Source organism: Pyrgilauda ruficollis, unplaced genomic scaffold (assembly GCF_017590135.1).
Source record: "Pyrgilauda ruficollis isolate IOZ18807 unplaced genomic scaffold, ASM1759013v1 scaffold91, whole genome shotgun sequence".
Classification (NCBI taxonomy): Eukaryota; Metazoa; Chordata; class Aves; order Passeriformes; family Passeridae; genus Pyrgilauda; species Pyrgilauda ruficollis.
Genome location: NW_024531155.1, coordinates 2,131,333 through 2,399,328, shown reverse-complemented (window position 1 = coordinate 2,399,328; position 267,996 = coordinate 2,131,333). Strand labels below are relative to the sequence as shown.

At 41.2% G+C, this 267,996-nt stretch overlaps 1 protein-coding gene and 1 pseudogene across 7 annotated transcripts; one reads left to right on the top strand and one right to left on the bottom strand.

Annotated features, from left to right (window-relative positions):
• Positions 1-3,826: 3,826 nt before the first annotated feature.
• LOC121365234 lies at positions 3,827-16,286 on the bottom strand (annotated as a pseudogene).
• Positions 16,287-35,957: 19,671 nt separating this feature from the next.
• Positions 35,958-218,774, top strand: ARHGAP24 (Rho GTPase activating protein 24). 7 transcript variants are annotated; one of them, XM_041489217.1, is made up of 10 exons: positions 35,958-36,232; positions 65,760-65,959; positions 101,254-101,341; positions 188,830-188,952; positions 200,505-200,712; positions 210,756-210,888; positions 211,635-211,708; positions 212,115-212,236; positions 214,746-215,817; positions 218,043-218,774. In XM_041489217.1, exons 2-10 carry the CDS (start codon positions 65,780-65,782, stop codon positions 218,284-218,286), a joined length of 2,244 nt encoding a protein of 747 aa, XP_041345151.1. In that variant the 5' UTR covers positions 35,958-36,232; positions 65,760-65,779; the 3' UTR covers positions 218,287-218,774. The 7 variants fall into 7 exon arrangements, with proteins under 7 accessions (XP_041345151.1, XP_041345152.1, XP_041345156.1 ...); XM_041489218.1 differs by lacking the exon at positions 35,958-36,232 and adding an exon at positions 36,307-36,320; XM_041489220.1 differs by lacking the exons at positions 35,958-36,232; positions 65,760-65,959; positions 101,254-101,341 and adding exons at positions 146,898-147,292; positions 147,976-148,479.
• The last annotated feature ends 49,222 nt before the right edge of the window (positions 218,775-267,996 follow it).

The window sequence follows — 267,996 nt, the reverse complement described above, 5'->3', positions numbered from 1 at the left end:
AATTACTAATTACATTCCTGACACTTGCAACATGTGTAGGTATTAGAGATAGTTTAAATTGTTTATCACTGCTGGCTGGAGATGGTGTGTTGTAACAATGATTTTTGTCCTGAAGAGGCTGAGCTGAGGAGCCTGAGTTTAGTTTACAGAAGCATCAAATATACACAGGTTTGCTGTGGTGTTGAATTTAAAATACATTGGAATTCCATTAACCTCAAAATAGAAGCCACTCTGTCATCTGCAATGTGCCACTATCACTGGACGAGGACAACAGCGATGTTCCCATATCCTATAGATAGTTTTCCTTCTGTTCTGCTGGGGTTTGAGAACAGTACAGGGAGAGAAACGAATGCTTTTAAGAGTTTGCAATTGTGTGACTACTGAATGTGATGCTGAGTGCAAGTCAGAGGTCTTTGTGTTGTTTTTAAATAACTGAGAAGGACAAGGTGATACTTGTACATCTCTAATGCTTCTCCAAGTGAGGTGGGGTGGAGGTTAAGGTCTGTATTTTTAACAGACTTGGTAAAATAATGCAATAAAGAAGTGTAAATAATTAATTGAATATGCTTTCTGTTAATGGACCAAGCTATTTGTAAGAATGTTTGTGTTGAGGGTTGAATTTGATTCTTAGCTTGGCAAAACAAAGCACTTAGCTTTACAGAACGCAGCACAGGGCTGTCCATTTTGACATCAATGCCTCTTGCTATGAGCTCTGCTTTGGCAGAGAACTTTTAATTAATATAACGTTAATTGTAATTAGCAGAAACAATGTCTGACCATGGCAGGGTTCAGTTAAAGCTGCCATGGCAGCACTGGCACACCATTATCTGTTTCTCTTAGTTAATTTTGTGACTTCATAGAATCATTAAGGCTGGAAAAGACCTCCAGGATCAAGCACAACCTTTGACCGAAGACCACAGCACTGAGTGCCATATTCAGTTGTTGCTGAAAACACTCCACCACTCCCTGGGCAACCCATTCCAATGCCCAATCACCCTAGCAGTGAAAGAATTCTTCCTGATTTCCAACCTGAACCTCCCCTGGCCCAGCTTCAGACCATTTCCTCTTATCCTGTTGCTGGTTGTCTTGGAGAAGATACCAACCCCCACCGTTCTACTACCTCCTTTCAGGCAGTTGTAGAGAGTGATAAGATGAACCCTGAGCCTTCTCTTCTCCAGCCTAAACAACACCAGCCCCCTGAGCTTCTCCTCCCAGGACTTGTCCTCTAGACCCTTCCCCAGGTTAATTGCCCTTCTCTGGATTCGCTCTGTCGTGGTTCCTTCAAAAATCTCTCTGTCTTCAAAACATTATTTTTAAGCTTGATGCCTTTGGTATTAAATTGCTGTTAAAGCTCAGTATTTGGGAACATTTTTTAGTAGCCAGCTGCCAGATAATCCATGATGTCAAAAGTGCTTTTCAGCTACATAGCTTTTAGAAGTCAGTAGACAGCTTTTTTTTGGGATATAGATGAGCTTTACTTTTCTTAGGAAGGCAGCAAAAAGCTGCCGCAAACCTTGCTATAAACAGTGGGAGAGGTATGTGTACACAGCCAAGTTATCATGATTTCAAAAAAAAAACCTTGCAGAATGATTTATAAACATTTTTAAGAGGAACTCAGGACATGTAGAATTTTATTTTGAAATAAACAGGAGTTAATATCTTCAGAAAAATGTAATTCCTAATTATGAGTAATTTCTGCATTGACTCCAAATTATAAACAGGAAGTGTGCATGCAAGGAAGCTGACTTTATGGCATGAGAGAGGTGGAACAAAATACAAGTTAGGCAGAGGTAAGAGAAGAAAACTGGAACCAGCTGAGCATATTTACTGCTGTTTTGTTTGTTATAGCTACCTCATTCTGTTACTAAGGTATCTGTCTTCAAGGTATCTGGTCTGATGTTTCCAGTGCCACAGATATTGGGAGGAAACATGCAGCTGATGGAGGCCTGGACTTGTGCAGAAGTTCCTCAAAAAAGCAAACTAAAGAAAGCATCATGCTGTGCTTCAAAGGGTGTGATCTGTATTAATTTTCTGAAGGTTGACATTAAGTGTTTTTAGATCCATAAGATAAGACAGAAAGTGAAACTGGATCCCAGCTGTTGCAGCTGGTCTCTGTATTCCCAGGGCCTGCATAACAAAACCCACAAGGACTGGCAGTTGAAGGCACTGGAAGAATGGCTCAGATAAAATTTAGAATTACAAAATTCTCCAGTAAGCAGAACCATTACACTTTTTTTCACTAAATGCAACAATGACAGTTGTACTTAATAGGGTATACAGGTATGTGTCTATGTAGGATAACTTCTATTTTACTGGTCTTTTGTTTCAGTGGTGTTTTAATTTTGTGATGGATACAGAAGTTTCTGGCATTGGCCAAAGTGAATTATCCTTTTAGCTTTCTCAATTACCTATTGCTTTTGATACAGAAGATAAGGTGTCTTTTGAGCTGATTATTAAAAAAAAAAAAAAAAAGGCCACTTTATTTTTCTTAATCCATGACTGCAGAGTTGGTATTTACCATTATTTTGCATCATTAGGTGGAACGTGGAATAACATTAAGGTGGAAAGAAAACTTTGCAGGCATTTTTAGATCTGATATTACCCACAGCCTTTTAGGTCAGTAATGATTGAGATGCCTTTTCATGTTATCAAGGCTTGTTTAGCAGCTTGTGCCAGGCAGGCACAGGAGAAGATGTCAGAGGAGGCGTCTTTCAACTTTTTGTGGGCAAAATAAGAGCTTGCCTGAAGTGATACAACAAAGCAGACAGGAATTTGCTCCTTCTGTCAAGTAACTCTTCCCAAGCTGCTGTTGTGGAACATGTTTGTATTTCCATTCCTTCCTTTAGAAGATAAGGTCAGTAACTTGCACATCAGCCCTCTTCTGGGATTAAAGTGGGAGAGTTAAGGACACAGTGAGCCAGGGCTCACTGGTGCATAGTGTGTGAGCAGCTGCCTGCTTTGAGTGACAGAAAATAAATAGGGCTTGTGTTAACAAACCAAACACATGCAGGTGCTCAAGAATTCATGGTGCCATGGGTGATGGATTTCAAGAGGATGGAGAGGACTCTTAGGATTACAAGGAGAATATATATATATTTTTGGAGATATAAAAAAACCAACTTGAAAAATGAGACCTGTGTACTGCTTAATGTGATGTGCTCTCCCAGGAACATATTTCTCATTTTAGGAAGCTGTACTAATATATGAGTTTGGCATCTGTAGTATTAGATTGATTTTGAGGCTGTAAAATTCACAAACACAACTTAATCCAGGCCCAGCTCTTAATCAGTTTCTGTTGGTTTAAGTTTCTTGCATAAGATCCAGTCAATTAAATGCCCAGGAAAATCATCAGTTCTACCTACAGTTATTTGCTCATTAAATGTACTACTTAGTGGCCAGGGTTTAGTTGTCTCCTTTTTGGGCTGATATTTTAGCCCTGATGTACTGTAAGGAATAAAATGTCAAGCTCCAATAGTTCTAGCAGAGGACTTGCAGCAAGGCCTGCTTCATTCTGGGCTGCAGTGCAGGTTGTTACCATGGTAACTTCTTAAATATCAAAGTGGGTGTGATGCCTATTGATTTTTGCCTTTTTTTGTTTTATATATTCTCTGCATTTTTTACACATATATTTGTAACTGTGTAGTCTATATATTTTTAAAAATTTTTTCCCTAGGACTTCCAAATGCTATTCAGGACCTCCCAGAATCCATCCAGGACCCCCTGACACCACCCCCCCCATCAATCCCCCCAAACTGCCCCAAGACACTCCAAGCACAAATTCCAATATTTATAAAAAGTTTGGGGAAGTGACATTGGGGTGGAATCCTCAGGAGTTTGGGGGTCGCAGGGTGGGATTTGGGGATCCCAGTGGGGTTGGGGGAATGGGGATACCATTTTTGTTCCCCTTGACCTTGACAAAGTTGGCCATGCAGGAGAAATATTTCTGGTTGGTCTCAGCCACTTCCTTTGCAGCCGCCTGCAGGTTCACAATCTCCAACCCCTACAGGGGGTGAAGGCTACACTCGAGGCTGTGTCTGAGCCGCATCTCAGTCCCACATTGTGGATTTGCCCCTGTGGATGACACTCTGCTTCTGCAGAGTCCTCTGCAAGGCTTTCCTGATCTGGGCCTTGGTGGCCTCATTGACCTGGCCCTGGCACACGTGGCCACTGCTGGCCTTGCCCAGGTGGCCCAGGCTGAACCTGAGGTCCTCCTGGTAGGCATCCTCCTCGATCTCCCCAAAGCTCATCCTGTTGGCCGGTTTGTGGATCTCTGTCAGCCCCAAGCGTTCCTTCATCTTCCACTAACGCTGGCCCTTCCTCTTCTCCCTCAGCCCGTCCAGCGGCGCTGGCAACGGCTTCACCGGGGCTGGCTCCTGCCACTTGTTGAACTCGCGCTCTATCTCCTCCCTCAGCTCATAGCCCGCCTTCCCATCCTGCTCTCATGGAAGCTGTTCCCCCTGGCTGCCAGTGTGCACTTGGCCACCAAAAGCCACGCCACTTTCCTCCTCAAATCTGGCAGCAGGGCCCAGACGATGTCGCTGTGCTGGATGAAGCTGGTGAGGGGCAGGACGGAGGTGGAGGAGAAAGCCCCAGCAGCAGGGTGTTGCAGGCCGGCAGCTTGGACAGCGGGGTCAAGCCCCCTGCCACCTCCATGATCTTGGCAGCAATGGAGGCCCTGAGGATGAGGGAGAGGTTGAAGGTGATGAAGGACGCGCAGGACTCCGTGTACTCATAGATGCACAGCTTGCTCTGCTCAGTGCCAGCGCCATGTCACAAGCACCCTCAATCCTGCCCAGCTCCTCCTCTGACAGCTGCTGCCCCCCCCTTGCCACCACACTGACCACCATGATGGTGGTGTTGGTCAAGATCTGCTGCACATTCTTGTTCTTGCGTTTATGCAGGGAATTCTCCAATTCCTTGATGGTTTGGATGTAATCCAGGGCGTTGGGCACCAGCGACTCCAGCTCCAGGGACTGTTTTGAATATTTGTCTGGGCTATGCGTGGATTAAAATTATTTTTGTTGCACATTCTGGCCAGAAAAAGTAATGCCTTAATTCTTTAACATTAAAAATATTGTTGGAGGGCTTTTGATTTTCCTGCAGTTTCAGTGACACTAGGAAGGTACGGCCTTCCTGAATGGCCTACCACATGTTTCCTCCTTGAACCTGTTACTTTACCCCAAAGTCAAGGCTTGTGTAGACCCTTGTCTGTTTCAGGAGCCAAGGTTTCTGGCTCTGCAATAAACCTGCTGCTCAAAGTTAGTAGAGAAGTTAAGACCCTTTTCAAAAATGTTAAGACCTATACATTCACCCATCAAATTGTTTGTAAAGACATCAGCTTTCCTCTCACTTCTGACTGCATCACACCTTGTGCTCCTAATTGGTGGTTTTTGACAATTATGCTAATTCACCAAACTTGTAAAACTGTGTGCACTTCTGTGAGGGGTGGACTTCTGTGGACATTTGTCCATAACTGCCTCCAGAGGCCTCCAATGAAGACCAGATTCTATATTATTTCCTACACTAACATTACCTTGAAAGTGTGTGTTGTTTTATTTCTAGGTTGAAAAAGGTATCAGAAACTATGCAGAAACTTTCACAGCAGAGACCTGGGTGACACTTGGTTCTGTCCATTTGAGATACAGGCTCTGAGATGTATGACAGCTGGGCATCTTACTGAAAGCCGATGGAATTAGGAGCTAAATGAGCTTTTGGAAAGTTAATTCATTAATAACACATTTTCTGAGTAGTTAATGCAAGTGGATTGAATAATGTGTAAGGGTGGCATGACTGGCCCTTAACTAAAATAGCCGTGGGGAAAGGCAGTATTTATAGCCATGATCTGAGGGTTTCATTGTCCAGTTGCCTCTGTATTCCAAATTATTCCTTGAAGACCTTCTGAAAGCAGCTGTTGAGGGAAGGATGAATGTTTCCAAATCTGTGCTATGCAAGAGATTCTTAGGCTGCCTCAGCTGACTTCCACTTGGTTGTCACTGTGGTCTCAAGCAGACTTGGCACAGGATATGGGTGGCTGATGGGAAAAGGCAGCACATCTGTCTTCTGCTGACTTTAACCCTTGAAGCTATTTGTTTTTGGTGGAATATGAGACCCCTGGCACATCAAATCTGTGTTTGCTTTCCCAGAACACAGGAAAGCTGGCTCCCTGGCAATTGTTATGGTTTCATTAGCATCTGAGATTTTTTTATGGGGCAGAACATTTTGTGCTGTTTCTGTTGCCACTTGATATCCTGGTAATGGGCCTGAAAAAGCCCTGATCTGCTTGTGTGTACATGTGTCCAGCTCTAAACAGGGATTGCAAGGATTATTCCCTTCAATATGGTAACTGGCTACTAAGAAACACCTATCAAAAGGAGCACTGGTGTAAATGTTCTCACACACCCTCTAAAAATGCTCTACCCATGCAGATCTCTGGGGTTTCTCTCTAAAGCAGGCAGAGCTAGTGTTGGAATAACACCCAGGCTTCTCCCTAGTCCTTCAAGAGGATTTACTGTAGTCTCCCTCTTGAACAGGGGTCAGACCAAGTGAAATCCACAAAAGGATTATTAATGACACCTGCCAGGACAGAGTAGAAGAACAGAGGAGACAAAAGGCCACAAAATCCCCTCACATGAACTTGTCAGACTCATGAATGAAACAGCTCAGCCTCCTGACACTTCTGTGCCCAAATGCAATGTTTTTAATTGTTCCAGCTTCCTGGAATGGCTGCACGACACAGTGACCATAGTGATGACCTCTGTCTGGATTCCCAGAGGGCCCATAAAAAAATGCAGACCTGGTGGGAGATGGTTTATAGGACTTTTGGTTGGTGAGCTCATCAGGTGAAGAGCTGGAGGACTGGAGGTGGCTGTCACCCACTGCTCATCTTCTGCCTGAAGACTTCCACATCAGCTGTCATGGGAGTGCTCTAAAGCTTTTTTTTGACTGTGCTAATGCAGAGTTGCCTGACCACCGTATGCTGTGTATTGAAAACTGTTGTATATCAGTTCAGGAACTTGTTTTTTGGCTGGAGTTTCAGATCTGTTTGCTTGCAAGTGATACAAATTCCGAAACAAAATATGAACTGATGCATAGGGCCTTTCAGGCACAGATATCTTTTTACTGTAGGTAAGAGCAGGTTATAGAAGGGAAGGAGATTTAAGGCTAGGGTATTTCAGGTTACCCAACCAGCTCTAGGTTAAATGTCTTATTCATGTTTTGGCAAAAAACTCAAGCATTGCTGCTCCTTTATTAATTAGTATCTGAGTTTTCTATACCAGTTATGTACATTATTTCAAGGGTAAGTTCACAGATAGGGTTTGTTTACATTCGTTCTTGTGCTTGCTCTGCATCATAATTTTCATACAGTTATAGGAATGAACTTGTTTGAACATTCCTAGTTGAGTGTAAAAAAATATCTTCCCATGAGTATCATCTTTTTGGCAAACACTTATGTGGAAAGGAACTGATGTGGAGACTGTTCTGTGTGCTTGGGAAGATTTTACTTTGAAATACCTTCATAACACAGAAAAAAATTGTCAGGATCAGTCATGACACAGAAGGTCTGTGGAAATAGAAACTTCACTCAACTATCTGGGGTACTGGTAAATAGCACTATATTTTCCAAGATTCTTGGGAGTGAATCTGAAGTTAAGGGCCATCTTTTTCAACAATATCTGAGGAAATCTCGTGACCTATCTGAACAAGCAGGATAGGCTTCTTGGTTTTGTATGGGCCAATCACATCTTGTTTTATGATCATTAAGTAACAGGGAAAATTTTATACTGGTTTCTTGGGATGGAAAGAGTTCTGCCAGGTTCAATTGTTATATGCTAATTTTACTAATGTAAGCACTGTCTTAATGACAGTCATTGTGTGGTAATTACTGTGAGTGTAGCTGAACTCTGGTGTGCTTTTGGTTTTGGTTTGTCAGGTAACATCCTACTGAGGGAGAGCTGCATTTTGTCTGGGATCCTGACTGCAGTTTCCCCTGCTTTGTTTTTGATCTGAGGTCTGTAGGAGGTCAGTGGGGATGATAGCTGGGAACAAATGGAAGTGTGCCAGCACAGAAAGCTGCAGTGCTGTAATCGAGCATCTGTTGCTGTGATGTGTGAATGCCTGGCATTCTGGGAGCTGGGACACAGATTGTTGCTAGCTCCTTCCCAAGGTTATTTCGGAAGTGAACAGAGCAGCTGGTGAGGTCTGGAGCAGGTTTAACTCTCTCATGGCTTCCAAGTGCATGCTGCATTAAAAGTTAAGTACACATCAAGAAGCAGTTTTTCTCTTCTGTAACTTGTTTGACCTCAACACTAAATCCCTTGGTCGCCGTCTGAATGAATTACATAGCGTGAGACATACAAAACCATAGAAACATAGAAAACTGCAATAAGTTTTGATGGGCTTGGGTATTGTTTTTGAAAGGGGATTGTTGAGCAGAACTGAGCAAAATAATAAGATGTTTATTGGGAGCTAACATTATAGCCAGACATTAACTGCCCTGGAAACAACCTGTAGGATGCAAGGAGAAAAGCTTTCATTGGCCATCACTGTGCTATCCAACTAAATAACTGAGGATACAGCTTGCCATTCTTCCTACAAAATGCTTACTGCACACTGTCTGCTAATAAAATGTAGACTGTAACATCTTTTTCCCTAACCTTTGATCTGAACTTTTTAGCTGTTTGGTAAACAGACTTGATATAATGAAATATTAACAGGCAGGAGAAAGTATCATTCATAGGGGAAACAAAGTGCCATTGTTACTTAGTATGCTGTTAGACCTAGCTGGTTCCTCTACAATTCAAATGTGGATTAATTGTTGAGAAGCTACAATGTGAAGTCGTGGAGACAGATGAGTTAGTCAAGTGAAATACAAAAATGAATAGTGACAGCATTTTTCATGGCCTCTTAAGACTTAGCACCTTTGAAACTTGAAATTTCCTGTTTTAGTGGCATATTTTTATTCAGGTAGAGGAAAATGGATGAGTGTGGCGAGTCAGTATGGACACTTGCTGTGCTTAACAAAGAAGCTGCTCATGGATGTCCGCCCTTTGTTGCACTTTCAAATGGCTTGAGATAATCATTATGTCATAAAAAATCTACAGAGATGAGCAAATCAGGGTGTCTAGGTGTATACAGAAGCAAAGTATTACTGCATAAAAGAGGTGAGGCAATCTTTCAGCACTCATGTGCTGGGTGCTTTTTATTAGTTGCTTATTACACAGCATTTTGTGCTGCCCAGTTTGCTTTGAGGCAGTATGCTATTTAATCCACAAAAGGCTGTTCATGCTGTTCATTCTTTAATGTTGGATATTATCCTATTTCCAATATGATTTTTTTTTTTTTTTTTTTTTTTTTTTTTTTTTAATCCTTACCTAAGTTTCCTGTCTTTTGATAGTATCTGTCTGAGCTGTTGCTTGAGGGAAGGGAAGGCATCTTGGCTGGTAATTACTCTACAGTAACCAAAACTGATTTTCTCTGTAGGTGTTACATACACACAACACTGGCCACAGCAGAGCTCAGCTTCCTCATGACCTGGTCCTGTAGGCATTCCTGTATCTGATGGAAGTTCTTGCATCCCACTGTTCTCCATTTCCCTGATGTCTCCATTGAGATCTGTGCTGACTGATAAGAAGCATGAGAATAGTGTGGTGCTGCAAATATTCCTGCAGTAGAACTGTTTGGTTTTCACTTTTTCTGTGTCTAGGAGAGAAAATTCCTTTCAGTACCGTATATAGAAACATCATATGTTCATTTTATGCCAATGGTTTGTTCTCTCCTAGGTATTTGTGTTTGATTTGAGACATGAGAACTAGATCCCCACATGAGGAATAAGTTGAAAGTATAAACCAAATTTTTCAGTCAGTGCAGGCTACAGTTTGTAAACCCAACTGAAACATGGTGGTGGTTGATGGAGCTTTGTTCACTGCATTTAAATTTTTTCTTTTTTTTTTGTTTTTTACTGCTTTAGGCTCTATTTCTCCCTGCTCTCAGTGTTCTGAAACCTTACAGATTGCCCACAAGTGTTTTTCTATTAATAAATTTTAGGTTTTGGAAAAAGAAAAAAGATGAAGCACAGTTTATTTTTCATCCTGCCTCTGCTGTAAAGGAAACATAAGCAAAATACACATTTTCAGATCACACAGTAATTATCAGCATGTGTTGTCCAGCACCTCCTACAATGAGCAACTCTTTGTCCTTTCATTTTTTCTCAGGGAGTCTCAGGTCTACCTTGCCAGACTGAAACACATTAGGTACATGTGTGATGTGTGAACATTTTGTATTGTTATTCTTCCATAAACTTGGACCTAAAAGAATTGCTGAGGTATTGACAAGTCTCAGAAGAAATTCCTGTGTTGACTTAATGCCATGGTCAGTAACACAAGAAATGTTCCCAGTGTACTTTCCATGAAATTATGTACTGGATTTCTTTCTGTATGAACATGACAGAAAAGAAGACGTTTTGTTTGCTAAAGGTCAGAATATATAAAAAACATGCATTGTTTTTGGGGGGATTCTTCTTGCACATGTGCACTTTTGCTGGGTCAGATGTGGGTGGCCTGTGTCGATAAAATCAAATATCTGAGTAGGCTGCTTGTGGACTGCTCAGTAAACAGCTCAAGTACTGTGTCTTGAAGAGCCTTAAAACACAGTCATGTAGTATTTTTGGCTCAGTATATTGCAAAATCTTTGGTAGTTTCTTTACTGTTTGCCCTAAGCATACTGTTAGATCTCTGTAGCATTATTGGAAAAAAGTCTCTCTGGTGACACTGAAAGTAATTTATTCTCTCTTGATCAACTTGTGTATCAAAACCCCTTAAAGGGCTATCATGGGCCAGATTATCAGCATATCAATGCAGTGCTCTCCTTCATAACAGCCTTCATTTTATTGGCTGTACTTACATTTTTTTTCCTCTCCCCATTCCCTGTGTATACACAGGATGTTGCAAACAACAAGCACTTCAATGTTCAGACACTGAAAAGTTTCACAGTTTACACCTTTTTTTTTTTAATGGTTAATTTGATGATAAGTTGATGGTTTCAGGATAGGTCAAAATACAGGTGACTTGGTAAGCACCTTTCTTTGTGATGGAGGAAAGTACCAAGATGGTGTTTCAGGAAAATGTAAGAGCACCTGGAATTACTTTTACATGTATTGGGCATGTCTCTTCTAGTTTATGTTTTGGCTTTGTGGGTTGTTCTTTGTTTGGAGAGTTTTTGTGGTTTTGTTGTTGTTGGTTGTCTGATTTCAGGCACATGGATTTTATAAAGCAGGCTGGAATTTGACTTTGAGCCTTGTATTTGATGAGCTGCTCCTACACAGTGATATTAACACATTGGTGATGAAAGGAGGCATAAATTTTCCTTCCTTGTATATCAGCCCAGTACAAGTGCCACCAATTTAAATATTTTAAAAATTAGCTCAACAGCTCACCTAGTCTTACTCCTACCTACAGCTGAGATGTTTGATTATCAAGTGTTATCACAAAGCTGAACGAAAATATTCATATATCATCAGTGAAGAACAACCTTGGGTCTTTCACTGCATGCTTCCTTGCCACGACATTTTTGGGGGGATACTCTGTCTGGCACAGTAGTAGAAGCAGAAAGTTGAGACTGCAAACTAAGTTTGGTATTCCAGTAGTGTGAACCATGTGACAGAAGAGAACAGGCACACTTCGTGTCTACTGAGTGGCACCAGCTGGAATTTGTTTGAAACTGATGCAGTTTAAACCAATCCTAAGTGGATTTAGGCACACTGATCTTAAGTGAAGACCAAAACTCCCTGTGTCACACAATGGTAAAGCTGGAACAGTTTATCTAGGTTCTTGTTTGTTTTGTCAGCATGGTGTTTGCAGCTGTTCTTGGTTTTCTTTATAGTAGAGCTCATATTCAGCTGTAACAAACTTGATTCAGTGTGGTTGCTGTCTTTCAATTTTTCTTCCACTCACACCCATTCTTAGGCTGCCTCAGAAGCCTGGGTTAACTGGGGCTGTCTGCAAGGAAGGTGCTGTGAGCTTGAACAGGCAGGGAGAACCTCCAAGAGGCAGGTGAAAAACATCAACTGAATTTAAAAAGCTCAGAGAAGGCAAAAGTTTGGGCTGAGCCAGTATAAAGCTCGGTCTGGACCGGGATCACTTCACAAGAGTTCTGGACACATTTTAGCTTGTAATTTAATGAAAACTCAAAGAGGAAAAGGAAGTTTTAAAAAAATCTTTGTATTAATAAAATTGTTTTGGAAGAGTGCACCCTGGAGGTAGCAGCCACTAAGAATTAAAGAATTAAATTAAAAACAAAACAAACAAGCAACAACTCAAATCAATTTACCAGTACTTTTAGAATTAAAGCAATGAAACTAACCCAAATGCCATTATTTTTGATACAAAGTTGTCTGAGCCATAGATATGACATGGCTTAGTGACATCCAGGGAAATAAACAGGAAGTATACCTGTTTTCATTATTTGGGAAACGGATGTTATCAGCTCTGATTTTTCAGATTTCTTGTTCATCAAACACTGAGGCAGGAGGCAGGATGAAAATCGGATTCACTGATTAAAGCAGCAATAACCCTCCCCATAGCTGTAATAATAAAACTCTTTTCTGATTTAAAAGAACAGCATGTTGAGGCACTAAATTTTCCAGATGAAGAAAAGACATTAAAATAAATGAAATTAACTTAGAAGCTTCTGATTTATAGTACCAATGGATACAAAGCTTTAAAAGAATGTCTTGTTCAGAAGCTTAGAATTAGAGTATCAGTTTTATTGTGGGAAACTGTTTCTCTGCAAAACTGAAAAGACAAATTGCTTGCTAGTTTTATAATCTATTTATTTTTCCTGTATTGATTCAGACAAATCAAAGGTTAAAAATCTAGCATTTTATATTTGACAATCTGTGACTCAGCTCAATTTTAAAAAAATCATACATTCAATGAAAAACAGCACTCTAGACTGCCTTTGTTACACAGAATTCTTAAGAATTGCTGGGTTTTTTATGCACACACATGAAAATGTATCAGCTGGTATTTACTTCCAGGGCTTATTGCCCTTCTTGAGGGTGCCAAGCAAGATTAACTTTCCCCACAAAAAAGAAAAAAGAAGTTGTGGGGGCAGTAAGGTCAGCTGAACTGCTTGAAAGGAGGAGTGTCATCAGTCTTTTACTAAGAAAATGCGTCTTTAAACTTTACTGCCTTCACAAAGAGCTCCATAGGAAATGTACAGCATCAATTAATGGTATTTAGCAACTATTGCTCGCTGAAGAAATTTCCTGATTTATTTTCCTGTGCAATCAGTTTCTCCATTGTACTTTTTAGTAGCATGTCTGATTGCTTCAAATGAAACAATAATAATGTTTTCTTCCATTTACTATGCAGAGTTGAGAGTATTTTATGAACATGTAACTTATTGTTTCCCTGTCCCTTTAGTTATGTGTATATGCTATGATAAGAAAACCAAAAAAAAAAAATTACATCTATTAAATTAAAATATATTTTGTGTGCTGGATTCCCTGGCATGCCAACTTCTGTGTAATGGAAATAGGGTTAAATATTTTTTTAGTAAAGGACATCTGTGTAGTTGCATGTGTTTTATAAGCAAACCTATTCAGTTCCACTGATGTAGAGATTATACTGCTATAGCAGAATTTTACAGTGTTAAACATTGCTGGCATTTAGCCTGTAGAGGTTCTAATTTCAGATCCTACTTAAATGTATTTTTTTTAGAATGTCAAAATAATGTGCAATTTTAAAATCTAAAAATGGTAGTTAGGACACAAAATACCCATTTTCACTTCTAAAAGGATTTACAACTCTGACGTGTTTTGGTCATTTCTTATATTCCATTTTTACAGGTAACATGACTGCATTAAAAGTCTAATGATATATTTTGATATATTTCTGTTGTGTAAAGTGACTCCAGTAATAGAAAAACAGGAAAGAAATATTCTGCCTAGTTTGTGATGAGCCCAAGTGTACATTTTAACTGTTTAAAACTCAGCATTACTTGATGACAATGACATATATTTGCAAAGTCTGCCTCCCTATTAGAAATAATGTAGTAGTGCTCTCCATATCCTTTCTCAGTTGTTTCAGAAACTGAGAATACTCTGGGATCACAGTATAACTCAGGTACAGATTAGTGTCTAGTCTAGCTATAGTTCAAATGTTTCCCTGGATTTAGAAGAGCATGAGTATGGTTCCATACTGGCATACCCAGAGAACATTCCTGAGTTGTGTGCTCTAGTACCTGAGGGCTGCTTGGTTAGGAGATGCAGGAGAAGTTTTTCAAGAGTAGAAATGCAATTTTTCATCCTGTTGCCAGCTTTATTTGTGACCCTTTGTCTTCTGCTTGTTCTGTTCTTGTACCTGGAGAGTATTTGGATGTCTGATTTCGTGCAGGTGCTTCATGCCTGAAAATCAATTTTGTATAAGAGTTTAACTGAGAAAAAGATTAAGGAGAGTCTGCTTGAGTTTATGCCTGATTTACGTGAGCTGTCCCACAATTGGGAGCACAAGCACCAGCCAAGGGGATTCTGTTGTGTGCAGTTAGTCTTTTTTTTTTTTGCTACCTTCCCACTCTGATAAACTGAAGTAACTCTGGCTGCTTGCTCATATGCCTCTGCAGTTTGGCTCAGTCAAGACTGCCCTTTCTAAAACAGTTCATGATTTAAGCTCCAGATACTGCAGTAAAAAGAAAAACAACTGAACAAGCGAGTGATGGATCCTGAGATGAGATCATTGGGCAAGATAATGAACAACTCCTTTCAGAGATGAAATACTACTGTAATTCCAGCAATGTTCTGGCTATCAGAGTTGAGTTACTAGTGCCTTGGAGGTTTTGCAATCAGCCTGCTGGAGTGCAGCCTCCTGCCTCCTAAAACGCTCCAGTTAAGCGACTGTCTTGGTGCACTTATGCTCCTTTGTCAGGCGCTTGCATTCAATGTAGGCAGAGACATGAGGGCAATGTTCTGTGAGGGGATAATCACAACTGGATGGGCAAGCCAGCACTCACAGAGAAGACCAGCAAATGTGGAAGGGTGAAAAAGACTCTTGTGAGTCTGGCTGAGTGGCTGCTTTGTTGCCTATCTCTGGGCCTGCCCCAGAACCTCAATTTTCCTTCCAGAACTGAGAGGCCCAGAAGTGGACGCAGCACTCTGGGTGTGGCCTCAGCAGTGCCCAGTGTTGTATCGTGCTTTTTGTTTTATCAGTAGGTCTATGGTTTGATTTGTGATTTAGTGTTTTTCCTTGGTGCTGTTTTCCTTTTGTCTCCATCCTTTTCCCAGAGATGTTGTCAGCTAGTTTCTAGTTTCTATTTCTCCAAACTTTACCCATTTCCTAAAATTGTTTTTCTTCCTTGGAAGTTTATTGGTTCACTACTGTTATTCCCTGCCTAGGTTTTTACTCCCAACTCTCCTGATTTATTGGAATTTGGGTCTGCCCCTGACTTTCCCCTGAGATATAAGACTTTGTTGGCCCCTTAATCGGGGCCCAGGAAGAGAAAGTAGAAATTTGTCATCAAATAAAGTTTCCCTGGGACCCGTGTGCGCTGCCTGTGTTTTATAGTGCGCCGAAACGACTGACAACTGGGATTCCACGGAGCCCGAGGGGGAAAAACTGCCGCCCCCCCACTCTTAACATCAGCTAGTCGGGGAAAGAGAAGCGGCAGCCCAGTACAGGGGGACAATCACTGCCCTGCTCCTGCTGGCCACACTGATTCTGAAACAGGCCAGGGTGTCACTGCCACTCTTGGCCCCCTGGGCACAGTGGGCTCATGTTCACCTGCTGTCAGCCAGCACTCCCAAGTCCTGTTCCACTCATCTCTCAGATTGTGGTGCTGCCTGGAGTTGCTGTGACCCAGCTGCAATGTGGCACTTGGTCTTGTGCAACGTCATGGTGTTGGCCTCAGCCCATGGATCCAGCCTGTCCAGATCCCTCTGCAAAACCTTTCTACTCTCCAACAGATAGACATTCCCACCCAGCCTGGTGCCATCTGCAAATTTGCTAATAGTTGACTCAATCCCCTCACCCAAATCATCATTAAAGATATTAAACAGGACAAGAAACACTGGACACAAGAACAGTGAAAACTGTTCAAGACAAGGCACAAGAAACTCTCTGGTCTTGTGCAATCTGTTGAACCTGCAGGTTTATCAGTGAGAAATCTGTGCTTGAAATGCTCATTTTTCCTCACCTGAAGAACCATTGCTTTACATACCTTATGTTTTGTGCTTGTACTTTGGCGCTGTGGGATTCTGTAACTGGAGCCCTCATCAACTCTAAAGTAGCAACCATTTTCTGTGTATGTGGTGAAGTAAGATTAAAAAAATCAGACTACTAATCTGGACAAGGTTGAGGAAAATAGGTTATTCTCAAATCATTCTAACTAGTGAAGCTGCTGCTTTTTGTCTGCATGCTTTGGATGAAGGACAAACAGTAGTTGGTGGGGCCAGGCCAAGCCTGTAATAGAGTCATGGAATATCTCAAGTTGGAAGGGTCCCATAAGGCTCATCAAGTCCAATTCCCTGCTCCTCACAGGACTATTTAAAACTAAACCATATGACTAAGAGCATCATCCAGACACTCCTTGGGCTCTGTCAGGCATAGTGCCATGACCACTTCTCTGGTGAGCCTGTTCCACTGACCACTCACTTTCTCACTGAACCACTCTATCAGAATCTTTTCCTGATGTCCAGTCTGAACTCCCAGGATGCAGGCTCAGCAAATGTTTGAGCAAAGCAACTGTTAAGACATACATTTGACCTAATTTAAAACACTCCTGTGGGTAGCAGACATACCTGCTGGGTCTCAGAAATTTGTCTAGCTATACTTGTTCATGTCTGTCTTGTCTTCACCAAGTATTGCCAGTATTTTCTTTTAGAACAAGTTTATTGGTAAATATTTCCTCTCTGATGAAATAGTTCAGTGATGACTGGATGTTGCTTAGTTTTTCTTCTCAGTATGCCTTACCAAATGCTTCAGCTCTATGTTGTTTCCACTGTATTCTACTGTTAATATAGTTCTTGTGCAAGATGATATTTTTTTCACCAGTAATTTGCTGACCGTTTTTCCAGTATCTCCTAATTTTTCTCATGGACTGTACTTCAGAGACTGCAGGAAATTCCTAATTATGGTTAGGCATAGCATTGAGTAGTTCCTTAGAAGCTTCCAGGGTCAGCTCAGATGATTTTCAGCCATACTCTGAAACAGTTTTTACATTTTCAGTCTTCAATTTTTTGAAGTTACTTGTGCTTATTATGTAGACTAAAGAGCAGCATGGATGCAAGAGCACTGATGATTTCTGTAATAGGGATGGGACAAGTGATTTTGAAATCAAAATGAAGTGAGCAGTTCAGGTATCCATGATGCAAGTCTACCTAAAGCCATTTGCTTGTGTGAATGCCAGTCTTAGCGTGGCACTTTGTAAAGGATAAATCAGAAGAAAACAATTCAACATACTTCAGTAAATTCTAGATCTGTGTTTTACTTCATCTTTTCAGAACTGTGGATGATGTGGCCTCCAGCTTGCTGAGGCTCAAAGGTACTACTAATTACTGAGGAAAACCAATGTCAGCATGTTGTTGGGAGCTAGCAAGGTTTTCTAGAAGTAATGTTTGAACTGTAGGTTCTTTTAAAAAGATTTGGTTTACCCATCTCTTTCTTGAAAGCTGAGGGAAACCTTTACTTCTTTGGAGACAGTGATACAAAGGAGATTCCGGCTGTGGCTCTGATGTTGGTGTTTTGTCAGTTTTCTTACAGTGAAGATTGCAGTAGATTTAATACTCAGTACAGATAAAAAAAAAAAAATCCAAAATTTTACACAGATGATCATTGAACCCTGCTTTTGCAGAGCACAGCTTAAGATGTGTTCTGTAGTTCTGCTCTCTTTGTGTGAGTTTTCTGGTCTGTCTGACCCTTCTGCAGTCCCTCAGCTCAAAATGGCCAGCGGACGGATTCTGTTGGCGAAGTCAAGTAGATGAATGGCACTATTGCATTCGTACGTGTGCCAGCAGCTCAGCTGAACTACCAGGCATCAGTATCAGCCCTTAAAAGCAGAGCTCTGGAGGTGCTGATGGAGGGAGGCTTTCATGATGTAGAAGAAGTGGATCATAAAAATTACATGTGACAGCCAGCAGGGAAACTCTGCCATTGCAGAGGCCCCGTGCAAGGCTGAGTAATGCTGAATAACACTGGTGAAATATTGCTCTGATACAAACGAGAGGCCGGGAGGCTGATCTTGCAGATACTTGTCTGTATATTCTCTTTAATACAAAGAGGTAATTTATCAGCAGGAGTAGCTTCAAATGTAGCTAGGAAAGCTCTGCAACAAAAGGCCCAGAATCAGAATGTGTTGATGTGAATGTGTGCATGGAGTTTAGTCTAATTAGCAAACACAAACTGTAGCACGTTAGTGCAATTATTGCCTATAAAAGAAACCATGGCCATTGAATGTTTTTGTTTTGTGGTTTTCTTTGGTTTTTTTTTTTACCATCTGAAAGGTGGGGACATGACTTGAGTTATTGTTTTGCTAATACCTGTGAAAACTAAGACAGAGCACATAATAAATGAAAAAGATTTTGAGGGAATTTTGCCAATGTTGTCTGTTTCTTGGAAAATGGTAAAGAAGGAGTATGTTTACTTTTTTTGGTAAGGGACTTTAGGCTGGGAGAAAAATTAGCTGTAATTTTCCATTAAACATTGCTTGAAATTGGAAAAGGAAAGAAAATGGAGACTCCTAACATCAAGGAATGCCCAGATCGCATCATGCAGACCACAAAGTTCTTAGGCTATTTTAGGTCAGAAAGGGCTATTAAAGCTACATAAAATTATGTTCTAAGTAAACCCCCTAAAATCAGTTACTGGAACAGGCTTACTGCTGTGTTCCCACTGATAAGGCAATTTCCATTGTAGGAACCTGTACTAATTAAAGGTGAAAGGCACTGTGCTTTTAGGGGAGCTTAAATGAGATCCCTTACAGAAGACCTTGGAATAAGATGGTAATAATGGATCCAGAAACATAGAGATGAAGAACAGGTGGAAACAATTCTGATGGGTGTCTGAAATATTAGATCATTGTTGTAAGGAAAAAAAAAATGTGGGGAGGAGTATCTGTGGAAGAAAGATTTTGTGCATTTAACAAATAACAATTTCTATGGCACTTTGATTAAGGGATTTTCATCCTAGCTAAGCCAAACTTTTAAATTGCCGTCAATGCTATCAGAAATATAAATTTTTGGCTCCTCAGTGAAAAGCTGTGCCAAATGTTCTTCCTGACCACAACACCTTTGGTGTTTGGCAGAGCAGATCTTGTGTACTGTTCCAGTTGCACAGCAGCCCTGGACTCCAAGATCCTATTTTAATTTTCCTCAAGCTCTGAACTGGATATTCAGAGTGTAACAGGACAGTGAACCCATTGCCATCAAGTAAATGGACAACCAAATTATGTCCAGTACATAATTACATTGCTATAACATATGCTTTTATTTTACAAATGGCCTTTTACATTTATTGCTCTTGTCATGACACAGACAGAAGAGAACCTTATCTGAAAGTCTGCATGATGCACTAAATTGTTTAATCCATTTTAGAGTGAAGGTACAACTGCTGTGCAGAGCAGTGTTTTAGCATGTGGCACAGAATGTATGTATTGTTTTTACAGTGTCTGTTGTAAGCATTTTGTTTGTTTGTACATCGTCCCAGGGTGGCACATGGCAAAGAGAGCAATATACCTGTCTGGGAAATAACTGTTTCCTATTTCCCAAAGATTCAGAGCAGAAAAATGAAGTCTTTACTGAAGAATCATGGCTGCATTTGTATTAGCTTTTAAAGCTGACTTTCCTGTGTGTATTAGTGAAAGAATACACTGCTTGTGTTGACAGGGTGGCTATAGCATTCAGGAGGAATGCTGAGCTGTTAGGTTGTATAAACGAGTAATGTCTTGCAACAGTTGGCCTTTGACAGCCTTACACTTTCTTAAGCGGATTTACAATCATCTAATATTTGCACACCTCCTTTCAACACTTAAAGCATCAGCTTCTCTTTAGTCACTGTAAATCTAGGGCTATTCTTTCAGGGGGAAGCTCCCCACCAAGTGATTTCAATGACCTGAAATGCTCAGTGAGACGGCTGCACCTTTAATGAGAGGGATATTTCTTCGTTCACCACCAGCTCTGTCATAAGAGAACATTTGCATTCTTATTTGGCTAACAAGAGTCTCATAATGGCAATTTCCAGATAGAAAAGAGCTGAATGCTGAAGCTCAGCTTTAATTAAGTGTGCTACATCTAGCTTAGCTTCTCTAACAGGCTTAGATGAAGAAATACCAAATAATTAAAGGGATAAAGTAGAGTAATGACTAGGAGTTATAACAAAGAACCAAGTCTGGTTTCTTTTAATCATGGCATGTTTTTCTTTTTTTTTATGTGTGGACTTGAACATTTCAGCCCTTGTGGCTCAGTTCACTCAGCTGAAAAAAAATTCTCATAATGTTTGTGAAGAAGAGAAAAATAGTTGACAGACACCTTACAAGACCTTTTTTTTTTTTTTTTTTTTTTTTTTTTTTGGGATGTTGCCACAGAGGAAAAGATGATATAATGATGGGTATGGGTGAATTTTTGGAAGGTTAACACTTAGATGGTTGCTGTAAGGACAATTACAGTTGCTGTGTGTTTGATCACAAAGAAATCTGGAAATTTGTTTATGGTTCTGTGACAATGCAAATTGTGGTAATCTGTTACCAGAACTCTCTCATGCTGTAGTTTTCACATTCACTCCTTCATAGCGCAGTTGAAAATTACAAAAAAAAAGTAAAACAAAAACCTCCAAATGAATATCAGTTGTAGCTAAAAGCATCATTGAAATGCTACAATTCTCAAGAAATTAGAGACCATGGAGCAACACCATGATTTGATTCAGACAATTGCAGACTCTGGACAGTGGATTGATTCCAATCTTTCCTCTTTGTTATCCAAATTTTAATTTCATGCTTTGTAAATTTGCTGTGAGATTCTAGTTGTTACCTTGTGGTCAGCTTTGGACCAGCTCCGATAGTGCTGTGGTCCCAATGGTTTGCAGGAGCATAAAACATACTCCACTGTTTTTTCCAGCAAACTGAGTTCTCGCAAGGAACACGTCTGCATGGTAGTGCTCCCACTGTATTACTGTATTCTAAGCAAAAAATTCCCAAAGGAAAGCCACACTTCAAAGAAGTTGAGCAAGGGGAGATGAAACACAGATGCTATTTTAGGGCAAGATTCCATTTAAAAAGAACACCACCATTGAGAGAAGTTCAGCAGCATGGATTCAGCCCTTCTCTTATTTTTCCATCCTTCTGGTAGTGAAATAATTGCAATAGCTATTTAAATATGTACACTGCCCTTCTGTCATGTCCTGAGGAGATTCTAGAAGGGTAAGAAACAGGGAAGAGGGATAGTCCAGAGGAAAATGAACAATGGAACAGCACAGGGGGAAGTCACTGTCTACTTAATGTTGTTTTGCTGCAAACTATTGAGGGCTTTATAGTTTGACAACAATGACAGAGCTGTCATCAGTCCCCACTGTCAAACCTTAGACTTGTGCTTTAACTAGTTCACCACTGGCAACATAAAACAGGAGATTGTGATCAAGTAATGTGTTATGTCTTGTGACAAAGCTGAGGTACACAGAACACTCTGCAATTGTACAAACAATCATGAAAATATAAAGAAAAGGATCCCAGATGAAAATGAGGGCATGTTTTTTATTTGCTTAGGAGTTAATTTTAGATTTTTTACTTTGACTTGTGTGTGTCTGAATTTAAATGCCCTTACACACCAGTAATTTGCTCAGTTTACGGATCTGAAAAACTTAGTTATGTGTGGAGCTTGGAGTGGCCTCTTTCTAGTGCTAGAAAGGGAAACACTGATGTGAGGTTTTTCAGCACCTCGGGCTGTAATTGTCACCGGTGTGTGTTCTCATTTAATGAGGCATGCTGTACTCTATCACAGAAATGGGAGATTGTGCACGGTTTGTACCACTGAAATAACTGTCAAACGTGTTCATGCTTGGCAGCTGAATGTTAACTAGTGGTGACCTGTGCTATGAAGCAAACAGCTGGCTTTGCTTGACATGCTGGAAAAGAATATATTTTTGTTGCAGGTTCAGAGATACCAATTAAGTGTTGGAAATGTGCTTGAGGCTATAAAATGGCCAACTTGATCCAGGATTCCTTCTTGTTTGGACTTGTTCAAGTGGTGAAGTTTGGTATGGCTCCTTGTGGGGATAGCCTGAATAGAAATAACTGTGTTTTAGACAACAAGTATTGTTTTCATCACTACACCTGATCATTGAAGCATAGGTTTTCACTTAGGTCCATTTCACTGCTCTTGTCCTTTTTGCTTGATCACTGGATTTGTTTCACAAGACAGAGAGGTAAAATACTTAGAGAAGTGATGTTACACATTGGAACCGTGAATTGTGTGGAAAAAGGAAGGAACCAACTGCTCTGAACGTCTCAGATTGGCTTGGGAATCTTGGGTTTGATGAAAGGAGGGTGAGAAGAGTTGGGAAATCTTGGGTCTTAGAAAAAATGGTGTGTGATTCAGATTTTGAGAGGCTGTAGGTACGTAAGTTGTATCAGTGACTTACGTGGTTTCCTGGGATTGCTGCTTTAATGCAGCAACTCTGTAATTTTAGGAAAGAAAAATGGGATCTACAGAGAAAAGACTTGAAGAGAGGTGTGAAGGAAAAAACCAAATATTGAAAGGGTCCAGGTGACATTGTAAGCCACCAGACCATGTCTGAATGCTTTATCATGTCACTAAAAACTCCCCATTTCTAGTTTAGTTTATATGCTTCATGGAAATTGAAAATCTGGCCTTGAAATATATTTAGAAATCTCTCAGGATTTATTGGCTGATATTACAGTAATGTTTTTTCCCTGGTCTTGACAAACACCTCCAAAAAAACCCAACCCCTCAACCACCTCAAACCACTGGAGTCTTTCCATCCTGTTCTTGTGAAATAAAAACCTTTTTATTTGACAGGAAAGCTGCTAAGCAAAGGTACCCAAAGCAAATCCATCCTTCCTAAAAATCTGGAAACAAAATAGAATTGGATATTGAACTGTGGCCATCCTGCCCATATTAGGAAATCAATTACAGCTTTTCAGAAGCCAATCTATTTAAAATTCAATTAAATTGTTTACTTTTCTATCCAGGTCATCTCTTTCCTGTCCATTGCATTCTGTCACAGTTATCACTGGATGCATCTCACTCCATGTTCATAACAAGATGTGTCATACATCATCTCATACACAAAATGTTTGGATTTTCCACTAAAAGTGAACAGCCAATATAAAATGCATGCTTGCTTTCAGCCTGCAAAGAATATAAACAGTTCTTATTTGACAATAATATTCACAAAGGCAACTCACAGAATTACTGACGTCTCAGCCTGTACCATCAAGGAGCTGCCACAAAATACTTGTAAAATGAGACTGTGGGCTAAAATTATCTAACAGTAAATTGCAAGGTAAAGATCTGGTGAGTTTGCCTTATGATCTGGTGAAGTTTTCCTGTGGACTGTTCCTGGTAATGTGAATGCTAATGGCTGTCTTTTCAGCTTCGAATGACAAAGGTAAAGCAAGGACAAAAAGTTCTTCCCTCATTCTGCTAAAAAGATTTTCATCCTCTGTGATGTCACTGTAGTTTGGTTTGCTTTTTCTTCCCCAGGAAATGTCCAACTGATTAATGTAATTACATTTTACTAAAATCAACTGTGATTCACTCGTATTAGATTTTTGCTTCGCTACTTCATCATAGGAAGCCAAAGCTTATAATTCAGCCATTCAGTTATTCTCTTTACCAGTCCTCTATTTCTTATCCTGATGATGACACATGTTCAGTATAATTAATAGAAACATTTCCTGGTACAGAGAAAGGTCTGCAGGTGGTGTGCGAGAGCACTTAACCTTTGAGCTCATTGGAGACAGGGTGAGGGATAAAGTGATTTATAACATTTTTATAGTAGTATTAAAGCAGCAACAGTGTAGTGCATTTTGGCAGGAGATAGCAGGCCTATGTAGGAGTGCATATCTGACTGTACAATGATTCTGCTTTCTCCTTTAAACCCTGATCTGTGCTGTGGATATCCATTTCGTCTTGGGAGCCCCTTCCTATGTCCTTTTTGCCAGTATCATTTTAATAATCAGGGTGTTGCTGCAGGTAGATGCCCACAGATAGGTCAGTGAAGCACTGGTGTATTTTAGTAGGGTTTTTATTGCCCTCCTGCAGCATTTAGATGGTTCATAGGCTTTGAAGGAGTTTAGTTACTGAGTCCGCTTCTCATTTGCTCTTTTGAGACTGTTTACCCCACAAAGTGGGACCAATACTGCGTTACTTTTTACTTCCCTTTTCCAGGCCATCTACATACCACCAAATATGGGAAAAAATGAGTTGTCTCTGATTTTTATGGTCTGGGTAAAAGTTGGCAAGGCTTTATTTACTTATGCTCTATACAGTTACTTGAAGATGCGTTGCCTGATCTGTCGAGATGCGATTCACAGTCCAAATTCCTCTTTACTTTGCTTCCAGTGTAATGAGTGGGTGACTTCATCCTGTTTCCCTGCAGCAAAAAATACATAAAATAAAATCTTATGCCAGAATCTTTGAGAACTAAGCCTGGGTATCCTATAGTTATGTTATGCATATAAGGTTTTTGTTGCTTCCTAATGGAAGCACGACATGATAGGCATTGTAGCAACAGAGAGTCATTGTCCTGGAGAGCTTAAGTTGAAACAGATGTGTTAGAAGTGGGGGAGGAAGAAGAAAGACATAGAATAGCAGCATGGGTTTCCCAGATCTGTTTGGCTGGCAGAAACTTGGACTAGAACTCAAATCTCAAGGCCCCTAGCTCATTGCTTTTTTTGGGCTGGATCCTGCTCTCTGTTTATACCCCTCATGACATCTGTCTCATTTTTGAGACTTGCCAGGTAGGTTGAAGAAAAAAATTAAGGAGACATTACCACTGCAGTATCCCTAAGTTCCCAAAACCACAATTACAATTTTTTTTGAAGAGTGAGAAGTAACAGTGATTTTTTTGTTTGGGGTTTTTTTTTTAGCATCCAGTTTTGCTGAAATATTCCAGTTACAGGATTGACTATGTATGACTTGTAGGCAAGCATCAGGTAGGAATGGTTTTACAGTCTGGGATGCATTTTCATACCCTGAATTTTTCAGCTCTGTTACCACGTTAACAGTGTAGCAATTTGCTGGGAGTGGCAGGGAAGCCAGTCACAAGAGTATTGCATTTTCTGTTGCTTCTGGTCCCCAAGGTCTGGCAAGCAGGAAGGCTCGGGTTGCTACAAAGCCCTGGTCTGTGTTTGACAGCTTGGTTCTGGCTGAGAGCTGGCAAGGGTTTTGGCAGCCTCTCTGAAAGGGATTTGAATCCCACTGTGGGCTTAATGGCAGATGCAGTGTGATCCGGTTCCTCAGAAAGTTTCTTTCCTTGTGTAACCAATTACATTTTCTTCCTACTCCACAGTCTATATTGTTTGATCACAATTAGATGGGCGATGAGGGCTTGGGTGGGCAAGGGGAACTTGGGTGAAATAGGCTTCAGTAAGTATTAGCACCCCACAGCTCCTCCTCTGTCACTTATATGGACTAGTCTGTCATTTATTTGTGGCTGGTGGCAAAAGTTTTACCTCAGAGATTCACAAAATACAGCCTCACGGACCTGTATTGTAACATCCTAGCCTGGGGCAGGGGGAAAGAGTTACCAGGAAAAAGAGTTAAAAAGAGGAGAAGCTTTTAACTTGTCAGTGCTTGGAATTTCCTGTGAAAAGCTTGGTGTAGATGAGGCATATGATGCTATTTCCTCTATCAGCCATCATCTGCATGGAAAATGCTTCTTGCAAGTCTCCTTGTACATGGACAATTTCTGTTTGCTGCTGCCTAAAAGTCTTCCAAAACTGCTTCTCCCTAAATGGAGACAAACAGACCTCTAGTAGCAAAGACAGAGGATCAGAAAAGACATATGAGGTTGCAGAGGTGGTCAGACAGATAAGGAAGGGAAACCTGAAGGTACTTTCTGAAGTGTAATTTCTGCTTAGTATTATTTATCTGGTTGTTTAGTCTCACTTGCTAGCTGTTGGGATTTAGTATGCATTCTTATCCATTAGTTTTTGTTCCCCCATACCTGATACAGACAGTGATGCACAGTGTGAGGCAGGTGTGAATCACTGGGAGCCTCTGCCAGATCACTCCCTTGTTTTTCAGCATTTGCTGTAGAGTCTAAATGCTGGAATTGTGTATGGGCTTAGAAATGCTGCTGTCTTCAAAGAGTGAAAGGTGTCAGCTTCCCTCACAATGAGAAAAACTGCATGACCAAGGCCTTCTGGGAGCAGCTGTGAGTTTCTTAATTTTGGAGGTGTGATCTCAGTTTTGGATCTGGATCTGGATGTCTGCCACAGGAGCCTTCTTCCACAGCACTGAAGAAGCTGGGGAGCAGCAAGTGTTGACTGCTGTAGCCTGCTTGCGAGGGGCAAACAGTAACCTCAGTGCTTGCAGTATGTACTGCAAACATGAGATTAAATTAAAAAGAAAAAACCCAACACAACTTGTATGCCAGGTCCTTTATATATGTATTTAATACAAAATTCACCAGGTTAAATTGCATGATGAAATAGTGGGGCCAAAAAATTAGGGGTCTGTTTGTCATCTGTCCTGGATTATACTGTATGAAGTAGTAATCCCCACTTTTTGTGACTTTAAAGCATTATTCTGAGTAATTAAGGAAGGGAAGCATTTTTTCTTCTAGAAGAAATAGCCTTAATTAACTCATTGTTACAAGAAGGGACCCATTTCATTTCTGTGGCTGCTTGCCTAGAGGAGGAGGTCGTTTGCCATGACACTTTGATAAAATCTCTGGAATGACAAACTTTGAGTGCACAGGTCATCAGGCATACATTAGGTTCAGGAATATACTCATAAAACTAAATGAGGCATGTGGAGATGAGTGCAGCAGCCTTTATTGCCACAATTAGGCATCCAGTCATGTTGCTTCGTTTGACTCTCTGATTTCATGTAGCCTCTGCTCATGGCATCACCTCCACTCACTGCACCTATTTTGTGTCATGTTGAGAAAAGTGCAACAGGGGCTTAAGATAGACCTCTGTGGCAAGCAGAATATAAATGCTTTAAAACATTCAAATGTAAAAATCCTGTTCTTGTTGGCAAGGTCATTCTTGGGTAAAAGGCCTTGATGAAGAGGGGAAGAGGATCTCTTTCTAAAGGGAAAAAGAACAGATGACAATGGTATTGCAAGAGAAACCCAAGAGCTAGCCGAGGGGTTTTTTTCTCCTAAAAGGTTTTTATTAAGCACCTGGAAGGCATGAAATACATCTCAGAAGTACCTGGAGTCAATTGACTGACCTTGAAAACGGCTTGTGTGTGGGAGAAGAATGGACAGTCACTAGAATGACTTTTATGTATAGGATAGCTGAAAGAGGTTCCTATTTATGCTTGATCCAAAGAGAGTGTGCTGAGTGGCAAATAGGGCTTTTTGACTCTAAAGGTAAAAGCCTTACTTTTGCTATTAAAATCAAATGGCTTAAGAACTCTCTCTAGTATTTTGAAGTAAACGCCACTGTTTGAGATGGAAGTCTATCTGCTAGTCAACCCTCAGGATGCATCCAAAAGAAGTGGAGAGAAATGACTTTGGACTGCTGTGCTGTCTGTTAAGGCTTAATCTGTTGCTAGTACTGTCACTTGAGTCACCTGTTGGAATTGGAAGGCTTTAATTGCGATATCCTCAGGCTTTCCCTACCTGTAGTTCCTGTGAAATGCAAGATGAGGAATGGCAAACACTGCTGCAGCTCTGAGTGCTCAGCTTCCCAGGACTTCAGGGGCAACCAAGCTTACCATGAAAATGTGATAAAACTAATTGGGCTCAGCAATCCACAAATATGAATGGGATTGTGTCCTATCTTTTCCAAAGAGACAGAGCTCACCTTTTGGCTTCACTCTGTAAGTCTCTGGTCAGATTTACAGTACTCCAAAGCAATGCAGCACGCATTAAAGATGAAGTGCAGCAAGAACTGCTAGTGAGACTTAGCGAACAGCCCACTAGCAAAAGGCATCTGAGCTGTAAACATTGGAACTTTTATTTCAGTTTTTTCTAGTCAGGACCATAGTGGAACCAAAGCACTAAACAGCCAAGTTCAAGTGATCCATGTTTTGGTGAGGCATTGAACAATTCTTAACTGTTTCTTCCCCTGGATGCCTAACTACACTAACTGCACAAATATGCCTTAATACATGGTTGAAAGAAGTCCAGCCAGTTACTGATATCACCAATAAAATAAAACTTTAAAAAGCAAAATGAAAGAAAGCAACAGCAGCCTTAATAAAAGCATTTTCAGTGCTAGGATAATAATAATGCATCACAACACTAACAGAAATGGTGAGTCTCCTGGAAGGATTAAGATGAAATAAATATTGTGCACTGCAGATGCCAATCAGTAATGTTAACACATCATGATATATTAGTCAATGGCACACTGACAGGGTAAGCTATTCAGAGAGGTAGGAAATGATAACTTACCTGGAAACATTTGGTGCAGTAGTAAGATTCTGGGTGTTATTCAGCCACTGACACAGCCTACTTATATCTGTCCTTGAAGGAAGTGCTGATAGATATTCCAGGACCAGACTTCAATTATTGCAGAACACAGATATTGCAGGCAATGTCCTGCAAGAAAATAATCTGTGGATTTACCAAAGGACTGAGGTTCCCCTGATATACAATGTGTTGGTGATAGGAGGTCCAGATTTTGTGCAAGTATCATATATTCAAGACACCGAGGCTGTGACAATTGGTATCATGATGATGCAGAAAGGATCATCACCTGGACTAGAAAGGATACTTGCACCTGGAAGAATGTCTGAGAAAAGGTGAGATTTCCATGGTTTGGGAAATGGTATGCTCCATTTTTAAGGCCTTGTGCAAGTCCTGATAGTACCAGTCTTGACAAACAACTTTATTGGATGAATTCAAGATATTTTAGTGCTCCCTTTTGAATCACTCTTCAAAATAATCCTTTGGTAATATGGAACAGAGTAATTTGTTTTCATCACTCCTGCTTTTGCTCACTAATGAAAGCTGACTCAAAAAACTATTTGTCAGGTTTTTTACTGCCTTATCCAAGTCTTCTAGAGCAAAATTTCTAATTTCTCCCTGGTGACTAAGTCTGTTGTCTTGTGCAGGAGAGTGTTTTGTTGACAAATTGGGTAAGAATTATCTTCAGTTTTTGCTCTCTTGTTTTTTTTTTTTCTGGTTATGTTCATCTTACCTCTGTTGCCCTTTGCACCTTAAATGATGCAGTTCATGCAGTGGAGCTTGTCACTTCAGAGCTTAAGTCCAAGAGGCTGGGACTGACCTCTGGGAATCTGTGCTGGCATTAAACATGGGTTTTGTTAGATCTCCCTTCTCACATGCCACCAGGGTAAAATATAATGCAACGGTTGTATTGGTTTTCTCAACTAAAAAAATACAGACATTTCCTAGTGCAGATTGTTTGAGACACTGACTTCCTACCCCTCTGTGCTCATTCTTTACCAATCTAATGTAGCAGTGACTGACTCAGAGGGTGATGTCTGCCTGCAGCTGTCAGCAGAAGTAATTGCTGTGATAGATATGGGCTTGAGCGTTTTTAAATGGACACAAATTCTGCCTTCTGCAATAACTGTACCTGTACATTTTACACAGGCTTTTTGTTACAAGAAAGCATAGGAATGAGAACATGGTCGCCTGAGGAGGATATGCTCTGTGGTGTTTTCATATTTCTCCTCAGAGATCAGCCTTGACAGGTGAATGAGTGTCCCCTGCACTGGGCGTGCAGACAGCTTGTTAGAAATCATGGGAATTGCAAAGCACAGACACAGTGGCACATAATTTCATTGTTTAGGGTTTTCTGAATTCTTTACCTGCTGCCTTAACTGTTAAATTCATCACATTTGATGCAGTCATCCCTGTGTGTTATTCCAGGTTCACCGTGGGCTGCTGTTTTTCCCTTGTAAATGTACTGCTGCTTTATGGAGTGGCTGTTTCTGTTTTTCCATCCAGCCTATTGAGAGGCCACATAAACTGGAGCTCCTGTTTACTGATGAAGAGGAACATGCACTTCTCAGTGACTTGAGAAGATTGCTTGGCTAATGGTAAATTCCTCTGAGCTCTGAGGGCTTGTTTCTTTTTTCCCCTACTGCTTACTTTCTACTGTTTTTTTCCTACTAGTTTTCTGCTGCGGCTGCTGCTATGTTGCTTATGAGAGCAAAGTTGCTCAGAGTCTGCATTTTTGAGTAGAAGGTGAGACTATGCATTTAAACATCAGATAGCGGAACATAACTCTAATTTAAGTTCTACTTGCATTCTTGTGTATATATATTTTAAGTGCATCACCAAAAATTAACCCTGACTCAGTATTTTTGGGTTTGCTTATTTCATCCTGGCTGCTCCAGCTGCTAAATAGACAACTGAGGAGTTTTCTGTATCATAGAATGTAAGTGTAGTTATTCATTTTTAAGGGAAAGAAATTTTGTTTTGCAATGTCAGTGTTCCCAAGAGGTACAGGCAAAACCCCTTTTATTTCCATATGAATTCCAGCTTCGAGGAAGATCCCATTATTTGGGTTTTTTAAACTTACTTTAAAAAAACCTCAACATTATTTTTGCACGGCACCAATTACTCTGCAAAATGCCTATTGTCAAATTTGGAAGAAAACACACATTATATTTGTATATTTGTGGGTTTTACTCTCTGAATAGAAAGGACCAGAAGTAAAACTTTCAGTTCTAAACTGTCCTGTGCAAACATGATCCAGAATTTGCTGCTTTGAGCTGTGTCCTGTAATAGTAAATCAAGATTTACTAATGGAATGACTACATTAGAAAGGTTTTTATTTATTTTTATTTCTTCCTACAAGGGATGGCAGCAGGTAAGGATATATTTGCTTGTGTTCTGTGCTTCTGACCAAAGACACAAGGTCAGTTACCATCTGCCTGTCCTGTGAGTCAAAATGAAATTTGTTTTATAGCTGGGAAAGAATAGTGTGTTTATACTTGTAAGGGCTAATTCCAAAGTAATCTTGGAGAAAAACTGGAAGATGTTTAGGAAATCAAAGCCAAGTGGTGTAATCTAATCTGAGATCCTGGCAACAGCCTTGTGAAAGAGTCAAGTCTTGTAGTGAGTGAGTGCTTTAACAAAAACATTAGTTTAAACCTTGTGTTGATGTTCCTGATCTTGGTTGTCTTGTTGCTACATTTCTGTATCCTTTTGCCATGGTTTATCATCATTTTATCTACTAAAGCTCTATTCTGTGCCTTCTAATGCTTTCTCAGTTCTAAGGAAATAGTATAATTTGAAAAACATATTACATGGGTGACTGTCTTTTCCTCAGTCAGGAATCAGCTTCCTTCTGTGTGTCCAGAATAACCTTGCTTTGTTTTTCATAATAATTTTAGTACAACTCTAGACTCAACAATCTGAACTTGAAGGAAGCAGACCAGATAAAATTGTTTGGACTCTTATAAGAGGAGGAGAAATTCTCTGCTGAATACTGACTTCCAACCTAAACATGAGGTTACTCTGAGCACTTGCACAGAAAGAGAGAGAGATAAGTGATGAAAGGCCTTTTTTTTTAAAAAAAAAAAAAAAAAAAAGAGTATTATCACAATTTCTTGGGATTTGATGTATGACACACACATCTTAAGAGTTCTACATTAGTCCCAGTTATTCAGACTGGAAAAGAAAACATGTAGCTAGGAATTATGATATTGAGTGCAACTATTGTTGTATGTGAGGTTCAGTTGCCAAGCACAGGGATGGAGCAAGTTATATGGCAGGGCAAGCAGAAAATCTACAGTCTGGTAAGGAATAGTTTGCTGCAGCTGGGAAAGTGGAATGTAAATGGCAGGATGCCCATGGGTTATTTGAGATAAAATGATTCTCAGCTGGACAGGTAGGTTTTTGATAGATTTGAAGACCCAGAAATTATTGAAACATTCCTGATGACTTTGATGAGTAGAAGTTTTCTGTATGTGGAAGGAAGAACTTAACACTTTTCAAACCATTTTCAACATGTAAGGTTTTGGTCTCTGAGGACTTGCATGTCTGTGCTTTATGACTGTCAGTGTAAGCAGCTTTACTCATTTGTGAAACATCTTGCAGAATCTGTCCCTAGGGAAACAGTAAAGATTTAAGCCACTATTCTGGGTGCTGTCTCTTAATTCTCAGTGTGGCTTGTCCTTTTCTTGCTGAGGACTAAAGATAGAAGAGTATATTTATAGAGTGAGCTATAGTTGTGTTTTCTACCTTGTGGCCTTAAATTTTGATGACACTTGCTGTTTGAAATTCCAGTTCTTTCTGTATTGTCAGCTGTACCATTGGATAAACAAAGGAAATAGTGGTAAGCCAGTACTCAAAAATATCCAACAAAAGTTAAAACACTAGTGTTAAAAAAATATTGCCTCTTCCAAAATAATCCAGGCACTGGGGAAATATGACAGAGTTTGTGTCTGAGTTAATAAGGTGAATTGATTTCCATGAAAATGAGAATAGGAAACAATTGTCCAGCTTGTTCTATTGAAGAACATAACCAATGAGAATAGGATGAGAAGATATTTCCTGAAAAGTAAAGTGAATTTAGTACAGTCTTCTCTGTTGGTATTAGACAACAGAATCTGCAGGGGCAGCAGATGCCTTCTGGGTTTAGTTACATTGAAAAAAAAAAGTGGTGGTTTTCTTAGACTTTTGCCTGCTTTGCTCACCAGACTGCAGATGTCTGCAGAGAAATTGTGTTCCAAAGAGTGTGTATATGTATGTTTATATGGATACTTGTCTTAGGAACATGCTTGCCCAGAGCAAAGGAATTACCTTTGGAACTGCTTGCACTTGGCCAAGGGTATTCCATGCCTGAGCAGGGCCAAACTGTCTGTGACAAATGCAGATTTTCTCCTTCCTGTTTGATTGGTAAAGTGTTTCTAGTTTTTGTCATTAAATGTTCTGGAAAAAAACCCAATGTGTTGTTCTTCCAGAGGCAAAGATTCAAAATCTTAGCTCCCTGCCATGCAAAGGTCAAGCCTCTGAAGTGTCTCAGTTTTAGGTTTGGTACCTAAGGAGTTATATCAAAGCAGTTCTGACATGAGCTGGTACCTACTGGCACCCAAACAGGCTTTTCTTTGCCTTAAATTGTGCACTGTATAGAGTTGGATAAGCTGTTTCCAGTTATAGGCCTGCTCCTACTGGTTTTTTTTCCTAACATAGCTAATGAACAACTGGATATTGATGATGCACACGTAAGAAAGACAGCTCAGGCTGAATTATTTCAATGCCCATAAAACTGCAAATATGAACTGATTTATGCTCTAAACCTCAACTTTAGAAGGGTACCAGCTAGCAAACCATAAACAGAGAGAAAGAACAGGAACAAGTGAGGACCCATAAGGCAAGTAAGGAAGGAGAGTTGATTACAAAGAGTCTCCTCATTGTTATTGTTTGTTATTTTGTATTGATAGCCAGACTTCACATGTGCAGTTGTTCAAGGACGCGAGTGGCTCTGCAGCTCAGCTTTTGAAAGCACCTGCATTGAGGGCACAAGGCTGTGAGCTGCCTGCAGGAGCAGGTCTGGCCCAGGACCAGGGGGTTTACTCACTGTTTACCCAGTGCTGCAGCCAGCAGTTCCAGTTTGCCCTGCAGCTTGCTTCCTGTGTGTCCCTGTGCTTAGGAAGTGCATTGTACCACTCTCCTTTCTCTACAGTAGCTGGAAATTTCCCTGGGGTTACTTCTCTCTTAAGAGAACAGCACAGTAACAGAACAGTAATTTCCTATAATTTAAACAAGAGGTCTTGTGTCTTAATATGGCTGTTGTTCAGATAAAGGCAGAGCTGCAAAGATAAAACTTACAGAAGTGCCTGGGTTAAATGTTTGTATAATGTTGATAAAAGTGATGCATAAAGTAAGGCTGCCATACATACAGGCCCCTCATCAGAGCAGCCATGGTCCTTTATGGTGGAAGCCTTTCCAGCCCACTAAAAAATGTTTTTTCTAGTGTGTCATTCTGGCTGTTCTCCCTCTGAGCCTGAATTTGGCAGCCAAGCAAACTGAAGGCCAGCATAGGTGTCCTGCTGTGCATGTGTTAAATTCTGTCCTCCTCACCATCTAAAGTTTGTGCACATTTATTTTCCCTTCCTGAGCAGCCATGTATGATACACCCTGTTTATTCTTGAAAAATTACACTGGCAGAGAGTCAGCAAGACTCAGTAGTTTCTTCAAACTGCTATGGCTCCTGGGAGCAGCTGAATTTTGGTGGGGTGCAGCATGCTGTTCCAGATGCTGAGAACCTCTGCTAGCCAAATCTCTCCATTTGGCAGGGAGATCACAGCAATGAGCTTACTCTGCCTCCTCCTTGCTTTGTCTCTGTGGATTTCTTTTCCAGAGCCAGGAGCAGGACCAGCCCTCATGCTTAATGGCTTGCTTAGTCCTCTTTTCTGGCTGGTTATCTCGCAAGAAGCTGGGAAGCTGAGGAAAGCGTCTTGGGTATTCCCCTTCGTAAATGTAGTGATACTGACTGCTGCAGGCCCCAGCTCTTCCTGTAGCATTAGTGACAAGCAGAGTTCAGAGGTTTGATTTAGGATGGATAACCAGGTACCTGAATTATTTTGTTTCTGTTAAAAGTAGAAGCTTCTCCAGTCCAGTGGTATCCCATTTATCACTGCTGCAAGCTATGACATGTCACCTGCTACACTACGTAAATATTCTTCAGACCTCATCTATTGAAAAACCTGATGAATGTGAAGAATAAATCAGAAAACTGCTTTCAAAAGGTTGTACCTATTCTTGTGATACTGAGGATTTTTTAGTGCTTTCACATTGGGTGGAGCTGGAACCAGCAAACAGAATTGTGAGAAATGGGTCATTGGAGGGAAGTTGGTGGGAGTGCATCTACATTTGTCCAAGCTGCACTCATCAGATACTGAGATTCTCATGCTAAACTTTTTTCTAGCTTCTACAGATCTTCCAGCTCCAGCCATTAGAGGAACACCATGTACCTGGTATGTGTAGCTGAAAATTGCAAGATTTTGCTCTTAGTGTGTACCGTCAGCTGAACCCTTGAGCTTCAAAATGCGATGCTGTGCCATCTTCAACTATCATTATTAGCAACTTTTTTCTTATGATCTCATGGTGGTATTGTATTAGAAACTGCTTTTTGTCTCGTGATGGGGATCTGAAAGAAGAGACCAGGAAACACAGCATCTAGGGTGTTCCGAGAGTGGCTGTTTCCACCGAAACGAATACTGTGGTGTGGTGGAAGGGAGGACGGAGGTTCCATGTCATTCACTGCCCTCAGTATGGAGAAAAGCAGAGTGCAGCCCCATGATTCCTGAGTCACCGGGAGAAGGCATCACTCCTGCTATCCAGGGAGCGGACAGCAACTCCCGAAACCCCATCAGGGCTGCGGTTTCCATCCTAATCCCCCGATTTCTGCTGTGCGCTTGAGTCAGAGCTGGGCATTTGGACCCTCGTTGTGCAGGCCCACGGATGGGTAAAATCCCGAGTCCTTCTTAAGAGAGCTAAGCCGTGCTTAGTTGCAGAGGTGCTGTTGGAAGTGGATGACTCGGGGCTGCTCGGACTGTGTTCACTCGACTGCTGCACCACAGGCACAAAGGAGAAAGGAGAGGGGGCGGCAAAACTCTGCGCAAGACCTCGGGTTGTCCGTGCGTCCCCTTGGAGCGTGGCAGGGTTAGGGGGACAGCAGGGAGCCCGGATGGCTCCCGGCGGGTGTCCCGGCGCTGGCATTCCCAGAGCGTCTGGGAAGGCGGGCGCGTTCCTCCAGCAGCGCAGCCGGCGGCGCGCCCCGGGGCTGCCAGCTGCCCGTGAAACCCGAAACGCGGGGGCTGGCCCTGCGGGGCCGCCCCGGCCCCTCGGCCGGCGCACACAGCACATCGCACATTATCCATCACCCTCACACGCCGCCGCGGGCTGCCCCCGGCGCGGCTCCCGGGGCATCGCGGCAGCCCCCGTGGGATGGTGCTGGTGCTGGTGCTGGCAGCCCCGCCTGCGCACAGGTCGCCTGAGCGGCTGAGGGAGGGGGCAGGAGAAGAAACTTGTGAGCGCAGCCGGGCTGAAATCAGCCGGTGCCGAGCGTGCCCCGAGCCGCCGCCGCGTGTATGGGGGAGCGGGGCGGCCCTGCGTGAGGGCGGCGCCGGGTGAGTACCGCCGGGAGCGCGGGACAGAGCCGGGCTCTGCGCCGGAGCGGGCACTGCTGCCGGCCGGGCCGCCGTGCAGCGGCTGAGGGTGTGTGAGCCTGCTGCTCTTGTCTGCTCTCCGTGCGTGTAGGCATCTCTCCGTGCTCTTCTTACCAGTGCTGAGTGCTTCCTAGCAGGGTCCGGTTTTGTTGGTTTCAGGGGTACAGGCTGTGTGTGGGTTATCTGACTACTTGTTGACTTGAATATAAATCAAACCCTTTTGTGCTTTCTGCAGTTTTGCGTTTGTAATGGTTGTGTTAAAACCTTTCTCCTTCTACGTAAGTATTTGTTGAAGGATTTGATGGATAAGGTCCTCATTGGGACAGACTCTGAAATGAAGACTTTGCCTAACTCCTTCGTGATTACTGTATTCTATGGATTTTTAGAGCCACTGAGCAGGTTTGTTTTTAACATAAGGGAGTAGCTGTCTTGTCTTTTTCCTTCTATGAGAAGGAAATTGAAGGTGGTATTTGTCTCTATCTTCCTTTACAGCAATATGCATGGATGTTGTCAGTTTGGGAGTTTTCTCCTTCCAACAGGGTGGAGAGCATTAAATAATTATTGTTTGATGTTAGAAAAACTTTTGCAACAGATGACTGGAAGTAAACAGTGGGTTTTTTTTTTAGATGGGTACCTTTGTCCTGTATAGGCAGAAATAAGAAAACAAATTTCCTGTGTAGCACAGTGACTTCATAACACTGAAGTCACTAATCTAATTTATCTAATGTTAAGCTGAATTCTGTTTGTCCAGTAGCATGGTTGCTGAGAGAGGATGATAATAACTCTTAGATCAGCAGGTATTTGATGCTGTTAAGTTCTTCTGTTGCACAGTAGTTCTGTACCTAGGAGGTGACAGTAACTTTTGTACATTCAGGATTCCTTCTGAGGTAAGAATTAAGGGAGTGGAACTGAGCAGTACGAGGAGCAAAATGTCTTGTCCTAGCTAAAAATCATTTAAGTGGAATCTCATAGTCACAGAAGACATGGAGAGTTACAGGCAGAGGTAAAGAGAAGGAAGGATTGAGAGTCAAGTGCCTGTTTCCAGTCCCTGGAAACATGAAATTTTCATGTCATGGCAGGTTTTGTTATTGCAAAAGACATCTTCTAGTGCGTGATAGAGTGACTTAATGTTAAAAATAAATGTGCTTAAAGCTGGTTTCCTTGTGCATGGTGTCTAAAGTTATTAGACTGTCTCTTCTTTCATTGTTGTCCTGTCTCTCAGCTGCATTTTTCTTCTCCTGTCCTTGACTTTCAGTCTTTGATGAAACTAACTAGGTTTAGTTTGGAATAAATGGGGTGCCCATCCCAAAAATACCAAATCAAACAAAAAAAAAACCAACAACAACAACAAAAAAAAAAAACAAAAAAACAAAAAAACAAAAAAACAAAAAAACAAAAAAACAAAAAAACAAAAAAACAAAAAACCAAAAAACCCAGCAAACAACATGGTAATTCAGTAAAAAATATAAGGCCGTGTAGAAAATTCAACTGAAAACATGATTTTGTGTGGAAGGCATGACTTCTTTTGCATTGTAGGGCGATGTGCTGCTGGGGTCAGGTGAGAGGGAGGCTGTGGGTTGTTCCTTTGACGTATGCCTCTCCTGGGTTTGCAGACTGGTTCATAAAGATCACTTCTATTAGTGGTTCTGTAGCTAGGTTCATTTTTCTGAAGATGGAGTTTAGAAAGGCAAAAATCAGGATCCCTTTAAGAAATGGACCAGATAATAGTGTGAAGTGCTGATAAGGTCATATTTTCTGAAGCAGCCAGAATCAAAACCCTCTGTGACCTCCATGTGCAGCTGTAGCACACAATCATATCTAGCTGCTTGATTCAAAATTTTGGTGTTTTTTTTGAAGCGTACCAGGCAGAAGAAGAAAAAAGGAGTTGAAATTCATGGTGGGTAGTTTGAAGTGATTTGCATCTGCCAACTTTCAGCTGTCTTCTGTGTAGACTTTTTTTTGTGTTTATTGTGATCTGATGGCCTTTGGAAGTATGTTTCATTCCTGGAGCTAATAAGTGGCTTTCTCTGTATTGGACAGAGGGAATGCTTGATACAATTTTTATTTTAAAATAATCTCCTGGAACAGAGTGTTATATTTCATCATATTGGGATGGCATTTGTGTTGTACACTATTCTGAGGATGAGTGCATGTTAGCTTTCAGCCAGGAAGAAAAACAAAAGGTTGTCTTCTTTTGGTGTTGTAAACCAAGAGAAACATGGCAGGAGTGTATCTGGTACAGTTCCAAGTCTGGAACTTGGCGTTCTGTTATGTCCAAGACTCCAGGTAAGGTGAGTGCCTGATAATGTTGGATGGTAAGGAAACATGGAGCTTTTAATGATATTTGCTACTCTGCTGCCAGTTTTGGGAGAAACTTAAAAAGGCAGTAGAGGCCAAATTTCCAGCTTAGATTGTCTTCCTTCATGTAAGACTGTAGAAAAGTGTGAGTGATAGGATTTAGTATGTTAGTTTCTATTATTGTGCTAAAGAAAGGATTTCAAGTTAGCATTGATTTTTATAGTTGTTGCCTGCATTTATTTAGAAAAATCTTGATTAAGTTGTAGTTTTTTTTTAATTGAAAGCACTCAAAAATACATGAAAATACCAGGCATGTCAAAGATGGATGTGCTTCAGCAGCATAGCAACTTCTTGTACGTTTCCTGACTCTTCTGCTTCACCATTTTGCTAGTTACATTTGGGTGATGAAAGTGGGTATGGTAAGCACTGGAGTGAAGCTGTAAGTTGATTTTGTATTTAATTGATTATGGATCCAGAATAAACCGTAATAGGCCTTGATTAGCTTCCATTATAAGCTAGATCATTTAGTTGTGAAGAATACCTTGTTTTGCCAACACAGTCTTTTGGTAGACTCTCCAGTATATATATTCATTTGGTGTAATTATCATCAGTCAGCTTCACTTTGTGTTTTTGACCACCAGCTTCGTTAGCTCTGGTTCTTATTAGCTCTTTGTATGTTTAATAGCCTTCTCTGTCCAAATTTCTACTTTCTCTAGAGAGAGAGAATACTATTTTTAATACTATTTTATTCTTTACCTTCTCTTTTTAAAAGTGAAATATACAGTTTCTTAATTTCTTAATTTTCTTCTCCCTTTCTCTATTCCAACATTTTTTAAAATGGTTTCCAGAGAAGATGCTCTTGGGTACTGTCAGTTCTTCCCAACTTGAGCACCTGCTGAACAAGGAGACACAGACTGGTGCACAGACAGACAGACTGTCAGTGGCCTTTCCTCTTTGTAATTAACAGCTTCTTTGGTATTTGTCACCTGCACAACTTTGCACTCATGATCTTTTTCTTTTTTTTCCTTCGTTTTTCTTCCGAGTCATTGGTTACACTGCAAAACAAGATAATTGCTTGGAGACTCGAAGCCACCTGCGGTGTGGTGCTTTTTTTTGTTTACGGTCATGGTCTTTGACTTGTCTGTTAAATGTTTGAATTAATTTTGTCTGCTTGGCTCAGCTCTAGTTTCATTGGGCTTTTCTAATGAAAATGTCATGCACCATCAAGCCAGGGGTCTTGCAGGAACACACCAGCTCATTGCTATTAACTTTAACAAACTTCTCTTGTTTACTGTTGTACTTGTTGGTTTGGAGGGGCTCTCATGCTCCATTGCTCAGTGAGACAAACCTCAGCACATGTTGAATTCCTTGGCCAAGTGTATAGTTTCTTGTCATGAAATACCTTTCATTTCCTATACTGAGTTTTGTGTGATTTTGTGTAGTCACAATTATGATTAGTAGCTTCTTAGCGAAGACATTTTTCATGTGTGTTATTTCCAAGTAGTTGTTGGTGTGTTCCCATGGATCTTTTCCCACATTTACCTTTGCTTTTAGAACAGCAATTTGTTAATTAACAAAGAAAAGAAAACAGAACTTAAATTTCAAGTGGACTGGTGTTCTTGGCCTGTCAAATTGAACAATCATGATGTGTTAGTAAAACCCAGCAATTTGCCTCCTTGCAAAACAGAGAAATGGCTCAAAATAAGGAAATAGCCAACACATTTTGGCCCAGACTGCACTAATCAAAAATAAAGGCATGGTTTGTTCTCCCAATTAGTGATATCTAGAGGGATCTTACTGCTTTCCAGGTGCAGGCAGAATGCTCCAGGCAGAGAAAGTACCCTTCCAGTTAATCCTTGCTTGGTTGACTCGACCTCAGCTCTGGCAACAGCACCCTGGATTTTCCATAAGCTGTCTTTCTATAGCTGTATCTTCGACCTCCCCCAGCTACCACATGCTGTGCTGTGAGAAGAAAAATGGGAAGGAGGATAGAGGTGAGATCAGGGGAGGAAGGTTCTAGTAATTGGCAGCTGAAGCTGGAAAAGGTCTTAAAAAGAATGAAAAGAATGGTCAAGGACAGCACAGCTTCTGTGAAAAAACAGTGCAGCAGGAAGAAACTTTTCCGCCTGGAGATGAGATGACTGAGAAAACGTCACTAACGAGTGGCCAGAAAAGGGTAAACAGACTTCTTCTTCCTCACTTATTTTTAGTAGAGAAGTCCCAGGGTGTGTCCAGGCGTGATGGTGGCAGGCTCAAAACAAATGAAAGGCAGTAATACTGTGCACAAGATGTAAGTAAGGTGTAATTAATAAGTATTTGCAGTGTAGGGGTTAGTAAAAGGAAAACCCAGTTTTAAGGGGTAGCTAGCCCAAAGTATTGCTTCTTGGTTGTCTTAGCTATCCTGTTTGCTTGAGGTTTTACTTCAGTCACAGTTGGAGATGGGATGCTGGGCTGGATGGGCTTTTTCTGTCCCACTGTAACCATCTGTTAGTTCAGTTTTGACCCTCTGTTTTAGTATTACTTATATGCGGGGAAAAAAGATCTGATACTCTGTTTGTGGCTTGACAAAAAGGAGCTGAATGACCACAGGAGATCATGAAGGGCTGCTTTCTGCAGCTAGAAATGTGCGGATACAAGGAAGGATAAGAGGTGCTGGTGGAAAACAAGTTGATCTTTAAAAATTAAAAGCAAAAAGATTCATCACCATTTTGTTTCCAGGCAGTGCTGTGGGAATGTGTAGTCATGGTCTACAGGATGAGACTTTAGAGAATGAATAACAATGGATCATATAAATTCAAGTGGAGCAGAGACCCCCTGAAGCCTGCTGGAGCTCAGTGAAATAAGGCTTTCCCTGTGTACCCAGCTTGACAGCTGACTGTGTAGCGGTGGAAGATGAAGAAGCTCAAGTGCTGCCCTGCTGCAGCAATCCCAGTGTGCTAAAGGACTGTTTAGCAAATGGGAGAGTGCTACAGTCAAGGGTGACTTAAAGTATGTTTAAGGCCCCTCTTGAGTTTCTTGAGAAAGAAAAATGATGCAGAGGCTACAGGCAATTAACTTTGCTTCTCATTCTTCAAATCCTGCTCTGTGGATTAGCTGGGTGAGGTGACTTCCCTCCGTGGCCATTTTGGTTGATAATTCTTTCAGTATTTTGGAGGGGGGAAAAAGTTTCAGTAATTCCTAAACAAACTGTTCATTGTACAGTAGCTTCAAGATCTTGTTGCTGTGTGTATTTAGTGATTTCAATTTAACTGCTTATTACTGTAATGGAGTTTTAATCATATTTGCCTTACCTACTTAGTCATGGACTGAGAAATAAGAATTGTGCAGTTATCAATATATAGCACAGAACATGATAAAACTCATTTTTAATCCTTCCTGTTGGAGCATAACAGATTGCTGCAGTTCAAAGACAAGTATATGAACACAGACATGTATCTAGGAGATGAAGACAGACTTCTGGAAATCTTGTTTATTTAGTGACATCATTGCCTTTATTTCAGACTGTTGCCTTGGAAAGTGTTCTGAGTAATTTGGGGTCTTAGTGTTAAAGGTGAGAAAAAGATGAAGGGAAAAGCTGTGTTGTACCTTTGCTTATAATTATAAATTAGCTACTGTGGAATTTTGATTGTCCAGAAGTTGGAGCAAGCAGCCTACTTGCTGTGTAAGTTTTTTTTGTTGTGGAGCCTCTGGACAATTCTTTGAAGAGTTTGGGTTTCTGGTTGTTTTTCTGTGTGTGTTTGTATGTCTGTGGTGGGCTGGTGTTGAGCTCTTGCCTCTTATCCGTGATTGAGATCAAAATTGTGTGTCACATGCATGGATAGTCACTGTGATTATCCACTACTAAGTGTTGCAACACACAAACTCAGAAATCCTGGATGCTAGAAAGAAATAATTCCTCTGGCAGTTGCAATATTTGTGCAGCTGTTCCCACAGATGTTTCTTCTTTTTCTTCTTTCTTGCTGTTTTTTTTTTTTTTTTTTTTTTTTTTAAATTTCTCCTAAGTAAGCAAACCGAGGCAGAATGTTAAGGGGTCTGCCTGGAGAAGGAGAGAGAAAATGCAATACCTCTTAGTTTGGACATAATTATTTACGTTCTTTCAAAATGACTGTGAATTCTTACTTTGTTTGCCAATTCTAAAGCCTACTTAGGCTCTGCAGAGCTGAATGAAGTATCCTAAAATGGGAGCTTTGCAAATAGACTTTGAGAGTAAGAATCTGCTTCGGGTAATTTGGGATCTTAAAACATTGCTGGAACCCAAATGGACCCAACTTCAATGTCTATTTTGTTCATTTTAGCAAATAGGAAATGTACTGGTCATAAAATATGTTCTGACAGAGCTCTGCCCTGTGGCTAGAAGTGAAATTTTGGAATGAAAACATCCCCACCCCCCCAGTCAATAACTGATTGAAAGATTGAGGAGTAACTGTTCATATGGAAGATGCGTTTGCTCACTGCTCTGAAAAAAGCAAGTACAGTTCTGATATATGACAGTGGGAAGTCTTGAAGGTGATATTTTAAGTACAGCTCAAGTAAAAATTCTTTAGAAGTCAATAAATTAATTGAAATGTAAAACATTATTAACATTTGATGCATGTTGGTGTTTTGCCGTCATGAACGGGTTTCACCTTCTCCTCCTAGGAGAATACAGGGCTCAAACTGGAATCAGTTAACCACATCCCCCAGAAATGTTTAATGAATTATATTTAGGAAAATACATATTTGTATAAATAGAAATCTATGTCTTGATGCCAGCAGCTTTCTTAGGTGGGGTTTTTTTCTTGGGGTTCACGACTGAGTAAACAGGAAGAAGCTCTAAGAAGGCACACGTTGTAAGTAGTGTTTTTGAGTAATGAAAACCTATGAAAAACAATAAATATCTGTCTGTAAGCATATGAGACTTGGTGCTTTTGGGCTATTTAGTTTTCCACGTAACCTGGTATGTGCGTGATGGCTGCTGCCTAGACTTCACCAGCCATGCTCGAGTCCTCTTTCTTCAGAGAAGTTCAGACCTGGCTTTGTGTATTCTGTGAAAATGAGAAAGCAGCCTTAGACTCTACATATAAATATGTCAGGTGTGTAAACATCAGGGAGAGAACAGAACTATTTTGGGGGGAGAAGGACTAACTGAGTGTAGCCTGTCCATGGGTGTGCTGCAATGAAAGAAAAAAATTCTAACAGCGTGAGGAGTTCCTGGGAAGCCTTGTGACTGCTACCTTGGGGGTGAGGGGAAATATTGAAATAGCTGTTTTGATGATGCTTTTTCTGTCAGAGAGTAACTATGTTGCTGGCTTCACTGGGGTTTTAGAAGTTGGGCTTAGTAAGTGGGGAGATCCTTTCCTGTCCCGCCTGTTTGTCATATGTGGAAAGCTGGGGAAAGTAAGTCTAGTTCTGAACCATGGGAATATTTACAAGTATTTTACAATGTGCCAGGATAAAAATAAAATTGACATCAACGTAGGACTTCATTATTTTCACTGTGATGATTGTCCTGCAATGAGTCAACTATTAATTAGTCTAATAGAATCATAGAGCTATTTAGGTTGGAACAGACCTCCAATATAACTGAGTCCAATTTTTGAACACCATCCACTGTGCTGACTAAACCACAGCACTAAGTGCCACATCCAGTCACTACTTGAATGCTTTCAGGGATAGTGACTTCTTTCTTTCTTAACAGCTTCACTGCTTTTGAAGAATTTTCCAGGTTTTAGCACTGCTGTTAGAATTATGGCCTCTTGGCATGGTGATTCAGCTCCCGAATTGGTCAGCTAGTATTACTGGTAGGATTTACCACACCAGGAAGGGGTTGTTGGCTCTGCCCTTTGCAGTGGTCAGTGGCTCTTTGTATGGGAGTAGTTGGTCCCTTGAAATGCTGCCTTGTGCCAGGCGTGAGGGGACAGGAACACTTGTGGGCAGTGAGCAGGGACAGCTGTGATGATGATGGTGATGCTGTGAGCTGGGGAGCTTGGGGCTTTCTCATGCACACTCTTCACGTCTCTTGTGTTCAGCTGGTCTCCTGTTTAGTGTATGCTGAATTGCCATATGCTGAATTCTTGCCTCTTGCTGTCAGGCTGGGCTCCCAGAGCACTCAGCTGACACCAGGAAAGCACTAAAGCAGCCAGTAGAGCATGCAGCACGTGGCGCATTCAGTGACAAGACTGTTTATCACGTAACGAGATTAAGCCTCTGTGCAGCACTGCTGTACAATGCATGTGCCTCTGACACCTTTCCTTGGCAACTGGGAAAGTGCAGAAGGCAAGTTGGGCATAGGCGTGATCATCTGCCAGCACTGGAAATAAAATCCTAAATTCTCTCTGGCTCCCTTCAGATGTTTGTGTCATGTTTGATGGTGTTATTCCTGGGACACTGCTTTGGAGATGTTCATCTCCCAGCACCCACAGGAAGGCTCTGAAACGTGAGTTTTACCATTTCTTACTTTCATAGGGACTGCTGGAAAAAATGGCAGATTAGCCAAAACAACATAATAGGTATTGTTAGTCCACATATGACTACACAGTGTTTTGTACATTATTTAGGCGTCCAGTAAGTAGTGAAAAAATATTGGCCATTACCTGGTGGAAATATCCAGGAAAGGCAATAATTTCTAGTCTGGCTAGGGCAGGTCTGTGGTGCTGGGTAGTGCACCAAGCCTGCAGCCTTTTAGGAGGGGGAAGGAAGGGTTAATAGCTCAGAAGAGATATTTTGTAGGAAGTTATGCTGCTCAAAATGCACACCTGGGTCAAGCCTCTGGTGTCCCACGAGCTTAGACTTCTGTGGAAAACTAGCTCTGGTAACTGAGCTCGCCGTTGTGGCACGATGATGTACCGTGAAGGAGCTGAATACCCTCCTGTGCCTTGAAGCTGGGTGTCTTATTGTACAGAAATAAGCCAAAACTTGGTGTCTGAGACCTGTGATACCACTCAGTTATGAACATAAGTTAATTCTTAACATAAGTTAATACTTATTTACTAATACCATAAAATATCCAACAGCTTTCCATACAACATGACTCTTTGGAGGGTAAAATATGAGCTGCAAGATCACTGCTCTTCTTTTTCTACTTTCTCCTTGGAGAAAAAGTTTAGAATTTTTCTTCTGAGTCATGGAGGTGCCGCATGTTGGACTGTGTGTGTCACGAGTTTCCTCTGTGTCAGGTACCTGAAAAAGAGAGTAATGTGTGTGCAGTGTCGTGTTCTGTGCTGACTCATATGGTTCATTCTTCTCTAGCTGAGGATCTGAGGTCCGTGGTGAGAGATGGTTTGCAAGTATTTTATGCAAAGCAGTCTTGTACTCAGAAAATTCACGTGATGCTACTTGTTAGATCTATGTCTTTCTCTCATGGAACACTTTTTACTGTGTTACTGAGCTTTGTTAGGTATTAGGGAATTTCCTAGAAGCATGAAAATCAAATAGCAGATTTGCATGGAGAGATTGCTGACAGTTTCAGACAGTATATTTTGAGTGTTGTCCATGGCATGACAGTGCAGCAGTCTTGGATGCCTACTTGTAAAATACTTAGTGTGGAGCTGGTGGTGGGAAGGTCCTCTGTAAGTTAATGTGAAGTTAGTATCTGTGTTTAAAAAATAGGATGAGAACTTGAGCTCAGAAGCAAGCTGTATGTGCTGTTGGAGGTCCAGAAGAAGTAGCTTTTAGCTTTTTTGGCATCTGATATATAGATTGCAAGCAATGAAGGATTGAAGTCTTATCACAAAACCAGAAAGATGATTTATTGGAAATGTCAAGAAATCAATCACAGAGCCTAATAGGCCAGTTAAACAAGCTTTTCAGTTTGGGTATGTTTAAAAGCAAAGAGGCTTGAATGGTTCTTGTTGATTAACTTGGATGCCTAGACACATTGCTTGGAAACTGATAAGAGCAAATAGTTTGTTCTGAAACTCATTGAAAGTGGAACAAAAAGAAACTTGTTTTTTGGCTAGTCTGTCATTTGCAGATTTTTTTTAATTTATTTTTTTTTAAGGCTAATAAGGTAGGAAAAAGTAAAGTAGTGTGGAAACTGGGACATGATCCTGTAATTTTTCCCCCTTTAACAAGCCATTAAAATTTAACAGAGCTCTTTGGAGAATGTTTTTAAGCTGTAACCTGTCATATTTTTGGTGATGGTAGTGCTGAAACACCTCTACAGATGGTGTTCCATCTCTACAGAACAAATGGGTGTTTAGCTGAAAGCTTTTGTGAAAATATGTTAGTATTTACCAAGTTGTCATGAAAAGGTTACAGAATTCTAAGATGATACTCATTTGCCATCCTGACAAAAGAGCACAGGATAAAATTGCTGATGGCTTGGAGTGGTCTGAGTGTTATTTTTTTTGCTGGCACTGTTTAATTTACTGTATGACATAGTGTATATGTTTTAATAAAACTGTCAGTTTAATTGGTTTAAATTACCTTTGGAATAATAAAAAAAAAAGCTTTACTATTAAGTAGCATCTCTCATTAAGACCTTTCGGATTCCTTTGTAACATTAGAATGGTTGTTCATTTTTCATAATAAACGTGAATTTTGTGAATCAGTAAATAAAGGATGGAAAAATTTCTCATAGTAGGTGTTCTAGAGATGGGGGAGTAATACCAAAGTACTTTCCCTTGAGGTGGAGAATGGGGAAGGAGGCCTTGGTTTTAAACATTTACACAAGACAGGACTGAATAACCTTGACAAAGTGTTCTTGTTCAGGTAAAAAGTCCATGGACAAGGTGGCAGGGATTTTTGTTGAATGTTTTGTGTATTTGTAGATGCATCAGAGGTGCTTCATCTCAGAGATGCTCAAAACAGTCCTAGATCTGTTGTTGCCAGTTTCTGTGCTAGTTGCATCTAGGCTTAAATTTGGCTTTATGAGTGAATTAAATCTTTTTTGTTTGACTTGGCACCATTTCATCAGCTAACAAATGACTTGCAGATGTTTGTGATTGATTCTTGTTGGCATATCATTATATTTTTTAGCGTTATGTATTTTCTTATGCACAGTCTAAAAGTGCTTAATTTTCTACCAAGTTATCTTTTGTCGCCCATTGGTCTGCCATAGGCAATGCTAGTTTACTCTGGGAAAATCTTGTAAAATTACCTTGATTTGCAGAGAGATAAGTGAACGTGGCTGTCTGCAAAATGATGTGTAAGAATAGGGTTCTACAAAACTCTCTTCTGAAAATGAATTGTGGAGGAAAAAACATAGGAAAAATAAGTCACTTTAAGTTGCCTCCTCAAGAAGTGTAGTTGTTGAACTGTTTTAAAAATTGTTATTCTGGTTGTCCATGCAGATGAAAAATTTAAATAGAATTATGAATTATGTCATTTGCAGAAGTGAAGGTGGGCAGGAATCTCCTTGGTAGTAGAAAATCAGTAATTCCATGTCTTTCCCAGCTTTTGTGCCATTTGACTTCACCTTACTCAAGCTGGCTTACTGCTTTTGCTTCTTCTGAATTGTCATGGTCAATGTCATTTAGTAGCATGAATGTGTGCTGTTAAACTTCCTAAGGCATTTGTGAAAAGGAAATAGTAAATGTGGACTGTTTGCAAGTGTTCCCTTGAAAGAAAATAAATTCTCTACAGTCAGCAGACACTGTAATGTAGTATTATTGATCACAAACACCAAGCACAACCGAGCAAAATACTGTATTTTGTCTTGCTGTAGAGCTTGGGAAAACATGGCATGGTTCAGGGTGGCATTTTACAGAAATGCTTCATTAATTTGAGCATGTGGGATGGAGGAATGGAAAGTTAAATAAAGTGATTACAAATGATCTTAAGTGTTTTAGTGCCTTGAGCATTTTCTTAAATGTTATGGTGAGCTTGAAACTGCTGCTTTTTTTGGAGCCATGATGAAAATGGGTCCCTCATTGTTTCAATTAACCATCCATAGTTTCCTGTTCTCAGGATATGGTGAAAAGTTTTAAAAGCCATATAAATAGACTTAAGCATTAAAACAGTTCATAACCATGTTATGAAGGGTTCAGTCGCTTCTCAATTATTATAAGATCTTCAGGATAATTTAAGTTTTTTTGCAGAGTTGTTTTGCAACTAGTGCTAGTTTTGTGGTGGTTTTTTTTGCAGCTAAAATGGATGAACTGTGTATCAGGAAAGTTTTAGTTTGTCAAAGTACAAAAGACTCTTGTAAGCTGGTGTGATGGTTAAATACAATATACTGTAATAAGGGCAGATTTTTATCATTCTTGCCTGTTTGTGGGTGTGAAGGGCTGGCAAATGAAAAAAGTCTTCTGCAGATGACAGAGGACAAGCTTCCAAGAGCCTTTGTGTTTGTAACTACCTGAGAGCTGGTTGTAATTGCAGACTCCATGTATGATGGACCAGAAGAAATAATATCTCATTAGTGTGTGTGTTCAGTCAGGTGATGTACTGGGCACAGGTTTAACACAGGAGAGGGCTCTGAGAATTTCATTAGCAGGTTTGGAATCTCTTTTCATGTATGGTGAAATTGTGGGCCTTTTCCACTGAGCACCTCCTATCCTCTCTCTGTAGCAGGATGTTTTGCAGTTTGGCACATTTGTTTTCAGACGGGTTCTTAAAAATTGCCAGAGACCTTATAAAACCCAGTGACTGCTGTGCAGAAAACTGGGAACAGTTAGGTGTGGATATATGTGTCTCCAGCACTTTTTTGGACTTGTTCAGCATGTTGACCTGCCGTAGGGTTTGGTGGCAGCAGCTCCACGATCCATGCTATTTTGCCAATTTGTCTTGACACATCTTTCTTTCAAAAAAAGCTATCACCATTGGACTTGGTATTGATGTTGTTTATCTGCAGTGTTGCTGACACTGTCTGGCATTCTGTTTGCATGAGGGATCTGGTTCATGACCAGAAGATCCATTTGCACTGGGCTTTTGATAGCTCAGATTATTTTTCCCTAAAGAAAGCTTCCATTTATATTGTGCTCAATATCTGAAACCAAATAAAGAGGCAGAAAAAGTATTGCTGAGAAAAAAAGGCAACACATACGAATAAAAGAAGAACCATGGGAGCAGAGTAAAATAGTCGGAGTATTGAGTCAGTAGTGAGTTGAAAATTGTGCAACACAGTTTTATGGTAATTCCACTTGTTTGTGACAATCTGCAGACTGAAAGAGGAAAACTTCCTGCAAATGAAGTCATGCAGTTCATGGAATACAAATTATTTTAATTGCTCACAGGTAAAAATGCTTATTACTGCTGTTTTGTCTATCACATATCCACAGGTTTGTTCATGTGCTTGAATATTTTGGTTTGACCTGTGCAGGGTAGGTGATATAATGATACAAAACAGTATAAAAATGGGATGATTTCTTTCCATAGAGTGGAGTTAATTAGTGAGATGGTTTGTAGAATTTTTACTGTCAGCTTTGGGTTTATGGAATTGTCATCTGGATAACAAAAATGTTTGAGTACTATTCAGGTACCTTTTTATAGTACAAATTTGGATGCAGGTGTACAGCATGGATGAGCTGAATTTGTGTTGAATGGTGTACATGAATTTCTGGCTCTGAACAAATTATTTGATTTCAGAGGAGTAGTCCTCACTGAACTCTTGGAGGCTTTTGCTGCGCAGCAGAAAGGTGGTGCTTGTTTTTGTTCTCTGAACAAGGGGATATTTGCTCACTCAGGCTTGTTGTGGGAGGGAAACTTTGGTTTCTCTTGCTGATAGTGGTACTACTGATGTATTTCTTGAGCCACTGATTTGCACGTCACCCCTCCTCTTAAAGCTGTTTTTGCTCCTTGCTGTTTGCACCCTTGCAACGTTTGTGGAATGTTCTGTGCTCTGGGCTGTCAGGGTGTCAGTCCAACCAAATGCTCATCTCCATTCCCCTGAATGCCTGCCAAGCTGGCTTTGTTGTTTCCAGTGGAGAAGAATGGAACTTGGTAAACAAGATGTTGATGTGTTGATATGGCATATTATTTTCCATATTGAATTGGAAAGCAAGTTTGTAAATAGCTTGTTATATATTACCACTCTTAGGGAACTTAGTGCAGAAAAAAGATCTGTATTTATTCCAGGCTGTTTTTAGCAGAGAAGGTAAATAGTATTTTTCAAATGTGAATCTTGCAAGAAATAGGTCAGAGTTGCGGTGTCTTCTCTGTTTATTCTGTCCTTCATATGTGATTTTTACAGTTCTCATGAGGATCAGATTGTATTATAAATCTTAAAGGCAAGCTGTCCAAGAGCAATCACCTCACTGCCTTAGAATAGGAAGGGAAAATTCATATTTGTTGTGATAAAATCTTAGCTTTGCAAATTGTTTCATCACTTCCAAATTACCACTATCTGAGCCTTCTTTTTTTTTATTCAAGGGTGCTAGTACAGCTTGTTATGATTTGCTTTGCAGATTTGAACTTGAATGGGCTGCTTGAATGGTAGGTTCTTCTGGAAATCTGGACCATGAGGTGAATTATGCCTGGATGCCCCCAGGTCCCAGACTTGAGATGTCTTTTGGGAAACCCCAGTTTCCTTGGCAGTCTCTCAGGAAATGTCATGGTGCTGTGAGAGCTACTTATGTCCTTCCTTCCTTACAGGAAAAATAAAGTAAAATTCTCCAGTGAACCATAATAAAGATGATAAAACCAGCTTTGTTCTGGAAGGCTGTGTTGAAATCTTACAACTGTTTCTGAATTTAATTCCATTGTGCACTGTGCTGCTTATCAAGGGATTTTTTTCCAGCAGGAAATTTCTCCCCTCCCCTCTTTTTTTCCCTGGTGGTTGTGTTTTTTTGGTGTGTATTTCTAAACTAGTCCAAATAACTTGGGATTAGGTATTAGGACATCTAATGCGTATTTGCCAGAGAGAAGAACTGGAAGTCATGTTAAAAATATTTAGCTTTCATGATATCCAGATGTGTCTAGACCTTCCTTTGTCAATCAGCTGTGGTGACAACATCTGTTTTCTTCTTTTCCTTTCACTTTGTGTTCTTCACAACTGAGTAATTCAAAGGATAAACTGTGGCACAGGGACACGGTCAGGTTCCCCTCAGCATCTGCTCTGAGTTGAAGTTGAGTTCTGCCTGCACAGGGCAGCTCTTGTGAAGTGCGTCACTTTTTCATGCTGTTGGCTTCCTACTGGTGCAACCACTGCTTGATTTTGAGAGCGTGTTGTAAACTAATGTAGTAAATAATATAGTGTGTGTTCACTTTGAGGATAATGGAATGTATCTGAAATGATGAGGTTAAATGAAAAGTAGGACTCGGATTCAAGTTTGGGATGAGAAAAACCTGAGAAAGGTGGGGGGGTTTCTTCACAATTTGCTAGGGCTCAGTAGGAATGCAATAATAATTGCACTTTTAACAGTGTTAAAAGGATGCTTCTCATCTTCTCAGGAGCTCTTACGTGTACTTGAGCTTGTACCTGGATTTGGCAGTAATTCACATACAGAAATTTACTACTAAGTGATTGCCAAGACAAATATATCTGCTTCTTTTTTATATATTGTACTTCAGTTTCTTTTGTGCCATTTTCTGCCATAAATTGTGTACGTATGACCGTGGGAGATATTGTTACTCTTATTTTAGGACTAGCCACTGAAAATGACAGCAGGGACAGCAGGCAGGTTTTTTTTTTTGATTACCAAAAAGGGGCATTGTTAGCTCATTGCCCTTTGTGGAGAAATGAAGCACTTAGAGTGCCCAGGATGATTTTCTTACACTGTCCTTTCTGGTGTACAGGTCTGTTAGGAGGTGGGGACAGAAGGCAGACTGATTTTAGCTTCCCTGGCACAGCTTGAGAGGGGCAGGTGGAGTTTTAGCCCTACCTCCCTTACATTTCTGTGCTGTGTAGCCAGGTGTGGAGCTGTGAAGGGCTGAGCACAGCTGTGCCAGTGTTGTGCTTGGATCCCCTGTGTGGGTGTTTGTGCAGGATAAGCTCTGTGACTGAGCTGCATGAAAGAGGAGTAACCAAGTAATTGCCTAGTAAGTTCCTGGGAATGTATTTCCCTTGTACAAAAATATTTATAAAGGGAATGTTCATTTGCCAGTTTCGAGCAGGAGAAAATACATTGAGGTGAAATTACAAAAGGACAGTTTGAAGAGGGGGCAGGGCAAAAGGAGATGCTTTGACATCAGTCACACACACTCCTATTCCACCTGCAGTTTCTTGGATCCAGAAAATGAACCTAGGCCTCATTTTCATTCATGCTGGTTTTTCAAAATGATTTTAGAATAACTCAAAAAAACCCTTCCAAAATGAACCTACAAAAACACTCTATAAAACTAGTAAAAATAGCTAGAAAAAGGAAGATATTTAAACTTTATAGGTTGTTGAACAAGCTTTAAATAATAGTGTGAATTATTGCAAGTGTAATTTTTCAATGATTTGCTTAGTGAGTAAAAGGCGTCTTTTTTAAAAAAAATTAAAACTGTTTCCTGGGTCTTTTCCTACTCTGCCAGAAGAAAACATTGATTAATTTCAAGCCTAGGGGTAACTTTGGTACAGTCTCTGCAGAGATCTGATAATAGTGATGGAAATTAAGTAGAAGTACTTAATGGTGATTTAGCTCTCTATGTCTTGCACTTAGCTTTAAAACTGACGGTATTTTTCAGTGAGTTTTGGTGAAGGTTCCAGACAAATTTAGTAAATTCTGCCTTGTCATTGGAGTTGAGAAGGAGGAAGAGTTAGCAATGCACAGATAACTTTTCAAGGATTTTGGAAATAAACTTACGCAACTTCTTCATTAGCTGTCTGAAATCTGTCTCAGTGTGAACAGGATTAATAATGGCTAAACCAGTAATAGTAGCCATATTAATGTGTTTTGGTCATGTGGATTGTCCCAGTGAAGTGTATATGTGTCTGAAAAGAAATATTTGACACTCTTCAAGCATCAGAGTGAATATGTTCTTGAAAGTGCAATGGTAATGGTTGAACTTTCAAGCTATTCACAGTATTTTTGTGCCACTGAGGGCAGAAATAATTGCTCCTTTGGAGAAGTTTCAAACATATTCTTTGTAAGGACTAAGGCATCAACTCAGAGCAGATAGACAAAATTCTAAGTAATGAGAAAATACTACAGCAAGGTATCTCATGAAAAATCTACTTCTTCCAAGTGTCAAAACCACTTCCTGCAGAGCTTACAGATAAAACTAGTTCCTCTCAAGCTGTGTACCAAAGGATGGAGCACCAGAAGAAGAATTTGTTCACCATTAAATAACTTCTAATGTGTAGAAATACTTTCAGAAGGGGAGGGGGGGGATGACAAAAACATGGGAAGCTGGGACTTAAATCTTCTTTTAATGTTTTGATTTCAGTCATGGTGGTCACTGTTGTTAATATTTGAGGACAGACTAAATATTGAAAAAATTAAACACACATCCTGCCTGCAACAGCAATTAAAACAAGAAAGACACCTACACTTGGTGGAGGGAATGGCTTCTTTTCACAGCATTAAGCAGAAGTTACATTAGCAGTGGATGTACAGAAATGTTTTTTGCTATGCTGTAACTACTCAAAAAATAGAATGAGCAAAGTTTATATACTGGTGGCTGAGAGCAAGGACTGCAAATGCTTGTGCTTTTGATTTTTCTTTTGGTTAAACATCTTGTAGGCTTGTCTGTCTTGGGGGTGTTGGGAAAGTGATGGATTTAGTCCTTTGGTCTTGGGTTTCCTGGGGCTTCCAATTCTGAGAGGTGTACATTCTTTTTCCTTTTGTCTAATTTCCTCCCTTTGAAGTGGAGATCAGGCTTCCATTGAAAGCAGAGGTTGTTCAGATACATACATGGCATATGAACATCTGACTTTATTTGAGAGTACATGAAAGGCTTTTAATAGTTTGTTTTAACATTTGTGTCTCGTAATATCATCTTAAATCACATTCTGAAATGAAATCATAATAGTTGCCGCCTAGATTCCTTGTGTGTTGTAGAAAGCTTAATGCCTTATGTACAGGATCTCTCAAGGCCTAGCTGAGATTTCAGCTGCACTGTCTTCCATATGTTTGGAAAAAACCCTTCGTCATCTGCATCCAATTTAGCAGAGAGCTGGAATGCTGGAAACATGTTTTAGTTCCTGGTGAAATATAACTGCAAGCGCTCTGCGAGTGAAAGCATCACAGTGAAGTTGTTCCTCTGTCTGTGCAAAGCGGGGGTGTCCAAGTTTAGCTGCTTTTATTTATTTGTAGGTTTGGGTCCGTATCCCTTTGGTGTGGGTTGAGCTGGAGGGCAGCAGTGAACCCACAGCGAAGCCGTCGGCTCAGCTGTGGTTCCACTTGGCTCTTGGCGTAGGGCAGAGGAGCCCTGCTGCTGCTTCCCTGCTCCTGCTGCTGGTATTTGTGTGGGGATCTCACCTGTTCTGAATGAGCTGCTGCTGCTGGAGCTTTCTCCCAGATCCTGGCCTAGGACACTTGGTGATGGTTGATATCTCAGTAGCTGATACTTAGGCTCTTCAGCACGCCGTGGTGCACAAGGTAGGTGGGTGATGGCTGCTCTCTCTTACAGTGCCTAGTCACAAACAGCAACTGGATTAGCAATTTTCTTGTTTGTTTTGCTGAAACACGTGGCAGATTTCATCATCCTAAGAGGCAAAGTGTGTAGGTGCTTGTGGGCATTGGTGTGTTTTGTCCTGATTCCTTTTGCACAGCCTATTGCTGTGAAGCTGAATGCCTTCCACAAACAATGTCTGACATCTGTTATTTGTGCTGGATTGTTTTTCCTTGTGTCAACTTGAAAATTGTATGTATAAAGTGATTTTTTTATTTATTGGAAACTTCCAGGGCATTTGACTGTTTTGTTAGGAAATGCAAGGTCAAATAAATGTTTTTGATGAGTCTTGCTGTTTACACTTAACAGCTCTGAGGCACCAGCAGTATTATGTCTTCAAAAAGACAAAGGAATAATTGAAAACAAAAAAGTGAAGAATTGGAAAAGCTTTGCCAGAGCTAATATAAGAAGAGAAGTCAGGTCACAAGACGGTAATCAGGGCATCTGTTCTGCAAACTCCCAAAGCATGAAGTTCTTTTTGTTTTCTAGATAACCCAACTGTTGCTACAATGTTGTCTATTTGTACTGGCTAATCTAGTTTGTTAAAAGGTTAATTATCTTTTTCTGTTTGTAAAGGTTGAAATATTGTCTTGAGAACCGATGTGTCTGTTGGAAGAGAATCTGAAGCATCCTATTCCATCTACATCTGTTCTAATTAAACGTGCTTCCTAAATTTGGGTGAATGATGGATCAAGCTGATAAACCACACAACTTTATATAAAAATGGCTTTCTGTGTGGTTGATACCTAGAGATTTTACCTTCCAACTTAGAAGAGCAGAGTTATTTTTCAAATAATTATCTGATCAAGGTAAGATGAAAAAGTAAGGGTGTAGTTAGGGTTGAAGATAAAGAGGAAGTATGAAGTTACTAGGAGGCTGGATTAATTTAATTGCCTTACATTGGCTTTTCTGCAGTGTCTGTTCTAGAGATTGGTTGTGAGTATGATTCCTTGGGAAAAATTGTCCATAGCTGGTAGTTGTAAAATAATAAAAGTCACAGTTGTAGCTTTCACCCAGCTTTACTGAACTGGCTTTGCAAATGGAATAAACCGTGGTGCTGATTGTTTTAGCAGTCAGCTCATGTAATTCATACTTTCCAGAATGCACCTTATTCTGCAAAAAGAAATCCTCAAACAATTTGTGTTTTGACAAAGAAGGAGCTGCTTGAGCTTGTGAGAGACCCTGATTTAAACTTCATTTGGTTTCCTGCACTGATGAAACATGTTGCTTTTGAAATGCAGGATGGTGTTGGTGCAAGTCACAGAAGACATGAAGGTTACAAGCAAGGCAAAAAAGGTGTCCTTTTCTTCTTTGTGAAAATAAAGAACAAAAAAAATCAAGAAAGCAACAGTGCAGAGCCATGATGGTCATATGGAGAGATGGGGCATTTTTGGGATATGGGTGGCAAGGCTTCTCTGCTGTTTTGACTACAGTAATATGAAATAGTAAGGCCTGTCTGACCGCAGGTGATAACCTCCTTTCCCTTGGGCATGCTGATGTTCTCCTCTTTAGATAGTGACTTAGAGAAAACACAGACTCTCTTTACTGTGAAGGGAGTTAATAAGAAAAGGTAGATTTTGCTGGTTTGTTCTTGATGCTATTTTATGCTGTTAATGACCTCTGTCATTCATAGCAGAAGAAATTTATATTCTCAGGGTACCTTGCCTCTCTTAAATTAGATAAATTGAATAAATTGAACTCTGTAAACATGAACGTGCTCAGCACAGTCTCAAAGGGGCTACAGATCCAGGACCTGCTGTCTTTGGATTATTTTTCTTTTGCTTTTATATCTGTTTTCTGAAGTGTTAGTCCTAGTTAATGTCACTTTCTAATTTTGTAGCCTGCCTAAAACCTGGAGAGTGCCCAATGTTATTTGCTACTAGTTGGTGCTTTTTTTAAAAAAAATACTCTAAACATAATGTTTGCCTTAAGTTTTATGTAGGTAAGTAACGTATACATGTTTGCTGGTTTTGAATCTTTTTAGGTGAATAACTTGGGTTTCCCTTTTTCATTTTGGGTGCAGCAATGTCAGTAAAAGATGCTTACAAGTTTTTAGCTGGCTTTCAGGTCACTGAAGGTAAGCAGTTACTTGCTGAAGTGTTCTTGACCCTAGTTCTGCTTCTCCTTCAGCTCACATGGCACAGTAGTGACCAGAAAGAGACACATGAACATAAAATGCTTTTAGGGAGGGTGTGCTTACCTTTTAACTAGGAGTTATGATGGTGGAGTGTGAAGACTGTGGATGCAACACAGCAGAGTTGGCTTTGCTATTAAGGGTTCCTTTAGTACAAGCTGGAAAAGTAGGTGTTAGCATCCATGCGCAGACTGACCTCTTAAAGGGTAAGGACCCCATGAATTTATTCCGTTCCCCCATATGAATTCATTTTAGAGTCAAAGGATAGTGTTGGTGCTGATTTAGGAATTCAGGGATACTATTCACTTTGCTTAGAGCTTTACTGGAAAGGGCAGTACCACAGTGGTGTTATTTTTCATTTACTAATACATGATAATTTTTCGTTTACTATAACAATTTAGGTGGCATGGCATACACACTGCTGCTTTCTGAAATACGTAGGAAGGATTGTGGACTCTGTTTTTCTGATATAAACTTGGTCTTACAGAATGAAATGTTAGTTCTTTAAGTATGAATTAATGCTTTTCCTAGGCAGAAGATGGAAATGTCAACTGCAAAGTAATGGTGCTTATTTAGAGTTGGCTTTTTCAGTGGAAAGACACACATCTGCTTTCTAAAAAATCTGACTATATTGTCTCCAGTATTATAGCATGGAAATTTATGTCAGTATGGTTAATCTTTTTAAGTGACAGAGGCAATTACCATTTACATAAAACATTTCTGAACAGCATTAAAACTATACTGATTCCTGTTTAAAAGTAGGTCTATTTAAAGTTTAGGTCCTGCTGGGGTTGGCACGCAGAGAGGACACAAATCTTGGCTCTGGTACTAAGTTTAGTAGGAATGGAAGCAGATGCACCTCTGAGGTTGCCAAGTTTGAGCCTTTGGTTCTGAGTTGCCTGTGTTTATTTGAGTTGAGACAGTGTCAAGGTACTCTGAGGCTGGGTGGGTGCTCACTACCTGTGTACAGTATGTGCATACCTGCTTAATATCCATGTACTCCTCTGGATGCACACAGGACAGCTGGGAAACGGGCATGGTAATTCTGCATGTAGTGTAGGCACGGGCTGTAACTCTGTCAGTTCCTCTGATACACTGGGGGCAGGATGTTCCCACATGCACATCTGTGATGCCATGATCCTGCTGGGGAACACGTGGAAGTGAGAGAGATCGGCTTCAGAGGAATCTCACAGCAGATCACCAAGTGCTGCTATTACTTGAACTTCTTTCTGCTGACACATTGCATTGTGCATAACAAAGCAGAGGAAGTAATTTTGCATGAAATGTTCATAGCAAATACGTTCAAAATAAGTCCATGGATTTCTGTTTATCAAATGTGAACTAATGTAAGACTTTAAAGGTCATTGTGGGCTGAGTTGAGGTGGGTTGAACCTTCCTTTGTTTCCCCTGAGGCTTCTGTAGAGGCACCCAGAGATGAGGTTCCTCCTGCTCTGAACATCTGAGTATCCAGAGAGATGTTGCCAGCCAGTACTCTTTTTGCCAAAGTTGGGACTTTGCTGGAACTACGTTTGCTCCAACCAAGAGAGGGATTTGAAGTGTGTTGCAGGCAGCAAATACTTGTCTTTCTTCCTCCCACTCTCCAGCAACTGCAAACTCTTTCTGCAGAACCTGTGAGCTCCTTCGATTTGCAAGTACTGCAGCAGATTTGGGAGCAGGCTTTTGCTGCAGTAGACAAACTGGAATGTATTTTTGCTGCTTGGCAGCATATTTAGTGAATGTCACTTGTACGTCTTAATTCTCTTGATCAGTTTTATGAGGAATGTGCAAGGTCTGAACTGCTGTGAATTGGACAGCATGGAAAGTCCCATTGTGTTGGATTTCCTAAAAAAGCATTCAGCCTTGTTTCATTCTCAGTGATTCACTGTCAGAGGGCTGATGCTGTCAGATGCTGACATCTGTACTCAGATGTTTTTTGCCACCAGTCTTTGAGAAGAAAGAGTGGTACTAGAGATTATTTTTATATTTTGAGATATCATCTGTTGAGATCATGCTTGGGCACAACTCTTAATCAGTTCTTCTGTAAGTGAAGCCAGTATCTGCTGAAGTATTCACCACTCACATGTGGGAATTAAGTTACTTTTAAGCTGTCCTTATGACTACTTTCTCCATGTAAAGAATGAAGCTGTAAACAGGGTTTGTGTATTTCCAGTGTCAGATATTCAGAGGCAGTGTTACCCTTTGGTTGGAAGAGACATCTGGGACTTGAAATGCCTTTCAGCTGTTCCAGATGCTGCTTTTGACTTGCTCCCTGACCTTTTCACTGCTCAATATTTCAGCTCCTGAGACTTGTCAGCTGTACTGCATTTTTTGTCCATTTTGCATCACTTGACCCTTTCAGCTATCAGAGGCTCTTTATTGCCTTGTCTGTAGTTTAAGCTTCTGCAGATACTTACAGCTGATCTTCTGCTGTATGCAGTTTACCTCTAGCATTGCCAGTTGTGCAGAATAAGACACTTGAAATGGGAGTCTGGGTAGAAACCTGGCAGGTTAAGGACCACTCCATTCTAATGATACAATAGTTTTGTGTTGGGAGGGACCTTTTAAAGGTCACCTACTCCAACCCCTCTGCAATGAACAGGGACACCTTCAGTTTTCCAGTTGCTTTGGTAGTAGCAGTCTTGTTTTGCAAATGTGTGCTACTATGTGAGGAAAAAGCTGAGGGGATATATACGTAATGGGTAGCATGCAAAAAAGCATAACAGAGATAGTGTTATCCTTGGAAGTTGTTGCTGAAGTTCTTCAAAACCCGTTCCTGTGCTGTGACATTTTGCAGCCACTGCTAGATCAGGTATGGTATATCTGTACCAGAGAAACAATACCCAGACAGATTGTGTGCAAATGTCTGTCAGTTACACAAGTCTTCTACAGGTGGAGTCCATCTCCACCCAAAAACGTTAGTGGGATTAGGAAGTGATGGTGAGAACCAAGTGTTCTTTCTAGGTCTCAGGAGAGAATCTGTGATCAACAGAGTGCTCTTCGCTTTGCAGTTTTGTTATGGCTCCTGCTGCCACAGAAAGGAGAAAGCTGGTGTGTGGATTTTCACAGAATAGGACTGAATGGCAAGGGCAGCAAAAGTTTAAAGCTGTGGAAATCAGTCCAAATGCAGATCTGACAGTGTGATGTGATGCTGCAGTAACAGGCTGCAGTTGCTTTGCTTTTACAAAACTATGTGCATGTTTACTAACACTAGTCATTATCAAAGAAAATAAATATGCAGAAGTGGATGTTTTCAAAAGTGCCTGACCAAATTTGTTAACTAATTCCTGTTGTAATTCACAGGAAGTTGAGTGTCTTCTTATATTCTTTATAAATCCTCAAGTCCCATTTTATTTGGGCTGTTTATAGCTGTGTTTGAATTTCTGTAAGAAAACAGTGGGCTTGTAAAGGTTTGGCTGGTCTAAGAATGTGTTAGAAGATTCTGACATGAAAATGCGAATGAGGTACTAAAAAGTTGTATTTGACCAAGACCTCAATTTTCTGGCAAAATTATTGGGTTTTGGTTTTCAAACCTATCCCAAAATGTATTGAAAAAGTAATGGATGTCTCCCTCTCAGCTGCACCAGGCAGTGAAGAATATCCCCTTCCTGCAGTTTGACTGCTGATAACACCTCTCACAGTTTATTGCCTAAGGAGTAATTATGCTTTGGAATTAAAATTCTTTCAAGAAAAATATATTCAGGCTGTCCCTGTTAGGACAAAAGTAAGAGTGAGTAATGCAGGACAGCCAGGTGATCTGTGCCTAGGAACATTGCTGCCAGTGCTCCAAGGGCAGTGGCAGTAACGTTCTGGCAGGTAGATGTCTAAGAAAACCTTTTGGATAAATTTATAATGTCTGTTCTAAAAGTTTGTGGCAGAAAGCTACAGGCAAGTGCACTGCTGCAGGTTTTGGAAGCAAGAGAGGAATGCTGTGAAATCTCTCCTTGCAGTGACAGAAACATGCTCCATGCAATGTAGAAATGCTAAGCACAAACAGAAAGGTAGCTCTCTTATTAAGTATGTTTTTACCTCTGACATATTTTTCCTTCCATGTGCAATATCCCATTGACACAACAGATGAGTAGCAACTGATTTGAAGTATCCTGATGGTGGGAAATAGGCCAGTCTTCTGCTTCCTGCAGCAGTTGCTTACAAGCTTATGCCTTTGTTGCAGAAGATATTCAGGTATCTTGGGGTGTCTTGCAAGCAAGATGAATGCTGACAGTGTTTTCACATACTAAATGATTTTAAGAAGTTGCTACTCAGCAAGACTAAATCAAAAATAAATTGAAAGGAAACTCACTGGTCAAAGGCAGCTACTCTGAACCTGAAAGGTACTTATAAACTCAGGCACTGATGCTCTGTATAACTTGTTAGGAGAAGGGAGCCCAAAACTGGCCATCACTTGGAAAGAGGTGTAAGTGTTGAAGTATTAATCTAGTTTTACATAGCACCATTACGTCACAGAGAGTTTTATGAATTTTGCATGTGTTTGTGTGTTTGGCAGATACGTTCATCAATAACCAAGCCTGTTGTTGCTGCAAAATTGCAGCCTCTTACTGCCTATCTGTCCATGTGTTTGGTGTAGAGAAGTCATGTCTGTGCGGTGTTGTGTGTGCCTGCTCCTTTGTGAGAGGAAGAGAATTAGATGAGACAGGCTGAAAGAGTATGGGTCTGGGGCAGGCACTCTGGCAGCTTCCAACTTTTATCCATTTTGTGGTGGGCTGACATTGGGCTGCAAAGAACAGCATTTGAGCAGTGGCAAAGATGAAGAGTTACTGGAAGTGAGCTCTGCTGATGTTTTGCATGCTTGAAATGTGCTATCTTGGCCATGAGAACTTTCAGTGAGAAGAAAAACATTGACTGCAAACCACCAGGGTTTCTTGCCAAACAGATCATCTTCATGCAGTCCTGTGGCTATTCTTGTAACTGGATTTGTTGTGCTTTAATGGGTTTCTCTGACTATTTCCTGGCAAAATGCTGGGATCCGGGGGAGATGCCCAATTTCATCATTCAAGTATTGAGTGAGTGGTAGCTGAGGAGAAACACTTCCCTGCTTTCTGTGCCTTGCCTGCTGCCAACACAGACCTTCCACATTGGCAAGGAGAACACAAGTGCGGTTAGTTGCCTTCTAGACAGACCAGTGAGAGAGGCAAGTGGCTTTATGGGACCAGAAAAAGATTGGATTGAGGCCAGCAGTGGTAGATGGTGATGGTCTCCATGGACCAGGAGCTGTTGTTGCAGAGCCAATGTGTCAGGGAACATTTCTCATTTTGTTTGCTTTGCACTCGCGATGTCCAGACAAGCCCAGGAGAGTGAGCCCACAGGCAGCCCCAAATTAATATATTGTATGGAATTGATTCAGTTCTGGTCATTACCTAAACTGGAGGCTGGCCAAGTCAGTAGAGTTGACTCTGGCAGCAAGTACAAATTGTGTTTCCTGTTGAGAAGATGAGTTTGAGGAATATTCTCATTTAGTGCTGAAAATGCATGGCTTTCTGCCTCTTCTTATGAGACCAAGAGGACTTGGAGTATGTTGATGTAATTCCACACTTTGTCATGTGTTGTTTACATACTGTTTGCACCTCACTGTTCTCTGCATCAGTGCCAGCACCCTGATATTTCTGCAACTTATTTTTATGATCTTAGTGTTGAAACAGCTGTAAAAACAAGTAGTGAAAGTGAGCCAGCTGCTGGAATTTCTGATTCCAAGTCTGGTTTGTAGTAGGGAGACATTGAAAGCAAAGGATATATGAAAAACCACAAATAAACTTAATCTCAGGACTAAATGCAGATAACTTAGGTGGCTGATTTTTTTACTGGTGCAGAGAGTTAAATCACTAATGAATGAAATAATACAGCTTTTTTATTATCTTTATTTTTTTTGTACAGAGCATGTCTAAGTATCTACTACTGCTTTAAAGGAGATCTTACACTGTCCCATGAGGACTTGGGAGCAGTAGACCTGTTGTCTCTCCTACACCTCATTGGTTTTAATACTGCAGAAATAGATAGAAATTTTCCCAGACAACGAGATGGTGATGTGTTAACATCTTCCTTGGCGAGATAAAAATCCATATACTTACTTTGTACACTGATACCAGTACCATTGGCATGCGACTTCATGAAAGAAAATAAAAAGTTGTCTTTCATCCAAACAGCTAATTGGTTTTGACTTTGGTATTTAGATTCTTGTTTATGGTCCAAGTGTAATAGGGACCTAATGTCTTTAGCACAGCAGTGGTAGACATAGATGCTGTATTTAAACTCCTTGAGGCTTGCCCAGGCAGCAGAGACGAGCTGATCAGCTTAGCAGTTGTGCACCAAGGAGCACAGGGTAGCCTGTAGGTAATGATTTTGTTCCTTTTTTCGGTTGCAGTAAGTCACCTGCTGTTTACAATGCTTTCCATAAGATATTTGCTAATATTCACTTTCTGAAGGTGTGAGTTGGAGGGCTGCTTCTTGGCATTTACGTTGGTCCAAGCAAAACCCAGCAGCATGCAAGAAATTCCTGCTCATATTCAGAAAATGCCAGTTGTGAGTTAGGTGCATTTCCTTTTGGAGAGAGGGCAGTGTGGTCTGCGGACTTGTCAGCTGGTTCATTTTTGTTCTCGCAACTGTAGCCACAGACACACACACAAAAAAATCTTTATCTGCTCTGCAGAGAAGGAGACGCGTTTGTATGTTTTGTGGTGCCACTTGGCTCACGTAAATCTCACAGTACAAGTGTTCTGGTGACTCTAGGTGAACCCTAAAGAGACAGGAGAAAGATTTCCTTTCTCTGAGAAGAATGCCAAGTGATTTAAGTTTTGATCCTGCAATTTGTGCTTCGCTGAAACCTCTGTGCTGGTGTTGAGGCCTGTTAACCTCAGTGGCACAGAGCAGTGAGGAGCTGTAATCATGGCAAGCAGACTCCAGGATCCAGCCCAGAGCGGGGATGTGAAAGCAGAGTGTGTGTGGGTATTAAAAGAAAAAGCTGTAAACACACAACAGAGGTGGCAGCTGGAGAAGTTGTTCCAAAGGGGATGTGTGAGCAGTAGGAACAAGAAGCCAAAGGAACAAAGGGCTGAGAATTACTTCTGATTGGAATCTATTGATTCCTTCTGTTATTGTGATTTATTTTATGGTGATGTAACACTGTGTATTAATTGTCAGAGGGATGGCCTCATCTGTCAAATGAGTGTGTTATCTGTGTTTCTAGTCTGCCTTAGAAACTGAGTACATCCCTTTGCAGTGGCAATGCTGATGCCCATTCACGATGTTCAGTGAGGGTCTTGATGCTGTGTAGGGGACCCCGAGCAGGAATGCCAGGCTTGGACTCACTAACCCACTTTGCTAAAGTGAGAACATAAAGCTTCAGTCTACATGTTCTTAGTCAGAGATGTCTGCTGCCTGCAATGTCAAGAATATGTCATTCTTTTCCCAACCTGATGTTTGGAAACAAAAAGCTACCTAAGAAGCCAGCTTTTCTGGGCCCTAACATCTGTGCAGGCTCCTGAGGAGGCAAGAGATTGCCAGTGGCAGTCTGGAAAGAAGAGAAACATGTTGTTCTTCAAACGCGTAGTGAAATTTCATCATTGATTTTGCACACTGCTGTGTTTGTGGTCATAGTCACATTTTATTCCGTTTAGGTATAAACTCTTCGGAACATGTAGGTTTCGGTTTGATTTGTATTTTAACTGGAAATACCAGATCTTGCAACTCAAAATAATGTGTTTGTGCTCTAGACTTAATAAGGGGTCAGGAATACCTTTTTGACTGTGAAGGTTAAGCACATTACTACTTGATTACATGTACAAAATCCATCAGGAAGAGTCATGACTGTCCAGAAATGGTTAAAGGGTATAGTTTTAATAAGGCCAGAATGCCATATGAAACTTTGTCAAGTTTAGTTCCACAATTCAGCTTTAGTTTTGGTACAGTTCGTGTGCTTTAAGATGGGCCAAAATTCTTCGTGATTTGCCAAATGTCTATAACAAATGTCTGGGCACAAATTTAGTTCAGTCATGGGTTGCTTGTATGAGGTGATGTGCAACTATTCTTGCATTTACTGTCCCCATTCCTTTAAATGGACTTCTGTAAAAGGAGTAAAACCAACAATAACAAACCCCCCCCCCCCCCCCCCCCCCGCTTGTCTGGTGGGGTAAAATTAAGCTTTGGTGAAATAGAGGCTTTTTTAACATTACCTGAAAGCCCCAAGCCTGCCAAGGAATTTTAAATGGGGACCTCCAGTAGTCAGCTGCTTTCCTTAGTCAGAGGAAGTACTGTAAGTTCATTCCTTGCTACTGCCTGTAATGCAGCAGAACTCACCCTAAAAAACAGCTGATGTCTTCTTCAGTGCTGGTCAAAATGTCTTGCACAGCAGTTGAACATACTTTTGCCTCTTGCCCACTTTTTAGCAGCTCATTATTATTTTATAGGTGAGTAGTAGTTCTCTCAGCTGATGGGGTGCTGCTATGAGAGCAAGCAGGCAGATGGCAAATGCTTTTCTAACACACTTCTGTAACCGAGGCGTGTTTCTTTTCCAGCTGTGTTGAAAGGAGCGAGTTACTGCCTGGATAATAATCTAATAATTGTATCTTTTCCTCATTTGTCCAACAGGAGAGTTGCCCATTCCCAGAATGGAAGAACACAATGGCTCTTCAGAGACTCCTGCCCTGAGCCCGGGGCAGCACGTTGCCATCAAGTGTGGGTGGCTGCGGAAGCAGGGGGGCTTTGTCAAGACCTGGCACACGCGCTGGTTTGTCCTCAAGGGGGACCAGCTCTACTATTTCAAAGATGAAGATGAAACCAAGCCCTTGGTAAGTGAAAGGAGGAGATAGGATGGGAATCAGGGAGAAAAGTAAGTTAATGTAAGTAGAATTAAGCACCAAACTTCTCTGTCTCTGTCACTGACTCAGTGTTGGATTTGGGATTTTGATTACAATGAGTCACGCCCTGTCAGTTAATGTGGTTTCCCCATCAGAGTCATTTCTGAAACTTCCTTTCCCAGGTCAGGTTTTCTCATTTCTGCATTTTAAAAGGAGAGAAGTATACAGGAAGTTTAAGTAGCAAAAATCATCAGTCAAATGGATTTGACTGAGGCAGATGAATAAGCTGTATTCGAAAAGATACTGCTTTTGGGGGTTTTTATAAAGTTTTTTTTTCTGCTTACTATGCAGAGTATCCCTGCTTTGTGCCTTCCCAAATAAGACCCTGGCCTGATTACATTGCCATCTGTAATACAGAACAGACTGGTGTGTACCTGGCTGTTTCTGTTGTGGTGATTTACTGCACCTTAACCCTCATCTCTTTTCCTATTTATTTAGCTTTTTCATCAGCATGCTTCAGGGCTGCCTAGCCCCAGACTGCCATAGGAGTAGAGTTAAATAGTGCTGCCTCTTGGGTCAGCCTCTTTGACAGTAAGGATCTCCTGCTAGCACCTACAGGAGTATGACAGTCTCATGTATTAATGATTTTCCAGATGTTTGTGACTTTCAACAAAAGCTTTGACATCTGTGAGTTATTTTTGTGCAGGTACTAAAATATGATCATCACACCTGTATTTTTTATGGCTACTAGATTTTGGTATGGAATTTCACAGGGAGTTCTCAGAGATGTAAAACCCATCTAATCTAACGTCCTGTATGGAACAGGCATGATACTTGGCCGAGCTTTATAGCTTGCATTATGGTGCACATGTTAAGAAAAGTATTTAGTCTTGAGGAAATTGTTTCCAAAGTGTGAGTGAATTTCTAACTACCTATTTCATAGCTTAGGTAGCTGTTTTCCCATAAATTTATCTCAGATAGTATAAGTTAATAAAATAACACACTGTATATTTATGCAAATTATATGCTATGATGACTACTTTAAATATGAAATAGTTAATAATTTCTGGGAAATACAGCATATTTTCCACTATATATATTTTTAATCAAGAGTGTAAAAAGCAGCCATCAAAGTAAAATGTTTGTGGGCCAGATCCTGGGTTTCCAGAATAGAACTCTTCCTTGTACTTGATATATGCCAGGGTATTTGCATGCAGAGACTTCATGGCTTTTTAAGAGGTGGCATAATGCTGTGTTTCATGGAACTTTATACAAGTTATCTTCTTGTCCATCTGCTGCTGACCTGTGGGATGGCTTCAGAAATATCCTGTTGACTCTGCTGCTTCCCTTTGTCAAGTGGAGGTGGTGATTCTGATCTGATACTTCTGATAGGTTAGATAGCAGCTTGTGAAACAACGAAAAGCATATTTGAATTTTCCACTTCAGTCTCGAGGAAGTTCGTAAAGAAATATAAAGTAGGGTGGGAAAAGTACTGAGAGAAGTGTAACTTAAAGTACGCTGATGGGTTTGGGAAATTAATGGGCCTGTCCAAGTTAGGATCAGTCAATAGCTCACCTTGGTGTAGCTTTTGAAATGTTTTCGAAACAAACTGCCCAAGTGTCAGTGCCTGAAATATGTCCTAGGTTCAGTGCCATATACAGAACTATTTTTTCCCCATTACACTGAAGGGTTTGTTGCATTAACTGTGACAAGAAAATCACTATGACCTTCTGGGAACCCTGTTGTTCTTGCTGTGGAGAGCTAAAGCAAAGAACTCCACTGATAAACATGAATTTTCAGTATGTAGGAATATTCGGGAATGGCAAGCATATTTTGTTATATTGGATCTGTATTTAGGATAAATACCTCTTTGTTTACTACTGGATTGTGCAGTCTGTACAATTTATGGATGTACAGTAATTCTTTTAGACAATAATATAATGGAAGAAAGTTAATCAGGTTTTGTTTCAGATCATATTGTAGTTTTTATTTTGTTTGCTGTTTGGTTGTGTTTGGAGGGAGGCAGAGAGCAGTGATTACTTGTACTGAGGAATATTCTAATTGTGTGTATATATATAATAAATATAATTGTGTGTGTATCTGTATATATTTATAGAAGGTGGAAGAACTAGAGTAGGAGAGAACAAGACAAGCCAGTGAGCTTATGTTCATGGCTTATATTCATGGTAATGTGAATTAGAGAAAAGCAGAATCCAGTTTCTTGTGCAAATTCAGCAGGTGTCCTGAGCACCAGTCTGCTTAACATTTGGGCATGGCTTCTGTTCAGTCCGTAACAGATATTATGCCATGATGTTTGTGTTTTTGAAAGTGAGGGAGATGTGAATGGAACCAAATTTTAGAAAAATATTATGGTCTGTCAGACTTTATTCTCTAGGTGACTGTGTATAATGGAAGTAAAGAGAAGGAGGAACAGTTTGTGTCTAAACCATCAGTAAATGCTGTGGAATTCCTGAAGCAGGCTCATTTCCTGCTAGTAACAGAGATGGGTACCACATATGCTTTAGTCAGTGTGTGTACATCTCCTTGGCATCGAGGCTATTAAATTTAAAAGTCATTAACTGTCAGTGTGAGAGTGGGGAATTGCTGTTGCCAGCCTGTGCCTGCAGGCACGCAGAGCTAGTGAAGAACAACAGAAGAAAAAGCAGTGCACAGCTGTTACAGTCAAGGTCAGTGAATTGTCATTGATTCTTTATTATCATCAAACACATGGATCTTTCCCTTGTAATGTTTTATCAATAAATTAGCATCTGTCATTTGCTCTGAAATCCCTGAAATATCTCTGAGGATCTGGCAAAGATGACATTTCTGTTTACTGAAGATGTGTGTTTGGACAGCAATAATCTAGTTAATTCCACAGGAGAAAAAAATTTAACAAATAAGTGAGCAAGCCATGTGAAGGAAGAAAATCTGATTTCTGATAAATCTGTGTTATCTCTACTGCTTGGAAGTGATACTTTTTGCTTTCTTAATTCTTTTTACTATTTTGTACTTTAGAAAGCTAGTATTAGGCTAGATCTGAAGGTCAGCTCTTCAAACTCGAAATGTGGGCAGAAAGAAATGTGAAAGAAATCAGAATTTAGTGTTCCCTGTTCCACAATACAGCTGTTGTTTAAATGCAGCCCATGAAAATTAATTTCTTCCTTTCTTCTCTCCTATGGTTAACTTCTCCAGCTGTGTCAGGGTTGACATGGTCTTGACTGCAGCTGGGAGGAGGAAGTCAGTACTGGCTCATGAGGCATTCCACTTTTTTCTGTGGTTCTGTGAGCAGGAGAAGGGAGATTTGGAGTATTGTCTCCTTTTTGCAGTTTTGCTGTCTCACTCTCCCAGTGTTACTGAGGAAGTGGGAGCAAGGCTTGGTACCTTGTACTGATGGAAGATCGTTTTTAAGTTGTAAATGAACAAGAATGGACAAGCTCATCCAGTCTAAAAAGCATTTGAGTTTCAGGCACCTCTTTAATGTTCTTGAGACTCACCTTGGTTTATGGACTTGAATTTGAGGTGTGTACAGCAGAGAGATCTTGAAAAGCTATGAATTAGCCTTCAGGAAATACTTTTGGTGTATGTCTGAAAGCTGACAAGGATCTGCTGTTTCAGTTTATATCCCCTCCTGAACAGTTTGCCATGCAGTTTTTATCCCCGAGATCTTTATAAGCTCTTAACTGTTCAGCTTAAGTAATGCTGGAAGGTATTCAGTGGCTCACAGTATTCTAGTCAGGCCCTGGGATGGGACAGGGAAGTGGAAAAGTGTCAGTCTTAAATGTGACGTTTGAATTGGTTGTTGACTGAAAGTGAGTTAGTGGCAACTGCAGTCTTAAGTACACATCACTGTTCTGTCTGTGAAGGGAAAGATGTTCTCTGATGTACAAAAAGAATATATTTTGAAGTATTAATTTCTGGAAAAATTGTAGAACGAATCATAGAACGACCTGGATTGGAAGGGACCATAAAGATCATCCAGTTTCAACCTCTTGTCGCTGATGTCCACTGGGACTGAGCCCTTTATCACCACCCTCTGGATCTAGCCAATTCCTTACCCTCCTGACAGTCCCACCATCAAATCCATTTATCTCCAATTTGGAGAGAAGGATGTTGTGGGGAACCATGTCGAAGACTTTACAGAAGCCCAGATAAATGACATCTGAAACATTTCCCTTGCCCACTGATGGAGTCACTCCATCCCAGAAGGCCACAGGGTTGGTCAGGCAGGGCTTGTCCTTGGTGAAGCTGTGCTGGGTGTCTCAAATCACCTTGCCATCCTCCATGTGCCTTAGCACAGCTTCCAGGAGGAACTGTTCCATGATCTTCAGGCACAGAGGTGAGGCTGACAGGCTGGTAGTTCCCAGGGTCCTGCTTTCTGCATTGTTTGAAGGTGGCTACAAAGCTTCCCTTTTTCCAGTCATCTGGGACTTCAGCTGTCTGCCATGGCTTTTCAAATCTCATGGAGAGTGTCTTGGCAACTGCATCAGCCAATTCCCTCAGCACTCTGGGATGCCTCCCATCTGGCCCCATAGACACATGTACATTCAGGTTCCTCAGTGGCCATGAACCTGATCTTTATTTACAGTGGGAGGGACTTTGCTCCCTCAGTCCCTGTCCTGCTGTCCCTCCACTGGAGAGGTGTGGGAAGAGAGGTTGCCACTGAAGACTGAGGGAAAGAGCTGAGTACCTCAGTGTTCTCATCTGTTGTTAACAGTGTACCAGTATTGTTTATTGGGGTGGCTACACCTTCTTTGATCTTCCCTTTTTGGTTAACATACTTGTAGAAGCTCCTCTTTGTTATTCTTTGTCTCTGCCAGATTCAGTGCCTCTCATTTAATGCAATTTGTGTAAAAATTTCATCGACCGATAAATCCATTTAATAGCATTAATAGAAAACTTGATAAACTGCAGTTGCATTTTTAAATTAAAATTAAGCTTCTAATGAGTTTAAATAGAAACTACTGTGATAAATACATACTTTGTATTTTAGCCTGTCAGGGAAGATCCTTCGGTATTAGTACTGAATATGATTAAAAATTGAGCATCATGGTTTAAGGGAGTTAAAAGGGAGTGGAAAAAATGTCTGTGTGGAGGGCAAAAACCTACATGTACTTGAGAACTGCATCACAGGAACTGTGATCTCTCCTTGCTGCCTAGAGCATTTTCAGTCAAGGGAGATCAGAGTGTGCACTCTGGTCTTGTCTCTGGGAAGCAACCAGAACCCGCTTTTGTGTAAATACTGACGAGCATCGCAGCAAGTGAAACAGCTTCTCAGTAGATTTTGCTTTAATTTTTAAGAGCATCCCCCTCAGTCTTGCTGAGGGAAGGATGTGAAGCACCAAGTGTATGCTTGGCTTCATGGGCCTTGCTTGAAAATCCACAAAGTCAATTCAGGAACTTGATGTGGAAACAGCAAGGAATGTCTAAGCCACTGATAATGATACTTCAGTTTTTCCATTTTTAGGCAAAACACTTGTTATTAATCTAGGAAAGTAGAAACAGTTTTGGGATGGACATGTGCTGCAGGGTGAACTCTTGCCTGTGCAAACCTATTGAAAACTTTAAAAGGAGAATTTAATCAAATGAAATTACGCAGGTGTCATGAAATGAGCAGGGTGGGGTTTGATAGAGAGATGTTTCTCAGGAATTTCACTAGAGACTTAATATACTGGATGAAGTTAAATAGGATTTTCTTGACATCAGTACTGATGTTTGCCAGATAGAAAACTATTTACCAGGAAGACTTTCTGTTATTGGGTAGTGGTGAATATGGAACTTAAAAAAAAACCCTGGAAAAGCCTCCATAAAAAATCCATCAAAAAGCACACCTTAAATGGCTCATGTGAGTGCAGTGGAGTGGAATGGTGAAGGGAAAGGCTCAAAACTACTTTGGGCTCTTTTATTGAGTGTTCCATGAATGGCTCCTCAATTATATGAATATAAACAGGCTTCTGCAACTAAAACAGTGAAATCTCTAAAATACCTGGAGGGTTATCAAAGGCTAAATATTAGCTTTTATGTACAGAAGAAAGTTCTGCTATTTCTAACACCTTTATAAGTTTTTAAGTAATTTACTGCTGCAGGTTTCAGCAACTTACTCCTAGAGACACATTTTTTTTCTTCAATGGTTTATATAAGTGCTTTTAAAGGTGTAATACATTTTGGTCAGTAGATACCCTTGGGAATTTTGTACATGAGAGATTAGTGTGGTAAGACTCAGTTTATTTGATACCAGGGTACTTCTAGTGCCATTATTGTGTTGCTGGGGAAGGGTTTCTCAAATTCACAGGACTGAATTTCTGTTCTCAGCCCAAGACATACAAGGTCCATCACTGAGGTACTCAACTCGGAGGTGATCAAATTCCAGCTTTAATCCCCTTTTCTACTTCTTTCAGATCAAAAATGCTAACTTGAATTTTCAGTAGTTGTTCTTTGTTTTGTTCCTTTAAAAAGTCTTTGGGCTTGGCCCAGTAGGAGTATTAAAGATTTTCACAGGAATTAAAAAGGTTTTTCCTGAAGCATTAACCACGACATTAATTACAGGAGTGTTACTAAACACTGTGCAGGGAGTTTGTGCCAAAACCAGGCAGTTCTTGCTCCATGCTTTCCCCCAGCTTATGCAGTTGAAAATGCAGTTCCCCTGTGAAGATGGTTTTTAGGTTTGAGTGCAATGCAAGGGGAATTCAGTGTCTCTTTTAGTCAGATATGCATGTAGCAGTTGTGTCATTGCTGTGACCATACTAGCAACATCTGCAAGCTGCTGTATCCTGCTATTATACCAATTTGTTTAAATATGTGCATGCTTCATTCCCAAGGGCTTGGAACCTTTCATGCTCTCTGAACTTGGCTGAGTTTTCAAAACAGCTTTCAGGTGCAGTCTTTGTCCTTCTTGCATTGCTGCTGTTCCCTTTCTTCAGATCTGTCTCGGGGTTCCACTTCCCCTGGTCTTCCTTTGCCTCTGAATACACTGGTGGTGAAATGACTGTGCCCCTCTCCTCTCCCAGTGCCTGTAACATTCATAAAGGTCTGGCTTATATGATCGTTTCTCCTTTACATGGTTCAGCATCTCCATCCCATTTGAAAACTTGGAAAATAACAGATTAAAGGGCTGCCTTCCTGTTCCCCATGCCCCTAGCGTGCTGGCTGCCTGAGTAGATCTTCAGTTTAAACTAAAACTAAAAGTTTGTTTTTCCCTAATCAGCCTTTTTAATGTGTTTTGACACCCACCTCCCCACAACCCTGGACCTGGGTGCCATGCCAAGCTATGCCAAGCTGAGAATGTGTCTATCTCATTTTGGACCTCAGAAAACAGGTCCAGTGACTGAATTTCAAAAGTCACTGAAATTAGACAGCTTTGTAGGTGGGAAATGTGAACCTTCTATGGTGTTTCAACTTGTATGTTCCACGGGAAATTTTTGTTGTTATAACTAAACTCAAAATGCAGGATGGTAAAGAAAAGATGATCCCACATGAGTCTGCCTGTTTGTGAGGCAGTCAGTACTGCCCCAAGTCCTCTTTCAGAGCTGTTTGAGAAAAATAAATACATGCTCCCAGACTTCTGTGTCTTTAATTAATCCAAAGTGGGAAATCAGCTCCAGTAAATATTTTTATAATAGAACAAAGCAAGAATGCCTCGTGGCACTTACTGAAAGTGCCAGCACCATTGACCCATGTGTGTGCATTGAGAGCTGAAGCTCCCGAGTACGCTGCCATGTGTTGTGTGAACTGTGTGTGTCATTAGACTCAGCCAACACCTGCTGTTAGATTGGAAAAGAGAGGCGCTCTAATAAGATGTAAACTGACCAACAGCTTAATTTCAGCTCTTGGCTGCTGATGCATCTGCCTATTCCAAGTGTTCGGAAGGCTGCCCCCACCTTTCTCTTCCTGGGACCAGGGAAGTGGCTTGTTTTACAAGCTTGCTAATGCTGAAGTTCAGCCCTTGGTGTGCTTCCTTGTGTTTCATGGATAGACAGGACTTCCAAATGTAAGAATCTGCTATGTGGTACAGAGCTGTTTTTCCATCGTGGTGGGGCTGCCCAGTCTGTAGCTGCCTTGAGCTCTCTATTTCCCTTTATGCTCACGCCATCTCTCCCTCTCTCCTTTCCTCTCTGTTTCTGACTCATGCCAGGGTTTAGGACAGGGAAGCAAGGGGAGATAGTGACTTTTTCTGTTCTCTGTTGGCTGCCAAATGAAAAGTGCATTTCTGGTGAATGCTAATGAATGTATATTTAATGGATTAATGAAGCTGTGTGGAGAGGAGTAAGGATGGTGTCAGGCTGGTTAAAAGTATACCTGGTATTATGTTGGATGGTTGTTATTGATTGTCTTCTTACTACCGCCTTCTTGTCTGAAAGACACTGATCTAAATTCCTAATTCTGTCACTGGTTTATGAACTCCAGTGCAGTAATGCCTTGTGTCATATTCAGTGAGGCAGCAGTGGTTTGCTCTTGATGTTTCTCTTCAGATTTCCTTGTGTAGTTGGGGGGGGGTCCCAGTTGTCAGTTTCTCTGGTCTGGATTGAGGATTGAAGGCACTTGAGATGGCAGTTCATGTTTGGACTCAGGTGTTAATTATTTCTTACCAGTAAAACAGTCTCACTACTGTGAGTTGGGCAGCTTTTCATTAGAAGGCACAAAATGGCTAACAATCTCTTGTTACAAGGTCTTTTAAGACTAAACTATCCAATTAAGAACTGACACCTAGATTATTTTCCCTTTTAACCCAATAACTGATCCCTGACAGCCCACAATGTGGACTTTTCTGCCCAATTACAAAATGCCACCCAATCCCAGGAAGAAGCAGCATGAAGAAGAAACCCAAGAGAACACCCTGTGCCCTCCATCTTGCTTCCATCCACAACGTACTAAAAATCCCAAAATCTAAATTTCTCGCCAAGTGATACACCTACACTACTCTCTATACTCTGTTTCACGCTTTTGTGGATTCTAGTCTATCTTGAAGTCTAGGAAGCTTTCTCCATGAATGAGGGTCACAGTCAGTGCACCCTGGGGGTCAGGACACCCCAGAGCAGACAGAAATATTCTTGGTGCCCTGGGCTTCTGCACTTAATAGAAGCAGTAAAGCAACTAATGTGAATACTGCTACATAGCACGTGTGAGGCCCCAGGATGAAGTTCTGTGAAAATCGGCCTCCAGATTAATCTTTAAGTAAACTTAATGCTTTTTCTTTCAAGCATATGTGGAACCTTAACCATTGTAAAATTTGATCTTTTTTCACACTCCATTAATTTGGGCAGCAGAGGCTATGTGGTAAGTCTCTTATTGAAGGGCAAATGTGTGGGATAATGACTAGATGAGGATGTTTTGTTTTGGAGCCTGACAGTTGAAATTCAGTAACATTTGATCAACTCGTAACCTAAAGTTGCTGTTGATAGCTTTTACTTTAGCATATACTGTTCAGGAAAGTTTGAGGTGTGGAAAAGTTCAGCTGGTTCTGTTACCTTGTGTAGGCCACAGTTAATGTCCCAAAATAAAGAAATCCTAGGTGTGTTTGCTTATTTGCTTGCATATTGCTAAGGGATTTACTTAATGTTGTTGCTGCAGTAATTGAGAACTTATACTAGCGTAATTTTTAGCAGCATTTGTACAAGTCCACTGATTCCATCTTGATTCAGCTGGACTGCATAAATGCTCTTACATGGAAAATTACATGAATCCTATACAAATTTGAACACAGCAATGTGGTGAAGATGTGCTATCTAACATGGACACGGTGGGCAAGAAAACCTTCCTGCGTGTGTTGGCTGTTAGAGCTTTTGGGCTCCCACGTGTTCCCTGACGAGCTGAGCCAGACGTTTCAAATCCCTTTTCATGGAACAAGTTTATGAGAATGGCCTTCACAGGTGGTATTTGTGTTGGCAGCCTCAGAAGGGAGTCCAGGGATTGAATAGTAACAGAAGCAGCTAAATTAACTTCTAATGCTGGAGGGACATCCTTTCCAGCAGGCTTGCAGCACAGAAGTTGAGCTAACAAGAACTTTTCTCTTTTACTGCTTGGACTGCAGCATGAAATCTATTAAAAGTCTACGCAGCTACCCACAAAGTGCTCCTGCTTTGAGTGAGTAATTGCAGTGTTTCCACTCTTTTACTCTTGGATAATAACCACAAGTAGTTGAGGAGTATTAAGGAGTTTCATGGACACAGACATGTTTTGGAAGCTGGTTGACATGAGCTGAGCATTACTGTAATGATCTGGTCATGCAGGTGATAGAAAACAGACACAAGGCTGTGTTTTTAAGTATATGAGCTGATGCTTTAGTAAGCCACTATATGTGTATTTGCCAGTGGGGATCTCAGAAGAAACTTCTTGAAAGAAATAGAGAATTATTTACATGTTTTGGAGCCCAGTCAGAATGAGAGACATTTGCAGTTTTTTCCCACTTCCTTCCTTTCCTTTTCCTCACTTAAAGAGCAATAAATAATGTTGCACATCTGAAGAAGAGGTTTAGTATTCGTATGGAAAAAGGATATTATTGAAAACTTCAGCTTGTCATTCTTATTAAAATTACTATTTGCCATAAACTGCCTAGTGTTTAGATGACAGATTTCCCAGTCCTCCCTGGACTTGGAAGTGATACCTATCCTACTGTGTACCAGCCATTACTGAAACTCTTGAGCTTTTGCAAGCTAAACATGTATTTAGCAAATAATATATATATTGTGTTTCTCCTGATACCTTTTCTGCAAGTGAAGTTGTTGCTCAGTACACTTATTATAAAACCTTTAATTTCTAATGCAGAATCACTAACAGTATCTTGGAGTAAGCTTCACTGCTTTTCTTGATACCTTTTGTTGACTGCAGTATTACCTCTTCATCTGCATATTCTCAAATCCCCTGTAATGATCCAGTTTTATGTGGGTGAGACAGCTGATGTGCTACATAAACCAACTTTTGCATGTTACAGAAATAATCCCTTTCAGCAGGGAAAACATTGCCTGGAGGGACTTTTTGAGGAAACACCCCATGAGAAATGCTATTATGATTGGTGTTTGGTACAGGTCTTGTTAGCACATCTCTAAAAAAGATAAAGAAAAAAGGCAGACTGAGATCAATCTGTTTTCACAATTCCTTAAGAGCTGAGAGCTTGGCCATGGGTAGAGTTTGGATGAGGCACACAGTGGTGCTGGGAAAGGAAAGGAGATGTAGCAATGTGAAATTTGCTGTGCTGTAACCTTCTTCATGCCTCTCAAGAATGCCAGATCAGTCTCAGAAGCACCAAACTGGCTTGATTTCCTTTAGTGAAGTTGTATTAAATTCTGTCCAGTATCCACACTCTCCTGCCACCAAACATCTTTCCTGATGAAAAAGAGTGAAAATCTCTCCATGGGGGTGAGGCTTAGCAAGATCTGTGTGATGGTGGGCTCCTGAAGGGATGATGTTGGCATGAAAGTTCATGGGTTAGTCTAGGAGAAGCCTGGTGTTAGATTTCATTCACAGTCTAGGCTGTAAAACACATGCTGCATTTAACTACCTTCAGATCAACAGAAGATCTTTTTCCTTTTGCTTCGTGGATTCCAGGTGTGTTTCTTAATTTTCTTTCAGTATCTATATAATGTCATTTATATAACCAACACTATCTGGGAAGAAGAAGTGTGAGTCATAACTGAAAAATAAAACTCACAGCTCCTATGTGTCAGGTTTTTTGAGGTACTGAAGTTTTTTGATTTTTAGTTTTCTGGCCAGTTGCCTTAGTTTTTTAGTAGGTTAGCCTGAGCTGAGGGTGGAGGGTACAGAGGAAAGTAAATCTTTGGCATTTATAATGTGACAATAAGAAGAAATGCATAGGGTGATTTTCTACCCTCTGGTTCATACCAAGGTGAAGGTAAAGCATTTTATGAGTAATCAAACTGTTCTGAGCCAGTTGGAGACGAGGATTCATGGACTTTATGCTGAAGACATGCTAGAGAGGAAATGGGGAGGTTTTTTCCTTTAAAATTGTCTTCAATTTCTATTAAAGCACTTGTTCCAGTAAAAAACCTAAGTCTAGCAGATGTCAGTGCTATCACTGGTGGCTGTGGAGCAATTTTCATTGAGAAGGCCCAGTCCTTCTCACTTCTCTGCAAGCTGGAGGTTTATATTTCCCAAGGCACTTGTGAGTTTGGACTGTGAAAAAATGGATTTTACTCAAGTGTGAAATCATGATTTTAGGACCAGTGCATTATGACCCTTGTTTTTTTTCTCACAAGGCCTGTTTGTGATTGCAAGAAACAGACTACAACCAATTCTAAAAACAAACAAATGTGCCTGATGGCATTTGTTTTAACGTCTTCAGTGTAACAGTTGGTTTAGTAAGCACAGTGATTATTTCGGTGTCCTTGTCCTGCATTGGAAAGAAGTATCCAATTAACTGAGTGAAAAAAAAACTCATCCACTGCTCTGAATGTTACAAAAGGCTGATTTAATTCTCATTCTGAGAGTATTTAACATTGTGAGTGGAGCTAATTAAGCTGTTACGCTGACATGAGGAAAACACAAAACCAGGAGTCCCATTCTTGGCTTGCATTCACAACACAGCTGTATTCTTGGACTTTTTAAAGATGAATCATAAATAAATACATAGTTTTTCTAATAAAGTGTTTAATTAAACTGAAGGTCTGCTAGGTTAAGTTGTTGGAGCTTTTCTAGGTTTCCCAAAAGATGACAGTGTTGAGACTTCTTATGGTTATGTCCTGCTGAAAATATCCAGAATAGCTGGATATGTGAGTAGTTGTTTGACTTGAAGCAGTGTTGTGTATGGAGTCTTTACTACAGATGTGTCTGTCCTCTCCCTTGCTGGGATTCCTGCTCAGTTTGCTGCCTCTGGATATAACTGAGTTATAAAACCAGAAGTATCATTACTGCTGTTGGAAATCGCCTATGTTTCAGAAGTTAAAAGGGTTTCATTAATTAAGTGATTAATGTTTGCTGTATTTAAAAAAAAATAATAATTTCTCTCATATTCTAATATTTCTCAAATATCTTCATGAATATGCTTAAGTCCGAGACATTTAGTGCTGCTCTGAAAAGTGGTGCATGGTTGCAGCTGTGTGATGTTCTCTGTAGTGGCAGCAGTGACTTGGATTCAGTGCAGGGATCAGCAGTTGTTTGTCTCCAGTCTGCTACAGGACTCTGAAATGCAAGATGCTTTCCAGACCCTCTTCTCTTTGAAAATCTTGAGTTCACCACAGGTGAACTCGTATTATTCCTTTTAAAGCTCTCAGATAGCCAAAAGAATGTACTACTGCTGAAGTGTACTTGACTGACACGTAGTCTGCTAGACAGTGTCCATTCTGTAGTTTTGTTTTAATTTATATTACTTTTCTTTCAGTTCAAACATCCACAGTGTTCTGCTGCTCCTCTCCTCCTCTGTCCCACTGCGCAGTGCTTTGGGAGAGGAGCAGGGCTGGGGAAATAGGAGCCAGGTAAGAGTGAAGGGCCCTTACATACTGGTCACCCTTTGCTTCCTCTGGCAGCATCCATGAATCAGGACTGAGGCCTTTTACGGGGCGTGGATGATGGATTTCCATCACCCTGTTGTGCCATCTCTTTGCTGCTGGGAATGGAGTCCTGGTCCAAAGACAGAGGAGATGCTGCCCGGTACTGTGATTGCAGCAATCAAAGTGCTTTGGGGGTACAGTAGCTCAATGTGAGCTAGTCAAGTTGGTGTTTGTACCTTACAAACCTGAGCTGGCAGGGTGGAGGGGATGCAAGCAGGAATAATTTCAGAGAGAAGTTAATTACATGCATGTAAAGCTGTGCAGTCTCTTTCAGATCAGGGGCTTGAATGTGGTGCTGTGGGAGCTTGGACACGAATATAGCATTTGACCTTGGGAGAGAGGGTGAAGTGCTCAGAGGGGACTGTGGGAGAAAATTCAGCTGTGCTGTGTAGGCTCAAGGAATGTAACCAGAGCTCAAGGGAAGAGCGTATTACATGAGAGGCTGGAGAACTGCACCAGGGCTTCACAGCAGGTGTGGGGAGGAAGAGCTAAACTTCCAGATCTAAAATGTTGGCAGGACTTCCATTAATTTGTTAACCACTATTCTTCACATTCTCTGTTTTCTTCAGAGGATAATTATTTGCTTGCATTATTCTGCTTGGCTCACCTTGTGAGCACAGTGTGTATCTGCAAATATCATTTAGGTTCAGCGTTTGGCTTGTAGTGTTTTCCCACAAAAGACTTCAGCTCTGTTGTTTTTAAAACCTTCAGCAGCTCACAGAAGAGCCCATGAATGTATCCTCTGTGGAAGATACAGGGAGAAAAAGGCTTTTTTGCAGGTTGGTCTCTGAATCTTGATGTCTAGACACCTCTAAATGAACATCTGACAGTAGAAAAATAATGTTAAAGCAGACAGTAAAATGAGTTTTTAGAATAATACCCATGCTTCTCTCAATTTGGTGGTATTACTAGCAGTGGTACATGAGGCTTCTGAAGAATGAAACCAGCTAAAGGCAGCCCTGCTGCCAATTATCCAGTGGGCTGCATCCACCGGGTCCCCAACGCGCTGCAAACATTCAGGAAGAGCATAAAGGCTTTTTATGTAGGGTGACTGTGAATAATGGATACCATCCAGAAAAGAATTGCTGTGCATTGTGGAGTTTGCTAATGCCTTTGTAGTCAGCAGGAAGGTTCAATGATAGATTTCTCTGTTAACTGCTTACACAGTTGATAATCCAACCACTGTGTGCACAGCAGGAGCGAGGTAGTAGAAGGTCCCTGCAGAGAGGAAAACTCTCATGATCTGCTTTGGGAGATACCATGGTCAGGGTTGGGAGAGGAGAGAAAGAGATGTCTGCAAAAGTACTGTGAGGCAGCCTCTGACTGGACACCCAAAAGGTGATGTTGCAGGCAGGTAGGGCTCGATCTGAATCATTACAGGAAGAGATTACCTAAGGGGTACAACTATCTGAAATTTTGGAAAGCTGATATAAATGGCTGTGTTTCTCTCAAATAATAGCAATGTTGCAGGCAATGCTATTATTGTCTGCCTTCTTCAGGGCAGTGCATGGAGGAGAGGGGGGAAGTTTTCAGAGAGGGTTGCTGAACTCAGACTGCTGGTGAGTCTGGCTGGGTTTTGGGCAGTGGTGAAGTTGAGATGGGGAGGAGGAAAGAAGCTGTGCTTCTTCAAGAGAATAGCTCTAATGTTAAGGACTGTCTGAGAAGAAAATGCTGAATGTAGTGATTTAATGGAAGGGTGTTGGAGATGTGTCTTTTGATTTCCTATCTGAAGTGAAAGTGATCCTGTATGATGCTTTGAAGATCTACGTTCATGTTGCTTTCAGAATGGGTCCAGTGTTTTTGTAGGAAGCTGTCTAAGAAAACCCAAATTTTTGGAAAAAGCCATTTTATTTGTAGAGCCTGGTAATAAGACTAGAAAGAATTTTAGAACAGAGGTTCTAGGAACCAGGTAGGTAAGAAGCAAGCTTTGGGTTTTGGCCTTGTTTGTGTGCGTAAAAACAAAGGGTAAAACTAAGAGACACCATTACGAATGCGGCGTGAATGTCAAAATAGATCACTACAGTTTTTCCTGCATACCAGCAAAGGGACTGGAGGAATAACGACTGGAAAAAGTCATGCTTCAGGTGAGTGTGAGGAGGGTGGTCCTCTTTTCATGCCTGTATTTGTCCTGAGTGGCAAAAACTAGAAGGCCTTTGTCATGTAGCTATGGTGCCAAGTCCCATTTTGCATCTTGCCCAGTGATGCCAAGCATGCTCAGGATACAATTGTGTTTTACCATGCAGTTACTCCAGGTAACACTGTCCTTTCATATTCTTCCTACTCTTGCTTTGTTTAAGTGGAGTGGAAGGACAAAGTGCCAAAAAAATCACTTGGGGTTTGGACAGTATTGGGAATGTTCATAAAGAAAAAAAGTGTCACAGGAGAGAGAAGGGCAGGAATCCTAAGGGTATAGATCTGGGCAAATGTTCATCCTTAAATGACCATCTGCCCTTCCAAATCCTGGCAGGTATCTGAAAGAACAGCAGTTTCTGAACTGTAGTTTCAGAAAGTTTTACCTATTTTCTAACTTGCAAAATATGTGAAGAGTTGTGCAGTCTTCTCTGCAAAGAAATCTAGTATCCCAAAAGGAAAAGGTTAGGCTTGTGGTTTTCAGGTATTTTCCATAATCCACAGTTAGTCTTAGTGTATGGATAATTTAATAAACAATTTTTACTTAAAAAGACTACAAAATTACTAAAAGCAGGTAGAGATAATATTTTAAATACAATTTGGAAAGAAGATTTAATTGCATTTAATACTTTGAAAATGCACAGACATTTGTGAGGAGCTTGTAGAATATTAGAAAAAGAATTAAATGGTGTTGATGATCACTAATTTAGTTTCATTCGTAGATTATGTACACAATAGGATGCACAGATTCGTGTACTTTGTGTGGCAATGATTTTTGTTTAAGGAAAAGCTGCAGACTATGCGAGGGGCATGCTAAAACTTAAATAAGGTAAGAGCTCTTCAAAACTGTCAGATGCTTAAATAGAAAAAAATAGGTCATTTAAGTCACCAGTGTTATAAAAGCTGAGACACTGATTTTTAACCTAGATTGGGATTGTCATTTCAGGAGAAATTGCAAATGCTAGGCTGTCTTCTGCAAGACAGACAAATCAATATATCTGGATTTTTTTGTGGTTTAGCAGTACTTTATAGTGAGTTCTGTGAATTACATTTTTGTTGTTTTTATCACTCAAGGCCTGCCTTTTTGTGGAAAGTAGAGGAAACATTCCTTCAGAAGAAGGAATGAGAAGTTTCATGCATTCAGCTCTTGCATGCATAAGCAGCCTAACTAGCCTGTGAAAATGAGCAATGAAAATTTTTTTTAATTTATTTTTTATTCACATGAAAGAACCTGGGGACACCACAGTTAGTTTCCTAGAAGAAAAATATAATTTTAAACCCAAGGAGTGTGTTTTGTAAGGAACAAAAAGGGTTGAGCTCCCTGTGGCTCAGAGAATGGGGGCAATGTGTCACATAAAAGACTCAGTGGAAATAGTAATTATTCATTGCAGCCTGGCTCTTGCTCTCCAGGATATTACCATGGTGGAAGTGGTCTTTCTAAACTTGTTTAGGAGCACATGGATCTGAATGTTAAGAGCTTGGATGTGCTTTGTTAAGATCTTTATGTTGACTTCAGTGTGTTCTTAGTGGGTTGGGGAGTGTGCCAGAGCTGGGGAAAACAGGTGGGGTGAGTTAGTGCTTTGGGATAATAATACCCTCTTCCACAGTGTGATAGCGTGGCTGCTGGTGGTGACAGTTCTGTGCCAGCCACCTGTGAGGAGAGCTGTAACCATTTTAAGGATGAGTAAGATGCTTTCTGCATTCTCTCTAAATTAGCAGTAAGTTGGATATAAGCACAGCTGGCAGGATCTGAATTAGCATTTGAAGTTTTGTAGCTCTTCACTAGAGCACTTTCCTGTCTGATGGTTGTGTCTTTGGTCTCCATTGCTTACTTCACTTACCTGCAGGAGGGAACCTTAGGCTTTGTGTGGGGTTTACTGAAAAGAAAACTTACTGTAAAGTTGTAATTTCTAATTTCTCAAAAAAACCCCATTAACTGCCCTGTCTTGAAATAAATGAATAAGGACCCTGTACTGTCAGCTGTGGGGCAGTTGAAATGAAGGACTTCTTATAGCTTTCTATGAGATTGGAAATTATATTTTACTATGGGATGTAATGGTAAATTACATTGGACCTTACACAGTGTCTCTTGGAGGGAGCAGGTGACACAGTGAAATAATACATGTATCAAGTGTTTGCATATGGGCAATTATGTGAAGTGTTTTTCTAAGAGATGACATCTGTAGGAATTGCGTAATAATACTGGGATGAATGCAGTCACTTAGCATCAGGTGAGGCCCATCTGCTCTGGTTTTGCCTCCTAACTTTATTGGTGGCTGAGTGACTGTCTGCCAGTATCACATGAGGTGAATGGTCTGGGAAAAATCACGTGAATGTAATGGAGCACTGCCAGATCCCTTTCTTTGCCAAATGTATCCACTCATTTGTGGAAAAATGTGCTCTTCTAGTCTAAGCCTATGTCATAAATTAAAATAGCCTCATCTCATATTCATGGTTTGATAGATATTAGCACTGTGATATTAGAGACTGATGGGTGTTCAGTTCCTGTAGATTTTCCCATCTTGGTATGTACAGAGAATGAGTATTGTGCAAAAATGCTTTTGATGTAATGCTGAAATAAAAGGGACATGGCTTTGGGGTGTTAGCATGTGCGGTGCAGGAGCCTTCCCACTTCTTCTTTTCCTGAGACTTGTATTAGCACTTCTCATCACAGGATTTTTCTCTATTTTTGTGTAGGCAAATACTGCTGCTGTTCTGTTTTGTCAGATTGTGAAACTGAGGCCTGGTTTCTGCTTAAAGAGAGGAACAAAGATTAGCATTCAGATTTATTAGCCATTTATTCCAACTTTAAAGCTCTTCATAACCTTTATGGAAAGGTTGTCTGTCACTTAAAAGGATGGAACAGAAATTTCACTGTTGTTTTATACTGGAAGTTTCTCAGAAATACACTGAAATGTTTCATGACCTCCAAATATTTCTGTAAGGAATATATCGTCCCCTGTTGAATTCAATGGAATAATTGAAGCCAACCATTAACCACAAGATTTTTACTAGCACCTGCATGAGTTTTTCAGAAGTGTCTCCCTTGTCCCATATTACTAACATGTAGAAAATGACTGAGCAGGTGACAGCTCCAAACAGTTCTGGATTGAGAGAATAACAGTCCCAATAAATTAGAGATGACTTGTCACCATTCATCATCCCCAGTAAGAAATGAAGCTCAGTGGAGTAGAAGGGATGTCCTTGGTTGTGGTGATGAGGCTCATGGCAGGATTCCTAAGATAACAGGGAAGTGGTGGGAGGGAAGTGTTAAAACCAAGGGCAGCATTCTTCCATGTGAGCTGCCTGCCCTGCACAGAGGCAGCACAGGCACTTGTCCAGGTCAGATCCCTTCTGGTCCGGTAACCTGGGATAACACTGTAGGTTTCAGACGATACTCACAGTTTGCAGACTGTGGGGTGACAGCTGGTTTTGCCAGACAGATTTTAGTAGGTAACTGCTGTCTTTTATAAGGCAATTTTGATTTTGCTTCCATTTCTACTGCACGCCAGAGGCTGATGTGTTCTCATAGACTAATACTCATTTCTTACCATGTTTACACTGACTTGTGAAAGACTACCTTAGTAGCCTGTGCATTCAGATTGGGAGTCACATTGCTTTTTGCTTCCTTAAAATTACTTAACTGAATGTGCAAATGAAATTTGGGATAAACTTGTGAAGGCATGGTTGATAAGTTTTCAGTGTTCAGGTGAAAACAGACTATATGAAAAAAAGAGGCTCCTTTCTCAGACAAGTTAAAAAACTAAAACTACAGTTCACTGCTTTATCATCTCAACCCTGATGCTATAGCAGATTATTAAAATACTTCAGTAAGTCATTTATGATGAAAAAAAATATTCTTGGTTTGAAGAAAGTGCGTGAAAGAAGAAAGCATGTAGAAATTATTCTGTATAAAAGTGAACTAGAAAATGCTCAGTGTCTGCTGAGCTGCCTGTCATGCTGGCTAGCAGAGAACTTGAGCTTCAGCCATGGCTTGGACTTGAAAGGGAGTCTTTCAGACATTGGGATTTCCTTTTTACTATTTCTTGATAAGATGGACATTTCTGAAAATGGTGGATGTGTTGTAGTAACTTTAGAGTCTGAGGACTTTGCAAAGAACTTTACTCTGGTTTATTTTGCTGGGATAATTGATGGGAGTGGGAATGAGATGAAGCGAAATTGGTAGAAAAAGGTTTCCAGGCTGTGTGGAGCAGCTGAGGTGAGATGGAATGGTGGCGCATTTCTGCCACAGGCCATTGCTCTGCTCTCCAGTCTGTGCAGGCATCCTTCACAGGCTGCCACCTGTGTGATGTAAACAGCCATGAGGAAAAGAAAAAGTGGCTAAAGGATTTCAGGTGTCAGGACTGAGCTAGCAGGAAATCAAATTAGGCTCAGAGAGCCATTTTGTCATGGCAGAAGAAAGAGGAGGGATCTAGAAGCACACTGTGCATTATGTGCTGGGCTAGCATTATGTGAGGAACAGCCAGACAGAGCTAGAGGGGCTCTAGAGTGACTTGGGAAATGGAAGTTTTATTTTGATGTCAGTAGCATGAGGTGCAGCACTGAATCATGGTGTCTTAATTTGATCTTTATTTTTTTTTTTCTGTGTTTGTTTCATGTTTTCAGTAAAGCATTAAGAAGTTTTAGCAGCAGGACAGGCCGTATCATCACTACCTGACTTAGCCAAGACTTAAATAAATTTGTTTGGTACATGGAGAAATAGAATATAGAAAGTGCACAGATACTGAGAAAATAGTAGGGTTTTCTTCTTGGCACAAAATGAAGGCTGTCTTCCACCTTGCTTTCAAAGACCAGGAATAATTTTCTGTCCTCCAGGAGTTAGCAACCCCCTTGTGTGTTTTAAGTTTTTTAAAGGTGTGATGGGAGGGTTGTGGCAGTGAGTCTTGGGTGGCCACAGAGGAAGATACAGTGGGTGAATCCTCACAAGGATTCATTCCCTAGGTGACATACCAGTAACAGTGGTGCTGTTCCTTGTAATCTCGCATAATCTCTTGATCTTGTCAGATAGGAGCACTTGTGCATTAGACTAATCATGATCAGGTCAATATGACTTGCCTGAGAAAACCAGAATTCAAGTTTGTTCCATCCCACACTCAGTCTCAATGCTGTAAAAATTTCCAAACAATTAGGGACGATAAGCAGTTGTGTGATAATCAGTCTTTTCTACAGCTTGACCTTTGTGTGGGTGATGGGCTTTTGATGATCTTCCTGTTTTCCTGTTGAAAGGGAATTTCAGCACTGTAGGAGGTCTGTGTCCATTAAGAGGGCCGAGTCATGATGACTTTTTTCTTCCTTCCTTTTATTTACTTGGATGTGGTACAAGTGCTCATGGCTCATGAAAGTAGCAAAATAAATAGCTCACAGGAGAGTCTCATTAGTCTTGAAATTAAAATAATTGAGTTCTTTTAGCTTATTAGTGCTTAAGAATAGCCTTCTCTAAGTCCATTACCTCTGGGATAAAAGCCGTATTTGCAACTGAATAAGCAGCATGTACAACATGACTTGTTGCTAGGGGAAGAGGCTTTCTTAGTTCTTCGACAGGCTTGTGTACTAGAGAAAAACTGAATGACCTCAAACTGCATTCCTGAAATCCTCTTTACTCTTCAGTTGGCAGTCTGAAAATATTTCCGTAAGTGACTCTGGCTTTCTGGAGCTGCTCTCATTCCCTTTCCAGCTCGGACAGTCAGTGATGTGGGAAAAGAAGCTCCTTCTGCCTGCTGAGTCCAATTCTGTAATGGCAACACTCACTTGTTTTTAATGGGCTGAACCCTGCTTTCTGTGGAGTCACTGATACGAGCCTCCATCAAGAACCATTCCAAGTTTCTTTAAATAGACCACACAAGGTAAATATGTGTTGAGAGGAATCTTGCCAGACTGCCTTTAAGCAAGACATTTAATTCTCTGTCAGCAGCGAGGCACGTAAAAATAATTTTGCTCTTTTAACAGCTGAAGTTTTTGACAATTGTACAGAACACAATGCAGTAGAGAAGAAACTGAGATGGTGCTGTACTGGTTAGTTCAAGAAACTTGAATAGAGCAGGTCAGTGGCAGTGCCTTTATACAGCTTGGGTTTATCAAATGAGGCTGTTTTCTGCACCGGGAATGTGGGTAGTTCGGTTTAAGAAATCAAGATTAGCAAATTCAGGAGTTTATAGCGGATGGGAGGAACGGTTTATAAAAGTTTAAGTGCCAAAAAAGGCTTGGTGGTTATTGTTCTGATATCTGCTGTCTTACTTTCAAATGTCTGTTTGTAGCACAGACATTGCACAAGACAGCGGGGACCAGGACAGACTGCAATTCCCTTAGTGCTTGCATAATAGTAATAATGAAGGAGGACAGGAGCCCCAAGATCCTGACAGTGTCTATCACGCAAGACTGTGTCCTTACCCATCCTTTGGATAGATGCTGTAACTTACGTAACCTGTTATTAAGCTTCTCAGTTTAATAAGAGAGGATGAGAATCCCTCAAGGCTGGTGGTGACTGTCATTTGTTTGGCTGTCACTCATATTTAAGAGGCATCTTGGTCAGAAATGCCTGAAGTCTTGATTAGGTGGTACAAAAGAGGTGTGTATCAGGTGAAAGGCCTTGAAACTCAGTGACAAGGACTGTGGGCTGAATGTTGAACAGGAGTGTTTACAGGCTTTGGTACTGGCTCTGGTTTTCTTAGATCATAAAGCCTTTTGCATTTGAAAATAATTTTCTTTATCTTCAGTTCTTCTTAGCACTCAAAGGTTGAAATTTTTGTGTAAATGGGAACATGAGCGTTACAGGGAGATCATTAAATTGTGGTACAAATTTGTGTTTCAAAAACGAAGACCTACTCAATCCCCTAGAGTTGGAATATTGTTACATCAGTTGATCTTCTCTCCTTTAAAGTGGAAGGAGGAAAGAGATCTGGAGCAATCATTGACACAAACTCTTCTTAGGAGATAGAAAAGGAGATGGTTTAGACATGGGTTTCTAATTTAGAGTCGTGGGAAAACTTTTATTCCTTAACATAAACTCTGCTGAAAAGAGATGGATTCTGTGGCTTCAAATGAAGTTGCTGCTGTTTGTGTTTGAGTGACTTTATGTTTATCATCTTGCAATTCAGTGGAGCTCTCAGGCTGGAGAACCTTCTTGTTCTGTTTCCCGTGTTCCACAGGAACTTCTTGATTGGTACTCTGACAGTGGATCATAGCAGTGGAAATTTTGATCATTTGCTTCATTCTGCATAGCTCTACATCTCACTTCAGACACCTCTGCTGATGTAGGCAGAAACTTAATCTGAAAGTCTTCTCTAAGAAGAGAAGAACTGAGCTGTTGCTCAGTGGCACTCTCAGTTGGACTGGATTTTCATAGTATATATATTTAAATGTTTGTTGGGCTGAACACCAAGTCTTTGTGAAGGGTTCCTAGCTGGATGGGTGGGGTCTGGGATGTGAGACCCTGGCTTTTGTGCGTCTGAGTGCCTACTCTAATAAGTTGCTGAACAAAAGTGGAAACTGTAGCAGTGTAATTCCCTTCAGACAAATGTTTCTGGGGACAGCTGCCTAATGAAAAACCTTGGAACGGCTGAAATCTTGCCTTTCCATGCAAGCAGCCCTTTATTTCAATCCCTCATGAAACTCTCAAAACCTGCCTGTGAGTCTAGGTGTCTTTTTTTTTTGGGGTTGCTATGAGACAGCAGCAGTGTGCCTGCCTGCTGTCTGCTTTCCCCAGGGTATATGTCCAGCCGTTTTAAGTGACTCAGCCAGTTTGTGTTCAGTACTTCCCTGACTGTTGTAGATCTAAAATGTACAAAATACCTAAATTGGAAGGGAAACTAATGGAGAGAGCACCAAAGGTATAAATATGAGATGCTGTTTGTCAAAGTTGATGCTAACATTTTTACAACATGATTTGATTGATGTAACTCTTCAAACAGCAGCCTTGATCAGGATGCTTTTGTGAACAAGATCATTTATCTCAGCAAATGCATTCACATAAATGTTTTAAAATGAAAGGCATGGTAAATCTGTCTAGAGGCTGCACACAATAGACCTGCCAAACCTGCCACCTGTTAAAGCTTTTAATGAACTGTTCTGTATTTAACAGAAAAAGTGTAATTAATGTTGTCACTTTCCTTTGCTGAGATTTCCCTTATCTCAGGAACTCTGAGATATCATGTAGCAAATGCTTCTGAGTGGAGCAGCTCTGGTGTTTCAATTAGAATTAAAGCAAACCAGTGAAGAAGCCATTAAATCCTAAATGTGGCTTTTGTGCAAAGCCTTTTGTCCAAAGCCACAAGGAGTTTGGGAGTTTTGTGTTTTGTTGGGAGTCAGAGGATGCCCAACCTCATGTTATGTTAGATTAATGGCAAAGTAGTTGCTGTGGATTTTCTAAATGGAAGATGATCTTTCTCAGACTAAACCAAAAATGTACCACGATGTTATGTTTCCAGAGAAACACATGTGATAGGTTATGTGAGAGAGACACATGTTATGTGTGAGAGAGAAAGCCTTTGAGTGCATTAAGACCTCTAAGACACCGGTTGGTGGAGGTTTTTCTGCAGCAGGTGGGAAAGGTATTCAGAAGTGTTTCTCCATCCCTCTTGTAGACCCTCTTTAGGTACTGCAAGGCTCCTAGAAGGTCTCCCAGAACCTTCTCCTCTGACAGAATGTCTTTTCCTACATTCTTCAATGAATTCCCACTCTTCTTTTTTTAATCAGAAGCATACTGGATGCTTGATGTGTAGCTCCTTGGTTGACTTTGATTTACTGTGGATGTGGAAGACATTTCTGGCGGAGTAAACAATATTCAGCTTTTAATTAAGCTGTGCAGTGACCAGACTGAAGCTCACTGATGTTGCAGAAGGGATGTAGAAGGGCAGAAAGGAGCTGGAAAAAGTAGAAGCAGTGGGTAAGGAGGTAGAATAGCAAGGGAGAAAGCTGTGTAGAGATTTGTGAGGTACATGGGCCAAGTTGGGAGTGTGATCAGTAATTACCAGTAGAAGCACTGGCATTGCAAAATTGTACCCCTTAAAAAAAGTAATGAAATGTCATTGATTACCTTCATTGTGTGTTCTGGTTTCAGAAGGCAGCCTGTGAAAGCATCCTCAAACCAGTGACTCAAGTGGTTATTAGAATTCAGAAGCTTTTCTCTTTTTCTTTTGGCTCAGTTACGTTTTGTCCCATGAGATAAAAGAATGTGGTAGCTTTCACAAACTACTATAAACTTGAGACATCCTTCTTTTTCTGGCCACGTCCTAATATCATGGGTACCTGGGTTTCCCATGATGATCCCAGTTTCAGCTGGAGTCACTATTCTCTGTAGCTGTGAGCATGCCAGAAAATGGCACCACTTCTGGTTCAGCTCCAGAGTAAAGTTTTTACTTGCATATTGGTGGGCTGACGAATTTGACGTGTTTGCCCTGTGTTTTCACTTTGGAGAAAACAAATGTGCAACAGAAATGAACGTGCATCTAGAAATGCTTAAAGTTCTGGAGCTGTCTCTCAAAAAAAGCAGATTCCAAAGTGTTGACAGCAGGTGACTGGTATGAACTACTTTTTCTTAATAGTTAGAAGAAAGACCCCTTTTCAACAATAACTGCAGGCAGGGAGCAGTTCAGTGGCCAAAATATTCCTGTGTTTACCAGAAAACCTGGAGCTTTGTTTCTGTTCACTTGCTGTGTAAACACTGCTTGGTTTCTCCTCTTCCATAAACATATTTTGTCCTCTTGCTTTTGTAAAGGCTTCTGTAGTTTCTCCTGCAGACCATGAAGGCCTTTATGGTCACTTATATTTTGATAACTTATTAAAATAGCAACATGGAATCTAAGGTATTTATATTAATACTGTTGGAACAGCAGCTGCTGGAGTGCAGTTAATAATGCTGGCCTCCAGTCACCCTGAATCCATTTTTATTCCAGACTGTCTGGCACTCTGCAAGATACACCCCCCTCAACAGGTCTGCAGAAGGCTTGTCATAATGTCTGGTGGAAAAGCAGATAAATGATTGTTTGATATTTAAGTCTGTAAAATTTAAAAAAGCTGTAGTAAGCCAAAGTACACTCGGTTGTTCTTGCTGTATGTTTACAGAATGTTGTAAAATACCTTAGGTGGTGGTATTCAGAGAACAGTGTAAAAATCTGGATTATGAGAGTCTTATTTATTCTCAGTGAAGTAAGTGCTATTTTGAGACAGCATAGTCTTGAAAAATATTGGCTATTTTTAAAAGATATCTCTAATTAAAAAGGTCAGCCTCCCTGCAGACCCTGGTAAGGTGCAGGAGCAAGTCCTTCTGGAAACTTGTGCATACAGAGGGAGCAGCTCTGTGGCTCAGCTTTGGCTTTGGTGTGGTCTCCCATAGTGTCCTTACAGCCAGACTGCTGAGATAAAAGATGGAAAAGTGGACTTTTTTTCCCATGGTTATCTTTTGAATATAACACCTTCCAGCCTGTTATCCTGTGACACTGTGATTTTAATGATGCACCCAGTAAATTCCTCCTGGAGTAGCAAACTGCCAAAAGAGAGATCCAAGGGGAAACAAGAGGTCAATTAAACTAACACTGAGAGGAATTGTTTGTGATGGTCCTTGAGTGGTTGTTGTCTTATCCTAGGTTGGTTTTGTGATCCACATCAGTTCATGGAGTTGAACTGATTTCAACAACTTGCCACAGCTTGAAATAGTTCTGAATGCGCGCTGTGCCAGTTGGAGATTATGAAGGAACCATGTGTACACAAAAAATCTCACCCTGTCTTGTGCAAGCAGAATTGCAGAAATGTGCATGTGTTCTGCACAACTGAACTGATGCGCTGGTACTTGACTTGACGTTAACCAGCTCCTCCTAAACTCTGCCTTGATTTTGTAGTTATTTAAATTGGTGATTTTCTCACACCTTTTCTTACATAGCTAGTAATTTAAGCCTTGTCCTCAAAAAACATGTTACTAATACACTGATAAGACTAATAATGGACAGCTGCATCTCATACAAAAGCTGTAAAAGTGTGTGATTCTGATCAGTTATAAAAATGAAACTATCCAAGAACTCCAGTTTTGTTGGAAACAGTATCACAGAATGAATGAAGCAAATGAAGATGCTGAACTAAAACTCAAGTGTGGAAATAGCCACTGCACAAATGTTATTGCAGGAAAAGTAATTTGTAATCAGGGAATCAGAGTTTTCCAGTTGTGTTAATTGTTTAGATGGCACCTATTTTGTGTAGATAGCACAAAATACATGACCTTAGTCTCCCCCTGAGATAGGATCCCTGCTACTTAATGTAATCCCTTAAACAAGTACCAGCGGAGTACCCTACGCAGATGCCAGAAAGCCAAATGAACTGTTAATTCTGTGTGATTGTGGTATTTGTAGTGTAGGTGCACTTTATAAGCTGTGCTCATAGAAAATTTACTATATGGGTTAAATATAAACAATGTATATAGATGGTAAAGCAACAGGCAGTATAGTCTTTAAAACCTTGCAAAACAAATAGATAACCCTTCCCATTAACATCTGAAAATTTTCCATGTGAAACTGAATTTTTTTCTTCCCATAAAAAACTGCAAGATAATAACTTGGATAAGTTAGGCAGATTTCCCTGGAATGTTCTTGCTAGACAAAAGCTGACAGGAGTATTTGCACAGGAGAACAACCAGTTTTGGTGGAATTGTGGTCCCATTTCCGTGTCTCTCTGCCACCTTTTTTGTGCTGTAAAAGTTGCACTTTATGTGTAATTTTTAGGAAATCTGCAGCAACTCCAACCTTTACTTTGACATGGAAATTAATTGTCCTAGGTGGGATATTTGGCCATATATAGATTTCCTGGAAAAAACATAGAGTTGGCCTTGTCCCATGGATCCAGCCTGTTCAGATCCCTCTTCAGAGTCTTCCTACTCCGCAGATAAACACCACTTGTAGCCATCTGCCAGATGGATTTAATTCCATTTACACGATTTTCTGTGCCCAGCCATCTTAGATAAACATCCACAGCTCTTTCCTCATGCATTGGAGGGTCTCCTTGTGATAGAGGGAAATCAAGTTAGCCGACCTGCCTTTCATAAATCCATGCTGGCTGGTTCTGTTCCCAATGAGGGGATTGAGTACATCAGCCTTTTCTTCATCCTTTGTCACATTTTACCCCACATCCAGTAAAGGGTGGAGGCTTCCCTTAGCCCTCCTTTGCTGCTGATGTGTTTATACAATCATTTTTACTGTCTTTTACAGCAGTAGGCAGATTAAGTTATAGTTGAGCTTTAGGCTTTCTAATTTACTCTCTGCATAATTTCACCACGTCCTCGTAGTCCTCCTCAGTTGCCTGCCCCTACTTCCAAAGACCATAAACTCTTCTCCTTTTTTCCCTCTCTTCCAAAGCTCTCCGTTCACCCAAGGTGGTGTTCTTCTTCACCATCTTGTCTTTTGGCACATGGGGACAGCCTGCTTCTGCATCTTTAACATTTCCTCCTTGAAAAATGTCCAGCCTTCCTTTGCCCTGCAGAAACGTCTCACAGGGGACTCAGTGTCAACCAGACTTCTAAACAGGCCAGAGCCTCTCTCACCGTGTTGCTGTATCTGTCCACACTGTCACTGGGGAGCTTTGTATATAAATGAGAAGTCATATTTGAAATTTTCCTCTTGTCACATGTTATTGTTTTGGGGAATAATTGCATTGTTTTGACCTAGATGTTCTCAGGACTGGAAGCTGGTAAATTTCCTTTGCAGCAGAGATCTGTAAATCAAGACTTCGTCCTTTGTGTTCTGGTGCTTTATTGGCTTTTTATCTTGGGAAAATAGGTTTATCTAATTAAAAGCTGAATTTCTTATTGACCAGAGCTATTGGTAGTATTTTTTCTGTAATAAAAATATCTAAAAATTCAGTAGTGCGCAGTTCCATTTTTGTGTGTTGATCAAAATTTAATGACCATTGCAAAGCCTAATTTTATCAAAACCTCCATGTGTATGTGTAATGATGCTCTCAGATTGTATTTATGAGTTCTTAAACTCACTGCACTCTCTGAATTTATTTATGCATCTTATTTTTTTCTTTGCCTTTGGAAAATACTGAGGGACGTTTCTGTGAGGAATATGGCAACTGCAGAGTGGGATCCACAGGAAGGCACCTCCTGCCCCTGAACCCTGTGATCTGTCCTTTTCTCTTACCTGAGCTCTGTCTTGTCATAGCTGTTTCTTCTCTCTTGCCCTTACTAGAGAAATCAAAACCATAGGCATGCAGTATGGATCCAGCCTCTGGGTTTAGGCAAACTTAATTTTTTGTGCTGTCACTATCTTAACTTTGCATGGGCTTGCTTTCTCTTATGGGACAAATAGGGGAGTTTTTTGCCTAGTGTCTGCTCAAGCCAAGATTGCTTCATTCTAGAGGAAAGAAGTTTCTCTCAAGCAGAGAAGCACTCAACCATGAAGTGAAATGTCTGGCAGGAGAGAAGAAGAAAAATCTTTAAAGAAACTGCAATCACATAGTAATAAAACTGTCAGTTCTATTTCTCATGTCAGAATAAATGTTTTGGTGCTCCCTGTCAGGCAAACTGTATAGATGCTATTCACCACCATAGGAAGGAATTTCCCTTTTTTTTTTTTTTTTTTTTTGATACTAAGCTATCAGGTAGGTTTGAACATTGCTTTAAGTAAAGGAAAAAAGATCTCTCTAGGCTCCTGTTTGCAGAGTTTCTGAGAACTAAACAATAGTTCTCATTCTTCAGCAGAAACAAACTCTAAAAATGTGTTAACTTAGTGGGACAAGAAAATGACAAATGCAATGGTGTTTATGCCAGAAAAATGCATGCTGTGTAATGGCTTAATTTCATCCAACCAACCCTGATTTGGGTTTTTTTTTTTTTTTTTTTTTTGTAATTTCTCTTTTCTTTCCTTTATTCCTGGCATGCTATCCCCTAAAATCTGAAAAATCACCCCCAGCCATTGTTTTCTCCTTGTACACATTGCAAAACTGTAAATGGCTGCTATAACTACAAGCCAAGGAGTGTATCACCTCCTGCAGTAAATATATGCTTTAGTTCCTTAAGTGGTACAAAAATCCATTCTTATGAAAAAAATTTAAAAAATCTGCACTGACCCAGGGTTTGGAGCCAGCTGGGGAACTTGCTCAGGCCCAGTTTGAAATACAGATATTTCTGTGTAGGCAGTCAGATGAAAGGGCTGGCTTTTAGAGTTTCTGTGCCCTTTTGCAGCAAGTGATTTCACTGGGATCTTGGAAATGAATTGTAATGGTGGAAGTAGTTTTTAAAAAAACACTGCAGTCAGACTGTTTGTGGTGAGCATAGTGCAGGTTTCATTCATTACTGGCCTCAGTACGAGTGGATTTCTGTCTGTAGGCTCTTGACAGTGCCAAGGGCTCACTCGGACTTGAGATGTGTTTTTGTGGTAACTTAAAAGCAGAAACAGCAATGGGAGGAAGAAGAATTTATAAATAACTGATAACTTGCATGTTCTTTCTCCTTTTCTATGCATCACTTATTTATAAATTCACAGGTGTGCACGTTTGTGTATACATGTAGAAATATACTTGTGTCACATATTTTATTTACATTGATTAACAGGCTTCTCTGTGAAATATAGTAGATGCCTTTCTGGCAGTGACCTTGTAAATATTATTGATGTTGAGAGTATTATTCACTAAAAGTAGTATTTTCAGTTTGAAAGTAATATTTTTCATTTTTTCAGATGACATTTTTCAGTTTAAGGTGCCATCTGAGCTTAAGTCCACTGTTGTTCCAAAGTTTTACAGCCCAGACTTTGCAGAGACAGCAACAGTGACAAAAGAAACCACAGAACACGGCTGTGTTGGGTGTGGCTGTGAGTCATGCAGGAGGCACAAGCACCCAAAGATTGCTTCTGCCTCTTCATCCCCTCCATCAGCTGCCTCTTTCCTGGCTGATGATGTTCCTGCCTCTCTGACAGCTGATGTGATGAGTTTTCCATGGAACCACAAGAACAGATATGTAAATAAAGAGCACTAACTTGAAAGTCAAAGTAGAGTTCAGTGATCTTTAAATAATATATAAATAAAATAATAAATAATCAAAGCTGGAAGGACAAGAAGAACATTTTATATAGCTGCTGGTACTGTGTATTTCTCATTGTTTTTTAAGGGGTAGCAGGACAAACTATGGCAAGCAAATAGCTCCGGGGAAGTGTATTAGGACAAAACCTGAAAATATTATTTTGGCAAGAAAGCACTTAATTGCCTCATGTCTGTATTTGCTTTTTGAGTAAAATCCATCCAGAGATATTTAAAATCATGTATTTGTCTTCACATTTGCCAATCTGCATCTTCAAAATACTGTAATTCCTTGTGTCATAAGCTTTCTTGGGCAAAACCTGGTATCTCCTGGACAAGGTGGTGAGTCTGCTTGAGAAAACCAAGTTGAAATGAGGCAGGGGAAGAGTGAACCCAGGGAAGAGTAATGGAGCAGAGCCAGCAGGAGGCACAGGGTCACTTCCCTGGTGCAGTGTGTTACACGGAGCGTGCAAACAGGAACACCATCTGTCAGCTGCTCCTCATGAAGCTCTTGTGCAGCAACCATCCTGTCTCCTCTTCCGTGCTTCCTCCTGAAGTTCAGCTGCTGAATGGTGCTGAAAATGTTTTCAGGGACCAGCATGGGATAAAACATCTATTTGAGCAAGACTGTATCATGCTGTGAGACTAATCCAAAGTAGATTGATGTCATTCTTGGTGCACTACAGTGTTTTATCAAGCACTTAGTTAACAGAGCAGTATTTTTTTTCTCAAGTTAAACACTTCATTTATGAGATTTTTGATTTTAGCAAATGTGTTGCTCTGCTCTTTAGGAGATCTTTGGCTTGAGCAACAGTGTGCTATAGAAAAACCTCTGTGTGTGATAATCTCCTTTGAAAGTGGGCTTGTTATTCTGTTAGGGAAAAGGCCAATGCTTTTTGAGCAATCCAGATTTTCTCCCGCATGCTGTGAGTCATCCTGAATGCTCAGCTAGAGAAGCATAACTGCCCTGGTAAGGACAGAAGTGTTGGAAATGGAAAAATAACTCGGGCACACTGCAGCAGGAGCTCTGCAAAACACGGCTGATTTGGTGGAGGCACAGCCTCCAAACAGGATGGCAATGGGAGCCAGGAGGGACTTGGGTCAGGGCCACATTTTTCTCCCATTTCCCCTTTTCCTGTATTTCTATAGACTGTATGTCTTGATTCCTGCTGGCACCATGCTGGTTTGTTTTTTTTTTTCTTTTTTGAAAGCAAAATATTAATCTGCTCCAATCTGCAGTTTTGGGTTGAGAGTTTTTAAATATTTTGAATGATCTGAAGACTTTGATGTGAAGCAATGTGAAGCTGCCTTATTATGGAACATTTGCATGCACAAATGCACTGACAGCCAAGTTAAACATCTATTTCCTCTGGAAATCACCTTCCTCTTTTGTATGCAAATTACTCTCTTGTTAGGTGTCTAAGGCTATCTGGTTGGTTTTCTCCTACTTCCCCCTGGAATTAGGTACTCAGGGCAGAAAGCAGAGCTTGAATTTGTTGAAGCTTTGCAACTAACTGATAGTCCATACTCATGGGACTCTCCAGGCTGTAAGGATGGGCCTAATGTTGCACCTTGAGGGCCCAGAAAGGCAATTGAGCAGGGGGACCAGCAGTGATCTGAGGACCCCATTTGTGTCAGATACCCCACAGCTGGGGCTTTGTTACAGTACAGATGTGTTCCCTGCGCATCAGCTGCTGAGAAACTCAGCAAAGGGACACTCCAGACAGCCTCAGTACAGTTGTGTAGACAGCTACAAAGCTTAGTTGCTGCGTGGTGAAGACAGACAGATGGGTGTGAAAGCAGACAGAATGGGAAGTGAGAGAGCTGCAATTGCTCTCTTAACGCTTTCTCCTCTAGAGTTGGGCACCCAGGTGCATGTTGCACAAAGCAAGCTTTTTTTAATTAAAAAAACCCCTCACACATATATATATATATTGAAGTATTTCATGGCACTGATGTTTGCAATAACAGCTATAGAAATAGTGAAATAAAATCACCACTTGAGGATATTTTCTTTTTAAACTATAGCAATATTCTGTATGGTGTTACTGTCTGCCTTCTCTTCATATTAACTTAGCTATTGTGTGTGGCTTTTGGCTTTACATTTTAGTAGATGGAATAGGTTTCATCTATGAAACTAAGGCACTAGTGTTATAAATAAAACACTTCTGTTTTGATGGTCTCAAAAATCTGTCATTCGGAGAGCTCCCTGTAAATGGTAAAAGAGTTTTGCATCAAAGAATCAGAAAACATCCCACTGTGATGAGTCTGCAGCGTGCCTGTTGCTAATGAGTTGGCAGCAAAGTTCAATGCAGTTTTCATTTACTGTGTCATGAATTGATTTTAGTTTACAGTGCTGTAGGCTAGGTCTCGTTAATTTTGTATTTTTGTTTTAATTGAGTAGCAAGACCTGTGATTGGCTTGAATGTCTTGTATGCCCTCAGTGGTGCAAGCTCCCAAGACAGTGAAAGATCTGCTCACCCAGTGTGCTGGGTGGAGCTTCTTCTGGGTAAAACCAGCTCAATCTGAGAGTGGGAAATAAAGTCTTGTACCAGTCTTAATGGTTTGTTACACGGGACAAAAATGCATGTAGTTAAAATGCCTTTTAGAGATTCTTATTCCTGGCCTCCCATAAGTCTCAGAAAAAAATGTATTCCTTACATTTTCATGTTTTTTCTTTAGGTGTTAATATGAGAATTTGAACTATATTGTGACTTATGTTTTCCTGTTCACATAATCATTTTTGTTTACAATATTTTGGTTCCCTAATAAGGTATTTCACAGAAGACTGGAGTGTGACATCTATTAGGGGGTGCTGCTTGTGGCAGGAATGAATGAAGATCGCTCTGAATGGGGCTGTTGGACCAAGGCACTTAATGCTTATGATACATTTGTATATGCAATGAATGGGGACATCTGCCCACAACTGCTAATACCTGCTGCTTGTTCCACCTCAGCAGAAAGCTGTGCTGCTTCATCTGCTTTCAACAGCAATTGTCATAGTGTTTCATGGAGCTGATTCTTTATGTTCTGACGAAATTGCTGTGCACCCTTTGTCTTCCTGTGATGGCACTGTTCTTGCTGGCACACAGCACTGATAAGTTGGTGTAGAGCCCAGATTCCACATCAGCTGGTACAAATACTAATTTTGTGGAACATTTGTTTACCTGTTCTTTCAGGTGGTTTTTTCCTGTTGGTTTGTAAGGATTCCTTTGTGAGGAGACTGTAGTGTTTCTGCTTGTCTCGACTTCCTAATAATTGTAAATGGTTCTGCTCGTAATGGTTCCAGGTCATAACAATGAATACTGGATAACAAAATTGATGTTTTTCATGTACAGGTATATCTTTAGGGCTGTTTAAACGAGGGGTCTGACATATTTGGGCATTTGGTTGAAACTACTATGGGAAATGGTGCTCTATGTTGGACTCAGTGATCCGTCAGGGAACACCTTACTTTATGTATTCTGTGTTTAAGATGTGTAAGTTATGTAAGTTGTTTACTTTGGAGATGGGGGCCCCATTATGCCATAACTGGAGAATATTACTAAATAGGTGTTACCTCCTATTAACAGTGGTGGAGAGCTTGTACTTAATACAATTCCTAGGATGCTGCTCTGAAAATTTATCCCTGGACAGCTATCCCAACATAATTTTACTGAGGAGTGCCTGCTGATGGGGGTTGAAATGGTAGGAGGAGCTGTAATTTCTAAAAATGAAAAAGAGCTCTCACAGGAAAGGTGTGGTCTATCCATGCCACGTGTCAGCAGACCAAAGGAGAGGAAACAAGCTGTGTCTTCAACACAGCCCCAGAAATGTTTTGAGGGTTACAGGCGTTGTTTTTGTCTTCGGGTTTTGCTAGAAGTATGCGCAGCTGAAATTCCCCACCTGTTCTCTCAAGGTAGTTCTCGGGATTTTCTCTGGTCAAGATGACCCCAAGGTGTGTTAAAAAGTTTCTTTTCCTCAACCCAGTTGTCGAAGAAGGAGTCAGCCCAGAGGGATGTCCTGGTTTCCGACAGGTAGTGAAGTTGTAATAAAGGCTTTCAATGCCCACCATAGAGATTTTCTGACATCTCTTTGCCTGTAGCAAATACATCTCTGGACAGGACTTTCTCTGTGCCTGCTGTGGCTTAGCACCAGCAGCCTGGCACGCTGCGGTCGATGTTTTCTCTGTATTTCTTCCCTGCGATGCTATGGAAAACGGGCCCAGAGCAGGAACTGGGTATGCACCACAAATTGAGGGTCCTCTTCTATCCACACCCCCTTTGGCTTCAGCCAAGAAGCCTGGCTGGTGAATTCACCAGCCTCATATGCAACTTCCTAGCTCTTCACTACCCTTGCTTTTAAGTCTCAATTTTTCCCTGTAGAACAGTGGGATTAGTATATGTGATAATTACAAAACTCTGCATGGCATCAAATACCCAAGAGATTAAAAAAATTTATAGCTGTTGTCAAATGCCTCAGTTAATTAAAGTGATCTGTGATGTTGGCTTTTGGTATAATCCCTCCTCAATCTCACTTTGGAAATCAGCTGCTCAGGTGTTAACAGTGAAAAATTAATGTTTAACCCAGTCCAAAAAGAAGCATTAGTCTGTCAAAGTATGGTAGCAGTTTTAATCCCATGTTTGTTATTACTTTTTTCTTTAGGGTACCATCTTTCTGCCTGGCAACAGAGTAATTGAGCATCCCTGCAATGAAGAAAGTCCAGGAAAGTTCCTTTTTGAGGTTGTTCCAGGTAGGATATTCTACTCCTTATCAAAGCCCTTTGCAGTTTGTCCTTAGTGACAAATGGCCACATCTGTTCTGCCAGAACAGAAGCTGAAGGTGATTAATGATTCTGTTTAAGGAAAAAAAAAAAAGGTTTAATTTGTTAATATGGTGATTCATAATTTTTTCATTCACCCCCAGGCAGCATAGGAAAAGAATATGTATTTTGTCAGTGTAAAGCAGAATTCCTCAGGGCAAGGAACTGCCAGATCCTGCTCTTGGATCACAACAGCCTCATGTGGCATTGTGGGTTGGCAACAGAGTGGCTGGAAAACTTCCCTGCAGAAAAGTACCTGGGGATGCTCAACAGCAGCTGAACATGAGCCAGCTGTGCCCAGGCAGCCAGGAAGGCCAAGGGCATCCTGCCCTGGATCAGCAGTAGTGTGGCCAGCAGGAGCGGGGCAGGGATTGTCCCCTGGACTTGGTGGGGCCACACCTTGAGTTCTGTGTCCTGTTCTGGGCCCCTCGCTAAAGAAAGTCACTGAGGGGCTGCAGCGAGCCCAGGAAGGGCAGTGGAGCTGGGGAAGGGTCTGGAGCGCTGGTCTGAGGAACAGCTGGGGGTGGTTTAGCCTGGAGAAAAGGAAGTTGGGTGGGGACCTTATTGCAGGTGACAAGTGACAGGATGAGAGGAAATGGCCTCAAGTTGTGCCAGAGGAGATTTAGATTAGATATTGGGAAAAACTGCTTCACTGAAAGGGTTGTCAAGCATTGGGACTTCCCTTGTGGAAGGGAAGTAGCGGAGTCAACCTTACCTGGAGTTATTCCAAAGATGTACAGATGTGATGCTTAGGGACATAGTTCAGTGGTGGAGGTTGCAGTGTTGGGTTAATAATTGGACTTGATTTTAAGCATGTCTTCCAAAACTAAAGAATTTTGTTTCCACATCCAGTCAGCCCAGTATATTTATTCAATATGTTCTTTCAAATTGCCTCCTGTCATGGCTATTTGGAAGGGGAAATAGATGGCAATGTCTGTTCTTGATTTTAAACTGTCTTACTATTAGGCTACAAATGTAGTTGTGTTTACTGATATGCCAAGTTATGATAAATGGTAAAAGTGTGAGAAATATGAAGTATACTTCAAAGCTTTATCATGAAAGCCATGGGCAGCAAGGGATTATTATGCAAAGATAGCCAGTGTGATATCTCTAATGTTTAACACTCACACCAATCTTGAATCAATCAGATTTGAAAATTTTCTCATCGTCTCTCCTCAAAGTCCCTTTTTTGATATGTTCAAAATATTGAAAGAAACCTATTTATTAGCATTGCATGTCTGGAGTGGACTAAAATCTTGTTTTGTTGGAAATTAAAGGAATTCTCCATATGTCCTGATTTACATGACACCTTAATCTCTCTGAATAATGCTGACCCTGGGGATGCTTATCCTTCATGCCCAAGTTAAGAGCGCGCTTCATTTCCCAAAATGTTTGTTACACCACCTTTCTATGGTTAAAAAGTAATTTGTACTTACTTTTGAGCTGAGTTCAGTATTTATCGGGAGCATCCCTGAGAATAAGGTAGGCTTTTTTGTTTTGCTTATTTTCAGTTCTGAGAATGGGATTTTGAATAAGTTTTAGGATAGCACCAGGGTATTTATTTCCCCCTAACAAGCATGTGGCTACAGAGACTTCCTACTGGACATCCTATGCCAAGGATTCATGGCCAAAAAAAAAGTTTTATTGGAAAATAAGGACATTTCATGCCATAGCACTGGTCTTTGGGAGATGGAATGAAAATGAAGACTCACACTGACTGTGGAGGAGGTATCACAGTGCAGATGTGAAGTAGAAGTGCCAACTGTATTTTACGCAAAAATGAAGTGAGCGTTGCCACTGTCGTCATGTCACTGTTGCTTCTCAAGGCAAGAATTTGTCAGCCTTCTGTAATGGAGCTGTTTGTCATCTGTATCCTCTTAGTGACTCAGTATAAAAGTCAAATTTATAGGCTGACAACAACACAACTGAGCTCATCGTGTGTAACACAGAAAAATGTATTGTAGCTAAGGTTCTGTTTAGCCTTTGTTAGCTTTCATATGGAAAATCAGCTATGTCACAACAGGATCTATTTGCACATTTTTAAAGATTTCTTCAAGTGAGCGTTGTGTTAAATGTACGGTGCTGAAGCTCATGCTGCTCTTGCCTTGTTTTCCCTGTGTTAAAAGTTGAAGCAATTTTAGTTACTATCCCAAAAGCAAAAGTGACAAGTCCTCATTTTGTCTCTCATGTCTGTGGGCGGCCTGAAAACTTGTGTGCGTGTGTTTGTTTATTGGTAATACATGCAAATTATTTTGGGAATGTACGTGGGAGTAGGTTTATACTAGAAAACTAATACTCTGTATGCAGCCATCTCTGAAGATGAATGGAAAAATATGTGTGGAGACAAGTATCTTGCAGTTTTGGTGCTGTAATTAAAATACAGATGCCTTCAATTTGCATTTTGAAAACATTCTGTTCATTCTCTAAGTCATTAGATGATTTACTACTTAAAATTTTTCCTTCTAAAAAAAAAATTTGGTGAGCTGACAAAGTTAATTTGCAGGAGAGAAACTCTCTCCTGTACAGCACAAAGCCCACACCACCCTCTGTGTGGGAGTTTTTTGTGCTGGAGTCAGTGACCATGAAATGATTAGTGATGCCTGTGCAAGCTTCTCTTGCACTCAGAGGAATGTTTCATGGTCAACAAAAATCAGAAGAGGGTTTAAATTAATACCTTTAAGTGGGAAATGTGCACATACAGCCAAGTTGTGTGATTAGTTTTGAGTGATTGCACTGTATTTGCTAATTGTTGTGAGCTTTATGTTGTAGATAAATCCTCATTCTGTGCATTGGTTGCATTCTAAAGGAAAGCTGAGGTTTTCCTCTTGGTGTGCAGTGTAATGGGGGAAGGCATCTGTGTTACCAGGGAACTGAAACAGGTGACCTTGCTGTGTCTCAGTGGGTTACACGTGTGTGGTTACATGTCACCTGCAGGTGCAGGACAGGGGCACAGCTGTGGTTTACGTGTGTGGTGCTTTGCAGACAGGATTCCTGCACCTCATTGGCACCAGGAGGAGCCAAGCACAGAAATGTGGGAAGCTCAGGCTCGTCCCCTGTTTCTCACACAAGGCTCAAGTGTCTTTTTTAGAGTCCCCTGGACTCTCCAAGGGTTGCTGTCTGAAGGCATTTTGAGCAAGTGCAGCATGAGAAGTCTTGCAGCAGGGGCCTGCGGCATTCCCAGGGATGTCTGGATGCTTGTCAGAGCTCCAAGGACTTGAATCCTCATTTTCTGATCCTCTCAGGAAGCACCACCTGCTCAGAATAATCTGGGCCTATGTAGGCAATTGGTCTAGAAGAGATGATGGTTATTGAATGGACAAAGGAATGTGCTTCATCATTTACTGGACTTTGATCCTGGAAACTAAGCTGCTCATACTGCTATCCCAGCAACTGCTGTTACTTGAGATCCTTGTGTGCTAGCTGATATCCTTCTCTGAGTCTGATAAATCATTTTGCAGCTTGGCCTAAGGTAAGAAGCCAGATCATCATTCCAGTGATACCTCACCATTTGGATGTTACCGAATCACGTCTGTCTTTGTCCCTGTCCTGTATTAATGCAGATTTCATGAAAAGTTAACACACAAGGTTACTTGTGTACAAGGACAGGGTTACTTTCAGGACCATGCTCAATAGCAGGTGACCTGTTGGCATGCCCTTACCTAAATCATGAGTTCCCTTAGAGACACAAATATCCTAAAGAGTACTCTGAGTTTTGCAGTTGTGTGAATTTTAATATTTATTTAGTACTGTTTAAACTAGAACATAAATTTCCAAATACTGATCTTCAGTATTCTTTGTGGAATCTTTTGCTTGTAAACTTTGTGCATCTGTGTTGTGTTTTTTTACTATTGACAAAGTATCATAGTCCAGCATATCCATCTCTGTGGATGAATTTGCACGCTGAGGTACCGAAGTCGGTTCATCCCACTAAAAGCATTCTCTGTGCAGCCCCGAGTTATGTGCCTGCAGCTTAAATCAAAGTTTTATGTTTGGGGATTATTCAGACTGTTAGGAAAGAACTGTAATAATTCAGGAAAGTCACTTGGAGTCTCTGCTGATGCTTATTTTCTGCATTTGTGTGCCTGCTGATTTCTTGTGCTTGTGGATCTTGGGCTAGATCGCTTCCTATGAGGCACATGAGATTTTGTCTTGAGTCATGGATGGTGGAGACTGCAGAAGGCAAGAATTACACTTTGTTAAAGGTCAGTTTGTCAGGCTCTTAATTAAAACCTCTGTGAGGGAGTGAAATACTAAATTCCAAGAACTTTGAAATAGGTTGTTTTTTGTTTTTTGGTTTTTTTTTTTTTTTTTTTTCATTAGTCAGAGGAAAAGTGGCATCCAAAGGCCTTTTTCTTTTGGTTTTTTGGTGCATTTAATTGCATGGTGTATGGCAGCCTGCAAGAAATGTAATTTAACTGTTCTGGTAGAGAGTGTGAGATGACTTTGAGGCTTGAGGTTTTTTAAGCTTCCTTTATGTGAAAGACTGGATAATAAACAATTTTGCTGCTTCAGCTGCAGTAAGTTTTCACTTCTTTTAGACAGCTGAGATGTGCATAGGTAGGTCTGTGCCCCCCGTGGCTGAGAGCCAGGTGGGCTCTGTTTTGCCTCTGTGTGTCACACTGATGGCCCTGTCAGTGAACAGCCCCTTTAGCCTCCACAGAGGTGTTGGGAGGTTTGAGAAGATAAATGACTGCCAGTTTGTTATGGGGTTACCAAAACCTCTTGAGTTCCCTGTTGCTGTACAGTATTTAGCAGGTTAAGCCCTTAGAGACTTTCACCATGAGTTCTTAAACATCTGAAATGGGAAGACCACACTAGATGCTAATTTTTGTCATCTGCTGATTCACAGTGATTTTAGTTAAGGGTCCGTGAAGGCCTGGAAAATATGGATTTGGTAAGTTCACTTGTATTCTCTCCCTAAGGGACACAAGTAAGACAAAACAGGAATTACAGATACATCTTTTTCAGCAAAAAAAGTAATTTTCTTTGTAGTGCTGCTGTGTACCTTAGCAGGTTAGATACCAGGTGCTTACTGTAGCTTCTACTTAATACCCTTCTCCTCTGATATCAGTACTTTTTAGTCCTGTAAGTCCTTTTGACAGCCAGGCTTCTGTGGGATGGGAAAGGTTGGACTTTACAGTGAGGCACCAAGCAGGGCAGATGATTAGCTGACATGTTTGACTGTGGCTCATACGATGCACCATCATGTCTCAGGGATAGAAATGTTTTAGAAGGTTTTGAGCCTGTTGTTTTGAAATAGAGCTGTGTGTTTCCTGTAAGGATGTAACCTTGTAAGAAATAAGGGGTGAGAGCTCCCTGCCTTGTCTTCTCAGGAGTAATTGCCATGTCCTAACCGAGGATACACCCACACATGCAGCAAATAGCTTTCCTTGAAGGCTTAGCAGAATATTGGCAACACAGTGCAATAAGCAAATTGTCTTCTGTTGACTTCAGGAGAAAATTGTTTGTATATTAAGAGGTTTCCTGCCCTGATACAAAAAGAAAAGACTTTCCACAGTGCACGTGCGCACACACCTGAGCACTGTGGGTGCTCTCTCTGCCTTTGCTGTCAGGCAAATTCTCTGTATTCCCTTTGCCATCAGCACAGCTAGCACAATTTATTCCCTTGTCTCCACAATATAAAACCCCAAACCGAAGTGTTAAACCATTCAGCTGCTCTGACTCCTTCCCGGTGCCGAATTCCTGACTCCTGGTATGATGTGGGCGGATTTAATTGATGCTGCCAGGAAGATGAATGCCTCCCCCTGTACGTGCTGACAGCCAGCAGTGCCTCTTCATTAGCCGTCAGGAGCACAGCCCCTCAAGGGCATTGCTGATAGCGCCGGCTGAACTAATTGTCCCTCTGATATCGTGTGGAGGGAGCAGACAGGCTGTTTAATCAAGAGGGCACCAACCTCGCTGCACAGATATCTCCGTGTAATCGCCCAGTGCGCTAAAGCAGCTCTGGGCGCTGCTCCTTCCTCATGGATGATCTCCTGAAAGCACTGCCATCCTTATTAAGGGTGATACATTTCTCAGAAATGTATCTGGTTGAGAACCACCTCTCTGCACTTGAGCACATTGGCATGCATTGCCTCATTCTCATCCTTTGAGAGTGATTCAAAACTGATCTTTTTTTTTTTTTTTAAGTGAGTCTTGGAGGTTCATGGATTCAGCGAGCCGGGGAGATGAAGCTGGCTGAAGCCTTGCTGCGTGTTTCTCACAAGGTTAATGGTGAGGGCTCACTGGAAAGGAACACTTTTCCATCTTGAGCAGCAGCTGTCATGATGTGGAATTAGCTGATGGGCCCAGTTTTGTCTCCTTAGTAGTTTTCAGAAAAACAAAACCCAAACCATCCTCAAGCCTACATCCCTGTGAAATGAGATGGTGGGTCATGCTGCTGAGCTGTTGTGCTGCCACCATAAAAATCTGCTAATTTCATGTCAATGCATGTGATACCCCTTTTTACCTATGTTTTTTTATCTTTCTTGTCATGGCTACTGAGCAACAGCTGGGTGAAGGCACTAAGTTGAAGAAACCTTCTTTTTGATCCAGTGCGTCCTTCTGTGACATTGAACCAAGTCACAGAATCACAAGGTTGAAAAAGACCTTCAAGATTTTCTGTTCCTATGTGTCCACGCATATTTGAGATGAAACCTGCAGAACAAGCCTTGCATATTAATGGTGTCAGTCTGAATTAATGATAACCTATATATGAGGGCTTTGGGGGAGAGAGGCAAGGCTGAGATCGTGACACATATTTCCAGAGTGACACGAGTAGTTTTGCCTCCTCTACTTCATGTGGAAGATCCCCTCATGATACTGCATCTGGTTAAAGATTGATATTGGTGTAACTCAGATTTGGGCTACTAAAGGACTACCAGAAAATATCCTGTTTATCATGCAAGAGGAGATGAGGCACCTTTTCATAAGATGAGGCTGCTTTTCTGGTAAAACTCAAGCACTGGTATGTAGCAAAGAAGAGCCTGAAATAACAGTTTTGCACATAATTTCTTTAAATATGGAAACATTAATTCTTAGGGGCTTTTTCAGCCCAGAATGATCTGATAGTAGAAGTTTAGGCCATCTGGTTTTGAAGTGAAGGAATTAAATCTAGATGCAAAAGCTATTTAAAAGAAAAATAAAAGAAGAGCCTTCTCTGAATATCTTCTCTGAGGTATGCAGCATGTGCAGAATAAACACATTTCTCCTTGCTCAGATGGCTTGTGTATTGTATTTAGTAGAACATCACAAATTTTTATATGTAAAACCCATAATTTTGAGTCCCTTCTATCTTGGTGAATGAGTGCGGACTATAGGGTAAAAGTGTGTTTGTATTAGAAGTACTAGTAATGTTGCCTGTTTTCTGAATGCTATTTTCTAGTTAGAGTCTATTTTGAAAATAAGTGAGAGAGCCGAATCATTTCTGAAATGTACTGAACAATTGTATATTTAATTTTCTTTCATCTAAAGTAATTTTGCTTAATCATCTGTTCTCAGTGACATTAATTTAATGTGGCAGAAGACTGTACAGACTCTATAAAAATTCACCCATACTCTATAAAAATATACCATTACTCAAGCATGGTGTATGAAGCTGAAGTTAAAATGTTATTTTTCACTTGTGTCTTTTAATTTAGAAGTGGATTGCTTTTATTGATCCTGCTTAGCCCATGGTGCATGTGATCTGAGGTGTGTTAAGTTAGCAATATCGATCATTTGTGACCCACTGCTGTCATTCTGGAGGTCATCTGCTACACAGGAGAATTTGGAACATAATGGCAGTGGAATCTCTAAAAACTTTAAAAAAAAAGCAAACTTAGTCTTCGAGTTGGTGATAAACTTCTTCCACCATTGTTGTGTGCACACACCAGATTGGCTCCCACTGAGGGTGTAGCTCATATTGAAAATTACACTGGGGGCTGTGGCTTATTTCCAGCCTATGTTAACTACTACCAGTTGTAATCACAGCAACAATGAGATGTCTTTTCTCTGCCTCAGCTCTGCAGCTGGCACTGGATTTTGATGGTTATTAATAATGTTGGAAAATGGCTTAAGTAGTGCTAGAAATGCAGAGAAAGTTCTCACAAAGCCAGGTGGTCTGTGGGAAGTGAGAAAGGTACCTGGAACGAGAGGTTGTTGGTTGGACCATTTCTGATAGTGATTTGGGGACCAAATTATGTGTGTGGGGAAGCACAATATTGGCTTTTTCCATTGCTCTGTTAAAAGGTGTGAGAAAATCCCTGAAATTTGAGTGTGCAGACTCTGTGGGGCTGAAGATGAATTGCACTCCAGAGGTGTAGCTGGAATGAGTTGTGAAGCTGCAGCAGGTCATCAGTGAGGTCTGTGTCCATTAACCTTGTGTCCATGGCTGTTTCATTTGCCAGTGCAAAATCTTGTGCGTTGATACTTTTGGCATTCTCTGGGGTGGAAGTACACACTTTGCCTCGAAAGAAGCAAAATGCCTTTTTCTAAATACAGCAGCTGCCCGAAGGGCATCAGTGATAGCTAATGAGGGTTTTTTGCTTGGTTGGTTGTTCAGGGTGTTTTTAGCTTCATGTACGTCCCTCTAGTGGCGACATCAAAAAGTCCAGTGAAGTAATAGATGTTCTTGTGTCTGGGATACCCTGTCCAGGGCTTCAATTTTTAGCTGCATTATTGCTTTTTGGAATAGCCTTGACATATCATGAAGCACGGCTTGAAACTTAGATTCCCAAATAAATCCTGTGAAGTAGGAAGAAAGTACTGGGAAAAAGTGAAAAGTCAGAGGCAGTGATAATTCAAGCTTCTTTTGACAAAAGATGTTCCTAAATGCCCATACTGAAATTTTCTGGATGGATTGTGATGATGATTATTTCGCTCAAAGAATTGAGGATCTATCAGCTTTAGTCAACATGAAAGGTTTTACAAGACAATAATGTTTTCATTACAATTGTCTGTGTGCACTTTCTGTATTTCTGTTAAAAGACACACTGTATTTGGTTAAGTAACGAAAATAACATTGTAGGAAGAAGTGAGACAGAAATGTGATGGGGGCAAGCTCCAAAGCATAGAAATTCAAGATGTCATCATTTGATGGGGCATTTTCCAGTACAAATGTTTGCAAGTCTTTTGCGATAGTAGTAGTAATAATAGTAGTAAAAACCAACATAAAATTCCCATGCTCATTACCATTTTCAGCAAGAAAATCTGCAGGTGCAAAATGCAACTCAGTTAAGATGCATATCACCTCTTCTGTGATATAGCTGGTGGGATTCCACTGTAAATGGCAGGAAAGCCAGAGGAAGTGACTTGCCTGAAGCTGTCTGGAAAGCTGGTGGCTGAGTCTGAAGGCAGATCTTGCCTCCTTGGTGCACCAAAGACCTGTGCCTCTCATGTGGGATGAAAAGGATACAAGTTTGTGAAGTACTCTTATCTCTGAAAGTAGTGGGAAAATCCAAGTTCCGCTTTGATTAAATGTTGGTTTAGCAAAGCATCCTCAAAATACATTACTTCATAGTGCCTAGGTGATCTGAATAGGAACTGGATTATTTTCCAGAAGTTTGCAGATCTCACAGCAGACAACTCGTGTTTTCTCAAGTGCTTGGGTGTTGCTGCCTGACTGAACCCTCCACCCTGTGGCTGTGGCAGTGCGAGGCTCCCAAGACCTTTGCTCTTTATCCCACCCTTCTGCAGACTCTTTCATCTTCCCTCTTTTCCATTACTGGTGCCTGGGGAACACTGATCCTTGCTTAAAATAAAGCGTCATCTTTCTTCTTTTCCAGCCTTGTATTAAAAGGGTGGGAAAAAATTTTCAAACCCGTGGTGACTGCAAGGACCTCACTTGTTTCTTCAGCATGGGTGTCAGATTTAATGCTGAAAAGGCAGAATATCAGCCAATTTCAGAGTTACATCATGTACTGATACATGGTTATGCTGCATGTTAAAAAGTGAGGTTAGGCTGATTCCTTCCCTTTGACAGGAGAGGAAAACCTTTCCGTGAAATGTGAATGTCTCTTCCTAGGCCAACATTGTCTCATCTCTCCTCGTGGAGTCACAGCTTATACTGCTACCTCTGGAGGTGGAAATCTCTGCTAATTAAACTCTGTCTCTTATAAATCTGATGGGCATAACTTGTGAAATCATGATGTTCTGTGCTGTATTTCAAATCCCTGATATATCATAAATTTAGTGAGCTCTTAAGTTTTATTTTCTGGAAGAAATAGCAAGGAGGAACATTGATTGATTGATGTGTGTTCGTGAAGAGATAGTGTCAAGCTGCAAGTCCATGGCTGACTGTCAGGTTTTAATGGAGCAGGCCTGCAATTTAGGCGATGACTAATGAGAGCATGAAGTCAAGGAGCGTTGTTTGATGGTATTACGTGGATTCCTGCTGCAGACTGAGGATTCTCTGCTGTGGGAAGAGTGGGACTGCTTGCTCTGGGTTGAAGCGAGCCAAACCCAGCAGCCAATGTTCCCTCTCCAGCGTGTGTCGGGAGCAGCCTGCCCTTTGTCCGTGCGCTGTTGGATCTGCTCCGCAAAGGGCTCCTTTCAGGGTGACAGTGGAAAATGTGACAGCCGTGTCAGCCACTCCGCTGTGTGCCAGCGTGGAGGAGGAGAACACCCAGGGATGGGTGATTTTTGTGACTTGCCAAGTGCAGCGCTGCAGACGCGGGATCTGGGGGGAAGGTGCCATATGCTGCCATTTGGCACGGTGGCTGCGGGGGCACAAAGCACATCATTGTCCTTGACCTTGGCAGAAGGAGCTGGCAGCGTGCCTGCTGGCATGCTGCCTCTGGCAAGAGATGGGAGCAGGAGGGACGTGGTGGTAAAAGGGCAAACGTGTCTGTGCCTTGCATGGCACCGTGGTGCAAGTGCTGGGGAGAGGGACAGGGTGCCCACATGATGTGCCTTCTTCATTCTGCCGTGGAAGGACTGGGTGCAGTGGTGGTGAGTGGGTCAGCACAGGGCTCCCAAACCATGGTGGGATAATGTGTCTGTAAGGATCCATAACTCCATTCAGGCTCTTAATGTTAGAGTGGTAATAACAGGAGGCTTATGCCAGGTGATGGGAGAACGAGCTGGCTCTGTGGAGACCTTACTGAACTTGGATGAACATCCCCAGACTAGATCAGGTACACCAGGGGCTGGTTTGCTTCAGAAGGACATGACACCTGCAGCTTCATACCTTTCACTTTGTGTTGTGACTTATTAGGTATGTGCCTCATTTTCTAGGGACAGAGGAGAAAGCAGAGGCTTAAGGAAAAACTTCAAATAAACTGCCTAAACCACTTGATACATCTTTGCTCAGGGAACAAAATACTGACAGCGATGAGATAAAAGTGGCACTGAGGTAGGAGATTGTACTTTTAGCAGCTGGCAAGCCAAACATTAAAATCAAGATATGAGATAGAATAATAGCTGGAGCTAAGAAGAAGAAATAACGGAACTAAGCAATGGGCTACTAGAAAGATATATTATAGGGGAGTGTTTACATCAGAGGAACATGAAATAATTTGTGCCATCCCCTTGTTATTTTCTTACCTTTTGAGAGTGTGGTTGTGGTAAAAGCTCAAGAACAGCCCCAGTATAAAATCCGTTCCTGCAAGGCACACGTGCATGCCTGCGCTGTCCTTCTGTTTGCAGTATTGCAGAGGAGCAGCTCTGGAACAACGAGAGAGAATTCTGGCAGGGAGGGCAGCCTGCAGTTCATTATGGGCCTGGGATGGATAAATGCACTTTTAGCTTCCATCTGTTCTGGTTTGGATGATGCTGATAGAAGGGTCATAGTTTTGTCAGTGATGGATATCTGAAGTCATTGCCATTTTTAGCTCGTCCAGAACTTTCCCCCTTCTGTTTACTGGACATCTATCTTTCTTTTTGACATGTATTGCCAAATAGACTGCAGGTGGTGATGAGCTACAGGTGTTAGATGAAGTGAATCTCCCCTTGCTGTCTCTTCCTCTTTCACTGCTGCACATGGTACAGAAATGATGGGGAATGGGAATAGTTAGAGATATGTTTTGGCACCATTCAGATAACTGTAATTTTGCTTTCCTGGAATCATATGCATAATTACCTTACAGTTTTTGAGATATCATTAAAGCGTGAATGTAGCTTGAAAGTAATAAGGAATGTAGATGTTCAACTATAATGCAAGTCAAGAAATGGATTACCCGTCAAATACTTTATTTTCTGCATACTGAAATGTGAACATTTCTCATCTTTTTTTTTACATCTGTCTGCCTTATGATTCAATAAAGGCATCGAGGGATGTCTGAAATAATTCTCCTTTAAATAAAAAGAAAAGTCTGCTGTGATTGTGGAAAATGGTGCACCATACACTGAGAACCCAATTATATCAGTCACTACTTCTTCCTGGAAAGTGGCAAGAGCCTAGCATTCTACTTTGGAAAGTTGACATTATGGTAGGAGTTGGGCCCATGGACAAGCATGTATTTCCTTCAGAGAGGTTTATCCTTCCTGTGTATCTCTAGAGGCAGTCTCTATGGACTGAAGAGTAGTATATTGCCACAAAAGATTGCAAATCCATTTATTGTGGTTCCATGTTATTAATCCTTGTGAACTTTTGTGATACCCAGCCTGCCTGTATTGAAAATGCTGTAATTACTGTCTTAACTCAAAGTGCATATTCGTGATTCTCATTTAAAAGTCTCGTCAAAGGTGAATTAGACTCCAGTGTACTAAAACCTAATGAAAGCATCCCCAAAGGCTTTTTATGTGGCAGACTTTTTAAAGCCACATCAATTTGCAGAGAAGTGGGCTCTCTTAAAGAAGGTGCTGTAATAGGTGTGTGCGTATATATTATTTTGTTTTTAGTACAGCTTTGTACACATGTGCAGATGATGGGAGAAGAAAAACGTGGAAGTCACTTCCCACTTGAAAGAGCTTTTGATCTTGTGGGACTCCTACACACTTCAGTGATAAAACCACAGTTCAGATAGGTTTGGCAGAGTGTCAGCACTGGAGCTGGGACAACTGAGGTTTACATTCTCAAAGTACCAATAAGTTCTGTTAGGTATGCAGCTGTTTTTAATGCATCAGAGCTCTTTTAATTCCATGACTTGTGTGACACTCCCTCAAACCATGCTGGCCCATGCCTGCGTCCTCCTGTCTGAAATGCAGGCAGTAATGCATAATACTTTTCCTAAGGTGTTCTGTGTTTTTTTTTTCTCTACAAGTGAATTTGTGACAAGTGTAGTGCTACTGAGTTACGTGAACTTGACCTTAAAATTGTAATTCGTCACCATACCTATTCCTTGATTTTTATGTTTTTTATTTTTCTTTTGTTTAATATCTGTATTGTTATTATATTCTAAAGCAGATGATTCATACAATTCATAGTTAGCCCTACTGATCAGCAGAATTTGTCATCTCTGTAACAGTAATGTGTAAATTTCTTTTTGTGAAGTGATGGGGAGATCAGTATAATGTGAAGTGTGTGGCAGTTCTTTATGTGATCACTTCACTAATTTATGTACTTAAGTGATTAGTCTTGGCCAGCTCTTACACAAAACAAAGTTTAAATCCAAGGTGGATTTTTTCTGCACCTGAGGCAGTGATGCATGACCTCTCTGTGTTCCACAGCAGTGTTTTGTTCTGCTGTGTGGCAAAGAACCCCTCTCCTACTAAACAGACCTACTGAATAGTTTTTCTGTGCTTAAAGTTCATCTCAGTACTCACAGATCAGCTTCTCTAAATTAATCTAGTATTTCTACTTGAGCTGGATGACAAAGCAGTACATAAAGACCTCTCAGAGGTAAGGACCTTGCAAACAGAGTGCTGGTGCCCTGATGCGGTGCCAGCAATGAGCTGAGAGCACCCTTGTTTGCTGCTGCTTCCAGTTTCTTTCAGATTTCCTATCCAGTGGCAGCAGGCAGTGGTGTTGTCAGCAGGCCTTTGGCTGTTCCTGGACTTTTTCCAGTTCTCTCTTTGCCTTGCTAAGGGAAAGAATTGCAATCCCCTTTTCATCCCTGATGAGTCTTTGCTTCCCCTCTCCTACATCTTCCTGCCTTAGAGCTAGCTGAGTTGTTGCCCTCACTGTGTTCTCTGAGAGTTGTCAATGCCAGTCCTGTCCTGGTCACTCCACGCCCCAGCTACCCTTTGCAAACCACCCTGGTCTGAATGACCAAAGCATTCATGTAGTCTTGCAAAAAATGTTGCTCCTGGAAGTCTCGTAATGAGGCTTATGAGCAGGTCTGAAAGGAGTGTTGTCCCAGCTATTTTCATGAAGGGCCAGTTATGGTTCAGTCAGCATGAACAAAGTCTAATACCATTAAGAGTCCACTGATTTTCAGGGAGACCTTAAAATCAAGGAAATTTTATGATCCATGCAGCCATGAAGTTAATAAAGTTAATGTTTCATTATTATTGGCTGTGCTGTACCAGGATGGGTAGTGCATGGCAGTGCTGCCCTCTGCAGCCTCCTGTTCCGTGGACACAGCCATCGTGGGTAGCTGATTTAGGGCAGTTCTGCCTGGGTAAGGCTGGAAAGCTTCCCACCCTCAGCAAGGGCTCCTTAATGCTGGCTCCCGTTGTCACCCTGCTGATGTGCTTTCCCAGGGCAGGCTGTTGTACCCTCCAGTGAGCCTCTCCTGGTGCTGCTAGGCAAGCTGGACTTGTAAGGTTTCTGTGGGATGCTCTAAGCCTTATCTCTTGTTAATGTTGCTCTTCCCAATTACCAGTGGGGACATCTGGTGGGTGTGGTGAGTAGGTAGGTATCCTCACACATAGTCACATCTGTGTTTTGGTCCCTGTTCTTTGTCTGAAAGTTTGTGCTTTTTGGGCCTGTCACCAGTTCTGGCAATCCATGGCAAGAAGACCTACTGCTTTATAGGTGGCATATTTTTGTAGAGTGAACTTCTTTACTTGAAAATTTTTGAACATTTTTTGGAAAATGGATGCTATGTCCGTAGTGCTGTTTGTTCATTTGTCTGGACTTTGCACTAGCATGATGTTTTGAAGAAGAGGGGGGATTTCTGTGTATTTTTCATGACCATAACCTTGAGTGTGCTGAAGATGAGTAGTTAATTCTGTTGAAATAGCTTTAAAAGAGCCAAACAACATTTTCCTGCAGTGTTTTTGTTTCTGTATTCTGGATAATCAAGTCTATTCAATTCATTCTGTGTCTCAGGTGAGCAAAGAATGTGGTATTCTGTCACCAGATACACTTGGTCACCTCATCTGTATTTGCTGGTGTACGTAGTTGTGGTGATCACTGCAGATGCTCTTTTAAGTGTGAAAGTTTTGTGTTTAGTCTTAGTTACAGTGTCTACATGAAGTCATTCCTCATTTTCTTTATTGTAAGAAGAGAGTTTGGCCTTGGTGTAATTAATTTAAACTTATCCCAGCAACATAATCAACTTCCTAATAAATTATGTGAAGTCCCACAGTTGTCCGTATGATGGTTTGGAAGAATTGAGCCAAGCCTTGGCTTTCAGGCTGGGGAATTTAGTTTTAATCCATCCATCATGTCCTCACTACGTGTTTCTCAGCAGAAAAGCATTCAGTGTTTCTTGACTTTATTATTATTATTCTTTCTTGTGTGACTATTTTATGTCCAGAAATGAAACATGAGCAAGGGTAATCTTTTTGGGAAGCCAGTAGGAAAGCTCCAGAGATGTATTAAATTTAGTAAATGGAAATGATAACTCACAAACCTTGCAGAACCAAAGTAGGATGCTGACTACAATTTTGGTATTGACTTTATTGTTCTGTACTCTCAGTTGTGAGTACAGCTGACAGAGAGAGAAAAACATGTCTTTTGGTAGCTAAAATAAAACCATGATGCTGTGTGCTGGAAAGACAGGAAGCATTGATTCCATATATTATGAGCTGTGTCAAAGTAGTATGTCTCAGCTGTGCCAGCATTTTACCAAGGTGAATCATCCCATTCAAAAGTTGCCATTGAGTATGAAGCAGTCCAAAAAATTGTGGAGTTTTTCCTTAAAATGTTGTATCAGGTTCTGTAAGCAAAACTAGCAAGCAAGCAAAGGGAGTAGTGTTTAATAGAATTTTTCACTAGTGTAATCTCAAAGCTGGCAAGGTATAAAAGGTGGTTGCATACTTGGATAGACTGTTTTCTCTCTCTCTTGACAGGCATATATCTGTCTTTAATTAATATATGTATTACAAGAAGAGAAAATAAAATATGTAAGCAGTTTCTTCAATTTGCGTTGAAATTACAGATTTAGTTTGAAATTTGAAAATCTACTGATTTATGCAAGCATAAAGCTTTCATATATAAATATAAGTTTGTTTCAGTGGGCTGCTCACTTTCTGCTCCCTTGATTTGTACAAAAGGCTCTCCAGTTGCATTTCTGGTAGGCACTTGTACTCCTAAATGCTCTCTATGCTATTTTACAGCTAAAATAATAACTTAATGATACTGTGCTAATGACACTGTAGGTGTCTTGTTGTCCAGGGTTGCTTGAAAATTGGAGAGTATTTGAAGCAGTACAGGAGCAGCTGTAACCATTTGGTGAGATGAACAACTAGGGTTTAAGAAAGCTCAGTCTGGCTGCTAGGCTGAATTTCAAGAGGTGTTGGCAGACAACAGCTATAAAGCCCAATTCATCCCTATGTACAAGAAAAAAATAAATCAAGGTAATCAGAGAAAGCTCACCTTCTGGAAGGTGCTGGTAGTTTAGCCACATAGTAGATGGAAGTAGTTAATGAAATATAAGTACAAGAATTAAAAAGCATACTAAGAACAAAATTTCAGAATCAGATGGTATTAAAGTATTAAATCAGGCCACAGGTGTTAAATCAGGCACATAGATGCCATAACCTGCTAAATTAATTACAACTATTTTTTAATATTTGAGCATATGTTTACATGCTAAAGGTATTTTGCATTGTGAACAGTAGTCAAAAGAAAAATTATGTTTGGTCTTTGCATTATGTTTTCATACGTTTTGGTTATCCCTTGCATCCTGTTTGGATAAAATGGGATAGTCTGTACCTCTCTAAGGAACAGTTCTCTCCTTGTCCTTGGGGGCTCTCAGTGATTTGAAAAAGAGTTGTGATATTAGAAAAGCTCACCTTAGGTACAATACACTTGAGATTTTTTTTTCCATCTGCAAGATGTCCTGAGAAGCAGTGTAGGCTTGTCCTCCTTCTGTTGCTGCTCAACAGATTGGCTTCTGAAATTGCGGTCAGCCTCAATGGGCAGCTCTCTCCCCTCTTCTGTGCTTTCAGGATGTCTGCAGGAGAGCGCAGAAACTTCCAAACTGTAACATGAATACTGCTGCATAATTGCCATAGAACTTTGGGCCAATGACCAGCAATGGGAATGGAACCTATGCAGGCTTATGCTGAAGTAGAGTGCCAAAAACGACCTTACCTTTACTTTTTACATCTCTGTCTCACAGGATTTTCTACATCCAGGTCTCTCCAGGAGAATCCTAGTGAATACGCTTCCTCAGCTCCCAGCCACGTCAAAGCATTCAGTTCTGCTAAGCGTCTCCAGAAGCAAGGTCCCTGACAAATGCCAAGTTTTTTGGGCTTGTGCTCCTCTGCCCAGCTCTAACACATCTTAATTCTGGAGCTGGTAGTGGCCTGCTCACTTGAGCTAGTCCTGGTGTGGGGCAGGCTGGCAAGCCAAGATGCAGTGGTGTCACAGCAATCACATGCAGTCTAAAGCGTAAATCTAGAATGGGGTTTTTGATTGGATAAGGAATACCATTCTCAGTCCTGAAACATGGTTTATAATGCTATACTTTTTCTGTTAGTGCTGGAGGAAGTTAGTATCTTGCACAGAATTGTGTATGCACAAGAATGGTGCTGCACACTGCAGCCACAGGATTCCTGTGACTGATTGTACCCATGTGGATGTAGATTCTTTACCTAGAATATACCTAGGATGTGCAGCCATTTTAGAAAATTCTTTCTTGAATGTCTGTGTAATAAGTTTTGAATAATAAATCAAAAATTGTTCTACCTTGTATTAATATATTTCAAAATTATATTTCAAGACTAGTGTATGTTGAAAAGGATGATTCACTCTTTTTTTCAAAGGGAAGTTCACCCTCACAGTTACTGAAGGTTGCTGGATGTTAAGTGTTTGTTGTGACACTTGACCTTAATGTCTGTGTAGCTCTGTGAATACTGGAAGTCTGGTCCCAAATGGCCTCTGGGCACCTCGGAAGTTGTTTTGATTTTTGTTCTTTTCCCATTCCACCATGAAACATCTAAATATTCAATGGTTAGAGTAAATTTTTCAGATGCTACGCTATGCTAGCAAGTATTTGACCCATGTGATGGAAGGAAAAGAAACATAATTCCTAAGTGGAGGAATTTCATAATCCTTTGCAAGTGTTTTACAGGAGACTTCTTGTAGATTTTTATTTTGTTATAATATTTTAACATTCTGGCTCTGGATACTGCCTCGGGAAAACTGGAGAATGCTGTAGCCAGGCCTGTCTCTGACTGACCCCACTGCACAGATAAGTAACAGAAAATGCAAAGCAGAAAGGCTGACATGGAGTGGGAGAGTTTCCCTCCAGATAGCCAGCGCAGGGAGCAAGGAGAGCGTGCAGCTCCATGCATGCAGGCATGGACTTGTCAGAGGATCTGGGACTGCTGTTTCCCTGTGCACTCTGAGGGACAGTTCTGGATCTGTCTTTGGCAGGGTGGATGGGATTGAAATCTACTTCAAACATACTACAAAAGATTAATTTAAAATAAGCAGAGTAGATGGTAGAGCTGGAGGGAAAATTACACCTCTCTGGGGGTGCTGGGATCAGGTTTCAGCCTCCTGTGCCCCAGCTCAGCTGGAGTTCTTATTCTCTGACATATCTGTAATATAAATAAAGCTATGTGTTAAAAAAAAAAAAGTGTGCTATAGTGCCCAGGACTGTTTACATTTTAGGAGCAGATTTACAGAGCAAACTAAAATAGTTCTTCTTGCCTCTTCTTCTGTGGTGTCTCTTAAATCTTCTTGAGAAATTTTTACATTGAAACACACCACATTAAAAGAATAATCCCAAGTGCAATTGGAGTCAGTCCCGGTTTACAAGGTTGGTTAAGTTATAACTGGCTAAGTTATGCCAAATTCTCTCAAAGATGGTGAGATTTAGGCTTGAGTTTTTGAGCAAACTAGGTTAACTGTAAATACAGGTTTTGGTGGGGTTTTTTGTGGTTTTTTTTTTTTTTTCTTTGTTTTGTTTTGTTTTCCTCTGTGGAGGTTTTGGTTGAATATGAGGAAAAGGCTCTTCACCCAGAGGGTGGCTGGCATTGGAACAGGCTCCCCAGGGAAGTGGTCACAGCTTCAAGCCTGCCAAAGCTCAAGGTGAATTTGGACAAGGCTCCCAGGCGCAGGAGTTGGACTCAATGATTTTTGTGGGTCCTTTCCAATTCAGAATATTCTGTGATTTTATGACCTGAAATTGGTTGCCTCCTACTTCAGGTTGCAGAGGGATGGAAACAGAACTTAAATGAGCACAAAGGCCATGCTGTGACTGTTTCTGGTCTTTGAACTCCTTCTCTTTCCATGTAGTTTTGTAGTAAGTGGACAGATTTATCAGGGCTTGTGCTGGAAAGTCAGTATTTATGATCTGAGAAGCTGCAGATGTGTTGGTCTGTGCTGCTACACTTCATCTATCAAATATGTGAAAATGTTTGGCAAAATTTACTTCTCAGTAAAGATGAATCAATATTTTTATCAGTACTGCAAAGCTTATTATTATCCAGAAAGGAAAATTTGCACCAAATCAGAATCCTGTCACAAAGTTGTTTTGTGGTTTAGCATCTTGCAAGAGAGTATTTGGCCTGCTTGTTCTTATGTTTAGCTGCCAGTATTTTAATATTTACTTAAAAGACAATACTAAAATAAAACATGCGGTTTCATTAATGTAGAGGGACAACTTAGTTGTCAACACAAAATGCTTTTGTGTTGCTTCTACATGTGACTGGCTCACTGATTCCAGTAATAATTTGCCCAAATACTCCAAAAATCTTATAGTCTCTTTTTTTGGATCAATTGGAAATGACCTCCGTCTGGAAAACCACCACTTAGAATTTTGCAGCATTACATCTGACTCCTGATCCCAGTGGCAAAGTTCCCAGCAACTTAATATAAACAAGAAGCAGCCCAATTATGACAGGATATTATGGAAAATACTATAATACATTGAAATGGGAAAGAGGATTTTAGGTTGAAAACTAGTAAGTATCACATCTTAACTTCACTGTAACAGCTATGTTTAAACATCCCCTCTCCCCCATTTCCCCACATGAATGTTCTGGGGGGTAAAAGCATTGCAAGGACTTGAGTAACAGCATGTGGTCAGGAAGTCTGTTCCAGATTTCCAGATTGCATCCAAAAGCCTTATATGTAATAAGATATACCACAGCTCTGAGAGTATGTTCTTACTTGGAAAATCAAACAATAACATTGGAAGCTAGTCTGTTGTTCTTTGTGTAGCTTATTGCATTATAGAACTCCGTGAAAGAAGAGACCCACACAGCCATGCCCTAGGATGTTTCTTACCTATAATTTATTGTAATAATAATTAAAAAAAAAAAAAAAAAAAAAAAAAAAAAAAAAAAAAAAAAAAAGATGAGGACTCTGTGATTGAGTTACCTGTGAAATGTGTTGACCTTTAAATAAGAACAGTATCTAGGATTTCACTTTTGCTGGCTAGAAACTTTCTCTTGAATTGACTTAGAACAAGGTTTGCAAAGATCATGTCCTGTTTCAGCAATAAACAACACCATTTTAATAATGAAAGCATCTATGGGCTATGTTTATGTTCAGCAGAAGGGATGTGTGTATATAAATAGAAGGATGTATACTTGGTATTGTTTATTTATATATGTAAGAATATGTTTAAAAACACTTTGTCCTTTTTGAGGTCAGAATTTATGCCTACTATAGATAAAATCCATCTACAGGGGTGATTGTTTTCAGAAACTTCAAACAAGCAGTGCAACATCATAGCTCTTCCACTCCTTCTGCTGTCCTCCATGCAGGCATACTCTTGGGAAGCTCTTTTGCCTTTAATGAACACCTGACAATTCAGTGTTGTACATAGTGTAAGATTTATAGTGTTAGATTTATTCTTAGCAAAGGATTTTTTCCCTAAAAGATGAACTTTTTGCATACTTGTCATTATATAGAAAAACACATTTTAAAAAAAGGAAGTGTGGTATCAACTTTAAAAGCTTTTGAGTTATAAAAATGCACTTCAAAGACAGCGTGTAGCTGTTCTTTACCTTTTTTACGTGTACCTGGAATTTGACAAGATTCTGGCATTGGAAGAATTTTATTTTGGGGGTTTGGTGGTGAGGAGGGTGACTGCATGTTTTCCCTTTATATTGCAGAATTTTGGGGGGGGGGGGGGGGACGACTAATAAGGAAATACAGATATTTTTGTCCTACCCTGTATCTAACCAGCCACATATTTGACAGTGTTCTGCATATTATGAAATCATATCAGTATGTCCCATGAGGCTCAGCCAAAGATGAACTTTGTGTTCCTTTAATGGCAGGAAGCAGAAGAAAAAGGAAAAGGGCATTAATGTACTAATGCTTCCCGTTCTGAGCTGACTATTTTTTTTCCCCTCCCAGATGATTTAGTGGTGTGGCCACTTAATGGCCTCAAATAGCACTAAAATAAACAGCTGCTTTCAGTACTTTCTAGCTAATGCAGCCTATCAGCTCAACGAGTCATGGCAGAGCCATTAGATTCACTTCATTACTGATGGAGTAACTGGGAGACTGCAGGCAAAGGTGTTTCCAAGAATGGCAGGCAGTTTAACATCAACCTGATGTCTTGAAAATCTTGGATGCTTTTCAGTGGATTTGTTTTGGGAGTCAGAGGGAAGAAAATCTGGGAGTATGCCTACCTTCTGAGAAGTGTTGGCAGTAAATTATGATACCACCCTGACTTTGTACCATACTCTTAGGATTTTGGTCATCTTCGGAAGCTGCTTTCTAGAGGGGCCAAGGGAAGAAGACAGTTTCAGCTGGGGAAGTGTCTGGGTGCATAAGGTCTAAGTTAAAGGGAAGTCTTAAAGATCTTCCTCTTTCTCAATCTGCACTGCCTGGGAAACAAGACTGCACAGCGTTTGGGAAAAAAGTGGTAAAGAAATCTCTAGCAGATCTATATGCTTTTGTTCTCAGAACTCATAAATGGTGAAATATGCATCCTGGAAGCCTGCATTTGGACCTTTACGTGACTGCTGTTGGACACTAAATGAATAAAACGTGGTTCAATACAGTGGTTGCTCTCTGCAGTCTCACTAACAGGGAGGCCATGCTAGTGCTGACATCCAGCCGGAACTGGGAGCGCTGCAACTCATGGAGCTGCCTTTTGACTGTCGTCTATCAGTGTCCCCTGCTCCCAGGGCCATCTCTTTGTCTTGGACCTTCTTCCTCTTGCTCTTAATTTTTTGCTGGGAGCATCAGTGTAGCCAAACCATCCCTGCTGGTGCCTGGGGTGCTCAGCTCTTCTCATGTATTGTGTGGGATTGCTGTGAATCTCATTTAAATAGTTTTTGTGCTGCTGCTGAAACTTACTGTCAAGCAGCTACCCACTTGTGCAGCCCTTGTGGATCTTCTTGTGTTCTTAATATTTCCTGGTTTTCCTGCTTTGGAGACTGTCCAGCTCCCCTCAGCTCTCTTGTGTTGGTCAAACACTGCTGCCTTGTGATGCTGAGTGGCCCTTCTGCAGCTGTGCTGGGAGCACATGTCCCATTTCACATTGCACAGGCTGACAGGAAGCAAAAGCCAAGCACATTTCTCCTTCAGGAATGGATGTTTGCTGGAGTGAAATAGTGTTGGCCAGATAAATATAAGAAAAAATGCTACTCCTTTTTTTTTTTTTTCTCTCCTCCTACTTTATGTGGTCATCCTATTCCAAATGCTGCTTGGACCTTGTTGTTCCTTGCTTGTTAGTGGTTGTGGATGTAGTGTGACACCTTTATCTTGGGGGTTACAACATGCTTGGGGGCCATGAGAGTGTCATTTATTAATTCAAAGTCTCTGAAATAAAAGAAGAAAGTGGTGGATTGAAAAGGAATTCTAAACCCAGGAAGTAAAAGTTGTGCTGGTTTGAGTTCCAGTTTTTAGGAAGCCCCCAGAGTTTATAAACAGGGACAGTGCTGTTTCTGCTGACGTGTGAAAGAGTGGGTCTGGAGGCTGCATCCAACCTGGATTGTTATTCACTTGCTGCACTGTAGGAAATGGCTTGACCTTCTAAATAATTATTAGCCCACTTATTTAGACATGCAAAAATGTATGACAGCAGTGGAAAAAAACCTCCACCTCCAATATATTCTTCATAGCATAATAGTTATTAGGCCATTCATTCTCTGATTTTTGGGTCCTTGCAATTGTGTCTGCCTGTTATTTCTCCCAAGGAGACTTTTTTTTTTTTTTTTCTGAGAGTAGGAATGTAGCCTAAAGATGTAGCGTGGGAGAATATATTTTTCTTCAGTGCCACATAAATGTTAGGTTGATCTCTTCCAAGAGAAATGTTTCTTGACAAATGGAAGTAGTAATGCTCTAGCACAGGAGGTTTTTCTAAGGGAGTTCAGGTTTAGGAAAAGATATTTTCATTTCTAGGAGAGAAAATTCATATCTGCAAACTGTGGTGCCAGATGGACACTTGTATTCTGCAAAGCTGATATTTCTGAAGGCCATTTGAAGGTTTTACATTAACTCAGAAAGTAAATAAAAGAGAAATTCAACTAGTATCACTAGGTGGAAAGTTAATTCCTCATAAGTTTGTCTCTTGACTTTGAGCCAGGTTGCGTTCATGGGGTATTTGATATACATGCAGATAACAGTTTCGTGCTACAGTCAGAAACTGGAATGTTTGCATGACTGCTATCGCAGACACATGGACAAAACAAGGCTTAGCTCATCAATTTTTTATTGATAAAGGAAAAGCATACCAGTAAAAAGCTTTTATGCAATATAGATAATCCCAGTTTATGCTGCATTATTAAGAGAGTAAATGCAAATGCGATTTTATAATTTGATTTATTAATAGTATTTTTTTTTCTTTTGAGAACTAAAATTTCTGAGGTATTTTATCCTACCATGTTTATTAATTCTATTCATGAAAGTCTCAGAGGGAAAATAAGGTACATGTCCTTCAGCTGCCTTTCTATGTCTGGAATTGGTCCTTGGAAGCCATTAAGATTTGTAGATGAGCCTGCATCCAGTTTTAAAAATTATTCCATTGAGTATTGTGTATGCATGCAAGTGTGTTATCAAAACCACTGAAACACTTGCTGGAGCTGTGTGGTATTTGTCACACCTGAAGGAACAGGCATTCCCAGTATGTGAAATTGTGAGTTCTCAGGGCAGCTTTGGCAGGGCAGAGGGAAGAAGTACTAATAGAGAAAGCACAGGGAGCTGTGCTTTCTCTGTTAGTACTTAAAAACTCAGTTCTATTAAACTTGAAGATCATTGGGTGTCACCAGACTAAGGCAGGGATAAATTGGAAAATAAAAGCACTTTTTCTGTCTGTGAGTCATAACCTTTTTTGCTGCCTTATAGCAGTGGTGTATGCAGTGGTCAGCTAAGCCTGTTGTAAGCCTGGAATTAAAGGCTATGATCCTTAAGTATTTTCCCTGCTAGTAGCACGCATGCAACAAGCCCTTCCTTTCTGGCACAATACTTTCCTTCAGCCTGGTTGCATGTGAAGCATGAGCTGTGCCCCAGGATACTGGGATGTGAGCACTGTGTGGAGTCCTTAAGATTTGTGTACCATGCATAGGGCAGCCTTAGCACCAGTCAGGGCATTAGGTACCCTGAACAATAAAGGATTTGCCATGAGGTGTGGAAGAGAGGAAAACACCATGTAAGCTGGGATTTTCCAGTCTGCTGAGCCTTGTTCTTCCAGACTCACATAACAAAAGAGCTAAAAGTATCAGTTGAAGAGTGTAATAAAGATTTGTTAAATAAGAGAGAAATAGCCTTCAGACACTTATTCATTGCCTTTTCCCCTTCCTCAGCTGACTTTAAGGCACTGTTATAAATAGCTGAGTGCACAACCAAGCAGTGGCTTGAAGAGGTGCCACACTGGGCTCAGAACTGTAAGCACAGGTGATTTTAAGGCTGGGATTATGAAATGTAGCAGGTTTCTGCAGAGGGCAAGAAGGTTCGGGCTCCGGGTGCAACTGTTTTGTGCTCTGGGTGCTATTTCTGACTCCTAAGACGTCTTAGGTACTGATAGACTGCATACAGTACATGAGGCTGAAATCATCCTTCTGGCAGCATGTCCCAGGGCAAGGTATGTTCTTGGGAGTGCTTCAGGGTTGTGATCTTTATGCTTAGGTTCTTATGGATCTGTGTTAGGGATACGTGGATGTGGTGTTTGCCTAAGTCTTTCCTACATGGGAAGCCTGCGTGCTGTTAAGACCACAAACCCCTGAGCAGACGTAGAATACTGCAGGCACCAAATGGAGACTGAAAGACAATTAGAACAGTGTTAATAAATCTGATGGAAAAGTCTGTTAGAGGAGGGTCAGCTTTTTTTCCCCAGAAAAAGCAAGGAAATTGCAGAAGCCAGGAAAAGCCCCCTCTTGTAATTGGAAGCCCAGGACCTAAAACTTGGGAAGTAATGTAGCTTGCTGGAGAACTCAGAATCAACACAGAGCAAGCCAAGATGGGAGACTGAATTATCTATAAAACTGCCAGCGTGAAATGGTTTACTTTCCACTTCCAAAAATGTAATAAACATATTTAAAATACAATTTTTCTTCTATTCTTGAAGCATCAGTGACTGAAACAGTACCAGTTAAAATTCTCAATAATGGGGAGACAGTACTGTCATGGGTCTGCTATTTCAATTAGTTGAACTTACTCTGTTTAAGAAAACAGTGAAGCCAGGAAGCTTGGGAAATAAATGGTAACACAGACTCCCCTTAGTTCCTGTTTAGAGAAATAGTTTCTCTTTTAGGCTATTAAAATGTCTCCAGAGCATCAGCTGTGCATTTAATGTCTGAAGAGATTGGCAGTTAATAACTTGACTTTAAGAGAGGCAGAGATAAAACTGTCCATCTGTGTTGATAGTGTTGTGTCTTCTGATTTGTGTTCACAGCTCATGCTTCCTGTGGTGTGGGATCAAAATATGCACACACTGGAATAAAAAGATTATTAAAATATCACAATTTGCTACTTACTGTTACTAAAAAGCCCAGTCCACTGCATTTCTGAATCCCTCATTGATGGAGTTCTGATAAGGTTTTTAGTGAAAATGCTGAAATTGTGAGTAAAAATTACATATTTCACTGCTATGCATTTTGTAAAGTCAAGTCATGGTCACAAAAAAATGACGTACTGCATTTCTCTGAAAGACTGATGGAGATTTTACAAAAATATTTTCATAATGCCTGTTCCCCTTTTTCTGCTACTGCTCTCAGTGGAGAAGGAAAGGATTTGAAACTGTTGTTTTATTTGTCTTCTGTTACTTTGCCCTCTGTAACCCAAGAGGTTCTGCTGGTCTGCATTTCCTGGATGAGCCATTAAGAATAATAGTGCCTTCTCTGTTGTTTCTGAAAAATCTGGATGAGAACATACTGATTTTCACATCTTGATGTCTGTGCTTGAGATAGAAGTTGAAAGGGAATGTAGTTTGTCTTTTCAAGTTACAGACCACTTTCAGTTGTCATTTGCCATTAATTTTTTTCCCCACAATTTTTTTACCACTCTTTAATTTTCTGTTTAGGGTGGCCAGATTTTAGCAACCTGGAGTTGCCTAACCCTGGAAGATGCCAGTTGTCTGAGACTTTATTCTCTTCCCTCTATTGAAACTCTTTGTGAATAATGTTGAAAATGCTTGGAAGACATGCTGGCATTCATTGGCATTAATTTTGAAAACTTAAAATTATTCTGGGCCTACAATGTTCTTGTTATGCCATCTGGTGCAAGGCAGACATGTAGAGATGCAATTCAATGAAATGGTCCTGTGAAAAGGTCACAAGATCAGTGTGCACTTCTGCTGCATCCTGGAGTAGCAGGAAAACCTGGAGCACTGCTAGACAGTAATAAATTCTAAAAAACTATAGTATTCTTAGAAATCAGAAATAGCACATCATTATGCAGCAAAACAGTAGCAGAAATGTGGGTAGTTTAGTGTGTCACTACATTTTTTAAGGTCAGATGGTCTCTGAATTCTCCTGTATTAATTCCTCAGTGGGCAGTGCACTGAGTGTTCTCAAATTGCTTTTTGAAATTGGATTAATACCACTGAAGGCTGTTTTCTGCCCAGGCTGCTGACATGAACTGTACACCAACATTTAGATGGAAATTCCTGCCTTTCCTCCAGTGCTGAGGGATTTCAGCTAGTCATTGTTGCTTTAAAAATATTTATTCAATATTAGACAACCCAAAAAATCTCCTAATGGGAGATTTTGTGTTCCCATTCCTAATGGGAATGCACAACCAGCCTGGCTGCTGCTGGCTGGGTGAGCACAGCTTGGAGTCTGCACGGGCACCACTCGTTCTGCTGGAGTTTCTGTGGGGCTCTGCACTTCTCACTTGGTTTGGCAGCTGTTGTCTGCATGAACAAATCCATCTCCCCTTTCCCAGACCACATCCTACTGGCATCCTGACCACGGGAAGCTAACAAAAGGAAACATTATACGGAATACCTCTTTTTCAGGGTGCTCTGAGAGTTAGGGATTTTACACAAGCTCCAGATTTATATCCAGAATTATTCTTGTCGTAGAGAAGCTTATGCCCAGATGTCTGTCAAGGAATGCTGTCCTGCTGGACAGGGTGGGCAGGCAGCCCAGCAGGCATCAGCTGGACATTCTGGGGCCAGGGAGGCCAACTGTGTTATCAGCAGGTGAGAGAAGGGTGCCTGGTCCAGTCTGGACTCTCCACTAAAAGGAAGACCCTGATGTGCTGAAGTGTCAGGGAGATGCTGGAGCAGTGGCAGGAGAGGAGAAACTGAGGGAGCTGCCTTTTTTCAGCCCTGAGGAGATGAAGGGGACATTATCTGCTGTCTGTGGATAAATGCTGGAGGGAGGGTACAGAGCAGGGAAGAGATACAGAAATAAGCTTCCCCACCCTGTTCCTAGGTAAGCATTTGTGTATTGTTGACTGCTTTTACAGCAGATTTTTGATACCGTGGTAGTGGAACAAAAATTTTGCCACACAGGGATAAGGCAAAGGAGATGCACGCTATTTTTTTGCACCAGTGTAATTGCTTGATGTTTGTTTTGATCCCACCAAGCAGCCTGAATCCCACAGCATCACACCAGCTCCGTGCCTTCCTCCTTTTCTACTCTGACTTACCCTTTCTTCAGAAGGGAGCTAATTCCCATTTGCATTCAGGGGGACAGCCTGCTCACTGGCTTCAGTGCTTCCAGGGATCCTTCTGGATTTGTGCCCTGCCCCAGCTGGGGCTAGCCAGCAACAGGCATCCATATGGGAGGAATTTACATTGTCTGAGGGGCCTGAACACTGAAGCACTGTAAATGGTGTTTTCACACAGGCAGCTAATTCCCACAGTTTCCATTGCTTTAGGCTGTTGCTTCTGATGAAAAACAAACAGCATAGTCTGGGAGCTGAGGAATGCAGTCTGCAGCACAGTCAGCACGAGGCCTGGCCTCCGCTGGGCTGGACAGATGGAGCCGGACAGGGATCTGTGCGATGCCTGGACAAAACAGCGGTGTCCAGGCACAGCACTCGGTGCTCCTTGGTGTCAGGGCCACAGCTCTTAGAGACCCTTGGAGCTTTATGGACTCAGCAGGGTAATTCACTTCAGGGCTGGATGCTTCACCCTGTCAGCAAATGGAGGGGATTCCCTGAAGGCACAGCAACTTCCAGCTGTACAGTAGAGAAATCTTCCACTCAGGAGCAAGTAAACAGAAATCCTCACCCCAGTGCAGTCTCTGCTGAGTTTCCTAATGATTGTAGGGTAAGAGGCAGTTTTGGGGGTACACTGAGCAAGCACAGTAAATGTACCACGTGGCTTTATTATGTTAGGATGACTGTGGATGTCATAATGATACAGCTTCTCCTTTGTCCTATTGCCTGCCTTTTGCTCAGGCCTTCGTGCTCCTTCCTCAATTCTTGGTCTTTCCTACTATTGCTTGAGTCCCTCTGGCAATTCGCATGCTGCATTTACTCATGAAGTGAAATGTGTGATTAAAAAACCAGTGTGGTTTGGACACTACTTAATAATTCTTCTAGTGTGCAAGACACATGGTTCCAAAATGCTGATATTGGTGATCAGCGCACATTTATCACACCAATAAATAATTCTCTACTTCTTGCACAGGACAAACTCAGCCTTTTTTGGAGGCTCCCCATGCACAGCAAAATATCTTTGTGCAGTATCTAAGAATTTTTCCTTGGCTAATTCTGGAAGAGATATGGAATTTCCCTCTATAAAATGCATTCTGTCCAACCACCATGCTGTGGTTTAACATGAAAACTAATTGAATAATCTTTTCCATGAGCTGCTGTTGGAACAGGAGCCAAGTCATTTTCACAGTATGCATCCACCTGTTGGGAGGAATTAACAGTGGGTTTTGGGTTTTTTTTTGAGGAAACCCTTTCATATTTTACTTAGATGCAAAAATAACATTGTACACAAAGAGCTTGTTGCCATTGCTACAAGGATTCGCGCTTTTCATTTAGTGCTTTTCATTCTTCCCTGTGAAAAAGTAGAGATAATAAAATGAAACTTTAAAAGAGCAAATTGTATTATCAGTGGAACTTCAGACAGTGCATGTCTGCCTTTGGTTATTTGAGTGCGGAAAAATGCAGGTAAACCTGTGTTATGTAGAATGTCACACAAGGACCAGACTTTGTCAGGAGTCATCAAGGTTCAGCTGGGTGTTCATGACCAGGATTGGCTGATACCCCATCATTAAATGGCTTTTTGAGACCCACAGATGCCCAAAGGCCTGCAGCATCTTCCTGACAAACTTGAATGTGTTTGCAGTCTTGCAGAAGGCTCCTTGCAGGTGATTGCCACACACTTGCATAGTTCATACAGCCTAAGCTGAAATGTGTGAGTCAGCCCTGGGCCGAGAAGGAAACCAGTTTCTGGGTAGTGATGTGATGAATGTCTCTGAGCTGTCTGGGAATGCCACAGCCAGCACTCCCCTTTCGCTCCCTCTGGGATTGCCTAGCTGTGTGCATGCATGTCTGCCACAGAGGTCAGGGGAAAGGAGTGCGTGCAGTTTGGACTGGTGCTCCTCCTCTTTGCTGCATTTTGGGAAAAGAAGAAGGGATATTTTTGTCATATTGACCGGATCAGATGTGACAGCTTAGTATTACCAGCAGTGCCTTGTGAACGTGACATGAGTTCCCAGCAGGACAGCACAGGCTTTTAAGACAATGAATCCCTCGGGACAGAGTATTCAGTGCTTGATATGTTTAGGAGTATTTCCCCTGTGATCTGTAGCACTTCTTATTTTGGCCATGGTACTTGGAAATTTCATTTGAGGTCACAGAGGTTCCCAAGTGTTGTCTGCTTGGGATGGTTGAATTGTTTCAAGGTGCAGATGCTACTGAGCCAGTCTCTGTGTAGGGCTGGCCTCCTGTCCTTTTGTAGGTAAAAACAACAGAACTAAGAATGCAGTTCTCTGAGATGGAAAGAGTTTGTGCTTTATAACGCTGCCTCTGTATATGCATCTATAAAATCTCATTTTAATTAAGATATGAGTGTAAAAGGGAGTTTTGAAGGAGGGTAATGTCTTGCACATGTCCAGGAGGTTGAGTTGTTAATAATTACAGTTATGGAGTTGCTATGCTAAATTCCCTCTCAGGAAAAGATTATATTGGTTTCCAAGTCAGTGCTTTTTTTTTTTCCCCCTCACAGCAGCTGGCTGACCATCCTTGACACACCTGACTCATGTACAGGGAAATTGGGGTGGGGTAGGGGGATAAGGTATCTGGAAATCTCTGCTGGCTGCCCCAGTGGAGTTGCAAAGTGCATGAATCTCTATTTGTGATGGCATTACAGAGCACGAGATTGAAAAGTCAGTCACCAAAACCCCGAGTACCTCTCCTTGTGCATGCAAGAAATGTAGTATTTTTCCCAAGTTAATGAAGATGCAGATCAGGGACAGTGCTAGGCTCTCCCCTCTGGCCTGTCAGTTCCTAGAATTGCTTCAGCTCTGCATTTGTCATAGATGCAGCATGGCAGGCCGTACTAAAGTGGCCCAAAAAAGGGGGAAGTTATCCACTTGGAAGCACATTTTTTCCCATAAACCTTCAACCTTTAATCCCACTAACTCTAAACAAACCCTGACCTGGAAAAATCTTTTCAGTTTCTTTTTTTCCCCTTCAAGTGTGGGAAGAGAAGTCTCACTCCTTAACCTTTGCACAACCACATATTAATCTCATTTCCTACTCATCATGACCTAGTCATTTGGAAATTGCAACTACACTTAATTTGGTTTTTCTTTCTGTATTTTTTATATTATGTTTTTGTTGTTTCCCTGACTCTTGTTTTTTGGTTCAGCACTGGTTCATTAAACTTCAGTCACAAATACCAGCTGGAGGGCTCACAGCTTGTTGTCATTTCAGCTAATCAGACATTTGTAGATCACAAGGGGTTATTGCATATGCATGTGAAAACTAGGGCTCTCTCCTATTATTCCTTCCCTTTCTTGGGAGACTGTGGCTGATCACTGTTTTTCTTTATGTTGGCCCACCAGGATGCAGTTTTCTGAGAGCTTAGCATAATAATACTCTTTTTTTCTAGCTGATTCCAGAAGCTGTGCCGTCCTCTGCTTCCTGCTGCTACTGTTGTCCTTGTGCAGTATTTTGGAAGTTAGCACAGGCATTTTAGGATGCTAGAATGCACCTGATGTTTTGCTGTACTTCCAGTCAGCAGATAAAGACCAACTGTTGTATCTCATCACTTAATTGAATAATAAAAATAAAAAGATAGAATTAAATTTGCCTCAGAAGAAAGAATAGTATTTTGTACTGCTGTGAGAAATATTGTAAGTTGCAGTAAAGCTGTAGTGGCAGTGCTTTTGAGTGATCAGTAGCTGCCACTAGGTTTGATTTAAGCCATTAACAGCAAATTCTCAGATCTCAAGAGATGTTGTAACCTTCCTGTAGCATAAATGTCATAGGAAAATCAGAAACTTAGGGTGCTTTGAATTAAAAAGAAATAATAAACAAATTGAGTTATGGATTATGATGTGCATTTGACCACTTGACACAAGTATTTTTTTAGGGACATACACCTCTCCAGAGAGGGAAGGAGGTGACTTTTTTCTCATATATCTTCCATTTGCTAAAGGCTTCCCAAAAGATTGTCATTTGAAGTCTAATATTAGCAAGACTTTGATTAGCACCATACCTTTAACTCCCTGATACTGCAAAGCAGAACATCTTTTCCCATGCCTGTGTTTAATTGCTGCAAATCCAGCAGTTCCCACGACTTGTTACAAATTCTTTCCACTAAAATTGCTGAATCTTGGAATTCAAGCTATCAAAAATCGCATCTGCGAAAGTAATGAATCTTACATCAAATCCTGAGTGATTTGACATCACTTCCTTAACTGTTTTCCATGTTCTCCCTCCCATTGCAAGTTTTTTTTTTTGGTAGAACTTTGCTCTCCTGTCTGGGAGCATTATTTTTTTTTTTTTTTGCCTGAAGGCTTTATTGCTTATATTGGAAGGGCAGTGTCATATCAAACACACTTGCTGTTTTGTTACTTTGATTGCAGTAGAACAACACATTCAAAACTTTGCATGAACAAAAAATAGCTCTATAGGACTTTCAAAAGTCCCACAGTTACAGATTTCTTGTGACCAGCAGGTACAACCCAAGTGTGCTGACAGTGTGCTGTGAGGGAGGGGCAGGCTGCCTCAACCAAGCTTCAGTGGTCAAATTGGAAGAAAAGCAAGTTTAAGTGACAGTAGAAATTGTGAACAGCTAAGTTATATTGCAGTGCATTTTTAAAATCATACCAGACATTATTTTTAATAGAAATAGTAGCTTTGCTGGGGGCTATTTTAATAATGAAGTAGATGGCAACTGAGATTGTCTCTGCATGTTCACATTGCAACACACACACACACACAGATATATATATATATATAAATATAAATATATATATATATGAACTGAAAATTCAGTAGCCTGCTGGCTCCCAAAGGAGTTGGCTGCATAATCAGATCACTGTACAGCTGAGCAGTCTCTAAGCCCCAAAGTTCAGCAGGTCTTGCTGCTCCAGAGCATATGTACCAGAGAAAGAAAAAACGTAGGAAAAGGGGCCTGACTTCTTTCAGTGGTGTGGGGATGTGCCTGTTCATTCTGAGAATAAAACAAGATGTCCCTGAGAGATTACTCTGTCCTGTATTGACTTTTCTTGTTTTTTTTTCATCCCTTAAAGCAAATGAGGTCAACTTGAGCTTTCTAAAACCCTATTGGAAATCTTTTTCCCAGAGTTAAAGAAAGTGCTTGAATGAGTTTTCAATTAATAAAAAAAGCCCCTTAGTAATAGAAATTAGTTAACAGCCACTGAAGTAGTAAAAAAAAAAAAACCCAAACAAATGAACATCAAGCCTTTGAATGTATTATATTTCCTTCCCTTGTCCGGCTTAAAGCTGGTGATAGTTGAGATTCTTAGTAACCGTGGGCCTTGCCCAGGAGTGTTTGGAGTGTTTTGAGGGAAGATACAAGTGGCTTTTATAGCAATAGTTCTATGTTAGAAACCTTCCACAAGGTATTTGCATATTCCATATGTGATCAAAAAACAATAATAATTCCAGTTCATTTTACTCACAGCTACATTTGAGAAGAGCTGTGTATGGTGTAACATGTGCTTCCCTACACTCACATCTTCCTTGATTATCCCCAGTTATTATACATTATCCAAAAAAATTGCTGCTCAGCTATTTCCCTGCAAGGGTAATTTGTCTGTTAACAGACTTTGATTCAGATGGTTGCCCCTAGATCGAAGCTGGTACAAGAGGGTGCATATCTACTTAGAGTTATCTTTATTATTAAATTAGCAAACAAATAATAACTTAAGAATATTTTTGAAACAACAGACTGTACAGGGAGCGAAGCTGGGTTCTTGTTACCCAGTGCCTATGGTATTCACCATGCCACTATACAAATGAATAGTATCAGGTGATTCATCTGCCCTAAGTGCAAATAGCTGCCACATTAAAATGGGAAAGATTACATTTGTAATTGCTCACCATTTATCTTTTTCTTAAAACATTTATGGTTCATGAAACATTTATACCCATTTATGCTAAGAAGCAAGCAGAAAATAACTGATTGCACAGGGTCTTAGTTTTCTGAGGCAGAAGCACACAGATGTGTTCAGTAAACTTGAAGGAATAATTTACCCACTTTCTTAGAGAGATGTGGACATTTTAGCATTACCTCCTTTTCTCCTGCAGAGAGGTACTTCATCTTCTCTAAGAGCAGAGCACAGTGGAATTTTGTCGTAAAGTAGCTAAGAATAAGTGCTTAATAAAGAAGGAGTAAGTCCTGGTGAAATTATGCACAAACAGCCAGTCCCTAATTCATTGGGGAACTTCCTCCATGTTCATTCCCTTTATGTTGACCCTTAGGACATTACCTTTGAGCAGGAAAAAAAAAATACTGTGATTATGGGGCACTACTGGAGGATCCATGATGGCAGAGTAAGATGTGATTTGTGGATCCCCAGCACTGAATTGCTCCTTTACGGTGGCAGAGCAGGGCTGGACCAGCCTTTTAGTCCTTCTCTTTTGCCTTTTAATCCACCTGCCTGTGCACAGCTCATCTCCAGGCCCCCTCAAGATGAAACACTTCCCTGGGCTGAAAAGAAATCCCCTCTAGCTCCTGAACACATCCATAGTGTGCTTCCTTGTATGTACTATTAGGTTGTATCTTCTCTCCTTGTGTTGTGGGCATGGCAGACTCTGCCTGCTGAAGGGAAGGGATGCTAGGGCCAAGCCAAGGCAGCTCTGATGACAAGCAGTGTCTTTAAACCCAAGTCTGAGAGAACCTTCAAAAGGAGGCTGCTCACTTTGTAGTTCTGTGCAAGCCATGCTTAAATAATGTCAAATGATTTGGCATTTGCTGGTTTCCAGTTAAGTATGGTCCCAGGAGGGTGTAAAAGGAAAAAGAAAAGTTGTACAGTAATTTCATAGATGAGTTTTGCAGAATCAGTAATGTTGAAAGATGCTGAATTCCTTTTCAGGTTTTGATCCTCTTCTTTTTGCACCTTCCCTTGTGCTATAAAGCATAACTTTATATTTACAGCTTGTGAATCACCTTAGCATGGACCCAGGTTGTTTTTCAACCTTTCATTATCTTTTAATGTGCACTTGATCAAGTGAGCCACTTACTGACTAATTGCTCCAATTTGCATATTGATAAACTGAAGTGATGGTAACTAAGCTTGAAAAGCTCTCTGAGCAATTCTTGTGGAAGACTGGGAATATCTCTGTTAATACTGCTTTCATGAACTATAGTTGTTCTCATTATCTTGGAGCATCTTTGATTCAAAGGGCATTTGCTTAGAATCACAAAAATGAGAAAACTTGCTTGCTCAGCCTGGACTGGTTTTTGTTCAGAGAGGCAGATCTCTGGTAAGAGAGGATTGTACTCCTGCATGCTGCCTCTGTTGACAGTGCTTGCTGTTTCTTTTGAAAGCCCTTTGCCCTTCTCCATTGTGTGGCTGACCCTGCAGCATTCCTGTGTGCCTCTGGCTCTTTGAGATCAAACTGTTCACTCTGATACATTGCATATTATAGCCTTTGGAAGTGTAACTTCCCTCACTGGAAAAGAAACTATTACCCCATCAAAATGTACTATTTTCTTACATAATTCAGATGACCTACTCCATAAACAGAATGTAGGGTCACATTTGCTTTAAACAGCTGTGTCCTCCCTTTGACATTGCAGGCAATTACTTTGCCTTCACTGGTAACTGGATTGCTTTTTGTAATGCAAGCATTTCAGAGTTTCATTAATGTGGTTCAGTGCCTGGGGCAAAGGCTTGCTGGCTCCTCTGCCCTCCCTTGTCCAGATGTGCTCTGCACAGTACAGGTGGATCAGCCATGGGCTGTGCCTCTGGTTGGATACCAGCATGCATGGTGAGACTCTGCTGTGCACCTGCAGGTTTAACTTTGCCCTGGACACTCTTGATGCCACCAAAATGTGGATTATGATACAGGACTTCCCTTGAGTGGCCAAGCTGTTCTCCAAGTACATTTTTCCTCTCTTAACTCACAACCATGGTTTGTCAAGGGAATCCTGAACAGATAAGACAGAAGAAAATATGGAGGAAGGCCTATTTCAAATTAAGGCACGCTTTCCATCATTTAAAGGTTTTTCCCCTGAAATCTTAAAAAAGGCCTATAATTATATGGTATTTTCCCCAAAGCAGATGACTTCAACCAAGAAACTTGGCTTATGCCTTCCTGTAGAGCAGCCAAAGGAGAGGTAATATTTACCAGATTTGACATGAGAGATCAGTAGGAATGTAAATAGAGTAGTCCTCCAAAAGACACTAAAGCCAGAGCAATCATCCTGCAGCTTTGACAAATTTGCTAACATCTGTTCTGGTGCCATTTCTGCTGTACAGACCTGCCATTAACCATGGAGATGAAAAGGCTTTAATTAAATGAGCAGATTGACATGTTAAACTTTGATAACATTGTGCCATCTGGGCCGGTTATATTTGCAATTCTCTCTGCAGCTTCTTAGATTTAGGGTATATTTCAGTGCTGCCCCAGTTATTTTCGGGAAGATACACCGACCCTAGAGCTCCTAGGGCAAGGTGTCAGGCTCTGAGTATGTGTAACAAGATGTATATTGCAGTATCTCACTTCTGAGCTGCATAACTTTTGTATTACGGTTTTGGTTTTGCAATTAGGTCTGGTTTTACTAACATGTTGCTACTTAGTTCTGGCTACATCTGCTACTGTAGATTTGAGATAATAGGAGCATAAAAATTATTTATTTATCATAACGAAACTTCTGTCAGTAGCTAGGCAGGATGGGTTACAGATTAAGAAACCTTTAAGAAGTGCCTTAAAACCCCCACACTATTCATAGATTCATTCCCTGCTGTGAGCGTGTCGCTGGGTTCGTACAAAGTAGTCAGTTCAAGAGAAGATTGCTCTTAATTAAGGTGGAAATTGATAAGTAAAATTTTGCAGTGCTTTAGATGCCTAATGTGCTGAGTGTATTCAGCTTACACTGTAGTATTTGTCATCCCTTCAGCTTGTAATAGATTGGAGCAGGGTGTTTATTATGATGAGATGCTGTTATAAATAAAGCTTTTACAGCTTCAGAGAAAATCTTTATACACCTTAATTGTGTAGACAGGTTCAATTCCCAGGAAGGCCAAGAGGGAAATCAGTTGATAATTCTAATCCAGAATCAATTTTCTTTAAGCTTTTGAAACGTGCTCATCCAAGTTTTTCATGCAGCAGTTGGTTTCTGCTGAAGTAGCAGGTGGAGTGTGGCTAGTGTGTTACTTCAGCTGGGCTTCCCTTTATACAGAACTGAATACCTGGTGAACAGATGAACTTGTTGGAGTTCAGGTAAATACTTACCTGTCTGCCAATACTCTCATCTCTGAGTGAGATAATATTTCTGCTGCAACATGTGAGCTGATGCTAAAAGTACTGCTGCTCAGTGCTGCTTTTCTGCCTTTTTAGCTGCAGGATGCTGTCTCCCATGTTTCAGGAACCTAAAGGAAAGGATTTGTCAGGAATTGAAGAAGTTTTAATGTCTGAACAACTGCATGGGAGGCTATGGATAAAATCTGGTGGTCTGGGTAGAGTGCAGCAAAACAGCTTCAGACTCTCCCTCTTCCGTGATGATACTTGAAAAACTTAAAACTTGCATTTTAGTTTTTATTTATCTGGTTTCTTTGGAGTACAAGATGCAGGGTTGTTTTTGACCAGTTAAGTAACCTTGTATCCAAGAGACAACAAGCTTCCTGCCAAATGCCCATGACTTGCACTGTTTTTCATCCCCATTTTTGTGTAATCACTGTTTGAAGGAGGCATGTCAGCTAAGACAGGTGTGTTTGCAAATCCTGATGATGTCAGATTGTAGCTCATTTAGTATGGGGAAGGACATTTGTAAGTGCTGTTAGTCTGGCTGTAATACCATGCCTGTGTACACATCTTGTCTGGATGGGCTTTAAAGAGAAATCAATAAAGGCGTCAAACAAAGGAGTCGTGCTACCAGATGTAGGTATAAAGCCAAGGAACAGGGAGAAGGATACACAAAATACAGGATAGTGAATGCACATCTACAGTTTAGAACATGCTGTATTTGTAGTATTAATGAGAAATTTCTGTATGCTTTTGAAGTCCTCTTACTCAACTTGAAGTTATTTAAAGGATTTTTGCAGGACATCACATATCCTGTGCGTCACACTGTGTCTGAAGGTTGCTGCTCTACAACTGTACTGGTTGGAAACATTTTTATTATTTATCCTTCAGTAAATAGTACTGGCTGCTTCCAAATGTTCCACTGGTGTGGTAGTGTATAGATGCATATAGAACACCTGAGGCAAGGCTTGTGGATTTTCTGTGTGCGTGTGTTTCACTTGGGGAGAATGGACCTGCTTTACAGAGCTGGGGTTGATTTGGCTTAGTTCCTCAAAGTTCCCAACATGCTTGTAATTGACACAGATACATTTAGGATGTAGCATGCATCAGGGTGCTTAATTTCTTAGTGCTCCCTAAGGATGCTGTGTTTGTAAAGGGAAAACCAAATGTGCTTTCTCTCCTTTGAAAAGCGTGCTATTGTAGGAAGTATAGGAAAAGGTCATCTAAGCAGTGTGAGACCATGGAACTGTATTAGATTGGTATAAAGGTAGTGATTACGTTCTTGCTTCCCAGAGGACAAGGCAAAACTGCATCTTGTCTTCCACAGACATCAGGATTGCAGTGAACCTGCTGCACAGGTCAGGGGAGCACGGCATGGGGGAATGCTCTAATGAGCCCTGTCAAAGTAAAAAGCTCATAAATATCACTGGAGCAGTGAATCTACCCCCAAGCCTCTGTTTGGGTGTAATATAGATCCTTCATGAAGTGCTGGCAGCAAGCCTAGATGTTTTCTGACAGGGCTCTGCTCTCAGCACGTTTTGATCCTGCCCCTTGGAAGATACTCATGACTTGTTTCTTCTCTAGCCTGGACTGACCAAGAAATTAAGGGTTTTTTAGTAGCTGCCAAAAGTTGTGCAGTGATTGTGACAGCTCAGCTCCAACAGCCAGCAAAAATGGGCTGCTCAGGCAGGAGGCTGTGTGGAGTGGTAGTTTCCAGGACTCCTCAGGGATGCCCACTCCATACTGCAGCTGAGCAAGCCAGATTGGAAAAAAGCTCATGGCTATACCCTGCTCTCACTTCAGAACGGGGAGCATCTGCTGAGGACACCTCTACCCTGGGCAAAGCAAATCCATAATTTATTTTTAGCCTTGTTAGTGACGGAGTGAGCAGTGGCAATAAACAGGGAACAAATACACTACATTTCTGTTCCTGGAGCTGCCTCTCTCAGGTCTGTTTTAATATTTCACTGTTGCCCCATTACCTATTCAGCTCTTTGGTCCCCAGCACAGGAGCAAGTCCATGGGAGGGATACCACTCTGAGCTACCTGGCCTCGTGAAAGGTGTCCCCCATGGCAGGGGAATTGGAATGCTGGATGCTCTTTAAGGTCCCTTCCAAACCATTCTATGATACATTCATTTTGCTGTGTAGCCTAGAGGAATAATATCTTTATGTAACTACCTTCTCAAATATATTTTATTATCAATAGCCATAGGAAAAACGATTCTCTTGTCTTGGTCCCTGCAAGACAACAGTTTTACCTAGTAGACATTTTTTATTTTAGGACTTACCTGTGTGGGATATGGAGAATGAGTTTTCACTACTCTTCTTTTGTCTCAGCTTATGAAATGCACAAAAGCCTCTGTGGACAGAAGCAAGATTTCTGCCTTCTTCCTGTGTTTTCCCTTGACCCATTCTAAGAGTTAGAGCAATGCAAAGCACAGAAACTTATATTTACTTTCCAGCTTGCTTTTGAGTCTGAGTTTTTGGAATAACATACTCATTGTAGCTGCCAAGTTGCAGCTGATGTGCCTCTCTGTGTGTGAGTTGTGAAATGGTGGTGCCCAGCTAATTCTTGCCCTGTCCTTGCTATCCTCTCCCAGGACCTTTGGAATAAACATAAACTTATGGAAAGGAACAGCGATCTCCTGACAGAACCCACATTACACAGGATAAGACAGGTCTCTCATGGAACTGATGCTGTAACCTAGGAAAACTACTGGAGTCCATATGTGTGATTTGTGTATTATTAATATTTTATACATTATAGCTGTAAGTCAGTTTTTTTGTAGGATCTTTGAAGGTCCCACAGATGATCTATAAAGACAAAGCCTCTTTTACTGAGCCGGATATCAGAGGTGCTACTGATTACAGTCATTTTTATTGGGATGCTTCTCCAGCAGCCCTGGGAGTGAAGCCAGAGTCTCATTTCATTGGAGCTGATTTACAGGTGTCAGGCTGTGGCAAGATTCAATCATCTCAGACTAGGGCTGTGTTTGAACTGATGACCCAGGAGAGAACAGCTTTGAAGAGCTGGATCCATAACTGATGCTGCAGATGAACTATATCTCCCTGGTGCATGTGTCACTGAGCTGTTGGAAAAATTGCTGGGAAACAAACCCAGAGGATGTGCTGTCTGTTTCTCGAAGGCTAAGAGTTTTAGAAGTTTTGCTTGCCATATAAGAGCAAATAATGTGCTTTTCTGGCTCACATGGAGGGTTGTTTTCCATGGTGAAACCTCAAAACCATGTTCACCTTCAGAACCTCTGCTTATTTTTTGACTTCCTCTCTGGATATGAAACCAAGATATTGCTGTCACTAGAATTTCACTGTGATGCAGAGGTCCCATGTGCTCTCCTTGACTGAAAGTTGACATGATTGTGTAATAAGTCTTGAATCCACATCTGAGCTTTCTGAATTCCATGTTTAATTAATACATTTTTATTTACTCCTTCTTTTCGTAAACCAAGGAAATAACAGCTGGTGTTTGCTTATGTCAAGTAGACAGATGCATCACACAAACACCATACTTTTCCAGCATCAAAACTGAAAGGGAGTTAATATCTGAAGGGCAATTTGTGGATGCATCTGTGTTTATGAACCTGTTCATTCCAAATATAACAACCAGATATAAGGGGAAGATAGAAAAGATGTTGTCCTTCTGGATTACAATTTCATGGTGATTTTTTTTTTTTCTGACGTTTTCTTCCAGACCTGCCACAATGTTTGTCCTATCTCCCATTCCCCCTAGGAATAGGTTCTTTGAAAAATAGCATGTTCCGGCAATTTTTTCTTGTGACCTAGCTCTTGGAGAGGGTTTCTCTAAGCTGCAGGGCAGAACAGCAGCCAAAAATGTAATTGGGCAAGTTAAATAGTGTGCAGCTGAGAGCCCTTTGCATGGTACAGCTGACAGAAGCTGCCATGAGAAGATCTCAGCATGATATTCAGAGTTATTTGGGCATCCCAGAGGGCTGCGCGAATATAACCAATTCAAAGCCCAAATACACAAACATATGGAGAAAGACTAATTTCTTACATATCAGCTGAACTGTATTTGGACTGCAGTGAAGTTGGAAGGAAATGGAGGAAAGCACTCTGGAAGATTTATTCTTGTGCTGGAATATGCAAAACCAGATGCTGCATCTGTATCACAGAGGAAATAATTTCTGTGATTGTAACATCCTCTTTGCTGTTATGTTTGTGTGTGTGACTGACTTTTCACCTCTCTATGAAATGTGTACAGCAATTTTATCCAGCAGAGCAACTGAAAGGACAGTTCAGCTTCTCCTAGGACTGTCTAGTAATGCCTATTGCTGTAATGCTGCCTTTTGTAATGTTGAGGGACAAGCTGACAGCTTTGCTTTCAGCAGAGATTATTTTATTGACAGCAAGAGACTTGCTGATAAAGTGGAGGGCAGATCGAAATCTGGACATCCTCACATATTCTAGGCACTTTAAACAAAGAACCCCAAGTGTTCTTGTCACACTGAATTCCCTAAGCAGTTGGGGATTTATAGGTACTTCAAAGATTCCCTTTGTAGCGTTCTGCAAGTACCTACACTGCATAGCTGTCTTCCTCCATACCTCCTTCTTTAATACATCTGTGGTCATATTGTTAAACAGATGTCATAAAACACAAGGGATATGCTCAACAGCTAAATTTATGTTAGCATGTGATCCTTAATTCACATTTCTGGGTATTACTCCCATTTTGCATGGGTGTAGCCCAGCTGGCACCTCTGAAAACGTTCCTGCCATAAAGTACTAGAAGTGAAGAGAAGTAGAGGCTCAAATCCCATTTAAGCACGCACTGTGAAGAAAAGGATTTTGTTCTGAAGTCACATGAAGTATTAAAAATTATTCCAGTGTGCAAAGTTGCAGTCTCTCCAGGAATAAGGAAGAATCTTTTCAGTGGGATGTGAAGCGGATACTTCAAATGGCAGATGCCAAACCTTAGAGGCAGAGCAGAAATCACTAAGCAGTTGGTTTTGTCAGTTAAGAAATTTAATTTATTGCTGGTCATGGTGCTGGGGAAGAAAGTAAAATGTCTGGCAAAACAGCTTCCCTTACCTCAGCCAGCTGGCACAAAAGGAAAACTTGTTGAACAGTCTGGATTCAGGGAGCTGCACTCAGGACCATGACATTTGCAGGCTGCAAAGTTGCTGCATTTCCCATGTTGCTGTCCCTCCCCTTGTTCCCTGCCCACCTACACACACAGCTGCTCCCTGCCCAGGCAGCCCTGGTGTCCACCAGTGTCCAACAATGTGAGGAACGCAGCCCCACAGTGCTGCGGCCAGTGCTGCGCCAGCCACTGCAACACGTGCTGTTTACAAAATACTGCTCTCAATATTCCCTGGTGCCCCGGAGAACAGAATTGTGAGGCAACAAAGGCAACAGAAGGAGTTTTTTTCCTTTTTTATTAACTGTAGGAAAGGTAGGAGGTTATTGCTAGCATAATTTTGACTGGGAGCAGTGACTTACCTAGGCAGTGGTAACTTGCATTCAGACTCTGCTCCTCTGAGCCCTGGGGAGAGCAAGTGGACCCAGGGACTCTGTGGCACAACTTTTTCCTGGGTTTCTTCAGTGCACTCCCAAGCCCAGCTGATTCACTTAGGTACAGTAACAGAGAGGATTAAGGCTAAACCTGATTTGTAATAAGGAATCCTACTGCACAAAGCCTTGGAATTTTGTCTCCAGCAGTTAAAAAACAACTGCTGTTTTCCAGGGCATTGTTCTTCCTCGTGTGCTTTTGACCAAAATATGCAGTAGTCTTACAGGTTGGCTTCCAACCAAACTGATCTTGTAGTGTCTCCCACCACTATATGGGACCACCGTACTCTGATTTAGGTGGGTGTTCAGAAGGAATTTTCTCAGGAGGACAGAGAGGTTTAACCTCAGCAATTCAAATGGAAAATGGTGCATACTTGCTGTGATGTGGTTCAGCTGTCGGCAGGGCCTTAGCAATAGCAATCTCATTGCAAGTTCAGTAGTGAACTCTAAATCTTGGCAGCTGTGGTCCAGTATTTCCACTCGTCTTTCCATGCATGGTGTCAGCCAACATCTGACTCTTTGGAGTGTGGCTGACTGTTGTGCATCACTGGCTTGCTTTTAAACAGGAGAGGTGAATTAGTCACCAACAACACTGAAAAGTTCTCAACACTCTCTTCACCTCCATCTCACCAGCACTGCTGGGTCCTACGCTTTGGGAACAACAATCCAGATTGGTGCAAATACAAACCCACTGCTGTCCGGGGAGGAAGAGTTGGTGTGTGAACTGTTTCAGGAGCTTGACACCACAGATCAGCGGGCCTTGATAATATCCATTTGAGGGTGTTGAGAGAGCTGGATGGTTTTGTTGTGAGTCTGCTCTCCCTAATCTTTGAGATCAGGGGACATCAGAGAAGGCTACAAGAGAGCTAAACTCACCTGGATATACAAGGAGGGCTTAACAGAGGATCCAAGAGATTACAGGCCCATCAATGATACTTCAGTTCCTGGGACAGTCACCAAAGGAATCCTCCTAGGAGCTATCACAAAATACATGAATCAGGGGATTGGGAAAAGCCAGGATGGATTCACCAAGGGGAAGTTGTGCTTGACAGAGCTGATCACCTTCTCTGGCAGAGGAACTGCTGGGTCCCAGTGGGGCAGGCAGTGGACATTGTTTACCTGGATTTCTGCAGGGATTTCCATATGGTTTCCCACAGCCTCCTCCTGGACAAACAGACACATTATGGTCTAGACAAGTGGTCCTTGCAGCGGGTGGGGAACTGGCTGGCAGGAATCACCCAGGAGGTGCTGGTAAACAGCTCCTCTTCAGGCTGGTGACCTGTCACACGTGGGGTCCAGCAGGGATTGATACTGGGCCCAAAGCTGTTTAATATCCCCACAAGTGATCGGTGTGATGGGACCAAGTGGTGAGGTGTGGTGAGGCGATGGCACCCTGGTGAGGTTTGCCAGTGGTTCCAAACCAAGTAGGGAAGGGGACACTTCAGAAGGGAGACCCACCCTGCAGGAAGAGCTGGATAGGCTGGAAGAGTGGGTAACCTGGACCCTATGAAGCTCAACAAGGCCAAGTGTAAGGTCTTGCACCTTGGAAAAAACATAATCCAGGGGTGCACCACAGTCTGTGTGTGATCTGCCTGGTGGGAAGCAGCTTTGTGGAAAAGGCATAAGGGGTCCTGGTGGACAGCAAGCTCAGTATGAGCAAACAGTGCTGCTGTGGGAGAGATCCAATGGGATGGTGGGATGCACCAACAAGTGCACTACCAGCAGAGATAAAAGGATCATTATCCAGTTCTTCTCATTGCTTGTCAGGCCACACCTGGAATGCTGTGTTCAGTTTTGGTCCCCACAATACAAAAATATGTAGACAAGCTGGAGGGGGTCCAGAGAAGTGCCACAAAGATGATCAAAGGACTGGGAAGGCTGCCATATGAGGAAAGGCTGAGAGAGATGGGTTTGTTCAGCACTGAGGAAAGAAGGCTTAAGGGAGGCCTTATATCACCATGTTCCAGTATTTAAAGAGTGCCTATAAAGATGGAGACTTCTTTTTACAAGGAGTTGCATGGAAAAGGTGAGGGGTAATGGTCACATGTTATTCCTGGGGAGATTCCAATTTCTGTGATCATTCCATGAACTCACTGGAGGAGAAGCAGCTCCAGAAAGCAGGCTGCTCAGACCTGGGGGACGGGTGATGTCTGTAACTCTCTCATTGCCCTTTCAACTGAGTAGAATTGTGACTTATTCAGAAAAACAATGTTGAGTGTGATACTTGCTCAACATGACTGCAAGAATGTGTGACCTAGGGCTGTGTTCATATTAACAGCAGTGTTCCCATGGATTTTGGTAGGGAAGGAGCTGCTTTGTAACATTGGAATATGATGTATTAGGAGGGGAATATTTCTCTCCTATGGTGACTTCACTGGGTGCAGCTGGTCCTCAAATGTGTTTTGAAGTACTTTCACATTAGGATCAACTCATGGGAAGTAACAGATGGTGAAGTGAGACTAAATTAGTGAGAACGTTGTGCTGGGTTAATGCTCTTTCTCTCTATAAATAATAGCTGGCGAGTGGAGCAGGAATGAAGACATAACACTGTTATGTTTGTGGCTACCTCTGCTGCTACATGATGTTATATGATGCCTTCCAGCATGTTGGGTCAGCACTAGAAAAGAGTAGAAAGAATTTGCCAGCCCTTTCACAGGGGCAAAAATATTGCAATTCTGCTGCAGAACAAATAAACTCCAAGGAATGCTCAAAGGCTTATGAAGGGAAACAAGTGTGGGACAATTTTGCATTACCAGACGGTCAACTTCTTCATACGAAAATGAAACAAAACCCAGCGTCTCTCCTCTGATATTCCCAGTAAGTCTCCAACTTTTTAGTGTTTACTGCTATCCTAAAATCTTCCTTTAAAATATAATATGTAATATAATATAATATAATATATAATATATAATATATATGTATTTTAATAAGACTTAACTTGCTGTGGTTCAGACATCCTGGCTTGTTGTTAGTTACTTCACGGCTGGAGCAGCTACCAGGAGAATCACTGTGGCTTTACCAGCCTTTTAGAATGCCACAAGTGGCTGCTGCCCCTTCCCATTTCTTTGTGCGACACAGTGTGAGGCTGGTATCCACAGACTGGAGGTTTTACATTCAAATCTGCATCTGCCATCCCAGCTCAGATATTGGCAGCAGCCCTGGCATCTTTGTCTTGAATGACATCTTCTGCAACTTTGGTCCTCATGATTTTTTTCAGGACACAGCAATGAAAAGCTTTGTAAAAAATAATTCCTCCTGGGAATTTTTTTTCTGGGCTGGTCAGCCTGTGCCATAAACTTTCCTTATGGGCCATTTTGTAGACTTTTTTACAGACCTTACTCAGTGCCGTTCAGGACATATGCTTCTGATAGTGATCTTCTTGAGGTGTTGGCCAGGATAAAATCCTGCTGTTTCCCATGCTAGTCCTAACTCCACAGTGGAAGCAGGTGCTCATACTATTACAAACAACACAAACCTAACTGTGAAACTTTGATTTGCAGGAGGACATGTGGATCTCTGAACGGCTCAGAGACTAAGGAGATATACTTCCTCCAGGGATCTTTTATCATAAAAGCAGCTTAAGTGACTCACTCTTTCCCAAGGATATTCTTAAAACAATCCCACTCAGTTCGTCTTTTAGTGGTCAGAAAGATTTATTTTGTGCTGTCTTTCAAAAAAAAAAAAAAAAGAAGAAAAAAAAGAAAAAGTATCTTTTGAAAAAAGTCAATGGCTGTATTTCCAAGAGGATTTGGGCTGTATTAGAGGTCTGTACGGCTCACTAATGCATGGGCTGACTGGCACTATCTTCACTCAAGCAAGTGCTCCAGTGAAAAATTCAGTGCTATTTTTAGTTCCCTTACAACAAACTGCTTGATTGTAAGGCCTGGGGAACCGTGACACCGTGATCGTGAGGGGTCTGCTGGAAAAGGCAGAAGGAGAGGCACGGCAGCGTGCTGGCTGCGCCGGGACTCCGGCTGATGCACAGAGGAACACGCCAGGAGCAGGTATTTTAAATCATGTCCTAAGCCTTGCTCTGCCCACGAAATGAAGCTGCTGGCCAGAGTCAGGGCATGAAAGCGTTAGCTGGCTGGCTCTATCTGCTCCTGCCCTTAAAGATTTCATTCCACAAATTCCTGTCCTGACCGTCAGCTTTTAAGTCGTCTCCTCTGGTTTCCTAGCCTTTTCTGGGATTTTGCAGGATCTTTAGGCAAGTTAGCAAATGGCAGTAGCGGGAGAGAGATAAGTTTCCCGAGCGGAAGGCGTCGTGCTCTGGTGGAAGCCCGGCGGTGGCAGTGCCTGGGTGAGTAGCCGGGAACAAGTCGGAGCTGCAGCAGGCAGAGGACGCGGCGGGCCGCGGGTCGGTCCGAGCGGCCGGAGGGGCTGCAGCGGTGCCCGGGCCGCGTCCGAGTGCGAGCGGCCCCCGGCCCCTGCGCCGCTGACCCCCGGCCCGCCGGACCCCGCCTCGGCCGCGGCGCTCCCCGCAGGTCGGTCCCGGGCGCGGGCAGCCAGTCCCGGGGGGTTCGGGGGCTACTCCTGGGCGCGGTGGTCGCCATTCCTGGGCGGCGGAGTCACGGGCGGGACGGGCGCCAGGGCCGGGCAGGGCGCTCCCGGCCGCGGCTGCCGCGGCTCCCCGGGCTCGGCCGCCGGCGGGCGCCGGTGCCAGGTGAGCGCCGGAGGCTCCGCGGCGCTCCTGCCCCGCAGCGACGGCAGCACTGCCGGCGGGATGGCCCGCCCGATCCCGGCTGCATCCCGCCCGCCTCCTGCCCGGTTCCAAGAGCTGCTGCCGCTGTGTCACAGCCTCTGCCCGCGTGCCTTAAGAACGAGGATCCCGGCCTGCTGGGGACGCGGTGCTGGAGCGGCAGCGGGGCTCGGCAGGGAAAGTTGTGCCTGCGTGAAGTGCCCTGGGGAGCGGGGCAATGCTTTGCTGTCTCGCGTTTGCACCCTTTTGTTTCAACTCGGCTGTGCAGTGCTTGTGAATTCCTTGCCTCAGACTCGGGCTTTGGAGTGAGCGTTGATGCAGTTTAGCTGCATTGTTGTGTTTTAAAATAACTACGTGGGTTTCACCCTTAATGATCTTAAAATAGCTCGATGTGCTGCCTCCCTTGAGTTACTTGGTAGAAAAAAAAGGAAGGGGAACTGCTGAATTCCCATGAACTTTGTGTTCATAGATCCTGCTAGGCTTTCAGCATGCTGAGCTGCTGTAGCAGTCTTCTCCGTGTACTAGAAATGTGTGTCAGCAAACAACTCTCTGCTGCTGTGGTCACATTCTTTGCCCTACCTGTGCTTAAGGTGCATTTGAAAATACAGGTGGAGTGGCACTTCCACAATGGGGGTTTTAGTGTACTCCTGTTAGATCTCTGCATCTGTATAGTAACAGTGCAGATGGTGCAAGCAGAGTAGCTATAGCATGTGTTGGCTTACTTGTGCATTAAATTATTTCATATAACTAGCTAATAATCAGTCATGCTCATATGAGGGGAAATAGTTAATGCTTTGGTGCTTGTCTAAAAAAAAAATAAATTCAAATACCCTGTTTTGTTCTCACTGGTTCTGGCCAATCCAGATTTTTATCCTCCCGAAATAGTCTTCATCACTAGTTGCCAGTTTCAGCACTAGTTACTAAAACAAAGGCAAGTAGAATGAAAAGTCAATTACTCCATGGCCTGAATTCAGTAAACTGAGTCTGCATGGTTTAGAACTTGTTATACTTTCAGAGTAATTAAGATGAATTATTTGGGTTTTCTTCTGGCAAAAATAGAGGTGGATGAGATTTTATTAAAACTTCAGTGACAAATGTTTTAGTGTTAGGGCACTTCTCTGGGACATGCTGTACCTGTCAGTGTAGATGAAAGCTCTGTGTTTGCTTTTGGTGATCAAATGCATGAATTCTACCAAACTGCTGGAAAGGCCGACTGGGTATTTCTTGATTTCTGGTTGTGTCTTCCCATCTACTCGTCTTGTTCTGCTGAGTTTTCAAGGGCAGATACCACACAACCCACTTCTAGACACACTCACTGGCATGTGTTTGTGTCACAGTACAACCCTGACACCTTTAAGGTGAGCAGTGCAGTTTGTGTCTGGCATGTGCTGGAATCAGCCTGGCACAGGGGACACTCTGTGTCACTAACTGCATTGTCTAATTTTGATACTCTGGTACCTCTGTATTGGGAGGACACCTGGTCTTCAAAATACAAACTCCATTACCTCAGGGATGCTGAAGTCCTTCTCAGCTACCCACAGATGCTGTCCGCTACCCTGCTTGAGGACAGCTCAAAGTAGCAGCAGTTCAGTTGGTGTTTGGTATTGGGTATTTGAGATGTAAGGGGAAGGGAGTTGCAGTGCTTCTGAGAACTGTTAAGAAGTATGTGTTTACACAATATTTGGATATAAAACCCCTCTTTTCCCCCACACCCTTAAGCCTTTTAGTTAGGTGAGTGGGTGAGATGCTGTGCTGCTGGTCACACATTGTGCCCTGAGCGCAGAAGGTGGTCCTGCAGGGTGTAACACCCTGATTCTGGAGCTGCTCATGGATAGAGCTCCCTTCCTGTGCTCTGCAGGATGACATGCTGCTGCCTCTGGACTTCTCTTTCCTAAATGGGGTTACACTTGAACTTCAGTGTCTGTGCAGGTTCTGAGAAAGGTCAGAAATCTCATTTGAAGGAGGTGAAGTATCTTTCTGGCTTTATTGTACCAGTTGGGAAGTGATGGATTGCACATAAGCTCTGCACCTGATATGTCTTGCAGGCCATAAATCCAAGTGATGCAGCTCAAAAGCAAACTGTAAAGTCCAGACTGATACTGTCATTTAAATATCCATTCAGGAAATAAGTAGTTTCTGAGCTGTGGCTAAAGATGAGCAGGTGTCAGATTCATTCTCATGTCCTCTGAATGCAGGGCAGTAAGTCACAATTATCTCTTCTGTTTTAAAAAAGATTTCTGGGATTTTTGACTTTTTTCTCCCCCTGATCTTTGTTAGTTAATTCAAGAAGAAGTGGCTTATAAATTAAACATAATTTCTTAATTAATCCAGCTCATCCTTCTTAAGCCAAGTCTGATACAAAACCAAACTAATTTTAATCATTAAATGAAGTCATTGACTTTTTTGTGTGTGAATGTCAGATGGTAGCAGATTACTGAAGTACTTAACCTGAACATTATCCATAGACTGCAGCTTCCTCTTTTTCCAAGATACAATTATGAATGTGCTAATATCATGCATATAAAAAGTTGAAAGTTCTCAGCATTCATTCCTGCTGGCAGAGAAGCAATTAGAACCTTCTCTTGGCAACAGATTTTGTGACTAATGCAGGGTTTTTATTTAGTGATAAAAGGAAATGTCAGACTTTCAAAATGACCAGGAACATGTTGGGGTCATTTAGGTTGTCACAAGAGCTGCTCTGAAACCTTCCCCTTGCAGCAGGGAAAAGAGGGAGCCTTGTACACAAAACTAAAAGTCCAGTTTCTGTGGATGAGAAAGGTGTCAGAGCATACCTGAACTGACATTTTATAATTAGCCATAAATAAAAATGGGGCAGCTAGAAGTAGCAAAGAATGTTTGTGAAAAATAAGCATCACATGTTTAGAGATGGGATGGGCTAGAATAAAATAGAAATAGAAGAGAATTTTTCATTTGGAAGGGACTTATAAATGTTCATACAGTTCAGCTTCTTGACCACTTCACTTGATCAAAAGTTAAAGTGTGTTATCAAGGGCACTGTCCAGATGCAACTGTCTTGGGGCAACAACCATGTGTCTGGGGAGCCTATCCCAGTGTTTAACCATCCTCTCAGTAAAGAAATGCTTCTTACTGTCCAGGCTACATGTCCCCTAATGCAGCTTTGAACCATTCTCATGCAGGAAAATCCAGGTAATACTCAGCTTTCTATATGCTAAGAGTGTTTCTTGAATATGTGTGGAAGAGCTAACAACATCCAGCAGTTGTTTCAGCTTCCTTGTTTGCAGTCTGCTTCAGGCTTCATTTGGTTTCCTTTATTCTACCCCTGGGATATCTCCATTGCAAATGTGTTGGATTTGTAATGAGGAAGCACTAGGTTTCCAATACTAAGTGAACAAAATGTTTCCTCTAACAGTAAAAATTCACCATGCTTGTCTGTGGATTTTAAACTTCAGCCAGTTAGGGAGCCAATTAATGGTGCTGTGTTAACAGAGGAAAGAGATAGTGTATTTTGGCATCCTTTTTTCATGTCCCCCCATGGCCTGCCATTGAGGTCTTTATTTCAGTATAAAAGGAGGGGTAGTGGTTTTGGACATCTCTGTTGCTGCGTGCTACTAACATGAAAACAAATAAAATTTGGTTAAAGGTGTAAAATATAGGCCCAGAGTGACCTAAAATATGGGCGAGATGGCGGTACAATTGGAGCTTGCTATAAATGGTCAAAGATAAAATGGAAAAATCTATTCTTATTAAAAGTGGTGTGTGCAATATATTTATTTAGGCACTCAGAATCAGGAGAGTTGTGGCTGCTTCATATGAGAAATGTGTTCTAAGGAAATACTTTCTTCATTTAAATTTAATTTGAGGAGGTTTGAAAGTAGAATTCATTCTTGTAGAATTAGATTATGCCCTGGTTGTTATATTTCCCTCTTCCACATCATCGTGTCTTTCTCATTTCCACAAACAGCTTTTTCATCTTGGTTGCCACTGGCAAAAGCCCGTAAGTAGGATTTTTGCACACATATGAGTGAATCAGAAGTTCTGTGGTTGGAAGTTTTGAGTCATTAGAAGGAGGTGCCAGAGCAATAGAAGGTCACTTGGTCAGATTTAAGCAAACTTGAAGTTTTGGGGTTTTTTTCAGAAACAGGATGATAATGGTGAGGACATAGTGCCAGCAAGCAAGCTGCATCTCACATGATCTTCCTACAGAAATCAGCATGCACACCTTACCCAGATCACACTGTGATCACCAGTACCGGCAGGAGTGAATCTTGGGCCACAACCAGTGCATTCCAGTACTGACATCCTGAGGGGAACACATGAACGTGGACTTTGTCTTTTTTCTGCCTCCAAAAGATGGGAGGAATAGGCTGGAAAAGGCAGATCTCATTTTGCGATTCCCCTGGGGTACTCTGGTACATGGTAGAGCCTGTGTCTTTGTGGCTGGGGGAGGTGAGGGGTAGGATGCTCCCTAAGAGCAGAAGAAGCTGATGGAAGCAGTGGAGAAATAGAAGATGCTGAGATCCTTTACTGAAGAAGTTCTTACTTTAAGCAGTCCTTGTCTGGTCCTAAAGTGTGAAGCTACTGGTGGGATCTATCTGCTTTATAAAGGGCTTTGAGTGCCCTGAACAGTGTGATATTCATCAGGCAAAACAGGAGAGGCGGCTGTGCAAGTGCATCAGCCTACTCCTGTACTCCTTCCCAGCCTTACAAAACCTGACCTAACACCCTGACGTTCACACGTGGAATAGAGAGGACTCTTAGGAGAAAGAAACAAATGCTGTGGGGGTTTGGGGCAGAGAACATGACAAATTGCATACATTTTTGGTAACCTTAAGGGCATCTAAGTGAATTGTTAAAAACCTTTTGTGGGCCAGCTTTCCAGCAGGAGTACAGCTGTGCAGTCCCAGGCTCTCCTGGGAGAGTCATCCTCACCTCCGTCTCTAAAGGTGGTCAAGTTGTGGTCCCAACTGTATTTGAATCCTTCTGCTTAGCAGAAGGATTCCAAGGCAGCACTGGGTACTTGTGAAATGGTGCAGTCACTGCTGTGTAATTATTACATCAAGGCCTCCGAGGTATGTGCCCTGATCTGTGACTTGACTTGTGATGCTGGCTGGTCCGGCTGGCAGCTGACGCGTTGTTAAGTCGGGACATGGGATCCTAGTTTAGTGTGAAATCCCTTGGGGGCAAAATCTACAGCTAACCCAGCAGATTGCCATGGTAGAAGCAGCAGCCTGTCCCCTGCCCTTGCACACACCCCCTGCCCCTGTTTGCTCCCCTGCAGCTCAGGGATCCTGTCCTTCAACCCTGTATGAACCCATGGCACTGGCAGCTTTCAGCCTCTGTACTGAAAGGAGCTGATTTCTGCTTTTAACACCAAAACTGAAAGGAGGCTTTTACTTGAAGATAGCAATAGGTAGTAGTGAGAGCCATTTCTGCTTCTGCTTGTGTGGGCCCTCACTCAGTCTTTTTAAAGCAAATAATAAACCAACTTTTATAGTTAGTGATTTCTAACAGTAATCACTGATTGCAAATCGCCTTATTTATCTATTTAGATTCCTTCCAGTTCACCAAGTAGCATGTGAAATTACTATGTTTCTGATGAGTGTCCTGTAAAATTTCAGTTAAGGTATGGTGGGACAGCATGTTGTAGTTATTTAAATTACAACTTTTTTTCTTTAAACGGCGGGATACTTATTTGATATACTTCAGGAATGACCTTTGTGTCTCTGCTGGTACATTTTCTGAGTTTACGATGCACTTCACATTCCTATAAAGCCTTTCACTGGGTGTTCTTAGAGACTTTACAAGATATAATTAACTGAAATACTGTGTCTCCCCTGTGAGGTCAGTAAATACCCTTAATTGCTTTTTGCAGAAAGAGGAAAATATGGTAGAGAAATTTTAAAGGAATTCACCAAGGGTGGGTGAAAAGCTACTGAAGAGGCAGCAGCAGAGGCTGTGATTCCTGAACCCTCTTTGCTGTGCACCATTTCTCTTTCTTACATAAGCATGCATAGGAATGATGTAACCCAGCAGAGTGAGGCAAGATGTAGGTCAGGTTTCCTTTGTCAGTACATCTTCTGCTTTTTGACCTGTAAGTTGCTGAAAGCAACAAAAGCCCATGAATGAAGGAGCCTTTTCAGAACTGGTTAAAAAAGCAACAAGCAACCCCTGAAAGCCTCAATCCCCACTAAAGAGCTATTTTTAGGAAGCTAAATCAAAGAAGAGTCCCTTGGGGGGCTCTGTACCCGAAGTTGCTGTCTGGCTGCCTTCAGATAGCTTAAAGTTTTAATGCACTTGTCAGGCTGTCGCCTTTTGTGCCTGGTGAAAACAGAGAGCAGACTGAACGGGCTGTCAGGGACAGACCCTTCTTCAAGGGTGCCAGGCCAGTCACTGGAGGTTTTGGGAAGAGGGAATATACAGTGTTAAGATGACTTTCAGTCCCATTTTGATCAAGAGGTGGTATTCACTCTGTCCTGAGTTAAAGGGGAAACAGATTTCCACTGTGTTGTTGTTGTTGACTGCTTTATTAGAAAAATGGCAGCACAAAGACCCTTGAACAGAAATTGCCATATGTACTGATAACAATATAAATGTGATGGCTAGCTTTAAGGACCACCAAGGAAGGAAGCTTAACAGGGCATCATTGTCCTTTCACAGCTGTGTGAAAAAGCTGTGTCTGTCCCTTCAACCGTGCTCCACACCACGTGGAAGTTCTTTTTTACCCTTGAGTACCTGTGGTTTATTTTTCCTGAAAGTAGAATGGCTCTAATGACAAGGTTGGAAGGACTTGGAGGCTTTATTCTGCATTTGAACATCCTGAATGCAGAGGCAAGAGGGGACAGCACGAGCTGCTCTGCTGTTGAGAGGAAAGGGAATAAGGTGCTGGAGCCCATGTCAGAGTGGCAGTGCAGAAGTGCCAGGGGAAGACAGTCCTTGCTGCTGGTGCTCTGAAACACTTCACTGGGAGCTGAAGCACTGCTGGCTTTGTACAAAGCAGGCTCCTAACTGTGAAAGTTGCAAAGAAGCCAGGAGCAGCTGGGACAAGGAAGGCAAAACCTTAGTTTCCTTGAAGCCCTTGGCACTTTCTTGTACCCAGCGCATGTTAAATAGATATAATAGTAAATGCAGTCGTGCAGTAACAAATTGGATGAGCTGAATTAGGTGAAATGAGAATCGATGAGGAATTAACTCTACATTACTATTGCTTTGACATTTGCAGCTCACATATTTTTTTCCTAGAAAATAAATTAGCTTTTTTTGTGCAGGGGCACTAGAAAGAAGCTTGAACACAACTCATTTTTATTTCAGCTCAACATAAGAAAGCATGACACTGTTGTGAGAGCAGAGCTGCTTTGCCCCAAGAAAGCCTCCTTAAAGCAGGGAAGGCTGGAGTCACTTAGAGATTCCTGTGGCCTTGAACTGTGCTGGTGCAGGATAGTTGTTGAAACAGCAGTTATCGCTAAGAATTGTTTGGAATTCTTGCCTAGAGACTTTAACAGAATTACCAACTGATAATTCTGGCTGATGGTGAAGAATTGCAATAGGTCAGGGGGTGACTTAAAACAATCTAAAACAAGAGCATGTGTTGGTGACACTCACTTAAACCCACAGGAAAGTAAGGACAAAATGAAGAGGGCCAGGCCCACGATCTGCTGTGTATATACTGGGAAGCACTGTATTAGCAAACAAACCATCCCAGCCAGCCAGCTGAACTGAAGGAGGCTGGAGTGGGGAGTGTGTCACCTATGGCATGGGAAGACGCTGCAAGGTGAAGCTTTCATCCCATTGTTTCACAGGACATGGGTTTGGTACGTGTCGTTCTGTATAAGAAATTGCCGTGGTGATTTTGCATTAAGGACACTCTGCCTTATCTCCTGTGGTTATTGCTGTTAAATTTGGAATGTGAGAGTGATCTGGTTGTTGGAATGGAACTTACACAGCGGAAGTGACTTGGTGCCTGCTGTAACACTGTGCCTCTGTAGCTACCTGATGATGCAGCAGCCCCAAACGAGCCCTGCTGCAACCAGGCACTGGGAGCTTTGGCCTCACACCTGGCCATGCCTCTGCTGGCTGTCAGGTCTATAGGAAATCACTGTTACCAAGCTAAATGCCTTCGTGCTTGTCAGCCAATTCCAGGTATATTTTTAAACTACCAGAAAGTTTGAAACTTCCTTTGTGACAGCAAGAAGTTGGTAATACAGGCAGGGAACTTAAGTGTGAGAACTGTTCCAGCTTGGAAAAGATTGGGGTTTTTTGGGGTGGGAAAGTCCCACAAACCCTCCTGCTGCTTATCCCTTTTTCCTGTAGTCTGCCTGTATTGTGTCTGCTGTGTTGCAGATGGAGCCAATGTTTCTCTTGCATCTTATTATGAATTAGTGAAAGTGTGTTCACTTAAACAGCCAGGAACCAGGGTCAGGACAGAGTGGACCTGACCTTTAATTTTGATGGCCTTCAGAGTTCATGGTAGTATTCCCAGTGGTGGAGTACCTATATAAGGATAAGAATAATTCCTTTTTTCCTTTTCTGTGACTAATATGGCTAAAGCCATCATTTAACAGCTAAAGACAGTCTGGATCAGGAAGGGCTTCTTGGCTGTAAGCATGCAAGATGCAGAACTGCATAGCTGATTAATTACTAGATCTGGAAGAGGAAATGCTGAGATGTCACTGCTTAAAATTTTCTATAGTGTTTTGTTAGCTTCCAGTTTGGGGAGAACTTATAGGCTTGAGGATAAAAATGTAGCTTTAGTCTGGAAAATGTAATTTACTGAATAACACCCTATTGGTGGTAGGTACCTGAGCATTTTCAGCACTGAGATCCAAGCATTGCAAAACCAGATGACAGGCATGTTCTTTTTCTGTAATCTGTAGGATTGACCTCAGTGTTACGGTAACAAAACCATTGCCATGCTGTCTGTCCCTTCTGTTACATGCGCCTGTGGGTTTTCTGCCTATTTCATCTAATTCTGCAGCTACCAACTCATTGAAGTATTGGATCACTATTTTGACTAATTTTAAGTGCAGAGCACTCAAAATAGTCTCCTTGTGCAGCTGAAACCACACTGTGATCTGAATTGCATGACTAAAGTTGAAAGAATCTCCTTGGAGTCATTGCTTGACCCTTAATATCCAGAGAAGATGGTGGTTGTGTACTCATATACCATAAAAGAAGTGAGTATATCTAAACCTGTATGACACAGTGGAATTAAGTAGTTTGCCGTCCCCTCTTGCAGGCCACTTTTACATCTGACAAATCAAAGCTGCGGTTTGTAAAGTGGGATTTTAAAAAGCCTCAGACAGCAGCCCCAAAGGAAAGGCTGCTCTCCCGTGGCTGGCAGCCAGCTGCCTGGGAGGCAGCCCCATCACACTCCCCCTGCCCATGTCCAGGGCACAGGGCTGTGTGAGGCAGCTTCACGCTGCTGCAGACATCAGAGGCATTAACAAGAAATGGCTCTTCCGCGTACAAACCGCTGTGGCAGCGTAATCTTTGTCCAGGGCTGTTTAGGCAGCAGTCTGAACTGCCCTGATGGGAATAAAACATACATTGGACCAGTGCTGGAGAGATGCACGGATATGGTCTGTTGGTAGCTGAAGGTGGGGCTGAACTGGGACAAACCAGTGCAGCCACACTGTCCTGGAAAACTGGAAAAGAGATTTGGACTGGAAAGGAGCAGCAGCAGTAAGGAGCAGAGGTACTCTGTGTGCTCTTGGGTCTGGTACTGGGCAAGTAAAAGCAGCAGCAGTGTTTAAAAGGACATTGTGTTCATGGTGAGGTGGAAAAGTCCCTTTTTCAAAAATTTATACTACAAGTTTTCCCAGCATAAATGTCACGAGATGAAGACTGTCGTATTTTGTTGTTTGTTGTATTCATTTTGAATGGGTTTGCCAGCACTGTGATCCGTAGTCTGTTTACAAAGATGTTTACATCCCTGCAGCATATGCTGAAATCTCTTTCCAAAAGCTTGGATCTGCTGAAACTTACCTGTATTGTGGAAATTTCAGCTTTGGTCAGTTCCTCAAGAGTGAGCGTGTGGGACCTGTGTCTATAATGCACTTCTAGCTGAGGGGCAGGGCAGTGATTTCTGATGAGAAATTTCCACTGTGTCTGCTCTGGAAGAGCCTGTGCATATGTCATCATGTGCTGTGAATTAATTCCCAGTGCTCCTGACAGAAGAGAAGCCTGGTTCTGGAGTCTCAATTTTTTAGATAGCAGAAACAGATACTATTTTTATTTCTTGGAGAGAATTTTTTCAGTAAGTCCTACAACAAGTCAGGATAATTCATGGGTGTGTTTTGGGGTTTTTTTCCCATCAAAAATGAATCACAAAGTTAAGGAAAAAGCCTCTTGACTTCCGCAAAATAAGATCAGAATTAGAACAAGTCAAGAATGTGTTAAATTTGTTCTGCAGCCATGCTCTAGCTGTTACAGATCACAGGGGCATGGAATTGTGGTAGTTTGAGAAGTTGTCAGCAAACAGGAAAATTAATGTAACTCTCATACTTCAAAAAAAATACCAGCTTATTCTGTCAGAGACTTCACAAACATCGCTGCTTTTTTAACATAAGCCTGCTGTGAGACAGATTTTAATGCAGCAGAAGCAGCTCAGCTTTAGAAATGGATGAAGTGAAAAAGAATTAGAGGGTAAAATGTTGTTGTAAATAGACAGGAAATAACATACTGAAGTATGATAGTGTTCCAGGGTATTCTGATACACAGCTCTGAGGAAAAAGCTGGTAATGTAACTCAAGAAAGAAATTGGGATTTATTGTGGTTGTCTCTCAGAGACAATTTTCAGATGACCTGTAGGTTTATTTATGGCACCTTCTCTTTCCAGTGTTGTAGTTCAGCTGTCAACCTTTTTATTTGAATGGAGTGGTTGGTGAGATGGGAGGTGTTAAAGAAGCATAGGAGAACAGCGTGGAAGGAGTGGCTGCATCTGTATCAGCTCTGTACCTGGTTATATCAAAGGTCAGGACAGTTGCCCAACAGCATAGCTGCAGAGGTTTAGGAAGAGGTAAAAGTGGCAGAGTAATTTGCAGGGCTGGTATTTTCTATCATTTCAGCAAAATCTACAAGTCTCTTGCTGGATGGAATTAGAGCTGTAGTACTCATTCAGTGTTTGGTGGTAACTTGTTAGATCTGGATGGAAGATACTCCTTGCTTTGATAATTAAATTCTCATCCCAATTTTTGGTCTTCTTCTGCTGGCTTTGGTATTACACTGCATGTAAACTTTTCTTCCATCCTCATTGCTATCACTGAGTTGGAAGGAACTGATTCCTCCAGTTTGTTCAGCCAGCTGTGCTCATAAAGGACTTTGCTTCTAGCCCAGATGCTGAGGAAGGCAGTTCTGTTCATGGGTCAGCTCCCTCAGCACAGCAGTCTGCAGGGGAACTTGTCCTTGGTAACTCCTTTGGTATCTCATGCTTGAGTTGCCTCATTTTCAGGGGCTTGATTGTACAATGTGTGCTGAGAGAGGGCAGTGACAACTCACACCTGCCCTCTCCTTAGAGCTCCTGCTGCATCTGCATTGAGGTGACACAGTGGGAACTCTAAAATGGGATCTGGATCAGCTGAGGCCAGTCCTTCTGGAGAAAGCAGGATCCCAGGGTGTGCAGAAGTCATGCAGCCACTGATAGCCTGAATAGCCTGTCTTGTTCTTGTTCTGCTCTTTGCTGTATAGTGTGGTGTAGTTCAGTTGCAAGATTAGCTCACCAGTTCTACTAGGAGCTAGAGGAATTTCCCAAGGAAATCTAAAGGATGGGATCTAAAAAATGTTCTAACTATTTTGAGGCTCAACTTAAGTGCTTGTGGTATTGGAGGCAACGAATGTCTTGCTTTGCAGTAGTTTTCACAAAAATGCTTTTCTTTCTGTTTATCAGGCCTTTCATGCCTTAGTGTTCTATAAACCACATGTCTACCAAATCCAGTTATTAATGGCTCATTTTTTTCATAGCTTGATAGCTCAATGCAGGGAATGTATGGGATGCCTGGGACAACGAGGTCCCTTACAGCAGCTGCACATTGTACTTTCCTGCCCTTTTCCTAGCACCTGCAGCTTTATATTCCTTAGTTTGTGCTTGTTTTGCTGTGAACAGAGGCTCGTATTCAGGAGCTTGCTGTTCAGCATGGCTTTCCAGGAGAAATGTGAACGTGATGAGCGTCCCTGACCTTTTTGTCCTTGGCCATAAAAATCTTTCCATTGTATGCAGCTGCATGTGCAGCAGGTTGGTGTTTGCCTCCTTGAAGCACGTTAGGGATTAACCTTTTGCAAAAGCCAATTGCAGACAGTGAAACCTGCCTGCTAGTGCAGCCTCTCACCTCTCTCCTTCCTGGGGCACACATTTGCCCCTGGCTTGGGACTCCTGTTTTTTGGCAAATAAAAACATCTGTCTTGCCCCAGTGAAAGGAGAACTTCAATGAGGTTCTTGGAGACCTTCTGCACTCTGCCTTGAAATGTAAATTTACTCAGAGATGGAGATTATTTTGGAAGAGCAGGGGCAAGAAAGTGATGCCTTTGTCACAAAGGTAGAGAAAGCAGCCTGGTGGCTATGTTAAAATGCTTGTGCCTTTAATTAATACTGTCTGAGTCTGCTCAGAAGAGAATGCTTATATTATGTGCTGTGGCTGAGGGATGTTGAAATACAGGCAGGAATTATCAGGCAAGTTTCTGTCAGAGCTATCTTCACTGTTGTGTTTCTCTTTGGCTTTTAAATCCTTTCCCTGTTTGTTAAAAGAGCAATTCACAGTACGCCTTTCCTGGTGGAAGCTTATTTTACAGTCTTGGGATCTAGCTTTCCATTCCCAGCTGAAGAACTTAAAAAAAATGTAAGAGATGGATGACTGCAAGAATAAGAAAGTGTAAATTAGTTGAAAATAAACATTTTGCAATATGTTAAATACTCTCTGTGGGCTAAGACACAGTCTCCCTTTAGTGGAGAGATATGGAAGCATTTCTGGTAAAAACAGGAGTGGGTTCCTATGGGGGAATGAGTGGAAGAGAGGGAGAGGAGAAATGAGACCAGTAGAAGCTGTTGACTGCCCAAAAGTGCCTTGGGCAGGCAAGTACAGATAATGGTGTAGAACAGAGGGAGAGGGGCGGTGCTGCAGATCACCTGCATTAGCTCTGGATCTGAATGCCAGAATTGAAGGCCCAGGTGCTGCAATTTTTGCTCCTGTGGCTGCAGCTGGCCTCCAAAGAAATGCCCCCCAAACGAACAGCATGGTAGTGTTGGCCCCTGGAGCTCAGCTAGCAAAAGGTATTAGTTTGGGATATTAAACAGTATTTGTAATAGTTTCCATGTCAGTGATTATGGCTTTGTTTTTATCTTGACTATTAAGTATACATTGAGTTCAAAGCTGGGACGGCAGAAACATTTGTTTGCATCATGAACAGAAAGATCATTTGCAAACATTGAGGATTCAGATCAGCTTTCATGCTGGCAGGTAGTTGCTTGACCCAGGTCAAGAAACTGGGCAGCATTTCATGGGCTTCAGCCCAGACTGGCCCAGCTGGCTCAGGGAGTCAGGTTCCATCTCCTTCCTTGCTGCTGGGATCCTTCTGCTAAACCAGACAACACAAACACATCTGTCTGGTTCTGTACAGCAACAGACCAGAGAAATTGCTGCTGCTCTTTATGCCTTACTTTAATTCCCCATATAATGTATTTAACTGCCCATCTTAATGGTTTGTTACTAGAATTACAAAATGCCATCTTGCTTTTAAAATAAGCAAAATGCCACAGTTGGCAGCTAGGTCTCAGGTAATGTGTTGGCATGGTGTCAGAAGGACTTGGTAGCAGTCAGTGTGCCTGTGGACAAGGTATCAGTGTGATAATGAACGTTTACGTGTTTACACTAGTTTTACTCTAGTCAGTAAAATGAGTGAAGATGGAGGAAAGCAGAGGAAGTGAGGAATGGGACAGGTGGTGGCTGGAGTCAGTGCCTGGGGAGCTGCACTCAGCTCAGTGGGTGCTGCCTGCAGCCACACAGAGCTTTGGGCATTGCCCTGACCACACGAGAGCAGATAAAGTATTTTGTGTTACCCAGGGCTTGGGTGCTCTAGTAGAAGAGGGCTGGAACACTTGCCTGATACTCTTGGTAACTCAAAGTCGTACATGAAGTGCATTTGAATTTGCCAAAGGGCTCTGGTAAAAAAATATGAGTAGATTTTGTATGATATTTTCAACAAATAACAGGTCAGGTGTTTTTCTTTTGGAAGAACCTCATATTGCTTCTGACATTATCAAGATTGCTATTAAAATATGGCACTAAATGAACAAAATACTTTAAATATTGAATTATGGTGTATTTTTACTGCTCTGAAATTAGCATTTGCAATTTTTGTTTTACCAAGAAAGCCAGAAAGCTTGTCATTTTCAGTCAGTGAAAGGACTGTTTGGCTTTCTTTGGCCAGTATTTCACAAACTCACTTATTCACATAGCTATAAATACCTTAATATTTTCCTATCTACACATTTTGATTTATAACAGCAGCAGCTAAAGAAAATAACTGCCTTCCCAGTCTACAGTAAACTGCTGAAAAATACTCTCACATATGTGTCTTTTTCTTTCTTAACTGAGTTATACACGACAGAAAAAACCTGATGATATGAAAATGTGTGTTGTATTTGGGCTGCAGCCTGTGATGGATATACAAATAAAAATATTTATGTGGGGATCAAAGGTATTTGTTGAGAGAGATATTTGAGAGGTATTTGTTGTTCCATAAACAACAGCAGTGAAGGCCGAGGTCCCTGAGTGCCCAGTGATAGAGCAGGCAGAGCCCCCTCCCTAGGTGTGGGGTGAGCTAAGGAAATACTGACTTCACATTCTCAGCTTCCTCCCCAGTTAAGAACAGGTTCAATTAGAAGCAGATCTGATTTCTGTAGCTGCCTGAACCATGTTTTCCTTCTCCCTTCCTCTCCTTGCCTTGCAAATGTACGTGCGTGAGGGACGCAGAGCTTTTGAGGACCTCTCCTCAAGTCTCCCCTTCTATTGCTTTTCTAGGCAGGGTGTTAAAGGAGTCTCAGTGACTGTGCTTGCCCTTCTACCTCACTGCCTCATTCAGAGAACTTGTTGTGTTTTTTTGTCTGGACTACCAATGCATTTAATAAAAGTATAATTCTCTGGTGCATCACAGGTCACCTCTTCCTGTGGAGGGTTAATTCCCAGATCCTGGGGCAGGCTGGAGAGAGGATGAGGGAAAAGGCATGTTCGTGCTGCTAAGTGTAATCAATAGAGCAGAGGGCTTTGCTTGGGATGGAGCTATTTGTTTTCTCTTCTTTCATATTTTTCTTAGGTGAGCAGAGGTTTGTTTCCTGACTCTTCTTCTGAAATAGCAGTCGGTAGTTTAATGAAAATGAAGCAGCAGTGTTTCGAGGACTACAGAGATCTGATGTGTTCTTTTAATCTTTGCAGCCCCAGAGGGGATGAACAGCTACCTGGGTGGGTGTAAGGCTGCCTGGACAGCCTTGCTGCCACACAAAGGCTTTTCTGTCATTGAGGCAGAGCTGTGGCTGCTGCTGGTGCTTCCCCTCCTGTTGCTCCAGAGAGCCAGGCCCATGGCATCTGCGGAGGCTATTAGCTGGTTAAGCCCTGGCTCTGATTTCATCTTTGTGGGGTCATTAGCAACTTGGCATCTGCTAGCAGCTAGTGTCTTCACCTTCTCATAATGCGCTTTTGTTATCATTACAGTTACCAGGGCCCGTTGTAAAGGGGAGCTCCCCGTGTGCGTTACAATAAATAGCTGTGTGCCAGAGCTATTTGGAGGTGGTGGTTGTCACCCTGAGAGACGGAAGTTAAGTCTTGTCTTCTCTTCCCTGTGTGATCACAACACTTGGCTTAAAAGTGAATGTTAGGTGAAAAGTAGCATGGACTCAAGGCACAAAGTCCTGATTCAAACTCAGCTCCAGCTAAGTGTTTCTAGGGGAAGGAGCTCAGGTGCTGCTTTCTGGTGCAGGGCAGTCACTAATGAAAATGCTTCACTTGGGTGCTTTCTGCATTTTTGTCTCTGTGATTTCATCTGCCTTGATGCTCTGTTGTTGTCTGGGTTGCTATGGCTGTGCCAGCATGAGGCTGGCTCCCCTGCAAGGAATCATGAAAAGAAGTGGCTGCCTTTCTGCTCTCTTATCAAAATATGCCAGGGGTGCTCAGCAACCTTGGAAAGTCTGTGTTTGTTAATAATCCATGTCTGCAGCAGCCAGTTGTTCTGCACCTCTCTGTGCCTGTTCACTGTGCTAGTTGTGATGCCTGCTAATGCCTTTTGCAGGTGCTGAGAACAGAGTAGAGCTGCTGTTGTTCAGCAACTCTTTAGAAGTAATCCCTTTGTGAGGCAGCCTTGGCTATTTAACTTGTTTTTGGGGTCTCTATTTAGGAATGATGTCTCCAGTGAAACAGCAGTGCTGATGGCAGGCAGCAGGCTGCCTGGTTCACTTGTTGTGACTGCAGTAGTTCCTTGGGATATCACCAACAACACCAGGTGCTATTAAAGCTGCTGGGTTCATGGAGAGAGTGGAACATCTGTTTCCCACAAAAGCTGTTGCCATAGCAGCTGTGTGCCTTAAGAATGGCTTCCTAATAGAATCAAGGTATTTATTGTGTGCCATAAGGGTTAAATGAAGTACAGAACAATCAGTTCAAGAGCCAGCATAGTTGGGCCTTGCACTAAACCATGATCATAACTGGAATCAAGCCTTTAGGGCCAGCAGTCCTCAGCCAAACATCTCCACACCCATCACATCAGCAGTACGTAGGCATGTCACATTCCAAACTGCCTTCTGTAAGCTGAACTTAGATGGAAGCAGAAATGGGGATGAGGAAGCCAAGACAGAGACTGGTTTGCACATTTTTCTGCTGCATGTATAGAAGAAGATGTACTCAAAGAAATGAGGCTGGAACTGCAAATGCAAGCCACGTCATGGTTAAATTCCTGAACTGACTTTTTTTGGTTTTTAACCCTACTACATGTATGACTGATCTCTAATTTCTGCCTACTGGGAGGAGGAATTTCAGTGTCAACTGTGTTTTCATTCTCCTCGTGCCACTTTAGTGTGGGAAATGGTAAAATGTCATTTGTTTGTATAAATATTTTACATTCTCATTTTTCATTCGTGTTGTCTTAAACAAATCAAAATTGCTTGGGACTATAATAGCCTCATTTTACTGAGGCACTTTTATGAATCTGTAATGAGAGGCTAAATGAACAGAGAAGAGGGGAAATAAGAGTTTTGTCAGATTCTTGCGCATAATACAAATTCAGGACCATAAATCCCAGTGGTGCTTCATTGCATTTGGAGTCCAAGGGCTGGGTGTAGTGCAGGGTTTCATTCTGACTAAAATCCTCATCAAGTTAGAAACATCATCTACAGTTGACTAATGGGATGGAGTGCTCCTTCCTTTGTGTGCCAGCTTTGGGCTGAGCACCATGAGCACTGTCTCCTGTTAGCCCTCATTGAACTGAACAAGACCAAACCATGCACATGCACATATTTCTAGGCCAGTTGCTTTCTTCCCCTGGTTTGTCTGCTAATAATAGTAGAGAAGTAGTAGTAGACTACCTGCTGTAGTCAGTAGGTTTTGGAGACCCATCTGCAATCTTTATGGCTGCACATATTCATCCAAATGCTTTAAAGCACCTGGTAGAAATCGTAGCTGCCAGTTTATGTTTGTCTTCAGTGTCTTGAACATAGAAACACTCTTCTCCTTCCTTCCTCTACCATTAATTTTAGCTGTGCAGGTAAAATCTGTGGTATACAGCCCCTGTGAATAGTGGCAAAGAAGAGTTGGTGCACGTGACCAATGCACTGCCTGGTGCTGCTGAACAGCAGATAAACGGCTTTGCCCCCGTGGCCACTGAGTGCCCTGGAACCTGTGCCTCTGCAGCCTGTCCACTGCAGCTTAGTTTGCACAGACCTCTTGCAAGTTTGGGCTGGGAGATGTGAGATGAGGTACATTATTACATTTCCAGCCCCAGGCACTCAGTCTTCACTCTCTTGATCTCACAATTTACCAACTGTGTGTTTTTCTCAAATATGTCAGAGTAAAGTAAATTTGTAATTCCATCTCATTTTTCTTTAGCAATTATATCGCTCAAGGTTATGTGTTACCAAGTTGAATTACAGACACAGAGTGTTGATTTGGAAGTATCACTGCCAATAGATACTGCAGTTACTGTGCAGTAATAACATACCTGTCACATCAAGAGGCAGGGAACCATAACAGCATGGTTTAAAGCCTTTTTTGTTGTGCTCCTTCTACCACAACTTAGTGTGACAATTACATGAATCAAAACTGAAGCAAAGTGTCTGAGGATGTAAAACCTGGCAGATACATTTACTCCAGCTTGAAATGCCATCTTGGTGTGTATTAACATGTTCTTTACATGAACTGAAGGACTGGAAATGTATCTGAAACAATGAGTTCTGAATGAGCAGAAGAGGAAAGCTCCTTTTTAATAAATGATAGCAAAAAATCTGCTTTCTTCCCTTCAGAGCTTTGGATGTTAGTCCTGTCTTCATAGCTGGATCCCTGCTGCCCTCTAGGAATTTTTAATGAAATACTGTCAGCAGTACCACCATACCTGTATTGCAAGCTAGGGATTCCTTTATTAGTGTTCAATAATAATGTTACTGAAAATACTTCAGATTCCTACAGGGATTGCTGAATTATCATATCTTATTTTTGTAAGACCTTCAGGAGTTCTGCAGAGCCTCTTCATTACTGCAGTGTTCCTAAAGGCACTGACAAAGTAAGCAGAAAGTGGCTTTAAATAAATTAATAGATAAATCAGATTTTTCATGCATTGAGCAACACTCAGTGTCAGATTTCCAATAGAGAGATGGTGTGCAGCAAATCTAACAGAAATGTAATTTCCATCATTAGAAAGGTGTTCTGCCCTCAGTACCCCGTAGCAGGATATTTAGCATGGCATAGCACTGGACATAATGGCTCTGTATGTTATAATGAGATCTAGAGTCAAAGCAAAACCCAAAGTGGGAAGGAAGTTTAATTGCAAACTGGCATTTTGTAGCTCTGACAATTAGGGTCAGTATTGATGCTTCATCATCCTTCTTCCTCTCATAGGAGAGAATAAGTGATATGACAACACTGTGTGGGATCTGGCCTCTGTTATAAAAATAGTGGATTAAGTAATTGTCTGTGCTTAATGAATGCAGCTTGGTTAGCTGGGATTAGTGCAGAGAGAAGTGCAATGAAAATGCCTAACCCTGGGCATCTGAATATCCTGGAAGGTCCTTTCTAAGGGATTACAAATTTCTGTTTAAATTAAGAAATACGTTGAAATTCATTTCAGGAATAGATACGGAACAAGTTATTTAAGAAAATATTGTAATTAATACTTAAGAAGTGGAAGAAACTCCACCATGGTTGATGTGAGTTTCAGAAGCACAGAGCATCAAATATAAGACTTGAGTATCCTGAATTCCCTGCACAGAAACAGCCTGGCTGTTGGCAAGGCCCATTCACCCCCTACATCCTGGCTTCTCACAGCAGCAGGAGACAGTGGGGGGATCACAAGGCAGAGTTTGTGTGCTGCAAAGATGAGGGATGGATCAGTTGCCTGGTTTCCAGCCCTGGTTTCCCAGGATTCACTGAAATAAGCTCAGTGGTACACAGGTGCTTCCCAGCAGCAGTAAGGTTTTCTGGAGCAGGTCCTGACAGAGTGTGCATGTTGAGTGGAACTGCAAGAGCTGCCTGCAGTCTTTCCTCTGACTGCTGGATTCATTCTCATAGCTAAATTAATTTTTACAGGCAACTGAAAACAAAAAAATCTTTTCATCTTTTACAAAGATCAGATGGGAAGAACTGCAGTGTCTTCCATAAAATTGAAAATGAATTATTTTTTTGAGTAATGTTTTTTTGTTCTAATGTATTTAGTTGTGCATTCTTTCATTACATGATCACCACTGATATCAGTAGCTGTTTGAGAAATAAACAGGAGTGAGATTTACATTTTTATCCTAAGTTAAAAATCAGCATGCAAAAGCCTACTATGAATATGTTTGGGCAAGTTTAACCCTACTTTTCTCAGTGGAAATATTCCAAAGTTGCACTTCATATTGGGGTTAGAATTGGCTGGTTACTTCTTGTGTAGTCCCATAATACATCTGTCATCCTATGCAATCCAGAAAAAGTCTTGATGCAGAAACACGTTTCTATTTATACATTCTAATCAATGAAACAGTGATGTCTGAGGTGAAATAAGCAGCTTAAAGTCAAGGCTGGTGGAAGCTAATACAAATCCCTGTAGTGAAATTAGGGATTTAATTTGCTATGGACTGATTTACAGGAGGGAAAATACTATCACCTATGCAGAGTTGGTAAGACACATAATGAATTTATGCTTATTGCTGTTAATGGATGTCCTGAAAACTGTGTGTCTTGCATCTGTCTCCTGCAGTCTAGCACATGATGTTGTTAGAGAGGGAATTTATTTGTTCAGGAGCAGATTAATCCCCTGCACCTCTTTGAGCAGCTGGGACAAATTTTTGGCAAGTCTCAGATAGAAGAGGAGCACCCTGGGCAGCAGGCTCTGTGAGCAGAGCATGGTGTGGGCACTGAGTCACAGGGTCACTGCAGCCACTGACCCTGCAGCTGAGGTCTGTGCCCCACTGGGTATCACCCTTGTTTCACTGAAATACTTTGGGATTTCCGTCCCCAGTTCCTCATGTTGCAGTGTAACATCACTGCAGTCTTGGATTCCTAGGGATGTAGGCTTTGTTTTTTTAAATTTGAAATATCCCCATGTTATTTCACAGAGCTCAGTGGTTGTCAGCCCGGACAGGTTCTCTGTGCCCAGTTTTCTGTTAACAGACTTCATAACCATCACTTGGGACCTGCCCTTCCTCTGCCTTTGAGGCTGTGGGTGCTGCTACCAGGTCTCACATGCCTGCTTGGTGATTTTGGAAACCTCAGGTGCTTCCTGTGCCCTCCCACTGCTGTGTTTCAGTCCTGGCTGTGTTTTCAAGGAGAGTGCAAGGACCTAGGTCTGATTAAGGGCACAGAAACAAATCTCAGTCCACTGCTGCTGGGCAGGTACAGCCTGCTGGAGTCCTCAAGTCTGTCCTTCAGGAAGCACTGGGGTCTAAATGCCATTTATTCCCGGTGCATAAGGAGCCAGATGCTTATCTTCCTGTGGCACATACCTGAGGCTTTTGTTCTCACTGAAGAAATTAATGCTGCTCCTGATAAGTGTGGCTCCCTCCTGTTGTGTGGCCGGTGCACCCCACCAGCCGGGGGGAGTCAGGGTCTGTGTTGATTCCCTGCCTCAGCTTTCCTGTTGAAACTGGATCATGAAGCTAGGAATGCAATGGAGGCTCCCACTAAGCAACTGAGCTTGAAATGCCTCCACTGCTGCCCTCTCAGAGGGACATGGAGAACTGCTGAGTCAGTTCTTTGCACATTTACCATTATTTTTAGGAGTCTGTAATTTCATTAATTTATCTGATAGAGGAGTTATGTTTTGGATTTACTTAGAATTTCTGTTGTTGTGGAGACATTTTGTTTCTATTTTATGAATCAGATAATTAGTCACTTTGAATTTCAAGCACAGACTGTTTGTATATGGTGTGTTTACAGTATTTTCAGCAGAGGATTGAGGCTGAGAACAGCTTCATGACCACATGCAATATGCAGTTCTTTCAGAAGGCAGTGTTTTTATATCAATAACCATCACATGTGCCTTGAAAACTGGTGTGTCAGTAAATATCTGTTCTTGTGGTAGGCCAGTGAAAAATCTGTGCTCACTTGTCTTGCTCTCTGTCACCTCACAGACCACTCATGGAGCTTACTTTGATCAGCAGTTGAAGTAGCTCCTTCTTTTCGAAGCTGTCACAAACAATGAAATATTCATTAACTATCTCTGATTATCTTGGATCATTTGCAGATCACATGATAGAAAAAGTTCTGAAATTGTGTGCAGTAAAGGCTGCATTGCACATCAGTATAGCAGCCTTTTTTTTACAGTGCACCAAGCTTCTGGTAGTGCCATGGGGAAAACTGTACTGCCTACAGCAGTGTGCACGTGCAGGGTATGGAAAGGACAATGTGTGTCTTGGGTAAATGCACCCAAGTGTCATCACCAGGTGGACAGGATGGCAATGTACTTATTCATCACACTGTCATCTGAAATGTTATGTAGCTAATTTTTTGTGTTTTGATGAGTCTTTTGTAAATTTGTAATGCAGTGAAGCTTCTGGGTCCTGGCATCCACAAATGACCAAGTCAATTACTGGTTCCCAAAACCTGGCTGTGACACCTGTCTATTTCTCCAGTATCTCTTCCAAAAACAACTCTGAACATTTTTTTTGCTTTATAGTGTCCGTGGTCAGGATGAGGAGCTCCTCTATGTTTAAATTAACATTTCAGGGTCTAAAGACAGAGGAAGTGGGTTTGGGTATAGAAAACATGTTTGTTTGTTTGTTTTTTAAATAAAATGTCTCTACACTTGCCCAGGTGAGAAAATGCAAGATTTCCTTTCAGAACTTGCACATTTTTCCTGCCTTTCCTGAACGCAGCCTGGGAACAATTTCAGTGTGGCTTGTTCTTGGGGAGGATTTGGTTTTTTAAGTGGTTGGCTCCTGCAAATGCCACAGTCTCCCTCAACTTGCTCCTTTCTGCACTAAGGTTTTTGGCTTATACTGGGTACTATATGCATTGGGATAACTTCTTTGGATAGCATTTCATTCATTTAAAAAAAACCCAAATGTATGCACACCAACAAAATACCCAGTAAAGATGTTTCTAGATGACAGCTACATTTCAGTTCCCAGATGTATACCATAACCCCAGAATGAAGTTCCTGATTTCACTTAGCTGAAGTGCTTCACCTCACCCTTTTATTGTGGAGAATATTCGACCACTATAGTTCATGATGCAAATGACACTGACCTGCAGTTTCTTTCTAGCCCTGTATTTTGGGGTGGGATTAGCAGTTTATCCCAAGTGTAGTCTGGAAGCATAACTCTTCTCTAATGGAATTGCATATTGGTAGCCCAGCACTGGAATCAGACACTGAATTCTAGGGCAGGAAAGGCAAGTGACCCTAGTGATAGGATGGCATGCAGGCAGCTGATTTGAGGATGCAGCCACTACCTTTCATGAATTAACTCTTGCAAATTTACCCTCGTGAATTTACTATCGGATTGTTTTTCTGTGTGCAGGCAAGATTTCCCTGTGTGCAGTGAAGGTACTTCTGTCTCACCATGTTAAGTGTCCTTCCAACTAATCAGATACCCATGCTGGGAATGAGATAAGATGTGATTTTGTTTTGACTGCCTCCAAGGTCAGAGCTGTTGTTTGCCTGGCTTCAAGCAGATTTGGTAGGCTGCTGATATCCGTGTCTGTCTTCTTTTGATGATAAGCCTCCTTTGTCTCTTGGAGGAAGGGGAGAATGGAGAGGCCAACTGCAAAGAAGCATGTGTGTTTTGCAAGGCACTACAGGTGAATTCTATGGATATCAGAGCAAAAAGCTGTGGAGCTGCCTGGAAGGTTGCTTGTGACCGAAGCTGCAGGCAGCACACAGTAGTTGTGCATTTTGAGCAGTGTTTCCCTGTTCCCACCTGTTAAACAGCCAGGCTCTCTGTGACAACTGCACATCCACATTGGACATGAGCAAGGGCCAAGGTGAGCTGTTGGCAAGGTATGCAGAGCTTCCTGGGGTGTTCTGGAGTTGTGGTAAGCTGTGCTGTGATGGTGATGGGAAGTGGTGGGAGCAGCCCATCTGCTGGACAGAGCCAAGTTCAGCTGGGGACCCTGGCAAGTGTGACAGCAGGCAGTCTGTTCCATGGCTGAGCTAGCACAGGTGACATGTGTCTGTGTCCTCTGCAGTGGTGTGGGTAGCAGTAAAAGGGCTCTCTTGTGCACACCTTAACTGAGCTGGGTGAGCACAGCCTGCTCCAGGATGGCTCTGAAGTGCTCTGCAGCAGTGTCGTGCTGTGACTTCTTTTTCAGTGCCTTTAGAGAGAGACCACAAGTCTGAAAGTCATCTGAGAATGACCATCTCCAAAGGTGTGGGGCTGGCTCTTCTTGCAGCAGTCTCTGAGGGAAACCTAGCAGCCACCAGCCTCTGACACAGCAGGTTTGGTGCCCAGCTCTTCCTGGGTTTTCCCCAGTTGTATGCTTAAATACTAATGGGAACTCAAGTGGTTCTGTTGCCATCTCTGAGAGCAGACATGCTGTCTGGGAGGTTCAGTTTTGTTTGGTAATGTCCCAGAGAAATTCAGTTTGCTTTGTAAACAAACCCTTGTTCAGAGGTTTTACTGAGGCGGCGTGCAGCTGCTTCCATAGACTTGATGCCTTATTTTAAAGCTTAGCAAAAGCAAATAAATGGATGTGTTGGTGAGACATGCCTGTGTTGCAGCTGCCCCACACCAGCAGGCAGCAGGGTGGAATATTTCATGCAGGCTTGTATGTATACTGAATTTGCTGAGTAAGTGGAGCTTCATGAGGCTAATGTGACCATAGCACATTGGGATGTGCAGTGGCAACGTGCTGGTGTGTAGGTGATAGCATTGTACCTTTTACAGTAAGGTGGCACATTATTTTTATATAAATTTTATATGTATTTTTATAATTGTAAATTGCCTTGATGAGTAGATCTCTTCCTGAGCTGGTGTGTTTTATGGAGCTGTAAGGGAAGTTTCTGTGCTGCTGTTGGGAGGGGATTACTGGAAGGAGATATTCCTCTCCAGTCTCAGGATGGTACCTCTCTCCACTCCCTCCTGATACAGTATGAATGGGCTGTGTGCATCTCTTGGTCCTTCTGTGAGACGTGGGTTTTCTCATGTCATGGGAGGATGAATGAAGCTGTTCCACAGGCGCTGCAGTTGGTTGTTAGATTTCAATATGCTTTCAGCCTGGGGAAAGTAATACACTAGCAAAGTTAAAGGAAGGGAATATTGCAAATGGTTGGGTTTATAGGATACCTGAGGTAAATGGAGCAAAGCCAATTTATTGTTGGCTGGCTGTTCCATATATATATCTGGAGAGTTGATCCAGAGTCATTCTGGAGTGGTTGGACAATCCCAGGTGCTTTAGATGTCTGGAGCCTAAACAAAGTGTCTAAGTCCTGCTGTCACCCACCCCTCCCTTAGCATTTCCAGATGTATGTCCTTGTCTAGTAAAGCCTTCTTGGAGCTGAAACTTGAATCCCCATTATCCCATTCCCAGAGGTCACTCCTGAGATCCTATCTTAGCACAAACACAGTCTTTTGTGGCCTCTCTCCACAGGTAATAATAACCTTGCATTTTATGAGTTACTTCTTCAGATCGGTGAGGTCAGGAGAATTAATCACATTTAAAAAAAAAAAAAGGCAGAAAAAAAAAAAGATGGCTATACCTTGTATGGTAAGAAGGCCTCTCTTCTAAGCATGGAAATATCATTCCCCATTTTAGCTAACAGTTTAAATTTTTCCTGGGGACTTGGGCTTCAGGGGCATCATTTGGTAGGAGACTTTTCTTTGTTTATGGCAATCTTTGCTTTGGGAGCCTCCAGTTTAGATGTCTGGATGGATGTGTCAGGGTTTCACCCCACAAACAGGGATCCGTTCCTACCCATCCATTCTTGTGCAGATAAACACCTTCATTTCATCACTGCATACTGGAGCAGAGCTGTTGGACGTGATACCAGAGTCCTGCTGAGAAGCAGTTACTGAAAGAATTAACCTTCCAGTGACCCAGCCTCTGTGGCAACAAATCTGTCTCCCAGACCTAGGAGTGTGGTGTATATTTTAGTACAGTCATGGAAGTTGCCCTAGAAGGTCAAGAGCAGAGATCTGTGAGCTTAGTTACATGGCTAAGCAAAATCTATTTTAGGGAGAAAAGCTATTAAACTGCAGAAATCTTATTAGCAGTCCTAAATGGTAGACTTTGCTATTCGTTTTTTGAATTGCAATCTTGGCATGTTTGAGTTCTTCAGATTTATTTGAGGCATTCTTCTGAGAATTGTGCCTACATGGTAGGAATGCATAGTGACATTTAGTTTAATAAATTGATTCATTACCTCTAGATTTGTTTACCACTCTAATTGTATCATTATATTTCCACTATCGTTTTGAATTAACTTACACTGTCCCCTCAGATCGTGCTGCCACTTTCATTTTCTCTTCCATGGGATGTTGTCTCCTTTATAATTATTTTATCAGCATTTAAATAGTGGTTTATGCCAGAATAATAAGCAGAGTAAGGCAGAAGCATTTGTCCCCATTTAGAGTATCTGAAGGTCAGGAAAATGATACAGCTTCCCCAGTATTCCTGAGTAAGTAGCAAAGAGCTCTGTGACTGTGGAAAACACATTTTGCTCTTCTGTCCTGTGCCTGATTATTGGAATATTCATGTGGCAATTCAGGCCTATAAAGCATAACTACTACAACAGCTGAGTGCTGGGGAAAAGGACAGCCTGGTCACTGGGGCACAGGACTGAATCTCTGAGCCCTTGGGACTGTGTTAATCCATTTGTTGATCTGTCAGTGTCCTCCCAGCTGGAACAGAAGTTATTTCTGTAAGTAGTCCAGGCCCCTAAGAAGGAAGGCTCATGGATTACTGCTGCCAGATGCCTTTCATGGCACTGATAGTTAATTCTTCATTAGAGGAGAAATCATCATGTTCTTTTATGTAAATGAAGTTTATTTACTCTGTGCATATCAGTTAGAGAACAGATGAATCTGAATGTCGAAAGGGCCATTTCCCATTCAGTCTCTATCCAAGGGCTAAAACCTGATTCACTGGGAGTGGTTCTGCATGAGAAGTGAGTCTAGCCAGAGGCTGTAAAGAGAGAAATCACAGCAGAAAATGCACTCACCTGCCACAGCAGGCTCAGGCAAGAGCTCCATCCTACAACAGGTGAGTGCAGCATTTCTCAGAGCCTGAGTAGCCTGAGTACAGGAATGACTTTTCCTGAAATGTTGTCCCTGAAGTGCCACATGGGTGTACCCAAGTGAGGCTTTGCTTGGCTCACTCAGGTGTGGCTTAGCAGCCTGGCCACAGTTAGCACAACTCTGATTATGGCCTGGTTCTCTTATTATGGACCCTGCTTCCTAGGTGGGGATTTTTAACCTGATTTGAGTTACTTCTTCCCTTAGTCATGTCACTTCTTTCTCCATCTGTGGGTACTGTACAGCTCCAGGTGGAGAGATATGGCTTTTTGTCTTTTTTAGCAGGCTGTCCTTTGGTCATTCAGCTCAGTTTTCATGCCATTCATTTCAAACAACTCTTTTCCGCTCAAAAAATTTCCCAGCTACTGGGCTGCCAAGCATAGGTTTCTCCCTTTCAGTGCTGTGTAGTCACAGAATAATTTACAATGCTGGACATTGGCTGATGTATTTAATATGTAAGGAACATGATGAGATTAACTGGATGTGACCATCTGTCAATCTGCAGAAATTAAGTTGTAGTAAGTTTTAGTCTCTTGCCCTGTTTAACTAGCCATAATCAACTTGAGGTTTTTCTTTTTGTAAGATTTTATTATGGAATAAAAGGTTCTCCTGTGAATTTTGTGCTTTCAACTTCAAAATGTGGTATATGTGATGGAAAGTGTATTCCTGTTCAGTTTGTGATCAGTAAGTGTTTTTACAGTAGAATAATCACAGGAGGCAACACAGAGAACAGAGTTCCAGGGAATTTGCTTAAATCCTTGAACATTCAAAGTGACTTTGTATCCAGTTTACTTTCTTGACAGTTTGGAAAGTGACAGGGGGAAGTATGTTTGCAAAGGATCACACAGATGTTTTGAAGAGGAATTCTTTGAAAGGAGGTGAAATTTGCAGTGCAGGCACCAACACATGGTTGGGTCTCATCTACGCGTCCTCTTTCAAGTCTTTGCTCTCCTTCATTTTCGTTCTGAAAACCTGAGCAGATGCTGGTACCTAGGAAAGCACTTCTGTATCCCGCAGCACTGGCTGAGCAGCCCTTCAGAGAAGGGTTTGATGAGACTGGTTGCACTCCATGTCTGTGTAGAAACAAGGAGACTCCCAATCCACAGCTATTCCTATAGACTGTTCTAAGGCTGCTCTATGCCTCTTGTTGCCTTTGGGCAAGATAGAATTAGAATTGGAATTCAGCTCTGTGTGATTGCATAAAACAGCAGCAAACTAAATGTCTCATTTTTGGAGGTTCTGTGGCACGTGGGAGAAGCGACTCCACTTGCAGTGTGATGGGGAACTTCTCTTTGCCTGGCAGCTGCTGGCTGTACCATAAAATACTTGAAGAAATAAAGTGCTGTGTCAGGCTTACCTGGGATTTCTGCTTGACTCTTGGGAGTGCAGCCATGCCTCTAGTGGGGCTGTGCCACCTAAAACCTCCCTGTTTTTAGGAAAGCCTCCCTCTCTGTCCATGCTAAGTCCCTGGGTACACTCCAGAGGGACTCAGCAGTTCAGCTGGGATAACCATCAGAGTCTGTGTTCCTGTCAGAGGACTTAATGTGAGAAACCTTACAAGAGCTGGCTCTCACCCAGACTTTGTGATAATCGCCAGTTCTAGCTGTGCCACTGATACTGAGAGTCTTTCTAAGATACCAGAGTCACCTTTCCAAAAAATCACTCAGGATTTGGCAACTTTCATGTACAACGTGATACGAGAGCCTACAGTTCTCTCTACATTTTGAATAGGTGATAAATCTTTGTGATGCATTTGGTAATCTCACTGGCAAATATTTCTCTCTTATTGACTTATATCTTAACATACTTTATTTTTTCTTCCTGTTCTTTTAAAATATCATCTGCCATATATGCTGTACGGTTTAGGGACAGTTGCTTGCTATGTCCATGCTCAGCACACTTAACAAAAAAATATTGCATACCCTCCATATGGAAATAACATCCTCAGTGAATGGTAACCTGTCAGTGAATCAATTACCTTTCTTTTGAATGTTTAAACTCAGTCTAAGCATAAGGCAGAATTTAAAAGAATCTGCCATAACTTGGCATTCTGCAGTTTTGTAGATTCTAACATAGCTAGAGAATCTTGTTAAACTTCAGTGAAATCCCTTGTCTAACTCCTGCCTAATATTAGCATGCTCCACTATTGTTCTGTGAGGAACCAGAAATTTGTAGCAGCTTCTGTAGAGTGGCCTCAGTTTACAGTGCACATGGTGGTTATGAATAATAAACTTTTCAAAGCAGAGCTGATGATAGTTAAATTCCTGTCTCCTGTTTTGTCAGTAGTAGGTATTTGTATGTCGTCATTAGGTCCTAAACTTCTGACTTCCCTCATGAGAGGGCAGTGATTACCTGGAGGACAGATGCTGCCTCTTCAGTATTAGCTAATGTCTGCTGAGTCTGTGGCTTTGTTGGTTAATGCATTGTTGTCGTCCAGATTGTCAGTGATGGATTTTTTTGTTGCCTTTCCCATGACTTTTCCAGACTTGGAATCCCTTCACTGATGCACAGAAATTTGCCAATAATTGTGTACCAAAATCAGAAATGCCAGCTGGTAACCTCTCAGGTTTGTCATGCAGTCATGACTTTACTGTAAGAAGTCCTTGCTTCTTTCCTACCAGAAAAATCAAGCATCTTGAATAACTTTTTCTGCTTAATTGCAGATTACTTCATAGATTTACTGATATTTCTTAACAAGTAAACGATTTGTAGGTACCCACTGTATAATGTCCTTTAAAAAAGAATACTTTGAAGTACACTGGGTTTCTCTTTGCAAGCACTTTCTGATAGTGCACTCTGCCAGAATCACTCTGCCAAGTGATTTTTGTGTGAAAAAAACATTCCGTGGTATATGGGCTCCAGCTGCCAAGTCAAAGGTATAGACCTGCCCAGATTAGTAGTAAATTCACTCTGGGGTCATTCTGCCCTCATTAATGAGAGGGGAAATGCAGACCATGTTATGGACATGTCTGTGTCATAAATATAGCAGAGCAAGGCTGAAATGAGGTTTCTGTTCATCCTGCTCTATTGCACAGTATGGAGATGTACAGAACACTGAACTCTGTTTGTGCTTTGCAGGTAACGTGTTTGATGGCTCTTTCCACATGAAAGCTGTGCTTGAATCTTGACATTTCAGAGACTGAAATGTCTAAAGGACTGGAGAGTTGAGCTGATAATTCATTAAGCGGCACACTTTTGTTTGAGTCAATATTGAATTGATATCCCAAAATAGTGCTAAGAGGCACAGTGTTTCTGGAGGTGGCTGATTTTAGATGAGCTGTGGAACAAATGTCCTGAACAGATGACTAAAATCTCTTGCTACTTCAGATATGCAAGGTTGTCTTATGCTGAGACCTAGCACTCCATTAGGTAATTGTTTTTGGCATATGTCAATTAACCCACATGCTTTATTGAATAACTTATTCTTGATTTATTTACTGAACTGCTAAATTATGAATTTGCATTATTAAATAAGTGATGCTTCAATTAAATTACACGTATACATAATATATACTTGCTCATTTAGGACATTTGCATCCTTTTGCTTTTGTATCTGTGCCACAAAGAGCTGTTATTTTTATCTGTGATCAAATTTGAATGAGCTAAAAGGACTGGCTGCTCTCGGGGAAAATGAAGTGTTTCTGTGTTTGGGTCTAACTCACTGCAGACTGGAAAGCACCATGTCCAGAAGCAGGGAGGAGTATGGTCAGTTCCTGATGGAGAAAGGAAACTGTTTTTCTTGGAAGCTTCTGGAAAGACATTATCTTTTCTGTCTGTTTGTAAAATAATTGTCTGTAAAATTCGAAGGCTTGCATTGTTTTTCTGTGTTTGGGGCAGATCTCTCTACTTGTGAGTAGGCCACTGTATGAAACAGAATTTTAAAGAGTGTCTCAAGTTATGGCTTAGCCACAATTCACTGTCCTGGGATACTGGATGTCTATCTCCTGATGGAAGTTCTTTTGGCTGAGCTCTCTGAAGAAATACCACATACATTTAGATGTTTTGTACTGAGTTAATTCCCCACCTTGTGTTGTGCACACAAGAGCATGTTTAGACTGATAAAAAAGCATCTCTATTTTTACCTGCTGAAGGCTCAGGACATTCCATATTCATGAGGAACAGAGAGCTTAATGAATGGATGCTGAGAGCTGGAGAGCTTAATGAGTAAATGCTGAGAGCTGAAGTGAGCATGTGCTTTGAATGTTGTTCTTGTTAGTCTCTGCGGACCACCTTGCTCTAACATCCTGACGTGCTGGCTTTGCAGCCTGAAGTTCACAAGCCAGTGTGTATACAGGTAGGTCCTGCCAGTCCCTGGGTGAATTTACACTTGAGGACTTCCATTCAGGTATTGATCCTTCCTTTCTTAAAATCATCAGAAGTTTTAATTTCCTGCTAGATCAAATGCCATACAAATATGTGCTGTGGACCTGACCTTTCAGAAAAATCCATTTCAGGTTGAGTGTTTGCACTTCAGTGCAATTCATGATGAGAGGCTGAAGAGCAAAGAAAGAATTCAGTACTGCAGGGCAGTCATTTCCCCAGCAGCAAAAGCTCCTTGTTTTTCCAAAAACAGAGTCCTAACAGTCAAATTCTTTTAAAGCATTTTTTACATGTTTGACTATGACTACAGCAAATGCATGGGGTTTTCCCCCTCTTTCCTTAGAAGCATAGATATGTTTGCAGAGACTTCCCCTAAAATCAGCTTGGAGATCAGCCACATTTCAAATAACATAATGGTCATTTTGGTGTCCAACTTGAGATTCTTCAAAGAAGGTTCTTACTCTCAAATGACGGAAATTTATCTTCAAGATGAGGCATGTAGGGCAGAGAAAATAAGTTGCTGTAGTAATTTGAATTTATGCTTTTCTCTTAGAATAAATTAGTTACAACAGGTAACAGTGAAGTCATCCACAAGTTCTTGCACTACCAGTGATGTTTGACATTATGTGACCCTCAAACTCCTCCCTTCACAGGTCATTGAAAAACTCATGTTCTTCTTTCTTTGCTGTTTATTCTAGGAGGTCCCAAACAAGTCCTGCTGTCTGATAGGAACAAAGCTGTTGTTCAGAAAGCAAATCTGTCTTGTCTCTGTCCCCAGGAAACAAACCCTGACAATTTGATATCTTTTGTGTGTACAAGTTTTAACTAGAAAAGCCACAGTAGGTTTTTAATAGTTTGTGGCACTAGGCAAAACTCTGCTTTATTTTTACTTTCTTTAACTCAAAATTTCAGAGGAAAGCTCTCTGTTGTTGAAGTTTTGGAAGTAGGTCACTGTAACAGCATTGTACATTTATACAGACAAATGTGGCATGCAATGTTTTTTTTTTTCTGTAACTGAATCAATATTTTACATGTCTCAAGTCCTAGTAGTAATGGATATAGAGGAGTGGATTTCTTATGGCAAATCTCTTGGCTTTTGTTTATTTATTCTTTTCCCATCTTTCTATCAAAAAAAAAAAAAAAAAGCCCACATGAAATTCCGTTGCAAGAGGCAATGTGTGCTCAGGGGCTGGTAAAGTGCAGAGCTGTGATGGGGTCCACACAGATTGATGGACTTGTATTAAAACCTGTAAACAAACTGTTCTGTATGGTGTGGTGTGCCTTAAGCAAGAAGAGAGATGAGATTTTTTTCAAGTGAGAATGGCACTGGGCAAGGGCAAGATACAGAAGTGAACTGTGTTGTCACCAACATCTTAGAGCCAGGGAAGGGTAGGGTGAACAGGCTCCATAAAATAAAATAGGTACCACTTGGCATCTGTGGCTGAGGTTGAGGTGGAGGATTGTGAAATCTGTTTGAAGCATAGCAGAAGTTCAAATTAGGAATAAAGGAAGGGCAGCAAAAATGGGGGTGGGGAAGAATGAGACATGCCTGAAAAGATTAAAGGGCTCTGAAAAAATTGGAACTCTAATATTGTGAGGAATGATTTGAATTCATGTCTCTTTTCCTCATTAATGATCTCTTTCTCACACAGTTATAACTGCTGATGAGCAAGCATCACAGTTCTTTGCTCAGGTATTTAAGCAATAATTACAGCTATGCAAACACAAAATGCTTAAATATGGCACTGCTTTTATGCTTTTATTGTGCAAAACACTGAATTTACTCTTACAGACTGATGGTGCTGCCGTTGTAGCCCTGCAGCACATGAGAGACCTACCTGTACAGAGTGTTCATTGTGTTATACATAAGGAATTCATTTCCTGAGCCTGATTTCAGATATCTGACAGCAGCTGGTTCAGTGCTTCATGAAAACAGCTCATTCTGTTGAAAAAGCCCTGCTGTCTTCCAGGCATTCTGCAAGTGGGGAAATTGTGCTGGAGCACAATGCCCACCAGGGAATGTACTTGTGTTAGCAATCTTTTGCCACTTAGCACTTAAATTAGGCTTCAGCTTTTATGCTGAAAAGCTAATATGCCCCCTTCAAAAAAATACACCCATACTTTAGAACACTGCTGTTGCAGATTATTAATGCAAAAGATTGGCTGGATACGAGCAAGAGAAAATTATATTTGTACTGAAGTATTTAAAAAGCAGTATCCTCATTACTGACTTGTTCACAGTTACTTGATTCCCTTTCTAGGAAAATGTGTTAATTCTTTGTGAAGAGAGAAATTTAATAGGGCACCAGATGTGGTTTGCTAGTAAAAAATGGTGATTTTGATCTGTATTACAAAGCTGAGATTTCTCAGTGGTGGTGGCATCAGTCAGTTACAACACAAGTGCTTCTCCAGCCACATCTTTGTCCTTTAGATGACTAAGCAACCTTGAGCCAAACAATTACAGCAGATAGAACAGAGCAGTCCTGGGAAATTGTAATTGAAATTTGTTTGTAGTTTGTAGATCTCCCTCAACCCAATCTATTACCTGTCATCAAGGCTTTAGAGGTAATGCAACTGTGTAGTGTTTTTCTGATGACATGAGTTTTTGCATGATTGTTAAGAACTTGGTTGTCCAGACTTTCTTTTTTGTAGTAAAAATAAGAGGGCAGTGACTTGAACTTAGGCTATGTACTTCTTTCTGCATTCTCAGATGAACTGAGAGGGAAGGCTGTAAATTCTTGGTCAAGTTTTACACAGTGTGGAAGAACAGGACCAATTACTAGGCATATACAGAATAAATAAGCTTTCTAGAATTCTAAATAAACAAACAGAAAAACTCCCAAACACAGAGAGAGCAAATTTCAAGTAGCTTTGTCTCTTTTGGTTTTTAAATTGGTCTTTTGAAATGCAGCAGTTGCTCAGCGTTCAACACAGATTGTCATTTGCTATGAAGAAAAGTTCTCAATGGATCCTGGATCCAAGAAGACATTAAAATCTCATTAAAATACAATTGCATTCTGCAGCTCCTTCTTTTGTTTTTGCTCAGCTTATGCTTCAACCAAGCTTTTTGCATTTAGGTTTTTTCCAGTGTCCCAGCTGGGATGAACATAAAACATTTTAGTGTTTAAACTCATCTACCAGTTCAATGGCAGTTTGAAGGATAAATTGTCAGCTCAATGCAGGAACCCAAATCATCCTTGAAAGAAGTCATGTGTGATTTTCATCACACTCAAGGTGCACAGGGTTCATGAACAGAAGGAGTGGCCAGCAGAATAGCTCTTCCATTTAATTAAAGTTTAACAGCTATGATGGAGAGTTCCTTGTCTCACTTGAGGATGGATGGATCCCATAATTTCCACCTTTGGTATATGGAAGACAAATGTGTGGATTTGAACTGTAGCACATCAGTGTGTCAGGTCAGACCTGTGCTTAAAGAAGCAGTGCTGTTCACTATTAAGGTTGGGTTACCAAAATGTTTTGGGTTTTGGTTTTTTTTTGGTCTTTTTTGTTTGTTTGTTTGTTTGGGTTTTTTTATGTGTGTTTTTGTTTGTCTTGGTGTTTTTTTTTTTTTTTTGTTTGTTTTTTTTTTGTTTTTTTTTGTTTGTTTTTTTTTAATAAACAAGGAGCTTCATTAGGAAAAAAAGGAGAATAAGGTTGTTCATTTTGTTCTCCAATATTCTGCCTCCACAATTTGCTGAGATGAATTCTGCTTCAGATTAAAATGCCTGAATACAAATGCCTTAAAATGAAAGTTAATGAAGTAAATCCAGGTGGGTTTTTCTAGAGACATAGATTAAGTATGTCAGTTAGTGTACAGTTCATTTGCAGCAAAGGGGAAAATTTAGGAACACAAAGTGTAGTGGAAGAGCCGTGAATTTTATCATGATTACTGGTGTTTTGCTTGTGAAGAAATGCTAACTGGAGTCCTGATCAGGAATTGTAAGTCACACAGTCTTCCCATCCACCTGAACAGAGAAGAGTGTGCTGAGAGGTGGTGAGTAGCCAGAAGTTTCTGTTTGAATACCATATGGAGGTGCATTTAGTGTAGTCATCTGAAACATCAGAAGACTAAAATCTTAGCATTTTCCTGAGGAGACAAATATAAAGCATCCAAGCAGGAGGATGTTTCTAGAGAAAACACAGTGAGTTCTCTTGTAAGGCCAGTCTGCCTTTCATATTCATTCAGTTCCCAAGCTGAAGAGAGAAAGGGTTTCAGAAACTGTGGCTAAGAGAAATGCACAAGGGAGTAGAAAACTGTTTCACTTTGAAATTGGTCCCCAATTTTATTTTACTTTTTTTGTTTAGAATGTGAATATTCTTGTGAGGTTGGCCATGACATTCTCAGCTCAGAAAAAAATCGGATTAATCCTAGTTTTTTGATGTTCCTCCTGGGAGAAAATTCTCTCATAAACAATTGGTATGAATTTAATCCTTTCACATTCCATTCTCAAGAAATGCTGGAACCACTGTTCACAGGAAATCCAAGATCCTTTTAAAAGGACAAAGGCAGTACCTCGTGCAGAGTTCAGCCCGGGTACATCCAGGTAAAGGAAAGGTGTTGGCTTAGACAGGAAGGGTCTACAAAGCAGTAAAAACACCTCTCAGGACTGGATGCCAGAATGTGTGTGCCTTGTCCTTTAATGGATGGGCTGTAAGGAGCTGCAGAGCTGTTGAGCCTTCAGGAAACTCTCCCCTTAAATGCAGTCCCTGCTCCCAGTGCCTCTCCAAGTGGGAGCTGTGGTGCTGCATCGCCAGCACAGCCTGGTCCCTCTCTTTTCCCCTGCAGAGTGGATCCCTGCAGGAACTGGCCTCTTTGCATTTTAATTGTAGGGGTTTTTTTGTTTTGTTTTTTGGATGTTTTGTTTTGTTTTGTTTTGTTTTTTTTCCTGGATGCTGGCAAGAGTTCTTAAAATCTCTTGCAGGTACTGGGGGTACCAGCAGCATCACTCTGTGGGTCAGCGAGCCCCTGAGCAGCAGGACAGAGCGCTGGGTACCCGTATGGGTGTTATGGATAGATCCCTTTAATGAATAAGAGTTCAGTCCTGCTGCTGCCAAGGAAATAAAGCGGATTAGGGTCTGGTTAGGGCCACAGGAGTAACATTATGTGATGGTACACTGTCATTCTGAGACTCCAAACAGTGTAGATCCAATTACTTCTGGCTGTTTCCAGAGGCTGGAATGTACGGGGTATACACATCAGTGGTGCAAACAGCAGCTTTTCATCTCAGACATGTCAGAGTCGGCTTCTTTGGTCAGGTGGTCTGGGTTCTGCTCCTTCCAGCTCCTGTGGCACCTACAAAGTAACAAAGGGAAAAAGATAGGGAAAAAGTGGAGTTCAGATTCCAGCCCCTTGAGTTGGCTCTTCACATCCAGGCCACATCACACAGGCTCAGGCATTTTTTGGACTGCAAATGCAGGCATGGAAATTCGAGAAGGCATAATCTGAAGCTAGAAAACAATAGAGGTAAAATAGGGTGTGGTTTGCACATGGAAAAGAGTATGGATTCACATCTGCAATGTGACTTCATGCTGAGCACCATTTTCAAGTTGCTGTTCTTCATGCTGGTATCTGTGGTATGAATAGATGTCTGATTTTTGGAGATTGTGATCTCCTCATGCTTCATTCTAATCATAACAAAAATATTAAAAGGAAAAAAAGAGTGGAAGTGGATATTCCAAACAATGTCTTTCACAAGTGTCCTGCAGACCTGCTGAAGATTCAAAAAGGTCCTAATTCTATTTTTGTTTTTCTGATATTTCTTATCTGAGATTACGTCTTTTCCAAATAATGGTAATTTCTTCTTGTCTCATCTTGTAAGTTTTGCATTTAAAATTTAGTCTTACTAAAAATTAATATTTGCAATAAGACACAAATCGAAGTGCTATTGTGTCCCAAAAAAATCTTTTAATGAGGCCTTAGTTAATGAATAATATCTACATTAACACAGAAGTAGGAGAACCCTGCAAGATCCAATATTGTGTGTGAAAGAAATGGATGTGAATTACAAAGTACATCCAAAATTGCTATAAAATGATGAAGCTCTTTCTGTTAGGAAAGCTTCACTTTCTCATAACAAGGTAGTGTAACCAAACATTATGCTTTCCTTCTCTGCAAAATCAGGCTGATTTTGTGTTGGCTCAGTGGGTGTGTGGGTGTTTACGTGAGCTAAAGTACTGCTCTGGAATTCACACTGTAAATAAGCTAGCTAGACTTCTGGGATTAATCCACTCTATCTGGAGAACACCCTCCAATTTGTCATAACATGATACCTTGGTAAATACTACATCATCTGCTAAGCAAGTATTACATAATCGGTTGAATTTAAATATGCAGGCTATTAAAAGAATATGGATCAATCTGGCAGCACCTGAGAGGACCATCACGTGTCATAGTTTTTGTGGTCTCTTCAGTGAAAAAACCACATCGCCACTTTTTTTTTTTATTGCTGGATCTGATATATATTATGTCTATGCATGATTTTTGGGATTTTTTTTGTGTGGCACCTTGCAAGATCCTAGTCCACTGAAATGAAAAGGAGCTACAGTGCTATATGATAAGATGAATAATTTTTCCAGGTTTTATAAGCCACAGAAAGGATTCAATTGTGGTGCATTATTTTTCTCTGTGCTGTAATTATTACCATTATATTTAATAGCTGAAAGAATATATTGAGGTTTTATGCTTCTATCCTTATTTTTTGGTATTTTTAGAGTGAGAACTCTAGATGATGTGTAAAATAGGCCTGTTGAAGTAAACTGAAGATAGTATCATATCTCCTTTTTGTCCTTGAATGAGAAATCGGTCCTTTTTCTGGTCAAAATGGATATGTAAAAGGTAAAAATGGGGAGCAAGTTGCCAGGGTCTGACTGTGTGTTTTCTGCAGGGCAGGGTTGATGTGGAGTGTTAAGGTCTGGGATTCTGATGCTTCCCTGTCCCCTTACCCTCATTCTCTGTGGTAAAAAGGATGGAACATAGCATGGAAGTAAGACCTATGTTTTGTACTGACCTTGGGCTAGTCACTGAAAAGATTTTTAAAAAAATTAATCTTGATATTTCTCTAGTATAGACACTTAACATAGGTTCATCCTTACTATATCTTAGAAAAAAAAAAAAAAAAGCAGTGTTCTTTAGACTTTTAAACTGTGGTATGGTCTAAAATGTACTGTAGTTCAGGTTGTTGTATTGTTTGTTTTGATGCCTTTTTGGGGAGCATAGGGCGTATGAATGGCTGTGTTTTGGCTGTAGAAAACCAGAACCTCTGTTTACCTCCAAGTTAAAATTTAAGTTTTGAATAATGATGCAATCCTTAAGAATAAATTTTCAGTGGAATCTGCCAATATCTGGCTTTTGCATTCATCATGTTTCAGTTAAGTCCCTTTTACAGTTGTGTGTCCTAGTTCTGTAAAGCGTGGTGTGCAGGAGTAGATTAATACAGAATACTTGGGCCAGGATTTTCTAGTCCTTAAGAAATTTCTCCTTAAAATCCCAGCTGTTTGAACGCCCAGCACTAAGCATGGCACTCTCCCAGGAGCAGTATTCCTGCTGTAATGAGCAGAGATATTTACTTTAGATATCACTAGGATAAAAAATGGGAATGTAAGAAGCTGGAAAGATGTGAATACAGGACTGACAGGATTTCTAGGTGCACTGCATGTGTGTGAAGGACTTGTGTATGCCCTTGGCTCAGTGAAAGGGCATTAAAATGCCACTCTTTTTCTGGAAGGGTTTGGCATTCTGCAGTGCTGGAAAGGTGGTTTGAATCCCCAGTGCCCTCACACTAACATGGTACCTTTTAGAATGGAGATTAAACAGTACTACAAGTCTGAAAACATGGAGCTGTGGCAAGCCAAGTTCTGGTTTTGACCTTCTTAGTGTGGGCCCATTCTTTAAAGAAAGGATAAAAAGGCAGTGTGCTCCCTTTTAATCTAATCCTCATCAGACCCATCCAAGGCAGCGGGTTGTACCGTGTCGTCTGCCTTCTCCTTAGGGAGTCACAGCAGCACTTGGGTGTATCAAGTGTTATTGCCCTGAATCTGGCACAGTGTGTTCCTGAAAATAAGAATGGAGTCATCCCCACTTGTTCAAAGCACCCTTATCAGTCTCTGCATTTATTCTCTCCATCGTGGTACAGTAACTGCTGCAAAATTTCCAGTGCGTGTATCAAGTTACAGATTAGTGCAGGCCCCTGTGGTTCTTGGAACAGCATGGGGCTGTTTTTGTTTACTGATGACATTTATCCTCTCATTTCCTTTTGGAAGCATGACAGCTTCTCAGTATCTCATGGTGAATGTACTTACAGGACCTTCTTTTCATGCCATGTCTGTCAGCAAGCACTGCACTGCACAGTATCCATGACTGCGTGCTATGGAGCCGCTGCTGGTGCTTCCAGCAGCCACACTGGCAGGACCTTGGCTGGGCACGGAAGCAAAAGGGTTCCTAAGTGCAATTATCTTGTCTTGCAGGAGGAGACCGAGAGCGGATGACAGCTAATCATGAGACCTACCTACTCATGGCGAGCACGCAGAATGACATGGAGGACTGGGTGAAATCCATCCGCAGGGTGATATGGGCACCGTTTGGAGGAGGTGAGTCACAGGGGGAGCATGCAGTGCTCACAGATGCACAAAGACTCACAGGGCTTCTTCCATTATCTCTGAGTCGCAGCCAGAGCTTTGAAGTAAAGAGGAGAATGGGCTACATCTTTCCAGAAAAGTGGAGTAAACATGTGTCCATGCAGAGGGCTCAGTTAAAAGACTTTGAACTGTCTGGAACCACTTCCCTTGATGAGGGTAGCACATGATAGTGTGAGGGGAAGTTTTGAAGATTGGTCTTGTATGAAATTGGCTTTCCTGCAGGGAGAGGCAGGGTAATTCCTTTGGTCACCAGCTGAAAAACCATCCATGGTGTTTCTTAAATGCCTGTTGGAAAAGCTGTCAGCAGTTCTCTGGCCAGTGACAGCTAAGAGCAGTAATAGTATTATATAAAGCTGTGCCTCAGAATATTAGCACTAACAGTGTGGGAATTTGATTGGCATCTCCAATGATTTCAGTAGTACTGGACCAAAATTTATCGTAGGGACTGTAGTTATCTTTTTAAAAAGCTCTCTTATGTTGAATGGGCTGCAAATTATTGTATTAATTTTCATCATTACTATTCTGGTGATAATCTGTATTATAATACAAGTATGATTGATACACTTGCACAAAATGTATGTATGTTAATCAGTCTGTTCCTTGGAGCTCTCAAATCTCTGAGGACAGAAATATTTTCCTACAGTGGAAGACCATTTGTATTGCAGCAAATGATTTTTCTTGTCTGCAGGTTGCTGGAAAAAAGTCAGGAGGGCAGGATTGTCTGTGCTGTTTCACAATCAAGAAGTGCAGCTATCACTGAAAACTCTTATTGCTGATTTCTTTCTCTTAACTGCTGGGTAGAACGCAGGAGGGAGGAGGGAGACACTAATGAAAGTTTTAAAGAAAACTTTACTTGTAAGCCACTCATCTTCCTTTGTACTTTATTCAGGTCACACAGTGTTTAGGAGAGGACTTTGGCCTCACTGGTGGGCTGCACTGAGGGACTTGGCCAGCTAGGGCCTGCCTGGCATCTCTGAAACATGACTGGCTTCTCCTTGGCTTCTCCTGGGAAAATGTGCCTTGAAAAGATGGTGCAAAGCAGTCATGTCACTGGCATGTGGCCCTTTATGTTAAATAAGATGGCACAATCCTGAATCTGGGACTGTAGGTCTTAGAGTGCTTAAAAAAAAAAGAAAACAACATACCAAAAACCCCAAAACTCACAAAGTGAAAGGTTTATCTTAAAAGGCATGAACTGCTACAGGTATGTGGACTTGGTTTGGGAAAGGGAAGGTATGAGTAGCACAGTCTTCTGTAATTAGGTAAGAAACCTGGTTTTTATATAGCACAAAGATTACCCATCGCCTGCTTTCTCTGCAGAAAGTAGGCCTTGTGTTGAGCTCCTCAGCGTTCTCCTACTCCAGTCCACTAGCAGCATGAGCTGTTGTGGCAGTAATAAATTTGGAGGCTTAGCAGAAGTGGGTTTTTCAGAGAGTATCTTTGTGGATTTTTGCGCTTGGCTTCCTGCACCACAGTATCTTTCTGTGGCAGATAATAAGGAAAGGCAGCCTTGCTGTTCCTCTGCAAGAGGAGGTGTCTCCACATGTCACAGGCAGGGAGCTGTGATTAGGTGAAACTAAATTCTAGCCCAAGTCAATGAACAGGGCTACAAATAGAAACCAAATCTCTCAAGTCCTGACCCTGTGCTTTCTTCACCAGCTCCTCATTTGCTTTTATAGGGCAAGAGCTATTTGTGATTTGCAGCTGGGAATCCTTCCAGCCACCAGGAAAATTCTCAGGACACCATCATTGTTGCAGGAATGTTTAATGCCAGTTACTGAGGGAAGCACCTCGCTGAGGATTTTGTTGCTGATTTGCATAAAACTAGAGGGGTGCAATCTTTACATTACCTTTCCAATTAATTTGCAGTTAAACACTTCCAAGTATGTTCTTATTTTTAATTTTGGGTTTCTTGAGCAAGTATACTGATTCAGCGTTGTTTGTTGTTTGTATTGGGAAGCAAACAGTTAACTCCCTGGAAAACGCAAAAATAGCTGGAACATAATTTAGTGTGTAGTGTTCATGGAGAAGGTTTGACTGTGATAACAAGGCAAAGGCAGTATCCTGGGATGTGTCACCGTTAAGAATTGAGTTTCCAACATGTCCTCCATTTTATTCACTACTTGATAGTCAGAGCTATCTTAACAAGTATAAATAAATCCTGTTAACTGTTCTGTAATTATGAATGACCAGACACACTCATATTTTTATTATCCTTGCTATGTGGATGTTGCTACAGCTGCTGCAGCAGTCTGGCTCTTCTTAAGACAGGCACTTCTGACTTAAGATGTCTTAAGAGCTTGCCTTTATGATCGCTAGCTGCTGAAGTTAAAAATGGTTTTACATATTATAAAAGATACAGGAAAGTTGCAATCATATGATGACGACTAGCCAGTAACAAGTAATTACTTGCAACCCAAAATTTTTTCAGACAGCTAATTAATCAAAACACTCATTTTATAGCAGCTTCCTGAATTTCAGTCCTTAATGGTAAACCACAATAGCCTGGTGTCACACAAGTCAAGTGCCACTTTGAGTAACATGTGAATTTCTGGTTCTTTTAAGCATTGTAAGTAAGCTCTGTGTGTGTGCAGCGGATGTGTACAAGCCTTGCTGAGCCACTAATATTTAAAGTTTGTCTGGCAGCAGGAGAAGACTCCTGGTACCAGAGCGAGGAGCTCTGTAAATAATTAACCTTATCATTAAATTGTTATTTGTTAACCTCTGCTGGAAGGAGAAGGTGGGAGGGGGGCAGGTGGGAATCTGCTAAGCTCATCAAAAACAGGTTGTTTTTTGCACCAGAAGAATAAGGTGACTGTGGAAAGAAAAATCTGAAAGGGAAAAGAAATGTAAATGAGGCAGGGCATGTAATGCCTGTTTGCACATGAAATTCCCTTCCTGATTAGATTAAAAAGGCAATTTTTTTACAGAGCCTGCAAGTAAGCGGGGAGGGAGGAGGCGAGAAGAAGGAGCATGAGCATTTTAGCAGGGGTATAGTGTAAGGTCTGGCACCTCCTGCAGGAGCCAGGCACAGCCTGTTCGCTTTCCCAGCCGCCGCACATGACAGGCACAGCCTGAAGTCAACTCAAAGTCACCCGAGGAGACACAAACCTGCGCTGCGGCTGCCGCGTCCCGCCCGCACCTGCTGCACGCAGCCGGGAGCAGCACAGCCCTGCTGCCATCCCCCGCTGCAGGCACGGATTCCTCGGCAGCTCCCGGGATCCTGCCGCCAAGGATGCGCCGCTGCCGCATCTGACGCGCCTCTCCCGGGAGAGCTCCTGGTAGTTGGAAGGCAATAAAACAAGCGAGAAGCCCGTGAGAGCATCACACCAGAAGCTGGCCGTATAAAAGGACTTTGGAGAGGAATCTGGTATGGACAAAGAGGCTTTCGGGCGAAGGGACTGTTATTTTTGCTTCTCGGTTGCAGAAATAAAGGGTGCCAGCGAGGAGTGTTGTATCCTGAAGGATTGTTCCGTGGCCTTTTTGGTATTGTTCTTCTCTTTCCCCTTGCACACCGCACAGTGCTGAGCTTTTGCTGTGGAATTAGTGTCTCTGCCACTCAGCCTCCTGTTCCAGCCGGGAAGAAGAGGTCTTTCTCCTGTCCTTCTATGCGGGCACTTCTGTTTGAATGGAAGATACATCTTTCTGCTGAAACTCTTTTGTTGTGACATTGCATAATAGGCAGTTGTCTCACTGCAGGAAAAAAAAGAAACTAAAGGAAATAGATGGAAGGAAATTGTTCCCCAAAGCAAAACTGAAGCAGGGAAGAGAGCATCAAAATAATTTCAAGCCCTACCCAAGATCTAGAAGACCACAAATCTCCTAGCTCCAGAGGAAAATACACTATTATAAAAACTCTTCAGCAGTCAGTAACGATGAGCAATCGTGGTGTTTTGTCTGGATGCTGCTGGTAAAGGAGAGCTTTGGAGGGACGTGGGGGCTCTGGCCTGTATGATGCCTGAAGACAGAAATGCTGGAGTCCGAAGCCCAGGTGCCTTAGCAGCAGCTCCCTTCATTCCTAAAACTACTTACAGGAGAATTAAGCGGTGCTTTAGCTTCCGCAAAGGTAGGTCTGCTCTGTCGCTGTGTTCTGCTGTGCTGGTGAAGAAGCCATGGCTTCTCAGAAGTCACGGGGGCTCTGTGTGCAGGGGCAGATGAGAGCAACGAAACAAAAGGCATTAAACAATGCAAATGCCAACATTCCACGAATGATTTATTTACTCCTTTGTTCATTTGTTTGTAGCTGGCCAGTGGATACTGTCTCCTCTACATAATAGCCCATGAATGCAGGAATGAGGTGGAATGAGACAAGATCATTGCAGTGCCTCTGAGCAGAATTGAGTGAGAACACTGAGGGAATTAGACCTGTGAGGCTCTGAGTTGCCTGTTTGGCAGAAAATCAGGAAAGGGAGTTTATATTTGTATTTTGTCTATGTGGGAGGAGGGCAGGAGAAGAGAGAGCAAAGCAAGTTGATAAAATCTGTGCAGAAGCTTGAGTCTTTGATTTCAGAGGTTTCTGATGGAATGAAGTGTAGCTCTACAATGCACTGTCCTGGTGCAAGGGCTGCATTGCCACTTCATCATGCTGCCCTGCAGCCTGCATTTGCCTTTTCACCTGCTGCATAGAGAGGTTTATAGCCAGTTTTGTTTTGCCTTGCACATACCCCTGTTGAAGCAGAGCATGGAAATGCTCGGGTAAGAGGGCAAAGAGGAGGCTGAATGTCATAATATGTCAGCTGCAGGCACTGGAGGGGAAACACATGTCTGAGGCAGAGGTACAAGGAGTGATAGTAAGGTGTTAGGGCACTTGGGATGGGTGAGGAGAAACTGTTTCCACGACAAGGACAAAAACTGTGTGGGGGGAAAAGATGGATATTAGTGCTGTTTTAAAAGCTCTGCTGGACTGAGAAATCCAAGTGAAAGGGCTAAATTGTCATGTTCTTCTGAAGCGTGAGAAATTATTTTACAAATTATGCAAATAATAGAAATTATACTGATTCTTACACAAATTCTGTCACCTTCTGCTGCTCCTTGCTGAGCTGTTCCCCCGTTTGCCCTTTTGCAGGACCAGGCAGCTCTTTGCTCCCTTTGCTCAGCAGCAGTGTAGTGACATCATTGCTTTCGAGGGCTGGCGAGCAGGCACTCAGGGGCGATGTCTTGGAAGGAAGGATCGCAGCCAGCGAGGGGCTCACTGCAGAACTGCTGCAGAGATCAGCTATCACCTGCAGCTGAGGTAGCACTGGGAGCTGTCTGCCCCCTGCACCTCCCTCCCCAAGGCCCTTGGTTGCTGGAGTTCAGTCCTGCTGGAGGCTGGCCAGGAGGATGTGCATGTGTATTGCGTTTCAAGGTGTCGGTGTGAATTAGAGCTGCCTGTGCCCCATTTATACCCTTAACTATTTGAGAAATGTTTGGAAGTTGAATAAAGGATTAGCTGATAGTTTTGCAGACAGCTGCCTTTGTGCCTCGGTACAGCCTTAGCTGCTCCAAGAAGAGCTTCAGCTGTTGATTCTTCCCCCATGTGTTCGGATACAGAAACTCTGCATGTCTAAAACTCCCAAGTGAAGCAGCAGCACTTGGCCCAGCAGCAGAGGACAGAATGACAGAGGTGGTGCTGCTAATTTGCTTTCCTCTATGTAAAATTTGTTTTGGTTGCTTTCTTATATGCATTTTCTGTCAAGGCCCCTAGATCAGAGCTGTGGAGTGCTGGGGCATGTATTTAACTTGGTCCATGTCCCACTGAAGTCAATAGAGAGATTAATAGACATTAACTGGACTCAGTCAAGCCTTTGCTATCGTGGCACTGGCACATTAGGCTAACTACACTTGTCTTATTAATTGGTTTACCGAATTATTGCAACTTCATTTGCAGATTGTATACCTGAGTGTAAAAAAGGCAAAATTAGCCTCCTGTAAACCTAATCCATAATTGCATAAAGCAGATCAATTAGATCTAAGCTGTGCAACATGATGCAGAAAATAAAATTAGCAGGGAAAACCACTGGCTAGTCATGGGAAGAAGTATAAGAGAATCATGACATCATCTTCACCAGTGATATCGGGTATAGAACCCTTCCTGGAAATGCAGATCAAAGTTGCATTGTGGTTGGCACCAAAAAATTAGATGCCAGACTTCTGGGGTTTGGGAGTTACGTCATAGGAGAAGTGAAAGCTCGGAGGGCAGCATTTGAACAGAGACAGAGCCAAGCATCTTTAAAGTCCAGCTTGAAGCAGATGCTCTCTGTTTAAGTACCACCACAGGAACTTCCATACAGAACATGCAAGGTCAATGGAGAAAGCAGTTTCTGACGAGGCAGTATCTGTTGAGAACATTGGATAATGTGGTGAATTTGGGTGGACACAGTTGTGGAGACGGAGGTGGCATTGGCTGTGGCCAGAGAAACAATGCAGGCTCTGATGTGATCAACTGTGACAAGTTCCTGGTGATGTTTTTAAGATTATCTCCTTTCCTTTCCTGTATCTAATTCTGCTCTTATATCAGAGTTGTTTTTGCAAGCAGATTATTAAGTTGTGCAAATGTTCTAAACTCCAAGGTGGGAGTTTATCTTACTTTCTCTACTGCCAGCATCACACTGACTGTGGGGTTGGGAGAAGTCTTGAAGAGAAGAAAATTATTCAGGCAGGAACAAAATTCTGCTACCACTGGTTTTGGTGGGTTTTTATCTCTCCTGTACGTTACAGAATTCTGTAGGGAAGAAGAAAATACTCCCTGTCTTTGATCCACTCAAAACAGCACTTACTGCTGGGGAACATCTGAGCAGAAAGGTGATGGAAAATAATGATTAAAAGCTTTTTACTAGGTGTTATGTGGTCATGACATCCACTTCTTTGTGTTATTGCAGGACTTTTGTTCCCAGCCCCACTGTTGAAAGCCATTCATCTGATCTGTTATTTTCTGTCAATGAATTACTGATGGAGAATTAAGAGCTGTTCAAAAATTCATGTCCAGATTCTAAGCTGAGATCAGTTCCTTCAACCTTAACTGACCCTTTCTGATCAGTACTGCCCATAAAACCAGAACTTGTTTTGGAAGCACCAGGCTCCCTTGATCATTTGCTGCACATGTAGAGGTGTGGGCCATCTATGAAAACATCACCTCTCAGTGCCTTTTGCTGTCTGAAACCTTATGGCTCACTGAATGTGTGTGCTGTGGTAGATCTAGAGTGGCCTTTTTTGAGATATTCCTTATTTCAAGCCATTCCTTATGGGTAGAATAGCCACCTAGATTTTTCTCCTTTTTTCCTCCTGAATCAGAAGTCCATGGACTTTAGATGTGATGCCTGCCTGTGTTCAGTTAGCTGAGGAAATCATTGACTAATAGTGTTCTTAGATTTTAAAGCCATATTCTAACTGTAGCTATGAACCGTGAAAAATAACCACAGTGCTTCCACAGCTCCTGAGAAGACATATGCAGAATTTGCATACAGCACTGTGGTGTTTTTCATAAGGTTTTTGGGTATCTGTTAAGCATGGAAACCCAGTTTCTCAAAGTGTTTACAAAACTTCTGCCACGGGAATGTTCTAGTTAATGAATAACTGCTCAGCATGCCCTTTACTAGCATGTGATTTTCCTCTTTGATGTTATGCGTGATCTTGGTTTAATTGGATATAGCTTTACAGACCTGCAAGGGCTCTCTGAAAAAGCAGTTCTGCTGATTAAATCTAATGACTGGTCAGAACTGGATCCTGTGCATTTCCCTGCCTTCCACCAGCTGTGGGGAAGCTAAACCAATGCTATTCTGAATCTCATGGTTTCTTGTTGATTTGTTTCTCCTCTGGTACCCTATCCCAAGGATAAACCAAGCCACAGGTCAGCTCTTGTGTATCTGTGCATTTCTGGATTTTGGAGACATTGAGATTCAGGAGCCACTTGAGTTTGGATTAGTATGTGAGTTATGAGGGCTCTCTTCTACTTCCTTCTCCAACAGAGATGTTCTTGTTTAGTTACTGTGGTGGAAATTTACTCCTAAGAAACAGCATTTGAGATTATCTCTGTGATTTTAGTTATAATCTAGTCTCCACAACTTGGACTGTCTTTTCCTTTCTTCTTTGTAAAGGAGGTGCAAGTAATTACCCATTACAGCTGATAGTGTTCATAATTTTCTCTGCCAAACATTATGGAACTGCAGTTTCCACAGGAATGCCTTTGCTTCCAAATAGTCAGCCTCTTAATGCTTGCAGACTGTTCACCTGCAGCATCTCTGTAGCAGATAGCTGTGGAATGAGAGGGGATAAAAGCATTAGAGGGGGGCAGTGGGAGAAGGTATGAATTACCCAGGAGACACCAGAAGGATGATGAGCTAGGTAGAAGCTATGGCAACATGATGTGGAAGCAGAGTTGTCATGTTTCTGTCCCTTCTGCCCCTGGCAACAGAGTGCATTTGCCATAAGGCATCAGCAAGTCTGTAACTTCAAGTCAATATTTGTGCAGGCTTATCATGACTGATTCGTTTCATGGCCAAGTGCTGCCTGGTGCAGCGTTCTGTGTTTGTTAGGTGGAGGAAATGCTTCCTTTGGAGAATCTTGTTCAGCCTACACTTAGACACCAACCCAAGCCTTCCTGAGATTAATTCCAATGCCAGACAATTTGAAAAACAGTGTTTCATTCCAGTTACAGGCATCTTAGTCCTTCCTGGTTCCCACCTGTTTTCAGTACATTTTGTATTGTGATGCATCAGCAATTTATAATAATATAGTAAGGGTTTTTTCTCTCACTGCACAAAATGCCCTTATTCTGATTTTATTCATTATCTATTAGATGTGCTTTGAAAACCAATTTTAAAATGAACCAAAAAAAAAAAGGCAGCATCAAAAAATATATTAATAGAAAGTGATGTATTTTGACTGTAGTGTCATTACTAATAGGAGTTCCGAAGCACTCTGGTCTGAGAACTTACTCTTTCCTACAAATGGAAGCTGCAATATGCATATTACTGATCAAGGAAAGTTAGCATGGTGAGAAGGTATAAACAGTAGCAGAAAGCTTATTCCTGCTAATTGTACTGTCAGTGGGCATGAATTGTAATTATGTGTACATTCTGGTGGTATAATTGGAATATCCTCTCATATTTTGTTTGAAAAGAGGCAAAAAGTCTTGTGTTTAAAACCAGGAAATCTCATGCATTCTTGCAAGGAGGCTTAGATTGTATGTTCATAGGGCAAACTGGAGTAGGATGGCCCAGTCCTGTATCTAAGAAGAAAAAAGCCAGGGGAACAGCTCTGGGGAAGGGACCTGGGTGCCCTGTGGGGGGACATTAATGTGGACACGAGCCAGCAGTGGACCTGGCAGCAAGGAAGATTTGACAGCAGTCTGGGCAGTATCAGCAGAAGCAGAGCTAGCAGGAGGAGGAAAGTGATTAATGTCTTCTGCTTAACATTTTTTAGACCATATTCCAAACATTGTGTCCTTTAACAAACAAAAACTCACCAAACCCAGGAGGTGGGTATAATACTAATGTGAGCTGAGCAAAGGGTCACTAAGGGGTTGAGGAGCTAGAACACTTGCCCATTGAGGAGAGGCAGAGAAAATGGGGCTCGTTCAGCTGGGAGAAGGGACAGACTGGGGAGCACTGAAGGGCAGCCTGCTCCTACATTAACAGCTTTGAAATCCCCAGACTCCCATAATCACACAGATTCCCTAACTGACTTTCAGTGGACCTTCCTCCCTAATTCCACTACTTTGGGAAGGAGAGTGTAGCAAGTGGAAGGACTTGAGGATTTTCTTTGTGTCGACCAGCTGCAACTCTTGACTTGGAAAAATACAGGAGACACAATTCAATTAATACTCCTCCCATCCCCATAGTCAGTTTTTAGAAGGTTAGGAAGATATGCAAGAATTAAGAAAACATACTTAGCTCCTTAGTGCTTAACTCCTCTGCCAACCTCAAGGCCCCAAAGTTTGTGGATGCTACTTCTGTCAGTAGTCTTCTAAGATTGACTCTGAAATTGCAAAAATTCCTTCTTTAACTGCTAATTGTTGGCCTCTGGGTTTTGTACAGCATGTGCAATAAGGAGTCACTGAGTGATGTTCATTCCCCTTACCTACTGCTGGTTTTTTGGCATCCCCAAGTGTGGGTACCATGGAAATCACAAAATACACTGCTCTGCATCTCAGAGACTCTCTGGATGTCTTAGCAGGACATCATTTACTCTCTCCAGTTACTTCCTCTGCTACAGTAGAAATAATTGCTTTTAACTACAAACCTCAGACCTTCCATATGGGTAGCTTGCGACCTGCCCTACATCCTTGAGCATTTGCAAGGCAGCTGTCTTACCTACAACTGAGTTGTAAGTTATCTTTCTGTTAAAGGAAAGATGTACACAGTAAAGGTTACCCGGATGAATGCTTTGATCTGAATTGAAATATTGGGGTGAATTAAGTTTTTAGGTCAAAAGCAAAAGCTGTCTAGCTCAAATTTGAGCTTTTTTTGAGAAAAAGCTAACCAAAACAATGGTGTTTTTCTTGTTGAATATTTTATATTTTTAAACTAGCAGGAGCATTGTGCTCAGTGAATGGCACAATTTACTGCCTCCTTTTTTTAAATACTTTACAGTGTACGTCATTGCAAAAGCGAGGTAGTCATTTGGTCTTTAATTTCTGATCGTGACTGCCTTAGAACTATTCATTGTCTTGCTATATATAGAACTTGAATTGCCTTCCTTCAGCCCTAGTACTGTTCAGCAAGTGGTGGTCTCAGGAGAGAGCTTCCAGCACAGATGACATGCCTGAACATCATTGTGCTGCTCTGCACTTTGAAAGGAGAGGCAAAATAAGCTGTAAAGAGTAGCTGTCATTCCAATGGTAGCACTGATACCCTCAGATCAGGGTTGAAATTAATTCTGCCAAAAAACCTCCATTTTCTTCCGAGCTTAAGGACGAATTCAGGTTTCCTGCAGTTCATCTGACATATTTCACCTTTCATGTCAGGAACTTCTTTTTGCGTACAAAATTTATTACTGCTAAAGCAGATGGTGATAATGCAGTTGGTAATACATAATGGATTTATCATTGTCTATTTGGAGAACAAAATAGTAATTTCATTTAGTAGCAATAAAATTCTGAGTTATAAATATTTTTCCCTCCATGTGTACAGATAATGTTTGTATGTCTTTGGAACTGAGACAGGAGGTACTTAATAATTAGGCATTAACCAAAAAAGATGGAGATACACATCACTTTTGAATCAGAAGTTTTATGACAGAAAATCCTGTTTGTGTTATTTCTGTGTTTTCTGTGCCTGTGGTCTCACGAATAATTCAGTGTTTTATTTTAAATAGTGTTTTTGAGCATTGTTGGAAAACATGTCAGCACTGTATTTCCAGAAGAGTGTCAGTGGTGAAACTGAGCATTCTGCTCCTAAGAAAGGAGCAGGTTAATTGTCCAGGCATTTAAATGACCTGCAGATTGCGCGGGTTGTAACAGAAGAGTGGACTGCTCAGATGTGTTAGTGATGCTCAGCTGAGTCAGAGCTCTCTTTTTGGTGCAGGTATTTTTGGGCAGAAGCTGGAAGACACTGTGCGGTACGAGAAGCGCTATGGGAACCGCCTGGCTCCCATGCTGGTGGAGCAGTGCGTGGACTTCATCCGCCAGCGGGGGCTGAAGGAGGAAGGCCTTTTCCGACTGCCTGGGCAGGCTAATCTCGTCAAGGAGCTACAGGATGCGTTTGACTGTGGAGAAAAGCCTTCCTTTGACAGGTAAAACCCTGCAGCTGTTCCCTCGCCCTGCAGCCGAGGCGGGGCACGGTGTGCTGGGCTGGCTGACCCGCAGTGCTGTAAAACACATGGCAGCAACAGACAGAATTTTTGTTTTTGTAGGTTTCTCTGTGTGTTTCCTATTACCGCTCTGAAATGTCTTCTTTTTTGTTCCGACTTTGATGTCTGATTTCAAAGCGTTTCTGGAGAATTTCCTTTTGTGAAAAGTTGGTTAGGGAAAGTATTGCTAATGTTTTGGCTTAATCAAAAATATCTGGATTGCCTTGATCTTAATATCATTTTAAATGCAGTGGTGATGCTGGCATTTAGTCAATTCCACAAAGGAAGAATTTCTGTTATCACCAGTCTCAGTGTATTCTGTTATCTATAGAACTTAACTGGAAGGGAAGATACTTTCATGCATTTCTTTATAATTTTGGGCCTTTGGTCTTATAATGAAAGTCACTCTGACCATAGAAACAAACCTATGTGATCTTGAGTGTCCACATCTTATTTGTATTCCAATATTTATGCAGTTTTACAGAGTTAATGAGAGTTTCTGGGCCAAGGAAAACCTGGTCCTGTTCATACAGCTGGATATGACTTTACTCTCCTGTAAGTAATTGTAGTCTCCTGTGATTTTTGTACTGTCTTCCTGTAAGCATTGGCAGCAGTAGTCACATATCCAAATGTCCAATCAGAGAAACAGAACCAGTGCCACATGGACTTTTTAACTCTGACCAGAATTACTATTATGGTCATGAAATTCCAATTCAGGAGACTGTTAGACAGTGGTTGTCCTCAGCACGTGCCCTAAGTGACATCCATATCACACCCCCACAGTGGTGTCAGCATGCTTCACTGCATTTGTGGGCCCAGTGGGGATTAGGAGGAAGAGGCAGATTGCATTTATTATGTGAGACCTTTGTCTGATAGCAATCCAAGTAACAGGAAGGAAAGTGTAGCTTGATCTTTTAGTGCAAAAGCATGCCATAATTCAAACCTGATTGCTGGAAATCATTTAGGTGCCTCCATTCCCTGTTCCTGTGAAGTGAGCAGATTCATTAAGCTTGAAGGTTTGTTCGTCAGATGAGCAGAAGGCAGACACCTGTAATGTTCTTTCATCTCCAACAGTTTCCTCAGTCCTGACACTCACTTTAAAAGAAAAGTTAAGAATTTATAATGCTCTCAAAAAGTGACTTGTCTTCCTATAAGGTTTATTAGTTTCTCGTTTGAAGGTGAGTTAGGATAATAGATGAGTAAATGGCTTTATGGAGCCAGAGGACTATGGGAAGTGACTTTGTTAGCTGGTAAGTGTTTATGGCACGCTCACTTACTGTTTAAATACCATGAAACTTATTTTAAAATGGTGAAGAAGCATCTACATTTCCTTACTTGGACATTATGATAAATATTACTGATAATGTCTGTCTCTGCCAAAGGGTAGGCGAGTGGCAGAAACAAAAGGTTATTTTTTCTGTGCCTGTAAACCAAATAATTGTAGAGGAAATGCTTAAGAAAACAAGCCACCCTGAACTGTGGGAAGATGATGTACTGAACACCCCACTGAGAGGTACAGCTTGAAGGAAGTGCACAAATTCTAACTACTCCAAACGAATGAGACCAGGGCTCAGCTGCACTAATTTTTTTTCAAGGTTATCTAGCAGCATCTGTAGCACAGACTAATGAGCCCCATGAACAGGTATGCTGGCTGAGCTTTAGCAGATGAAAAGGAGAAGAGATTTTACATGCTACTGCTGTGAAGGATGCACGTAATTTCTATTCTAGCAATTAGAAACAGCAGCAGGAGCTGCCTATAAATCGCTGGTCCTGCAGTTCTTTTCTGAAGCTCAGAATTTATAGAACACTGACCTTGTACGTCCCCATGTCTTGCACAGGGTACTTTTCCTGTTTACTTTTTCACATTTGAGTTTGGAGAGGTGTTCAGGTGCAGCAGTGGTCCAGAAGTCAAGCAGACATAAACTCTGATCTCTGCATTGTTTCCATTGGGCATCTGCTTTTTTCCTCCAACCTTTTGTTCCATTTGTAAACTCTTGAGGTGAAGTTCATTTCACAGTAGTACCTGTGTGATGACCTTGGTTTGGGGTGACTTTCCATTGTGCTGAACAGCAGCATGGGTTCTCTTTGGTAAGCTGAGCTCTTGGAAAGTGGCCACAGTATGGAAAGTGCTGTTGAGGAAGAAAAAAACACATACATTAGGCATCCATGCTTACTTTTTCTTGTGAATCTCTAGATCCACTGTGTTTAATATGTAATTTATTACATGTAAATGTAATTAATTTATTACATATTAAAGTAATAATAACATATAATTTATTACATGTTATTATTAGCCAAAAGTCCCATCATGCAAAATCCACCCAGGTTCTCTCTATTAATTTACATCAATAGTAATGGAGAGAATTTTGCAGTTAGAGCAGAGCTGACATTTTTGTTCCTGGGGCATGGAACACAATGGAATACAGGTCACACTTCCGTAGCGGTGCTGGGTCACTGGCTCTGACAGGGAGAAAGACTGGCTACTGTCATCAGTGTTGGAACTAACACAAAGAGCTGATGTTTGAGGAGTAGACCAAGCACAAGCAGAGCAAATAAAGCAAATTAGAAACAAGAAGGAGAACAGCTTCACTCAAAAGAAAATGCAGCCCTATTTTGAAACACATAAAACATATCTGAGAAATAGTTGCTTTTATGTGAGTTAGGGGCTGGGTGTTCCAATACTGAAGTCATTTATAAAAACCATAGTGGAAAAAATCCTCCACTTAAATTTTGATCTTGATGTTATGGTTGGAATAAGATGTTGCTGAAGAACTGTGTATGAGAAGGAACGAGTGTTAAAAAATTTTCAATCTCAGGGACTGAGAAAATCCTGTGTCTCATCTGAAACATCCAATACCCCAGGCCCCCTCTTACAAAAACTGGAACACCATCATTTCTTGATGATCAGTATTGGAAAGGTGAGGTGCAGCTGCTGCAGCTGAAAATTGCTGAGGCCTTTCGTGTGAAGAAAAACACAACGCCTCAAAATTGTGTGTCAGTTTAGAAACAAAAATCAATAAATACCTCACTCCCTCTGAATGTATCTGCACATATTGTGAAATTTGCTTTAAGGAACTAGCTGTGCAATTAGGCAATCACTCATGCTTGCTATTATTTGAAATATCCTTGGTATTTCCAGTACAGCTCCACCTCTGTGTAAAATTGTCCCCTCCAGGGAATCCATTTTCTTCCCCCTTGGGGTATTTTCTTCTCCGTTCTTGTGTGGCTTATGTTTTACTTATAAAGTCCCTCATCTCCTTTACAAATCATACATTTGTAATGACACAAAGTGAATTATGACCATTTGTTCTGTGAAATTAGCACAGAGAATATGGCACTGCATAAGGAAAATTGCATAAGGATTTGTTCTCCAGTTTTTACCTCGGAGGGGTAAAAATTGGATTTCTTTTTCTATATTGCCTCTTTTCATCTGCTGTTCGTCACAATTACTACCAGATGACATGTGAGATAACATTGCTCAGGGAGAAAAAATATTTGAAATGTCACTGAAACAAATATTAATAAAAAATTAATGTGATTGATGTGTGTGGCTTGGATTTTCATAACTATTACTGATGTACATAGTTGTTCAGTGGTTCAGAGAGTTTAAAACTTACATAGCTCACCCGCCAGCATTTGTGTGCGTGCACAAGAGAGAAGGAGAGCACATAAATGCATATTCAGCAAAACAAAATCCCTCGTACATTCTTTTATGGGTATGAATTGCTCTAAAAATGTTACTGCTGTGGTCACCATTGCAGTCAGCTGAGAAAAAGGGTGCCTAAGTTGGTAGTATGTGATAGCTGGCAATACATATTCACTGGAGCCAAGTAATCCAAAATGTAAAACTGCTATGTTCCTAGGCATTAAATCACTGGGATTGTTGAAGCAAAATAAGACAGTGACGAGAATGAGGTGAGAAGGAGCACATGCACAATTCTTTTTCTCCTCCAGAGGAGGAAAAAAATTTTAAAAGAATGTTTTAAAATTGTGGTAAATGATGGAAATGGGACTTGTCTCATTTGGGCTGCAGTCTGCATTGGCACTATGCAGATGGCAAGCAGAAAACACTGGTTGTAAAAATTGTTCTTTGTTTTTCAGCGCCAAGCCTGTACATAAGAATTTGTTTAGAAGCAAATAGTTTCCCACAAAGAAGAGGCTTCATATGCCTTCCTACTGGCAAAGTGCAGTAATCCCTTAAACTCCACATTTTTATGTGAAATGAAGTCTTTACTCGAAAGCTTGTTCCTGCCAAACACAAATGGCCTTAGGCCTGTGAAAATTCCTGTTTGTTTCTTCTAGTTCCAGACTTTCTTCCCTGATCCTTTCAATCTGCTCATCAGCTATGCCTCTGGACCCACTTCCATGTCCTTTCCAATTCCAGCCCTTACTCTAACCAGCTAACAGAAATAGCCTCTGCATATGGCACAACTTAAAGACCTAGTCTCGCAATTAAATACACATTAGGAGACATATCTAGTGTGATGCAAGGGTCATTAAATCAGTTTAATTGGTGTCCTGTTGTGTTTTTAGTTGGGTTTGGTGTCCTCAGTGTATTTTTAGTTACTGGCAGTGAATGAACATTTGTAGTTACTTGGCATAAATTTCAGTTTCAGAAATGCTTGGTTTGTCAGCTGTGATTGAAACAAAAAAAGAAAAGGCAGCTACATATTTCATTTGCCAGTGACCAATGATTTCTCAGAGAGCCATGGTCACCTTTAAGAAATATGGCACTGCATAAGGCACTGCAAAATGACATTTTGTTGCCATGTGCAACTTCTGAGAGAGTAGTTTTTTCAAGCATTTTTATCCAGGTTGCAAAATTGGTGGCTTTTTCTTCCAGTAAACAAGAACAGGTGGGTTATTTGTTGTTGGTTTCCGTGTTTTTACATATGATTACAATCCCTGAAAAATCTTGGAGAAATTCATATTTCAGGACAAATCTCATATCAGGAGAAAATCTCATATCAGGAGAAAATAATTGCCAGTATATTCAGTAGAGCTGGTAGATCTTTTTCCTAGAGGGAACCCTTCTGTTTCTTAGACCTCTGCCCGCCTTACCTGAAAGCATTTGTGTCACTTTAAGGATCTATATTTTTAGAAGTAATTTTTAACATCCTTCCCCATAGAATTTGTCTTTTTCCTTGTCCTAAATTGCTGTCTTCATTGCTGTTCTTAAAGCCTTTATAAACCTGCATAAATTGGCTGCTGTTACAATTACTGCAGTTTGTACCTAACTTGGAAATAGAGTCTGCCAGTCTTCAGTATTCCTTGTGGGCTGTGGAAGGTAGCATGCTTTGTAAAAATGGTGAGCACGAGGACAAAGGAGCAGGATTGGTTTGGTTTATTTCTCTGTCTAAACCAAAAAAAAACAAGAATAGAAATCAGTTAACTTATAGAAATAGAAAGAATAACTTAAGAATAGAAATTGTTAACTTATACTAGAGCCAGACTGGTAAATGCTTTCATATATGTTTCATAAGTTGTAGGCAAAATTTAATCTGGTACTTAAATGAGGCACAGGACTGCTTGTACTAGATCTCTGCATTATGTAGGAAAATTATATAGAGTAATGCTTTGAAGATACCCACATAGAGGAAGAAAAATCACATAGCACATTAAGTTAACCTGACCTTTGAATTTCTGGACGAAAGCCTGTCTCCCAAAATCAGTCAAACTGGTACACAAACTGTAATGTTCTCCTTTGTTTTATTACCAGGACTCCTAAATTGAATTACAGCCTCACAGCTTATTGTTCCCTACTGTTTGTTCTTCATGCAAACTGTTTATGTGCCATCATGATCTAGAGCTATTTTTGGCAGGGCATTAATCTTTTTGTAATGTGACCGTGCCTTGTTAATACTTCCTCTCGGAGAGTTTATGAGGGGCTTGTTGGCTTTGTGCTCTGGAGCGCTGACTCCAGCTCTCTGAGCAGAGCACACTCTCTGCTGGTCCGAGTGTGAGGGTTGTGCCTGGATTTCTGGTGACCTGCTGGGCTTCGGGCGTATTGTTTATGGTAGAGGGAGTGAAAAACTCCAGGGAGTGTAATCGGTCTGACAGCCACTTCCACGGTGTCTGTGGTATCACAAAGGAAAGTGCTGTCAAAACAGCAACGCCACGAGAGATATTAATGACAAAGTTCAGATGAATGGGGCTTTAATGTGATGACTAAGGAGAGGCTGGGACACGTTTGCATTTGTCATGCCTGTGCATGAGCAGTGCTGGAGTGGGGGCATGCTCCTTTGGAAATGCCACCATGAATGCAGCATTAATGTTTTGGTGAGATAAGTCATCTTGTCTCAGACCTCTCACCACAACATGCCAAAATAGCTGTTCCTCAGCTTGCTGATGCTTTTTATTACAATATGACTATTGTTACATCAAATTCCCCACTTTGTGCTTCGTCATTGCCATTTCAAGCTTGTAATTGTGCACTTGGAGAAAGTCTACCTTGGTTAATGAGAGTTGTTCCAATTTAGATAACAGAGGATTTTCTGCCAGAATTGACATCCTGTTTTAATAAAAATTAATGCATACTTCAAATCATGTTAATTATGAACATGTAATCATGAAACATTTTGATATTACACAGTCAGATAGCAAAAGAAATGTGACGATAGGTATAATCATTAAATTTCTGTAGCTGTAATGACTCTGGAATGTAGGCAGGGGCAGTGCTCAAGAGGGAAATTCTGCCCTGTCTTAAGCTAATCAGTTGTAACTGAAAAAAGTCCATGAGGAAAAGGTCCTCCATAGGCCTGCAAAGATCCATGTTTCAAAAACTGCACCAGTTTTCCTCAAGGCAGAAATCTAAGTGCTGTTGTTTGACTTAGACTGTCGATGGAACACTGTAGACTAAAAAGGGAAAGAAATGCTCCCAGCCCTCCATTTCAGCACTTCTTTGAAACCTACGGCTGCCCTCTGTGGCTAAAAAGTGTTTAGTGGTATTTGTGGACTAAAACACCCAAAACACAGATGCATTAGGACTGAGTCTGCCATTTAAAAATTTTCCCCTGTAATTTAAAGCAAAAGGTGAAAAAAGTAATACTACCTTGCAAGGTCTAAACAAGTCTGAGATTCTGAGAGGCAGTCTTTCAGTTACATTATTTATAAAAATATTGGCATTTTTATGCCCACAGTTGCACTCAAGAAAGTTACTAGCTTTTGTCTAAATGTTGATAAAGCAGAATTTAAAAATCCAGTTCTTAAAGAGCTTGGCAAGCAGTATGTCTGTGTATGCAGGCTGTCTTTATTTTGTTTGTACTTCCCAAATCTGTAGGGTGATTTCTGTACAGATAGATTAAATGTTGAGAAGTGGTCTAGTACCGTTAAGGGAAAAAAAAAAACCAACAAATGTTCCAAATCTTACTTTGCGACCCCACCATCTTGTGGTAGTCTGTGGTATTGCTATAGAAAATAATAATTGAAAAATTAGTTTTAAATATTGTAAATGTGTCTCTGTCTGCTGAATGCGACCTGGGTTTCTAATCCCATCTTGTAAAACACCTTTCTATATACTTGTAAATACAGCATGTGCTTCAGGAAGTTAATTTGAGAGCAGCACTTCCCAATTTCCTTCCTCCTCAGCATCCTGCCTCCCCATTTCTCTCTCAGTTCCTCCATGGTAGACCCACAAGTTTTGGCACTCAGCTTACCTCTCGCAGTGATAACCTAACAGTACTTCACACCAAAAAAAGAAAGTTTAGAAATTGCAATAATTTTCAAGGCTTCTGTCCCCTTCTTCAGCCTTTTTATTCTTCAGCTGCTGTGCCCTCTAGGAACAAGTATTCCACAGCAAGGACTGGTGTGAAATTATTCTTACATACTACATGAAGCATGATCCTGGCAGTACCAAGAAGAGAAGATATAACTGTGTAATCCCCTTACTGAGAGACCTGTGTGCCAACTTCTAATTATTCTTAAGTAATTTCCCTCACTTAACCTGTTTGATTCTTCTATTTTGGAAAGACCTCTCCAGTTTTATGCAAATAAACTCTGTAAAGATATGGTTAAATGCTTCAGCAAGGTGTGAGGAGTTTCCTTGTTTAAATAAAAAAGCAGTAATAATAAAATCTTCAGAATGACGATCAGTGCTGAGTTGAGATTAGGCAGAGCACAGAGGTTAGAGGCCAAATCTGAGCTAGCATTTGAAATCTCAGTAAAGAGTACAATCATGCCTAGTTTCATGCTAGTAGTTCCCCACATTTGTTATGTATGTATCCAGAAACTGTCGAGGGTAGGTAATCACTGTTTTGAATTCAAGCCGCTCTACAACAGAGGGTTGTAATCAAGAGAATAGAATTGGAACTTTCTTTAAAAATGTGGGTTTGCATTAGTATTTTGTGGAGTATTTTATAGAGTTTCTCTAGAAAACTCTTTTTGGAATTTGAGGTGGGAATTACTCATTTTGGAATTAGAAATGTTTTTCTGCACATTCATTTTGAGGAGTTTGGTGGTGGTGGGCATTCAGACATAGGCAGTGCTTTATCATCTCTCTTCTTCTGACATACCATACCACATTACTCTAAGGCTGTTCCCACCATTCCTGTTAAGATTTAACTTAGTAAAAGCTGTTACTGTTTTAACAGATTATTCCAAAATAATGATTAACATACCTCTAGCAAAGCTTAAGGGCATCAAATACCAATGGCTCCCTTTGAGACACTGTGAGTTTAAAAAAATACTCCATGTGTGAAGTCTGCAAAGAAAAGTACATAATACTGCACATTGTAGACATGTGTGTGCATTTCCTGTTTCTTATTAATGAAATGAGCAAAATTTAGTGCCTCCTTCTGTGATTTTTCAGAAATCAGAGGGAAAATACAGCAGCTTGCAGTACAGTTCTTTATCTGAGCCAGGGAAAGCATGTAGAACATTCCAGTAAGGATTTGAATAAATGCCTGAGTAGCTAAACCCAGGGATGGAGCCAGACATAATGCAAGAGAGATTTCTTCATGCTAACTTGTGCCTTATATCTAATTTCTACTTACTTATTTTTAGATAAGTACTGCTAAGTTAACAAGAGTGTAATTTACACATCATAGGAACATTGAAGCAAGTGTGATTGCATTGTCTGAACTTGTGATTGTGATCCTTCTCTCTGTGTTACTTTTAGTGTGCCTGATAAACAGCTGAGGTTCCTATTAGCTGTATCCAAAAACCCCTTAAATTTCTGCAAATGCAGTTATGGGAGGCACATGTCTTATCAGGCCTTTTGACTGCTGGCCCTGTGATGTTGCCTGTTCTACAAGCATTCAGACACTTTCTGTTTGGTGCCTCAGCTTATTTGGTACAGGATAGAGCTAAAACTCATTTCCTAGAGATTTGTGGTTCTGAGTGTAAAGTTTTTCCAGGTTTTCAGTGTAAGAGTACAGCTAAAAGGCGCAGTAGTCAATTAGTGGAATCCCACAGGAAAAAGACGCATATCAGGGAAAGAGCTGTAATTCCAGTAGGTAGATTTCAACTAAATACCTGTGGTATGTATGGTTTCCTTTAAAACCTGCTTCTTGAATACTGGTAACAGAGGATGTGGTGATAAAAAGGAATTGAGACACACTGGGCATGTTTTGGGAGCTGGGGTCATCTCTAGTAGGACAAAAATTCCCAGTGTGTAAGTGCCTTGTTTCTAGCTCAGGTGAAAATGAGAAGTGTCATTTAGGATGGATTTTGCATGTCTGAAGGGAGGTGCTTGTCAACAAGAGGCAGGATCTATCTCCTCCGTACCTGTCTCTACAAACAGGGCCTTATGTATAATTATTTATGGTAATAAATCACTAGAGTTGACGGACATTTGCCTCTGGGTATCCTGAGTTCTTTATAGGACAAAAAATCCAACAAAAACCAGATTACTGGTAAGGTTTGTAAATGTATATATTGGTGATGAGTAAAATGTGAGGTGGCAGGGGAAAGGTGGCAGGTTTTAGCTTGTCAGTCTCACAGTATCATCCTGATTCACATTAATGACTTCGTGTATTCCACCCCAACAGCAACACAGATGTGCACACCGTGGCTTCACTGCTCAAGCTGTACCTTAGGGAGCTCCCAGAACCAGTTGTACCATATGCAAAATATGAAGATTTTCTTTCCTGTGCCAAAATGCTCAGCAAGGAGGAAGAAACGGTGAGTTGGTAACTCAAGTAAGGTGAAATAAAAGGCTGTTCCAGTTTTCAGGAGGAGAGAAGCTGGTGGTTGTCCTAATCTAAATGAGCATCTATTAATTGAAGCAGGTTTTGTATGAGAATTCTTGTCACCTGGGTCTTTGGGAGTGCTAAATAAAAGTCTGTAGCATAACCTTAGCTGTATTTGTTGCATGTCAGTGAATCCAGTTCAAGTAAATATCATTGTAGTCAACAGCTTCAATTTTGCATGGAAGAGATGTGTATTTTCATGGATTAGACTCTGAACTGTAAGAGGAAGGGTCTTGATGGTTGCTGTTAAATCAGGAGCCATTTATTAGTCATAATCTACTATAGACCAGAACTGGGTAAAATAACCAAATAGTTTCTTGTAGGAAATGCCAGCTAGTTCAAACCAGAACTGTTCATGTAAGGCTTAGCCTCGTTATAAGCAGGAGGAATGGAGCTGCTGGTCAGAAAAGGAAGAATGAAAGAAAAAGACAAGACATGATGAAACAAGATAGTTATTTTCTTGTTTATTTTTTCCAGAGCTAATCCATGTTAGCCTAATCCAAAATGGGTTCTACAAATTGTTTGTTCCTGATCATAGCCTATATTTAATGCTGCATTTTCAGTGGTGTGTCTGTTGTCTTGTAGTAATTGGAATTGCTGACTTTTTTTTTTAATCTCTGATAAAATATTAAGTAACTGTGCCTACTCACTCTTAATTTTTCCTTAAACCTCTTAAAGGGCCTGAAAGAACTGGTGAAGCAAGTGAAGAGCCTGCCAGCTGTCAATTACAATCTGCTGAAATACATCTGTAGGTGAGTGTTTTTGCAAGAATATCACAATGGTATTTATAAGTGTGAGCTGACAGACCTGTCTGTCTATGTGCCCTGAAGGAAAAACATTACTCACACTTCCAAGGACTGGAGAACTCAAGTGAAAGTACTAAAATGGTAGGTTTACTGCATGACTAATTAGTAATTTACTCTATCAAGATTGTGGCTTTTCTTTTATAAGCAGGAAAGAAGTGCAAGAAAGTAGAAGTTAATATATTATGTCCACCTGATAGGACCTTGTTTTTCCCATTTCTAACTGCAGTTACTGGCTTTGTTTGCATTTAGAATGCAATGCTTAAACTATTTTAAGAAACAATCACATGATTTGACTCTTTTTTTCTAGTTTTCCTCCTTACATGTTCCCTAAAGATCTCTTTCTTCCCCACAGATTCCTTGATGAAGTCCAGTCATATTCAGGTGTAAACAAAATGAGTGTGCAAAACCTGGCTACAGTTTTTGGCCCCAACATCCTGCGCCCCAAAGTGGAAGATCCTCTGACTATCATGGAGGGTGAGCTTACTGTACATAATATGTAAGAGAAAAGAAGAAATGTCTTTAGGTTTATTACCAGCACATAACAGTCTGTCCAGTAAGTTCCATATATCTGTTATATAGAGACAGAAATTTTCAACCTGAATGAGCTTTTGGGTTAAATCTTGCAGGCTAGAGTGAAAGGTACTGAAACGTGCAGCATTGCAAGTAGACTTCGCATGAGATTGTTTTGCCTTGGCAGCTTTACTAAACATGGACCTTCTCTCTCAAAACTTCCTGCAAGCATGGCATGTTCTTACTCAGCACGTGCAGTTGGAGTGCAGTTAATATTGGACAAGGAAGAGCTCAGGTTCACACTGCAGTGACCCGTGTAGAACCCCCACGAGGCAGTTGCATATTGCATGCCTTCCTGAACAGCAGGAATCAATTTACCAGCTGCATGCTCTCGTTACAGCCATGTTCAGCTGTAGCATTTTGCTGTGATTAAGACAAAAATACGGACGTGACAATGTCCTCCTATGACTGACTTCCTTCTAGTCTTAGTCTTTGTGGCTTCAACTCTGCATGAAGTACACAATGCCTTTTCTGCCATCAAACATGTTTTGTTTAATGTGGAGGATTTACTCAGCTTTCTCAAAAATTAGGGCTCTACATAGACTGTGCACTGAAAATTTTAAAAATGCAGTTTTCATAGTTTATTTCATAGTGTATGGAATTATTCTTTTCCGGTGAGAAGCTTTTTCTCTTCCCAGATCCAATTCCCTCTATACTTTGTTCATTCACTTGTTTTTCTGAAGCCTTAATTTTTCTCCTCCTTCTTTTTAATTCTTATGACAATGACCATGCTGTTGTGAACAGAAACATGGTATTTCCAAATCATGTATGAAATCTGTGAATACTGTCTGGAGCAACTCTCCAGCCTGCTTATCAACAGCCCTTAGAATTACAATTACAGTGCCTGTTGCAGGAAACAGGATGGATACTACATTCTCTGTAGGAAAACACAAATCACTTTTTTAACTGTTGAGAAATGGGTTTGATTAAACAGATTCATGACCTCTTCTAACCATTACTATAAGATTCAGCATAAGACAGTGCTGATTTGCAATTGGGCTACACATACTTAAATGTACAGGGACCTTGAACAAACACTACACATTGATTGATGCTCATGGCTACCCTTTGTCATTTCTCTTTGCCTTTTGGAAGATACAGAGTGCTTTTCTTGCACAGTCATTCAAAATAAAACATGCAGCTCTGGGGAACCATATCTTTATGATGGGGATGAGGAGTTGGTTTTGTTTGATTCAGCAGAGATTTCCTTCAGAATTCAAGCCACAGGGAAATTTTTTCCTGTCAAGTGCAGACATAAAAGTTGCCTAAGGACAAAGCAATGCTTGTAGTAAAGTTCTGCGCACAACAGGTAATGTTCTCAGAAGGAATGCAGCTAAGTGTGCCAGGGGATTAGCTAAAAGAATTTTCCTACTGCCTAGTTCTAAAGTATCATTTTGCCTCAGCAAACAAACAAGAACAGCTAAAAAAGATACTGAGTATCCATGTTGAATTGACTGGGTACTTGTATTTTAAAAGGGTGGGATATAAAATCCAGAGTATTACAAAGGAATTGATGTGAAATGATTTTGCACAGTGGGAATTTATTGATTAGAAGAGCACAGCATGCCTCTCAAAACTTTTAGCAGTTTAAAAATGAGGTGGTTATTATAATTACCTTGACCTTGTTCCTGAAATATTCTTAATAAACCGTAATGAGGGTCTGGTTAGCAAAATAGAGTTGCACATCTTTGTCATGCCAAATCCAGTTCTAAATGCTAGTGTGTAAATTACAGTGCAGTCAAGTGGTGTGCACACCAAGGGGCTGTTCTTTCAGAGGAAAGGTGGCCATCTATTACAGCAAGCAGCAAGCTGTGGTCCTGCATTACTTCCATAGAGTGCTGTAATGTGGCAGAGTTCTCTGGCTGCGTGCAGTCTCACCATGGAGTGGTTAAATGCATTCACATTAAATTAATTCTGTCTCATTACTGCACTGTTTTGCTTCACAAGACTAAAATGTCTGTTCCAGCAGTGCAAATCCCTTGCCTGCCCATTTGCTGTTAAACTATCAAACACAAGAGCTGTGCCAGAATGAGACTTTGGTTTTAAAACGTTCGCCACATTGAGTGGAAAGCCATAGTTTAGAATGATGCTACCATGTTCTGCTCATTATCTCCGCCTGTGGTCTTCATGGGATGCAGTTACTGTCATGGTAACAGCTTCTTTGCAATTGTTCCCATTGTTTTTAGGGGGTCTGTGAGGATTTGCTGGCTTGGTGTGATGGAAGGAAGAGATCACGCTGATGTGGCCCTGTAGCCAAGAGGCACTTCAGCCTTGTTAAACACTCAGGGTGTTAGACAGATGGCTGCATTGTGTCAATGTTTGCTAAGTATTTGTGGAATCTGGGAGATAAAATGTATTTATGCCTTAAGTAAAACAGACCATTCACAACCTCGTGCTTGGTGTCCCCTTTCAGGTACAGTAGTAGTCCAGCAGCTCATGTCAGTGATGATTAGCAAACATGAAGAGCTATTTCCCAAGGATGTAGACCCTCAGATGGGGCCTGAGGTGTGCAACAACAATAATGAAATTCCAAAGAAAACCACTGCAGGGCAGCTACAGAACAAAGAGAACAACAATACCAAGGAGACGGCAGTGAGGCGCTGCTCTTGGGACACGCCGGAGTCTCCCCAAAGGGGAAGCATGGACTGTGAATCTCTGACTGCTCTGCCAGGCAGCAAGACAAACAGCCCCAGGAACAGCATCCAGAAACCAGATGTCACCAGGAGCCCGCCACTCATGGTGAAAAAAAATCCTGCTTTTAATAAAGGTAGCGGCATAGTCACCAACGGGTCCTTCAGCAGCTCTGTGGAGAGCCCGGAGAAGAGCCAGGCCGTACCAAACTGCTCCCTGCAAACCAGGAGAACGTCGTCCCTGAAAGGGCCGGTGACCAAGATGGGCACACACAGCGTGCAGAACGGAGGGGTGCGCATGGGCGTGTCCAGCACGGACGGGCACAGCAACGCCCTCGGCAGCCGGAGCCCGGGCTGGGCGCCCAATGGCTACGTCACTCTGAGGGACAACAAGCAGAGGGAGCCATCCGTGGGTGAGTCAGGCCAGCACAACAGGCTCTCCACCTACGACAATGTCCACCAGCAGTTCTCGATGGTGAACTCTGATGACAAACAGAGTGTGGACAGTGCCACCTGGTCCACGTCCTCGTGTGAGATTTCTCTCCCGGAGCACTCCAACTCCTGTCGCTCGTCCACCACCACCTGCCCTGAGCAGGACTTTTACACAGGTAACTTCGAAGACTCTGTGCTGGATGGGCCACCCCACGAAGAGCTCTCTAACCCAGGTGACTATGAGAACAAAAGTGACAGGAGGAGTGTGGGGGGCCACAGCAGCCGAGCCACCAGCAGCAGCGATAACAGCGAAACGTTTGTGCCCAACAGTACCAACAACCACAGTGCTTTGCACAGCCTGGTGTCCAGCTTGAAGCAAGAAATGGCCAAGCAAAAACTAGAATATGAGACAAGGATAAAAAGGTAAGATGGTTCAGCGCTCTGCCATCTGACTTTGCAGAGTAAATCCAAGTTTTTCCTCTCGTGAATTGCAGTAGCTGTAGTCACTACTGTGTCACTCACTAGGTGCTTGCCAATGGTTTGTCATCTTTCAGTGTTGACATTGCTTCAGTGATACTGTGATGCAGAGGAGTGTTTCTCAGAGCAGTTGTTTGTCATGGTTGTGACATGTTATTCTGTTGGCGTCAAAAGTAAAGCCAGAACCTTTTGAGTGGGTGTCTGTGTATAAAATGTAATTAACAAAATTAGCAAAATCAGTAGCTTTTCACAGTGTTTCCATTAGCTCATGCCTATTCTTGAGAGAAAGGCAACTGAGTGTCACCTTTCAGTGAAAGCAATGTTGTGGCATACTCCACTTGTAGTTTTTGGGACTGGGGAGACTGCTGGACTCCTTTGCAGCCCTCATTCCTCTTGAGAAAGTGCAGCATCTGGGAGTTACCTCTGCTCGTCTTTGTGTCTTTGCTCTGCTGCTGAGCCTTTCCTTCAAAGCTCAGACCAGTTAAAAGAGGGCAAGGGAGGGATGTGTCTTTGTCTACAGATAGTGCAGTCTCTGCTCATACAGAGCAAGGTTGCAGTGGTGAGTGGTTGTAGTGATCAGTGAATAACCTCAAAGTCTGGGCTGAGCATTAATTAATGCACTCAGCAGTGCAGAGCTGAATGTGCTCTCTTTGTTATAAAGGTTCTTCAGCCAAGCTGTTCAGGACTTTCTGTTCTCACCTCTGTTACACAGCAGCTGTATTGCACTGGTACCTCTGGCACTGCAAGTCATAGATCACAGCATGAGAGCTGCTGGCAACAGCAGCTGCCAGTCAAAGTGCAGCCTGCAGAGTGTTGCAGTCTTTCACCTGAATCACTCTTTCCAGCAGAGTGTGCAGTGTAATGAAGCACTTCATGTATGGTTTAATATGTGTGCTGACTGTGTTTAGTACCACTAACATCATAGGAGGTTTGGGTTGGAATGGACCTTAAAGATGAACCAGTTCCAACCCCCTGCCATGGGCAGGCACACCTCCCACAAGACCAAATTGCTCAGAGGCCCATCCAGCCTGGCTTTGAGCACATCCAGGGATGGGGCATCCACAGCCTCTCTGGGCAAGCTCTGCCAGAGCCTCAGCACCATCACAGTAAAGAATTTATTCCAAACATCTCATCTAAACCTACTCTCTTCCAGTCTGAAGCCATTCCCCAGTGTCCTATCACTATGCCTCCTGATGAAGGGTCCCTCTGGCTTCCCTGTCAGCCCCCTTCAGATAGTGGAACACTTTAATGAGATCTCCATACAACCTTCCCTTCTCCAGGCTGAACAGCCCAAACTTTCTTAGCCTGTCGTTGTAGGGGAGGTACTCCAGTCCTCTTGTAACTCCATGGTCCTCCTTTGGACTTGCTCCAACAGGTCCATGTCCTTCTTATGCTGGGGCACCAGAGCTGGACACAGCACTCCAGGTGGGGTCTCACTAGAGCAGAGCAGAGGGGCAGAATCCCCTCCCTCACCCTGCTGCCCAAGCTGCCTTGGATGCAGCCCAGGATACAACTGGCTTTCTGGGCTGTGGGCACACATCACCAACTCATGATGAGTTTTTCAACTCATCAACCATCACTCCCAAGTCCTCCTCAGCAGGGCTGCTCTCTGTCAGTCTCTTCTCTGTCAGCCTGTAGGTGTCCCTGGGGTTGCCATGGCACAGGTGTAGGACCTCGCTTTACTGAACGTCATGACAGCCGTATTTACAGATACATGCAGGTCCATACTGGCAAATAAATACAGGCTGGTCAGCTGAAGAAAGGAGATCAGCAGTGAAACAAAGGCATTCAAGGCACTATTCTGACCCTGTGGGTAACACTACTACAACTAGCAGCAGCTGGGTGTCAACGCTTCAGAAGTAAAGGGAATAGTTAGCCTAATCCTGGAGAATGAGATGGAGCTGTTTGCTTCTGTGCCTTTTGCTGTTCAAAGGCATTTTCTAAATGAGCTACCAAAGAGACAAAGGTATTTTTTTAACAAACTGCCAGAGAGCTTGCCCTGTGAGAGCAGTTCATGGATGAAGCCATGGTTTGTAGATATACCCATCAGAAATTCAGTCTAATCTTTAGAAATTAAAAGATGTGTATGAATTTGTTGGTGGTGTGTGTTTCTGCTTGAGTGAGTGAGGAGTGCTGCTCAGGACCTGTCTGCTTTTATTTCCTTCATGCAGCCTGGAGCAGAGAAATCTCACCCTGGAGACTGAAATGATGGCCCTGCACGAAGAGCTGGATCAAGAGCGGAAGAAGTTCACAATGGTAGAAATCAAAATGCGTAACGCAGAGCGAGCGAAGGAGGATGCAGAGAAGAGGAATGATATGCTGCAGAAGGAAATGGAGCAGTTTTTCTCTACTTTTGGGGAATTGACAGTGGAGTCTCGCAGACCAGAAAGAGGCAACACCATCTGGATCCAGTGAGCTGTGGAAGCATAGGCTGTGGGACTTGAGGAAGGGCTTGGGGGTATTATACTGTATCAGGTGGCTGGTCACCTGTCTGAGGCTAGTACTCAACAAAATGTTACAAACCCTTGAAGGAGGAAATCATACATACATTAAGCAGTCATATCTACAGTGTGTACTTACCAAGTTATACTTTTTGAATGCTTCATGAGACTACTGTCAAGTGTTACAACTGGATATGTGTATATAAATTTAAAAATCACCTTAGAGCAAGAGATGTATCTGAAGAAATATTTTAATGCAAGTCTTGTATTTAAACTGGTAAATTGAGATGTTGTTGCAATCAAGCTTTATATAAAGGCTTTTCTCCCTTGCACTTAACATAATAAGCTATTTTTGGCATTGTGTTACCATCAGCTTATTTTGTATATCAAATGTTTTTTTTTGTTTTTGTTTTGTTACCCCTTTTGCTGGGGAGTGAAGATAAGCAGATATGTTAAGGTAAATGTGTGGATGGTTAGCCCTGATTTGCGTCACTTCCAAACAGACAGCAGGATTGAGAAACTGAAGTATGCCACGGGAAAAAGAAAGCAATACTGCTTTCACAGAATTGATGGCCAGGGGACAAAGTTCCAGGGCACCCCATTGTTAAATAACAAGTGAGGATATGAAATCAGCCTAGACTGGGGACAGTGACAGAGGGGTAAACAGCTGCTTGGGAAGAAGCAACAGCTTGCTGTTTGGGAACAAACGTGAGTGACCGAGTAAGAGGTTGGGGAGAGGGAAAAGGGGGACTTCAGGAGAAGTTCATCACATGACCTGAGTTTTTGGTGTACCCTGAAGAAGCCTTGTGCCTGATCACTGGAGTTCAGAGCAGGGGTATTAACCAGTTGTTCAGACCATATTTGCATCTGACTTACCTCTGCAGTCTGGGTGAGGGTAAGTCCTTTTTGCAGTGCTGGTGAAGGGACACACAGGGAGGTTTAACTGGGGACTCTGGTAACCTTATGGATATAAAAAATAACAAAACAAACAAACAAACAAAAAAAACAGCAACAACAACAAAAAAAAAGTCCTTGGTAGAAGTTACTGGGGCAGCTGGCAATAAACAGTAAATAAGGAAGAAAACACACCAACATATTCACCACTTGTATTTACAGTGCATATTAACAAGTTATCACACTGTCATGAATGCTTCAAGAGATTATTGTCAAGTGTTACAACTGTGAAAGTTCCAGGCTCTCAGCATCACCAAGGGAGGACCTAGAGGGAACAGCCTGGAGTGTCACAGCATTCAGAGTGCCAATGGAAAAGAAACAGCAGAGCCATCCTGTAAATTAATAATTTGTTTGGCATCTTTAAACACAGTAAGCATAACCTGTATTTTCTACACCATGGTAAGGATGTTTGGTTTTAACTTAGGGTTTAGGGCTGCAAGCAGTATTATTAGAGAGGGTTGTTGAGACATCTTGGCTTCCCTCTAGTGTCTCTTAAATATATTGCAATTATTTTTTAATTCCAGCTGAAAAAGATTGATGAAGGTGGCTTCAAAGAATCTTCTTGGTTATAGTATGGATATTAAACAAGTATTAATTGGGTGTGGGTATTACACTGGGAAGCAAACATGAGATTTTAAAATTCAGAGAAATACAGAGCATTACATGTGGTGCTTGTGGATGCATTCTTTGTGTGTGGAGAGGTTCAAAGTTGTTAGGACAGCTGTTGTATTGATAGCTGTGAACATGTCCAGTGCACCTCCAGTCTGTGTGTAAATCAGAAAAAAGTCAGACAGGGAGAGGTATGAGTTCCATGTTTTACATCAGTCAGCAGCAATCACAACATGTACCCACAATGGTGAGAGAAGGAAACAGATTACTGTGTTAATTCTGGTTTTTTAAATTGAGTGAGAGACCTTGATAACTGATGCAGTAGGCTTCACAATTTTACCAGTATCTGACATCTGTTGACATGACATCAAAGCCTCTGAGATAAGTATTTTCTTGACTGGAATTCCTTTTTTTGCACTGGAGGTACACAGTAGTGAAAGCTTCTGTCAAACCTTGTGTTAGGCAGGATTTGGCTGTTTGTTTGAAGCTTGACTTTGCCTGCATTTGAAGCTTACCTTCATGTTTCAAAAGGTGTTTCATACAGTTTGTCAAAGAACGTTCAAATTCCAGTTATATGGCTAAGCACTGACACCCAAATTTCTTGCTTTGCAGTCCAGAACAAGACTTCACCTGACTGTCTTGTAGAAATCATCTGTGCAGAGGGGGAACTTGAGCAGACACAGCAAACTTAGAAAATACCACTGACAGCAGCTGTCCATTCCCATCTTAATCCATCCAAAGTACCCCACTCCACCTGTGAGATTGCAGCAGCATTTAGGCTGTGGTAACAAAGGTTATTTATGCCCTTTAAATGGTCATCTTCATGCTCCTGTTACTGTCCTAGTTCTTCAAAAGCACAAAGTCCTTGATGTTTCTTATGTTCAGAATCTACCACTTGTCACTTGTCAGCTGGATGATACCATTCCCAGGTGGCCCACAGCTCGTGTGCTGCTCTGTTCCCTTCAGCACGTCCAGCCTGTGTGTGAAGTGACCTGCTGGGGATGAAATGTGAAATGACATGCTGATGGAACCAAGTGGCCAGAAGATAAAATCACGCTCCCTCTCATTCAGTGCAATGAAAAGGGGCAAGATTTATTCACAAGATTAAGGTAAATGCAGACTGAGGCTGAAGGCTGTGAAAAAAAACTATAAGGTTTTCATGCAGCAGGTAACAAATGCAGTAGAGCAATGTATCTCATAAAGGCAGTTTTTAGGATTCTTAGCTGCTGAGGTACTGAATATAGCTGAGACAGCTGGTTTTATCACCAGTTTGTGGAATGAAACAAGTCAAGTCATTACAGGCCAAGCTAACAGTGCTACCTGCTGCAAGAGAGCACTATGTTTCAAGTATCAATTAAAATATGGTTAATAAATTTGTTTTCAGCTCTTCCTCACAGGTCTGTGAGCTCCTCAAGTTAAAATCTGTTGTATGAGTTAACTAGCCAGCTCCAAGCTGAAAATGGCAGAACATTGTCCCTCTGCCTCATGCACAGCTCACAAGAGACAAGGCTTTTACAATTAATCAGCACAGATGGTGGGAAAAAATCTCTCAAGCAGATGACCTTCTGCTCCAATCCCAAAGTGTCACATTACATCCAAAAGAGTAATTTCAGGACACACAAGCAGGCTAGAGTTGAGGCACAGAGTAGTTGAGGCACACTTAATCCCATCTCCAACCACATCCTGGGAGCACTGGGATGGGTGCTTATGCATACCCTTAGGTGGCTTTGCACAGCAGACTGGAGAAGTGGCAGACACACCCCACTAATTCTAATTCTTGAGTGTTAGATGCTGGTGTTCTGCTTTGAGAAGCTTTTGTCTCCCCTTCTGTTTATGAGAGTTCTGCTACACATTTGGAGTATGCTCTGGTGCAGCAGAATAAATAAAGTTACTACATATCTTTACCACATGTTATTTTAGCATCTCACACTTACCAACTCAGCCTCAGTTTCCCAAACACAAAAGATTAATAAATAAAATACCATGGTGTTAGGTTTTCATAAGAACAAATAGGAAAGGAGCTTGCTGATATTACTGCTCTTAAGCAGTACTTGATCTAGTAGTTAAAGTGCTGGTCCAGAAATTTTTGAGAAAGATAGAATTTCCTAAAAAAACCTAATATTTAACAAATATTTCTTGTGTAGCATCCCTAGTGGGATGGAACAGAGGCAGGGTAAGGACAGAGTGAATAAGCAGGTACAGTGATTTGCACATTTTGACAGGCCAGTCAAAACAGTGAGTTGCCTCCAGCTGCTCTACATTTGAACACTTCCCGGATGAGTGAAACTCCTAATTAATTTCCTTTCTTACTCTTAATTCCCTCTGGAGTCTGTCCATTGAAGAGGAGAGCGCAGACTCTGTGCCCCTGGCAAATCTGCAAGGAAGCAGAGGAGATGGAAAGGGGAGATGGGCAAATAGAAATTAGCACGTATTTGTGATGTGGGCATGCAAAAATAGAGGAAACAGATGGGAGAGACGAGGAAAACAAGGAAGTTAATATACCTGAAATTGCCACGTGTAGGTGATAGTAATCTGCTCTCAGTTAAGAGCATTCTTTCTGAGAATGTTGCATTATTCTTTCAGAGCTTTTTTGGCTCTAAATTGCTTTGTGGGCTGACACCAGCAGCTGGCTCAGCTGTTCCACGAATACCTGCCTTGCATTTGTCAGTCCTGTGTGCCAACAGCGTGAGTTCCTGTGGGGAAGCACCCAAGCCATTGCCGTGGGAGTGACAGGAGGGAGGGAGCCCAGAAGGTCGGGCAGTTCCCCTGGGTTGCCCACACTCGCTCTGGAAGCTGCTCATGGCCCTGGACTGTCGCCCAGCATCTCCGGAGCTGTGCTGCTCAGGAAATGAGAGTGATGCGGCAGATGCCCTGCTGGTGCAAATTGCCGTGGCTCTACAGAGGTTTAGGAAGCAGTGGGAGACACTGAGAGCTTTCCTTGCCAGGCTTTTAGAAGCTGTCATAATGTGTGTAATTACAATTAGCGTTGGTGATCTGGTTTTATTGGGAAAAGGCTTGTCAGCAATAAAATAGGTTTCTTTAGTATGCCAGTAATAATGGAGAGTGCAAAAATTTTTTTGAGGCCAGAAACATGATCGTGATGCAAATGTATTCCTTGCTTTTTCCCAGAGGGATCCAGGATAATTAGCTTCATATGCAAGACAATTCCACTTTTGAATCTTATAAATGCAAGAACGGAAAACCCTTTCTACCTCTGTGTATTACTCTCTTCATGAGAAGGAGGTTTAAAGTGATTAATGTTCAGTAGCACTTTCTGTTTAAAATACTATTATGAGCATGGCTGTAATTTTTTAAGTGTGTGGTATTTAGGAAGTGACTTGGCTTGGGACCAAAATAGGTAATTTTGAGCACCAGTATTTTCTCTGTTGCTCATGTGACAAAGGTACAATCTTGATTTTTTGGCCTTAAAAGTTAACATTTGCTGAAATGCAGTCTACAGTTCAGTAAAAATACTAGTGATTGCTGAATGTAGCACTACTTGCAAATCAGTTTCCTAAACTGTAACAAAAAATTTTTCCAAATCTTCAGCACTGCTGAGCTATGCCAGTAACTAGTATTTTTGATTGTGCATTCTGTGTATCAGGAGGAATGACAGAACATGGATTTTGGCAGAGCAGGATGACAAATGTAGTGCTGTTCCCACTTTTAACCTAGACTGAGCACTCTGGTGAGGTTTTGCTTAATTTCCTCTTGCAGATGTGTACCTTGTGTAACAGTGAGACCTTACTCTGAGGATATGTTGTGTGTGGAAAAAGTTACAAATTCACACCTCCCTCATTCCACAGAAGTTCCCATGAGTAGACATGCCTTAATACTAATAGGGCATGTGGCTAATGGATATATTTGTATAGTTTAATGGTATTAATAGTGACTGTATCACAATTGACTTAATTTATATTCTTCTGTCTGACTGGAGGGACCTACATCAAAGGAGGCTGAAATGGAAAGTAAGCAGGGTATGAACCATGGCAGAAGTGAAGCATCTCTGGAGGCAATTCCAAAGGCCATTAAGAGAACAGTTCATGAACTATTAATGCATTTCTGTGCTGCCAGCTAGGCCTGTTTTTCCCAAGGCCCAAAAGCACACAAAGCTATTAAAAACCTTGTCTAACAAGGAAAGAGGTGGAGACCTGCTAGTATCTACTCAGGAGGATATGCCGAGTAAAGATGGACAGCTTTGGACGCCCTGGAGCCAGCGGGGGCTGGGCAGATTGCAGGACCAGGCACACATCCCAGTTGGGGCTCTCAGTCCCCAGTCCAGCCAATAAGCCCAAGTGGCATCTATTTTAGGAGCAGTTGTTCAGAAGAACTTTATTCTTCTGTGTGGATTCTGTGTTCTTCTGTATTGGTTACACACACGTTAACAGAGTGGCAGGTTTTTGTTCCCTGACAGTTTCTGGGCAATTTTTAAGAAAATGTAAACAAATTACTTGTATTCTGCTTCTCTACTATTCAAGTTCTACTGTCAAGGCAAACAGGAAGAAAGAAGGAGGGAGAAAAAAACCCCAGCTACAGTTGTAGAATTTGTTTCTTTATTTATACCTTATAATCTCAGTGGAGCTGTATAAACCCTATTCTTTGCAAACTTGTAATTCCAATGCACTGAAGCACACCTCAGGCAAGCTCTGTTCTCTGCTACTTTAGTTATGCATTACAGTACTTAACAATAAATCTTGTTTTTACTGTGGGAAGCCATATCCTTCACACCTCAGCCAAGACAATTAAAAATGCAGGTTAGCAGGAGGCCAAGGTCCTCCCTGATGAACACAAATCACCAGGTCTGTTGCGAACATTGATTTCCTACTTAGGAATTTAAAAAAAAAAATTGAAAAATAGTTGTGAATGTTAGGTATAAATATTGCATTGATTTTGATATTAAATAGAAGAGGAATATATAGTTAATAGGTGTATGCTGAACACATTAAAAGAGGTCAGCAGAATGACTTTGATTTGGCCCGAGAAGCTGGAGTCGAATTGGTGACCCACCTGAGGACAGCAATAATGCATTACCTTCGTGTGAGGGCTGACACTGAGGGTGGTGATGTTGAGCTGAAAGTCTGTGGTACTACAGAAATACAAATCTGCTGTTGTCCTCTATAGAGTCTCCTCTAAATCATGCAGGGCCTAATTAAAGGTCTTAGAGACTTACTAAAGACTTAAATTTGGGATCAGATGTGGCCTACTATCAACAGAAGATGGTAACCAGAGACTGCTTGGGCAAGTTCCAGAAAACTGCCCACAATCTCGACAATTTGCTGGTTGTTCAGTGATTAATCTCTAGGCATCTACTGTGTTGGATTTATTTCCTTCTTCCAGATCCACTTTTGCTGAATTCTTGACACTGAAGCACCACTTAACAAGGAATATTCCCTAAGTTCTGATTTATGCACAGGATGTGTGAGATGGGGACATAGTCAGAAGGCAAGAGAGATGTCATCCTGCTGGAAGCAATGCAGCTACAAACCCCTATTCTTAGCACTGCAAAGGCTTTCAGGTGGATTGTCCTGCACTCTGTACGTACAGACATGCTGTCACAACCATGACAGTGCTGTTCAGACAGAATGTCTTTGTTTTTGCAGACTTTTCAGTGCTCAATTGGCTGGTGTGGCGAAGGAGGAGGTGCCAGTGGAACACAGGAGCTTGTACATCAAGTACAATCCAAGAGCTCCCTAGTTCAGAGGGTGACTGCCCAGGAATTTAGAGATAAATGCAAAACTCTGCACCCCATGTTTTTTCCCCTTCTTTGTGGAAATGGAGGGGCAATTGAAAGGCAATAAAGAGAAAGAAAGATGCGAATTTTTATTAAAGCCAGAGTGTCTGAGATGATACAGTATTGGGAAATTTCTGTGTGCTGAGTACTGTGGTCTGGTAAAACAAGCCCTTTAAATGCTTCTTGGAAGATAGGTCCAGCCCTAGGTGCCTACAGGATTGGTCTGGGAAAACAAAACCCAGGTGATGGCTGAGTAATTGCCCAGGATGCAGAGAGGAATCAGGTAAAAAATGGACTGTGTGTCTTTGTCCAGTGGCTTTGAAGTGACACCAAGGAAGTGAATGTTGGGAAGCTTTCTTCCTACTTTGGGAATGTGCGTTGTGCTTGATGACACAGCAGAACTTTCTTCTTCTTGATGGGATATGTCTGGCAACGACAAGTTCCATCTTCAAAGTAGACTTGAAGATGTCCCCTGGTCCTGCTAATTGTTTTGGCTCCAGAAAAGGAAGAACATCTTGAAAATCTCCTCTGAAACTTGATGGCACTCTTGGCAGTGACCATTTCTACCCTTATAAAATTTCCTCTCGGGCAGTTGTAAATATCTTTAATATCTTTCCCCACAGGGTCCTAATAGCCATTGCTGAAGTCTTCCTGGTCTTCTTTTCACCTACTAACTCAGTTGATTTCTAAGGTTTTCTGTGGACCACTAACAACTTAGACCAAGTATCTGCACAACATAGCAGAAAATACTAGGGGAAGAAAAGCAGTCACAGAGTAAACCTTCAAATATAGATAGCTGTGATCCCAATCCAGGAACTGTGTATTTGGATAAATCCCAAAGCCTTGAGCTTTTCATATGTACATATATTTTAGGAAGGATTGACCTACTCTATTGAAACAATGTGAGCTTATTATCAGGCCAAGAATCACCTAAAAAACCCAACAAGAGAAGCAAAACCAAATAAATCACAACACCAGAACCTGCATCTATCTTTAAATGCTTTCTCACATGCAATTCAAGTGTTTGATGCTAACACTGAATGCCATTACTTGGTCCATAAAACTTGTTAAATGTGTGAATTACTTGTTTTTTAAACTGATGTAGTGGAAGGAAAGGCTGGTCTCATCCTCAGATGAGAGGATGAGACAATTCAACCTCACAATTCAACCTCAGTGAGAATTGTGCTTTCAGAATAACCGTGAAGGATGGCAATGTTTCAAGCTTTAAGGACTTCTTTAGAGGAGGAGTAGATAAATACACAGTGATACATAAACAGATAGTACTCCATCTATATCTGAAAAGATAAGTGAGATTTCCTGAGACATGTATAACAAGGCATTGTATTTTGTCCTATTTGACTCTAGTAACTACATCATTTCTTGCTTGTGACCATCTATTCTTACTCAGAAGCTAAGGTTATCTGCAGCAGCCACAGTAACATAAATTATGTTACCAGTGAGGCAGTTCCTCTGAATGCTGATACAAAGAAGAAAAAGCCCTCACAGCCTGCAATTCATATTAGGGAGTAATTTTTTTGGTAGCAAGGGTCTTACCCATGGGCTCTGAGCCTCTCCCTCCAAGGCTTCAATCACTGCTTACACACCTGTTCTTGGAGTGTTTTGTTGGTCCTTTAGATTAGTGCTGTGTAAATATAGAATATTAAGTTTATCTGGAGCTACTGCAGTCTATAAATATTCAAGTGTCTGCTGCCAGTTTTGTGGATGTGAGACTCCCATTGCACTAATGGAAATTATAAATTCAATCACAAATGAGGAGGACTTTTGAGAGACACTTAAGTGCACTAAAGTATTAGACATCTAACAAGTAAAAAATCTTAATAAGAAGGAAAATAACTGTGGCTTTTCAGTTAAACTTCACAGCTAGTTATACAAATATTCTTTCTCTGCACCAGAATCTCAGTAATGCTGAGAGTCCTCAAAGAAAAAAGGAAAAACATTCCATTTTATATGTTTTGTGAAATGTGATTATTTAGCATCATGTACATGCCACTGTGTGTTCAGAGAAAGGGATGTTGCTCACATGGTTCCTTCAATCTCTCTGGAAAGCCAGGCAGTTCTCTGTGTCCTTCTTGGAAAAGAAAAATGGGGTGGAGCCTGGTGTAAGAATTTGCCATGTAAGGACTGATCCATGCCTCAGCATTCTCTACTGGGAAATCCAATGCCTTTTCAGTCTCTCTTACCCAGATTTAATTGTGGCCACTTTATTCTTAACATCGTTATGTCTCCTTGTGCCTTCCAGTGATTAGGAGAGGTGGGATTCAGCCATATTCCTGCCTTATCACCTGTGCCAAGAGGTTTTCAGCATCAGTGCAAATGCTTTTGTAGAGGGATTTCATTCTGCTAGCTATCAAGTGTTGCAGTAGGTGCTTCAAATGCAGTGTTGCATAATAGTGTGACTTGTTCAGAAAGCAGATGGTAATGCAGGTTTTTAATCTGGGTGCCAGTGTCAGTGAAGGATAACAACAATTTCCACACTCTGTAGCTTCCTGAGGCTACAACACAGGTTCCATTTAGCACAGCACAGCTCACGTGCCAGTAAAGTTTAGAGCTGTTAATTACAAACTTATTGAAGGTTTATATGAGTGCATGTGAGCACATCTGATAAAGGCTACATCTAATCCTGACTTGATGGGTGCTGATCACAGACACTTCACGATTGCCATGCTGGCATAGGAGTTTAGGAAGCAAATTGCTGTTTAGAAATAATTCCAGTATATCCTGAGCAGGGTTAGGGATCTGCTGGGCAACCAGAGAAGGATTATTGTTTGTATATATTGAAGATTCTCCAGGTTAATCTGTGGGATTTTTTAATGGGAGACAGGAACTGGGAAAATTCTGTTTTCTGAATACATGTAACCCCTTTGTTATTAAAAAAGTGAACAGTAAATTCGATTATTCTCAAATCCAGAAAGTGTTTCCCTCACATGACTTGTATCAGAGTGTAGTGGGCAACAGTCATCACATTTATCAAATTCATTGGAAATCATCAAGTGCCTTTTAGCCTTTGTCATTCAAAAAGCATGCCACATTGTCAAGTCATGAGTTAAGTTTGGAATTACTAGGGCCAACATTCCAAGTGAGCTTTTTCATTGACCACCTTTTTTTATGTCCCTGTTAACTTTGCATCTTTCCTGTTGTTTCAACACTTGGCAATCTGATAGGCTTTTCCTATGCAAAAAAAATTTACTGGATTGTAACAATATCAAGACATCCCTCTTTGCAGGTTCTTCAACTTCATTTTGCAGGAAGTTTTCCATTAAGTCATGTTACAGCTCCTATAATCAAAAGCATTATGAGAGCTCTGTACTGGTGCCAACAGTTTTCATAAGGTGTTAATACCAGAAAGAGGAGTTCAGTACAAAATGCCATGCAGAACACCTTCCCCGAGCTGCTGAAAAAACCTTTATAGGGAAGGTGTTTACTCTCAGCTCAGAGATTCACCCACTGGACTATGAGGAGAAAATACTGCTTTTTGTTTGCTTGTTTATTCAGAAGAAAGGAAATTGTGTTTGCTGTTACAACTTCTAGCAATGGCTACTATGTGAACTAAAATTTGAAGCTTCTCAAATGGAAATGAGAATTGCAATCCCAAACTGAGCCCCTGCAGCTAAATCTTTTTGATGTGTTCATTAATTAATTACCCATAGCTGAAGGAGATTAGAGCAGAGTTCAAAGCTGAGAAATATGCAAAGGAAAATACTGTATTAGAGAAGAAAATTAACTGTAAAAAGTCTAGTTGAGTTTATTAGGGTCTTGCTCTTAGGAATGTTTCACCAGCCATTCTAATGACGGTTTAGTTTCACTAGAAACCCAGCTCTAGAAAGTGTTGGGGTCTCAGATGGTTGTGTATTGTGCCTTTCAAATTATGTGCTGCCACAGCTAATTTAGTACTTCTGGAATTTATTTGTATGATTAAAAGTATGATTGGCTAATCATACTTTTGGGGCTGGGATGGGCTGAAGAAGCCCTGGAGCTTGTCCTTTCTTCTGGAGTTTCTGGATGTGTAAAGCTGTTGTGGTGCATCTAACCTAAGCCTGAAGATAATAATGAAATATTGCTTAAATTAAATTTTCTTTGTAACCCATAAAACCAGGCATAGACCCCAAGCTTCTAAAATATGTTTACAAGTTAAGATATTAATCTTTTCATCTGTAATTTCTGGTAACTTCTGGTAACTGTAATTTCTGCAGGTGAAGCAGAACTATACAAAGAAAAGATGGATTACAGTAAAACCCCTACAACTCAGTGTTTTATTACATCATTTTGCCAAACAAAAGAAAAATTAAGCAAAGAAAACTAGCAGTGAAGCTGCAGACAATGAAGTGGTTTGCAAAGATGCATAATGGTTTTACTGAATAATCACATTGGGCTGAAACCAGCCAGCCAAACAATGAACTTAAAATCAGATTTCCTCACCGTGGGATGGGCAGTGAGTTCATTAAGCTGTATGAGTCATTAAAGACAGTTTTACAGTGCAAAGGATACAAATCCCACATACTCCAGCCTCTCTTCTAAATAAAGGGCATTGGCCTATGCTTGCACTTACTGAGTTCACTTGAAATGTTTGAACTTCAGCTGTGGAATTTCCCAGTCTCCTCTTCCCCAATTCAAGGAGGGGTTGGAGTAGTAGAACAGGTGAGTGTAATTTCTCTGATGCAGACTTTTCTCCCTTCCTTGTCTCCTGTGACACTGTGTTTCCTCAATTTCTATAATTAATTAAGCAGTGAAAGCAGGAGTATGTTGGCTTGAAATGCAGTGCAAGAAAACATCTTACTTCCTTATCAGTGTGTTTCCTGCAAGATTAAAAATGCTGTGACTCGTGAAGCTTCCAAAGAGGAATCCCATAAGGTAGGATTAAACAGGAAGATGTTCTAGGGTGTTCCCTGCTATAATGAAAAACTGTAGTAAATACTTGACTAGAATTCTAAGACCACTGGAATTAGAATTTAGGGTGTTAGGGTTTTTTTAAGGGAGAGTTAATTTCTCACTTAGTGAAGGCTTCATCAGCTAGAAGAGACTAATGCATGCTAAATAGTTTGGGAAAGAAGATTGTGAAAGAAGATCGTGTCAGCCAGGATTGAGAGGTGGAAATGCTGTAGTCTGACCAACAATTCCTTCCCTCCTGCTTGTGGAAAGGTAAATATAGGCTGGAGACAGGTGTGGAATGGAATATGTCCCTGGGTCTTGGACGGGAAGAGAGATTAATGTTCCAGTCGCATGCCAGACGTGGCAGGTGCAGGTTGGTGCTGCTGCAGGGCTCCTGCTCTGTGCACTTGTAAAGGTGGTTGGTGCGTCAAGGGACACTGGAGGAGAGAATTATGGTTGGTCCTTAAAAGCTTTGACAGTACAGTTTGAAAAATAGCCTGGGAGTGGGGCACAAGGATAGAGAAATAGTACTGAGAACCACATCTCCAGTGAGGTAATACTACCTGCCACCAGGGAGTAGATTGAAAAGCCAGCTCAGGTAGAAGAAATCTACGCCAGGGCCACGGGTGAGCTGCTTTATCCTTGCAGATAATGGAGTGTGGCTGTCAAAAAGCTGAACCAACTGCCTGGGATCTGAATAAAGTTTTAAAGTGTATTTATATATATGTGTGTGTGTGTCTACACACACATATATACACATGGCTTATATAGCTTCTTAAATAAATGTCTTGCTGAAGTAACTGAGATGTATTTCAAGGAACCGAGATTTAAACTTTGCATGTATGTCTAAGAGCCGTGTGTTACTTCTTTATCACTTCTGTACTAACAGAGGAAAGATTTCTCAATTATCTATTTTTTCCTAGCCTTTTAACAAAGAATGTCTAAAGAATGGAAGTGTAGCTTTTTTTCTCCTTTGATTATTTGCTATGGAATTCTATTTTGCAGTAGTTGCAAGCGCATCTTAATTTAGGATTTGTAGGGGAAAACAATAGAAAGGACTAGTTTCTAGCTCATAATGTGCTGCTTACTGACAACATACTAATGATTCTGCAAGCAAATCAATTTCCCCTACCTGTTCTATTTTTGAGTGTATGTGTGTTCATTCAGCAGCTGGAATTTATGGCTGAATATGGCAGCAGTACAATAGAATATTTTCAGGTTAAGAAAGTTATGTTTATTGTCTCTTTTGATGGAAATAAAATTAAAAACTTTGACCAAACTCCATCTTATAAGCTGTGCTATGATACAGCTAACTCAGAAGGGGTCAGAACTTTCTCTTGAAACTATCTAAATATTTAAAAAAACCAAAGAAGTCTTTAGTTTATCCAGGACGTTTTCAGTCCAGAGTGTAGAAACCACTAACTCAGGGCTACTACAGCATCCCTAAAGTGCCACAGGATGGCAGCCTTTCAGAGTCGTGCATTGGTATCCCGTGGAAGATCCGCTAATTCATTTTCTGCCTGAAAATTGATGAGTGTTCTGGTGTACTTCTTTGTTACAGAAACCACTGCCCAGCTGCATCATATTGTGTTTTGTCTGGATGGTCACAGAGCTTAAAAGATTGTTCTCTGAGGTGCAGTCTGCATTTTAGCTTGAAGCTGAGATTAAAAAACAAGGGCAATCAAATATGGGTGTGCAATTCTACTTCTGGGTTTTCTTCTTTAACCTACACTGTGCTTAACAGAGTCTGGAGGGTTAATCTCTTTTTCCTCTTGCATGTGATGGGTTGCTTTGCTTTGTCACTCATATCCTTCAAATAATTCCAATAACATTTTGTTTAAGGTAAGATTGCAACCAAAATAAAGTACTTTGAATAAGGACAGCCGTTATTGTGGGTGGTGTACACAAAGCAGTTATTACTGTCAGTTGTTGCAAAAGAGATTCTGGCACATGTGCAGGTCTCTAAGACTACCACAGACAGTGAAGGAATTGTGTTCAGATGGAGCTGACTGTGTCCATAAACTCTGTGGGACTGTGTGACCTCAAAATTTTTACAACTTTAATACCCATATAAAGAATTAATCAGTTCCATACGAGTTTGCAACTGTGTTCACAGGACAAAAATTGCAAACTTTTTAAAAATCTTATCTGAGATTCCTTAGTACATGATTGTGATGTCAGACAACAGCTTTGAGGTTACATTGGAGTTGATGATTGCATCAATTGTGAAAACTCAGTCCTTATGAAATGAAAACAATAGATACTTCCACATACATCAACAGAAGTACCAAGGAACTGAATTCTCTTCTGAAGCAGCTGCCTGGGTCACATCAAAAACTGTGTGACCAGCAGATTGAGGGAGGTAATTCTGCTCCCCTACCCCACTCTTGTGAGACCTGGAGTGCTGCATTCACCATGTCTAGATTAGATATTAGGAATAAATGTGTTAGGAGGGTGGTGAGGAACTGGCACAGGTTGCCCAGAGAAGCTGCGGATTCCCCATCCTTGGAAATGTTCAAGAACAGGTTGAATGGGGCACTGGGCAACCTGATCTAGTGTCCCTGCCTGTGGAACTGGATGATCTTTAAGGTCCCTTCCAACCAAAACCATTTTCTGATTTTATATTGGACTCAAGCCACATTTCATGGCATCATTCCCAAAGTCATCTTATACATGTTTTGTCTACTGAATACACAGCAGTCTTAAAAACAAACCCAGATTTTTTTCCTCCTGTTAAAGGGCATGACAGAATATTGCCAGCTGCTTACATTTGTTCTAGCAGGGCATCATCCTGTTGAGTAAAGCTTCCTTCAGAGGCCCATCTTGAGCACCTCAACATGAGTGTGCAGGGCAGAGTAATGGATCTGTGTGTATTCAGCAGGAACTTGCTGCCCGCAGCCAACCCTTCTGTGGTGGAACCTGCTTGCCATGGATTCTAAAATAAGGCAATTATTTATGTTAATGAGGATTAAAGGAGAAATGGGGCCAAATGCACAACTGTAATATATAAAGTTTTCTTGTGCTTCATGGGATTATTTTGACTGAGCTACACTAACCACAATTCATGAGCCAATGTCTCGGATTGCTTTGGTTCACCAAAGGGTGCAGATCATACTTACAGCAAGCACACTCTACAAGCACAGACTTGCAGTCATAAAATCAGTGTCTAGGTTCACAAACAACCAATGCTTTATTAAAATAAGGACATCAAAAATTAAACAATCTCAGAATTTTTCCCATTATTAACATTTTCTATGAAGAAACTCTCTCAAAAAGAGATGACTGCTTTTATTCTTTGCCAATTCAGTTATGCTAATTTTAGATGTAATTTCTTACTGTTATGACTGCTATCTGTGTTAGGATGTGTTTCTTTCTGTACATTCCTTTGGGATTTGCTTTCAAGAGGTCTGCAGTTTGAAGAGAAAATGCAGTGAAACATTTGTAGGCTGCAATGGAAGTGGGGCAGCAAACTTGCAGTTCTTGCTTCAGTTTTGAGGAGAGATGGTGACCAAAGCTGGGCAGATGGTGCTCCTAGACTAAAGAAACTCTAAGAAATCTCATTATTTAACCCAAATAGGGTGAAGCTTGTGCTGCAGCACAGTTCTGTGACCCTACAGTTTCTACCACACAGAAAAGCAGGACCTTTCAGAAGTGTGAGGCAGCTGCTCTGCCTTCTCCATCCTGGTGATTTTCCAGATCCTCATCTCACCTACCACCCACGTGGGAAGGCGGTTCACAATTTATGTTGCACCTCAATTACCAACAAACCACAAGCCTTTCTCAGCTTCCAAGGCTTTCTGAATGCACTCATGGGTCAGCTGGGAGTAACTGCAAAGGCAGGATTTTCTACCTTTAACGTTCTGCCTTCCTAAGGAAAAGGGGCTTTCTCAGATGAGGAATATTCTGAAGGGTGGATATTTCTGGCCCAAACTTCCCCAGGCTGCTGCCACATAAATCCATGTGCTGCATTCCCTAGAAGCACTGATTGTGTGGTAGGAATAGGATCATTTTTAACATAACTGAATTTGTTCTTTCCAAGCAGCTTAGACACACTTTGAATGACTAGTTCAGCCCTTTGCTTACACAATCAGGAGAAGGAAAAAATGAGTCATCTCATTTTGAGAGCTTCTTCACAGAAAGAAAAATTCTGTCCTAATGGTAGTGTATATATTATCCTCTGTGGACAGGCAATAAAAATAGGAGTGATAGAAGGATTCAGTGGATGGGATTGTTTCATAATGTGAGGGAGCTTGAAGAGAGCATATGAGAAAAGCCAGAAAGGTGCTGTCAGAATCACTGTTTTTCTTTTCCTGTTTCTAAAGAATTTCATGTAATGATGGGTGACACAGTCTATCCTATAAAATAATACCAAGTTACAGTCTATCCTGCAAGTTAAAATCAAGTTGGTTTCCCCACTCCCCACAGTGAGTGATTATATAATACCATCATACAGTACTCCCCAGTCTCCTAAGAAATGCAAAGTGTGTATCTGATTACTTTGAGAGATATCCTGGTGTGTGTATTGTGAGAAACCTAAAAAAAGTAGAGATTGAGTGCTCCAAGGGGTCAGATAAACATGTATTGATTCTCATCTAATTTAGGTTTAAATAAAAAGGTAATCACAAATTTCTCATTTATTTTGAGAAAATAGTTTATATAAGTAAATTGATAAATAGCTCTCTCTTTATTAGTGGATTTTTTGTTTTTGTTTTAGAGCATTCTCTTAAAATCTTAAATTCATCACAGGGCAGTAGTTCCCAGTTTCCCTTTTGAGAGCTTGGAATTCCAAGGAGATGCCACTCTCTGATTTAGGATTGAGTTGTAGGTATTAGCCTGCTGTAATTCATAAGTAACCTGTATATATAAGGATACCTGTTAGGCAGAAACTGGAGAACCTGACTTATTTCTTGCCACTGTGTGGAGAAAAAAAGGAACCACAAATGCAGCCTTTTATCCACAGCATTACAAGTGTATTGTGCATGGACTATAATTAGCCTATTAAAAATAATTTTGAAGGACAAATAGAAATCAATGAATTTAAGTGAAGTTTAAATTAATCTTTGCACAAGAACATCACCTTAAAAAACTCTTAATAGTTATGCAGATATTTTGCCTTTTCTGAGTTGGGTTTTAGTCAGAAGCATAAACAAATGAGTACCAACTCTGTTCTTGGGCAAGACTTTATGTGACCAGTAGCTGTACTGCCATTCAGTTCCAAGCAATAGAACTAGAAGAGACTGGGTGAGTTGGTTTTTTTCCCCAGATTAAGGAAAAAACCTCACTATGCTTCCATTCACAGTGGAGAATTTATCTACATCTGTCACTGTCAACTAATATACTCCCAATTCTTTCTTAACATTAGCTTCACTAGAGGCATTTCCAGTGTCAAATACACAGCTGTAGCCAATTGTAGAAAAGCAATTGGTATAGACTATCATTCTCTCTGAGCTTAATTTGCACCTTAATTAACTGTGTGTCTGTCCATAGCTCAGTGTAGTCCTGCTCTTTGACAGAGCGTGAAGTGCTAAGGTGTTAGAAATAAACAATGCAGGCTAATACTTATGAGACTCACTCCAAAAATATTTTAAAATCACCAGTTGTAATGAGCACTATGTTTTTTAGAATTTGGACAGCGTTATAATTTCTGCATCTTGAAGAAGGCAGCAAATCAAGGTACATTTTCCATCCTTACTTTCTTCACTTATTTTCTTCACTTCCTTCTTCTCAGCTTTTGTAGGTGCTTTTTCTAGTAGCTCACCATAGAAGGCAAAAGTTCTGTGTACACCCTGTATGATCATATATTACCTAGTTATGCTGATTTTTGAGTCAAAAAATGCCTTACTGGCTTCATGCTCTGTGAGTAGAAAGCAGAAATTTTAAGGTTACTTATTTAGTTTGGTATCATTGTTTTTTAGATTTCAGTTCCAGGTGAAAGCCAAAACACCAAGTCGGCTGTCAATTGCCACCCCAGGTGTTTCTGTGCAGGCACAGCGTGGTGAAGCGCAGACAAGACACCTGCTTTAGAATAATAAATTCCGATGGAGCTGAAGTTGGCTGCGCTGCTGCTTCCCTCTGCTGCTCCCTACGGTGAGCAAACATTGTGGACTTCCCAGGTGCCTTGTGCTCGGCCATGCACTACATTTGTATTCTTTGCAGGCTGAAGTTTCTTTGGGAATGCCGGGTGCACAAACACAGCGCATTCCCGGTTTTCCATGGAGGGAGGGAAGTGGCCCCTCATGGACCTCCAGCTCCGGCCTCCCCTCACGCCGCTGCTGCCGAACGCGGCCCGGCCGTCGCTATTTTGGGATGACAAAGGGGCTGAAAAGGGCTTAATTCCCAACGCGTCTGTCAGGAGCACAGGTGTGAGGAGTGTGGCAGGGAAGTTCTGCGTTTTAATTTTTATTTTTTTTTTTTCCTTGATAAACGCCCTTCCCAGAGGGCCCCCTCCGTAGAGAAGGCGCTCATGTTATTTGGGCTTTCAGCAAGTCGCAGGTGCTGCCTCAGTTATAATAAACACACTTTAAAAAAAAATATTTTTTTTAAACCTTTAGGTTCTCCACAACAAGAAGTTTGTGATGCTATAAAAACGTGTGTGTGTGTGTGTCTCAACACACAGGTGAGACCGGGGCATCCCACAGCTGAGTTCATTGGGAATCTGAGGAGAACATTATCCCTCTTGCCTGCCATGAGGTCAGATACTCCTGAGAGTTTTCTCTAATTTTCCTTCTTCTTTCTCTCATTTTCCTCTCTTCACAAATGAGTTTTCTCTCATTTTCCTTCTTTTTTTGTGGTTGAGAAAAACATTTGCATTCAGGAGAAGCTCTCAGCGAGTCCTGGACATAGAGGAGATTTGCATTGGGTTTTTTGCTATGACTTTTAGGAAAAAAATCCTCATCAAATCAAAACCCTGACTTTCTTAAGGTGCTGACCACATGGCGAGTAATGACTGTGGTTTTGCTAAGTTTTATAATAGAATTAGTTGTTAAATTTGTCAATAATTTTATCTGGTGGCATTCTCTGAGATAGTCTTTGTTTTTGTACTCTCAGTCTATATGTATTCCACAACCAAGTCACATTCCTGATTATATGAAAGATAAATTATTTATATATTGGTTTTGGAGGTTTTTTAGGTATGAGTCTATCTTCCTTTACAAAACTGTTTTGTTTTCTGCTTTGTGGAATTTTTTTGTTTATTGCTGCCATAGTCCTATTGCACTCCAATTCCACTACTGTTGGTTTCATATGGAGAAGGAAGTTTAAACTTTTTTGAGTACTATTTCAATTGTATGAGTCTTGGACTTGGTAGGATTATCTTGTGAAAAATTTCTATTTTGTATTAGTAAGACTTATGTCTTGCTTAATCTTAGTAAGACTTACTTGCTTAATCTTCCCTCAAAAAAAATTTCTTATACCTTGCATTTTCATTCTAAATGATCCTAAAAATAATTTGTTTTACTAAAATAACAAAATGTGTTTTGAGAAACTTGACACCAAAACCCACTAAAAGCATGAATCTGGTAGCCCACAGCATTTAGTTTTTATCATTGTACCCTATTCATACATATTCTATTCATACAAATTCTTTTTCCTTAAACATTTCAAAATTATTAGAGGGACTTCTCATGGTAACATCTATCATTTTTAAAATAATTATTTCTATTCTTACTTGTTGAAGATAATATAAATAATAGTTTAAGTGGAAACCAAACTAAACCCCCCCAGATTCAGAATTATAAGCTTTTAGTATATTTATTTCAGGCGCTTAAGTTAAGCTGTGTCATTCAGGGGTGGATTCAGGTGCCAGAGATGGATGGGATTTCCTATTCAAACCTTTAAAGGACTGCCTGGTCTTACTGACAGGCAGATGGCCACAAAACAGTATTTTCTGTAAAACGTTTCTCCCTGTGTGCAGTGGTTTTTTAATGTAATTTTTGTCTTATTTTAGAGGCAGTGCAGCAGTTAATTTAGTCAGGCCCCAACAACAGTGTTTTGTCATGCCAATGCAATTCTGCAACATCGACATGCAATAGCACTAGTCTTATTCTGAGATGCGTTTATTTTTAATCCCTGCTATTATCCATGATTTTTCAGGTTTTCAGCCTGCTTATCAGTTTTCTTAGACTGGTCTTGGGAGTCTCCAGGTTTTGAAAGAAGTCTGTCACATAATCTGCCTTTTTTATCCTGCTTAGTTAGCGATTTAAATGCAGAAAAAGAACTGCTTACACTGAGCCACCACAAATACAATAAATAGTAAAAAAAAAAACCCCACAGATAATCATGTACTGGTAAAATTCACCAAGAATCTTGCATCCTGCTATTTGGGTAGGTTTGTAACTACAACTCTCTTTTTGGTTGTTATTATTCCCAGGATAAAGTTGGAGCAAAGAGATTTTTCTTTCAGCAATGTGTACTTGCCTTGTATCTGCCTTAGTAAATGAGTGTGAACACTCACCATCATATCAGCAGTTACTTGTATGCACAAAAAGTGCCTTCTGTGGTGTCTGTAGCACCAAACACTGTGTCCTAGAGGCTGACCTCTTGAAGTAGGCTGGTTATGAACATGGGGTTGGATACAGCAAGGGTGAATCAATTAGGGCTTCCCCTGTCTAATCCTTCAGATAAGTAGTAGGGCTGAATGCAGGGACTCCCATGTCATCCATTGGTGTTAGGGTTTCTGAGTCCTATGCCTCCACCCACTGCAGACTGTAGTGTGAGGGATTCTGCTGCTCCTGGGAGAATTTGTATATAGCTGGTTGTGAATCCCTCTGGCAAAACCGATTTAGGCAGAATTGAAGATAAATGAGAACCTCTTGGTGATAATGCATTTATTAAAAGCTTGCTTTAACAGTTTGTTCAAATAAGTGCATACTGTTGAGCATGAAGACTAACCAAAAAAACCCAAACCCCAAACATTTGCTGCTCGCCCATGAAAGAATTCAAAGTTCTAGGTGGATCTGGTTCTGTTGGCTGTACTCCCTGTTCCCTGTACAAGGTTTTTGCACTCAAAAAATGGAAATGGCAATGTGCCATACACCACCTACTAAAATTGCACTGTTATAAAGGCAAGGGAAAAAGCACTTTGCAGTGCTTTCACTTATCATTTAGTGCCAGCTGGCAGTGTGGGATTGGAAAGGCTATTGGTTAGTCTTTTATATTTGGTCTTGCTAGCTGTGTGATAAATAATAGGTCTGTCTTCCCTGACACCTTTTATCTAGGATCTTGAACTGTTTCAGCTCTGCCTGTCGATGGGAAGGGTTTAATTACATAGGCCCTTTGCAGGTGTTGTATTCTCCAGGCTTGTATTATAGTTTCTTTACATGACTGTGCTGATATCATACAGGTGCTGATGCCAGTGAATCTGTGGAATGCTGCTTGCTGTGTGCACCCATTCCACTGATCATAATCAAAACTAAATGAAAAGATGAAGCCCCATGTGCAGCCTCCAGCCTATGCAAAGGGAGAAATTTTTTTTTCTTAAATAGCTAAAATCTTTAAAACAGAGGCCTTGATGTTTCCATCATGCTCAAGATCTGCCCGTGTTGAGGAGCACCCACAGTGCCAGTAGCTGTGTGAGCAGCTGCAGTGGGCGCTGCAGGCTGTGCCCTGGGTTGGGGAGAGCAGCTGGAGCCCCAGGCAAGGGGCTGTGACCTGCCCAAGTGTCACTGCTGAATGCAGTGGGAGGCTTTTCCTTACTTTGTGTGCTCCCTCGGTGCCTGGTACAGAGCAGTGGGATGTGGAGGTGTGCGTGGACCCAAAGGTCTCACATAGAGCAAGAAGAGGTGGGTGGGAATACAAAGGTATGACAGCAGTAGTTCAATGTTATCCAATTTCTTTATAAATCCTCTTATTTGTGTAGTTTACGTATGGAAAGACAGCAGAGGAGTGGGAGAGCTGTGCTGGAGCTGCACCATGCTGTACTGGGATAAAAGGAGAAGATCAGCAATGTAGGTCAGCTTGGACCCAAGGGAGAACTCCTTTTAATACCAGTTGTGGTGGTGTGTGCAATGTACTGTGCAGGAGCATCAGGGAACATCTGGGAGATCTCTCAGTGCTACCAGGTCACTGTTGGCATCCAGCCCAAAGCTGAAGTGCAGTCACAGCCATTCTGGAATGCCTGGGGAAAAACAGAAACCTGAAGTCTCTCTTCCCACAAGTGGAAGTCAAATTATACCAAACTCAGCTGTAAAGAAACCTTTGGATTTGCATAGGAATCAGAAAAGTTCTATAACATGTCTATAATAAGGTCATTGGGATATAAATATGGCTTTAAAGTGATGGTTGATCCTTTGAAATCCTGCTTGATGCCCCTGCCCATGGCAGGGATGTTGGAAGTAGATGATTTTTAAGGTCCCTTCCAAGACAAAACATTTTAAAATTCTATTATATAAATAGTTTTGAACCTGAAATAGAAATCATTGTACCTTCAATCTACTTCACTGTAATCTTTATTGACTTGAGCATTTCTTTCCCATGTACAGACAGGTGGGGAAAAGATGACTCGCTCATAATGGGCTAAAATAGATTTTGTAGTGGATGGTTGCATTGCCTCTCTGTTTAGCTGTCTGCAAAATGCATGCCTGCAAAGAATTTGAAATTTAAAAAACCTGCATTCTGAACATGGGTTTCTATAGTTTTGTGGAAATTGAGCATAAAACTTGTATGACATGATCAAATGAAAGTAAGGTGAGGTTTGCTAGCTTTTTTGTGATATTGGTGTCTGCATAGAAAGGGCTGCTATGTATGGATCTATATGTGAAAAATAGATTATAATGGAAAAATTAGCTATGTTTCTCCATGCATTTTCTAGGAAAGAAAAAAAAGAAGATAATTAATGCTTATTTTTGTGTAGATCTGATATTTCAAGAACAGATGCAATTACATAAAGGTATGGTGGCTGCACATAACTGGTGTTTTCTTTTCTGTGAAGATGAAAATGGACCAGCTGCTCTTGTTGCAAGGTATTACAGGCAAAAAAGCAATAAGCATTGCTGAATAAAAATGGCCTCTCTGCCTAGAGAAATATTAAGGGTCACAGAAAGTGACTTCTGGAATCTGTACTTCCTGCATTTTCTTTCAGGCACCAAAGTTTCAGTTTTGCTGAGGTTTTTAATTTCTGTGTTCTGGAAAGGATGGGAGAGTTACACAAGATTTTTGTTGACAAGAAATCTCTCCAGTCCCGAGGATAACCACTGTAAAATGACATTCACTCGGTTGATCATGTCAGAACAGGCCTATTCTAATGAACTTTCAAACTGCTTTCAAGGATTGTAACCCAGGATATTAACAGTTTAAATAATCTAGTTTCACAAGTGTTATGATAGTTATAAAAACACCCAAACAAATGTAGTATTTCATTAATACTAAATCAAGCCAATCATTGGAGTTAAAGTTTGTCTTTATTTTTTTGTTGGTTCTGTTATCCAAGGGTCTGATTTACTCTCTCACATCTGAATCATCTTCTTATCTTGTCCAAGGCAAACTGCTTCAATACTGGCGTCACTGGGCTGATGGAACAATTCTTGTAGCTGTTGTTGGTTTATTCTGTACTGACAATAAACATTTTACTTAAAGATCTTTCTTTAATAATATGAAAAAAAACCAAACCTCAATTTGCAGGAATAATTAAATCAAAAATGTTTGCTTCTTTCTGAAGTAATGAAGTTTTAAATGAAGGATGCAAGCAAAAAGCAGAAGGGATGAAGTGAACACGCTATGAAATGGAACAATAGGATAATTTTTTTTAAATTTGGTTTTGGTTATTTCATTCAGGCATAGCACATAACTTTTCTAGGGCAGGAAGTAAAATATTTGGTAATAACTGTTACCTGATATTGTTAATGAAAACATAATGAAATTAGGAAAATGGCATCCAGTCTGCAGCAATTGGAAACCATCTGATGACCTGGACCACACCCACAGTATCATGTATCTAATATTTGACTAATATTTTTGATAAATTATTCATCTTCAGCTGTTAGGAGTTGAGGATAAAATAAAAAAAACTTGTTTGAAATTTTGAGGCTGGTCTGTGGCTTATCCCTCATCCTCCCTTTGCTGTTCAGAGCAGTGGTGAAAAGGACAAGTGTTCACAATCTGAGGGTTTTTAAACACACAAAGCTGTAAAGTCTTATCACTTCCTTATCTTGGCACCTGCAATTCTATGCCCTTCTGTGTGTATCAGATGAGATAATCACTTACATCTCGCTTAAATGCAGGGATTGAGAAATAGGGTAGAGCTGAAAACATTCATATCAGTTAAACTGGGCTCTTTGTGACTGCAGCTGCGAATACTTTATTTAGGAAAAGCAGCCAGAGAGAGAGAGATATGAAAGGCAGCGCCTGCCATCTTAGTGGCTTTGCAGATTCAGCACAGGTCTGAGTTATTTTTTGATGCTCCAAAAACTGCTTCTCTCTGCTTAAACAGTCATAGGAATAAACCCAAGGATCCTCTTTTACCCCTTTTGCAGAACTGCACAAGTGAGTTTGGAACACAAGCCCTGTGAGGAATGACTGAGGGAGCTGGGGGTGTTTAGCCTGGAGAAAAGGAGACTCAGAGGTGACCTTGTCATTCTCTACAAGTTCCTGAAAGGTGGTTTCAGTCAGGTGGGAGTTGGTCTCTTTCTCCAGGCAGCAACTGACAGAGGATACAGTCTTAAGCTGTGCCAAGGGAAATATAGGTTGGATGTTAGGAAAAAGTTTTTTTACAGAAAGAGTGATAAAGGACTGGAATGGTCTGCCAGGGGAGGTGGTGGAGTCACCATCCCTGGATGTGTTTAAAAAAAGACTGGATGTGGCACTTGGTGCCATTGTTTAGTAGAGGTGTTAGGGCTGGGTTGGACTTGGTGGTCTTGAAGGTCTCTTTCAACCCAGTGACTCTGTGTGATTCTGTGAGTTATTTCCCCTGTGCTTTATTTTTCTGATTTTAGGGTTTTGCATTCACTTCTGTGCAGTGAATCCAAGCCTGCCACTGCCTGGGAAAGTGGTTATGCCACTGAGCTATTAGCTTAAAGTACTGCAGCTTCTTCCAGCTGCACTTCAAAACTAAACAGGAATCCTTCTCTGGCCATTCAAAGAACAGCTGCAGGCTCCCAGGATTGTGAGAGGAGACCTGGACTGTCCATGTTCTGGACAGAGAAAGGAATTTGGATCAAGTGCAGTGGAAAATGCTTCCTCTGAGATAACTAGCTGGTTGTCATCTTTCATGCCTGCAGCTTTAGATAAGCTTGGCTTGAATGCCTGTTCCTCCCCAGACATTGTACGGGAAACCTTGGATCACAGCTCCGAGATCTGGATTCCGTCCAAGGGAACCACAGGCCTGAAAGACAGATGTGTCAGTGGGCCACTCCTAGGTATGCAGTTTTCTCACTGAGCCCAGTGATTTTAAAAGAGGCTCTGTAGTAAATGTTGGGTTTGGTGAAGTGATCTGGGGCGGTTTTGAGGCGGCTATTTATGGCACGTATTAAGTACAGTCCCCAGCATGAAGGTTTCGTTATATAGCATTTTGTCCATCTGTTGTGTGATTCTTTTATTTTTTTTCTGTGATAGGAAAGAAGCTAAAACTACTTTGGAATTTGTTCTTCTTCCTTGCTGCTTGTCTAAGGGGGAAAGTGAAGTGAAATGCCATGACTTTAATAGGAATTTCACGGATTGGCAATGTTTTCTTTTCCAGTTAACATGTGAAGAATTGGGTTTTTTTTTGCATGTCTTCTTTCCCAATCTTTTCAATGCCAATTTAAAAAAGAAACCACCAAAATTATTATTATACACTTTTGCTGGGTAACCACTAAAAATTAAGACTTACTTACTTTTGGCATCAATTTCCATGTTACCATTCTGCTGGCAGTAATGGTGACTCTTGGTAGCTTGCTTTTCTTTTTCATGCTTTGTTAGCACAAAACCTTGGAACTCTTCATCTAATTTCCAGGAATTTTCTGTGTTAATGAGAGCACCTCTTCAAAAGCAGTTACCTGCAACAATGCAGGTTATGAGAATCTTTGAGAACTGTTGGTTTGAAGATACAGGCAAAATGTATTTCTATCCTAAAGGGAAAGAAAAAGGCTGACCAGATGCAAAAGTGGAGCAGCTTTGAATTTTTTGTGACAAATGTTAAGATTATACCGACAGAAGCACTCAAAAGACAGTACAGCTATTTCTGTGCTGAGGTTAATAAATATGCTTGCAATTGGAAATTATTAAAACTTCACTTAAGAAAAGTCAGTTGAAACAAAGATATGCAAGCACTCTATAATTTTTGTGTAAACTTGATTTATTGAATCTGTGCAGTGATCACTGATTCCAGGGTAAGTAACTTTTGGCTGCTGTCCTCTGTTTTTGTTTCCTTCAAGAGGCTTTCTCACTAAGTTCTGATTAATTCTATTATTTCATAGGAATTTCAAGTACTTTCCTTGATTTCAGGAATTAATTAAAAAAAAAAATTAGAATGTTCCTTTCCTGTGAATCTTGCCATTTGAAAAAAAGGTGAATGTGACATTCTTCATGTGAAGGTGCTACCAGTTCAGAAGTGATATTATTAACAATTGTTATATTACAGTATTAAACTTAATTTTTTTTAATGCCTTCAATGTCTTTCATCCCAAAGCCACTTTACAAAACGTGTGTCAGCTGTCACCTGCTGGATGGTTTAATGCCTTGGTAATAACTCTAAATAACACTGCATGCAGATGAAAGAGCTTCACTGATTGACAAGGATTCATTGGGGCACCTGGTGCTTTGTTTCGGGAGGAAAAGTGCTATGCTTGAAAGGAATCCATGTCAAGATTACACCTAGAATCTGGGATCAAAAGAAGAGGAAACAAGAGATGTTTCATGGGTGTCTTCCAAGCCAGAGTTTCATGTTGTTATCTTGCTTCATCTGTCTGTGATAACAGTGGAAGGTAAGTTGGAGCATGTCATAAATTGCAGCCTGAGTTGGAGCTGACAACAGGCAGCTGGCTGGTGTGGAGTTGATATCCAAGGACATGAGGAACCAATCAGGTGCATAAACACAGATACCAGTGGCATGTGAAATGCCACAGGGAATTTTGTTTGTTATCAGGATGCTAGTTCAGGAGGCATGTAGCTCTCCTTGATGTCCAGCCCTGTGTAGATGTCCTGGACTTCTGACAGTGTCTCAAATACCATCAAGTGCTCATGATGAGATGACAGAATCGTGCTCCATAAGATGCACGAAGTCCAGCTCGCCCAAGAACGTTGTTTGGATTCAAAGTGTATGATTTCCATAATGTGTTTGTTTTGCTTGAGTCCAGGGCAAATAAGACAAATCACTGAGGGGAAAACACAGGAGAGAGACCTGCCAGGTAGGTGTCAGTCAGAAGTGTTTCTGTTTATTGTCCTGGATTTCAGCTCAAGTAAAATAAACACAGGGTATCACAGGAATTTGTAGTGGCCCTCAGTAAAAACCACTGTAGATAAATCCATCCCCACAGTATGCTAATTCTTAGGATTCAAATACAGACACCCAGTGTTATTTTCTTCTCTAAAATGGTCACTTGCTAAACTATGATTTAGAGCTTCTCTTTCTCACTTGAAGGCAGATGATAGAATTTTCTGCAGATGCTAACTTTGGTTTTGTTTTTTATTTCCAGCAGTCAGTGGTCTATTTCAGTAGTTATCAGTCCTGAATTTCAAACTTTCTTGCTTTTGAGTTAATAAATAGGAATATTTTTTCTTTCTGGAATATTTTGTCTCTTCCCCACCATAAACATCATAGGATGTTGCAGTCCCTCTTCAGTGATGTAATTGGAACAGGTATAAGAATAATCCTTGAGAACTGGCCTCTGCAAACTATTCTCAGTCAACAGAAGTGGTTGTCTAAGTCTTTAAACTTTGAGGCAGGTTATGGTCTTGACTTTCCTGTCAGCAGAAATAATGCAGTATTAGACTAAGGCCTGCCAGGGGCTTTTGGCATAACTTTCAGAACATGTTGGTATGGACTTTTTTTTTTTTTTTTCATTTTCCAGCTTTGCCTAGATTGATATTCCAATTGCTTGGCTGAAGATTTATCCTGATTTACAAGTTTACATGACTGTCTAGATCTGATAATTTATTCCAATATAGGGAAACAGACATTGATCACACCATCTCTCTGTTTTTTCAGTGAGGTAACAGATTAGGATCCTTATGTTTCTCTGGCCTTGGCAGGATTTTCATGAGTGCATAAATTTTTTGGGGTTTGGGGTTCTGTTTTTGTTTTTTTCTTCTTGCTGTTTCTGAGCATTCTTTGCAATATGGCAGGATGGAAGGAAGAATGGTGAGGCAGTGAAGAAGGGGAAGGGCTAGAAGCACTAACAATGCCTAAGTGGAATCAGAATGCCTGGAAAACATGAATAGCTCTGTTATATCAGAGCTATTACTTCAATTCTAAAATTGAAATATGCTGCCTTGGAATTACTCTCTTTTCACATCTCTATTCTGCACCTTTGGGCAATTATGGAGCTGTCGAGCACAGCCAGTTTGTGCCTTGTCCTCACTTAGCTGCTGCTTTGTTCCAGAATCAATATTGAAATATGGTGTTTAAAGTGTTGCTTTGACAGACCTGCACAGTGCTGTATGATAGCAGCATCCGAGCATGACATGGAAGCAACAACCCCAAGGGTCTTATTCTGTTTATCTTCAGATGTGTCTGCTGCTCTGTCTTGGCAAACAGAATCTGAGTGTGAGGTTAAATTGTGTTTGTACCCATTCCAATAGGGACCTTGGATTACATGAGGAGTTGTGGGAGGAAGAGGAAATGTGGTTTCTCAGGCCCTGTGCCAGCCTGTGTGACACAGAGATGCGGGGTGAGCTGCTCCTGCTGAGGTGAGGCAGCCAAGGCTCCCTTGGGCAGTGTTGCCTCAGGTGGGAAGGGTTCATGCAAATGCTGGTGCAGCATTACATGTAATTCACACTCTCCTGCCTTTGTCCAGCGTTTGAGACCACCACAAGCATTCCTGAGGCGTCAAGTGTGGAAAGCAGGTGTGGTGGAGGGAATTTTTACATGATTTGAGATTTGAGTGCATCTCATGTATAATGCACTGGGTAGTTGCCCTACCTTATCTTGCTGTGTTTTGTTGTGAATGAATTTTGTACAAATCAAATGAAAGTTTAGCTGTTCTACTTCTTTTTAACTCACAGGCAATGCTGGAGTCCTCGGGGCTAGTTTCTGTCTCTCTGAGCTGCAACCTTTCTGACCTATTTCTTAGGTCAGGGCTGAGATAAAATACAACGTCCAAAAATGCTTTTTCCATTATGTGATCACTCTGCTCCTGTTGTGTCGTGCTTTTTGTTTTATCAGTAGGTCTATGGTTTGATTTGTGATTTAGTGTTTTTCCTTGGTGCTGTTTTTTCTTTTGTCTCCACCCTTTTCCCAGAGATGTCGTCAGCTAGTTTCTAGATTCTATTTCTCCAAACTTTACCCATTTCCTAAAACTATTTTTCTTCCTTGGAAGTTTATTGGTTCACTACTGGTATTCCCCACCTAGGTTTTTACTCCCAACTCTCCTGATTTGTTGGAATTTGGGTCTGCCCCTGCCATTCCCCTGAGATATAAGACTTTGTTGGCCCCTTAATGGGGGCCCAGGAAGAAAGAGGGGAAGAAACACCATCAAATAAAGTTTCTCTGGGACCCGTGTGCGCTGCCTGTGTTTTATACTGCGCCGAAACGACTGACAACTGGGATTCAATGGAGCTCCAGGGGGAAAAACTGCCGCCCCCCCACTCTCAACATCAGCTAGCCGGGGAAAGAGAAGCGGCATGCTCCCAAAGGGGAACAAGAGCACCTTTGAAGTCATGTATTTGGAAGAAATACTTGGGGGAACCAAGTGCACGGAGGCAGTCAGCCCAATTGGTTTAAAAAAAATAAGATCATGTACTGCTAATTCTGACATTATATAATCTTAGTGTGTAGTCTTAGATGGAACTGTTTGTTTTTTGGGAGCAGAGACTTGCTTATGTGCAAGAAATGTGTAATCAGGACTTGGTAAGTGAAAGAATCACCTGGTGAGCTTGAGAAAAAAATCTTCTCTTATGTGAGAATTAAATTTGAGAAATTAAACAATTCCCAAGCAAGTAATGTACCAAGAAAGATTTTATAAGAAAAGGCAGTATATTAAAAGCTTCTGAAGCAACCCAGGAGCCAGAGTTTTCTGTAGCAGAGGAGGTTGAGCCATCTCTCAGCAGGGTGCTGAAATCCATGTAGTTCACTAAATCTACTAATGCATTCTTTTCCCATTTCAATAAGTCTGTGCAACTTTGAAAACAACATTTTTTAGCCAAGAGAATTATTTGGCCCATATCTTCTAAATCCTACCTTGGGGAACATACTATTGTCATGATAGTATAGCCAAAGCTTTTACTGTTAGCTCAAGATAGGAATCTGTATTGTTTCAAAATGTATATTTGGAGCACAACTTATTGAAATCATCAATATTTATACAACAGATAATATCTTCAGACAGGCTGGACACCATCTGTCACAGTCTGATTTAATTTTATGGTCGTAGCAAAGTGAACTGACAGTGTGGAATTTTTCACAGAAGTCAGCTGGAAGTGTGTCATGGTTTTCAGGTAAACTTGTGAAATGTTGTAAATGATGGCTGTGTGTTCATGTTACGTAAATGGGGAAAGTACTCATTTGGGGGAGGGACTGGTTTGTTTGCATACTGAAACAAGATGAAATTCTGTTTAGTGCTCTATTGTACTGGAATCATTTGTAATTGAATCCTTCATACATGCCTTATGGATCTCTGCAGGGAAAATTGAGCATGAAATCATTCACTCTGGAAGAATTACTGAATACAGGAAGTGGCAGTTTTTAAAATTAAATAAGACTTGAGCAGTTCATGGCATTACCTTCAGATGGCAATTTAGAATTAAGGTTGTTTTCTTTTTATAGTAATCATTTGGTTTATGGCACCTTTAGCATTTTATGTAATGTTTTATGTCATTAGAACAATAAAAGACCCATGATAAATTTATTCAAAATTATATTAGCACATTTTAGGGTATATTTATTTGCTAGAGTTTTACAGGACATGCAGCCCTTGACAGCAGACAAAGCAGTTTCAAAAATGGCAGCAGTATTATTGTGTGCCAAAGTTGTTATTTTGATATCTGTCATCAAATAAGTAGTAAAATATTTTTCACTAATGATGGAGTAATTGAAGGTACAGATTAAATAGTTTCATGTACAGTGAGACAGTCGTGTTTCTCTAACACTTGGATGCTTGAAGTTATTCACTAAGTTCATTCCCTCTACTGAAGTAAGTATTTAACAGTCCAGTTTTGTACATCTAATTTACTGCTAGTGACATATATGTGCATCTTGCTGTTTCATGTTTATGGGCTTTCTGTCCTGACATCCTTTTTCTAATGTTGATGAGTGTAAAAGCTTGAACCCTTCGAGTTTGTATATTCATGTGCATGCATTTGTGTGCACATTTCTCCTGTTTATTGCCTGTGGTTTTGCTGCTCAATGCATATCTGCTAGAGATTTGTTTTATCCTATCTTAGATTTGATTTAGAAATGTATGGGTAATGAAAAGCACTCTTGAAGAACCATTTTTTCTGAATTTGCTGTTGTCCTCTACTACATCTAAGCTAGGATTTCAATATCTAAAATAATGCATTTTGGTCAGATATCTGCTGGATTTTGTTCTTGTTTGTACTAAGTACAAGCCAGTGATCAGTGCAACTCCTTAGATTGCTTATTGCTAATCAATCTGTCTTTTAAGAATTCTTCTGGCGCATCTGTTGTGCTGATTCACTGTTTCTTTCACTTAAAACCTCCCTTGTGAAAAAATGAATCAAGTGGACTGGTCCAACAGCCGTGCCCTGCCCTGTGATATCACTGCCTGTTCTCAGTTACCCGGCTCTGTCTCCAATTACGCTTTGTAATTGCAGCATCTCTGTATGGGTTAGGCCTCATGAAGGTAACAGGAAGGTTTAGGTTGTGCTTTTCCACCTCAGAGTTACATAGAAAGCTGACATGATGCTGGTCATCGTTAATACTCCATCTCAGTTTAGTTCTGTTACATTTGTCCGCCTGTATAAAAAAGTTAAAGAAGTCCTGAGGTTAAAACGTCCACTTCTTCATGATACGGCAGTGAAGAGGTAGTGGAAGGAAAGGGGGTGTAAGAGGGGTTATAGGAGTATGTGTAGCTTGCTTAAATTTTTTAAAACCTTTCTCAACTATTAGCATATAACAATGTAGAAAATGTAATGGCTTTGAAGGCCTCTTGATGGAGTTGAACACAAAATCCAAGATTATTATTTATTTTGTCTGGGGTAAAGTCCAGGTCAACCTTCATCAGTAATTTTTCCTTGAGAATGAGACTGAATAAGGCATTGTAATTTTTTTTTATTTTGTTAAAAACTAGCTGAGAAGTTCAGTACAGTGGAGCATTGTATGGCAGACAAATGAGAGCTGCAAAAAAAGAATTTGCTATATTGCACCCTTCTTGAAGAATAATTTTGGAACAAAGACACTCTTGGATTTCGTGTACAGTGGGTACATACCTGGGGAGAACAGCAGTGGCTGGTTCCATGGAGAGCCTGGCACACACCTTCACTGTTCCACTGGATACGCAACATTGCATCAGACTGGAATTATGCAAAACTGTGGCTGAAAGTGATGTTGAGAAATCCCTTAGTCCTGGCTTTAGCACCGACTTGGGTGGAAGAATTTGTTCAGAGATTGGTTTGTTGCTTTATGCCTTAAAACATGAAGATGCTTGCTCACTAGGATTTTATTGTAGTGGCCTTAACTTAATGTGATTAAGAACCATATGACCCCTGTAAGGCAGGCAGAGCTGAAGAGGGCGTGTAGCAGCTCTTAAACCATCACAGTTTGCAACCCACTGCATTAAGCCGTCACCAAGTTCAGATTGCTTTGATGTGCTGGATTGCAAACTGTGGCAATTCAGGAGTGGCTACATACTGCCATCCGTGCAGCAGGCTCTGGGAGAAACGTGCTCCCAGTGTCTCTCATGAAAAATCAATGATAGAGGTACATTCCAGCTTTCATCTCCTGGGATACAAATTGTATGCAGAATTTACATTTGTAATGAAATTATTTTTGTACTAAGGAGGACCAACACTGAATGCTTTGCAAGCACAAAGAGGAGGTCCGAGAGCTTGGCTGAAGTTAATTTAGTTGGCTCATTGTGACCTTTGTGGCTAATTTTGTGCTGTAAACTTCTGCTCACATCCAGTCGACCTTAAATTTAGACCATACCCAATTCTGGCCTTACCTGTCACAGAGAGCATATCCACCAGTTAAGACTTGGGCAGCTATTCTGGGAAACTGGTGCCAAAAAAGATTTGTTTAAATTGTTTGATGCCAGTCTGATGCACTGTGTCAGGCCATTACAGTGTTTAGCTGAGGTCTGATTCCAGTGTGGGATGCATTTTGTGGCATCTTGGTGTATCTTGGCCCAGCCAGTAAAGCATCTTGGGAGGACACTGTAATCACCCGAGATGAATGTGGAGAGAATTTGTGTTAAGCTTGAGGAAGCAGCATCCCGTAATTGGGAAAAGAAGCATTTGAAAAGCCACTATTTTTCATTAGATACATTGTTTCAAGGTAAAGTATCTCAATTGTACTCCAAAGCTTCTATCACTTCTGCAGATGCTTAGGTTCTTTGTCTCCTCTCTGTTTCTCCAACCCCACTCCTGTAATTATGTCAGAAGTAGCCACCCTTAATCCCTTCTGCACCAGTGAGTGGTCAGTTAGTGGTATTTTCAAAGGTATTTTCCTGACTCACACAATAGGGTGGGGTTGTTGTTTTTTTTTTTCTATGAAACTTAGATTTATTGTATCCTGAATGTTTTTGTAATACAGAAAAATATGTATATGGATATATTTTATATTTTTAAGGAAAAAAACTTTCAGAGAGGTAATTTCGTCCTGGTATTTTACGTAAAAATAGTGAATTGTTGAAGAAGACCAGTACTGAGACCAGTAGCTTGACACATTAAAAGTATCTGGCTTACTGCTTATTTCTACTGAGCAGGCATTCACAAACTGCGGTGGAAGTTGTGCCCTGCTGCCCTTTGTGCCTCCACAGGGCACTGGTGACAATGGCAGGACAACTTCACATCTTCTCTTAGTGATATATAGAGTGTGGGGAGGACTTTCTGTGGTGGTTGTTAGCTTGTGGTAGAGCTGTTAAGTAAATTGGGGGGGGAGACAGCTGTGTGAAAGTTGGAACTATAGGACTTTTTCTCACTGCAACTAAATGTGTTCAGACCTTCATGCATGTATTTATGTATGCAGGAATGATACATGAATCAAAACAAAAACCTTCACATCCAAAAAATAAGAGCATGCAGGAGAAACAGGCTAATGGAGAAGGGGGAGTGGTATATGTAGGCAAGAATGGGCGACAAATAGCTCAGGGCCCCATCACAGCCATTGACTTCACTCTGCCTATAGTTACGTTAAACGATTTAAATGTTTGTGTCATGCCATATGTCAATGTATGGGCTACTAAAGGCACTTGGGTGCACCTCAGAAAAGCAGGAGTTCCCCAGCCTGGGTTAGATAACCTGTGTGCTTGAGTTCCTGGTCACACAGGACTATGTTTGGCTCTGGGTGTGGTAAAACCTGCGTAATATTCAGACCAGTGGTGGGAAAGCTGCAATGAGTTGCTTGGTGTTCTTTTTGACCAATGAGATTGATATACTGAAGGAAATGGTTTGGTTGTTTGAGAAGGTATTTTGGCAAGAGAGAATGTCACCATAATAGGAGGAAAGGCAAAACGGATGATTCAGCCTGGAGCAGTCTTTGGGGTGACCTAACTGTGGCCTTCTATAACCTGAAGGGAGCCTACAGGAAAGATGGAGAGGGACTTTTCACAAGGGCCTAGAATGATGGGACGAGGGGGAATGGCTTCAAACTGAAAGAGAGCAAGTTTAGGTTAGATATGAAGAATGATGGATGGATGAAAGGTGAATGAAAGGATGGCTATCCCGTCCCTGGCAATGTGCCAGTCCAGGTTGGGTGGGGCTCTGAGCAACCTGGTCAAATCAGTGACATCCCTGCCCAGGGATATTGGAACTGGATGATCTTTAAGGTTGCTCCCAACTCAAACCATTCTATGATTGTATGATAATATTTCTGACTAGCTCTTATCCTAGCCTAAATCTCATGGAAGTGTAGTAGCCTTCCAGTGTACTTTCTTTGCTGTTTTATGTCAGAGGAAAAAAGACATCCTGCAGTTTGATGAGTGCAGAAGAAATGTTATCTGCTCAATTTTTAAACTTGGGGGCATCAGAAGTCATCACCAACTCTGCTTGGTTCTGTGAGCAAAAAATGCAATAGTTCCTCTGTGCAGTGGTAGTTTTTAGAAGTGGGATTTGTGGCAGTCTAGCAGTGGGCATAACATACTGCTGATGGGGAGATCTTTAGCAGGTCCTTGGGCTTCTGAGGGACTCTATGAGAGTTGCACTGCTTGTTCATTCAAGCAGTAGCTGTGTTCAATAGCTGTGGAGGACATATGTTGTAATTTTATTATTTTTTCAAATCCCTCTCCCAAGCTGAAACTTGATTGAATTTTAAAGATGTTTGCATTTTTTAGGGTGATGGGCATTTATGCAGCTAATGTAAACAAAAGAGCAGATCCACACTGCTATTACCACCTTCCCTCTATACTGCAGATGTCTGAGCTGCTGCTGCTGCTGGTAAGTGAGGAGGCTGCTCAGCTTCCCTTTGCAGGCTGCTCTATCCCCTGATTCTCCAGGAGATACTGTGGCTGTGGCTGCAGATTAGATTTTTCTCTCCCTCCCCCTGCGAGACCTCTGTGTGCTTTGACGTCATGTGTGCTCCTTTCAGTTGCCATAGCAGCCCCATTCCCCAAGCTCTCTGCCTGTCTCCTCTGGTAGGTTCCACAATGGTACAGCCAGCATCACGCTGCACAATGGTTTCCAGGCAGTGAAAGAGCGTGATTCAGCAAGCCACTCTTCCCCCCCTCCCCTTTTATTTCATTATTATCAGACATTTTGCCTCCCCTTTTTCTGTTCTCTTCTACCCTCTTCCCCAGGCTTTTATTCAGTTCTTTAAAGGGAAACGGTGATTTACCTTGAAACCAACTGCCCATTTTTTTTCCCCTTTTTTTTTCCCCCCCCCCCCCATTGTTAAAAATAGCCTTTTTTTTTTTTTTTTTTTTCCTTGGCACTGTTTGGAATGTGATTTTAAAATACCACCTAAAGTCGCAGTTTGGGGAAAAGGTTTCTGGACGAGGAGAATAGCTCGCAAGCAAGGAATGGTAGGTGGTTGATGCTAATATTCTTTGACTAACTGCTTTCGCAGGGTGGGGTGATGAATATTGATTGCTGCTTGAGGAAAAAAAAATACTAAAGCAGGGGAGAGGGAGAGGGAGAGAGAGGTTAATGAAGTAAACTGCTAAGCAAAGCAAGAAGGCTGCACCTGTCCATTTTGTGGCCAGAGAAGCATCATTTTCCTGTGTTCGGGTGTGTATGAGCTTTAATGTTGGGGCGCTGTGGGTGACCGGCGGCCGTGAGAGCAGGGCAGGGGCACTCCGCGGATGGCAGTGTGGTGGTGCTTTACCAGCTGGCTCGTGTAAACAGTGAGGTTTTACTCAGCCTCATCACCTCTAACGCTGCCTGCAGGCTTTGGGGGGAAGGAGGTGTCTTGGCTTGCAGTTCAGGAGAAAAATGAGGGTGTTGTGAGGGTTATATGGTCCATACACAGCTGTATAAAATTTGAATGTGGAAAAATAAAGAGAGGACAAGGAGGAAGATTCAGAGGACAGAAGTCTTGGCCTTTTGCAGAGTGATTGAATGACAAAAAAAAAAAGTGTGTATGTGGAAGTGTTTGACAGACCTTGTTAGATGTGGGGGTGGGGGTTGTTTTTAAGAAAGTAGCCTTAAATCATCATGCTTCCATTTTACTGGGATTCAAGTGAGCAACTCAGCCCATTGGGTTTTACAGAACCACAAGAACTTTCAGGAGAAGTGTTTACAGCAAGCTATGGGCCAGTTATTTTGCAAAAGAGAATTAACAATCTGTGGATGCTGCAGTGAAATCAATGTTGCTTTGCAGGGAGATCCTCTGGCAGAAAAAGCTTCTGCTACAGGAAGAAATGTTAGTTTTGTTTTTTACAACAGTGACATTATTAGAAATAATAGAAATTTGCTTTGGATAATTAAGTGCTACAGCATTGTTAAATAAGCAGGCTGTGCTCCCGGTGAACCATGATGGGCATGTTTCACACCATCCGTGTGCTGGGGGATTGTCAGCTTGTTTACATGGGCTCCTTTTGCTGCATAGCTTCCTGATATCCTCAGTGCAACTTTCCCCTCCTCTGATATGTTCACTGTAAGTTTTACCAGAGACTTCTACAGGAGCAAACTGACACTATGTGGAAATAGAAATTTTGAGGGAAATTATGACACTGAGTAGAAATGTATTGGGAGGAAAATGCAAATAAGTATATTGTAACTAATCAGAGTCTGGAATCAGCTTGGTGGAGGACACAGAGGTTATCCTGCAAGCCCAGCTTTAGAAAAAGAGAAGGGTTAAGACAGAACAGGATGGTGCAGGTATGGCACAGGGCTGTTTGCCTTGCCCATGTATAACCTATCTTTGGTCCCCATGCCTTGGGGAAAATGGGGTGCACCAAACCCCCACTATTTTAACCTTCTTTCAGCACAATGCCATGTAATCACTGGTCAGGAACACGAGCAATATTTTCTTCTGTGGTTCTCTGGCTGTCTGCTCTCTTCCTGCTAGGAATGGTGGCATAGGAATACCCTTTCAGTTGGGTCAGCTAATGACTTTGTCTTACAGGGATGCAGATATGAGCGACAAAAGTGATTTGACCTCAGCCGTTAAACAATATTCTTTTTCCCTGACTCTCAATAAACTGCACTCTTGCTCATAGCTCTCTCCTGCTGTTTCAGAGTATGGATCATTTTTCAGGGTCCTGTTGTAATTATGGTTTTGTTGAGGAGTGTTAGGATTACAAGGATGTTCCTAAATAGGATAAGGACAGAAATCATTTACCACGAAAAATAAGTTAACTTCAGCTGCATGTCTGCCTGTTTGGAAAATGTCCGTCTCATTGTTAAAAAGCTCCTTCAGTGCACGCACAGGTTTGTATGAGCAGATGACAGGGATGAGTGTTTTCTGTAGGTTTGGGGTTTTTTCCCCTGCTGTCAGTGGCTGGTATGTTTGCAGCTGTTTTTTAGCGATTTAACAGTACTGGATCAATACACCTTCAAACAATGTTACAGTACCAAATCTGGCTAGGGAAAGCAAAGAGAGAGTTATCAAAATTTCACTGCCATGGTATTGGAGAAGGTCATAAAGTTCACTTGTAGTTTACAGTTCATTGCAAAATTCATCCAATTTAAGGGAGGGCTAAAGCAGGCCCAAAGGAGGGTGGTTTTAGCATTGCTTTTGCCGACGAGATCATAATTTTCATAAGACTTGGAAGAGAGAAAAGCTGCATTTAGGGAAAGGCCTCCAGCATTAAAATTGACAGTCTCTTAAACTGTTGTTCAGTAGATACTACCCAGTTCATTGGACAGTTCCAAATTACAGAAAATATCACTGGCTTGTTGGTAAATTCTCAAATCCAAGTAAATTTTGGGGTTTTTTTATTGCAAGAATTCTATACCCATAGCCCCTCCCATCCCAGTGATTACATTTTGAGCTTACATTAATAGCACTACTAGAAATTATGTCCTGAAAGCCTAGTGATTGCAGAATCACCATACTTGCTGCTCTGTTATGTCATCAGGAGTAGAGAGTCTTCATTGGACTACAATACTGAATATCTATATATATAAATTCTGGCCTTCAATGCTTATATTCTACTTTTGATTCTTGCACACTGTTTCAAAGGCTACTTGCAAGGAAAATGAACCCTCATAAAAGGACCACCAGTAATTAAAGTAGAAATCAAAAGCAGTAGAGGGGATGGAATGGAATTTCCTGGTCCCCTTTCTACTGTTCATGAAAGTTACACAGCTGTTCTTGAGCTGCTCTACTGTGTTTTAGCCTGGTAGCTGTAGCTCTGTTAGCAAGCTTTAGATTGAGACTTGGCTAGTTCTTAGAAGAGAAAGGCAGGGAATTTAAGTCCCAACACATTCCAGTCTTATTGGTTTTTTTATACAGTGAGATTTTTGGTAGAAGTTTCAGTGTGTGAACTCACTAGTGGTGGTGGTATGTTCTCAGTTTCATTTCTACACGAAGGAGGTGAATTCATGAGCTTTAGTGTACCCTAGGATCTTCCTGGCTATGCCTGGAGCACAGGGCAGCATCTTTTTACAGCAGGAAAAAGGAAAAACAACTGTTGTCTTTTCATGCAGGTTCTGGGTTTTTCTCCCAGCAGTGTGAGTGCAGCCCCTTGCTCACATCGCAGCAGTGACATGGGAAATTTGGGATGTGTAAGGACCTGATCTAATGCTAATCTTTGGGTATGTTGGACTCTCTCAGGACTTTTGTGAGATAATCAGTAAAAGCTGGAGGTCCAGAAGAGCCTTCCAGTCAAGTCAATAGCTGCTTCACTAAGATTATACACTAAGAGGTCAATAGACCAGCAAATTAGGAACTGAAATTTGAGGGTGGGATTTTGGGAGCCTGAATTGGTCTTTTTTTTTTTTTTTTTTTTTTTTTTTTTTTTTTTTTTTTTGTTTGTTTTTTTTTTTGTTAAGTAGTTGTTTTCTCATGAGTATTTTTCATTTTCTGTTCTTAGTACAAAGTTTTAGTTCTCAGATACTTGAAAGCATGTTAGCATACAGGTTAAACCTTATACTATAATCACTTAGTTTTGTTCAGTTGTTAGGTTCCAGAACACCATGTTTGATTGTTACTTCTCTTTGTTCAGTATTGTAATACCACAGCATTTGCTTTTTCCTACAGTTCTTGGGGTTGTCTGTAAGTTTCTTGACTGCATGTGCTTTGTCAGCTGAACATTTTTGTCACATGCATTGTTATTTGTCTTTAAGAGGGTGCTAATTTGATAGATAGCAGTAATTCACAGGCCTTTCCTGATGCCTATATGTATCCATATCACACAGTTTTAAAGGCTGTTAATAATGTCACAAATCAAATTTAATTTCCATCCCCAGCTATTGGTGGCAGGTGACTGTGTCCGGATCTCAACTTATTATAGGTAAAGTTTCTGCTCTTTCTTGTTCCAAAGGAAAAATTTGAAGATCTGGCCTGAGAAAGATAGATAGTGTAGAAACAAAGATAATTATATTAGATCAGTTTTATGATTTTTTTTTTCAGTGCCGTTTCAATTTGAACAGTATTGAACATGTGCTCTTGAGCACTAAGGCCTTGAGTTTTATTTTTTTTTCTTGCTGGTGGGGGAATAATTGTGACACACTTCTCCCATTTAAACAGCACTTCATTCTGCATTATTTTCTGTCTCCTGCCTTTCTTCTTTGTGTGGAAGAAAGGAAATTTATGGTACAGATACTGCCTGAACAGGATGCATTATGGTATTATCAAAGGACAATCTAAAGTCTTGGTTATATAATGTGCAGATATTGATATTCCAGGTTAGTTTAGTTTTCTGAAATTTTCTGTGTCAATCAGACTTGAAAAATAAACCCCAAATATTTCTTTCTCTTTTTTTGTGCTTAGGGCTAGTATTAGAAGCCTGTACCAACAGCAGGCCAGACTCAAATATCAGCTATGGCAACCCATGCATGAAGTTGATGCCTTTGAACTATTTCCTATAGATGAGACATAGCACATGCTGTGGTGAGTCAACAATGTATTATTTTATTAAATCATACTTCTTGGCAAAAAAAAAAAAAAAAAAGCCAAAAGATCTTTAATGCCAAAGTACATGCTGATTTTTTTTTTTTTTTTTTTTTTTTTGAGGGGGAAGGCAGGGAAAATTAAAGTTGTAGTAATTTTTAATACACATTAACATAATGCTGTCATCTTATAATGAGTTTTCCAAGTGTATAATTTCTGCATTGCACAGTTATCAGATGGAGCACATTCAGAATGTGGTTTCAGAGGAAGTGTTAATATAGCAAAAACGTTTAAAAAAGACTCTACACATGCAGTGTTCTGAACACTATTTAAAATGGCAAAATCTGTTTCACTAGTGCAAAATCCACAGTTTTGTACTGATTTTTGTAGCTAATGTTTTCCATCTCTTGGATTTGGTGTAGGGGGAGAGGAAAGGTTGTTTGGTTTCTCTTTGAGATGACTGAAGAAGATTTAGGGGAGTCATCACAGACTTTTTTGTCATATATCTCTTTATTCTTGGACAGGAAAATAGTGAGAACAGTGATGAAAATCAAAATTTTTAAAAATACTTTGTAGCTTTAACTGTCTTAAGTCTGCTAATAATTTCAATGCATATTTCATACATAATAAGTAATTTTGGTTCTGAGAGTTTCTTTAGGATGATTTTGGTGTACCTTTGGGAGATGAGGAATTGTTTTCAGATTTATCATGTAATCTCAATAGAATTGTTGTCAAAAACTGCAGCTGTTACTCCAGTAAGGTGTAGCTCCAAGTCACTGAAATATTTTTGTAGGGAGACAGAACTCTTACTTGTAGATGTGGCACGTGGGTAACGTTAAGGGTGATGAAATGAACGCTCTGGTGACACTTCATCCTTGATGAAGCTGATGAAAAAAATTTTTACAGGTGTCAGTTAAATCTATTTGACTGCTTTGAAGTGAGACGAGTAGCAGAAAGCAGTGCCTACTAGAGTGCCACTGAGACAGTTTGTGTTCTGTTGGAATCTAGAGGGCTTCCCAAGGGGAGATGACATACACTGGACATGGACAGTGATTTGTGGCATGAGGAGTCACAGTCTGGATGCACAAATCCTTGACTTGTGGGCATTCAGTGGAAGCAGTACATTTATGTAGAACTTAACAACCTCTCTTTTTTACTACTGTGATATTTTTAACTTCTTATGGCTTTTAGGGTCCATTGTCCTAAGGTAATTGTGGTTAACAAGACAGCCTTCGTCTTGGCTTAATGTCTGGGCTTTAGAAACTGTGACACTGAGCCTTTTGCATATGAATGGGTCTGGGTGACTTTTGCATTTACAATAAAGCCTGAAACCATATTTTTCTAAAAATTAATATTATTTTGCTCTAATTCTGTGTTTAGAAGCATACAGATAACCTGCTAGTTGTAGATAATGAGAACTTTAAATAAGTTGGCAGCAGCAAAGTATGTATGATTTCTGGTAGCTGATGGAGTGGTGCAAATAATGGATTTTGTTAATATGTCCATGATGAACGGTTGCTAAACAGATGTTGCATGAAATTTTTATGGTGTTTTGTACATGTTAATGCAATTAGCTGATAGTCATGGCAGCTCAGCTCCTCTCACCATTAATATTATTAAATTGCTGTGTAAGTAGAAAAATTGTTCTTAAGAAGCTGGCTGATGATAATCCCCACTCCTGGTGATTTTGCATTTAGTAGTATATGTAGTGCTAATTTTGGAACACAGTGGTACTGCTGTCTACAAGCAGTGTGACTTGATCATTTGTCCCCCAAGATCACCAAGATGTCTTCATCTTAATGTTGCAGCTGTTGATATTTGCTGTGTGATATTTCAAGCATTTACCAATGGCTCTGTTCAGGTTACTTTTTGAGTTCAGTGCACATCTAAGTCACCTCCCCCGGCTCTGTTCTTCCCAATTTAGATTTTAGGGTGGGTAATCAGTGCAAATACCAGGTTTTCAGAAACAGCATATGAAATGTGTCAAAAGAACTCCGAGATGTCATAGGGAGAGTGTTGCTTGAGAAGTTTCCTCCCAGATGACACAGCATTAATAGGCAAAATTAGGTAAATATGATTAACAGAAATTAAAGAATGTGAAGTCTTGTTGTGAGGCTACAAAAAACATCTGTAGGTGTCTTCAGGCATTTAATACAACCCTTTAGCATGGATTTAAAGTTCTGTCTGTATAGGAATTAGACATGCACTTCTGTAAACGTGTGTGTAGCAAATGCAGTTTGAAATCCGGGGCTTATGCTCTCTGTGCAGGCTCTCTCCAGTTAACATTGCTCATTAAGGAAGACAGTTTGTTCATATAGCTTTATTTTGCATTCAGCAATATCTGTTGATGAAAACACAAGCTTTGCAACTGTAGAAACTGTATGTGAAATCAGAAACCACATACAAAAATTAGCATATAATTAGTGAAGTTGAGTTAACTGTCAAAATCTTTTAAAAAAAGATCAGGAAAAGAAGCATTTGGAGAACAAAAGTACCTATCAATATTCATCACAGAAAAGATCAAGCAAGGAAAAAACTTGGGATGTTCTGTTTACCAAAAACCTGATGTCAGTGCCGTGGGCAATGGGTGTTTTTTACAGCTGAGTTAGTAATTTTATAAGAAACCATGTGAGAGAAAGGTTTTAATACATCTATGCAGAGAAGCAAAGTACCTGGGATAAAGAAATTTTGGGGTTTTTTTAAGTGCTTAAAAAAAGCATTTGAGGATCTGTTTTGAAGTGTCTTGTCTTGGTATCTTGCTACTACAGTCACATGTTTTTTTAAAATATTGTGTTGCTTCCTCTTAGGTTCATCACAGGTCTTAAGTGCATGGGAAAAATCAGAGGAGCTCAGACCACAGTTTTCTCTGAGACACTTGTGTTCTGCTCCTCTGCCTAGTAGAAAAACCATGTTTATATTAAATTTGCTGCATATGATAAATGTAAAAACTTGCTATGTGTTACTGATGATGGACATGTAATGTGCAACACATTTCCCCTTGGAGGAGTGTTGCCTGAGTCTATTTCCAAAAGCTATTTGTCATGTGATCAGCTACATGCAAACAAAGGTTTTCCAGAAGTGGCCTCTAATATTCAACACTTCAGCTGCTCACCTTCTCTACTTTTCAAGGGGGCTGGATTTTTTTTCCAGAAAGTGTTGGGATCTTCACTTTGGACTATAGACTTTGCAACAGAACCACTTGATCACCTTTTATTTCAATAAACATTGCTGGAGATGCCCATAAAGGGAATTTTCCTGCCTTTGCATTTTTTTGTTGTTGTTGATTATCTTTTTTGCCTTTGTATGGATTTTCTTTTTTGTGTCCTCAGGATATTGTTTTGCAGAGTTTTTTCACTAATATTATGTGGGTTTATTCTATTAGCTCTTATTCTGATTCATATCCCTTCTCCCTCCATCCTTGGTTTGTCTTTAGTTATTGCTACAGCCCCTATGATTAGTGTTTTAATTAAATTATATTGAAATACAGCATTGTCAACTCATGCTGTATTTGGGTTTTTTTAATTCTGGGCTAAGTGTCACGTACATGTGAGAAACTAGGAGCTTTCCTTTAGCAAAATGTAGGCTTTTTGTTTATATTATTGGAAAAAAAATTGAAGTTTGAGTATGTGAAAGAGTGTGGCTTCAATACTGCACAGCCCTCCCACCAAGATTATTCCCTAGTGGTATATTGGAATTTTGAGATCATATAACATGGGTCTTAGATGTTTGGGACAGATAGTCTTAAAGACTTTACTTTTTATTTATTTTGAAAGTGAATATTTGCTGTCTTTCTAATGCTTGTAAAGACACAGACATACCATGTGTTGTATCTATGTCTGTATTCCCCCAGTAGTTGAACTGGCCCAGCAAAGGTCAAGTTATTTGCACAGTTAAAAAGTGAAAATAAAATTTATCTAAAAAATTCAAGTGCCTGGTGTCTGTCTTTGAGGGAGCTCTAGTTTCGTTTTGCTCTGGAATACTGCTGGACCAAATGCTTTTATTCTGCCACATGTCAGCCTGAGCTTACTGAAAAGGAGTGAGCTTAATTTATGAGCTTAATGCTTTCCTGTGTCAGGCATGACCTGTGACTATATCCCATGAAATATTTGTGTCTGCTGTATTTTTTGAGTTCCCGGTGGAAAAAATAGCTCTGAACCACCTGCCAGGCTAGTTCAGTATTTGGCAGGCTCCTCTTCCAACCTTATGGAGAATATCCAGGACTATTGCTGTGGAATATGGGAGTAGAATGTCAGACAAATATCTTCTGAACCTTTGAGCAGTTTTCCAGCATGATTCTTATAAGCTGTATTAAAATAATTTTAATAGCCTGCAGAAGAATAAATGGAAATGCCAAATCAATAAGAAAAACACCGAGAATGGTGCCAGCAGAAAGGTGGAAAAGAGACCAAGACAGCAGTAAATTCAGCTCTGCTAATGGGCAAGGCATGCAAACCATATTATATGAAGTGGTGGGAAGTATTTTGTGACCACAGGGTGAAAGGTTTTCCCTGCTTCCTCTTCAAGGCTCGTCAGTGTGTTATGTCTCTGTGCTATTACTTTGTGGCCTGTCCTTATCAAAAGTGCCTTTCCTTCTCACAGTTTGTCAACAGGAGCAGAAACCTGAATATACCATGTAGTACTGCCAGCTTTTCCCCTGCTCTTGTGTGTGTTGGAAGGATTGGGGAGCACTGGCTGTGGGTGAAGGGTGTTGCTCTTGTAGGGAGGAGTACCCACAGTGCTGGCAGCGTCAGCTGCTGCATCCCTGCTCCCTGCACAAGGATTTGGGTGGAGCTGGCTCAAGGCTGCAGTGTGCCAACTGCTGCACAGGCATTAGGTGAGCAGCTTTAAGCTCTTGGGCAGTCATTTCCCAGCTCTGAAAGGGAGTGAAAGAAGCCAAAGGTGTGTAGGGGGTTATCAGTGCAATGCAGCAAGTGTGACATTAATCTGATATTCCTCCTCTCTTAACTGTCGTTGTTGGGATGGAGAGTGGCAGACAGGTGAAAGCACAAAGGCAAAAAATGCACAGTGCAAGATTGCCAGAAGCGTGAGGTTATCCAGAGGTCATTCCAACTCATTTACATCCACAGCCTCATGTACAGCACTTGGTATCCTTCCTGCATTGGATGCAGACTGAAGGTTGGCAAGAAGAGAGGGAGCACTGCAGGCACGGTGCAGTACTTGTGCATTCTTAATGTGTTCAAATTCCGGGTAGAATTAATAGTAGCAATTCACCAGTGAGGAGTTTGAGGAGATGTAATTATTAAATAGGCATTCCTGAGCTGTTGGATGTTGAATAGCTCTAGATTAGTTTCATAAAAATCAGAGTTCCTGAGGCTTACAGTTTTTAATCACTTTAAAGAAGACTTAGAATATAAGAACAGCCAGTAGTCTCACAGGAAAAATCGATCTAGAAAAGGCTTCTGTCTTTTAGCTAAATATCCTGTGGCCATTAGCTAAATATTTGGAGAAGAAAAGTAAGAACAAGATAAGCAATCACTAATGGTTCTCTTGTATTCTCCTTGTTGTATTCTTGTTGTATTCTGGCAGTCTGACTTTTAGGCATAGAAATTATTTCATTGTCTTAAAAACTCTCTTTCCTAATTTACCATTTTCTAACCAGTATGGGTTTTATGAGATCTTTTCTAGATATTCAGTATGATGATCAAGTTCTGGTTGCATTGAAAATGCTGAGGTTTGATTTTTTTTTAAAGGGATATTACGTGTACATATTACCCCTATTCTGGGGGAAAAAGTAAAATTCTTGTGTGAACCCACTGTAAACATGCAGGGGCTTTAAAAATATTATGTGTATAATAGCACCCTGATAAAATGTTCTGTTCCTAACAGATATGAAATCATGGCTAAAGGTAATATTTGTACAGCAGGCTGTGGAGTAATTTATTTTGTGTATAGCTTTGTGTTCACATGGTTACTATCCCAAGCTGGTTTATCTAGACCAGTGCAGCAGGTAGAGTAATAGAATGGTATGGGTTGAAGGGACTTTTGAAGGCAGGCCCTTCTTTCTGGGGCTACAGAGACTTTCTGATTTCCGTCCTTACTGCCTTTGTTTAAAAATCTAACTCCAGTTAGGTATCCAGCTAGTGGGGCTACTTTCCTTGGAGCAAGTGTCAGTGCTCTCCATTCTGGCCTGCCAACACTGCATGAAAGGAAGGATTTTCTTGATTTATAGGCTGTTAGGATTGAAATAGAGCACACAAGAGAAGGCAGGGTGGAAATAATTACCCTGTGCTTCACAGAGTGGATGTGATGGTTTTTCTTGGTCACACATCAGAACCAGGTAAAATAATGACCTAAAATGGTATCCAGATGTTCCTGTCCCTGTAATCTCAATGCAGCTGTTTCTCTGAACATAAGTGGTTACTGCTATGTCTGTGTATCATAATTTTTGACTTCACTATTTCATACCTAGTTCAAATCAGTATGAACACTATATACGTGATTCACCACCAAAAATTCAGAGACAGTGTTTAAAAATTAAGTCCAACTCTTAAAACAGGGACTTGAAGGGCAAGTCAAAAAGAAAATTGCATTTTAATGGTTTTCTTGAAAAAAAAATTCTCTGACATGTTCCTGAAAAAGATATGCATAGCTTAATTGTGAATCATAATACTACTTAAATGCCTGCATTAATTTTATGTTAGATTTCAGTCATCAGTGCATAGATAAATGTTTTTGTGGCATTATGAATGCTTGATTTGTGTTGTACTTAAAATTAAATTTTTTGTCTGCCAAGCTGTACAAAGAGAATCTGATGAATGTTTTCCATGACACGACACAGTCAAAAAAATATCCGCATGGTTGTACAAACAGCAATGATCTCTAAATCCTTTCATAAAGTGTTTTGAAGGTGATATATAGAGTCCTCAATGTAACAAACCAGTAGTGCAATTCTCTGCTTTACTTTTGAGAATTTGGATAAAATAAAGACAAAGATATCTGCCTGGTTTTGGCTTCTTTGGGCAGATGTGGCAATTGTTAGTTGAGGTCATGTGTGGCTCTGTACACAGAGCATGAAGCTCAAACTGTCACATTGGAAGCAGTATTGTCAGAACTGAAGAATTCAAAAGCCTGCAGTGAAACCTTCAGGCTCTGAACTGGTTTATTTTGATTTTGTGGGCTTGTAGGCCACCTTTGCGACTCATTCTAAGGTTTACTCTGAAAATCAAAACGATGTAAAACCAAGCGGAACTAGAACTTGGTGGGGTCATGGAAACAATGTGAAGGTAGATGCTGCTTTAACAGGCCAAAGGCTATAGGGGCAGTTTTTAAAACAACAAAAAGTATTACACATACAATTATTTCCTAGAGACCCTAAATCAAACTGTAGCCCCTTGTATGTTACAAAGATTTTAATTGGGTTCTAAGTATAAAAGAGAGGACAACATTTAATGTATTCTAAGTCTTCTGTCAGGATTTGACTGCCAGCATAAAAATCCAATGTAATGGTGATTACTAAAACCTCTGACTTCACACCTGGAAATACGGCAAAGAAACTTTGTGCTGCTCAGTGATCAAATTTTAATCATCTGCAAGCACACATCAGTTCAATTAGCAGGCCTGCTCCTCTCTGGTGAGACTTCTCCTGGAGCACTGCATCCAGCTCAGGAGATGACAGACATGGGCCTGTCAGGGCAGGCCCAGAGAAGGGCCAAACAGATGATCAGAAGGCTGGAGCACTTCTCCTCTGAGGAGAGGCTGAGATCCTGGTGCTTCAGCCTGGAGAAAGAAGGCTCCAAGGGAAGAGCCTTCCAGTACTGAAAAGGGACTTCTAAGAAAGATGGGGGTGATAAAGATGGGGGTGATTTATAGTAGGGGCTGTAGCAACAGGACAATGGTTTTCAGCTGAAGGAGGGTGAATTTAGAGCAGATATAAGGAAGAAGTTTTGGGAGTTGTTTTAAATAAGGGTATTGAGATACTGGAAGAGATTGTCTAGAGGTGATAGATGCCCTATCCCTGGAAACATTCAGGATCAGTCTGGATGGAGTCTGAGCAACCTGATCTGGTTGAAGATGTCCTTGCTCATTGCAGGGGACTGGACTAGCTGACCCTTCAAAGGTCCCTTCCAATCAAAAAAGAAAGAAAGTCTGAGCTTGCTCAGAAGATAAACCAATAGCCCTGCAGTGGCCTGATGCTGTTTCACAGTGGCTGTGTTCATTGGGCAGCCTGGCCTAGCCCTGCACACATCCTCCCTTCCCTAGTGGTGTCCCATACAGACTATGGGGTCATCAAGCCTCAGGTTTTTCCTACCCATCCTTCTGGACTACAAAGCCCAATTGCTTTGATCTTGTGATGTGAACTACTTCTGTCCCACCACCTACTCCATTTCTTGCTGCTCTAGATAAACACTGCTTCTTTTTTGCTTTGCAATTTAAGCACTGTGTTAAAATACCTGTCATTTTCACAACTAACATGGTTCTCTGCATGCTGGATCTTTCTGCAGAAGTCAGCAGAACTCTGTTTTGGATTTCATTCAGAACTTTTGGAGGGATGTAAAGAAGGCAGCTTGCTCTTTTTATTTCAGCCATCAGGATTGCCAGTATTTTGCTTTAGAACCTGCTTGTAATAGAAACAGATTCCAGAATCAAGTTCCTCTTATGTCTGTACCTTACTGACAAAACCATCGTATCTCCTCTGCATCCACTACCTGTTTCTTTTCAGTGCCCAGTCTTCTTCAGATGCGTTGCTTTGTAGTTGCATCTTTTGCAGTCTCTACATTAGAAACTGTCCTTGGAAAGGTTTAGTG

Excerpts from the sequence above, each read along its gene's own strand:
- ARHGAP24 (XM_041489217.1), top strand. The coding sequence starts at position 65,780 with ATGGAAGAACACAATGGCTCTTCAGAGACTCCTGCCCTGAGCCCGGGG. Across the intron at positions 65,960-101,253 it reads AAGATGAAACCAAGCCCTTG|GGTACCATCTTTCTGCCTGG; the intron begins GTAAGTGAAAGG and ends TTTTTTCTTTAG. Across the intron at positions 211,709-212,114 it reads CTGCTGAAATACATCTGTAG|ATTCCTTGATGAAGTCCAGT; the intron begins GTGAGTGTTTTT and ends TCTTCCCCACAG.